Source organism: Chaetodon auriga, chromosome 14 (assembly GCF_051107435.1).
Source record: "Chaetodon auriga isolate fChaAug3 chromosome 14, fChaAug3.hap1, whole genome shotgun sequence".
Lineage (NCBI taxonomy): Eukaryota > Metazoa > Chordata > Actinopteri > Chaetodontiformes > Chaetodontidae > Chaetodon > Chaetodon auriga.
In genome coordinates this window covers 16163557-16445058 of record NC_135087.1, presented here as the reverse complement: position 1 = coordinate 16445058, position 281502 = coordinate 16163557, and the positions used below count along the sequence as shown (strand labels likewise).

Genomic DNA, 281502 nt, shown 5'->3' with positions numbered 1-281502 from the left:
TCAAATGATCAATCTCATGCAGTCTCTTTAATTTTCTCATGATCCTTCTTTGTAGACAGCCATTGAGGGAGGAAAGTGCTATCGATGCTGCATCCGTCATGCATGCACAGTTGCTACCACCCCCGTAGGTTTTCTACTATGTGTTGGTCCCCTCCAGGCATCCCTCTGCCGGGGCCCTTAAAGAGTCCTCTGTGTCTGATCTGAGCGCACTGCCAAAGAAACATATCAGTCTTTTCTCTCTCCTCGTCTCATTTCTGGCAAGAATCGAGTGCACCTGCAGTGTGAACCAGTCCAGACCTAATGCAAATGAGTCTATGTCTGATCAAAGACCTGATTAGACTGGTTTTTGAGTATGCCATGGCATAGTAATAATTCTGCTTCAGGTGGTATGTAAACAGCATATGTTGGAATTTGCCCAGAATGTTAAATGTGGTTTGACAACCTTTGAACATTAAATGTTTTTATTGCATGTGTTGCGTCCTGGTGAAGTTTGAACAGGGAGCCCTGGGCGCAGTAGCCAGACGTTTGGTTTTGGTTGTGTAAATATACCATAGGCTTCAGCTGAGTAGATGACCTTCACTCGCTCGGCTAACAAGCCCTATGTGCACACTGCTGTGTGCACTCTCTCAGTGCTTGCTGGGCAAACTCAGTTTAACACCAGTTCATTAGAATAGCAAGCAACAGAAAGAGATGCTAATTATTCAGTTGAAGCTTAACATTATGCTGCTTGCCCACCAGATGGATGGTGTCCTCCTTTCCATGGTTACCTTATGTGAAGTTGTTATGCACCAAAGGCATGCCATAGGGTTATATAACAGCGTGTGGGACTGAGCAGTTCAATCCACCCTCTCACCCTTAGCCCCAGAGGTCACAGAGAGACCTTCAGTGACGTGATGATGTCTGAAATATCAGTTTATCCAGTCGGAGGTCAGAAAATAACAGCATATGCTTTGCACTGACATTTGCGTTGGATATTTTTACTTTTTGTGGAGATGACAGTAAATTATTATAATATCTTGATATTTTGAGAAGATGCTGTGCTTTTCTGTCCTCCAGTGTTTATATTTTAGACCTCAGCTCTGGCTGCATGTTTTTGTTTTGCAGCTACTCCTCTCACATGTGGTTGGATCATCTGCCCTTCCCTGACAGTTAACAGGGAATGTATCACAATGGAGAATAGCGTCAAACCCAACCCAAACCTGCCATGGCTGGTCTATTTGGCATGTGTTTGTTAATTCCACTAATTTGCTTCATTAAGTTATCACTGTCAACAGTCAGCGAGCCCATTGTTCATAGAGTTTTCAGTCAGTTCACAACAAGGCTAACTCAAGGATCCCCTTGCAGATTAGTCAGTAGCTTAGGCACCTGGGGGGTAGTGGCTGAGTATTTAGTTTCAGTCAGTAAGATGCAGAATCACAATGATAGCATTTGGGGCAACAGTTGACCCCTGTATTATTTTGTTCCTGATCTTGACTAGGTTGTCTTAGCACCCCTCCATCCCTTCTCTTTTCAGCTATATTAGTTCTTCAGCACTCTCCTTTCTGCAAGAAGAGCTGTTATGAGAGGATCACCAATGTCTGGCATTAACTTCCTCAATCGGGGCTTCTGAAAACAAGAGAGCCAAGCTATCAGCTCATTCGGTTGCAGTCACCATTGTTAAGACACAAAATTTCCTGCCACCAACAGCCACGTGTGATCACAGCTCTGTACAGCTGCTGTTCATCCGCCACTGTTTTCCTGTCTGTGACTTGAGAGTCTTGCAGACGGAGGGTCACAGTTATCTGGTTGGCCTCAGAGGATACAGTGTCATCCCCTGCATTCCCAGGGCCTGGAGAACAGGTTCTGTCTCTTTCTGTCTGCGTGCTGTCACCTGAGAAGTCAGTGAAGCCCATTGAGTGAAGAGTCTCTCTGGATATTGTAGTTCACAATGGTGATAGCCATTGTACAACTTTATCTTTTCAACAAAACATTTCCTTGACAAAATGTCAGATCTAAGCTAGGGAGCAGAAAAATGAAGAGGAGATCTTGTACGCTTGTAGATCATTACTGACACAGTATGTGATTACTAACCGAAAGTTCATACAGAATTCTGACTTTAATTCTCACTGCCTTCAATGAAGGACATACGGATCCAATACTGATGTCTGATATCAGTCTGATTCTAACTCTGATAGCTGGATCGGGTACTGGTGTCAATGGAGCTTATAGATTCAGTTCAATTATATGTTTTTGCTCCATGCCTATGTGTGCGTACTGCGTCATGCATCAGCAGTAAAGAAGAAGGAGGGAACCACCCACGTGGAAGGAGCTAACAACAAACATGTCATGCATAGTATGTGTGAAACAGCCACCTCGCTAATGGTTAAAACTGTAAACCATCACAAAAATGACAATTACCAACATAGAACACCATGTTGTGAACATACATATTACAAACGCTAACAAAACGCCTGATGGTGCTAGTGCAATTATCATATTGTGGGGTTGACTTCACATGAAAAATAAATGTATTTTCATGGCAAAGATGATGTATTTTATAATTTTTTATCTTATATTTTAGCAGACACAAAAAAAAAAAAAAAGAATTCTGGAATATTTGTAATTTAACTGCATTTTGTAGGGCCCGATGACGATTAACTGTAAATTTGGATGTAGTTTATACAAATCAAGAGTTTTCCCTACCATCATTTTATTCATCCACAACATGATGGGACAATATTTCAGATGAGAAAATGTGCTTAAATCACAGAATTCAGAAGAATGTAACCGCAAAACACAAAATTTAGGGAAAAAATAAAACAGAATGTGGCAAAAATTAAAAGGGGTTTTATGGGATCCTAATTTTTGTTAACAATACAAAGATATTTTGAGTTTGAATTCCAGTACTGGGAGGATGATCAGTGTTTTGTCAGCCTTCTCCAAGATGCTTAACGTCCACCTGAGATTCTTGCATGCTGTCAGGCCTTTTTTCCTTTCTTTCTTTCTTTTCTCCCCTTAAGACCTCCTCCTCCATCCGTCATGCTCCACTGGCTGGTTAGGGCTCTCAGAGCAGATGGGGTGCAGTGAGTCTGAAGGCTGCAGAGCACAAGATGATGCCCCTTTGACATGCTGCATGACAAATGAAATCGACCCACCCCCCATGAACTACTCATGCACCCAAGACTATTCAGATTAGGGATTAGGGTTTCTCTTTTTAATGCACACTGGTACACCTTGTGCACTGATCAGACCTGTTTGATGTTAAGTAATTCATTATTTTATTTTCTGTTTAATTAGACATGTTCAAAACTTGACTGATATTATGTGTTACATTATTTGTCTTGCAACTGATCTTAAAGAGAGACCTAAATACAGGTGTAATTATAGAATACAGGTCAAAGCTGCTCTTTGTCTGTTGTCTGAGGGATTTCAGTGAACCAGCCTTCAGCAACCCTCCTAACAGAATAAACTGTGTTAAAAACCTGAACCGCATGATGGGCTGAGACTGGAGCGCCTTCAGACCCCAACCCTTGGCTGTTGGTTGGGGTCACATTTCTGGTTTTTAATTACTAGAATAGCTTTATAGCAGAGTCACGCGAATGACTTCAACAGCTGTGACTTAATGTGTAGAAAAATGACAAAATCTGCCCTTTAAGTAACAATTGGACAATCCTTTTAGCCACATTTAGCAATGAAGTAGTAGTTTTTTGTCTTTGAGAGGTGTTGTTTCTGAGTAACACCTCCAGTCCATTGTCTAGTATAATGGCCCATGGGATTTTCAGGCAGGAGTGTTGTTTTGACAGCAGAACAGTTTATTATTCTAGCTACCTATGCTGAAGACAAGCCAGCTAGGTTAGTTGATGCTGCCAGCTCAGAGATAAAGCCAAAGAAACCAATGCTAGTTGGAAGAAGTGGGGAGTTTGGGAAGAACCAATGTATTCAGGGTTACTGTAACTAGGTACCAGATAAATGGTGTATGCATTGCACGTTTGTCAAGCAAGCTCAAGTGCAGATGAGTTACAACAGTAGTGTCATGTCGTCACTGACAAGCAGACTTTGCCTATACATCCACAGCCTCTCGTGGTGGCTGTTGCAGGTCATGCACATGTCACTGGCTGTTAGACTTAAGTCACTGCATGGACACTCATTACTCCTACCATTTCAGTTTTCCATAATGTCCACTGTGTGTGTGTGTGTGTGTGTGTGTGTGTGTGTGTGTGTGTGTGTGTGTGTGTGAGGTTGTGCACTGTGTGGCAGTGTTTGTGTGTTTAAATGTGAATTGAGCAGATGTGATTAGCTTAAACCAAGAGCAAAATGGGCATTTACTGAAGTTTTGCCTTCTGTGAGAGATGAAGTTCAAGCATTGGATGTTTTCTTTTGTGTGCAAGGCAACTGACAAACTGTAGAGATCTGATTCCTACATTTTTGAATGTAGAATTAGTCTACCTGTGACTTAGAGCAGATTTTAAGATTTTGTCTTCCGCTTTTAAGGCACAACTGAGCCAATCAGCCACCTGGGATACTCCAATGACGCCTAGCTGTTTTTTCAGTATGTCGAGGCTGGAAACCAAAGGCAGTCATGTCTTTTATTTGATCTTCCCATCACGCGTCTTCATTATCTTTGCTTTGATCTTAGGGCAAAGATAAGTCATCTGAGTCTTTACTACATAATTCCAGTACTCCCCATGAGCTGGACTGCTTCTGGGAGTCTTCCAATTTGCCATGTGGTAGAGGCAGAATTGCAACAGAAGGTGAACCTTAATTGCTGTTATTGTGCCAGGACTCCTCCTGGCCTATATTTGATTATTCAGACCAAGCCTATCTCATTACCACAGTTGTATAAGTATGGCAAATGATCAGGGTTCATTACATGAAGAATTTGGGATTTTGTCAGCGCCAGTCTGTTTGGGACTATACACATGTACCACCTATTTCCCTCATTAACTATTGCAGCCTGAGCTTGTGCGGCCATGAGCGCACCACAGCCTGGCCTTGATCCAGACCAGAGATAATCCCCAAACTCATCCAAGATGAGATGAGAGACTAAATTGTGACTGGAAACCTTGTTGAGGAAAACATGAATTACCCTGCAGTCTGGAACACCAGTATGTATTTTCTGAATGCATTTTCAGTCATGCTTTGACTTAAGCCGAAAGTGTAGAAAATCCTGGGAATGCTTCACACTGGAGATGCATTGTGGAGCAGCGGAGAGGTCAGCAGCAGACAGCGGAATAATCCCAATACAAGAGTTGAACAGAAGTTCAATCGCACATCGATGCGAGTCCCTGTTCAAAGATGTTCGTCTTTGCAAATGAAGTTTTTAAATTATGCTTCTCTTTCCAGCTCAAATTGTATAAATTTAAGAGGAATCATTTGAATTTTATCACATTATTATCACAAAGGAAAGATTTTCAAAACAGTTGCACTTGTCGAGGGGTTGTGAAATGATCACATTGGGAGTCAGAGTTGTTTCTCAACACCCCCAAAAAGCCTGTCATCATTCCACTAATGATTGTAGGTGAGAGGTGGGTGAAGTTACACAGGGTACGGAAGTGAAGCAATTTGCAAAATGGGAAACAAGTGGAAGGTCTGTGCAACTGAAGTTAAGTATTGCCATGTTTGAATTAAAGAGACAGCAAGACACATTGAGTTTGGATCATTCTATTGCATCATTAACTGTAATGCTGCACAATATTATGATTACCAGACTTGCAGACTAAATCTGTTCTCATGAGTATATCTATTGGCTGATCCAGATTTGAGGCACATCTTAACCACGAGATATTATTTTCTATCTTAATCCAGTATGTCATTGACAGTTTCCCTTTTTCCCCCACAGATATTATCGACAAGAGTGAACTGAAGGCATTCTTTGAGAGCAACTGCTCTCAGATTTATTTTATCTTCTATGAAAATTTCATTACACTGGAATGCAACTTAAAACAGAAAGGTGAGTCCAACCTTTTTTTGTTGTTGTTTTTATTTTTTTCAAGTTGCGCAGTCACTTGTTGGCCACCACCCTCAGTGGTGGTTAAATAATTAACCCTCTCCCTGCTCTCTATGCTAAGTGTAAAGGATTTCTTTTCCTCTGCCCTACATTTACTGAGCAATGAGTGTATGCCAATAGAGCAACAATGTCTGGATATGTGCAGTATAACTGTGTGTTGAGCCCGACTCCAACACTATTCGGGGGTGGGGGGGATAAATTCCCACTGGGAGTATGCTCTCATGGTAACACAAGTTCTTTTGTATAAGTGTTCATGGAATGGCCTGCATTATTGTTACATTATTGATGAGGCTAATGCAGTATAGCTCCCGGTTATGTGTTTAAAAACCAAAGTACTTTCCTTGTGTTTCAGGGAACAAATCTCAAAGGGAGGAGCTGGACTCTATCCTCTTTATTTTTGAAGTAAGTCGTCTGTCTTTTTCTGTGTCGCTCTCTCCATTTCCACTGATAGCTGCTGCAGCTTCAACCTGTTCACTGCTGAACTCTGGGGTGGGACCATAGTTTCCATGGTGCCGTGCTGCAACTCTGGCTACTTCCTGACTTTGCCTCAAATGGCCGAGAAATCAGCTGGGAGATTGTGCAGGAAAAAAGACATTTTCGCAATCATTTCCCAGCCTTTGACATGTTGTGGGAGAGCTTTCAGTTTGTGTCTTGTTTTAGGTGTGCATGCAAATCAGAGGAGGCACGGCTTGTGGCTGTGTGAGCAGTGCATTGTTACCTCTATGGCCCCTCCCTCTGTTTTTCTGAACGCTCTTATGTTGCACATGCAGGTTAAAGTCTCTTACCTTGTTTTCCCAACTGACTGCTGAGGCAGCTCCAGTTTCCAATACAAACAGCCAGCTCTCCAGTTACATTTGCTCAGGGCAGGACTGTAAGGATGGCAGCAGATCAAAAAAAAAACAAAAAACGGGGGTCAGTCTGTTTGTGCCTCTTTGTACAGTTTGTCTTGTCCTAGTTTCTCTGCTCACCTGAGAGCACGGTGCAGGAGTGGTTCGTTCATTATGTCCAACATAGAGTGAGGCGTTGTTGGTCAGGATCTAAGTGTAACTTTGGATTCAAGCCCACTAAGCAGTTCATTTTGTATATCACAGGAGCATCACATCAGGTCAGACGCTGCTGTTGTCTGTCTATGGATTCCTAATTCTGATATGGATTCCTGCCAGTGAAACATATCTAGTACAACTTGGACTCTATTTTCAAGTTATCACATTATATCTTTTTTTCTTCTTGGCAGGAGATTTAAGTGTTTGCCTTGTTTTGTTTGTCTGCTGATGTTCACACAAGCTGGCAAATATATTTTTTTATTTTTAATGAAGACTGGGGCTCCCCATCTGTTAAAGAAAACTCCCTCGATTTCCCTCCAGTTTTCCTCCCCGCCTTGACTGCCTGTTTGCACATATCCAGTCATCTAACCTGTAAATAAAGCCTGGATTCATGCCTCCTACATATTTATGGTGTCATCTTTTCAAAAAGAACTAACATTGAAAGCAGCTTAACCCTCATTTGTCCCCTTTTAGCCCCCGCCTGTGACAACGTGTGCTTTTACCCATGTACTGAGAAGATAAGCTTGCTTTGAGTGGTGTGTACAGGACAGATACAGGGTCGCTTTGATCCTAAGCTCTGCTATGCTCTGCGGACTTTCTCTTTACGCCATATTAGATGAGGCATGTTGGATCCTATGTGGCCATGAATACATCAGTGGATACATTTGTGCTCACAAAGATGCAGTGCTAATATATATATCATGTTATCCCAGAGGTTATGTTATGCAGCACTGGGATATGACAAAAGCAATAAAAGATTAATACGATACTTTGAGGCAAGTGGACTTTGTGTCCTAATCATTTTCCTTTTCTGCAGAGCACAGTCGTGCATAGGTTATGTTGAATTAACGTTTCTGCCATTTTTTTTATAAATCCAATTTCTCAGGGCAGGATGGTACTTTTTCAGGTATATCGTTTGTTTTAGTCACAGAAGTCCACCAACCAAGAAACCCTTACAGCCTAATCCCTTGCAGCCTTTCTCCAAAAAGCATCAGAGTGTTGTGGAGAGTAGGCTATGAATGGATAATGGCTGGGACAAAAGCCATTTTGTGCTTTGCAACACCTCTACCACACTTACACTGCCTAAGAATTTCCCAGAAAAGCCACAGTTATGTCCTCATCTCTGTGGGCACATGGCAAATATCACCTGAGTCCCTCCTTGCATTCAAATTTGGCTGACCTATACAGTACATGTCTCCAGTGTGCGAGTGTTTGCTGGCCCTGTGGGGATTACTTTGCTGTCATGATGAGGTATGTGACCCTTTTTTCATGAGTTGCTGTGGGGGAGTGTGATCCCTGATGCTGAGACTGTTGGAGTAATAGATATGTGGAGGGGTTAATCTTGTGTCCCTCCCCCTAAACTCTGCTGGAACACCCCACCCCCACTGCCACCAGCAGCCATCGCCATTCCCTTCCAGGATCTCTTTGTGTCTGCTGCCACGAAGGCATTCACCATGGCAGCATGTGATGCTGCCCCAGAACTGACAGACATGAGAGACCTGGTGTCTTTGAGAATGCACCAACAGTGCTGACAATGCTGGATAGAAAATTCCACTCTAATCATTTATATCGCTTTGTGTGTTTACATTGCTGTCACTGCGTTGCCTAAGTATTCACCCTACACCTCCCCCCCTCGCTATGACACACCTAGATCATCAGTGGTGCTGCTAATTGTTTTTAGAAGTTGCATAGCAAGTTCTGTGGAGACCTGTGTGTGATTAAGGTGTGACAAGTGATTGGAAGGTGAATTTACTTGTATATAGAACTGCTTGTTAGTCAATCCCTTGACAATGCCAGCTCTAAGGAACATTCAGACAAATTCAGCAACAAGGCCAGTGAACAGAATGTGACAAGATGAACATGCTGCATGTTCCTCAGACTATGATAAATGGAAAGAATATTGGTCTTAGAACAGTCCTTAGAAACTTAGCGTCAGTGTGAGATGAGCAGTAGTAAGAGGTGGCAACTGAGAAGCCTATGGCAGTTCTGAGAGAGCTACAGGGGTCTGTGACTCAGGTGGGAGACGCAGCATACAACAGTGATTGTCTTGTACCGGACCAGTGGCAGCTTAATGACAGAGTGGCAAAGAGAAAGCCAGCACTGGGGAAAAAACATGACGTCTTGCCTAGTCTTTGCTAGAAGGCACATGGGAGCATCAAAGTGGATAAAGGTTCTTTGGCTTGATGAGACCAAAATTGAGGCTTTTTAACTATCATACTTAAGTGCCATGTTTAGTCAAAGCCAAGCATGGCACATCAGCAGAAACACACACCATGTAGTGACAGCGTGGCGCTGTGGGGATGCTTCACTACAACATGGCCCTGAAGGCTTGTGAACTTAGAGTGTTGAATGACACAGATCTGGTGGGAAATGCGAAGAGTAAAGAGTTAAATGCTGATGCAATCAGCTTAAACCACTGTAACAATATTATAGAAGACAAAGGGAGTTTTAGTACATCTATTCGAGGCAGGTGTGTCAACATAATTGCCAGGTAGATAATCAGCCATCTCTATGTTGTATTGGATTCAAGATGCATTCTTTGTATTCTCCTCCTGAGTGGCCTGTTGCTGCTGCACACTTAGATTGCAGGCAAATGTAAGTATGTAGCGAAAAAAGGCTGTTGTAGATGGACGCCAGTTATGTAGAAAGTGTGTGTAGGTGTAATTCAAAGAATGAAACCAGATGAGACCACTTTCTGCAAGAGAAAACTGTTTTTCACTGTCACGAGACCAGATTGAGCTTCTCAGGCCTTGAGGGACTTCAGTTTGTTTACGCTCCCATGTGACTGTAGATGACCTCGTACTGTTTGAAAACACTTCAATCCTGGTCCCACCGAGGTTGTGGGACAGGTTAAGGGACAGCTCTGGGACCAGCAAAACTCAGAGGGAAGTCTGCGCTTAGCCACTTTCTCTCCAGGATGTGACCTCACCATGACCTGTCGTCTGTCATCCGGACCTGACTCAGCGTTCTGAATTCCCCTTGTCATCCTCTCTGTAAAAGCCCCTCATCTAGAATTGACTTGATGAGTTGCCTTATATGGATAATTCTGCTTATTGTATCTAGGTAACCTTATTTTCTGTGGATAACAGGGAATTTAATTCAGCTTAGGTTTGAATGCAAAAGCATGCTTTTAAAGGCCAGATTGGAGGCTGTTGACTGATTTAGGTTTATTTAACCAGGATGGTCATTTGAGATTGAAACCTAAGGGTTGCCCTGGTCGAAATGACAGCACAGCTATCCTCAGAAAACGACATCAGCACCACCAGTAAGCAAAACAGAACACACACGAAGAAGAGGAATACAGAGAATTCCTAAAAACAGGATATTTCTATTTCATTCCAAGCATTTACATTTGCACCTTTAAGCCAGAAACGTAACACACAGGGACCGATAAATGTGCAATGAGGCACATTATTGTCTGCCTGCCGAAGTTCACAGCTCACAGCAAACAGGCAATTGAATATAACATCAAAATGTACCATTTAAGCGCTGTGTATGTAAATGGTCAGTCAATTAGTAAGGGCATTGATAAAACAGAGTCTTTCTGTGTCACGAACATCCATCAACAGCCTCGTTCTGTGTCGTGTGATGGCATCATATTCCTCTCAATGCACATCTTAGGTTGAATCACTCAACATCTCCTCTGCATGTGAGCTGAGATGCTGCTGAAAAACACCCCAGGGCCATTTACTGAAGTGATTTCTTTTCCTCCTTCTTGCCTCTTTATGCAGTCCTAGTCATGACGGACAGTTCGCCGACAGGGGGTTCATAGTTAATGCTTAAATGCAAATTTACTAAGTGTAGCTTGGAACACTGCACATGGAACAGACTTAGTAAATGAATCTGGAAGTCTGAGCTGTTTTAACCTGTGTTTATGTTTAGCCTTTTACCCTAGTTATATATAACTTTAAACTTCTATTTATAGATTTTCTGAAGCACTTTTTAACAAATGGCTTCATTGACATGTAATTTAGCTTTCTTCCTTTGTTCAAAACTTTATTCATGCCTAATCATGAAAATAATTTCAGAATGGTCCGAGAGGAAGCGCACTGCAGCTTGGCTTTCACTCAGAGCAAAGAGGCAAACCTGAAGGCTGAGCTAACCGGCAGTTGGACAGCCCAGAGGGAGTTTGATTGCACTCTTCTGCTGCCACCCACTGGCTACACAGGAGAATGAACACATCTTAGTATTTTTGCTGATACTTCTGTGTATTTTGACAATTTATTCTAAAATAAAACCGAAAAAAAAAAATTGTTGTAGGCTTTCACCATTATTAGATTTTAAGGTGACATGAGATACTGTACACATTATCATCTTAAATTTACAGAGACTTTTGCCAACAGATCATGAGGGCAGGCTGAGAAATTTGGTTAGCATGTAAATAAGCAGTCTGGTTTGGCCTGTATTTACAAAGCATTTTAAACAAAGCAGGTGTAATTGATTCTCTTCATAGGTCAAAACATGATATGCCGTAGTGCAAAAATTGGAGATTGTTTATTAACACTATGTCACTTCCCTGCACTATTTACTGTGTTGTAAGATACGCCTAAGTCCTGCAATGTGATTGACACACTGGTCACTTTCTGATTAATGTTAGAAGGTTGGCTGTATGTTAGCGGGTCATTGCTTTGTGTCTGCAGTGTCTTTGTGTCTCCCTGGAGACTTCATTGTCCCAAGATGGTATACTCGTCTCCGAGTTGAGTCGGAAGGCCAAACAATATGTAAATGACTACATTCCTTCTGAGAGTACTGCATGTCTTCCTACCGTCAAAAAGCCCTTGTAGACCACCTCTCGGAGAAGTGTATTCTGTGTCATGTTCAGGCCCTGCGACTGGAAACCTAAGTGCGGATCATGTAAATGTGTTAAGGCTGTATCAGTACCACAGTAATGCCCCCATCTTTATGCTGGAGTATGGCTGCAGATTAGAGTAACTCCACCAACCCTCCGTCCGGCAGACTCTGCATTCGCCTCATATCAGCCAGTAAATTCCTCATTGTTGCAGCCGCCATTCCAGCTCCGCGGGGAGTCTTTCTGAGCTAGCTTCTCCATCTCATTCCCACTCTCCCGTCCTGGTGCTCTGTGAGCGGAGAGAGTGGCAGTGTTATTGTGTCTGCTCGCACACACACACACGCAGAGGGAAAGGCTTAAGGAGGCCACCCTGCTGTGTTACCGCCTAGCATAATGTGTCTGCTGCCCCAAGGAGACAGAGTGAAGCCCAGCACAGAGCTTGTACAGAGATGCAATAATCCCATGTGGGATCAATAGCGAGGTGTAGCCACACGCCTGTACACGCATACCATCACGTCTGCGGATCAGAGAGAAGTTGAACAGCACAGATAGTCATCCAGCACCCTCTTTAAGTGATGTATGTCTTTCAGTATCTCCACTGTCACTGATAATGACGGGGATTTAGTGTCAGAGGACGAGAAGGGCAAGTTAAAGATGGAGGATGTACAATGAAGAAGGAAGTTGTTGACAAATGAAGACACTCAAAACACGAGATGACTTGTGGACCACCACAGCTCTCAGCCTAACTTGCATAATGCATATATGTTTCAGAGCAATTCTGTAGTGGTGATATGACTATTTTACAAAAGAACATGACCATTTGGTGGTCTAAACACGAACATCTTATTGTATAAAAATGATTCTTGAGTATATAATTTGAAAATGACAAATATCTCTTTGTAAGATATGTAACATTTGCATTCACTCAAAGTTATCAATTTCAGTTTATGATGAAATAATTGTATTTGGTAAGCCTTATTGTCCAACAAAGAAATAACATCCTTGAGATTATAAAAGCTGTCACTTAAATGATAAAGTGATGCTCAGTAGTCTCTGAAGCTTTCTCTCATACTCATATTTCTTTTAGTCTTTTTCTCTTTTTTTTTTTAACTTTGCCTTCATGGCTGAAGAGGACTTAATATTTGTAGTTCTTTCATGCATGTTTTCTGTCATGTTCTGCATCCTTGTGCGTTCTCTCACTCTGCAGGGCAGATGAGTTTTTTATCATGCCAACCAGAGTTGGTTGTCTGGTTGAGTGGGTCAGAGCTGCATACGTAAGGCAGTAAAGGACAGACTTGACCTCCACATTGCAATCGTGGAGTCTTGTTGGGTCAGTGATTAGGATTTGATGAGAAGTGAGCCATTGGGGCATCAGTTACATCAGTGCACTGACTATTAACTAGCCATGCGTGCACACATTCACACATCTCCCACCCTCCCCCAGCCTTATTTTCATCTGTCCAGAGGGACCCAGTTAACCTGTCGTTGCATTCAAGAATAATGATAGGCTGCTGAAAGGTTAGGGCACTCTAATTGAGTTGTAAAGCGGTTGGTGGGGAGGTGATGACATTTCTCAGTGCTGTCCTGTGTCACCAGGATCTAGAGACATGCAAGGCCAAGTGGAGGGAAAGGGCAAGGAGGCTGCATCCCCTGAGTGTGTACTGATTTTTCAAATCAGCGCCACTTAACAAAGCGTAGTTTGTTGTTGGCGTTTCCTCACGCTTTTATTTAGAGCCAAATAAAGAAAATGAGGTCGCAACTAACATTTGTTTCCTCCACTGTTTAATCTACCAGTTATTTTCTTGATTATTGGATTCATTGTTTGGTCTTTAAAATGTTAGAAAATGATTTTTGAAAAATGTGTATCGTGAGTTCCCAGAACCTTAGGTGATGTCCTTGGATGTGAAACTTTGTGCGACCAACAGTCCAGACCCCAAAGATATTCAATTTACTATCACATAAGACTAAGAAAACCACAAAATAATCAAATTTTAGAACTCAGGAAAAGTGGACGTTTGCCATTTTTACATAAACTCTGTTGATTGACTAATTGAATAACAGACTTATTGTTTCGGCCATAAAAGAAAATGTGTTCTTCAGAGTAAAGCCTGGAGCTCGTCAGTTCTTAGTTTGGTGATGGAATAATGTCCAACTGTGCAACCGCACGCAACCAATATGCTGTTGTTACTGTGCAAATGCTAATAACTCCTCACTTACTGAACCTAATCACAACTTTTCTGTTTTGTTTTTTTTTTGTTTTGTTTTGTTTTTTTCCGTTTTTCATCAGAAAATTCTACAACATCTGCCTGAGAAGATCTACAACCGATGGCAGTTTCACAGTATAGGTATGTACTGCTAACTGCTTTCCCCATATGACATACACCTGACAAGTAGTTATATACTGTGCATGTGTCTTTCCTTCTTATGCTTCTGTAACCTCTAAGATACACATTAGGACAAAAAAAGTCACCACAACCATGCCTAAGCCTTCCATAATGAAGAGAAAATAATTAGTCTTAGAAGGGGATGTAAATAGGAAATGCAAATGAGCACTTCATTTGAAATGCAAATAAGTAATTGAATTATGCTGGCATGATTTCAGTCCCACACACACACACACACACACACACACACGCACACACGCACGCACGCACGCACGCACGCTAGCGCACACACGCACACGCACAAAAGGAAAATCATTGCAAGAAGCGATAACCCCAATTATAACTGTTGTTTGTCAGCCAATGGCAGCAACAGTCCAGGTCTAGATCTCTGTCTCCTCCAGCTGATAATTCCAAATATCAAGACTCGTCTGGGGTTGTTCACCTGTTTGTCAGTCATTGGACAACAAATCCTCACAGGTTTAAGTCTGCCTCTTGGCCTTTTCTTGAACTCATGTAGAGTTTTCCTTGGCACTCATCAGTTCACGTGTCACTAGTCAAGATGCTGTGCTGTGACGATGTGCTTCTGTTTTAAAGGACGTAAGGCCGCAGCTAGATACCTCTTCACCATACCTGAGTTCTAATTGAATTCCTAAGATAACTTTTTCTTGCGCATAGTTTTTTTTTTTTTTAATCACATTTATTCTCCTCCAGTAGCATTGCTAAAATGTTTTTGGTGCTCTTGGACAATTTCCTTGTGGCGGGTTGGGTAGGTCAAGAATGAAATCTATGATCTGTAGTGGTTTTGTGCCTCTCACTGAGGATTGCAAGCTCACAGACATTTGACACAGACCGTTAAAAGCTGAACAAAATACTTGCACCTTTTATCATTCTCTGTCTACCTACCTCTAATTCCTCCTTTTCTGAGCCTAAAAACTATGAAAGCATTTCTTTGCACATTTATGTGTCCAAAAGTACCAGAGAAGAAGTCAGACAGTTCTTCATGCCTACCACTGAAATAGGTCTTTGTTAAATCACACTTCTTGATCAAGACTTACTCACACCCCCTGGAGTAGCTTCACTTTTGCCCCAACACAACCCTAATTTAAACCCTAATCCCTGTAAGAACTAGCCTGAATTTCTTCACAGCCCACAGGGACCTCATATGAACAGTGCTGTCTGCAGGCTGTTAAGAGTATGTCCCAACACTCACAGCCACACACAGGCCTCTTCTGCCCAAGGTATTTAGCAATCAGAGCAATGTCTCATTTGATTACAGCGGAACCAGATTGCCTTCACGAATGCTCGTCGCTGCCAACTGATGTTAATTTTCATCAGGAAAATGTGAAGCCTCACCACTCTCCCGACTAGTCTGTCACAACCACCCATCAAGGTCAATTTGCTTCAGTGGAGATGACAAGCAGGTCCCTCCCCGACAGCTTTGTGCTGTTTTCTGTCTCTGCTTGTGGTGTAGAGACCTCTGTTAAATGTTTGGTTTCGAAGAGTCTTTCACAATTGGTCTTTTTTCCTCCTTTTTCCCTTTCTTTCAGGTTCTATTCTGAAAAAGCTTCTACACACTGGAAATTCATTCAAGGTAATATTTGAAAATGAAAATCCTCCAGCCACATGATGCTCTGTAACGCTAAATTTAATGTTAATGTGCAAAATCTGGCATTTAGCTTTAAAGAAGGAATCCAGATATTTCTAGTTGAACTGGATTGTTGATGTTTGTGCGTCTGTTAATGCGTTGCTACCTCCTCCTGTCTAGATCCGCTGTGAGGGGATCCGTCTCTTCCTGCTGTGGCTGCAGGCCCTGAGGGACAACTGTGCTGAGGAGCAGTTCCTTATCTTTGCCTGTCTGGTGCCAGGATTCCCTGCTGTGCCCTCCTCCAGAGGGCCCTGCACCCTTGACACCATCATTTACAACCCCTTCTCCAACCCCCCTGATGGTGAATATGAATACTTCCACATTTTCTGACATATTCATACAGCCTGTGTTGTGATGAGGGTGGTCATAGAGGTCATCTAAAACGTACTAAACTCCTTTTTTTGTGGAGAAATCTTGTTTTTCCTGCACTTAACTTATGGTCTTTGTATCTGTCGATCTGAGCAGCCAAGGTGGTGCCTGAAGAGATTACCCCGCTGGTTCCGGCTGTGGTCGGAGAAAAGGTTGCGGATGACCAGACCTGTTATATCCTCGAAACCCTGCTCAAGTACATGGTCATCCAGGTAATAACTAATTATGGTAGGAAAGCACAATTATTTGCCAGATTATGCTGCGGGTACAGCGTGTACTAATATAGGCTTTATTCTCTGGTCCTCACTATCTTTAGACCAGCTGGTTTTTAATAGCTTAAATTTTGCTGCACCCTGGTAGGAGGGAGCTCCCAAAAAGAAAAAAAAAACGTCTTGGCAAACACTGGTAATCATGGCAAATATACATCACCTATACATGGTATATATCCCGCCGCAACGTATGTGTTGGTTGCACAGTATACTTGGTAATCCCCATCTTGTACAACAGTAGGATGAAAAACTAAATACAATATCAGTTGTTAAGTGTGTAAAGTTGAAGCATGTTATTCTTACGTGTACCTAGCCCAAACCGTTTCCCCTCTATAGACTTTTTGTTGGAGCAACCTTCAGACTATTGTGTTGCAAACAATGTACTGTCACAGCCTGAGTGATGCTAGAACCATCTCCTCTCCCTGTAGCCCGACCTTGTCTGTCTTTGTGCTCCATCTGCCAGGCATCCAGTTTAGAATGGAGGAACAAAGAGAACCAGGACTCAGGCTTCAGGTTTCTCTTCAGCCTTTTCAAGAAGTACTACCTTCCTCATCTATTCCCCTCCTTCACCAAGCTTACAAATCTCTACAAGCCTTTATTAGGTAAGCTGACATACAGTGTATAGATATATGTTTGCCTTTTGTCCTGAAGCCTTTTCAAAGTGAGTATTCTATTATTGCAAAGGCACACACACTGTACACTGTAAATGCAGAAGCTGCTATCTGGGTTGAAAAATCTCAGTCTGACGGTTTGTACCGTCTGCTTATGCTACACTTGTGTGTGTGTCATACATTATTAGCATTGTTTTATATTTGTACTACTACTTACTACATGCAGAAACACAGCTTAAACAATATTTTGAGCGAACTAATTTTGATTCAGCTGGAAAATCTCTTAACACGTTCACAGCATGACATCTGGATGTTACATTTAATCTTTGTCTGTCTTTCTTTCTTCTTATTTTGATCTTTTTTCAACCTTCCTTCTATTGCTCAATTAGACCTCCCCCACCACAGACCAAAACCCCTGTATGTGCCAGTGACGCGGAACAATGAGAGCACCTTCTGCACCAGGGACCAGTACCTGGCACCGCGTGTGGCCTTCATCACCTGGCTGGTCACCTTCTTCCTGGAGAAGAAGTATGTCAACAGTGCTGCTGCGGCGCAGAGCGCCAAGAACGGCACTGAGGTCATTCCCAAACTCATCCAGGTGACTGTTTTGTTTTCTCATACTGTCATTGAGGGTAGAGGAGGCTGCTGCGAAGGTATTTTTGCAGAATTCTTCTCAGAATTCTTTTTATTCAAAAATGTCTTTTGTTGGTCCTGAAAAAACATGAAGAACAAGATTCAGTGAAGTCCCGTATTTATTATTCCTCATTATTATTATATGTAAGTGTTGAAATAATAAATAGTGCAGTGTATTTCTTTTTTAAACAGAGTGACAGTTACCACTGGGAGAAAAAGAGGGAGATTAAATGCAAAATGAATATTTACTATGACTACTGTGACTATGATTACATAGAAGTGAGAATCCTTTTACAGTAATGACCAATACAGTTGCTCATTCCCCATAAACACAACAATAAAACACAGCTAATTGACTAAGGAATTACTATTCACAGAGACTGTAGCGACTAATTATTTAACTGCAGAGGCAGCCTTGTAGCATACTAAGGTACTCTCATTTCTCACGGTGTCTCTGTGGTGCCCAGACTGTCACTGCGGGCAGTAGCAGCCAGGAGAAGGAGAAGGATAAAACATCAGATGGGGATACAAACGGGCCAGCGGGGGAGCCTGAGAAGAGCCACTCCAACAGCAGCACGCTGTCTGATCGACGGCCCAGCGATTCCAGTTTGTGTAGCATTGAGGAGGAGCACCGCTATGTCTACGACATGGTGCACGCCATCCTGCTGTCCACCAGGGACAATGTGAATTTTGTCAACGAGGTCTTCCACCAGGTACAGCGGGGATGCCAAGCAATATTTCCTTAATTGATGTTGTAAAGATTAATCACACTGCAGGTATAGTTTTCCTTGTGGGTCATAATTAGAATACACACTGCATGCTGACACTGTGAGAACCTGTACTATGTTGCCCTCTGCTGGCTGTTTGGTAACATAACTTCAAGATCCTTCCCACCACCAGGCTACCGTTGAAAACCTTTCCATGTTCTTCCTCCTAAGGCCTTCCTGCTGCCGTCCTGCGAGGCATCAGCAACTAGGAAGGTGATCAAAGTATACAGGAAGTGGATCCTGCAGGACAAGGCCTGCTTCATGAAAGAGCCTGACACACCTGCCCAGACAGATGAAGTGGATGACGGCCCTGAACAAACACTCAGCACAGAAACTAACAGCATGCACGCACAGGTGAACGCTCTGATGCAGACAGCCAAACATTTTGTTAAACAAGACAGTGAAAGAAAGGTCTGGATGTTAGAGGGGGTGTCTCAGAACAGCATAGATAAGCAAGTTAAGACCACATAGAGTCTTTTCTATCATGAGAATAGTCTATGTTTTAATATCTTAGCATATGTCTACTGACCAATCGGCTGGCCTGCTTTGTCCTCTACCAGATATTACAGAGTCATGGCCACAGACGGACGTCCAGCTGGGGGAGGACGTACTCATTCAGCAGCGCCATCAGTCGGGGCTTCCTCACTGAGGAGCAGAACAGGGACATCAAGGCTGGTATCCAGCCCACACTACAGGTCTGTCTCTGTGTTCCCAGATCACAGCATTTGGTGATGAGAATCCACAGTGCTTCTTGTATGCACTTTGTCTATCGTCACTGTTGTCTTGCTTACTTTGTCTTGACTGTTTGCTCAACCCTACTCTGTCTTCATGTGTGTAGGTGTTCCTGACCAACTCATCCAATGTGTTCCTGCTAGAGCCGTGCCAGGATGTACCTAAACTCCTGGACAACCAGGTTGAGGTGTGCAAGGGTGTTCTCAGCATCTACCGGCACATGATCATGGAGCACACCATGGACACTCAGACATGGTCAGTGAGATGTTTTTCCAGCCGTTCCCTCATGACTCTCAAAGTTCATCTGATTTTTAATTGACGATTCTTCGTCGCTTTTTTGGCGGCACTGTTTGGATTCATTGTCTGTGTTCTGCAGGGAGCAGATGTTGCAGGTACTGTTGAGGGTCACAGAGGCAGTGATGAAGAGGCCACAGGAAAACCAAAGAAAAGACACCTTTGCTGAAAGCTTAGCATCTATACTCTTTAGGGTATGTCTACAGATGCTTATTTTTACATTAACTGATAGACAAGGTATTTAATTCATATGTATTAGTGTGAATATGTGATCATAGGTACTCTCAGTAGACTGTAATCATTTGTCCTTTATGAGTAAACACCACAATTTGTTGCTCAGGAACCTTTATATACTAGGTGTGTGTGTGTGTCTTGAATGGATTGGTTGTTGAAAAAAAGGCAAAGAAACACTATATATATGAGATATGTCAGTGTGAGAATTCTCCTGTCTTATCCGGAGCTGGAATTCATAGCTGCGACCGTGTCTGTCAATGCTAATTCATCTTTCCTTGTCTCATCTTGCATTCAGACCATCATTGTGGCGTGGGTGCGAGCCAACCTGTGTGTTTTTATCTCCCGGGAGCTATGGGACGAGCTGCTGGCAGTGCTGTCCTCTCTTACCTGCTGGGAGGAGCTGGTGACAGAGTGGGCCAGCATCATGGACTCGCTCACGGCTGTGCTGGCACGCTCCGTTTATGGCCTGGACATGGCCAACCTGCCTCTGGACAAACTCAGCGAGCAGAAGGAGAAGAAGCAGAGAGGACGTGGTGAGGGGGAAAAATGGGGAGGACATAAATGGGAGTGGGATGGCTAGAATTTGGTCGAAAAAATGTTTGAAATTGATGTAGCTCTGGTTCTGGTTATTTTACAGGTGAGCCTTGTGTTTTCCTACATTTGATTTTATAATGTTTGGTTGTTAGTTTCTTTCACTTTGGCACGTAAAAACCATTTCTGTCCAGAGGAGGGTATGTGAGTGCACTGTTATTTGGGTTGGGTTGATCAGAATAGTATTGCAGCTGACTTGTTTTGAGTTGGCTTCATCCGTGAACATACATCTATGTGTAACAGATTGTCTGAATTGATGTTAAACAGATAATTCGTGCATCATGACTCCGAGCTCAAATGGACGTGGTCTGGTTCAGTGTTGACATTTAGACCGCTGATTGATTAGTCAATGACCAGAAAATGAATCAACAACAATTTGATAATCAATTAATTGTTTCAATATTTCATTTTAAAAAAGAAAAGCTCAACATTTCCAAGGTAGATTTTTCTCTGTTTTTTTCATTTTAAATTGAATACCTTTTGGGTATTTGACTCATGACTCAACAATACACCTGTGACAATATAAACTGTCCATCCATCAGTGTGCCTTCCTGTCCTGACAGTCTTTTTTGATACTACCACTGGTGGTCGCCACTGTCAGCACTGTTCAGATCCTACACATTGCAGGTTTACGTCTGCACTTCTCATTGAGCTTATGCTAGCTCAGATGATACCCACACTACTTGCTGGGTTTAAGGAAATGGGCAATCAGACATTGATGTTGGTGGTGTGTGGATATTATATTCTAATAACATGTTTTCTAAGGCTTAACAATTATCATAACCAAAATTGTCCTTTAAGGCACTTTGTATTGCAGAAAGCCTTTGCATGTCAGTAGAGGTTGTTGGTGCTAAACCCAAATATGAATATGATGATAAATTTTTTTGAAAAGTACACTGATAGCGCAGTAATGAGCAAGTGTTGTTCTCTGCATGTCAGGAGTGATCCAGGACTCCCAGAAGGCAGCAGCAGTTGCACGTTCCTTCTCACTGAGTTGGAGGAACCAAGGGGAGCAGGGCGGGCCAGGAGTTCAGGAGCCAATGAGGATTCGCTCAGCAACTACGTCAGGAGCTCCTGGTGTAGAGAAAGCCCGTAACAACGTCCGACAGAAAGCTTCTGGTAAGTACCTGTAATATTAGTGATAACAGTATTGTCGGTGCATGTCACTATACCATCAAAGCAGGCAAAAATAAAATACAAAGGGGGGCTTTTATAAGAGCCTCCATATCAAGTACTATTCTATACCCGTACCCGTTAATCTTCTGGCTTTGTGTGGGTCAGCACCACAATACTGATAAGCTTCTGGAGCACAGCCTCAGACCACATGCTTAATCAGAAGTATTGACTGTGTGTGAAAGCCTTCAGACAGGTCCATGTGTACGCGAGCCCAGGTGTCGTTGAAAGGCCCGGCACCAAAGACAAAGAGGCCAACAGATGGCCCCCATTGTTCCCCTATCATGTCACTGGCCAGCGTCAACATATTTCCATGTCAGCTCGATTGCAGGCATACGGCACGCCCCCCCAACAGCATGTCAAAGGCCAGCTTTGGACACTCATTGTCATTAGCTCAATTCAGACACTGCAAACACCCCTTATCTGATGGGAATGTGGCAGGCTAATTATAAGTTGAGCTGGAAGGCTGTAGAGTAGTAACTAGCTGCAGTCCCTGTCTTGCTTGTCTTAATTTAGTCTAGACAGAATCTTAATGTGGAGGATAAAAGACAGAGATGATCCCTTTTCGCCTTCCACCCCTCCAATTACCACCGACGTTCTAAAATGGCGAGCTTGTTGAGCTTGAGCAGATGTATTTGTGCCTGAACGACGAAGTCTCAGAAGGCGTGTGTGTGTGTGTGTGGGGGTGTGTGCGTGGGTGTGCTGACACATCTATTATATGTCTCGTGTGCATGTTAATGCACCTATTCTGTTAGTCTGTTTATTTGTATCTGCATGCAAGCAAAGATGGACATTAAACACTACCGCTTCAAATTCCCTTCCCTTTCTTTTGCCTAATTGGATTTCTCCCACATTGATCTTCAAAGGCCCGACAGCCCTCCTCCCTACTCCTCAAGAGAAGGCCCACACATGAATTGCACGGCAGTTTTTGATAGTTTCATTAAGAGTGTAATTAATGCTCATTAATATGCATAAATGGGAGGCAGTGGTGGGCTGTAGCAGAGACAATGTATCTCTCTCATTGAAAGGCATAATTAAAGTGTGCTGAAAACAGAGAATAGAACTGTCCTCTGTCATTGCTCTTTTTGAGATTAAGCCTGAAGTGCTATCCAGACACAATGGCAATGCCTCAGTATTGACAACTGTCAAAACTTACCTGTACTTGGACATGCAAATACAAACTAATATTGTTCTGAGATCTTGTCCTGATAATGAAAGAGACTGCATATTTCATTATGGTGCTTATTAAGCTTCACCAACTACAGAGACCCAGTTGCACGTGCTCTCGCTCTGCCATTGCTGGGCTGGTTAAGCCTTGACTACTTTGTGTCTTAATTATAATAAGATTACATAATTTAGTCAGAAATAAGATAAAATGTTGTGCCTTTGGCCTATGCATGATTAATTCTTTTGCTGTGTTTTGGTGCAGCATTTAGATAAAGCATCCTAATTAAAAGACAAATTCATCTCATCCTCCTTTTGTCCTACATGTATAAGAACTGAATATATTTGTCTAAGAAACAAAAGCAATACACAACATATGTTAAGTGTTGTATCTTAAAGCCTTTTACCTGTTAGTCTATTTTTTTCCCTTTTTACTGTTTGTCTTGTTGTATTGTATTATACAATATATAATACAGTCCATTTACCATTTACAAACTAGTTAAAGTAGTTTATAACATTGTTTTAAACTCAAATGTATTATTGTTATTGTTATTTTTAAAACTCTCAAATATCAATATCCACATCCATGTTTTCTTACTGGGAAAGAAACAACTCAATGTTTTGCCGTAGCTGTTTATTAAGAAGTTTATTAAGCTTCTCCGCACTCAACAACTTTCAAAACTGGGAGTTTTTTTTAAGGGAGTCTGGGGATATTGCAGTGACTAGTTCAGCAGTGAAATTAGTTGAAACAGATGGCATGTTCATAAACATCTGCTCCTTATCTTGGCAGGTAAGACAGCCCAAACACGTAATTTGCATTACAGTGGCCCAGGACGCATTCGTGTACACACTGCTAAAAGAACATGGCCATATGTGTTACAGACCACCTCTGAATGTGGTCTGAGAGAGCGCATCTCAACGCATCCTCAGTGCTTCCTGGGTGCATTCACACCTGTACTTGTGATTGGATCGCCCAAAGTGTTTGTTAATACCAGGTGTAAACAGCCTCAATCTTATTTCCAGTTCTCTCTCAGAGCTCAGCTGTCATTTTTTGTTTTTATTGTTCTCTCATTCATCAGGTCAGACTCTGGTTCTGCTGTGCTCTATGTAGTCCGCTTTCCTGATTAGGAATGTTTTTATTCATTGAAGTACTTTTGTAGCGCTCTGTACTTTGCTGTTAATACTGTCTTCTTCCCTTTACTTCTTTTCTCTTTCCACTGTCTTTCCTCTTCTTTCTTTCTCCCTGATGGAAGCTAAGCGAAGCCAGTCCATCAGCAACTGTGTTCATCTATACGAGGCTTTGCCCACTACTAAAAGCGTTCCTATGCTGCTCCACACTGTGAGCTCTTTTTTGCCTGGTATCTCTTCTGGTAACTCTGCTTGTTCTCACAGACTCTCAGGTAAAGTGTATTCTGAGAGCCGCCTGTGTTTTGTGTGTTTGTGACCTCCGCCCTGCCTTTCCATCCATCTGTCACTATCTGTCATATGCCACCAGTTTCTGTGTCTGTTGTGACAGTATTTGGAGGGGAGAGGTTTTTGTCTTAACAGGTACTTTAGACTGTTTTGTGCTTACTTTTTGAAAAATGTAAAAATCTCTAGGGCATCCCTCCAGTGTATAGGAATACAGTCTGTAGCAAGAGTATGTCTGCATCATCACTGCATGTGTGCATGTCCTAATTGCTCCCTGGTGTTTTCATGAATGTGTCTTCAGATCCCTAAAAATAACAAATGACATATCTTGGTGTGTTTTTATTTGAAGGTCTGCATTAGGTTTTGTTGTTGTTGTTGTTGTTGTTGTTGTTGTGGCCCTGCTGAACAAACATCTTAATTCCCTGTCTCTCAGATGTGGAGGAGTGTCAGCTGTCAGAATGTGGAGGAGAAGAGGAGCTGGGAGGCGGGGATAGCCCTCTGCCACGTAGCAGCAGCACCTCCGACATCACCCAACAACTGTCTGACACTTTACCAGGTATATACAAAGACAAACCTGATCGTAGTCCCCCACATTTGTCATCTCAGATCTGGACTGAAATGACAGTGAGACTGTATTCAGCAGAGATTTAGCTGAGCTACCTGTAAGCCTTTGGGTAACTGAGTTCCCATTTTTGTATCACACCCTTTGCAGTTTACTGCAGTTCAACACAATGGCAATAAATCAATCTTTGTTAAGCCTTTTCTGTTCAGTTTTTGTTGATAGTGGGTCATATCTTATAGGTGTGTAGGTCATAGTGAGTGGTGGTGGAATAGTATTAGACCGGAGTCCAGAATCTGAGGTAATACTTTGATGGATACTTAGAACAACATTATGTATTTTTAAATATATGTAGCGATGTGGCATCTGCTGAAGACTTTCATATATAAGATTAAACATTTAATATGGATCATGCGTGTCTTTATGAGGGTGACTGATGACTGTTTTTATTCATGTTTACCACCTGTACAGATAATATGTGGAAACCAGGCATTTACAGTGTATTCTCATGTCCATTTTGATGCATTTTATTTCAATTAGCTGTTTTATTAGTTTACTTTGCAGGGGTCATGCTCATTAATCAACAAATGAAAGAATTGTAACTGGGCCAAAGTTTGCCTTGAAGTCTTCATCTATTGTCCCTGGCCGGATATTAAAAAGGAACACATTTTGGATTAACCAACTAAACTTAAGAGCATATGGGTAGTAGTAAATAGAAAAAAAGTTTTTTTTTTAAGATGACTTAATCTCTGCTCTGCCTTTTTATAATATCCTCTGTTGCACTTCAGGCCAGAAGAGAGAGTCTTCCCCTACTTCCTGTGGCTCTGATAGCAGGATGTCTGAGGCGAGGAGAGAGAGCAATGAGCCACCAGTGGTGAGAGGAATATTCTTCTTCTGTAGTATTATATTAAAGTTATGAAATAAGATTTGTCCATACAAGTGTCTCTACTTAAAGGTGCAGTGTGTACGATATAGCCAGAAGTTTAGTGGAAAATGTATTTTAAAACTGAAATAACAGCATGAACAGAATGTGAAGAAGTAACAGTTTTAACAGTATGTCAAAGACATCTATGTGTTGTGTTGCAGACATATGTACTGTAGTTAGCATGCTAACCAGCTAGCTGTCTTGTAATAACACTTAATACCTCAAGAGATCTATAGTATGCCCCCCCCCTCATAGTTTCAACTGGGACATGAATGCAAGTTTGATGCGTTTCACAAGCACCCTTAGCTTTTTTAGTCTGATAAATAAACTAAAACTCACAAACTGTCAAGAAAGGAAATATTCTTTTTATTTTTCAAACAGAAAAATGGAACCAGACACAAACAAATGTTTTCCCTGTTGTCAAGCTGGCCTGCTGAGCGCTTTTCTGTTGCCTTTGGTGTAAACACCAACAGTCCCCTGGTGCTTTGAGCTCTTGGACTCTGGTCAGCTAATAGGGCCATTAGCCACACAGCTAACCGAGCTAATTAGCTATGTGCTGGAAATAACTACAGTCAAAGAGTACAGTGAGCAGTAGTTAGCGGTTATTCTGTGGTGGCCAGTTCTTGCACATTATAACTTAATGTTTGTTTCTGTATTCCTAGATCCTGATCCGGCGGAGCAGCAGTCCAGCTGAGACAGAGTGCAATGCAGAGGGACAAACAAACTACACAAGACCCAAGCTCAGAGAGAAAAGTTAGAGATTACGTCATTATTATTATTTCTTTAAAATGAGGGTTAGGGGTTGAAGAGTCGCTATTTTTAAATATTCAATTCATCAGATAAACACTGAAGTATCAAATGCAGCCTACTCTTTGCATGGATTAATAGTTTTCCATCTCACACTTTTATGTCCTTTATCCATCTCATTCACCCGCCCTACCTAGGTGAGAGTATTAGCAGTGAGACATCCAACGGCTACGTCAACGAAGCTGAGGTTACCTGGCAGGCATTCGATGAAGAGGCTGACACTCAGTCCACACAGTCAGCCCACATGGACGTGACAGCCGACCCCCAGAGTCAGGGCAGCCTGCTGCTCAGCCACAATGAGGCTCTAGCAGGTATTGGAACTCACAGAGAGCACCTAAAACAGATGTTGATCCTGTATTTATTCCAGATGTTAATGTATTTTACAATCTACTGCAAATTGAATTACAACAAAATTACCCAAGTTAAGGTTTTAGCCTTGTACGGTTGATGAGTCGACAAAGAAGATGCAATGCAGATGCTATCGAGACCAATTATAGAGAATTAGCCAATGAGAAGGTAAATGCGGATACAGTCTTTTCTCTGGCTTTTTAACTTTTTGTTCAGTGTCATTTGAATAATTGTATTCAGTCAAGAAAGTAGATATTGTCTCATTTATGTCTCCAAAAATCCAAAAATCTCCAAGAGAAATCCTTAACATTCAGCACAGAGGCAAAATGAGTTGAAGGAGTTCAGCAGTTGTGCAGGTTCATCTGAGGTGGGTCCCATCTGGGGTTTTGGTGCCTCTATAACCTCACTCATAATGGATTAGTCATAACCAGGTACAGTGATCCAGTAAAGAAACTTGACCCGCATGTCAGCATCTGCTACAGTCCCTCTGCAGTTAAGCCATTTAATCTTTTAAAGCTGCCAACATTTTGTGTGAACGTTGTGAAGGAGAGGTGACCTGTAGTCTATGGTTTGATTAGACAGAACTGTGGTGTCGTGGTGGTCAGTGCAGTTTTTATTTTCATAGGCAAAATAATCATGATATTCCCTCTGCTTTAAACCCTTCAGCTTGTACCTTACACCCCCACCCCCCACCCCACTTTTATGTGAACTCTGTGTTGTCCTACATTGTGATCACATTAAAGTTGTCACTCTTCCTTTGTCCCTGTGTTCCCTTCCTCAAACCCAATTTTTTATCCCTTTCCCCTTGTTGTTTTTAGGTCCTGAGTATGCCCTCCCTCCCCACTCTGCACCCCCGTCCTACCACCACCACAACCACTACCACTACCCCCAGAACCCGCCCGCCTCACCAGCCCTGCTGGTGCACACAGAGTGCCCACGGGACTGCCCCCTGGACGACACCATGCATCAGTCTGTCTTACACATGCCACATCACTTGGGTACTGCTCCCCAGCTGCTACTCATCATATAGACCATAGAGCCCTCATTTACCATTGACTCTCCATGCTCTATATTATCCTCCTGAACTTCCTTTGCTTACATTACACTTATCCATGCTTTTTTTGTTGCCAGATGGCAGATCTTGATTAATTACTTGGTGCAACAAATTGCATTTTGTTCAAACAGCAGAAAAATCTTTCCTTCCACAATCTATCACTATCCACACCATCCATGTCTGTCTTTTCCAGGCCTTAGCACTCCCTCTACTCCCCATTGTTCTTCCGCTGCCCACTAGGTAGCACTGTCCTCCCACAATTCAACCTGAGTTCATTCTGAACGATGCATGTGACTTGTGCCTGTTTCCCAAAAGTGTTCCAGTGCTTTGATTAATTTCAGTGGACAAATATCTTAGTGCTTGGATGCATTTGGGAAATTGCACATGGAGACTGTGAATTTGGTCAACAAATGCTGCTCAAACAATGACAGGATTGCTTTGAGGGTTTATTCATCTTTGATATGTTACATAAAAGTCCAAAATTTAAAATTCTTTTAAAAAAGCTGTTCTGCATTTGTTGACTGAATCCTTTGAAATTAGATTTGGTTCATGTTATATTAGGTACCAAAGCCTCAAATCTACGCATTGCCAAACCTTTTTTCTCTAACCTAAACCACCCCAAACTCTGTCTCTGACCATGCAGACAGTAGTGAGTGTCTGGCTGATGATGTCAGCATCATTGCGGGTGGGACCCTGACTGGTTGGCATGCTGATTCGGCCTTCGTCCTGTGGAGGAGGATTTTGGGTATCCTGGGAGATGTCAACAGCATCCGCTGCCCCAAAATCCATGCCAAGGTCTTTTCCTATCTTTATGAGCTCTGGCACAAGCTCGCCAAGGTAAGGTTGAGAGGAAACAAAACACCATATGGGCGTTTCTTTGTGGTTTTTTGTTGACTGAAAGTGAACCTGTGCTTACAGATCCGGGACAATCTCGGGATCAGTGTGGACAACCAGTCTTCTCCTCCCCAGCCTGCCTTCATCCCTCCTATTCGAATGCTGGCCTCCTGGCTCTTTAAGGTACCAGCAACACAAGGACACCACAGATAACATTTAGAAAACAATAGCCACAATGATTGAATGAATGAAAAATGTGCAAAAAAAAAAAAACTAAGGAACTGAGGGTTAGATTGAAGCTGTGTTCCAGTTCGATAGATATACAGCATGCAGAATGAATAATCACTTCTGTCAAAATCTGAATAAGTTTAATTCAAAGCTATAGTTATTTCACTTGTTCCAACTTCACCAATTTGTGTAACTGTTGGAAACAATATGTGGTCGTTGTTTCCTTGGCAGAATCCTCCAATGCTCATGTGAGAATTTGATTATGTTTCCAGCAGCAGCAGCAAGTAATAAGCAGGACTGAATGATCGGCTTTAGCAGTGGCAGACGGCTACTAAACAAAAATTTAAAAACATGAGAACAAAAATGTTCAACTTCTCAAACCCCCTCCTCCTGCCCTATAATAGATTTTAAACACATCTTCAACTCCTCATAATAATCCTGACCTCAGCATCTCCTCTCCACAGGCCACCATGCTGCCTGCTGAGTACAAGGCTGGCAAGCTGCAGGCCTACAAGCTGATCTGTGAGATGATGACCAGGCACCAGGATGTGCTGCCCAACAGTGATTTCTTGGTGCACCTCTACCACGTCATGCACATGGGCATCACCAGCGATGACCAGGTACAGCCAGCAGGTGGCACCTACAGCGAGGCTGCCAGTTGTTTAGTTTTCACCACCAGATGGCGGACTAAACACACTCATGTCACATACGTGCTTTGGCCCTGTGACAAAACTGGAAATGATGGTTTTTTGGTAGATGCCAAATTGTTAGTTGCCAATTTGCCATGTACTCTTTTTTGTGTGATGTGACAGTGATTCCTATTCACCTGTTAGCTCTTCATTCAATTCAGGTAAACTTCTCATCTAGACCCATCATGTGTCCAGTTCTTTGTACATGATGTGTTTAGTAACTGACAGGAGTGAGGACACGGGTCATATCGCTGCACTGCCAATCTAAGATTGTTAAGGCTTCATTTCAGCTGGTAATGTTGAAGAACTGTATGCCAACCAGTGGTGATGAAGAATGCTTCAGTGTTTTGGCATCTTCCACCTCTTTTAGCCACACCCTTCCTTGTACTGTATTTAAATCTGGCCTCGCTCCATTCCTTCCAGACGAAGCTGAGTGGAGATGAATGGAGTCCCCCAAAACAAAGGATGGGGATGAAAGTGTGTGTGGGTGGGGGGTGTTTTGGATTCAAGTGTGTGTGTGTGTGTATATGTATGCCCTCCTGGCTGGGTTTCTATTGCGCCTTGGCAGTGCGACAAGCTTATTAGAATGTTTTCCATGTCGTTAAATAATGTTTTGAGCCCCTGCCGCGTATACGTGATTAATTAAGGATTGACGTCTGTCGCGCTCCGTTAGACTGACACGTCGGCCAGGGGCCCCGAGTTGGCCGGCCTGCCTGCCTGCCCGCCCGCCTGCCTGCCTGTGTGTATGCAACTGTGTGAAGGAGCGGGAGGGGAGTCTGGGGAACGTACTGTAGAGTAGAGCAATGAGGGGGGCACATTGAGGGACGAGGCAACATTCTCCAGCTTTTGTTGTGGCTCTGTATAATGCGTCAGGGGGCCAGAGCCAGGCTGGCCACTGAAGCATGCTCAAATTGGCCGGAGAAAAGAGTCCTCACGCCACACAATAGAGGACAGCCGCACGCCTGCTTAACATAAGAAAGTGGCTCTTACTCTCCCCCTCCTCTCTTTACCCACAACTCCCACCCCATCCAAAAAAAGGAAAAAACATATACTTTTCCAGATCAGTCGTGTGTGTGTGTGTGTGTTTGTGTGTGAGAGAGTATAATTTATATATATATATTTATTTATTTTTATTATTATAATTATATTTTTTTTTTTTATCTTTTTTCATTCACTAATTTTTAAATTATTTTGAATTATTTACAGGCTGTGGAAATGTGACTGTGCGTGTGCAATTAGTAAATCAAACATATGGTTGGTGTTTTAGTTTTGTTTTGCACACGCGTTGTGTATTGTCGATTTGTATCTTACACTACTCTGGTTTATAGGTTGAGCATTTTGCTTCTCACAAAGGCACCAGCATAGCACAATGCGAGTAGCCAGTAGGTCTCCTGTCTGTACTGTGCACACAAACAGTTTTTTATTTTGCACCTATTCATTTTGCATGGTGGAAGAACACCTGTTTCAACCATGCATACAAACTAACAGCAGTTAGCCTTGCATGATAGACAGACAGCAAAAGTAGCCCCTCCTAAACGTTGTTCATCTGGTCACTGCAAAAGCAGCGGTCTTGTATAATTTATATACTGCCAGATGAAAGTTTGACAGTTGACCCCCTAAGCCACAAACATGGCTGTTGATTAAACCTCTCACCTCATATTTATGCAGGTGGGTTATATCCTGTCCTTGTGAAGGGGAAAACCCCAGATATTCATAGTGACGATAGTGGTGTTGAATTTGCAGCAGGAAATCTGGGCTGGACTAAACTGGAAACGTCCATGTTTAGTAAATGAGACGAACGTTTTCTGATGTTGTGCGTTGTGATGCAACACCGAACTGAACCCTGTCACCCCAGGGGCCAGCAGGTGGACAGCGTGTGCTTTCCTGGAGATGAGGCCAAATGAAAAGGCCTGAGGTGGCTCTATTCAGAGTTACATTAATGCACCTTTTGTTGATTCAGGGGCCATTCCGACTGCCAGCACAGAGCCACACGCGGGGCTCAATTCCCATGTCTATACACACACCTCAAATCAGGTTCCCTCTACTTACACATACAATAGAAAACACTTTGCATTCTACATTTGTGGCTTCCTCTAAAATGCTCATTTCAGGCAATCAAGCAACAGTTTGTTGCATGCTAATTACCTCTGACTGCACTGCACATTATGCTTCAGAGGTCAATTACCAACAAAATGAGGGTAAAATGGGCCCTCAACCCTAAAGCTCTTCCCACCAATTTTCCACATGCAGTGCATCTTGTTAGTTTGACTTCCTACTTATTGCCTCTGCGTGTTTATTCTGCTCCCCTTTTGTTCACCTGCATTCCCTGTTTACCAAAGCTTCAGGTGATTAATGTCATTGAGAGGGAGAGAGAGAGAAATTGTGTGCGTGTGTGTTTGCTAAGGTGCCCCTCAGTTCATCTAGAAACAGGCTAATGTTTGAACTGTCTGATTTACACAAGTTTATGGCCAAGAAGGCAGGTGTTTCCAGCCTGGACCTTGCCTTTGTACACAAATGTACACGCGCATGTCTCAGATAAGACAGAGAGCAATCATTCTGCCTTATGGGGATGCTGCATTCTCATACCAATATGTTTGGTTCGTTTTTTTTTGTTTTCCAAAATACAAGTTTGTCTTCTGTCAGCGCAGAACGAATAAATCAACCTCCTTGCCGCCGCTTTACTATCTAAATATAGCATGGAAACCCTGTCAACCGCTTTTATGGTCTTGTCTAGCATGGTATTACACTGTACATACTTGAGCAGTTTGTGCAGAGCCCTCTGCAGTATAGCATATGTCAATGTTGAAAGAGCGCCCATCTGCCACTGAGCCGCCCGTACCTCAGCAAAACAATACCTTGTCTCTGGCTTTAATTACAGGTTTGCTTGTGTGTGTATATAAACGTGACTCACAAAGTTGAGGTCTTTTGTTCCCCCTCTTATCCTCTGTGAACAATCCATCTGCTGCCTCCATCTCTCTCTCTCTCTCTCTCTCTCTCTCTCTCTCTCTCTCTCTCTCTCCCTCCCTTTCTTTCCCACTCACTTTTTTTTTCTCTCCTGAGTGCCTTACTCTCCTCAACATACTTAAAATGCTTAGCCTACCTGTCGGAGGAAAAACGCTATCTCCCTGCCATGTCTCTTACATGGTTGCCCATTTACAAAATATTCTGCTTCCCTCACTACCCACACTAATAAGACCCTGTGCTCATACTAAATACAAAAATCCTGTAGAACCATGAGCGTATTGGAAAATATACTCAGTTTTGGTTCTGATGGATGATGTCAGTGGTTGATGGCTAATAACATAAATGTAAATGTGGAAAAGTACTGTTTGCCTCCTGTTAACATTTGTGCGTGCGTGTGTGTGTGTGTGTGCGCGTGCGCGTGCGCGTGTGCGTGCATGCTTCTTATCAGGATGTTTTGAACACCATCATCCGTTCCTGCTCCCCTCGATTCTTCTTCCTCGGCCTGCCGGGTTTCACCATGCTCGTTGGAGATTTCATCACTGCTGCCGCCTGCGTTCTCAGCTCCGTCTCCTCAGAGGTACACACACACCCACTTTTAACATGCAGATTTATTACGTGAATCAAACTGGAATCAAAAAGCTGCTTTCAAAAGCTAGAAAAAGGAGCATTTAAAAGTGTTCAGTAATGTCTCTGAAGGTGTTTCCGTAGTTCAACAAAATGCAAAAACTGAATTTCCTCCTCGTACCTGTTGATCATCAGTTGCTGTCACATTCATTCACTCCCTCCTGACTGATGGTTCTATGAATAACAATTTGTTCCTGTAATAATTGTCTTGAATTTGTAGCTTTTTGACTGAAACACAAATTGTTTCGTGAATTCTGGCAGTAATAAAATGGAATCCAAGGGACAAAGTAACACAGATGTTGGAAATTTCATGCATATGTTTGGATTGCAAGACAAACAAGAATGCAGTCTTCAAACTTTGAAAAACTTACTGCCCTTTAAGAAGGACTGCGGAGCTGTCACTGAAATTGAAAGCAGTATTTTTTTGCTCAGTCTTGCAACACAATTCATGAGTTTCATATTGTGCTATACCCACAGTATTGACTACAGATCAAACTTGGTGTAAGTGTACAAACCTACTATGTTTGAGAAGCAAAGAGCAGATCTTCATAGATGAAACAAATTACTGTGATTGGTCAGACAGTTTGAACGTGCATGGAAAATGCATCATTCGGGACAATTGGTAGAAATTACGTTGACAGACCAATAAGATGACCACTCCCTGTTACTTTATGTCAAGTCTTCAGTCAAATTCTTGTCTAAACTGTATGATATGCCGAGAACAGTTTACTTGGCCTCTCTTACCATTTTGGTTAGCAAATATTTTCTCCTAACACAGATTTATTATGTGTTTTCAGGGTAATAGCAGCTCAGCAGGTGCAGTGAAATATACAGTCCGCTTCAAAGTTGCGTCCATTGTGCACTTAAACAGTCATTTTGTTGTCCAACGCCCACCATGTGTCAAGAGATTCTGTTGAGCATCAGTGGAATCATGAATGAAGACCCAATTAATTGCATTGGATCGCTCCAATCCTTTTTTCCCCTGGGTAGCAGCCTTCCTGCTTCCTGAAACTGGGTTGTTTTTATGTCACTTGAGGAAGTTAATGACCGCTTTTTTTTTGTGTGTATGTTGTTGTTTTTTGTGTTTCTTCCCACGTCTCTACCAGGCTCCAAGGATGGAGGCTCAGACCATCCTGGGCTCCCTCGTGTGTTTTCCCAACCTTTACCACCAGATTCCTGTACTGCAACGTGTACCTGGCTCTGATGACTTCATTGTAGGCAATGAGGACATCAAGGTAAATGGTCAATACGTGTCCTACTACATATTTGCAAGACATTTAAAAACAAAAACTGCTTTGTATTGTAGATTAGTCGCAGGAGTGTCAAGAAAAGTACGTCATTATACACGTTTTACACATTTCTCCTAAAACGTGAACATTAAGAATGCTTCAGTTTGACTTACAAGCCTTATGTCACAATGAATTGCCCAGATTGTAAGATCATGTAGTAAACCTAGCATGTTGTCTTCGCTGGACAGGATTATCTTGTCAACATCCTGCTGGAGACAGCAACAAAGGAACACTGTGAAGGGGCCAGGTATGATTGGCAGTATTGATTATGCCATTTTTCCTACACTTCAGATTCTGTATTATGTGTACATTTAAGAATAATAACTTCTGTCCCTCAGGTGCATTGCTGTGTGCAGTCTGGGTCTGTGGGTGTGCGAGGAGCTGATGCAGAAGAACATCCATCACCAAGTCAAAGATGCCATCAACGTTCTGGGAGTAACACTAAAGGTCAGTGACCCTCCGAGGAAAGGAAGCTTCATCGCATCATAAATGCATTTGCAGTCTGGTTTCTGCTAACGCAACTGCGCAGTGGCAAAAAATCCTGAATTCAATACATCACTTAGCCAGTGTCTTTAAATGAGTTGACACAGAACGCCTGGATTTCATCACAGTCATTTCGTTTTGTTTGTTTTACCTCACAAGCCCTATAGTATTTAGCTCTACCAAAACAAAATCACACAAAAGGACTGCAGAACAATTTCAACATGGCGAGTGGAAAAAAAGTGTGAGAATAAAACATGTCCAGTGATGTGACTCAGGGGTATATTTTGGAAGGGCCCTCTTTTTCTACCTGAGTGAAGAGATGCAGAGAACCAGTGGAGGCTGTTTTTTTTTTTTCCCTCATGGAAAAGGGTTTGGGGCGGTGGCGTAATTTTCAGGCTGCTCGCTCTCAGTAGATGTGGGCCAATTTAAGCGGCTACATCTCCCAGCTTCCTGCTCGAGCAACCCCCCCACCCCCCCTTCTCTAATGGAGCAGTAATCACTCCCCTGTACAACTTGACACACAGACTCAGCCAGCCCCAAAATAGAGGGTATAGGCTGGGTGGGGGATCTAGGGGGAAGAGTGGCACTGAGAGTCTCTTTTCTAAAAGCAGGTGCTGAACTCTCAGGGCCCCTTTTTGTGTTTGGCCATTTCTGCACTCCCCACATTGTCTGCCCTTGTTACATGTTGAGAGGCATTCAGCTGGAAGAAATGGGAAATTCTATTTCTCCACAAAGAATTTCAAATCACTGAAGAAATCCACATTTGAAAGAAAATTGTCAACAGCTCAATTCTTTCCTCCAGTAAGGCTGGAGAAAATGAGCCGTGGTTTGAAGAGGAAATGAAATTATGCTGATTATATGCACAGTAAGTGAAAAACTGAATTTAAGGGAAATTACGCAGAATTCTGTCTCAGTCAGTGTGTGCCTAAACTTTTTCGCCGTCTTGTCCCTCTCCCTTGTGTGGCATAAAGCAACAGGCAAAGTGTTGAATATATGATCCTGTCAAATTGGAAGTGTAAATCTTGGGGATGACTGAAAGATCAAATTATTTATTAAAGTTACAGTGGAGAGTCAGCATTACAGGCGTGGCTGAATTTACATATCAGATGCTTACGTATTGTTCTTTTTGTATTGGAATTAATTAGTTAACTATTTAACCCTTTGAGCAGCTCAAAGTTTCAAAGTTGCAGTTTTTATTTTGATTGTTTGAATCTGTTCAGATTTCATTATTAATTTTGTGTATATTTTTACAGTTACAAGATTTTTAACACGTAAATCATTTATATTTTCATGCTTTGTTAATGCATTTTTTCCACATTGTTGAGATTGAAAATGTTCAGCACAATTTGGTTGGACGGAAATAGACAAAAAATAACAAGTGTTGCTTCTGACCTTTGGATAAAATCACAATATTAGTGAAACCGGCAAGCAAGAAAATGAGTGATGGCCAGTGACCACAAAAAGTTAAACCAAGGATATTTTCACTGGCCAGTTAGCATTAATGGATTTCCAGTGAATTGTCAGAATGAATGTACAAAGAGTCACATCAACAATATCCAGGCATTCCTCTGCCCCAAGAATGTACATCTGCATTTTATTTTTATAACATAAAAACACCTTTTTTAACAGCAAAATATTTCGTTATGTTAATGCTGCGTATTGTAAAGGGAGCCAAGTTCTTTGCATCACTGATCAGTTCTTGTCTTGTCCTCTTCTTTGTTTGTTTGTTTGTCCAGTTTGGGAACAAAGCAGTGGCTCAAGCAGCCTGTGATGTGTTTCAACTGCTCATCTCACATTGGGAACATCTGCAGAGGTTGGAGCCCACTCTGCCTAAGAAAATCATTGAGGTAACACATACATACTTAAATTGTCAGTAGCCATTAGGGGCCTATGAGCGCATATTATAAGTAAAATGAGAAATCCCTATCATGTCACATTAGATTTTAAATGCAAGTCTTCCTCGAGTTATTACTTATGCTTGTGCATACTTTACAACCCGTGGCATCACGTCCATTTTAGCACACAACCCTGATTCAGCTGATGAATAGGAGTGTGTCATCCAATTATCTTTCTCCTTGTTTTGTCCCAACACAGATCTTTGTGGCCACAATAGCCTTTTTGTTGCCTAGTGCAGAGCACTCAACAGTGGAAGCAGACAAAAAGGTACATGTTGGAAAAGAGGAGATGTGAAATGGCTGAGATCTAAAGGCCCTTGATCTATCATGTTGGAATGGTGCAGTTGCAGAGGAATGTTTGTGCTGTCTCTACTGTTCTGATCTGTGTTTCTGTAGTTTCTGTCTTTGCAGCTCACATTTTTATCTGTTGTTTCTCTGGAACTGCACTGCTCCTTTTTGCTATACCAGCATTAATTATTTTTAACTGAAAAACGAGCTTCTGTCTCACTCTGCCAGGTGATGGTGTCACTGCTGCTGTGCCTGTTGGACTGGTGCATGGACGTTCCTCTCAGCTTGCTGCTGGAACCCATCACTATGCCTTTCGTGGAGGACCGCACATCCCACAAGGCCCCACTGCTGGACTACATCTACAGGGTGGGTAGCCTGAATGGCAGCTGGGAGGTGGGAAAAGATGCAAGTTGCAGTTGCAAACATGCCTGCTTTCTAATATCCTCTGAAACATAAATAGTCTTCGCCCTGAGACACAATAACTTCAGCTTTGACACCTCCACCCCCACCCCACCAAATAGGCTTGCCACTTTAATTAGACTCACCTCCACTGTGACCTCATGACTATGCCTCATTTAACATTATAGTGGCACAACAGCTAAGAAGCACCAGCCGTAGCTGCGGGTTGGCATTTGTCATATGCTGGAAACTCTTACAACTTGCTTTGTAGTAGCATATATTGTATTTATTTAAAACAGGGAGAATTTCCAGTATTCAATCTATTTCTCTGCATTAGTTCCTCTAACCCTTTATTTTATGGTCTGACCCTGAGGATGAGGGCCGAGCTTCAGGCACAAATGAATGAGGTATTATTCATTCCCTCCTGTCTGGGCAGATGCGGTCAACGGCAGATCTTTGTAAGGATGTCACCCCTGATAAGAAATGGTCCAATTATTCAAACAGGACCCTTTGTCCACTTGATAAGCCCAGGCTATAAACGCTTGTCCTAAAGATTTGAATGGAATATGTCTTAATATGAGAGTGACTGCAGCTGCTATGAAACCAAAGACAATTAGGCATGATTGGTTGTCTATCGGCACACAAAAGGCGTGGCCCCTCTGGGTTTCATTGGAAATAATATATGAAGCCAGACAACACAAGGTGTGACAATATTAATGCAATGTGGAGGCCGAAATCTGTACATCACCAACGATACACTGGCTGCTAATCGTTCTCCATGCTAATAGAAAGCATCTCCCTTTTGTTCCATCACTGGCCATGTCACTGACACGGTAGCTTGGATTGTCCATTTACTTTTCATGCTTCACCTTCCTTTAACTACAGATTTATATATATTTACAAAAAAAAAAAAAAAAAAGCTTCAATTTGATGTATCCCAAACCATCAACCACAAGCACAATACATGTACCCAGCTAGTGAAAAAAGGTTGCAGTGTTATTCATCCAGAGATGAAGAGAATAATGTGAAAAGTTATTTTTGGTAACCAACAGCATGCAGATAAGTGCAGAAAGCAACATTGCACTAGATCTCATTGGTTCACTGGAGTTCTGTTCAGGCTTCTCCATCTGCTCTCTTAGCCTGCCTCAGCAGCCAGCTGCACCACCCCTCTCTCTCTCTCTCTCTGTGTGTGTGTGTGTGTGTGTGAGAGAGAGAGAGGATAGGTACATTTGTGCATGTGTGCACCTGTATCTCTCTGTTTGCGTTTTTGTTATTTGATTTATGTGTGTACGTAGGCATACTCAAGTAACCACACAGCGTGTGCTCTTCTAACTACAGTATGCTTGTTTCACTGTGCGTTACCTTCCAGGAACTGTTGCTATGTGGAGTGCAGTCACTTAGTTGTCAAGCACAGCTGTGGGTTTTCCCCCTCCCATTCTGTCTCTCCACCACTCCACAGAGGAACCTCTTTGGAGCTTTGGTGTAGCAGCTGTTTGGTGCGGGTCTTTTCAGCATCAAGTCTCCAATCCCTCCCCCATGCACCCAGAGGTCTGCTCTGTAGAATCATCCACATACTGTCTACATTGCCCCACACAATACTGTTTCAGATGGCAGGGCCAGCCTGCCTCTCTGAGCGTCTCTCAGCCAAGTTTGAGCGTGTGTGTGTACTGAATGGGATTAGCCTTTGCATGGCTTTACCCAAGTTGCTCTACTCTGAATGAGAGCCCCCCTCATTTACATACATTAGGCATATGTTTTTCCCACTCATATGCAGCACCTAACCTCCACTCAGATTATACAGTATACAGGTGTGTGTTTGCATGCATGCATGCGTGTGGCTGCGCATGCATGTTTGTGGTGGGAGCTGAGCACAAGGATAAAGTCTTAATTAAATCAAACAGTGTAAACCTGTCCAATGGCTGTAATCAACTGCCCCAGTGCGCCTTATCTATCCCTGCCAACGGATGCTCTGCCATCTGTTATGTAGATCGATACACTCACACATCACAGGAGAAATGGATTAGTGGCAATAAAGACCCTCTTTTCTCTCCTCCTCTCACTCCCTCCCTCCATCGCCTTGTGATGTAAATGGACCATATATTCCCCTTTCCTATGCTCCTGGATCATGTCAGTCTAGAACAGGCCTGCGGGACTGTCACTGTGCATCATCCCACCAAACACACCATATCTAACAGGAAGGTGTCAGAGTACAGTCATCAAAGTGCCTGTCACTGTCATACTGTAGAAGGACTACCCCCTACTTCATCTGGATATAATCACCAAGTTCTATCCTTTTTCTTCTGTCGTACAGGTGCTGCACTGCTGTGTGTCCGGCTCCAACTTGCACACCCAACAGAGCCACTACCTCCTCAGCCTGTCAGACTTGTCCACTGACTATGACCTCATGTTGGGTCAGGTGAAGAGCTTCGAGCCGCCGCCCTCCCAGACGACCGCCACCGACTTCGGCAACCTGCTCACCGTAGCTGAGGGTAAGGACACGGAGCCATCCTGATGCCCATTTTTACCCACTATGTGCAAGATTGCACTGGGCAGGCAAATAAAAGGATGATTTAGTGGGTGCATGGCATATGTGCATGTGTCTGTATGTATGAATATGGACATGTGTGAGAGTAAAAACTAGTATTTTCTGGTAGTTGACACATCATGGCATATCCCCAGATGGTATCTCTGATCACGGTACTTCACTTCAGCTCCATACTTTACTACTGACAGACCACAGAGATGTATATTGCTGCCCAAAACAAATCCCTCCCAAAAAATACAGAGGAAAGCAAACTCAAAGTAGCCCATCCATTTGGAGCCTCTCCATTAAATGTCAAGATCTTATTAAAAGGGAAAGAAAATCAACCATCACGGGGACTGGAATGTTCACATTAGTACTCAGCCCTGGAAAGAAGACCCATTATGGGGTTTAGATAAAAATGTAATTTTTTTTTCCCTCTTTTTTTGTGACCTTGTGATTCCATTAGGCAATGTATTCCTCTCTCTCCATCGTGTCCTCAACTTGTGAAAAGTCCTAATAAAGAGCCCAAATACACAATGCAAACTGACAGTGCAAACAATGTGAGAAATTTGAACAGTAGCTTTTGCCTGGAAAAATTCACCACACCTCTGCTTTTTGGTGCACAGCTGCACAGAGTTTTAGTAGAAATAACAAAACACTATCAAAAGGGCAAACCAAAGAGTGCCGGCCTAGTTATATTCATGCCCCCACCTCATATTGATCAAGTCACATCAAAGGGCCAGCGCATCTCTAATGCAGCTTGGCCTGCTTTCTAAAGAGCTTTCTCCACTTTGATGGGGGATGATGGTATTGATAGCACTGTCACAATGCAAGAGTGCATGTTCTTGTTTTTCCTACATCACTGCAGAATAAAGCACGGCATGCCTTTCACTTGGGAGTAAAAACCTTTGCATTTACATAAATGCAATTCACTAAGTAGAGTCCTATTAAGCAGCCTGTAAAGATGGTGGTTCTCGTTAGCACTCAGCCAGTTTCGACGCTTGTCCATTGTAAGAAGAATCAATGGGCTTTTCAAAGTTGTCTCTCATGATTAGATGCTACCTACTTAGAGGTGTGCTAGCCAAGCTATTGTGAGAAATGAATAAAGTACCCCTATTAGTAATCATAAATGAGATTTGGCTTTGTATAAAAAGAGCTAACAGAGATGATAGCATGTCTGCACACAAATATGGGGCTTTTGAAATATGGTTCTTCATTGGATGTATTATGAAAGATCACCCCATGTGCTACTTTTTCTAAACCAATCTGTAACTTCAACCATTGATCACTTTTACACTTTCTCACGTGTATTTTCCTTCAGAGGTGGTCTCAGTGATTTTATCTTCCTGGCCTCATTCTTCCAACAGAAAAGCGACGGCGGAACATGGAGCTGATTCCCCTGACGGCACGGATGGTCATGACACACCTGGTGAACCATCTGGGCCATCATCCACTGAGCGGTGGCCCTGCCCTTCTGCACAGCCTAGTGAGCGAAAACCATGACAACCCATACGTGGAGTCGTCCGAGCTGTCCTCGGAGGTGTTCAAAAGCCCCAACCTCCAGCTGTTTGTCTTCAATGATAGCACGCTGGTGTCATACCTGCAGATCCCCGCCGAGACCCCCACCGTCGGACAGCCCCCCCAACCTTCCTCCCAAGTGCGTGTCATTGTCCGGGACATCTCGGGCAAATACTCATGGGATGGTGCAATCCTCTACTGCACCACCCAGGAAGACTGTGTTGATGCAGTTTTTAATGCAGTTGACCGCCCTCTTTCCTCTGCCACTAATGTCGCTCCCAGCAGAAACCAACCCAACTCTCCAACAAAGGGACCGTGCAAAAATCACTGCTCGGTCTCAGACTCCCTCTCTGACTGCTGCGAGGAGGAAGAGGTAGATATTTTGGATAAACTTTTGGAGGACCTGGGCCAGTGCAGCCCCGAATGCCTGCCCCAGCCACAACTCAGGCTGAACCAGCCAGCCCCCTCACCCCACGGCATGAACCGAGAGCAGGAGAGCGCCATCCTGGAAGCCATTCTGCGTCAGACTCAGCAGGAGGAGGAGCAAGTGAGGAGGTGGGATGCCGATGTAAGCTTTCGAGCCGCCTGCCAGAAGGAACCCTCCCACCAGGAACCGAAAGCTCCCTTCTACTTCTGCCGGCTGCTGCTTAATGACCTTGGCATGAACTCTTGGGACCGCAGGTACATTACCACCTGAAGTGGGCTACAATCTTTAGTCTGGTTTGCAGTCTAGTAGAGGAAGACAGAGACAAATGAGAAAATGGGCTTGTAAGAGGTCATACTTGTTGCTCGTCTCCAAACCACATCTTAAGTGTAGCCAGACAGAAAAATAAAACACACAAGTGTGTTCTAACCTCTGCAGTATAATACTATATTTGAACCCAAGTTATTTCCTTCGTCCTCAAAGTAAATCAGCTGCTGGCTCGTTACTCTCGTTAAGAGAGAGCGAGCAAAGTTAAAAGCACACCAGAGGCTGGAGTGTCTTAATCTCCTCTCCACAGGGTAAAAGTGCCCAGATGTTTTAACTAAGGTCTGCCTTGCAGAGCCACGTCTTTGCAGTGCTTTCCTGTAAATGGAAAGCTTACACCTCTTAATGGTGATGGTGCAACATGTGCACAGCCAGTCGGAGATTGCTGTTTGCACCTGTGCCTTTTTTGCCTTTGTTAAACTGGACTGCAAAACAAAACTTTGCTTGAAAACATTTTTATGACAGCATTTTAGTCGGTTATAGCACCATTGTTGCTAGCATGTCATGCTTTCCTGCTTTGTATGCAGAGATGAAAATATGTCTAATCAAGACTGTTTTTGTCAAACAGGAAAAGTTTCCATTTGTTGAAGAAAAACTCCAAGCTCTTAAGGGAACTGAAGAACTTGGACTCCAGGCAGTGGTAATGCCTAATAAATTCAATCTGCAGTATTATATCATGTTCTGTACTGTAGAAATTAGGTTTGTCTGAGATACCAATGAACCCAGAATTATCTATCATTTAATGCTAATCTTCAATCTCGCTGCACCCCTTAGGTAAATCTTGCTCTACATAAGTGAAATTAACACAAGTATATATCACTCAGTTGCTCAAAGGAGCATCATATTGCCCCGTTCCTTCCATTCCTCTGCCATAATTTTGCTAATTCACACCGCCTCTTGCTGATCACAACCCTGAAAGTCTCCCACTATCACTCTTGCTGTCCTTTCTTACCCTGCCTCTCTAGTCCAATCCACACATTGCTCATGACAGGCACTTATTCAAGAATTCCCTCAGGATTGGTCTTCTTTCTCCCAGATGGCCAGGCTTGGTTGGGCAACCTATGCGCAAGCATGCAAAGTGCCCTAAATCTACCCCGGCATGATGTAGTGCCATGGCAACAGGCAAAGTAGAGAGGGGGGTTTGCTGCCATTCTTTTTAAAATCATGTCAGTGCTGGAGAGATAATGGAAAATTTTTGCAGACAAACTTGTTTTTTCACATTCTGCTTTCCTGATTTTATTCAACAACTCAATTACACTTACACAATTTACCTTGATAAGGAAGGTGTAGTGGGTTGAGTCATTGCATTCACATTTCAAAGCGTTTTCATCTGAAGTGTCTAGAGTAGTGAGAAGCTTTTCAAGTTCTGTCGTGTTTATAAAATTGCCCGTTGTGTTGGTATTCTTTTGATAATGGCTACTATGTGTTTTTTTTTTTCTATAGTCGAGAGACACACAAGATTGCTGTGTTCTACATTGGAGAGGGCCAAGAGGACAAGTGCTCCATCTTGTCTAACAGCACAGGCAGCCAGGCCTATGAAGACTTTGTGTCTGGACTGGGATGGGAGGTGCAGACAACCACACCCTCTGCATCCACAGATACAACCTAAATTTGCACACACAGATGTGCAAGCACACTCAGAACACACTAAATTGTACATGTATCCCTCAGGTGGACCTGGCCACACACTGTGGCTTTATGGGTGGCCTTCAGAGGAATGGCAGCACAGGTCTAACAGCTCCTTACTACGCTACCTCCACCGTGGAAGCCATCTTCCACGTCTCCACTCGTATGCCATCTGATTCTGATGACTGCCTCACCAAAAAGGTAAAAAGTCCCATTTGTTGTTGTTTGTTCTTAACCTGTGGTATGATAAATGTTGACCATTCCTGCCTGTCTATGACATTTGGATTATTGTAATATGGATTAATCGTACACCTTAAGGCCAGAGTATGTTTTTAAAAAAAAAAAAGAGAGAGAAGAGAGAAAATACTGTGTTGCCTGTTTGATGAAGTGAAATGGCTACACAGTCCTGTCTGCCCATAGCAGTATGTTGTTGTAGCCCTCAACTCTGTGTTAAGCTGTGATCAGGAGGTGTGACTCCAGAGTGCGGGCATTGATTAGTGACCCCAGCCAGGCAGGCCTGAGGAGTAGAGTCGCAGGCGCGTGAGTGAAGAGAGAGCATGTGCCGCGGTGGTAATGACTATGATTCTGCTAGCCCCTGCCCCCCTCCCTGTGTGCTGTGACCAGGGCCTGGATTCAGCCATTAGCTCTCCCTGCTAGGGCAGGCGCCGGCCGGATGCCGGCAGGATCCTTTTATCCAATTCCTGCTGCCGCCACAGGAGCGATCGATTGGGTTCTGCAGTGGGATTCTGAGCTGTAGTGCACCAGTAGTAGTTAGCACGAAGAAATGAGCCGCAAGGCCCCTGCCCGTGCTGCCAATCTTCTCATACAGTGCCCTGCTGAGAAGGGAAATTCATCAGGCTCTCCTCATATCCAGCCCCCCATCCAGTCCTCCATAGATCTCCCCCTCTCCGTTTCACAAATAACCCCCTACTCATTCCAAACCCATCTTGAACCTGCGCTTAGTGACTTCAAAAATTAGTTACACTGAGTAAAGATTTTGACTTTGGTTGGCCAGAGTGAGGCACTGGAGGGGCGGCCATGCCCAGAGAGGAGTGTGCTGCCACTCTGCTTCCATTCATTTCACCGGCAACTTCTGTAATTGCAGATGCCCACCTTGCACACATCTCCACACCAGCCACAAGCCAAAGAGAAATTTGAAAGGCTGGCTGCATGCACAGATGCCTCAGAAAGAGATGGGGGGAGCAGAGAGATTAGACAGTGGTATGAAGAACTGGAATGAGAAACAGGCTTCGTCTGTGTCCAAGTAGGATGTTTCCTTGTCAATTTAAAAATAACACTTTCAGTCCAGCAGTAACCCACTTTACTGCCTACTGCTTTACTGTGTGAGCACGACTGATGGGGGAGCTCTCACTGGGCAGATTGCCTGTTTGAAGACGATGGAGAGAGGGGAGGAAGGCTAAACCAAAAAGAAAAAAGGGAAAACCATGAATTCCTCAATCCAATTGTGGGTTTTAGGACAGTGCAGGCTGCAGCAGTAGCAGCTGGCTTCAGTAATGTGGTTATAGAAGCGACCTGCAGGGTTGGGGTCAGGCCATGCCTGTGTGTGTGTGTGTGTGTGTGTGTGTGTGTGTGTGTGTGTGTGTGTGTGTAAAAGAGAGAGAGATAGACGAGTGCCTTGGCTATCACATTCACCCCCAGGCACCACAGCTTAACCGGGCTGCTGCAGGTTGTTTTTATAAGGGGCCTCTTGTGTTCTGGGGTCTCCTGGTCTGCTGTTTCCATGTGTGTGAAGCCCATTTGTTGGGTGGGAGGTCAAAGAGGGCTAATTGGACAAGAGCCTTTGACATGAATCACATTTTATTAAAGAAGTCTCAAACATTTGTATGTGATTAACAAGGGAGTAAATAGATTGGTGTCGAAGATGATTGACTCGAGCATAAGCATCCTCATTGAACTTGTGATTAAGCTCATCCAAATGCTAATATCTTAACCCAAATTAACATCCCAGTGTTGATTGTCTACCGCAAATGCATATTCAACATTTTCTCTGAAATTGTCCCAGTGACTGACCTGGTTTGTACCTGCTGATCCTTGGACAGACAGAATGAACTGGCGCGCTCCAGTAATCAGCATGCCGTGGATTTGTTTAAGATTACCGTATTACCATAATTAAGGGTTTATAATAGAATGTGCTAATTGCATTTTTGGTGGCAAGGGCATGTTTCTTAATGGCTCATTAGGCCCACAGTACATTGGCAGATGTTTTCTTCTGAGTAGAGGCTCACTTTTCTGTGTCCATGATACCCGAGAAAACAGTAGTGGTTTAACGGTACACAGAAGTCCTGGTTTGGTACGTATCGTCGGTTTGTAGGGTCGCGGTTCAGTACGGTTTTCGCTCAGCGCGCGGGGGGGACTAATATTTTGGTAATTTATTGTGTCCATAATTATTGTCCATTTTCCATAATAAAAATGAATAGTACAAATGTCAGTACTTTTGGTAATTCCTGACTGAAGTGAGGAAGTCGCATACTGAACCAGTCGTCCCATACCGAATTGTTCGGGATGAATACACTTACCGTTATACCTCTAGAAAACATCATTGGACTACCGGCTAATAAGTGATGTACACTTGTCAGACAATATAATGCAGCAACGTCCATCTATTTTACTTTGGAAAGGGGAAAGCTGTTTACCTATTTCAAACTAGCCTCAGTCAATTTCCTGTCATTTAAGTGTATCTTCTTGCCCTTCCCAGTTTCATTTGTGTTTGTGAATAGAGTGGAAATGGGAAGCAATTTAATCTCTGATGGGGAAAGTTAATTGGATTTGAATTATTTGGTTTTGAAATGCTCAATTTTGTGCATTTTGTGTTTGCAATTTGAATTTATAATGAAAAAGCTATAAAAAGAGTCAAAACCAGAGCCCGGACCCGTATTTTAAACCATTGTTTTCACACAGAGTTTGTGATTAAGCTTCAGTCACCTTTCTCTTGCACCTGCTGCATTTATGTTTTATCTTTAGGATAAATTTGATTTTTAGTCCCCATACCAGAATAAAACATTACATAAAATCTTGCTGTGTGCAATGATAAAAGCCACTTACAGCATTTTATTTATGAAACTTCCACTGATCTGTCAGTTGGTGAATCATTTTTTATTATCAGTCACCCCCCTCTATATACACCTTATATCTCAGATCACTCCTTGGGTGATGTGGGCCTAAGGTACTGGCTGAAAGAACCCAGAGACGTTCCCTGATCTCGCAAAATTTGTATTCAGTCTTCATCACCAACGGGATGAAAATTACCTGCTCTCACCAGGCACTTTATTAAACTGAAAACGTTTGTTTGGCAGCTGCGTCACCTGGGAAATGACGAGGTGCACATAGTGTGGTCGGAGCACACCAGGGACTACCGCCGTGGCATCATCCCAACTGACTTTGGAGACGTACTGATTATCATCTACCCAATGAAGAACCACATGTACTTCATCCAGATCATGAAGAAACCACAGGTAGACCACCGGAGTCCGTGGATTTTGTTATCATCTACTATACGCCTACAGCTCATTGGAAGTGGGAAGTTACTGTTGCATTGTGGTTGAACTATTTTTCTTCTTTTCTTTTTGTGTTAACATGACAAAGTGTGTTATTTTCCAGGCACAATAAGCCAGATAACCATTATCTTTTCAGCACTGCTCAAATTTCGAGTCTGTTCATGAGTAAGACAGCCCCTTCTTCCTGCTTGCTATTCGGACTTTGCTCCGAGTTTTATTGGTTCTCTCTCCTGTTGTGGTGTCTGTCTGAAGGCTCTCGGCTCCCCCTTCTCCAGCAGTGCATTATTACCCACACTGTGGGTATGTGCTCTCAGGGATGGTTACTATCCTCTCTTGGCGAGCTTTCATCTTGGCTACTCTGCACTCGATGTGTGGCCTTCCAGAGCATAGTGAAATTTCTTTGTCTGAGAAGGGCTGGCTTCAGACTTTCAGATAGATTCACAGCATTTCCTATGTGAACGTTATTCAACTGAAAAAAATGTTCCTTTATATGATATGTTTTGTATTCCTCTCCGTTAATGCACTGATTATCTTTAATTTTGTCCTTCAAGCAAGTCATTTTTCAAAGAGAATACTGAGAAAGACATAATATAATGCAAGAAACAACAGAGCCTCATCTTAGCTTTATTAAGATGGTCTGAGGTGTACAGCCTTGCTGTCATGTATTACTACAGCCGCCTGTATTTCTGTCACATGGTGTTAATTATATTACAGTGAATCTTCATTACCAGTACAAATGACCATAATAACAATTTATTTCCATGTCTGAGGGGATCAAAATGATCACACTCATAGTGTTGTGCTTACAATAAAGTTAACTGCAGACTCTTGGATTATTTCTGTTGGACAATTAAGCAGTCAAGCATTTCTTCCAGACAAGTATGACAATTTTCCCAATTATATGCAAAGACTATAACTACTGCTGCTACTTCAGTGGTTCAGATGGCTCACAAAGGAGTGTGGAAAACATATTCTAGCCTCAAGGGTTTCTAAAGCCAAAGCACTGTTGGGAGAGACAGAGCAGAGGCTGCCACTGCCCCCCACCACCCACCCACCCATGCATGCCAGAGAATTTGTCGAAAATGCTACAACTTTAACTGCCTCTTCTTCCAAGAACCTGTACAACTAACTCAGGTTTTCTGAGGTTTCTGCTGTCGGTTTACCCAGTATCATCCCAGTTTTCTGGCATGTGATTAAGTTAATTTCCATTTATTATATAATTTGACTGGTTGTAGTAGCTCAACTACCAAGTTGAAGACAGCAGGACCTTTGGAGAGACTTTGACATTCACGTCAACTTCCAGGTCAACGACCATTGAGCTTCAGTGATTAAGGGCCCCCTTCCAATATGCATGAACAGACGCGTGTACCCACACACACTCGCACGCTGCCGCTAAAATGCATATTGCCCCTTTGTATTGTTCGGTAGCTCAATATGAGGGCATTGTTTAGTATTGATTGTCATTTTAATTTCATTTAGCTAACATTGATTTGCATTAGATATGTGTGGTTGTCATGCAAAGTTAGGCAAAAAATCCAATTTCAACTTGAACCCTTGCCCTAAACAGATGGAGAAACAGTTAAAAAAAGAAGAGTAAAAAGATTTTTAGATCAACCTTTTCTTATTTTTGGCCATGCAAGGGCAGTAATCACATTAACTTTGAATCAGTGTGGAAGTTTTGATGCCTCATGTTCTCTTTTTTTTTTTTTTGTCTTCCCCAGGTTCCTTTCTTTGGGCCTCTGTTTAACGGCGCCATCATCACTGGGACGTTGCTGCCAAGCTTGGTGCGGGCCACTTGTATCAATGCCAGCAGAGCTGTCAAGTCCCGACTGACTCTCTACCAGAGCTTGTATCCTTTACTCTTCATGCCTTCTGCTTCATTTACTGCTTACGATCCCATACAAGGATTGCTTATCAGAGGAATGCAACAATTTAAAAAAAAAAAATCAACCCGTTGATTACCCATACGGCTTGGACCATTAAGGTTATGAGCAGACATTGTGTGATCTTCTTGGAATGATTTCATTAGATGTATAACACCACCGATCTTACATTTTCAGCACCACCAGTGGACCATTTGGGTAAATTCATTGAGACATGTGGCGTGCTTGTCACGTTAGCCAACGTACACAGCTGAGTGCTGACACTGATCTTTATGGGCTGGCTGATTTACATACAGCTATTAGGCCGGGGCTGTTTCACAGCCTGGAGCATCGTGGGAGGTTGCGTGGGGCTGTTTTGAGCAGGAACACAGATAGTGTGTCATCATCTATCACTACTGTTTTATGGAGCACAAGGAGAGCCGAAATAAGAGCACCCTCAAAAAATGCATACAAGTGCATACAGACACAAGCACGCGCACACACGCTCTCATCCCTCCACCCATCCATCCAACAGTGTGCCGTTAAGAGCCTGGCTCCAGCTGTAGTTGTCAGTTGGTTTAAAGGCAGTGTAATCACCAATGGAGATGAATTAGCATGTGAATGCCAGCAGCACAGAGTTGGGGGGGGGGGGGGTGGGAAGGGGGGGCAGAGTCGGGATGGCCCCTGGAGGGGGAAACCTGATCTCCCTTAATGTCCCGCTCCTTCTCGGACAGCATGTACGGCACCGCCTCACCAGAACCACGCTGCCCCTCTGGCGGTTGCTATAGAAACCTCCCCCCAAGGAGGTTTCATTTGGGTGGGAGACTCGAATCTATTGTTTTGACATTGACATATTCAAAAAAAAAAAAAGTTGTTTTTAAATTATTATCACGTCCTTGTGTCATAGTATTTTACACCAAAGGCTTTTGGTCTTTAATGGTACTGCAACACACCCTGTGCATGTTGTTTACAGTTGGGTGTGTGCAAGTATGTGTCTGTCTGTATGCGTTTCACAATGCATCACATCCCCTGGCCCCCCCACCCCTATATCAAGCCTTGTCTGTATGTCCCTCGGGGCATCCTGAGTGACAGATGTCTGTTACCCGACGCCAAGTGAATTAGCCCAGTGTGACTCTCAGTGCTGGGGGGGGGCCACAGGCCTGCCTGCCTCAGTGAGCCTCGGGGAGGTGTGGGGGGGCAGGACAGTACCAGGCCTGTGCTGGGACACAAAAGCCTTACCTGGCATTCCTTAGCAGAGGAGCAGACAGCACAAAGGCATGATCTATGAGAGGAGATAAGCGCTGCCTCTGGAGTTCTGGCACTGATAGGCTGCCAGGCCTCACGCACTCCAGGAGAGGAGATGAATGGATGTGCCAGGCAAAGCACACTGCCAGCACCAGTATCTGCTTGTCTGTTTTTTCTGCCGTTTGTCGGCCTAGCTAGGGAGCTTGTGAGGACATAGCCAAAATGGTACTTTTGTTGTTTGCCATGTGAAAGTGATTATTACCAAGTTTTTGGATTTTAAGAGAACTGGGATCACAGAACGTACCGACTGGCAATGGCATGAAGCATATCAAAACGAAGTCTTGAGTGGCAGGTGGAGTTAATCAGACTTTGTATCATACTTTCATCATTGGATTTGCTGTTGTATTACATTAGCCATTTGCAGCTTTCCCTCTCCAGTCCTCATTCTTCCATCTTCTCAGGTTATGCTGCTCTTTATCTTTCACAGGTTGGAACAATGACTCAACCTTTTTTTTCCCTGGGATGTGTGTTTTTTGTGCAAGATGAAAATCCTCATCCTTAGTTTACCCCTTCACAATGCCTTAACAATCCACAGTCCGCTCTCTGCCTGTGAGGCCACTCTCCAAGGTAATTAGTTGAATATTTCTTCAAAGAGAAGCTATATGACCCCTGTGTGTCCAGATAAAAGGCCAGTATGGCGCTGCGGCCCCCTCTCTCACTCTGTCACAAGGCTCGAGAGGACTCCAGCAGTCTGCTGCAAGGCTCACAGGATCTCTCAGGCTAATAGGATTTGATATTGAAAAATGACCACCAGCAACATTTTTAGAAAATACACACACAGATAGGCTACAATAGTGTTTTTCAGATAGATGCTCCCTCCTCGATTTTCTGTCTTTCTCCTCATCCCATCCCCTGCCTCCCCCTCTCCCTTTCCTCCATCTCTGATTTGTGGAATCTGTGTCGTTGCATTAGTCTTCTTGCGCAGTGTCCAGCTCTCATTGTCAGGTAGATGCTGTGTCAATTTCTCCTGTCAACACATGGCCGTGGCCTCATAGACATCATATCACAAGCCTCTCACGGACAACTCATAATGTATCATCTATTATTTATATGCCTGATGGAAAATGCAGCTGGTCGGGCTTTGTGTGTTCTAAGTGTATTGTCTGCAACTAGTCCACCCTTCACAGCTACATTTGGAATAATTGTGACCACAGATATCCAGTGTAAAATAAGTTTTTATTGAAGCACCACTCTTTTTATTGATTCATTGGTAGCATACGTGGATGCAGTTTTATTCCCCTGTTAATGCTTCTTATCACTGCATGTACACAATATATGACATTGGCTTGAAGGAGAGGGTGAGTTTGTTTCTGTCACCTGAACCCGGCCTTTCACTGCATGGCTTTGCTGTCTGCTGCCATTTACTGTATGATGAAGATCCTTCATACTGTCACTGTAGAATAATGTCTTCATCCAGAAGCCAGGATTCATTTCTCTCTTCAACAAGCACTTGAGTTTGATGTGCCGTCCTTAACTCTTTGTGATGGGGGTGTTGTTAAGGGTAAAAACTGTCCGCTTGTGTGTGTATTGGGGAGACGGCAAGTTTCTAATAGGTGAGACAGTGCAGAACTGACCTTGATTCAGAGACATAGCCTCCCTACTGGACAGAATCAATAGTTTTTGCACACTGCCCTTAGTCCCCATCCTCTGTTCTGACACACACATAAACACACACACAGATCCATCTCCAGGCAGCGATCAATAACCATAATCTGTTTCTGCCCATCGCCAGTCATGCGAGCCAGGCTTTTAGGTGGTGTGTGTGTGTGTGTGTGTGTGTGTGTGTGTGTGTGTGTGTGTGTGTGTGTGTTTCTATCTGTGTGCAGCAGAAAGGGGGGGGGGGGGCTTGATCCTTTCAGTTGAACACAGAAATCTCCTGAAGTCTGTCATGTTCCCTCACAGGCTCATGTGAGCATATCTACAGTCCCCCAGTTCCACTGAATGCCAAAACGAGATGTACATAAGTTCAATGGATGTATACTCAAAACATAATGGATATGATATCCTGTGTGCACTCCTTTGTGTGCTGTTGTTGCCCCCACCCACCCAGACGCCATCATAATTATTACAGTCACTGCATTGACAATGACATATTCTCACACCCCTTCTCAGTAAGTTATTGTCCCACTCTCAGTGTCTTTGTCCAACGGCAGTGCGTTCTTTTGTGTACTGTAAGATTCCTCACCTAGCAGAGATGAAAGTGCGCCTGCATGCATGATAGGATGTCATGAATAGGATCTGCCATGTTAGTGTTGTCTCACATGAATTATTTAGCATCGTTGATAGGTCTAATTTGCCAGCTGTTGTGCCATAACTGTCGGCAGTCTCATAGATAATACTCAGCAGTCTATATCACTGTGGAACACAGTGCTTGACTGGGCACAGTGAGACGCCAAGCGAAGTCATTATATGCTGGATTCATGTAATGGTCTGAGCTGATGTGAGTATAACTAGCCAACTTCCTGTTTATGGAAAACAGAGCTGACCAGCAAAAAAAGCTCTTCCAAAAATGCCCCCAATTAATTTGTAATTTAGTCCAATTCTGAAAAGGAGGCTTAAGAAGTCACCATGTCGCACAATGTATATTAAGTATCTAGTGGTGTGTCTTCATTACTGCAAGCCTCATAGTTGGAGGCGGTTGGATGTTGGGTGGGTAGGTAGCTGGGGGTTGGGTTGGGGGCCATTTCTGGGATGAAGTGTCCCTGCTTGGAGTTGGCCAGGGTGGTTTGGGCGGAGGCTGGCATTGGCTTTGATAGAGCGGTTGAGAGTTTACGCAGTATTTGGGGGGCTACACAGAGAGGAGGGGTCTCTCCCTCACTGAATGTTTTAACCTAATCCCATTATCAGTGTAGCGCACTGCCTCCCATCTCTTCCCCCTCCTTATCCCTACCCCCTCCCACCCTTCTCTCCAGCTGACCAGCTGTTCCTGCCGGGACTCACGACAATGTCCGATGTGTTCAGATCACTGAGTACCCCCCCCCATACACACACACACACACTCTCCAACACACACACAAATACACAGAGCGGAGTCCATGCACAACCAAAGCAATTGCAGAGCCCATTGCTGGAGCCTAGGAGGGCCTTGAGAGAGGAGGGTGTTAGTTAGAGGAGAAGGGGGTAGCTTTAGGGGTGAGGAGGGGGCAAGCACAGGCCTGTCAAACCAAGAGCCCTGACTCAGGAGGCAGCCCAGCTCGGATGGCATATGGCGTCTAGCTTCATACAACATGCAAAAGTATTCTCTCCCCCCACCCACCCCCCCGTCTCCCTCCCCTGCTGCTAATGCAGAATGACTCATAGCATTACTCATTTTTTTCCTCTGCCCCCCCCCCCCCCCCACCCCGCCCCACATCAGTTCCTCCTCCTCTTGCCACCCAGCCTGTAACAAAAGGCGTCTGCTGCATGGCACCCACACCCTGAAAGCCCCAAGGGCCCAGCCCAGCCTGCACTCCGAGGCCTGAGCTTCATGGGGGCCACCCCTTTTAAACACAGGTAGAGCAGGCGTGGAACCAGACGGCCAACAGCAGGGACCCAGAGCCCTGCCTGGGGTAGCGTACACACACGACTGGTGTCAAACGGTTGTGCCTGTTGGTGCGTTTGTGTGTCTGTTTGTATGTATATGGAAGTTGCTTTTATTTTGTAGTGCCTCTGGTGTTCTAAAACAATCATGCTTTGTGTCTTTGGGTGTGGTATGCATTTGTGTGCACCATGCACCCTGCACATGTCCTACTGCAGCCTTTCTGATAGATAAGGATTGTGTCTTATTTGCCATATTGATAGAAGTGCTCACAAGTGGCCATTTATTTTTATACAGTGTATAAAATAATAAGAAGCCATGTAGGAGCTGCATAGCCCAGTGTAACCCAAAGAATGTCATGCTCTGTGTATTTTTAAACTTGAACCCCCACCCTCACGCCCCTCCCCTTCTCTTGCCGTCTGTTATGCATTCATGTCTGACATCTGTGTGTGTTTGTGAGTGCAAAGTGAAAGCCAGCAAGACTGCCAGTTTTTTTTTTTGTGTGGAGTTGCCTTCTCTGTCCCATCCCCAGCTCAGGCTTTGGATGTCAGGTAGAATAACAAGACCGTTACAACTGGCCTGTATCAGTTTTAGGGCATATCAGTATTTTCTATATTTGGATACATTTTCACTATAATCAAATTGGACTCAAAGTGCAGATCTATTTTTTTTTCCATAGATTAAGTTCTTATATATCTTCAAAGTACATAAACAATGCAAGTGTAGGTGCTTTCTGTGCTTGTTTATTGAAAAACATGTCATCAGCTATAGAAGTTACAAGTTATTGAGCTTTTTTCTTCCTGCCAACACAACCTTATATTTCAATATAAAGTCCAGAAAGCATGGCAAACAAACATGTAATTGGCTATTAATTTTGATTTTGATATATTTTGATATATTTAATAACAGATTAATATCTGTCATACATATTACAACAAATACAACTGTCAAATTGACCACTGTGTTTTATAGATAACGCGGTGTCATACTGCTGTCGCTGAAGAAACGGCTCCTGTTTCTAGAGTAAATTCCTACAGATCAAACAGGCAGAGTATTGCATGGCCTACATTGCATTTATTACTTGTTGTGTGCATTTAAACATGAAGCCTGACAGTGAGTAATCATCCCAAATTGGCTACTAATACTGTACGTAAAGGAATGACTGTTGGTTCGGGTCATTAAGACCATATCCTTGGAAAGACTGTCCAAAAACAGTCCACATGTCCTCGCTAAATATCAACAAAAAATGAAATTGCTATCATGACATTCATACTAATAGGTCAGCGGCGTCTGTCCATCAGCCAAAATACCGTGACCCCGGTGTCACCACTGGACTAGTGCCGACTGCCGTTGGGAAGACATGTTCGTTGTGATTGATGTGTGGTGGTGCTGCTTTCTTGCACGGGTGTAAAAACCTGTCTGTCTGCTTTAAGTGATAAGCATCCAGCTAGCCATTCCATCTGTTCCCCTAGCCCTGTTTAATTAATGAACTTTCTTTCTCCGCCCCGTTGCCAGCCAGCACAACACTAAAGCAAAAGCTGTTAGCCCTCTCAGGTTATCCAAATGGATGCATGTTCCATTCCCCCCTCCCCACCCCACTCCTCAATGGGTGCGTTCTCATTGATTAGTTATGTTTTGTTTTCCCCTCTTTTGTCTCTGGGTTCTTGAAGGGAGGGTTAATGAGCTTTCCTGGCAAGCTGTAGCGCTTGGAATCCGGGGATAAATGGGAATAATTTTGTTGTTTTTTTGTTTTGTTTTTTGTGATGGACTTGGCAGAGATGTGAAGCCTCGTGCCACCATGTGTGTTTGTGTGTACTTGAATGATAATGTGTGTTTGTTTGGATGTGTATGAATGGCTTTGAGGCGGGGTATATTGCATTTCATCCCTGCTGGTCCATTATTCCTCTTCAGAAGCAGGGAATCTGGAACACTCTTTAACAGTTGGCTCTGTCACTATTCATCTTCCAGCCATCTCAGCAAAACTCTTGTCCTGTCCTCCTTTTTACCACCAAGTACTTTCTCCCTTCCTTTATGTCCCCTCTTCCTTCCGTGTCTCTTGTTACAAGGCAGTGGACAGCCCTTTGTCCAGCTAAAGCTGCCCTCTTTTGTTTGCGCGGCCTTTTTTATCCTTGTGCTAATCGCCATGGTCGTGTGCCTGAGTTGGACCCCATATTTCACGCTCTGCTCTCCTTTGTTTGACACACCGCCCCTGATAAGAATCCCAATTCTAGGGCCTCTCTGATATTGAAATCCAACAGCGGTGTAGAAAGAGCCTTCAATCATCCATTATCTGTGCTCCAGTGATTACCATTCAATCTCCCAGGATCCATGGTCCTCATCACCGGCCCCAGAGCTGAGGCAGTCCCCTGAAAGCACCCACATCCCTTAACGCCTGTGTCACATGCAAGCATATCCATAGATATTTCTGATGCCGTCTTGAGACAGCCCTGTATTGAATGCTGCTGGGAAATGTCAGTGAAATGTCACTCATCGTTCTCCACCGGAATCTGTCCGTCTCTGATGTGGCCCGGGTTTTTTGTGGGACTCTTGTGAAGACACCTTGTGACATTATTGGGTTTCTTTGTCCTTAAATGGCCATAGAATTTTCAGGGGTTTTTTTGTTTTGTTTTGTTTTTTTGTTTTTGACACGAGGATTGCTCTTTTTCTTTTTAAATAAGGCTGTGTTGCTTTTAATGTCACAGACTTAATTGGCTGTTTTAAGACGGAATTAGTTGATTATTTATAAGTTGCACATTAATGCCTCTTTAAATGGTTCAAAGGCACTGTCTGCTCCTCCGCTGGCCTGTGGCCATTGTTCTCTTTTAGAGGATGTCCTTGTGCCTCGCAGCATTTGCATTTTTGCACTAAATGGAGTTTTCTGCATTGACAGACAAGGCAAGACAAACAAAGCAATAACAAAAACAAAACATTTAAGTATGCATCGCTGTGCATTGTCTGCCTCTTCTTACAGAAAGCAGCCTTTGATGTGTTAATACTAATAGTCTGTGTTTCATTGTCAAGTGGTGGTTGTGGCTGAAAGAGAAGCACTGAGAAATATGGGCCAAATCTTCCCGTGTCTCTCGACTGCAACAGGCTGTAATGATGTTGAGTTTGATGTCAAACAAAGAGAATGCATTGTTTGTTGCGGACCCAGGCGCATCATAGTAGTGGAACATTAAAAAAAAAAAAAAAAAAAACATCCTTGTCATAAATTATAATATTCGAATTAGGATTGATATAAGACATAATTATCACTTCTGTTTTCCTAATTTATTGTGCTTATTCTTATTGTTTTTGAAATGTAAGGACATCTTTGTGCTGCAGATATCCACTTATCAAGCCCTCTATGTTTAGATACACAACAGCTCCCTGTGCCTTTGTTTAATGTAGTGTACACATCTTCATTAGTTATGTATAGCCTCTAATTACTATTGATGAGACTCTAGCTGATTTGGGTACAAATCTATAGCTTTTGTTATTCTAATGAGTGTTATTTACCCTCAGATCTCCAAGCCAGGGGGCTTTGGAATGGGGCTTTGTGCAGGCAGATATAGCCGGGCCGCTCTAGCTACACCCACTTGTTTTTGTATCTGCCGACTTTGACAAAATCCAGTTTGCCTCCCCCCACATCATCACCCGTCTGCAAGGATGTATAGCACTTCCCGCTCCTCCATCTGTTTTTGTCCACCCATGAAAAGGTCCATTATAATCTGCAGGATGCACAGTTGACGTGCCGCTAGCTCTGCTCAAGCCAATCAAGGCACCTCACTGAACTTAGGCCACAAATCCGAGAGGCCCAGACACCTCCCCCAAGTTCATTTTGATTATTTGGTCTTTCTCTCTGAGATCTTCAGTTGAACAAGTTTTTATAACAACATTGTCTCCATCATCCCTCTCCCCCGTGAAAGCTTCCAGCCTGAATGGGGCTCCATGCATGCCCACTGGATGATGGCAGGCTCCTGATTAACCCTGGAGTGACTAGCTAATGTCATTGAAGGAGGGCCACCTGGCTGTGAGACTGTACAGTCAGCTGCCACTGAAGGACCAGAATAGGAGACGACCAGGTGTTGGGCTCCAGCCCCCCTAATTGTTGCCATGTAATAGCCTGCTTGACTGCACAATATAGCCCAGGGGCGAGGATTAGGAAAAAGCTGTTGCCAACACAGAAGTCCATTTTCTTTTTTGCCCAAGGTTTTGTTTGTGGGTTTCTCTCTGCGTGCATGCTTATGTGTGTATACATATATGTACATCTCCATTTGCCATCCCCCTCGTCCAATACAGTTATAGCAGGTAGAGGACTGGGCTTCTTTTCCTGGCTGTCCCCGAGCCCCTTACACACCAGCACAGTAATTTGAGACATACACAACTTTATGCTTGCTTTCGCACTGGGAAGCCTTCTAATAAGCATGCTCGACCTAGAGCCTTTTTGCATGAAAGTAACATACACACTGGGCTAAGTACACACTCTACAGATAGCCATAATTGCCTTGCAACAAAAAAATTTGCATCGTATCCTTGGCTCTTCAACAACAAATATATTCATCAATCCTTATTAACATCATTTGAACAAAATGATATGAACAAATTGGCCCGGCAGTCCAGTGTCTGCATATATAATTTTTAGATAAGAGTTCATATCTCATTGTAATCGCAATGGCATTGATTGAAATATGTCCAAAATGAAAAATGAGAGCAAATGAAATCACTAGTGCCCCCAGTAAATAACCCTCTCTGCTCTGGGCAGTCACCACAGTTGTGATCATATGTAACCTTGCGCTAATCATTATCATTCCCGCTAAATGCCTGGCATTTTGCATAAGGCCAGGGCCCCTAATTGGCCCGATGAACCTTTCATAGTGGGGGTAATAGAGCAACGAGAGACTTCAGTGTGTCTTGGTGGGGGAGCAGACAGAGATGCTTGTCGCCAAGGCATCACAGTTATTCTATTGCACATGCCACAAGCATCATTAAAATTGCAGAGGCCTGTGTTCATTTTGTTTTAATATTTCATCAGTGCTTGTCTGAAGAGTGTTATCGTATGGTTAAAATCAGAGTCATTTGGCATGACCTGGAGTTGGCATACTGCTCGTGCAATTTAAGTGTCAGTCTGGTTTTCTAGTATCAAATAGATTATGGAACACCAGGGTACTTTGATCGCTGCCACGCTTTGAGGTGTGTACTGGGGGGCCAAGCCTCACTTTGAGTCTGTAGCTCGATAGTAATAATTACGCCTTAAATTTCATTATGAAAGTTGGAAGAAGAAGAGGTGAAATGCCTCATAACTAATCAGATGGATTTCAATCAAAGACTAGCTCCTGTGTACCCTCCTCGGTTTCATCTTTGACTTTTTATTAAAGGTTCAAATTGAGATCAGATAGATGCTGTTGTTCCCTGTCTCGATTCTGAACAATTCAAATATCAGGAACTGAAGGAAAAATATGACGCATATTCACCTCAGATAGCTCATAAGATGCGCACCTTTGTCCTGACCTAATAATGTTTCCAGAAGGCTGAGGCATTCATGTCACTCTGGCCATCATCACTTACAAAGGGGACCTTCAGAGAGAACTCTCACCCAGCCAGTCACAGAACTGTATCTGTTAATCTTCATCCCTGTGAGCCTTTTTGCTCATCTTATTATGACTTTCTGTTAATGCACGGTGGAGGCCTGTGTGACTGTCTGGCTATAATGGCCCTGTGTTTGATTAATCATGTCGATCCATTGTGTTTCACATCTAAGGCTGCTGCGTTAGGACTCATCAATGGAGACCAGAGTCCTTTGAAAAGGAGATTGGTTACAGACTCAGTTCATCTGAATACACAAGCCCAGCAGGCTTTGATGGCAGTCGTGTTGTGTTGAACAAACCATGCTGCAACAAATTATGATGTCATCACACATCTTTTGGCTATCCTGTTTCTCTGTGTTGTGAGGATGACTTGTTGTGTTATCATTTATGTTCCATGAAGTCCCAACAATCAGTCGGTCCTAAGACAGTTTAGAGGTCAACGTTGACTTTGGTGTAAATGCTGCTCTCATGATTTGTTGTGAAGCAGAAATCGATTTTTACTGTCCCCCAGTGGAATGGTGGGCTGCGAGAGACTTGAGAAAATGGGTGACTACTTCCTCCAGTCAGCTCATAAATAATCTGGTCATGCCAGCGAGCAGACATCAGATTTTGTCTGCAGCTGTGGCAAACCTATGTGAAATCACTGATGGGCAGTGATGATGTCACAGGTTAGGAGTGATGTCACAGCCATAACTTCCCATCCCGCTGTCTGAATGCCAGATGGACGGTAGAGAGGTGTGGAGGTTGGAGCTTAGAAAGCTCTTGCTGTGGGAAACTCACCCCTCAGGAGGTGTCATTAACCTGGTCTTACTGTTTGACCCGACTCCTTTGGGGCTCCTGAGCTCCAGTTTCCTGGACCCGCTCCTAATTAGGCTACTTGTTAAAACTCTCTGAAACCAGCTATTCCTCTAGAGCATCTGATGTTGTGTCTATACACACCCAGAAAATGGACACACAAACACCTCCACTCATCATAATGCATCTGTGACACATTCAGACTTTTTTCTGTCCTGCTGCTGTGTCTACAGCAAAAAAGCTGTTTAATGAGACACCAAGGTTTGAGTAGCTGCTATATAAAACGGGAGTGGGACTCGCACACACACGCACGCTCTACAGTCACCCTGCTGGCTACTTTCTGTCATGCACGCTCTCACTTTATCCATCTCAATCTGTTGTTCCTTCCCACTCTGCCATTATTCCAGCAGCCAGCTTTATTGCCACATTCACCCTCTCTGTCCCAATCTGTCTTTCTCTCAGTGTCTCTCCGTCTAAATGTCTCCGTCTTCCTCCCCGTTTTCCCATAATCACCTCACACCTCTAAGGGCCTCTGCTGAGACGAGCTTCACACCTCAGCCCTCGCTGTGACAACAGGTACGGCTGGCACTCACCGCCTGGCCTCTCTCCAATCAACACCTGCTCGGATTTATCCCTCTTTCTTCCCGTCCTCTTTTCTATCTTCCCCCCTCCCTCCTTTCAGTCTCTGTCTTTTTTCTCCATAGTTCTATCCCTTGTTTTTGTGTCTACCAATGCTTTTCCCCATGTAGCCCCTCTGTACATTTCCCAGCCTCTCTGCCATTTTCTGCCTCTTATCTCTTCTTCCAGAGTGCATAACAGTTCATCCATATGTAGTCCAATCAATTTCTCCCTTCCAGTGCCTCCTGGAGATGGCACTGTGATCCCCTGTTCATTTAACATGTTCATGTTACACCAGTCTGCTTCCATTACCTCCTATGGTGGCCAGTGGAATGACTGGTAGTACCAGCCTTTATGCAAGTTCTTTAAAGATCATCATCAGTCATTTTTCAAATCTGACACTTAATTCACCACCTATACAAAAGGCGTAACCCCTTTGGATGGACAGTATGTGTGCGATAGTGTGCATGTGGTGTGAGGAGGTTAGGCACTATGCCTTTCAACAAAAAAAATAATGACCACATCTGTTTTTTTTGCACTGCCTACACATGGCACAACCAAGCTCCCGCCCCCCACCTACCCCACCACTTCCTCTTAACAGGCCAATTATGTGACGGCTGGGAGTCAATGGTGCTGTGAGCTACTCCTGAGCTCCTCTCCTCACCAAGGTCAAGCTGATTGGCCCAGGTTAATGGGCAGATGTGGGGCTAAGAGAGGAGGGGGTCAAGCACCTACAGGGAGGCACCCTCCACCTCATCTCTAAACTGTCCCTCTTCACTACAAGAGGCCCCTTTTACCACCAGCGCTTCTACAAACAGGATTAACCTTGGCTGCTGCTGTGGAGGCCAGAGGAGCGTAGGAGTGGTTCCTCCCTTATGCATGGCAAAGTTGTTTTGTTTGTTTGTGTTGTTTTGGTAGCCGTTGAGTTTTTTAGTGTTCTCCAATTAAAACTCAGAATCATAAGGTGTAATGGTCAGCCATGTGTCCTCTCTGAGGATTATGTAAACCTACTGTATATCCTGATTGTGGGTAACAGGTTTGCAGAATGCTGCAAGTAATACTTGAGCATTTGATGGTATTACACTAATTTTACCTTCCCTCCACTCCACACGTTGTTGGCATGCCCCCTCAAACCTGTGTGGTCTCCTTAAACCTTACAGTATGTTCCATCCTGTGCTCTCCACTCTCAGAATACAGGGTTCCTCTCTGTCCTCAGAGTTAAACAGCAGACAGCGGAGCCTCTTCCTATCGCACCACCTTTGTCTGGAATAATCTCCCTGCTCATATGAAACACTCTGACTCAGTTGAGGTTTTAAAATTCAAACTTGAAACTTGCCCTTTTTGTCTTAGTCTCCATTAATCTCTTAAACCCAGTGCTTGTAGCTTGTAGTCCTGCCTACAAGAATACATTGTAAAAAACACTTCCGTCAGTACATGAGCGTCTGAGCTGTGTGCCTATCTCTCTCTTCTTTCACTCTTGCTTCTCTATGCTGGACCATTAGCCACCCTGGGACCTCCCACCCTCCCCTGGTGCCTCCTTCTTGATGTTTTGGATTTGGATCTTCATCCTCCAGGAGATTCAGCCCTTCTTCTTGTCTCCCTCTATGTCCCTTGTGTGCAGGTTGTCCTTGTCTCTCTCTTCCTCCATGTGTTTGTTTCCTTTCCTTTGTTGATGGTGAGCTTGAGCTTTGCTTCTTGTGTGTTTGTGTAGTCTGTCATCTTTTCAGGTCTCCATGGTGGAGAGGAGATCATGTGACTCAGGTCCTACCTGTTGGTAGCACCCAAAGTTGCTTAACATCCACATTCTCATATATTTTTTTAACAGTGTATCAGTATAATTTCACTGTCATCTGTACACGTGACATCTACTGTGCGTTTTTCCATCCTTTTTTTTTTTCCAGGGAGTTTTTCCTTATCCAAATCAAGGGTTTAAAAATAGTGTTTTTTCATGAGGCAGATTTGTGAAATTGGGCTACATAAGTAAAACTGACTTGGCTCGACTATGAAAACTTAGCCCAATTGAAGGAGCACTGCACTCTTACAACCTCAAAATGATGACAAAAGGGGAGGGGGCAGGCACCGTTCATGTACCTGTAATCTGACTTCTGTGACTTAGAAGTGGATAGAATTAGAGCTTAAGAGGTGAAATGTCAGCATAGGTTGTCATTAGACCCCTTCTAATGCCTAATGCCTAATCTGGACCTTCGCTCCCTACCCTGCTTTATCAACAGATTAAGCTGTGTGTGTGTGTGTGTGTGTGTGTGTGTGTGTGTGTGTGTGTGTGTGTGTGTGTGTGCGCGTGCGCGTGCGTGCGTGCGTGCGTGTGTGTCCAGTTTTGCAGTCACTGCAGAAGGAGAGTTTAAACTCATGATAAAATCTCTTTGCGTGATCTTGTTTTTTTTCCCAAATAAAGCACAAACAGGGTTCCAACATGGGATTTTGGCAGTGCACCTCAAGCACACTTGGCTTGAACCCACTCTAGTCTTGAGCAGTCTCCCAGTCCCTGCTGCTGACAGCCATCCCTATAGCTGCAACCACTACAGTTCAGTGTTTGGATGGTATTCCTGAGGCGTTGAGTGTTATCTTGTCTTCAGCAGATATATCACTGGTGGGGTTTGTTTTGTCCCATCATGCTCTCAGAATCCCTGAACTTCCTCTTGGCTGACTCCAGATGGACTGTCACACAGTGGTCGTTAGGTTCATTGTCGTCTCCTGACCAAGATCCTTTTGACAGTTTACTGAGAGAATCTTGGTGATTCAAGCCGTAGTGCATTTCACAGTTCTTAAATCATCCATTTTCTACAATCTGTCTATATCTCATTGTCTTGCCTGAATTTCTTTGAATTTAATGGTTTGATAGGCATGCAGCAAACAGGTAAATGAGGCGTTTCATCAAAACTTCATTGCCATATCAATTAAGTTTTTGTGTTACATTTTATTTGTATCTCATGCCCTACTAGCACAAAGCACGTGTGTGTGTGTGTGTGTGTGTGTGTGTGTGAAGTAGTAAAGGTTCCTGCTGATGGTTCATGCTTTTCCGTTGATGCCTCCCTGCTGGCTGTGTGTGTTCAAAAGATGCTGAGTGTGTGTCAGAGGCCAGTGGTTGCGTGAGGCCTTTTGTCAGCAGGAGGACAGAGGAACACAAAGACGGAGGCTGGATGGTCAGGATGCTGCTCTCCAGAGAGACACCAGTTCAGAGGTCAACATAGGCTCTTTTGGGGAAGTGTGTGTGTGTGTGTGTGTGTGTGTGTGTGTGTGTGTGTGTGTGTGTGTGTGTGCCTACTTATGCACAAGCGCCCATGTGTGAGCATGTCTATGAGTCTGTATGTGCAGGGTGGGGTTGCACACAGCACCAAATGGATCCCAGTGGACAGGCATTTTCAGGACAGGTCCCCGTGGACGGAGAGAGTAGGAGGGAGGGAGATGATGATGATGAAGGTTGGTGGCTGTTGGCCGATGGGGTCCAGCAGGGATGGAGCAGCCTGCTAATGAAGAGCCATCTGAGGCCTCCATTCACCTTGAACATGGGCCACTGCAGCTGCCCTGACCTTGGCTTTGATCCACAAAGATGCTTGACCCCCACCATTCCCTCAGAGCTACCCCCCTGCCATCTGGACAGCATGCATGCATATGTATACATTCGTGCACACACCCACAGATACATATGCATGTACACGTAGGCTGACTCATATGCACATGCACGTGTGCTTTCACAGGTTTGTTGGAGTCTGTCTCTAGTGTTGTTTGTTCAGCCACATACAGCATTTATTATTTGGCGTGTAAGCTGAATTTTGTGTGTTTGTGCATAATTGACCTGTGCGTCTGTGTCCTAGTGCGTGTGTTTCGGATACACCTTCACTCAGCAACCACATGCCAAACATAAGTCACTGCCTTTGTCCCCACTAGTGACAAAAAGAGGAGAGCAACACACATTGCACATTATTTCAAATGTGCACATGTTTCAGTGAATAGACTGGATTTGTTTTTCTCTTTGTAGTTATCCTCCCTCCCCACCCTCATAACTCCCCAACTACAATATTCATGTCTTTAAATCTTAGTCCCCCAGCTAAAGTTGTCTCACATTAACTCAGATCTGGGAGATTTTTTTCCTTCTTACTATCCCAATGGTTGCCATGCTCCATAGACGTTGCATTGCTTTACCTCTCTTTTCCCTAATGGGAATGCAGCCGCTTGGAACGTAGGGGTTCCTTGGAAATTCCCAAAGTGGTGCAACACACTCCCCTCCCACACACTGGCTTGTCTTGCTTGTCCGCCCAGTTCAGCTGTAAATGACAGTTATGTCACGGGTGACTTAAGTTGCAGTCCATCTGTGGAAATGTAGACCTGTCTGCGTTTTCCTTTTTATGTATTTCATCCCTAGCTTTATGAGATTTTTTTATAGCATGAAATGTAGCGGAGGGCTATGCAATAGAGTATTGTGGTTCATCAGAAAGGCTTTCATAGCACACATTTTCATAAAGTGTAACAGTTTGTGATCCGATCTTACCAGTGAAGTATTGTGACAAACATGAAGCTTAGCCAGGCGCTCATCAGCAGTAGCTGCAGCTTGTGTTTTCCCCAAAAGTAGGTCAGTGTCAGCAGGTTTGGTGTCCATGACATGGACATAGCCTTTGCCTCACTGTTCTGGACGTGTCCCTTGATTAAGTTACTGCATGGAGGCAACAGCATCTGTGCATATGCAGGGGAACAAGCTGTGCTCATGGCTTGGTAATTAGAGACCAGCAGAGAGATGAGGGAGTGCAGGAGAGAGGAGGCAAGATTACCCCTCACTGTGCATCAGGTCTGATTTCTGTGCAGCAATTTTTTTTCCCCACAGATAGCATCATACATTTACTTAAGTGAGCTGATTATGGCTCTCGCTTTCACTCATCTCCAAAATACCTTTTATTAGTCTCCCTCCCTCACCGCCTGTCTTTCTCCCTGGTCATATATTTTCTCTCAGCTCTTGATAATTCTACATTATTTCCCTTCATTTAGTCTTTGAAATTTTTTTTCTTACCCACTATAATCCATTTGGCTAACTTGGAGAGAGGGCAGCGGAAGGAAGTAGTGGAGGAGAGGCGTGTGTCGGAGTCAGAGAGAGCGTCTGCTCCAGCTGGAGTCAATATTTGCTTTAGGAATCTCAATAACAGGCCTCCAGTCATCTGCATCTCTGATAATGGACAGCCATATGGCTCTGTTGACCCACGCTGTGCCGAGGTTCTCTTTCTCTCCTCATCCTCCCGTGTCTCTCGTTTGTCGGCTTCCTTCTAACTTCGCTCATTCCTTATCATTAAATCCTTTCTTCTACTCTATTTTGTCTTCCACTTATTACCTATCTGGGCACATTTTGTACTTTTTACAAACATCCTTCCTCTCTGCCTGTCATCCATAAAAGCCTGGATATGACCCACCACACAGAGCTGTGACCCAGGTTACCATGGCAGCAGAGACTGGGATGCCCACTCTTTGTCCAATACTGTTTCCAGCAAGTGACAGAAAGCAGTGACGTTGCTTGTCTGGCTTTGACTGGAGGACGGATAGAAAGCTCAAGAGGGGAGTGCTGTCACATGCTTAAAGACATGCTGCTCTGCATCTCTTAAATGGAGGGGTTGGCACCGGAGAGATGGAGATACAGTACATTAGTTACAGGTCGAATTTTTTTTTTTATTTTTATTTGTCTTCCATTCCACTTTTCTGCTTGGGGTGGAAAATATGAGCTTGTACTTTAATGGATTTCTTGGTGTTCTATCCTGAGAAGTGTGTTTACCCAAGAGTCAAATTTATCAAGAAAATGCCAAAAAGAATGTGCTGAGCTGAGTCGACTTCCCTATTTTTTAAGTATTTCTGCTTGGAAAAACGTGTTTATTATAACCTACTCTCACTAATGTTTCTTTCTAACTTTTGCCTTCATGGTAAAATAATGCTACTCATGTCTAAACAACATGTAAGTAGACTATACTAGACCAACACATCACGAGTATCCATCCCACCCTGCTCCCTGTCGTTCTCTGTTACTCTGTCCTTTGTCTTCTTCTGCCCTCTGTCCATCTCTGTCCCTGTGAGCAGCTTGGCCGTTGTACTCCCTGGTGCCTCCCGGCTCAGGTGCCCATCATCCCTGCTTTGCCACGGCTCTCTCAAAGCCATTGGTCATGGCTGCCTTGGCCCCTGCTGTGGCGGCATGTGCCCACAGCAGGCCCCCTGCCCAGTCACTGTCTCGTCCTATCTATCTAACCCAGACCAGAGCCTCTTGGCCCAGTCCAGCCTATCTCAGCTCAGCCTGGTTCAGCCTTGGCGTCAGCAACAGCCCAGTGCCACTCCACCCTGGCAGTCGTAATGAGCTGAGGGGGAGGGGCCCCTCTGTGTTGAGCGACGAGAGCTGTGTGTGTCTGTGTGTGTGAGAGAGAGAGAGTGAGAATGCATGTGTTTGTTGAGCAATTTGTTAGGTTCATCTATCAAGGAAAATGGCCACAACAGACAGCCGTGAGAATAATCAGACTCATTGTCAAACATGCTCACACACAGTCAAATCTGAAAAGTGCTTGCTGTCATTATGCCATCAGAAAGACCTTTTTTACTCCAATAGTTCCCTGCACCATGTTTTATCCAGCACTTGCCTCCATTCCACAATAGATGTAGCACGATGTATGTATGATAATGATATGATAATGGCCATCAGAATGTTTTCCACCCTCACCCGGCAGCCATTTTGCCGGCTTATTTATTTATTTATTAATTTGAGCTTTCCCATTTCAAATCCAGCCATCCATCCTGCATGCTGGCTGCCCAGGCTCCAGTCACTGCTTGTCACTCTGAATTTCAAATGGCTCCAATTTTCCCCCTGATGGCACGGAGAAGTGGCAGGCAGCACATCGGGGAGGGTGGTCCTAGACATGCTGCCTGCAGCAGGGGTTCTATTAGAGAGAAGAGAGGGATGAGAGGGGGGAGAGGAGAGGTCTGGAGCATCACGCCAGTAGTGATGTATTCTTTCTTTCTTTTTTTATGATTATTTTGGAGACTGCTTTCTCATTTGGGGATGTGTGGCATGGCTGATTGTTCCATCTTTGCTTCTGGCTGGGTTGCTGATGGTGGAGCTGCCCTGCCGGTAAAGCTGCCTCTCGCTCCCCCCACCCACGTCTCCCAGTGCACCTATATGCAGTGCAGCACTGAAAAAATGTGATTTGAGACTGTTGCTGCGACTTGTTCCGAACTGATAAACCGTGCTGTGTACAGATAGATGTCTTGATGACGTTCTGAAATGTGATTATTGTGTGACTGTTTGGTTTAATTGCAGGCAAGGGATAACTATGCCTTGTTTTTTCTTCTCCGACCTGCCGTTGTGTTTTGTTCCTTAACAAGAGCTAACCAGCTATGAGGAGCGGGCGCTGTACTTGGAGGCCATTGTTCAGAACCACAGAGAGGTCATGACCTTCGAGGACTTTGCCTCACAGGTCTTCTCCCCCTCTCCTGGCTATCCAATGAGTGGTGCAGGTGAGAAATGAACCACACGTCACCCCTCCTCCATGCTGTCTCTCCATCCCACTGTTGCTTCCTTCCCTCTTCTTCGTCGTCTTTTCTTGGTTCTTTTTTCCATATCAGTCTCTGTCCTCCACACCTGTGCCCCCCCCACACCCCTCTCATTCTCTCCACTCTTCTTCCACGCCCACGCTCACTGATGAATATCAAACGACAGGCCCAGCTCTTCACGCCATCCGGCCGACTTCAAACGCTCTGCCTTCTCCACTTCCTCAAGCCCCTCTCACGCTACTTTGTTCATCTCTCCTTGTTTCAAACTGCATCTTTCCGTGCAATTACTTTCCCATGAATATAAGCAGCCTTGTTAAATGGCGGTTGCAGAGTGCATGTTTGCGTGCGTGCGTGGGTGTGTGTGCGTGCACGCGTCTTCATGAGCTCATTCACCAACACTTAAGATATCCGACAGACAAACAGCAGCTCGCGGATGTCAACACAGCACTCTTATCATTCCGTGATGAATAGAATGGAAAACGTGTCTTATCTTGTTCCTACTTGTACCAGCTCTGATCGATCTGCAGCAGCACTGAAATCAATACAGGATTGCACTTTTCCACTCTATTGGATCTCGACACACGTTCTGTTTTGACGAGGAAAGCACTCCACAATACCACACCATCTTGTCATTTTCAAAACTGTCAGTGCTTGTAAGTTTTAAAGGTGGCTTAAAGTCTGTGTAATATTTTGATCCCGTATGTTGGCATGTGAGAATTACATGTCTGAATTTTGACTGTGCGACTGTCTGAGTGAGTGTGTGTAGGACTTCAGCCTCTCAGACAGCAGGTGTGATATTCAGGATGAAGGCAGGCAAGAGGTGGTCAGCCACATTACCATACTGTTTGCCCATCTCTCCTGCAGAGGTGTAAAATCTCCCCAGACTGACCTCAAAAGGTCAGAAAGGACTGAGGGGAAAAAAAAAAGAAACATCCAGAGGAATATAAAGGAGGGAGAGCTGGGGAGACAAAACGAGGGGATGAGAATCTAGCAGTGTTGCTGACTGTTTCAACCATCCCTTTGTGGCTGAACAGAGTGAGGTTAGAGAGCTCAGCCAGGCTTCAGAATAATGTTTCACAACATGGGAGATACACTGTGGCTAATGTGAGAGGCCATAACATAATGAAGTCTGTAAGGCCGTTGTGCCGCCCTCACTGCGCCGGAAACTGGGTCTGAGCGGCAATTTGTATTCCTCCGGAATCTATGCGTGTAAATAGATTAATGCAAGGGTGTGTGTGTGCATGTGTGTCAGTCATTCATATTTTATCCAGGGCTCACTAACTCCATACGGTGCTGTAGCATAGGCACCTTCTTGTAGGTTAACCCTTCTAACAGTGCCATGGGGTAATTTCACCTCTGCTCAGCAATTTCCTGGAGAAGGGGGAACTTTAACCTGTTAAATCCCGCCTGGCTCATTGGGTCAAAGTGTTGTTAAGAAAACACACACATACCAGGTGTGACCGCTACTGCTGCAACTAATCATTATTTTTGCATTGATTCATCAGACAGTTTTTCCTCGATGAATCTTTTAGTCTATAAAATGTAGGAAAAAAATCAGTAGTGGAAAATGCGCATCATGAAATGATCCCAAGGAAACATCTTCAAATGGTCAAAGGAGTTCAGTTTCCAATCAGAGAACACTCCGAAAACCAGCACAGTTCCAGTTTGATAAGCTAGATCCAGTGAATGTTCAGTATCTGTGCTTTAAAAATGACTTGACAATTATTTGAGTGGCAGAATTACTCAGTAGATGAATTGACTCCAGCCTCTACTCACAACTGTGTGTTTTCATGTATGCTTATTTAAAAGTTGAAGGCTGCTCTGTAGCTAAAAACCATGACCGTGATGTGTGTGTGAGATGCTTTAGGCCACGTAAACAATCCTTTATCATCGTACTCTATCATGCCTGACCGTATGTGTTCCATCAAGGTTACAGCTTCTGTGTAGCAGTGCTGGCTGGGTGACGCTGCTCCTCATTCTCACCCCTCTGACACATCCAACTGCCCTCCCATGCCTTGTGTGCGCGTGTGTGTGCGTGAGTGTGAGAGAGAGTGCAGTTGTCCGCGAGTTTGTCCATCCATATGTCTGTCCGTTCCATCCTGCTCTGGCTCCCATTGCTGCCACTAACATGTCATCCATGCTCCATGACAGCGTGCAGGCGTTGGCCGGGGATGGTTTGGGACATGGAGTACCCCTGGGCCAAACTGGACTGTAAGACTCTGCCTGCTTCCTCCTCACTAGGCATGACGCCCAGCCCCAGCCCACCAACATCCATCCGTTCATTCATTTAGGTCACTGTGGACCCCGCCATCGTCAAAAAACTGGGGGTTGCGCTTGATTTAGCCCTTTCGTTAAAGTGGAAAGCAGGTCTGGAATTCAAGTACAGATTCTGCATGCTGACGTCTAGATGAAGCGCTCCTGCAGTGTTTCACCAGTGTCTGTAAGGCATTTAACCCTTGGCCCTCTCCTGTCCATCATCCATCTCTTTACCTTTTTGGCTTGTCAGTGTCCTCCACAGCCTTGTGCTCCAGGTTCCTGAATGCAACCTCACCCTCATCCTGCAACTTCAGTCCAGCCAGTCATGGCTTCCTGCATGAGCAAGTCCATCTGTCGTGCAGACTTCATCCACAGTGCTTTGCTTTTTGCTGTGTTACACCTGCACTGCTCTGCTCAGTTTTTTTTATTGGTTTGTTCTTTTCTGTTCATCCTCTAACCTTTTTGTTCAAAATGAATAACTGTACACGAGAAAGCAGTGCTTCACTCTAGTGGATTAAACAACTTGAAAGCTCCCATGACCCTCTGAGGTGCCTTAGCGTCTTTCACTTTTCTCACCCTATAACCCTCTCTAGTAGCGGTGGTAAATGTTTCTCAGCCTGCTGTTGCCAAGTAAACTGTCCACCATTCATGTTTTGGATTTCACAAGTCTTAGTTTTGAAACGTGTGAGTTGGACAGATTTATCAACAGACATTCCAGCCTCAAGGTTTCTTCAGAAAACTGGGACTTGTTGATTAACTCTTCACCAAATCAGTTAACCACGTCTGACTTTTGAACCCTCCAGCGGCAACTAACCTCAAGGCCATCTGAACGTCCCCCCGAATCACTGACTTCTGAGCGGCGTTGTGTTGTGTTCTGCTGCAGTGTGGTATGGTGTGTGTCGGTGTGTCCGCTGCACTCTCACATGATGCTCTACTCTGTTTTTCCCTTTTAGATTAAAAATGTCTTAAAGGTCCAAATACTGTTTATGGCGAAGGTAAGCCCCGAGTCAGACCGGAAGCTTGTTTCCGTCCAGTGGACTACCTACCCCTTCGCTCGTTCACTCATCCTGGCTGTTCCCCCACCCACCCCTCCTTTTTTCATTCAGTACTAACCACGCTTTATTTACTGAGTGCTCTGACAAAGGGAAGGGGACAGAGAAACCAGGCTGTTTATTTGGGGGGTGTCCTACTGTTTAGGCCAGGCTGGTAATTGAAAGTGATGCACGGTGGGGACAATTAGCACCTGACTAAGTAGCAGCATGAACAATACGGCTACACTTCTGGCCCTCGCTTCTGCATGTGGCGCGCCTTTATCTCTTCCCTCAGCAAACACTTTTCTCTTTTCTTTCTTTCCTTTTTTTCCCCCCCCTCAGTCCCTCCACCCCCCTCATTTCCTCCTGTTGGAGTGTGCCTGTTTGCCTGGGGCAGACTCTGAGACTAACACCTGCCGCACTGGAAGACGTCTTTGTCATCTAAAGCCTTGTTTGAACTGCTGCAGAGGGGACCAATGGGATAGCAGGGCCATTTAAAGACTTTCTTTCTTTGTTTTTTTTCCTTCTTTCCCTCCCTTCTTCTTTCCGTCCGAAATTAACCTGACCACGAGGCAGTTCGGGCTGAGCAAGGAGCGGAAATGCTGGGGTGTAACGATGATAATGACACATTAGCATCTTCTGGATCTAGATGATTTCTTTTCACTCAGCAGCTTACTATGAAAATTCTTACATAAGGCCATAGTACAGTGAAGAACATCATTTGGAAACCGATGCAACCACACTCATTAAGTGCCACAGTGGGAGTGATGACTGTTTAGTGCAGCATGTTTTAATGGCCGCTAAACGAAAAGGGAAGTCTGTTGAGTGGGTGGTGAACTGTACCACGCTATTGTCTGTGTGTATTAGCTGTAATAAGTGGTTGCCTTCCTCCTGTCATATGTCTTTACAGGCAGCCAATGCAGCTGGCGTTTAGTTTAGAAAACTAAGTGTTTACTGTAGGAATGAGTAGAAGAATACGGGAATGCAGGATTTGTTCCGTCCATAAGGCCAGCCCACATTTTTAACCAAGCCGATGTTTTTTTTTTTTATATTCATATGCAGATTTGTAAATACACGTTTGGACCCCCCCCCCATCTCCCCTCTAGCCCCTCACAAAACACACACCCAATGTTTCATCCATAGCCCAGCCCTCCTCTCCCAGTGAGCCGCAGCCCTGGATGCTGCCGGTGTCCACTGTGCTGCTGAGTGTCTGTTACTCCAGCCATCTGCCATTCCTTTTAGCCGCTGCAACTTGAGATGCCTCTGAAAAAATGGCAGGAAATAAAAGGACAGGAAAGAAAATAGGCAACCAGATGCCATCTCCACAAAGCAGAAAAGTTGTTTAAACTTGAGGCATGGGGCAGAGGCAGGTGGGGCGGGGGGGGGGGTCATGGTTTGGGGTTTGGTCAGGGGCACACTGAGGAAGTTAAGGCGGCGTTCACAATACTTGATTGTCCTCGCCAGCATTTGATGCCCACCTCCCAGCATATTACTATTTGCCATCTCGTAATCATGGATGAGAATTTTTTTTTTTTATCTATTTATTTATTTATTTTGTAAAAGGACAATGTTTGACAATGGGAAGGCTCCGCATGTTCACAACTAGAGCATAATGTGTAATTTTATTTTCATTCAAAGCATTCTGCTGTCACACTGCGAATTGAATACTTTTTTTTTTTTTTTTTTCACCAGTAGATACAAAGGTTACCTCTCATTTTTTATATCCTATAAGCATCTGGAAAAGCTGTGCTGGGAAGAAAGGCAGCTTCCCTTTTAACAGGCTCTGCTTATCTGCAGCATGTGGAAAAAGCATGTAATTTCTCCAATATTTTATTCGCTTTCTCAAATCTTTAATGACTTAAGAGGTAGGACGAACTCAAAGCCTGACACTGTCTGTTTTTTTTCTTACAGTTTGCGTTGTAAGTTTTGTGAATGTTGGTGACAATCTGATGAAGTGGGTAATTTGGGTTGTGGGAGCAGCCACATGCATGACAAAGCATGCTGGGATGAGCAGCAGTCACACAGAGCCCAGTGAGCTCCTGCCATGTCTGACCAGCTTCTTCTCTGTCTCTTTCTGGGTCCAAACTGACCCCCCCACCCCCCCACTCCCAGGCTCCTTCACCTGCAGCGTGAGCACCGAATCCGGAAACACCTCAGGAGTGACGGACTCCGCCGACCAGGTTTCTCCCACAATGCCCCGTGCCACGAAGAACCGAGTTTCTGGAAAACTCCGCCGGTCAGCCAGCGCTATAAGCAAATCCTCTAACTGAGCTCTTCAACCCCATCCCCTTGCCCCCCCCCCCCCCCCCCCCAAGTGCAGCCTTTAATCTTTTCTCGAAGAACCTCACACACCCAGCCGTGACTGCAAGAGATTTTTTTTTTGTTTTCTTTCCGTTTTGTTTTTCGTGTATTGTTTCACTTTGTTTCACATAAACATGTAACTGGAGCATATTGCAATTTTTAATTTAAGTGGCAATCATCGATTTCGTTGATATATTTCCATTTGTTGTGGTGTTTAACTGCTTAATCGAGGTGGACATGTGACTAAGCTATTTATGTTCATCCCGGTGGTTTCAGCTCAAGAATCAGCAACATAGGAAGACTCGACTGAGAAGTCTTAAAGCGGCACGTGATTAAAAAAAAGTCATTTTTGCTCTCGCTTTCTAGCGCAGACGTGAGGTGTGCTAGAGACAAAAGCTCTTACTATAGTAAGGGAACGGGAGACTGCTTTACCCTGTTTCTACATCTCATCTATTTCAACACTTAATGTGACGAAGCACTGAATGACACAGCTGTAAATGGCATCATGCTAAAACTGCACAAGAGATTGGTATTCATTTATACACGTGTCTGCCTTTTTACCTCCTGCTGCACCTGCCGCAACCTTTCTGTGTCAACGATACCACTTCAGCTTGGACCACGTTGGTGGACCCTGTCCCGACAGTGAAAAGGAGAAAAGACTGATGCATGGGGAAAAGCTCCCCAGAGTGATTTCTACACAGTGCACTGCTCCACAGCCCCTGTAGCATGTGCAGTCAGAGGATTTTTAATAGTTTTGAACCCACAGTGGACAATCAATGACGTCTTTCTAACTCGAGCTGAATGGAAATTTGTTTTTGTTTGGTTTTTTTTGTTTTTTTTTTATCACTCTGATTTTCCTTTTTAAATGAATTCCAATGGATTGTGTCTTGATTTGATTTATGCAACTCTGCTGGAATGAGGAAAGACTGCGTTTGTAATTGTTTTCTGATGTCGTTAACGTAGGCTCATGTCCGGTAATTGAATAAGTTCCTGCTGTCTCTTTCCTCGGCTATCAGTTTCCCTGTCCTGTGAAGCTAAGACATCGACATTCCAACGTTCCCGACCAACGTTTTTGCACTCACTGTCATTGATTAACTAGCATCGAATGTGTCTCTCTGTTCTTGGATGTAAATTGCTTTAAGTTTTATTTGCTGATGTTTGCTAGGTGTACATAGAAGGGACTATTTGATGAATTATTTTGCTGTTGTGTTGTATTATGTCTTCATGTGCTGTTTAGAGGAAAAATACCGCCAGAGCCTCAGGTGAATCTCAACTCCATGCACTGGTGCGAGTGAGAGAGTGAGTGTGTGCATGTATGTGTGACTTTCTGGTTGAGCTTCTCACAGTGCCTGTGTAATGTCTGTCCCCTAAGATGCTGTCCCACACCCACCTCAGCTCCCCGTAATCAGATTTTAGTACCTCCTCTTCATCATCTGAGACAGACCGTGGAAGCCCTGCGTCACATGTCCTCGTTAACAGTCTTAAACAAAGTGTTGCCTCCCCTGCGCCTCTAAAGGTCACTGTCACTGTGCTTCCCACAACAAAAACAGCAACAACAGATGGATGTGCAATCGCAGGGTTCTCCGTTGAGTCTTTATTATAGGTGGTGTCCTGCTCCGTCTTTATCCGTGAATGGAATCAAGTGGCACCGACTCCTCCTCTTTCCCATGAGCCTCTCCCCATGTCGCCTCCTGAGGCCACAGGAGGGGAGTCAGGGAAGGGTGGGGGGGGGGGTTAGGTGGCATGCCAGAGCTGAACTCTAACAACTCTCCTAGCAACAGCCAGGCCGGCACTCTCACTCCTCCAACCTGCCGGCTAGGGTTGTCATGGTAGCCAGGTGTTCAACACACACACACACACACACACACATTATACACTCACACCCTCTGAGGGCTCCACCCAAGCTGCAACACTATCCCCATCTGTTGCACTACTATGCCTTACTTTCCCCACGCTCTCCTGTCATTTTTACTCTCACATCTCGCCGCCTCCTCTTGTTTGTTCATTCCTCAGAGCAGAAAATGGGGAATCCAAACAGCGGGAGGGGTTTTTTTTTTTCTTCTTTTTTCTTTGAAGAATGTATAGATATATAGGCCTGGATCACATCTATGGTTTTTATTTTCCCCAAAGCCACTTGAAGGAACCACACAGGATGCTGATCTAAAGATTGTAGGTTGTAGATGCTGTCTCTTGAAGGGGCCTGTGCTCCCCCTTTGGTGGCTTAGTTGCTGGAGATGTTGTTTGGATCAAGATAAGGATTGTGCGTCTTAAATGCGTGAAGAAATGAGCTAGTGTTAGTCCTAGTATGTTTTTGCTTTTCTTCTCGTTTTAGAAATCCTTGTACATTGTGTCAAATTTGAGGGCTTCAGCGCCCTCTGAATATAAATATATTAATGCCTGTAATATAATCTTTGTATAAGAGAAAGATGAAAAAAAAGCTTGAAGATTTCATCATTACTTGTCAACATATCAAACTGTTTTTAACGACCGAAGTCCTGCTATCTTTATTAGAAATGTGAAAATTGAAACATTTCATTAAATCAAGTTGAAATTGTGTGCGCCTTTGTCGTTTTTCCTTCTCAACAACGCATCAGCTAATTGTGCAACCTCCGATTTTGTGGAGTGCTCCTTGTGGGTTTATCTGCGTGTGTGTGCTGACATGATGGTGCTGTTACCATGGGCTTTCTGACCCTGGCCCTGCAGTACTCACAGCAGCAGGGGTAACCTGACCCTCCTCCCATCTGTCTCCCCTGCTGCTCAGCCCTGCTTAGGGAAGGCCAGCATAATGGGCCAGAGATACAGGTGCAATGGTTGCAGCACCTACGGGTGCTCTGCCTCGCCTGGGTCACATAAAGAGGCAAGAAAAGCACTTGATCATAATTGGATCCCTAAAACTGTGTGAGAGAGAGAAAAAAAAAAAAAGAAGCTTAACGTTACCTCATTTTCACCCAACTCACGCTGTCATCATTGACTGTTTGCAACAGAACAGGCAGGGGCTGGATGTCCCAGACCCTCCGAGGCTGACATTCTCTGTGATTACTACCTGATTGTATTATTTCATGTGTTACACTGCTGGCTGTAGTCTATTTTCACACTTCAAATACATCTGTCTTGATGTACTGTCACTGATGCCTTAAGGGGGAGTAACACTCATATAAAAAAGTTTGTGTTACTCTTTTTGGCCTTGGACTGGTGCAGAGATTAATGAGCAGAAACAGAAACAAAGGAGAGTTGAAGTCAGCGTAAGGGTGATTTATTTTTGATTAAATCCTTATAACAGATTATACAGCAGCTGCACTGCTCTGAGGTGAGCTCTGACTGACTGTGTGTCTTTAAGTCTGAGGTGGCACAGTTGGAGGCTGCCTGCTAAATAACAGCTGATTTAATGCTTTGCAGGTTCTAGGGGTCAGATATAAAGCCAACTGAGCCCCGGTGCGTCCTAAATCAACAGAAAACCAGCAAAAATCGAGCTGCATGAGTCGTCCAAAGCAGACAGATGTTTTACTGCTGCAGAGGTGAGCTGCGATCCACCACCTCCTTGTACTCCTGTCATGTCCTGACATGGTATTAAGCAGGGAATTTATGATTAGGCCCTAAGTGCTTCTCTATGGCAGCGAAACGGCGTCTATTGAGCCACTGCAGCAATGATTTACTGCGAATCAGTCTGATAAACGGCGAATCGAAGGCAAAGGTTTGGCCAAGAGGGCTTCTAAGGTTTCCTTTTCCTGCTGAGGACCACAAAATAGATTCGCACTATTTTGGAGTGTGACCCGCTGTGAGAGAGATGATGGTACAGAGGAGGACTGAGGTGCAGGCGTTTGAATGCTGACATGGTTCAAACTTATAGGGTGACCCGCCGAGCGCACTCTGAGAAGCAGCTTTAAACCACCTGATGGGCAATAAAAGCAAGATTAAAACTGGACTTTTTCATAAGAAAAAATAGTTGTGAAATAGACCAAAAAAAGAAAAAAAAGACGCACAAATCCACCAGAATAAACTCTTAAAAACAGAGTGAAGTGTAAAGATTCTTTTCAGTCGTATCTGATCTTTGGCGGTTTTAATTGGCGCACTGGGCAATTGTTTGAAATTGTGTCCTGAAAATAAGACCAAGGGGGTTTTTCCTGACAGCTCAAAGTCGTCCAAATTCATTTACATCTCATCTTGGCATGATTATGTATTGCAAAGAATTTGTTTTGAGCCATAGACTCCACTAAAAAGAGAGCATTACAGAAACACTTCATGAGTAACTCAGACTGGGATCAACAGGCGGATTATTTCAAAAACTTGTGTCAATAATACAAAACTTCCTCCAGAAATGTGGTGATTTTTCGTGAAGACATGAAGCTCATAGACACTTTTTTTTTATTATTATATCTGAAAAAGTGAGACCACCTTGAGACGTGTGTCCTTTTGAAAATATTTTATTTCGATAGACAACAACGATATACACATACAATCAAAGCGCTATAAAAGCCAACATTTAAGAAAAATAACTTGTCCTTAAAAAAGATTGCATCTAAGGTAAGAGCTTTACGTTTTTTTTTTCTTTTTACAAGAGCTGTGAAGATTGAAGATTAAAACCCGACCCACGACAAATATCACAACTCATACTGTAAATCTGACCCAAAAAAAAACAAAAAAAAAACCCCAACATAAAGTACATTAAAATAAAAACATTTTGGCTATACGACATGTAAACTGCCAGAACGATTCACAGGAAAAAACCACAACAAACACAATAAGTTACATAAAATAATTAGAATAAATAAATAAATAAACATATGATGAAAAATATTGCAACAATCTTCAATAATAATAATAATAATAATAAAATATGTGCCAGCATTCAAAATTAAAACAGTCTATGATGACTTTTTTAAGGCAGTTATACAGCGGGATTTGGACGTGTATGTAGGCTATGTCGGACTAGGCTTATTTGTATACTAAAGGCATTTGTGGTTCTACTAAACAGGGAATGCTTCAGTCACTCTTTTTCCGTCCCACCAACACACAGTTGGTAAGTTCTGTCACTCACAAACTAGCGTAAAGCTACAGTGATGGAGCAATCATGGTCGGTGAATCCAAAAGGCTTTGATGGGGGGGGGGGGGGGGTTCTGAGATTCTTAAGACATTTCTTAGGTCTAGAAGCTATCATTGAACACATGTGCTGTCCTAGAAAAATACCCTTTAACAGTCAAACTAACGCTTTGTATTCTTTTTTTTCCCCTTGATAAACTAATTTGAGAAAGAAAATCTCAAAATAGGCCTATATGTAATTCAAATATAGAGAGAAGCATTGAACAATCACTGATTGGCATGGAAAAGACACCTCATTAAACACCACTTAAACATCAAACCGCCCTGCCTTTCATTGGCCTAAAGTTATGGCAGTGAGCATCACAAACTTTTTTCTTTTTTTAAACCCCAAAGCCACTTTTTTGTTTCTCTTTTTTTTTTTTTTTTAAATTCCCCCATGAAAGGCACGAGTTTTTGTGTTGTCTTTAGCAGGCGGGGCGCACCGGCATTTGGAGCAGGATCACCTGCCTGTTCTCCGAGGGGTGGCACTTGTTTATGTGCCTGGTGAGCCCCGGCGAGCTGTAGAGAGTGGCGGGGCAATATTTGCACGGGTAAATCTGGGAGGAGTGCATGAGGCGCAGGTGTCTCTCCTGGCCGGCCCTGCTGGTGAAACTCTCCCCGCACACCGGGCACAGCAGGCAGTCCACCGGGCTCAGATTGAGTGGGCTTTGGTTTGAGGCTTCCTCTGAGGATGATGATGATGATGATGATGATGATGATGATGATGCTGAGGAGGCGGAGGAGGAGGAGGAGGATGAGACCGGAGCCTGCTCTGCCGCGCGGTCGCTGGTTTGAAACCCGTGCTCCTCCAGCACTTTCTTTTGCAAGGCCTGGTGTCCCATGATGTGTTTTCTTAGGTATGCCTGTCGCTTAAACCGCTTCCCGCAGAACTGGCAGTCATAAGAGCCATCTTCAGAGCCAGACTCGGACAGACCTGGACTCGGGGTGTCTCTGTCACTTATGTCTTTGGCTTCGTCGCAGACTGACTTGACACCTAGCGGTGGCATTTTGGCCATCTCGGGTTTGATGCCCTGTGCGGGTGACATGGCCGGTACGCCGGTGGTCCGTGGTTTGTGCCAGCGGCGGTGGGAGGCGAGGTTGGCCGGGCAGCTGAACATCTTATCGCACTCGGGACACCGGTACTCAACCCTGACGATGCGGGAACATTTGTGCTGAGCCAGAGAGAAGGGATCCGCATACGCCTCCTTGCACAGCTGACACACAAACTCCCCTAAAGGCTTGTTTCCTCCGGAGGACTGTGCCCTCGGCTTCATCTCCACCGGCCCCTCTTTGATTTTGAGACCAAGCACGGGAGAAGTCGTCACCTCGTCTTCAAAGTTGAGTTTTCTAATGGCTTTGGGTTTCTTGGAGGCAGGTTTCGATTTGCGCTCTGTGCCGTCAGCCGCGGGTCTCTTGGTACCGACCCGGTTGCTCGGTGCCGGGAGGCTGCTGGTGGTGGTGCCGCTGCGGCTGCTGTTGCTGGTGCCGATTTTCAGGTCGACCGGGGCGTACATGAGATGGTCCAGGCCGGAGAGGGAGGCAGGTGTCGGGAATGACTCGGCAGAAATGGGCGAGCCTAGATTGAAACTTCGCTCAAAATATCCCCTGTCGTGCTCCTTGCTGATGGGCCGGGTGGGGCTGTAGAGGGCTTGGCACACCGCCTCTGGATTGCCGAACTGTGCCGGCTTCTCCAGTCTTGGCACCGGCGCCTCAGCTGCTGTGAAATCCGGCGATGCTGCGGCGCGGTCCGGACTGGACGCCACGGACATCGGCGGGGAGGGGTCCGCCTGACACGGCAAGGCAGCTGGGGTGGGTTGCTCCTGGAGGTCATCTTCGTCTGACCGAGTCCTGTAGGAAACATGTGCAGATTTCTTGTTTCTTTTTACCAGGAATCCTTTTGGCATCTTGGCGAGTAACAGCGGAAAGGCACTTCGGGGAGGTGGGTGAAGTCTCGAGTATCCAGGTTTGTTAAAAATATGGCAACACTAGAAGCTTATGGGACTTTATCTCCCCAGTAGATCGATCCCTCTGTTGCTGAAATGTTTTCGTCTCCAAGGCATAGCTCCACTCTTTTTATGCCGGAATGATGCTATTGTTCTCGCCCCCCCGTTGCAGCATCCCCGACCAATCGGATGAAACCAAGATCCCAGTGGATTTGATTGTGGGAGGGCTTACAGCCTGGGTTTGGTGGATTTCGTTGGAGGATGTGCAGATAGCTTAGCAGATGCACTGGCGGTTTATTACATTAATGTGTGCGCTCAGCCCCTCCCCGACAGAGGCACACGCCGGGACCCTCCTCTTTTTACGGTCTGATGGGCCCCTATACAACTGCACACGTGCCACGGCTTTGTGGATCTCCTCTGGGGGGGCCCGGAGCTGCCAAAAGGAAATGTCCATCACTGCCACAATCATCACAATTTAGAATTAAGACGGGGATGAGACAAGCTTGGTTAAATACAAACCAGTAGCTGAGTTTCTTTCCATTTCTGTTGTGATGTTGCTTAAAGAGGAATTCACCTACACAAATGTAAGAACAGATTCTCTCAGTTCAGCGTTTCAGGTTGTTGTTTTCACCCTCATGTTGTTTACAGTTATTTATTTTGTCTATCCGTGCTCCAGCGTCTTTTACGCACGACCTTTACGCACATTACGCGTGCCTCCCAACAATCCAAATAGCCCGTTTTTTATGGGGCTTTATTTTTTTTATGTCTTAAATAAACACTGTACAGGGAGTGTTTCTTTATTTTAGGGCACGTGTCTGTCTCGGTAGTTTAACTCGACATATAAATCAGACATCTCGCTGCATACATAAGTAATAAGAAGGCCCTCTGGTCTTTGTGCACAATAGCCACGTCTGCCCGTGCTTGGATATCCCTGTCCTTTTTTTTTTTTTTTTTTTTTTTTTTTTTTTTTTCGTTTGAAAGGCAAATTGACCTCTTAACTGTGAAACGGGACTCACGGCCAATCTGGCCCACAGCTAGACGCGTGCTGGGCGGAATCAGTGCTCCAGACAAAGAAGGCCGCAGCCGGGGCTGGTCTTGCAAAATGCTGCACAGATATATCCAAAGCTAAAATGAAGCTGCTGCTGCTGCTGCTGTTCTTGCTGGAATGGAACTGCTGTTTGGACAAATATGTGCCGTTTTCAGGGCGTTAATTATTGATTACAGGCCAATTCTGCTGAAAGAAGCTTGTAAGATTGAAGTTTGCACTGAACTGAATCCAATGGTTTATCTTAATAATTTCTTTAAACCAAACTCAGTTAGAATGAAACTAATTCTACAGTGTCCTGTCTCACCAACAAAGACAACTTTTTTACTACAAATACACGTGGCCCGCTTTCTTTACCAGCTCCCCCATGGTTTCTGCGCATACCTCATATATTGTTTGTCTTTTTTTTCGTTATAATGGCTAAATGTAGGCTGCAGTGCGCCACTTGGCAGAGAGTGCATTCTTTTTCCTTTCAGTCGGCAGACCAGGGAGGAATTAATCTCCATCGTCGTACATTGTTCCCCTCATTTGCATAAAGCTGCAGTATGACCAAGTCAAATAATTACACAATCGGAGCTGAGCCGCAGGCCTGCGCCTCCCTTTCAATAGGCCTCTGTGTCCCCGTGCCTTCTCACCTGCCTCAAAGCACACCGTTATTTTGGTTGGATAGGGTTAAATGATAGATTTGTTAAAACTGGAGGGAAAATGGTTTAAATTATTCTCAAGAAAGAGATAAAACCAGATAGAAACTTTTCCACGTTTTTAAGTTTGAGAAGTTATTTTTGAGGCAGGCTATTCACAGAAAAATCACATTTTTAATTTTTTTTTCTAAATGTTTTTCCCGTTCCTAATCTTTGACGCGTTATCTAAATCCGTTTTTTTTTTGCCTTTTAATATTTGATCTAATATATAAATGTCATCCAAACTTTTTTGTTCACGGTATCTCCTTTCAGCCTCCTCTGCTCTGCTCTGGTTATCTCAGTCTGCACCTATTAGTTGTGCTTTGTTGGGACTACACGCTTTGATGGCATTTTAACGAGTTCCTCTTTCTCCCGTAATAATTTCCGTGGGGCGCGTGGGCCGGTGTGCTGTCTTGGCTGCATCGACGCATGCGCGTGTTTGATCAGTGGCGCGTGCTGCCCTTGCGGACGGGAAGCATAGGCGCCTAATTAGCATACAGCTGCAGCAGGCTCCACCACATCCTCCTCAACCTTATCGCATGCTATAGGATTTTAAATGCCATTTTCTACTTTCTTATATGCTCAGTTGTCAATGTAATGACTTAGATTATATGATAAAAGTTGAAAACACGTGAATAAGTAATGTTTTAAAATGTCTTTATGTGGTGTTGAATCATGTTTCCATACAATAGCTGTAAATTTGTCCAGCTCTCTGCTAACAGTCACTCTAAAATGATGTCTAGGCTGTTACAGGCCTCATAGTTCATGAATTAACTGTATTACAAGAAGTTTGAGTTGAAGAATTGAGGGTGTGTGAGCTCCTGTCCTCAGTGCTTACTTCACTGCACCACCTACAGGATGAAGAATTAATGCTGAGAACACACAGGGAAAGTGTACCTCCAGTATCCAAAGCATTGCGCTCAAATCTTTGCTGGCATCTCACCGTGCTGTTTCTGTCGAACATTAACTCGGTTACCAAAGGAGCTGTGGAGCACCTTGGTTGTTTGACAAAGATTAGATTACCCTTATTCTCACCACAGATGCACAGAAACCTTCTGTACTTCCCAGATGAATGATCAGTTCCATGTGCTTTGTCGACCCAAGCCAATTTGAAAGTGCAGTAGGACATGACTGTAATTGGTGCTCACTACATGGCCACCTTCAATGCATTGTCAATCAATTATTGTAATGGATTAGCTGAGGTCCTATTCTGGCTGCTTGTAATCTGATAGAGGGCTCTTTCAGCACCATGGAGAGAGCCAGCGAGGGACCCAGATTTAATCAGGCTGGCTGTGGACACAGCACAGCCTCGGCTTTAGCCTTTGTCCCTGAATGTGAGAGCAGGCAGGCACCAACAAGAGAACAATGGCACGGTAGAACAAAAGTGCCAGAGTTTAATGAAGTGATTGGTTTTTAAATATAGTTCTATATGAGCTTGTTTAAATATGTTTAAACTATTTTTACAGAGGGAAGGCAACTCAGTTCTTCTCTGTTCTCCCATTGTTTTTAGTTGCTCTGTTGTATTTTTGGTTATTAATCTCACACATTTATTAGTTTTATCTTCACTGTAAGTGAACTCTAATATATCTGTTGCTTGTGTCTGTTGTTTTTATGGAACAACTCACAGCTCGGCCTGAGAGAAAGAGCCTTTTCCCCTATAATTAGCACTGTTGCTGTTTGTTGACGTGCTCTCTCAGGACAAGAACTGTTCCCAGAGAAGGTTCCTTGGACCTGACAAATGTACACAAATTGCCAGGATCCTCTGTGACACTCTCAGACATTTTCATGTAATTTCCAGAGAGAATTAAAGTTTCAGTTCAGTTATACAACATGACCCTGATGATAGTTTGTGGAAACTGAATCAAGACACTGCTGAGTTTTCTGTTCTGTCTTGTGTTTATATATGAAGACGGAGATGTCTGCCATTTTTTTTATTTACGTTATTACCAAATTCAGCTGCGTCCTATCATACGCTCTTCATTCCCAGTGACTGGTTTCTCATGGAAGACCTGGAAAACCATCTGTAGGCAATCTCAGGGGGGTCAACGTGTCACCGTGAAATAGCAGTTAGCCTGCACTTGTGGAGCAACAATAGTAAAAGGTTTGTAGGGACCTTCTAGAAAAAAAAAAGTCAGACTGTAGTATCCAGAAGATCAATGGAGAAATTGCCTGTTTGGCCATGAGAGCAACACAGAGGTCACTGTCTAGACTTTAAAGTGTACTTTAGAAGGATGCCCACGAGACCAGGTCACCGTGAAAAGCCCTGTAAAGTGGTACAGCTCTGAGCTTAAGACTAATGGACCTCCGTGTTGACTGAGAATGTCCCTGATGTCATCTGTACTTTTGACGGTGATGCTGATGACTCTGTGAGGACAAGGACAGATCTTTTTGGCCTTTTTTTTATTTATGAAAAGGTTCTGTGAAGCTGGCTATTAAATGTCTTTTTGGGACATACTGTATATCTACTATGTCCTGTAGTTCATCTTTAGAGTGGCATTCTTTCAAATTCACCAGAACATAAGTAGAAAATGCATTATTAGCAATTGTGAAATATTGCTGATGACTTCAAGGAAAACCCTGGATGCTTTCACTCTATATAGCTCATGCTGTGTGTGCACAGACATATGAAGAAAGGCTTCAAAGGGACAACACCAGCTCTTCTTTACCTCGTAAAGAGCTTCTTACTGAAAAGAGGTCTTCCTGGGTATCAGGTATATCAGTAGCTGGAGTCCCAGGGGCATGTTTAATTCTAATTTACTCATCAGAAACATCAGAGTGTCTCTCAATAATCTCCACAGTCCTTTGGTTGTTTGGGGTGGAGTCCCCTGTCAGAAAGCATGCCCTGGAATGTTAAACACTAATTCACCTCTGAGCTGTGGAGGTGGATGAAGTGATTGTTCTATCTGGGAGCTGATTAAAATGGCTCTGGCCTGTTTCTCCCCTCTGCGTTCACCTCTGACGTCCGCCACATTCATTTCTGTATTCATGAGCGGATGAGAAAGTGCAGGCAGAGCGGCTGCTGTATTACAGATAATAAGGCCAGCGGGCACCACATTCGCTGCCACAGGTTTCCCCCTGCCCCGGCTCATTCAATTACTTCATAAGAGTCCTCTGAGGCACAGCTGCTCTATGGGGGTGAAGAGGAGTAAATTGAGGTACATTCATGTAGACACACACGCGTGCATGCACCTCACAGATACAAAGACGTGGAGGAGGCGCACACACTGCAGCAAGGCAAGCCAGCATATAAAGGATCTTACTGACAGGCATTTGGCTCAGCAGTCACTGCCTTTCTCATGTGAGTAGACAACAAAAAAGGTCCACCCTCTGTTGCTCACTGGCTGACTGAAGATTGTAATGATATTGATAATGACTCCATGTAAGAAAAATGAAATCAGGGCCATTGCTCATAGACTCCATATATGAGGTCACCATTATCTTGATGAAAGTGTGGACAGCAGCTGTATCATCTAGGAGCATGAAAAATGGACTCTGGCAGACCTAATGGGCCATTTCATTTATCTATTGACATATGGAGCTACACATTGGTCATCTCTCTCATAGCCTTAAACTATCAGTCAGCTTATCTCACTTGTTCATACATTAGACTCTGAAATGTCTGTTAACTCCACGACTAATGTCAGATTTTAAACATTAGCTCTAAATGTGGAAGGTCTGCGGAGAGTTAGCTCTCGGGAGAAGGCTGGGTGCTGTCCATGGTGCTGAACTGAAGTTTATGATGGCAGCTGCCTCTTAGTGCCTCAGGCTCTATAAAACAGGGCCAGTGGGAAATAAAAGTTGGTGCCCTATCAGAGGCTTTAAGCATCTGAGAGGTGAGAGCCATCATCGTGAACATTCACAGTCTTACTCTCAGAGGAGTAGCAAACATAATGTTGATCATTTTTTTTTATTTTTTATTATTTTTTTTTTACAAGAACAGTTTTCCACTTGGGTAAATAATCCTACATTAATTTCTCCCTTGTTTACGGTCACTATGCCAAGCTAAGATAACCAGCTGCTGGCTCCAGCTACATATTTGCTGCACAGAAATGAGAGCAGTGTCCTATTTCCCATCTAACTCTTGGGGAAAATGTGAAAAATGTGTGGCTCAAGTATGCAGGCTAAGTAAACCCTTAACGTATGTACATTAAGAGGAAAAGCTTTTGTTGACCTTTGACTTCGGAATGGTACATTTTCCAAACTAAGAATTTCCAGAATTTACATGCTCTTCGTTAGATGGCATAATTTGCATTCTCTTGTAATTGTGCTGCTTCCTTGATTATTAAATGATCACCCTAATTAGAGAGCATAATAGGGTTAATCAGACTCTGCTCATCACACTTATTATTATTCCTGCAAAAAATGAAGGAAAAAGATACAGTACTTGATTAATTATATCAGCCTTTTCATCAGCTGGGCTACCATTCCCCCCTCTGAAATTAATATCATGTTGTAAATGGAAGGAAGGAGCTGGCCGGACACAGACAGATGAAAGATTTCACTCAAATTAATTAAGCACTAATTATGCTGTGGGAGTTGGGAGCAGTTTGCATAATGAGCTCTATCAAAAGAGATCAGTCATGGAGAGGAGCTGTAGAGTTTCTATACAGCCTTTAGATGATACACAGACACCACTGCACAGCATGAAGAGGGCTAGCAGAGAAGTGGGAAGAGGGTTAAAGCACTTCAAGGCTCGAGTCGTGAGGGTGAGGAGTGTTTTGTTTGGTTTGTCAACATGCTGTGAACCAGAAGCTTCCTGGCTTGGCAATGTTTTACGCCACAAATGTGCATTATTTCATTCTCACTTAAAGATATTACATCTGTCCTTGGGCTATGGGCCTTTTTTTTTTCTCTCATCTTAAGCATCAGATAATGAATTCCCTGCTCAGGCAAGAGGCAATAAGAACAAAACGTCCCTTTAAATTCGAGCTTATCACAAAAAACCTGCATCCACACTCCAGGGAGCTTTAAAGACCTTAATCACCTCTCACTCCAATTCTTCTGGTGTTCAGTTATTGTTGATCAGGGACTATACTGTGGCTATCTATTTAGTCAATGGGAAAGGGGATTAAACAGACAGAAACTCTCTATGTCTTAATCGACTGTTTAATCACAGCCACTGTGTAGTGTATGGAGCTGAGTTACTTGAACTGATTTGTGCCACAGCAGCAGCAATCATGCATAGGCTAATCAAGGTGCGCAGCCCAGCACTGCCCTTCAAGGTCTCCGAGTGGAATTACAAAGACTATGATTAGTTAATCAAATGAAGAACCCAATGTCCTTTCTTTATTTGTGTATACACCTTATCTAAATGGAAATTGTATAGCTGAGGCACTTCCAGAAGGACACATCTACATGTGAATGATCGTCCTTGAGCCCTCGCCAGTGAATACAGAATAAGACCTTTCATTCCCAATCATCGTGTTATGGCATCATGGAGACTTTTACATGTCTGAATTATGTCTGTTGTCAATGCTCACGTGAATGATGCAATCACTCAGTCTGTTGTGAAGTAAATCAGGAAGCACTAGACGGCAACTCTTCAGATACACATGCTGATGTGAGGCAGAATGCACACAGGTGGTGGAAGTGAGGCAGCTTATTGGTATTACATGAAAAAATACTAACCAACTTGCAGAAGGCCAGTATGTATGTTTACATGGCACAGATATAGTTTTTATTTGTGTGTCTCTCACTGCATAATGAACGTTTTTAGGTCCTATATCTTGGTATATTAAAAATGGTAACTGCCACTGGATCTGGGCTCTGGTGGGTGTGCTCCAATTACAATGATCAGGGTATCACACTGCTCAGCCTCTCAACCTTTAGGGTGCTATGAAGGAGGCTACAAGCGATGGTCAAACCTCAGATACAGGACGAGGAATGCAGCATGCACGTCCAGCAGTGGACCAGCTTTTCACCCTTGCAGGGCTGCAGGGGGGTCATGGGAGTTTGCCCATCCAGTCTCCATGTGCTCTGTGGACTTGGAGAAGCCCTTCATCCATTTCCCCATGGAATGCTGTGGGAGGTACTGTGGGAGTAATGGGTACCACTGCTACGAGCCATCCGGTCCCTATATAACCAAAGTAGGAGCTGTGTCTGTATTCCAAGCAGCCCCAAGTGAAGGAGTTCAAGTAGCTCAGGGTTTTATTCAGAAGTGAGGGAAAATGGAGCGTGGAATGGACAGGCAGGTTGTTGTGGTGTCGGCAGTGATGTCGGTATGGTAAGAGACTGGTGACTGGTGAAGCTGAGCTGGAAGGCAAAGCTTTCAATTTACCAGTTGATCTATCACCTATGTTCACAAGCTTTGGGTAGTAACAGAAAGAATGAGGCTACAATTTCGGACACATGCTCAAGGGATTATATATATATGTGTCTTTTTTGGCCTGGGAACCCTTCAGGATCGCTCAGGAGGAGAAGGAAAATGTTTGGGAGAGGAATGTCTGGGCTACCTTGTTTAGCCTACTGCTAAGGATGGATGGATGGGTGGGTGGGTGTTTTTAGGCAGCATTTGCTAAATACACCTTATCTTAATAACCTTGGCTAATATAATATGTAACATTCGTACAATGAGGGATGACTCGCAAAGCAATATGACCAGTGTTAACAAGCAACGACACTAGACAAGGTAGTAGTTTGTTTAACAGTGTCTGCCATGTGTGTGGTGTCTGAGAGCTGTTTCTAAGTGACTACACATTCTATATTATGCTGCATGGGGGGACAGCTACTTTATTTAAGCCAACAAGAAAAGGAGTTTTTCAGTGGATGCTTAACATTATGTTTATCTAATTGGTTAGCAAATGGTTCACCTGGTAGACTGACATTTAATAGCTACACATTGGGCATAATTTGATTCATGCTTATATTGAAATGCACAAGCTAAAGACGCCGAGATGTGCAGAGATGTCTAAATAAACAAGTGCTGCCCTCTTTGGTTAGCTCTGTAGGTCTCCTTGTCAGTAGCCCACAAACTTAAAAGGTTCTGTTTTCTGTACAAATCTAATATTGCGCTTTTTGTGGCAAGAGATTTAGTTTAAGGGATAGACACAAGTCAACTTTGATGAGTGGCAGAAAACAATGCATTAATCTGCCATAAGACTAACCAATTTTGCATCATAAGCATGTATTCAAGATGCGCACTAAATTACATTTAGATAGATTTGGATTTTATTATAAAGTCATTTTTTTTTATCATCAAAGCAAACCTTTCTTGACCACACGTCCTTCTGTCAGACATGCTGTTAGACATTGTGACTGTTGTTCCTGAAGAGAAAAGACTTTCCCTCCATTGCATTGTGATAACTTCCTTCCAGGGGCGACAGACTTGACCTGCTCACTCCTCCTAGAATCACCTCTATTATTTGTCAGTGACAGCAGCCCTTTGGAGGGGTGGGGGCCTCCCTGAAAGATACAGGGTCGTGGATGTCCCAATCCATCTCTGTCTGCCAAACGATTGATTGTGATTTAGTGCGTGGGGCAGGAGATGGTGGGGTTCCATTCTGATGAGCGATAGGTGGGAACCCTTTGACTCCAGCACATGGCAAGCAGAGGCAGCGCTATGATGAGGGGTCAGAGGCAGCTGGTGGGGGTAACTGGGGTGGATCTGGGGGCTGGATGGAGGCAATTGGGGGTTTGCATGGATCACAAGAGAGAAGGTGTTAGAGATCCAGGACAAAGACCCCCAACGAACCGCCAGAGTCTATCACATAGCCCATCCATCACCCATCCAGCTTTGCGTTTAGCATAACGTTTGCTAGCTAATCTTTACATCATCAGTGATAATGGAGATGATAGTAAACAGGGTAGGACTATAAGGCCATATAGAGGCGGCATAATGCCAGCTGGATGAAATTAATGTCTCAAATGGAACCTCGCATTAAAGGGTTACTTTGAGGAGCTACAGGCTGAGTGACGTTTGTTTGAACATCAGTTAATGGTTACACATGAGTGTACGGTGGAGCTGGCTGGATGCTTTGAGATGATCAGCTTCCTCTATTTTTAATTCTGAATGAAACTACCATGAATCTGAGGGGATTTTCCCCATATTGTGCTCCAAGAAACTCAGAGGAGATATTCGCCCTGATTAGGAGAATAAAAACTTGTCTAGTGTGAAGAAGATATGCTTGATGTCCCGTCAGCTGTTCTAATTTCCCAGTTCTCCTCCAAACATCACAAGACTCCGATATGCACAATAAACACTATCACGATCTGGAAATCAGAGGGAAATGGCTAATATAATCTTAAAATCACAATACTCAGGGGCAAAGTTCAGAAGGAGTATTCTTCCCATTCTTGACTGAGTTTTGTCTCCCAGCTCAGGTCTGGTGTTAGACACAAGCTGTCCTTGGATGGATGTTAAGCCCAGCCACAGCCTCGCTTCAGTGGCCCGCTCTGGCAGCTTAACTCCATAATCAACCTGAGAGGCCTCGTTAAGGCCAAGTCTTGAAATTAGAAGACAGACGAGTGGAATCGATTGTGGAAATGTGATGTGTTATGCCGGATTTTTTTTTATACAATGAGAGCTTTATCTGGTGGTTATTTTAAATCACACTGATCAAAAAATGATTTCACACATAACTTATGCATATATCCAGTACTTCAGACTCACCTGGCAATAATTCCTCATGCAACATCAGTATTGTGAGGGCAGCAGTGAACAAAGGCCGGCATATTGTCAATCACAGGAAGCTGTGTCAGCCAGGTGAATGCGTAGCCTGTAACCTGATCCGCTGTTGACAGAACAGGGACAGGTGCTCCAGTCAAACTAATCCATACATGCATGTTAGAGTCTAGGTCATCCATTAAGGCAGATTGATTCAAAGCTTTAAAAGACGACTGCTCAACAATCCCAAGCCTGGTCTCTGCTGTTGGCACAATAATTGCAGTAATGCAAGATGGTCTGCATTGGAAAGGGAAAGGAATGTTCAGTGTTTACTCAGCTAATGCTGGAAACATTGTGTCACACAGGGGACAAGGGAACGTCCCTGAAAATGATGTCTGAACTTTATGAAGGGAAAATTAAATAGCTGGGAGGTTTGTCATCTGAAGCATATAGGAACACAAAAAGATAGCTCAGCTTTATTTAGCTAAAGATTTCTACTTGCAAAAAAATATCCAGGGCTTAGGAAGGTTTGATGGTGTGGATATGTGTGGGCACTTATTCTCATACCTTGCATACCCATTTCACATTATTGCCTTGAGTGATAAAAAAAAAAAAAGAAAACACCATATAAACCAGAACTCACTTTGATTCAGTGTTATTATCAGACCCACTCCCATGAGGCCCCAAATGCCAAATAAAGGTTTACAGGCAGAGGCCAGACATCTGCTGCTCTCTGATTGGTTGACAAGCCAGCAGCAGTCTCACCTGTTATCCACAGCCCAGTGCATGGTAAACACCCTCAGTCAGAGCTGCTGGGAGAAGGAGCCCATCTGGTCAGCAGTATTAACAACCAGCTCTTTAACAATGGCTTTCAGGAAAAGGAGAAGGGCACAACAGGCTATATCAGCCAATAAAAACAGGCTACGCATGACATTTAGCGCCTGATGCGGGGCTCAGCAGTATACAGGTTACCTACTGTCCGCACCAGCCCCTGGCAATAAAACAAAAGGCAATCTCAAAGAGCGGTGGGGATGCTGTGCGTAAAGCCGCCCCTTTCAGTTCTTGATCTCATAATTTGTGTGTAAATATGCAGGCAGAGTATAAATTCAACAAGCATGACGGGAATCATTTTCATATGAACAGCAAAGAAGTAAGAGGGCAATACATTTAGTTATGGAAACACTAATATTCTCAGCTCTTCATGGCCATCCCAGTGGGAAAGCGTCATTGCATCCGAGGTGGGAACACTTGACAGCTCATTTTCTTTTGTGAAGAACAACTTTTTTTTTTGCACATATAACGGAATATATTAAGAAACATGAGACACATGAGAGGAGAGAGCAAGGTTCAAACATCTCGCTGTCAAAGTAAAAGCGCAGTCACTGCAGAGTTGTGCTTATTTGACTAAACAGTGCCATCTTGTGTTCATTCAGAAACTCTGGAAGGCGCAAATGACGTGAAAAACATGAATACTTGTCATTTTTATTAAAATAGTTTATCTGTTGTTAACGTACAAGTGTCTCATGACAGAGGATTAAGGATTTTTTTGTAAATCTTGTGCACCATTTTCTGGATATTTTCATCATTTTGCACGCTGTTCAGTGCTCTGATGCAGCTTTTTGTGGAGCCATGCTGCAGATCAGTACACAATAGAAACCCTCATCCACAAACTGGCCTCTGACATTAGAAAACAGGGGTAACTCTGGCTTATTAGATATTTGATGTGGCTCTATTTTTACTAGAGGCCCCACCTGGCATACAAAGGATGGAGATAAAGTCTCTAAATAAATGAGACCTGGGGAATAGTAAGAGGTATGTGAAGATAGAAAGGTTCGGAATGGAGTATGAACAGCAAGCAATGGGCTCTCTACAGCTGCTGGCACTAATGAGGATAATTACCCCAGTAATAACATTAGCCTATCTGAGGGAATGGAGGGGAAGGACAAGTGGTTGTGTTTGTGTGTGTGTGGGTGGATGTGCGAGCGTGTGCGTGCGTGTGGTTGCAGCATGTGTGTGTGCGTGCACGGCATGCGCGTGCCTTTCCTTCTATCTCACTTGCAGTCTCTCCCTCATTCCCTGAATCTCAATATCTCTTTGTTAGCCCACAATAATTGTATTTGGGCCTCATATCCGCCATATCAGATTCGAGTTTGTACAAGGTAATTAGCAGGGGAAGGGAAGCCTCCACACCAGGAGGACAAATGCCCCCATGACATCATTCTGGCTCCACTGTGGAGGGGAAGCTTTCCCCTCCCCACCCTCTCTCTCTCCCTCTTCCTCCTCTTCATCTTTCTTGTCATTCAGCTGTCAAAAAAGAACACTGAATAGGGGTAAAAAATGTAGCGGCAAGCGAAAGTTGATGACATTGAAAAGGAGGAGAGTTGGATTAAGAAGATAAAGAAATGAGGAGAAGAAAGAGAGATAAAGGGGAGTAAAGGGTGGAAAGTGATTTGAGATGAGATGGAGGGCTGTGTTTTCGCCGCAGGCCCGTAATCTCCAATCAGCTTTGACTAACAGACAGCGGGGGAAAGTTCCTCGCCGTTAATGCGGCTTGCCATTCAGAAGGAGCCAGTGTATCCAGCTGGGAGTCGGGGGATGAGGGGAGGATTAACTGGCACTCAGGTGGAGAGAGATGAATAGAATCAGATGGAGGCCCTGTGGATGGTCACACCCTCTCTCCCTCCATCCATCACTCTTTTCTTTTTAACTCAGTGAATGTATGTACTGTATGATTTTAGAGTGGAGTAACGAAAGCAAAAGCAGATTTGATGTTTCTAATGAAAAGACAGTTATTCCTTTCATACAGCTGAGCAGCTGTGACTGACAAACATCATGCCCTTTAATTTCAGATATCTTAGCTGACCCTTTATGGTAGTATAAAGATATTTTTCCTCAGGCCTCCTTCTTTGGTCATCTAATCTGATTTAAATGAATCCCAGGTAATCTCCAGATGCCACCTGTCCATCACTGCCTTCATTCAGATGATCAAAGTGCTCCTGTTCTGAATATACAGTAGCCTTCGAGAAACAAAGAGTAAAGAAATGTGTTTGCAGCTGCTGTAGCTCCAAAATCAACAGTATGATGCCCAGAGACTCACGCACAGGTTGCAGGTTTGGAAGCTTGCAGGTTGTGTTACAGCTGCGGGCGCTCTTCTTTCCTCTTTCAAACATTTTGGTAGGTCCACCCATCTGAGCCACATACAGGACCCCTCTCCTGGCACACACATGTGGGGTCTGGCTCAGCCCTGTGTACCCCCTTTGGCATATTCCTTCAGCAGACCAAGCCCTCTCCGCAATGGCCATAGAACTTCTGAGCCCCATCTGGGTCACACTGCTGCCCCTCCACGTTAGCACACTGTTCAGCATCCACAGTCATCCTGCACCCGACCTGCAGGGCAGTCGTCAGGCACCTGGAAGCAGAGGTGCTGGTTGCACTCCCCGCAGCCGGGGTGGCAACCCGAGGGAAGTGTGGAACCATACACTCATGCATATACAGCCACAAAGGCAAAGCTGAACCATGCTGCTGACCTGCATCAGCACACAGAAACTAACGTCCGAAACAAATGTCCTCCTGGGGTAAGGACTTGAAGGCACACAGCCCCAAAATGAAACTGTAAGACGGTAACAAACTGAACCAGACTTATAAAAGAGATAGCAGTGCTGCTTGTCTGCTGGTCTCTGACACTCAAATAGTCACATGTTGTTCCTCCTTTGAGTTTTAAATGTCTCCTTCTGTCTCCTCTCCCTTGTCCTCTTCTGAATGGTTGTATTGGTTTTTATTATTACCATGTACTCCTGCTGAATTATTTTGACATTTTGTTTTCCCTCTTGAGATTTCTTCATCAGCTCTGAGTCCTTTCTAACAAAGACAGCATTTGCAGAGAATGAAGCGAGCAAACTTCATCTCTGAGGTATCCGACTCCGTCTCATTTTTCTTTCATCCCAATTCTGCTTCCTCTCTTCATGTGCCAGTGTCTGTGGGCAGGGCAGGACTGACAAACAGGCTTCAGAAATGGCACAGGATATAAAAGAATCCTGCTCAAACTGCATTTCATAGAAATGTAAGGGAAAACAACAACTGTCTATACAAACATAATGGTCACAGTATATATTTAATATGCATTATTTAGCATACAAGGACCTGATGTTAAAAGGAAATGCAGTTCATAAGCTCTTTGTTTGGTGTTGTAGTGTGAAATTCCTAGTTTTTGAAACATTTCCTGATGGTTTCCTGCTTATTTCTGATGGTATTGTTGAGGCTAGGCACCAGTATTATTCTGGGAATGGAAAATCTTGTCTTGTCTGTCAAATCATTGTAAGAAGAACATAAATAATATGTAGAGTAAGATACGAGGTTATTGTTGGTGCTGGTGTGTGTATGTGTGTATTTGTTCAGTCACATTAAGTCCATTCTCAATTCAGCTATATTTGCACAGTCTTGAGGTACTCATACTATCAGCCATCACTTTGACATTATTTACTAATTAAGCCAAAGTCACACTCCTATCCAACGATCTCTTGTTGTTATTTGCTTATGTACATCTACTGCATGTGCAAACTGGCTGAATGGACCTGGCATGTTGTAAATATGACATGTAAATGAGCATGTAAGTCAGTTACTGTGACTGAGTTGTTAGTTTTACCAATTCATTACTTTGATTTTTTATTTCTCTTTTCTTTTCTTTATTTTTAAGTAGAGGAGTGTGTAGTTGGTTTAACTAAGCTGGACTTACACTGCTGCATTGAGTTTTACTGCCTGGGTTTCCGTCACGAGTTACGTGGCACTTTTCATTTGCCTTCCGGAAAGTTTGAGACTACTCAAGGTGGACGCACTACACAGTGACATCCCTGTGCAAATGGTCTAAAGGCGTGGCTTTATTAGACGGCGGTCGACGTCATGGCATGTGAGGCGTTCACGTACAACTGCACACACTCTGGAGGACGGTGTTTGTAGCGACAACGCATGCGAATCCGTTTTACACTTCAAAATACAAACTAGAAAGTGAATTATGCTAAGATTAAGACAAGCTTTCTTGGTTGCTGTGGTTATCACATAAGGTGTTACATCACCTTCTGATCAGTTGATTTAGGTCACAGTTCAAGCTAAAGTGAATTTAACGTTGTGGTATGCGGATATAGGAGTGGCGTGCCCTTACGCTGAAAGAACACGTACAGGAAGTCGTGAGCTAAATATTAGCTTAACTCCACTTCCACGTTTCACAGGAAGTAAAGAAATGTCTGAAGGAGAGAGGCGAAACTTCACTAATTGAACTGAAAGGTACAACCTTCATTCAATCTCCACACTCACTTTCTCAGCTTCTACTGACCAGGTTCACCAAGAAACTCTGCTGTCAACGACAGTTTACGCATTTACCGGGAAATTCAGTAAGTCTGTTCAGTGGTACCGTCAGTCATTTATTACGTTGTGGTCTCATTTTGACAGTTTGGTAAGAAAGTTGTACCTTTGCTCACTCTCTTAGACTTTAATTTAGACTTAGGGGAACTGGCAAAGATGCAGTGGGTAAACAATGACAGTGAAATTAAATAATAATAAAAAAATAATAATTTCGGTTTCAGAAGCCCAGAATACAATGAAGGGAAAATTAGGAGAGTGTTAAGGATGTAGCTTGGATGACGTAGTTATGTTTACGTGCGAGCTGTATTTCCGTGTAGTATTCAATAGTGGAATGTGATGTTCACGGCAATACTTTTGAATGGAAGTAAATCACAAAACATTTGTTGTGCAATTATATATCTTATTTAGAGTCTATAAAGCCTCAAGTATGCTCCCTCAAAAGGTAAGGACGGCTTAAAAGGGATAAAAAGTATTAGTTACTAACTTTTTAACTTTCGGACACTATCATTGTTTTCTGTGGTTAGACAGGTTAAGGCCTTAGCCTGCTGACATAAAGGAGAATATGGGCAGGTCACAAATCTGCCAAGTCAGCTAACAAAGCTTTCAGGTGTGCTCAAATGGACTGAGAGAAAAACAGTTTCTGTTTCTCAAGAGCACGTCTGGAGTGTGGTTTTCAAGCTCTGCTTCTGTCGCAATCAAGAATCACAGCGTGTCCCTGGGATAAGATAACCACAGCAGGATTATGAATGGAGGTCTGATTGTTGTGTTTGACAGGTGAGAGAATGGCAGAGAAGGTGCTGGTCACGGGTGGAGGTGGCTACATTGGGAGTCACTGCGTGGTGGAGCTCATCGAAGCAGGTTTCCAGCCAGTTGTAGTGGATAACTTCAGTAACGCTGTAAGAGGTAAGGCTGATGAATACATTGTCATAAACATGGCTGTTCAAAGTGTGTGTTTAGTGCAGTGATACTTATATCTGGTGTGTGTGTGTGTGTGTGTGCATGACTTCCTGTGAATGGAGGAGAAGGGGATGTGCCAGAGAGCATACGTAGGATAGAGAAACTCCTGGACACCAGCATTGAGTTCCATGAACTGGATCTTTTGGATCGACCTGCCTTGGAAAATCTCTTCAAAAAGGTCAGAAAGTGAACACAGTTGATTTACTGAAATGAATATTATTGACTGACTGCTGGCAGATTTCGTCTTTGGTGGATGAAACAATCAATCTGATAAAAACACCACTAAGTTCTGGCAGTAACATAATTCCACGCTCAGCTTTAATCGACTGCGTGAGGTTATTTGTTTTTGTTTTTTTGTACCAAAGAGTGTCCCAGCTGGCCACCATACATTCTCAGACAGCACTGAAAATAGGCAGTGTGACATAGTGCTATCATACTGTATGTACATATTAGTTGCAGAAACTCCTTCCAGATGGCTCCTACCCATCACACATGACTGTGTTCTGTATCGATCCGTGTTGCAGCACTCTTTCAGCGCAGTGATGCACTTCGCTGGCCTGAAGGCTGTTGGGGAGTCAGTGGAGCAGCCGTTACGCTACTACAGAGTCAACCTCACCGCCTCCATGAACCTGCTTGAGGTCAGTTTCAGCTCTCCTCCCCTGATCTGCTGTTGTCTGTCATTATTTGCACCGATCTTCATCTTCATTGGCAGAGTGCATGGCATGATCATTTGATACTGGATTGGCTAACTCTAACACCGCACCCCCATGGCTTTTAATGCGTGGAGCTCACCGTGTCCGCCAAACTCGGCGTTTCTGCCTACTCCTAAGATGTGTGTGCGCGCTCTGTCTCACCGGCCGTATGCGTGTGCCGTGTTTGTTTGCATCTGCATGTGTCCCAGGTGATGCAGGCTCACAGGGTGCGCAATCTGGTCTTCAGCAGCTCAGCCACAGTGTACGGAGACCCTCAGCACCTTCCCATCGACGAGCAGCACCCCGTGGGCGGCTGCACCAACCCTTACGGCAAGACCAAGTACTTCATTGAGGAGATGATCAAGGACCACTGTAAAGCCGAGAAGGTACCGATGAGGAGGTAGAAAGGCCTTCACAGATCGATAAAGACACATAAACAGTGTGTAGTGGTTCCTTATTGCCTCTGTGTGAGCAGGACTGGAATGCCGTGCTGCTGCGTTATTTCAACCCAATTGGAGCTCATTCCTCTGGCCTGATAGGAGAGGACCCTCAGGGTATCCCCAACAACCTGCTGCCATATGTCGCCCAGGTACATGAACTGTCTGCCAAATACACAGCTAGATCAGAGCCTGCACTGTTTGTTCCACTATGTGTTGCTTGCTTTGCTTAATTGATCTGCCTCATAGGTTGCCATAGGGAGAAGAAAGTGCCTCAGTGTGTTTGGCAATGACTATGACACAGTTGATGGGACAGGTAATGGCGACCTTTAATTGCACTGCAGTGAGTTATTTGTGGTTTGCTCTTATGAGTATAATCATTGCACGTCTTTGTTCGTGTTCGGAATCATAACAAGGTTTCCTTTCTCCCGCTAGGTGTGCGAGATTATATCCATGTTGTAGATCTGGCAAAGGGACACATAGCCGCTCTGAAGAGGCTGAAGGCCGACTGCGGGTGCAAGGTACGTTTGAGAAAAGGACAAAAAAGCATTTTAAAAGACATTTCAAGTCATTTTCTGTTTCACTGTGTGTTCACATTGTTCAAGTATTTATGGGAGTGCCATCATGTGTGCATTACTGTAAATGTAGGTTTACAACCTTGGAACAGGGAGAGGCTACTCTGTGCTCCAGATGGTGAAAGCCATGGAGAAGGTATCAGGGAGAGAGGTGAGTGACGGTAAATCATCTTATGGGCCAGTGATTGTATTGTGTGTTCAGAGAGTAACTGTAACAGAGTTGGCCAAACTAAAACTGGCGATGAACGCTGCTGGTCTCTGATCCACGGACGTTCCCACTGTTTAGGCTAACCCTCTTTTTTTCTTGATCTTTTGCTTTATGTGTCCTCTCCTTAGATCTCTTACAAAGTCACCCCACGTAGGGGAGGAGATGTAGCATCGTGCTACGCCGATCCACGCCTGGCAGAGAAAGAGCTGGCCTGGAAGGCTGAATTTGATCTGGAAAGAATGTGTAAGGACATGGACAAAATCTATTACTCAACATCATCTGATTCTCCAAACAACACCAGCATGTTGGCTTTATTTATACTTTTTTGCGTGTATGCAGGTGAGGATCTGTGGCGCTGGCAGTCCATGAACCCCACCGGATTTTCCAATGGCACAGCCTCTTGATGCAACTCCAGCCTTTTTTTGTTCCTCTTCTAAATCATCAGGCCAAAGCAAACCATCAACTTCCTCATTTCTGCATATCTTGTAAACAAATGATGAGACCTTCAGGGGAGCTGAATGCTTTAGGTTTTGTCATGTTTAATTTTCCTTTTGTTCTAGATTCATGTTATCTTATTCTCCAGTGACTGTTTACATTATACGAATCATGTAAAAATGCCTTTTTGGGTGCTGTGTGTTGCTTTTTTTCAGATTAACAATTAATATTTTCTCTATCAAAGTACTGATCTGTGAGCCATAACAATGAAAGAATAAATGATTTTCTTTCTGAGGAAACTGAGGCCTTCATTTCCACTCCATTATGAAACAATTTCAGATGACTGTGAAATGAGTTGTAATGAATGCTACGATGCTGAATACATTAAGCTAAATGCTTTAGGGAGATAAACCCAGAAGTATATCTGATTAAAAGATGCATTCACCTGTAAATATGATGAGGTTGGTGCATGTCAAAGTGATGCAAAGGCAGATTTAAGAAATCTGCCAGTATAATATGGTCAGCTGAGGGTTTGAGTGTTACAAATCCCAACAGAATATACAAATATTGCTGGGTTTTGCAAGGCTGGGCTATTCGATGCTCAGCATTCTGTCCATACAGTGCATTTAAACGGGGCACTAGGGCTTTAAATGGCTCCTTGAACCCTCGGGCACCCAGTTAATAAACACCCACGTCAGCACAGTGCTCCAGTCGCTCTAACCGGGTTTCGGTCTTTAGGGCTGAGCAGGAAGTGCCTGACTGTAGACCCTGGACGAGAAAAAAAAAGAGCGCAGAAAAAAAGGCGAAATAAATTAAAAATGGATATGGTGGCGGACCTGGGGGCGAGTAGACTCTATCGGGCGCCGGGTGAATCAAGTCACCAGTGAGTATCGATGGGATTTTGTCAGGGGTATCACGGCGTGGGGCGTAAGCGGGTCCTGCCGACACCTCACGCCTGGGAAAGAGTCGCTGGGTTTGGGCAGGAGGCAAATCCTCCCCGCTGCTCGCTCCGGACCTCCGGCGAGAAGTGGGGGTGGTCTTGAGGATGAAAACGGGCGTATTAGCGCGTCTTGTCCCCGGCGTGATACGCCATGTGAATGTATGTATTTGTGGGCTCGCGGCTCGCTCAGTTGCTGGAGGTTTGTGTGTATTTTTCTATTGTGTGCTGGCTGGAGCCTGAAGTGGGCGTCGCTCCAGGACAGACTGGGCTGCTCCGGTGCGCCGCTGCCCGCTTTTCTCTCGCAGGACTGCAGCACTCTCATGTCGTTTTGTAGGTCGGCCGATGTCTGAATTAACGGAGGATGGCTCGGGGAAGAGATCAGACCTGGTTTCGTGTGACATGAGCAGCACTACAGAGTCTCGCGGGCGGGCGTTGCACCGTGGGTTAACGGGCGCTGTGCAGCCTGTCAGCAAGCGTCACATAATTAAACGTGAATGCGTGTCAGTCTACATGAGGATGGCTAAATAGGTTATTGTACAACAAGAAGTATTTTGTAAATGAGGTTGCGGCATTTTTCCCCCCTTCTTTGGATGACACGTCCGGGTACTGTGCTTTATTTTCTCTTCCCATCAGTCTGCTGTGTTTGTAACCTCAAAGATCACATGAGCGCTTCTGCTTCCCTCAGGAATGATTGCAAGGTGCTGTCACCCGATGCTGTCTGACTGGAGTCGGGTGTAGCCCATTAGAAGAAGATTTTGATTTAAGGCTAGTCCAGCCAATCACAGAGCACAATGAAGTCCAGGAGGGCGGGCCGTCCGCGGAGCTGGAGACAGTCCAGTGCAGAAACAAAGAGGGGTTAATTGACAGCTATTGATGGGGTGTCGCTGCTGTGATGTGACCTGGAGTTTTAATATGGGGTCTGTAGCATCACCATTTATTAAGTTAAGCTGTCAATCAAAAGGTCAGTTGTCCCATGAGTCACACTTGAGCAACACATTTTTCCTTCCCCAAATATGTAGGATTCATATTATTACATTATGAAAGCATACAAGCTGTTAATTCAGGATCACGATGATAGAAGTGTCTCAGTTTCAGTATTGAGTGCCCACAAGGTCTGCAAGACATCTATGATTTATTGTTTTCTTGTAAAACAAGTTGGTCTTTGCCGCATAGACAGCCAACGTGAGTTCTGTCATGTTGTCTCCTGCAGGCAGCCTCAGAGGTGGTTCAACACCGCTGACATCACAGTGGCTCACCAGAGCAACTTGCTGAAGCAGCTCAACCAGCAGCGCCGCCAGGAACTGTTCTGTGACTGCAGTGTGCTGGTGGAGGGCCAGCTCTTCAGGGCCCACCGCAACGTCTTGTTCGCCAGCAGCGGCTACTTCCGCATGCTGCTGTCCCAGGGGCCCGACGGGCTGTCCGACTCTGTCAACGCCACCTTTGACGTCTTCAGCCCCGAGACCTTCACCGTCATCTTGGATTTCATCTACTCCGGCCAGCTGGACCTCTCCAGTCACAACGTGATCGAGGTGATGTCGGCAGCCAGCTACTTGCAGATGAACAATGTCATCAACTACTGCAAGAACTTCATCAAATCCTCCTTGGACATCAGTGTGAAAGATGAAGACAGTGACCGCTGCCTCAGCATGTCTGAGACCTGCAGTTTCACCAGTGGAGCAGGCGAAGAGACCTCAGAGCAGCAGCAGCAAGGCCCCAGCTCTGTCAGCCCGCCACCAGCGCTCTGGACCCGGGACAACTCCAGATCCCATTCCGGCTTCATGGGGAAGGACTCAGATCAGGATGCATCTGCCTCAGCCCTGAAGACTAACCCAAGCAGCCCTGCTAATGAGCTCAACACAGAAGTAGAGGACCTGCAGGACCCCCAGGACCCTCTGTACACCTTGCCTGGATCGGAGCGCCGGCGAGGCAAAGGGGGAGCCAAGAGGAGAGCACCCAACAGCACTCGCTCCAACCAGCATGAAGACCTGGGCATTCAGGAGGCAAGGACGCAGAAGGCTGAAAAGGCCGAGGAGCTGTATGCTACTCTACCACCTATTGTTGGTGTTATTGGACACTTCAATAAAGGTGAGTTGGACTGTATGAAAATGGAAAACCAATAGATCTTTTACCTTCAGAGAAGTGAGAAAAGGAAGAACACGCTGCATCATAAGCAGACTGACATGAGTGTAACCCTCAAAAGTAGCCAGAAACAGTCTCATCCAGACAACAAACAATTTCTCATCCTCTTTGCAGACTCCAACCCTATTATGCGCTTCAAGTGTCCCTTTTGTACACACACGGTGAAGAGGAAGGCAGACCTGAAGCGTCACTTGCGCTGTCACACTGGGGAGAGGCCGTACCCCTGTCAGGCCTGCAATAAACGCTTCACTCGCCTGGAGCATCTTCGTAGCCATTTTGAGACGGTAGGTTTATTCACAACCAACCGATATCAAGTTCTGTCATTTAGTAATGGTTTAACAGCTTCAGACACATAGAAACAGTGATGAAGCTTATACTCTAGGCTGTGGCATAGGGTTGTTAGCCTTGTTGTCTTAAGTGATATACCCTGATAACAGTGTTATCAGTGCACTGATACACACTGATAACACTGATGCTCTCGTACCCACAGGGCTACAGAAACACCATCACCAGTAACATAACCACGACTGAACATTCATAGTTTTTGCAAACGCATTTTTTTTTTATTCTTGTTCCTCCACAGATCCACCAAGCCAGGAAGCTGGTGTGCAGGAAGTGTAAGTGTCAGGTGACGGAGGACACTGGGCACGTGGTGTGTGAGGGCACACGACGCTACCGCATGTGCACCGCATGCATCCAGGAAGTGGGTTGTGATGACATCCCCATGGACAGTATAGATGGGACCAATGAAGAGCCGGCCCTGTTACTGGGGGTCGACGGGGAGGAGGAAGGGGACAGCAAGAGGAGCTGGATGGTAGCTGACGATGACGACCTAGCTGAAGACTCGGGGGCTGACCTCATCATCCAACAAGTGGATGACAGTGACGAGGAGCTGCAGTGAGAAGGAACCAAAGTGTGTGTGTGTGTGTGTGTGTGTGTGTGTGTGTGTGTATGCTCAAGCCATGCAAGAGAATTTATGCATAAAAAAATGTGATCCACTGATGTAAATACACACATTTATGATACATGAGTTGTCTATTAGTTAAATGCAACTGGTTAATCTTTACTTTCGATGAGATTGTTGACCTTTGTGACAAAATGGAATGCTTTTTGTTAAGCTTCATAAAGATATGCAGTATCCAATGCATGCATATTCAGTGTTTCCTTTGCTCCAATTCTAGTTATATAATAATTCTTTCAAAGATATGTGTTTTTAATATGCATGGAAGAACAGCTTTGCTCCTTTTTGGGACTCTCTACTTTGATAAAAGTGGGCATTTGAGCAAAACAAAGTGACAAGGACAGAGTAATGGCTCTGGTATTTCCCTACTCCCTGCAGGAGAAGTCAAGAGCAGACCTTTTTCCCCAGTGTCTCACAGTTGCAGCGCTTTTTATGATTATGTTTGATTATGATATGCACTATGATATAAAGCCAATTATAATTTATTTGTTTTTTTTTACTTTTTGACACATTAAAAATATTTTTATACGTTCCTGTGTCTGTGTCTTTCACCTTCTCTGTCTTTTCTAGTGTGAATGGAAAGTACAATCAAATCTTATAAAAGGAAATGATATTAAAGGTATCAACAGAGAAATTAATGAAATACACAAATGCAATAACATACTGGCAGATTCTGTGTTAAAATGCAATTTTAACATGTTATTGTGTATACTTTTTTAATGTAATATTTAGAGATTATCAAATACCTGTATGTAAAGCCTTGAAGGAAAACACCAACACAGGTATGCTTTTTACAAAATAATAAATTTAAAACATTTACAATGAAATCAACTGTGGTGTCTTTGCATTCAAAATATAGAACGGCATCTTAAAAAGACAGCTTTAAATAGTGTGTATACTGTCACGATGAGTGAGATCAACTTTAAAAAAACACATTAAAAAACATTAGTGATATACATTGTACTTTTTTAGATGTATTCTTCAGGCTTTCTTGGCCAAATAAAGCTTAAACGGTAATGAGTGTTTATGTCTAGGCGGACTTCAAAACGATCTTTCCATGTAACTTCCCGGCCCATAGATGGCGCCCTTGCGTTGCTTTTGAAACCTGTGCGCTCTAGCTTCCTCTCCTCACGAGGAAGATGTGACGCCACTGTGTAGGCTGGACCAACATGGCGGCTGTCATGAGGCTTGTAAACAGAAGCACTTTAAGTTCAGCGATGGGCCAGCAGTACCTGGCGTTTAGTTCCGCATCGAAGGTTCAAGCAGTGAGTTTTCGTGTGCTTTAAACTCTCAGCAGCTTGTACTGTGCACTTTCAGCTAGCAGCCTGGACAGCTAACGTTAGCTGCTAGCGTCCGCTACGGTTGAACTGGATACGTTTGGTCACCTTGTAGTTTGTTAGTTGGCTACTTATCTAGCTTAACAGGCCAGCTGTTTGTAATTTAACATTATCGAGTACAGCTGTTTTACTTTACTAAATGTGCGTGTGTGTGTTTGTGTGTGTGTAGGCTGGTGTAAAAGTAAGTCAAGCGCTTCCAGAAAAGGTGAAAATAGTGGAGGTGGGACCCAGAGATGGCCTTCAGAATGAAAAGGTAACGTTATAGAAAAAGATATATATATATATATTTAATGTAATTACAGAGCAACTTATACTGCCAGGAATACCCCAGTCTAATGTTAAAACTGCTTAACAACTCTCTGATTTTAACCATCAGTGTTGTATTGAGACAGAGCAGGTGCGGAGCTCACGTGTAATTATGTAATCAGGTCAAACTATTACAGTCATGTTTTTCAGGTGTTTCTCATTTTGTTGCTTTTCTGGCTCCACTCCACAGACTATCGTGCCAACAGAGACAAAAATTCAGCTGATTGACATGTTGTCAGCATCAGGGCTGCAGGTCGTTGAGGCCACCAGCTTTGTTTCTCCAAAATGGGTTCCACAGGTAAGTCTGTGCCCCCTGAGCAATTCATATGAAAAGTGCTGACACACCCCACCGAGGGCGGTGCAGAAACTGCCGTGTAAAGGAATGGAAGTGGTTGTTTTTCGGCAGCACTAATCTGGTTTCTTTGCGAATGTCAGATGGCAGACCAGGTAGAGGTGATGAAGGGGATCAGTAGGAAACCTGGAGTGTCTTACCCGGTCCTCACCCCCAACCTCAAGGGGTTTCAGGCTGCAGTGAGTGCCAAGCATCATATTCCAACACGCTTTCCCAACAGCTACATAAACATACTGTATATCCAGCTTCTGACACCATCAAACATGTGTACAGAAGTTTTCCTCACATGCCTTTTCCTCGCTCTTTCTTACCACAGTTGAAGGCGGGAGCTTCAGAGGTAGCCATATTTGGTGCTGCTTCTGAACTCTTCAGTAAGAAGAACATAAACTGCTCAGTGGATGAAAGTTTACAGCGCTTCGACGAGGTTATGAAAGCCGCTAAAGAGGCCGGTGTGCTAGTTCGAGGGTAGGATTACTGGTTTGTTCTCAAGTGTCAGCAAACATGTAAATCATTGGAATTGCAGGCTCAGATTTTTTTTACATCTGCTTCTTGTCACCACAGTTATGTGTCATGTGTTCTCGGATGTCCCTACGAAGGCAAGGTGGCGCCTGAAAAAGTTGCACATGTGAGTTCTCACTTGATACATGTTTACATTAACTTAAATTGTCAGAAATCATATGCTTGCCAAAGCTACAAGAAACATCAGTACTCATGCAACCAGCTCAAGCTTTGTCTCTTATCTTGCAGGTAGCAAAGCGTCTGTACTCCATGGGCTGCTATGAGATCTCTCTTGGTGACACTATTGGAGTGGGGACTCCAGGTAGCATGACTGAAATGCTGGAGGTGGTAAGCAGAGAGGTACCAGTCAGTGCATTGGCGGTGCACTGCCACGATACCTACGGCCAGGCCCTGGCTAACATCCTTGTGGCCTTACAGGTCAGACTTGGTGCTGGTTATTTGAATCTGAAAGTGTCTTTGAGTAATGCAGATGGTGTGATAAGAGTGGCCATGTAGATGTAAGTTTCAGGGATTTCTTTTGTTTGTCAGATGGGAATCAGCGTGGTAGACTCGTCAGTTGCTGGACTGGGCGGCTGTCCCTATGCCCAGGGGGCTTCTGGGAATGTTGCTACTGAAGATGTCGTCTATATGCTGCATGGACTTGGGATTCAAACAGTAAGAAGTCACACTTTGTCTCTCTTTAGCCTATCCTAGTGTCTTTATAGTAGAGATTTAAGACGCTGCTCTTGCTTTTGTGTTTACTTACACTATCATTCAGAAGTTTGGAATCACGTGCCACAAAAGTTCGATTCAGTACAGTCAGAGGCAAAAATACTTCTGAGCAACAGTTAAATAAAAGCGTAAGAAATCACCGTGGTCATCATGGATCATCTTGGCATCAAAGTCTGTCCAGATTTAAACATCTGCTCGTTCCTGTTTAAGTGTCAAGTGCACAATAATGCCTGTAACAAAGTGGCGTTAAACCAAATTAACAGGTGAGTTACTTGAGCAAAGCTATTCTTAAAACTTCAAAACCGAAATAGAAGGTTGTTCTTGGGGTACCACTGATGGAACTGGATCGCGAATTTCAGCTGAACATACTGTGGACTAACGAATCAGTTTAAACCCATTCAATCAAACCACTGAGTAGACTGCAGTGCGCCCAAAGAAAACTGGATTCCCAGAATATTTAGAGCCCAGTTGCACAGTTTCAATAATGATATAAGGCCAATGACGCTGTTCAGGACTAAAAAGCAAATTCAGAATCAAGGGGTGTTTGCAGGGGAAATGTTTTCAACAGCATTCTCCCCCGTCGTGCTACACACTGGGGATATCAACTAAATTACTCTTCTTTTGGGGCCAAAACTATTTCAAATGTGAATAATACATATGGTGTCTGAATTATACTGCTTTTATACATATGTTAAATTAGCCATTATTGAAAGACAGATGTATAAGTGGTAATTGCAAACTGTTGAACATTAGTGTAAGTAAAACAAGGAAGAGGAAGTTTGTTCGTTTTCTTTCTTCATTTCTCTCATCGCTCTTTCAGGAATTAAATGCAACAAGCTTTGCAGAATATTCCACCATATCATAATTTAGTTTGTGGCTCTATTTACTGTATTCGACGTAAGCTCCCTCAAGTGTGACTGTTTGACTTTCCGTCCTCACCTCAGGGAGTGGACCTGTCAAAGCTGATGGATGCTGGAGCTTTCATCTGTCGAACCCTCAACAGAAAGACCAACTCCAAAGTGGCGCAGGCAACCTGCAAACTGTAGACAAGTCGAACCGTGGGCTCTTTCACAGACTGTACACTGCAGAGCATTCAGGTGACCTGGAGACATAATATTCTGTATGTTAGTTTAATTTATCAACCACTGGTGTGAGAGTATTCCTTTAATATTTGGATGGTACTGACCCCCTCCTCCTGTTTTAGAATAAAATATCTGATTAGATATTCACGACATGATAGCATAGCTGGAACGGTGCCTTATGTAAAGTCAGTCTAATCATACAGATCCTACCTATCAAAAGCCATGCCTTCATCTCTTTCTTTAATAGTGTACTTTCATTACTTTCTGGCCAGTTGGTAAGCCAAAGTGAAGCACGCTTTGTTTGTAATAATAAGTGAACCAGTAAAAAAAAAGTCCCAGGGATGGATGGACTCACTGTTATGTGCAGTGATCAGTGAATTCAGATCAATTATCTATCTACGGATCATTCTTAATGAACTTCGCCGTTGTACTGGCTTGTGAAGAAATGTTGATGTTTTGATGTATTCCTTTGACTTTTAAAATGTTTATTTTAACAGGATTTCTAGTTTTACTTTAATATGTTCAAGTATTTATTTTTAAATGACTGTCTTCATCTTCAACATGTACATACTCAACAAGATTGTGAGGTCTAAAAATAAACTATTTCATCAATGAAGTGTGCCACTGAGTGTCAGCATTGTGATGAATCACAGGTTTTGAAACATAGTTTTGGGTAATAAACATCAAGACTATTGCTAAAATCAAGAATATTGAACCGTGGATTTGTTATCAGCATTAGTTCTACAAATATTTGCATGGAAAAACTGGTCTGAAGCCGTCATTGCTCATATGAGGCACTGAAGTGAGAGCTTTCACAGTCTCCATCGTGATTTTACAGTTTGTTTCACGGACATGGTTCTGAATGAACAAAAACTCTTTTCTTTGCCGCACCTTGTGGAAACCAGACTGACACGTCCGACAGGCAGACTGAGATTCTTACTGCAGGCCTCCGCAGCCCTTTAGACTTGCATCATATGCATCAGAGACAGGGGACTGACATGTCACCATGACTCACAGCAAAGCAAAATGGTTCATGCCCACGGTGATGGTCTGTGTCGGAAACGTAGTTGAGTCAGCGGCAATGGAAAAATTCCACCCGAATAATAACGGTCAAACAGCATCATGGGGAAAAAAACATGTTAGTATTATTGTGTTTAAAATTATTTGTTCAATTGTGTAGAAATCTGAAAGTTTTCCAAATGGAAGCCATATTCCACAAATAAAAATAACATTAGGTATTAATAAGAAGCCCTTAGACCAAACAAACACGTGTTCAATAAATTTAATATATTCAGTAAAAAAATACAACACGAACAAGAGCAGAAAAATACATTTCCTCCTGATGTCCACAGCGGACATTAGGGACTCACAAAAAATGCGCAATAGTTCAATGAGCCGTGTGTTTGTCCGACCGTCCTCCCGCCTCCTCCACTGTGCTCCAGCTCTAACAACACAGAATTAAACAGCAGCATACCTTTCGCCTTATTTAAATCAACAGTGGTCTTGGATGAGGCGAGTTTGTGTACAAGCATGTCAAAACACAGGCAGTCTATGTACAATGTGTAGCCGTGCAGCATAAATCTGAGACCAAGCATGTGCCCGCCTTCTTTACACAGAGAAATATACCAATGATATATGTATTTTGTTGCAGTAACAAATCTTATCCGAGAAAATAAATGCAGTAAAACTCTCTTTTTCTTGACCAGTTTGCAAACCTTCAAGTATTACCTCAGCCATAACTCTGACTTTGGAGTGTCGTCACTCCATTGCAGAATAGTTGACCTTTCTCCATTGACTGTGGGTCATCAGGGCAACAAAATGCGATGACGACGCCGTGATTTCAGTTCAGTTAAATTAAAGAGATCACTGAAATGTGTATCTGACGTTCAGGGATTAACAGAACGCCCTGACACACCACTGTGGACACTGCTAGAGAGGGCGAATACCTCTGCCAGGTGTGTCCTGCCTTCTTGTGTGCAGTGTTTCATTTCCTTCCCCTCCCGTGTCAAAACTCCAATCACAAGAAAGACAGAGAAACCTCGGTGGAATGTTCTAATGAGGGTGAAGCTGAAAAAGGTACACAAACCTTTATTGTATTCAAAAAAGAAACCCACATATCATTAACAAATCAATTTGGCTCCAGCTGACTTGTAAATATTGTGGATGTTGACTTGGAAACCAAAGTTCAGGCGCTCAAAAAGAGTCTTGGATGTGGACACAGGAGCCCACAGGAAGAATCCAGTACTGATGACTCAGCTTCCAGGGTCTGACACATACTGTAGTTTGGCTCATAGTTCTGAGTCCCTTTTCTGAGGTTTGTTATTGGCTTCTAGCACCAAGGACTGCTGATCTCTCGATCTTCAGCCTGGCTTTCACTTAAGTTTAGGTCACGATGTTGAGGACAGATTAGGAGCAGAGGCCCGGATCTTCTCTTCCAGTTTGAGTCCGGACGGCCGGTATGAAGGCTTGTACGCAGTCTTGAAGGATGGAGGCTTTTCCTTCAGGTCCGACCTCGCCGCAGCCGCGTTGCAGTTGTTGAAGGGGTCGTCGCTGTAGTTGTCATGATGCACGGTCATGTTGCGATTGCGCCTCTTCATCTTGTTTGCAATTCGCACAATGCGTTTGGAGATGAGATAAATAATCTCACAGATGTTCAGGACGATGCAGAGGGCCGAAGCTCCAACCATGAAGTAGGTGAAGACCTTCTTCTCCGTGGGATGGCCGATGTAGCAGTCCACCTGGTTGGGGCAAGGCGACACCTCGCACTTGACTAGTCTTGGTAGGTAGAAGCTGTCGTAGACGCGGTGGAGGATGTAGAGGAAGGAGACCTCGATGCCCGTCTTTACGAAGAGGCTGATCAGATAGGTCCACCACAAGCCGCCGTGCTTCTTGCCCGTGTTGTTGTACAGCTTGCTGTTGTCACCATGCTTGGCCTTGTACTTGCGCTCGCGGTCATCACGGTACGCCACGTGCATGACAACCATGAAGGACGGGCAGGTGACGAAGATGAGCTGCAGGGCCCACAGGCGGATGTGGGAGATGGGGAAGAAGTGGTCGTAGCAGACGTTGGCGCAGCCGGGCTGCTTGGTGTTGCAGTCAAAGTCCTTCTGCTCGTCGCCCCACACTCGCTCCGCTGCCACCACGTACACCATCACCCTGAACACAAACACCACAGACAGCCATATCCGCCCGAACGCCGTGGAGTATTTGTTCACCCCACTGAGGAGGGCCTGGAAGGTCTTCCAGTCCATGTCTTTGGCTGTCAGTCAAATATGTCTTCTTTGGAACTCTTCTCTTGCTGGTCGTGCTCTGTCGTCAGACCTGGATGTGGCAGAATGAGGAATGAATTAACATGTTCTCATTGTCTGCTGGATATTCTGCTTTCACTCTGTGAACATCTGTGTCAGTGGTGCTCTAACTCACTCCAGTTGGCTAAAATAACAAAGAACCTTCAGTTCTGACTTTTTAAATCAGTAATTTCTCTTCCAGAGCTGATTTAATGTGAAAGTGTCCCCCACAGATCAACCCAACCACTATAACTATCACAAAGTTATGAGCAGGCCTCGAGCCAAACTATTCATGAAAGAAACAAGTTGTGCCAACGTTATTAACACTCACTCAGTTTATACACAGTTTATCTCAAAACGCAGCATGGCTACTCCACAACTTTAATAAAAATATTTATGTAAGATGAAGAAAGTAATTACAGTCAGACTTCTGTCGTCTGTTCTGTCTGTTAACATGAAAACACACTTCATTTGAATGTGTGGGTGTCTTTAACAAAAAACAAAAAACAGCCTTTTATGCACAGGCTGTCCGCGTTTTCCGGACATTCTTTCTTGATAGGTTTGGCTCTTTAACGACATAAGGCCCTTCTACAACCACCAGTGTAAAAGATCGTTTCATAGACCGCCGTATAAACGTCTCTGAAGGCGCTCACTTCCATTGGCTGAAACGCGATCATAGACATATCCGAAGCTCTACTCATCTTAGACGCATCAAAAGTTCATTACGCTGAGTTTTTCCACTTACCAAAAGAGGTGTTAGGACATTTTTCGTTGAAAGACACGCGGTGACATATATTTCCAGCTTTTCCCGTCGCTCTGATGTCCTTAAAGTCCTTTTAACGCACAGATTTGGCTCCTCTTGGCAGGTATGGAAGCGCAGCGTTGAGAAATGCGCCTGTGGGTGTGGTTAAAGAAGAAACACTGAAGCTGCCTCAGATGTTTTTCTCTCTCCCTCCCTCTCTGCCTCTCTCTCCCACTCACACGCCACTGTTAGGTGGCAAATCAAATATTTTTGCATAACAGTTCACAGAAAACTCCCCTGGCGCTTTGGGAACAGACCTAGACATCAACAGTCAGAGCTGATGCCAGACAACCAATCACAGCCTTGAGACAACGCATGGTTCAGGTCTGACAACATGGGGACCATCAGGGGCCCTCGTAGAAAACTGAGTGGAATAGATTCAAAAGATGAATGTGTGACATGTCCCTACACACGCCGCAGACAGACTCAAATGACAGTACATCTGACAGATCAGGAGTTCTCACACAGGGGGTAAATGGTGGAAAGTACCCTCTAAGAGGTGTTTGTGCTGGCTAAAAGGTTTGGAGATGACAGATTTAGGCTCATTGTTTTATATTCTATGTTTCCAGGAAGGACTGTCTCCATGCCCCAACATGTTTCTGAGTTCTTCACACGTAAGAGGAAGACACACCCTGAGGTGAATGCATTTTTGTGTTGTCGTGCATGTCCTCAGCCTCTTTTTGTTGCAGGTTTTCTTAAGTATTGCTGGACCACATATTTTCTAGTATGTGGGCAGTGGGGAGGAAGTCGGGGTTTTTATCAGTTCATATGTTAGAGTGAATTTGCTGTAAAAAAGTATTACATTTCCTGTTCCTCTGTCATTTATTTCCTGTTATTTTTTTTATTTTTTTTTTATTACTTTTTCATGGAACGCTCAAAGAGGTGTATTGTGTTTCCTTCTATTATTTTTTTAAACCGAGCTCTTCTCAGATGACACTGTGTCAATTCGTGAATTCCCAGCGCTTCAGAGCTCTTCTTCATTGTCAGGTCACACTGTGGCTTTTGTCTCTGCTCTCCCATTATCCCATTTCACAATCAAATGTTTCACATGTTTCGTACACAGAAAAGATGTCCCAAACTGTAGCACAGTGTCTCTGTTCTGTTGGGAAAACAGCCCATCGTAAGCACTGTTGGAATATCAAATATCAGCTTGATCAAAAATGCCACATCTGTGCCAGAGCTTGCCAGTTCTTGCAGACCGGCGCCTGCCTTTTGTGCTATTGAAATCCTGTATTAACCTCAAAAAAGAAAAGACTTGTGCAGACATCATTAGTCAAGTCAAGTCAGGTTTGTTTGTGTTGCTCAGGATCACAAACAGTACAATGTCTCAATGAGCTTGTCCCATGCTCACAACAGACATGGCTCCCAACCAAGCCCAAAATGTGTAAGAAGATAAGGAAGTGCTCTCCAAAAACCTTTTCAAAAAAACACCTTTGCACCTGTAATTTACAAGGGTGTGATACAAGAACTGTTGAGATGCCACATGACAAACTCAGGTTACATGTTAATCAAGCTGAACTGCACTTGTGTTTTCACAAACATTGAGCACGTGAACACAACATCTGTACTCTCAATATCAAGAGTAGTTCAGAACTGCATTGGGGGGGGGGGGGGGGGGGGGTGAAGAACTGGTCCAGGCAGTCTGCTGGGACACACCTGGAGGAATGCACCCCATGAGTCAACCTCTGCCTTCTGCATGTCTCAACAAGAAAGAACAACACAACAAGATAAACACGGCGCTTTTCACTGCTGGTGCTATGAAAGACAGGAAACGTACCAGAGAACAGAGAAAGCGAGGATGAAGAGAAATACTACCCAGAGGAGCTGGGAGGGTCCTGTAATGGGAGTCAACGTTGGCTCACTTACAGAACCACCCAGCTATGCTGGACCAACAGAAAGAAAACCCACATACTGAAGCTTGCTTATATTTTCAGAGCCAGTAGACACAACTCCTTATAATATTTGGTATCGCACTTGAGAGCTCAGATTCTGTTTGGACAACATCTCTGTTAGCGCAGGATAAAAGTGACGTTGAAGTCAGATTTTCACCAGTTAATCCTTAATTGGACGCAGAGAAAGCAGATATCATCTACTGTGTTCTTGTATTTGGAGTGTTGAGTCTCAAATCTCACACGTAATAGTGCCCTAGTTACTATGATAATCTGCAGACCTCACTCGTTAACAGAGTTCATTGGAACAGCTGCCTTCTGATAAATGGTTCCAAAGGAATCTGTTAACAGTGGTGCCTGCAGGTGATCATTTCACTGTGTTGAAAGTTTCTTTGCTTTGTTGGATTGTTTAAAGTGTCATTCTGTATTGTTCTGAGCAGCACAGATTGTATTTACTCTTGTCTACGGTGTTAAGGATGCATGTATACCAAAACCTCTGCAGAGAAAACAACCTAAAAACGTCCGTGCGGCTCAGTGCCACAAGGTGATCGTGAGGTAATCTGGCTGTTTACTCTTACTACATCTCTCCTATCGTGCATTGATGTGCTCAGAGGTTGCAGGGACCGACAAATTCCTGCGCTGGGTGGATCCACTGACGTCAGCACAGATGAATCGAACCGAGGAGTGGGAGACTCCTCCTCCGCCCTTCTCAAAGTACCAATCAACCTAAACAATGAGGGTTCTGCTCCTGACAACAGAGCACCAATGGAGAGGGAGGGCTTTATGAAACACACGGAAAAAGATCAGGAAGAAAGAAAGGCCGAGATCTTTGTCGGACCACAGAATCAACAGATCCTTTGGCTGGTTTGTACTGTTCTTTAGTGCATTTCCTACATATTGTGTTACAGTTACAGCACTTCTGTGCAGTACAGAACTGCTGTGTATGGACCTCTCTAAATTGTTTCCGTAGTCTTATGAAAAAAGTCCACATTTTCAAAACATGAAAATGAACTTTAATGAAAAATATATTATTAACAAATATGCAGCCACACTGCACCTCAACACTGTGAAATATGCACATCCTGATATTATTAAAAACCACATTTCAGCCTCATCGCTGCATGAAGACAGCACTTAAAAACAGTAACATGCACAATCTATCAAACCCTTTGATAAGTTATGTAATGTACAGTATTCACAAAGAGCCAGATATGAGCGCAGAGCAGAGCAGAGCAGTTTGAACTAAACATTTGGAGGTCGGGCAGTGAGCAGAGGGAAAATCTTACACAGAAAACCACATGTGTTTGTAGAACCATAGCCTCCAAACCATGGTGACTCATGTAATTGGTATCAAGGCCAGATCCAGCCCTGAACACACGAACTTGCTTTTTTTTTTCGGTGCAAGCGCTATAGAACTTCATGTGTACAAATCTCTGTAAATACTCTGACCCGAACCCACAGAAGTGAACACATTCCACATCAATGACAAATAAGAGCAGAGGTCCAGAATTTCAAATGACCCGACAGTCCACACAGACACAGTGAGGAGCTGCTTCGATTGTAGTTCAGTGTCTGAGCAGAGAAATGTCTGCTAACGAGTGTGTCGAGGAAGTGCCCGTAAAGTGAGGAGAGGCACACTTCCTTTCTCGTGTCTTTGTTTTTCATTAAGTCTTTGCTTTTGTTCTCAGTATCTCAAGAGATGGCGACGCTGTACGAAGGAGCAGGCGTTTCAGGGGTGTTTTTGCTTGGCAGCTTTAGAGAGTTCGCATCCATCAATGTGCTTCCGCTGGACAGCGTGTTGGTCATGACGTGGCGAGAATTATGCGTTGAGGTGAAACATTCACGGCAGCGTTTGCCAATCAGGTAGAGGATTTCAAAAATAGAGAGGAGGATGCAGACCAGGCTGGTGACCACCATGAAGAGGGTGAAGATTCGTTTCTCAGTGGGCCGAGCGATGAAGCAGTCCACCGTGTTGGGACAGGGCTTCTGCTGGCACTTGATGAGCGAGGGGAAGTCGTAACCCTCGTATATGTGGTAGACGAGGAAGACGAAGGTGGCGTCTACGCCTATTTTGAAGACCAAAGTGAGGACATAGGTCCACCACAGGCCTCCGCGCTTCTTGCCCGTGTTCTGGTAGAGACGGCGGCAGTTTTCGCCATACTTGAGCCGGTTTTTCCGTTCCCTGTCCTCCCTGTAGGCGACATGCATCACCACCAGGAGTGAAGGGCAGGTGACGAAGATGAGCTGCAGGGCCCACAGCCGGACATGGGAGACGGGGAAGAAGTGGTCGTAGCAGACATTGTGGCAACCGGGCTGAGCCGTGTTGCATTTAAAGTCCTTCTGTTCATCGCCCCATACCTTCTCGGCTGCCACCACAAACACCATAACCCTGAAAAGGAAAACAATAGAGAGCCACACTCGGCCGAAGGCTGTAGAGTACTTGTTCACCCCACTGAGGAGGCCCTGGAGGAATGCCCAGTTCATGACGAGCCCTGTTCACAGTCTGTCTTCTCTTCCTGCTGATGGAAGACAGAGGAAGCTCTTCTCGGAGACAGCACTGGCAAAACTTAGGTATCTGCCAGCCTGAGACAAAAAGAGAACACAGCCATGTCAGTGTTTAAGGGGGCGGCTAAGACAGCAGAGAAGTAAGCTGAGGAGGTACCGAGTCATTAACATGTTAACACACGTTTACGCATCTTTAAAGCAAAAAATAAAAGAAATAAGAGAAAAGGGAACACGTTAAAGAGCCCACAGACATTTATTAAACGAGTCTTTCTTGTCATGTAAACATGAATTCGTCGCTGTACTAATATAGTCAGAGCAGTTTTCTTCAAATCAGCCATTCACTCCGCAACTACGGCGGTAAACGATTTCAAGTTTCAACATTCCGTGCGCAATTGCGCGTATCCAAAATATCCACGTGTAACAGCAATTAAATCTGACAAAGTCGAAAAAGTTCGATTCATGACTGGATATAGAAAATGGTGTACTTACAGTTTAATCCCCGTTTTGCTGTTCAGCGTCGTCGGACTGGAGGAACAGGCTTTGGATGAGCCTCACCGATGAGTATCTCAGCGGACTTCTCAACAGACGACGGGAGCGGAGGGGGTGGAGTTGTTGGCCTGCCATTTCTTCTCGCCACCCAACCTGCTCAGGTGTGGCCAAAATACTTGTTCTCCAATTAAGTGAAGTGAATGGACGACGTTTGATCTTCTATTTATGAAGTTTGAATCATTTTTAGAAGTGATGTGACGTCGTCTTTTCATTATTTACTGAAAAACCATTAAGTAGATATAACGGAGAATATTTTACCACGCATGTTTTATATACAGTATACGTAATTTGAAACCAATATGTATGATAATAAATGTGTCCATATTTGTTTACAAAAGGAATTGATTTTCTTTAAATTTCAACTTCAAAATAATGAAGAAAACGTGGTACAAATAATTATCCAGCTGTAAGAGGGTAAAGCCAACAATCAGCAGTACAGAGTAATAGACACCAAGCTGTGATTTCTTTATAAAAAAAAAATGGTGTTTATTGAAATATTTACATGGCAGATGATGTGGGTTCAGAGTACAAAAGACCACAAACACATCTGTGCTCTCAGACATAAACTGTCTCCTCAGACACACACAAACAAGCACACACTTCATTATCATTCACACATATTCTCCACAGTCAGAGATGATGACCTTCTGCTTCGGCTTGCCGTCTTTTGATCCCTGAGCCTGCAGAAAGAAAACAGATTTACAAGATCAAATATGCCAAAATGCAGCCTGACTGTCTTCATATTTTACAAGCTTTTATTACCTTAGGACCAACTATCATCATCTATGATATAACATAAAGCCCAGAGAGATGTTTACATGTTTATGGGTAGAATTATGATCTCGATGACACTTGAGGACAGTATGATTACACAAATATCTCTTTTTTTGGTAGCTTAAATGAAGATTCATTGTTTGGAATTGTTTCACTTGATCCTTAAGAATTCATCTTCAGTCATTGGATTAATGTCCAACCAGCAGACATAGTGATGCAGACAGTTAAAGACTGCTTTGGGGAATAAGTCACGTTTGAATGAATTGACTGAATTGACCCTTTATTTTATTGTGGAATAGATACCTCTAAATGTATTCCATAAAAGAGAATCATTTTGCAGTCTCAGTACCTCCATTGCACGGAGCACATCCATCCCCTCCACCAGGTCTCCAAACACCACATGTTTGCCATCCAGCCAGTCGGTTTTGTCAGTGGTGATGAAGAACTGAGAACCATTACTGTTAGGCCCAGAGTTGGCCATGGAGAGCTGCCCTGTGAGCACGACAGACAAGGTTCAGCCAATTATCCACAGGATCTGCTAGCAAACAAAAACCACGAAGCTCATTCACAGAGGTTACACATCCTGAGAGCCTCTTACAAAAACTCCTCACCTGGAGCGGTGTGTTTGAGGACAAAGTTCTCATCATCAAACTTCCGGCCGTAGATGGACTTGCCACCAGTGCCATTGTGGTTGGTGAAGTCACCTCCTTGGCACATAAACTGAGGGATGATGCGGTGAAAGCTGCTGCCCTTAAAGCCAAAGCCCTTCTCGTGCGTGCACAGGCAGCGGAAATTCTCTGTATGAAGATTAAAAAGACGTCACTGTTTGCCAGCTGATCTTGTTTTTCACAGGGGGATATCATTATCTCTATCATTGCAGCCCGTTTTGCAGCTGCCATAAGTCACTTGGACACAAAAACAAGGGAAAATAGGGTTGATAATCACAGATAATATTTGACTGAAATTTCTCCCATTTGCCTGAGGCACTGAAATCTGCCAGGACAAGTGGATTGGACTCAGTTTTTTCTAAGGAAAACCATAACTGGGAGATGCAGTCCTGTTAGCTCGTCAGCTCAAAATTAATCAGTGAGTTACAGGCTACTGGGCTGTCAAAAGCAAAATTAACCAAAACAGACATCCCAACATTCTGGTGACTTTTTCGATTTCAAGCACAAACAAACAAACAACACTGACACAATAACACTGTGCAGCTACAGCATTTATTTCTGCTAAAGATGTGATGACGACAGCCCTACAGCATGCAGCATACACACCTGCTGTCATGGGAACAATGTCAGCCCGAAGGAGGAAGCGCAATCTCCCCGCTGGCTTGTTTCCAATCTTGATGTCCATGTAGACCTGAGGATTAATTCTGCCCTTTTTGGCCGGGGGCTCACCCTGCAAAAAGAAACCAAACTCACATCACTATTTCAACATAGCTAAGAGTCCGAGGCACTGAGACACGTCAGAATGATAACTCACCTCCTGTGTCGCAGTGTTGGTCGTTTCTCCATCTGCTGCCCCGCCCTCTGCTTCCTCCACAGTCTTCCCTGAGAACTTCTTCAACCAGTCGTCATCCGACCACACTGAAAGAAAAGCAGAGTTAAAATCAGAACAGAGGATTTAAATGAGAGTCCAGGCAAAAGTTTCTACAAACAGTTTTTTTTTAATCACCCGGTCGAGAAGACCCCTCTTTGATTCTCATGGGCTTGGCGGTGTTGACCCTGACAGTCCGTCCAAAAAGTTCAGACTCATTCTAGCAAAGAAAAAAAACAAAACAAAAAAAGTGATATTAACACAGGAAGCTGATTATTGGAAGCTTTTAGGTAAACTCACAACAGCTCACCAACAGAAACAAAACTTCTCTGACATGAACGCCACTTACCATGTTATCAATAGCAGCTGCAGCATCCTACCGAAGACAGTGAGCATAAAAAGGTTATGAGCACAGACATGTGTACAATGAAAGTCCTGCTGTGTGTTACTTATGTGTTACTTATGGTTCATGGCTGCACATAAAAGTAGATTTAAAAGGTAAAGCATGTGTACACAGTCTCACTCAATCCTGTGACTATACAACTTATGTGAATTAAGGTCGCTCTGAACACAGAATATAACCTTAGACAGGTTACAGTAATCTATTTTCAATGTTAATTCATGCAGGTTCTCTTGCAGAGTATGGTCTTTGTTGGGTTAATATCTGAATATTTCGGCCTTTAGTGTGTAATTCAGCACTTAAAGAGTACATACCTCTGCCAATTCAAACTCAATGAATGCAAATCCTCTGTGCTTTTCTGAAAACATAAGATGTGTTGACATGGTTTAATATTCCCTTACCTACAGTGTGTAATGTTACACAGAAACAGTGCAGTCACTATCACCCTGAAGAGCAAAACTCTTGATCTTACCTGTTTCATAGTCTAAAGGGATCTGGATGTCTGTGATGTCTCCAAAAGGAATAAAAGCTGCATGTAACACCTTCTCGTCCACCTCTTCTGCCAGGCCACCTGGCAGAAACACACAGTGCTCAGGGTGAAACCAGCAGAAACACACCGATTACGATAAGATTATGAACAAATATTTGTTTGTGTGTTTATTCAGAGGACAGAATAACGGAGCGGGTTTACGCGCTACGTTCAAGACACAAGAAGAAGCAATGGAGCCCCAAGATTAAAGCTTATCTGTTGTTGTTTTATTTCGTTTATTCAGAGTTCATTACTTTACTTGATATGATATACTTCACTAATTGCGCTGTGTAAACTACGTGAAGTTTAAAACCAGTGAAGTTGCCATGTTTTGACTTGTCGCTTTCATGTTTTACCGGTTACATCTTTACGTATCGAAGGTTTTCTTCATATTATGAGCACTTTATACGCACTTAATCGTGTCCAGATTAATTCTTCTAGAGTAAAACCTTTAGTACGTTAGTTACATTTACTGAAACAACATTAATTTAACATATGTTTATGAAACGTAACATTAACTCACCAACATACAGCACTCGTTTGTTGGCCGCCATATTTGATTTAACCCTTCAACTTTGACCCCAGCAGCCTCTCATTGGTGCATTGAGACTGAGGCCCGCCCTCCCATGACCATGTTCCCTCCAGCGCCGCCTGTCGGACGAGTCTGCAGCTGCCGTCACTTTAATTTCACTTTCTTATACCGTCAGAAACGTTTCATATTTAACAGACTGCCACAACAGCCTTTCTGTAAGCGGGAATGTCAGTTTCTACATTTTTAATCTTTAACTTTGACGTCTGTTTTCTAGCAATTAAGAAAAATAAATTCCTCGGTTTTCAAAGGTTGGTTTCTGGACAGAATGAGATGTCAGAGCAGAAGGTCTGTTTCATGAGCACAGTTGTACGCGATAAACTGACTGACTTTCATTTTTCACCACAGACATTTTGACTTGTTGTAGGAGCTAAAGCACAGGTATTAATGATGGCTCCATTCTATTGAAGTGACTAAGTAGGGCATGCAGGTGTGACAGTGAGCTAACATTTTCAATACTCTACACAATTTATGGCAAAACGCCAGGAGCCTGACGCCATCATTAAATTCATCATTTACACCTGTGCTTTCCCTACTATGGCAGGTCAAAATGTGCTGTGACCCATTACCCATTCTTTCCCCTTTTTTTCCACTATTAAAAAGTGGCTTTTTTGTGCGGAATATTTTGGATACCGCTTTCTGATAAAGCATCCCATATAAAGAAAAAATCTGAGTTGTGCTACCTTGTTTTCTTTTCTTTTCACAAGATCAAGAAATGGAATGAAAGAAGTCACTTTCTTGTGAAGTTATTTAAAATATTCCACCCATTACACATAACCCCCCCTCCTCCCTGTACAAGAGATACCATGCTACCAGCAAGTTCGACATCACCCCCCTCGTTAACAATGGGCTTCTGCTGCTTGTTTTTCCCTGTCTGGCCCTTAACTCGCTGTACCAAGAAATCCATTCCTGCACTCATTCCATGCATGTTCTTTGTTTTCTAATGATTTCCACCTTTCTCTCCTGCCTGCTCTCTCACTCCATTGTTTCATTCTCATGCTTTCTGACAACTCTGTCTCTCCATCTGGCCAACAAGATTTTCACATTTCTGTGGTGGAATTCATACTTCTGACAGACCTCATGGCTCTTTAGTTGTGACTTCCTGCTTGATTTTTGACTGTGAGGTTTCTATGAAAGGACTCAGTGACCGTACCTTCAAGTGATAATTTGGTACATGAAAAACCTTTCCCCTTATCTCTGTCTTTGGTGCAAAAAGGCCCTTTTAAAAGGCAATGAAATGTTTTTCTTTCCCTTCCTCTGTTGCTCGTATCAGTCATCTTTAGGGCTGCAACTAACGATTCTTCTCACCGTCGATTGATCTGTTGATTATTTTCTCAGTTAACTGAATAGTTGTTTGGATTATAAAATGTCAGAAAATGGTGAAAAATGTCAGTTTTTCCCGAAGCCCAAGATGATGACCTCAACATTAAAGTGACACAGCAGTGATAACCTTGGTATATCATCCCTTTATTGAGAATACCACACACCCATGATAACATGATGGGATGGAGGAGTCCATCATTTCAGATCAAACATAAAACTTTCAAGCAAAAAAAAAGAACAAGGCTCATTTTCCTTTTAGAAAAAGGTTTCTCTCCTTTGCCACAAAGTGAAGGGCCTCCATTCGAGATTTATTTGCATTATTGCTTTAGGTATGCGCTTTAAAAGTATTACAGAACTAGAAAATTAGGAACTGTAACATTTTCCAAAATGTTCAAGTATATTGGTAAAATTACATTTTCTTGTCTTTTTCTTAATTTTTGCATAATTGTTCAGAGGCGTCTGGTGTTTGGAGCCAGTGTAGTGTGTCTCTCTCCATCTCCGCTCAGGTTTTTGTGCCCTGAAACAACAAAATGATTTCATTGCTACCACAAAACTTCTGTTATGTATGAGCACATCACAAGTATGACCAGTTTGACTATTTGTGTGTTATCGTACCACTTTAACACAGCACGCAGTCTTCAGGATGTGGCAGCAGCAGCCGTAGTAGCCATGCTGCCCACTTTCTGAGTGGCATCTTTCTTTGCCTGGTGGGCTTGCAGCACGGCGACGGCTTCTTCCACCTGTACAACCATAACATCGGACATGAATAATGGCCCGGTGTAGTATACAGTATGGATAACAGGCATGCCAGTGCGCCACTATGGCACAGACAGAGGTCGCCACATACCTTTGAACGCAGAGATTCGTGAGACTCTAGCATATGTAGCAGTTCAGAGTTGTCGATCTCCAGCAGCATGCCAGTGATCTTTCCTGCCAGGTTGGCATGCATGGACTGAATTAATGGGAAAAGACGCTCACCTATTTGGAAAAACGGAGAATAAATCAATCCAATATAAACTGAAAAGCCTTACAGTTCATTCATTCCGATGCTGGATTTTTACCGAGCATCTGTTTCTGCTCCTGAGGGGGCGCAGCAGCCAGCATGGAGGCTGTGAGAGGCTCCTGGCCCTGAACGTGCACTGCTGGCTGAGCCTGGAAAGGGCAGACAAAGAGCATAGGAAGGAAAATTATTAATAGTGTTGGGGGCTTGATGTGACAGGGACACAAGATGGCGTGATTGGTCTTTTGCCCATACCTGCTGTAAGGCAATAGGTTGCACCACCTGGGGGTTGGGGTTACGGACGCCAGTGGCATATTTGTATGGAGGCATGGCGCGGGGCCCGGGGACTCCCATTGAGGGACGAGGCGCCATGGCCTGGCCAGAAGCTAGCAGAGAGGAAGAGAAAGGGAGCAGAATTTAAACTGACTACCTCTACTGTCTGTGTGGTGTCAATGAAATGCAAAAACCAGAGTCAGGGCACTGATGAGGATCATTTCGCTCATTATTGGTGAACACACCTCGTGGGCCCTGTGCGCCGCTATTAGGAGTCATGTGTCTCAGGTTGGCACGGGGTCCTGGCTGACGCAGTGAGCTGGGTATCCCCTGGAAACTGCCTGGGAGTGACAGAAGCAGAGACGAAAACAATGAGATGTAGTACAAAATGTAACTGCATTAAAAATGTTATGTATTTTAACAGGGCCGTTACATTCGATGCTAACTATGTTACCCGGGTAACTCAAAGCATGTCAGGGATAGATTAAGATCACACAGTGCCACATGCTTACCTTGACCTCTGCCACCTTGTTGCTGCCATCGGGGGTTGGGTCGCATTTGGGCCAGCTGATTGGGTGCATAGTATGTGGTCCTGTTCTGGGCCTGGTGGGTACAAGTGAAATGTCTCATTTTATGGCATGTAAGTCCACTATTCACTCTCCTGTCAGCTCTGTTTTTGGTCTCAACCAACTCCTCGCAAAATATCAGACACTTAAACTGCACCATGCTCCAACATGTTCATGTGAGTGACCTCTTTCACAGTAAACAGACATGTGATCCAGTTTTAATATGAAAATATAAATTATAGTCACTTTAACACACACACACACAGTTATCTCAGACTTTGATTGTCACACCTGTGGTACAGCTGGCATGAAGTAGCCACTGGTGGGCTGGAACTGATTAATGATGGCGTTAGCCGGCATGGCCCTCATGCCAGCAATACGCTGCATGTACTGGTTGGTGAGGTGGGCTTTGCGTTCCTCCTTGCGCTGAGCGAGAGCCACGTAGAGGGGTTTGGATCCAACAATACGTCCGTTCATCTCTGTCACAGCCTTGGTGGCCTCTTCGGGGGAGGAGAAGCAGACAAAGCCGAAGCCCTTAGAGCGACCCTCCTCCAGCATCACCTAAAATACCACCCAGATCGTGTCAGGACAACTTCAAACATACAATACTGTCACACTGTTGTTATGTTTGTATTGCAGTGATGCATCACTCTCCAGCAGTAATGCACTGCAGCATATGATTGTTCTCACCTTAGCACTCGTAATAGACCCGAATGGAGAGAACTCCTTACGCAGTTTCTCATCATCAATGGTGTCATCCAGGTTCTTAATGTAAAGATTAACTCCCTGAAACAAAAAAAAGACTTGTGATAGGAATGTAGCTGTTTCTGTGGCATAAATGCATTGAAATTAAAGACTGATTATTGTTAGAGTTTAGCTCCTTCAGACCTGATAACGACTGATTCTTTCTTGTTTCAGCAGCTCAAACTTCCTCTTCAGCTCTGCCTGCCGCTCCATCTTCTTCTGAGCCCGACCCACAAACACGGTCTTGCCGTTGAGCTCGGTGCCATTCATGTCCTCTACAGCCTTTGGACAAAGTCATTATTATCAGAGGGAATGACCACAGATATTCCTTTTATACATCTCCATCAGGCCTACATACCTTGTTAGCATCCTCATGTTTCTCGTAACTAACAAATCCAAAGCCTCTGGATTTGCCGGTGGGGTCTGTCATCACCTTCACGCTGAGTGTTTTACCTGCAGAGGTTAAAGGTCAGATAAGTGGAGGTAAGACAGCAGAACCAGAGCACACTAGAGTTTGGAGCAACACCCGTCAAGCTTACCATATTTGTCGAAAAGCTCCTTCAGGCGCTCATCGTCCATATCATCCCCAAAATTCTTGATGTATACATTGGTAAACTCCTTGGCTTTGGCACCAAGTTCAGCCTCCCGTTCCTTCCGAGATTTGAAACGACCAACAAACCTGAAGAAGGAGGGAGAGCAGCGGTACACACTCTTTTAAAACAGTCCCAACAGAGATGAGAAAACAAACCAGGGTCCACCTCTTTTGACCTGCTTTTTCCGATCTAAAACACTCTTGATGCAGGTTTCCGGGCACAGAAAAGTTCTACAATGACAGAGGAAGACCTGATCACGCAAGCGCGGTAAGTAAAAGAGGGTTCATCCTTTGACAAAAACAGGGACAACATCCACCAAACAAATTCACGGCTACATTTCACCATGTGTGTCATCATTCCTGTGGTAAACAATGAAAAAACATTCACCAGTTGCTGTTAATACCACCGGAGGCAGGCAGATATGTCGGCATGCTAGACAACACAGTGACAACCATCGTAATTCTTGGTCCAATACTTGATGAGGAGGTGGATGGAGAGGGATGGAGGAACAGAGTCTCACAGAACAAAGGAAAGCTGAGGAGGACCAAATGATCTTATATACCTTGCCATGACGACCTCTCTCTCCTTCCGCCATCCAGTATTGCATTCCTGCATTCGATCCATCACTAAAAACACACAAGCGTGGTCATACACACACACACATACAAACACTCCAAGACGGGTGACCAGCGAGTGGACATGTGAGGCGACAGAAAATGCGTCTGGCAGGAGAGGTAAATGTTTGTTATCTGTCAGTTTAGTGGTTGTCTTCATACTGGCGGCCATGAGAGATAAGCTTATTAGTCAGATTATTCACACACAAACTCACCAACTGAAAAAAGACACGAAAAGTCAGTTCACTCAACGTAAGTGTCGCACAGAGAAGTCAGGTTTATACATGAAGACACAGAATATAACACACCACTAGCTCAGTAAGTGCTGCACCTTCTGAATCGGGACTTTCAATGTCACGATAATTTTCAGTTACTCTCAGAGGCATTCTAAAGATCAGGCTAAATCCTTCATAAGTCCAAAACACTAACAACAGTGCACACCCCCTTTGTCCCCAGTTCCTAGATGATCAGACACTCACACCTTGCGGTCATTCAGAAGCATGCCGTTCATCTTCTCAATAGCACGATCAGCGGCATCCTGGGTCTCGAAGTGGACAAAAGCATAGCCCTTGGAGCCATTTTCATCACACACCACCTGGCGCAGAGGAAGACGGATGGTAAATATGCATCCAGTGGAAAGGCAACATAATGCATGCAGGCAGTTCCTCAACTTTAAAGCAGCAGTGCATGACTTTGGGAAATACAATTACTTGCTTTCTTGCTAAGAGTTAGATGAGAAGATCAATACCACTCTCAAATCCATCCTTGAAATATTAAGCTGCAGCCAAACAGCCTTGTTTAGCATAAAGACCAGAAACAGAACATCTTTAATCCACAAACTGACAGTTTTACACCTCAGTTTTCAATTTAGTTGTCACTTCAACAAGATCTATATAATGTATCAAATAGTGAGTGTTAGATGTGTCTTTGGGAGTATTTTGTTACCTTTGGACAGAGCCTGGCTAGCTGTTTCCTCTGTTTCCAGTCTTTATGCTAAGCTAAAATACAGCATCTGGCCATAGCTTCATATTTAACTGCCAGAGGGGAGAGTGGTATCATTCTGCTCATCACAAATGAATGTATTTCCCAAAATATGGTAGTATTATAACAATTCTAAACTTTATTTTAATAGCACCTTTCATACAGGAATTGCAGCTCAAAGTGCTTTACAATAAAGAATCCACATGCACCAAATGCCTGCCTCACATAAGAGACATAAAAGCAGGGATTAAACAAATAATGTAAAATAAGATGGAGAGTAAAACCCACTTGATAATGATAGTGAAAGTTAGCTAGAATAAGGATGAAAATGAGATGGAATAAATTAATAAAATATAGGGGAAAATAGAGTACATAGAATGCACGCCCAAGCGTTTTGTCCTGTTTGTGGTGATATATATAAGCCTGCAGCATAAAAGAATCAATAATCCTGTTTTAAATCAGTAATAATGTTCTATTTTAAAGCATTTATGTCAACTGTACCTTGCAGGAGAGGATGTTGCCAAAGGCAGAGAAGGTGTCGTACAGGGCTTTGTTGTCAATGGACTTGTCAAGGTTCTTGATGAACACGTTGCCCACTCCAGACTTCCTGAGGGAGGGGTCTCTTTGGGACCACATGATTCTGATTGGCTTCCCTTTGACCACGTCAAAGTTCATGGTGTCCAGGGCTCTCTCAGCTGGAGGGAGGAGGGGCAGAGAGGTGGAGGGAATGGACATGGGTGGTTGTTTACCTGGAGCCATGAGTCTGAAAACATAGCTATCAGTCACTAGTATGTATGCTATATATCATGCTTCTTTCTATCATGGTCAATATATGTATTGTAGCACTTTCACACAAGGGACCAGTAGCAGCTGTCATGCAGCCATCCTTTTACAGCACTGCCTTGATGATGTCAGAAATACCTTGAAGCTACTGTGTATATTAAAGTAGTTTATCCTCCTGTGCTCTGTATGTTACAATGGAGGATCCCTGCTGCCAGCCCAAGGCACAAGTAACACGCTTTAGATAATGCAGCAGACCATAATGAGCAGCTGGGACAGGTGTCGGGGGCAGCTGCAGTGGGCAAACTGGGAGCACATGGTCCCCTTCTATCGCTCCACATGCTGCTGGGCAACGTCCCACCTAGGCCGGGTGCAGTGGCTGCACAGCAGGCCCTTAGATATCACAAATGGGCTTAAATTGTGGTGTTAAGGAGTTATAGGTTTCATTCTTCATCTGCTTAACTCGTTATGTCGTCTTTGAGCCCAGTTTAATCACTTAGGTTCAATTTACACCATCCCTCTCTCCGTCTATTGCTTTAACTCTCATATAGACTCTCATGTCCATGTGGGCACACATGCCAAACATCCTTTTGTTCAGTCACTCCACAGTAACACACACACACACACACACACACACACACACACACACACACACAGGCCAGGCTTTCCAGCTAAAAGTGTCTGGTAAACAAAACGGAGCTGCCTTGCGTCTGCTGGCATCAGCAGTTTGGCTTGCAATTGTACTTCCCAACCCGTGAGCTCAGAGAAGGTGTGTGATCACTGTCAAACATGTGGACTTCTGGAAGGTTCAAAGCAGGAATCTTGGTTTAGAAAAAGAGATCTGTGTAATACATGGTAACCACTCATATTAAGTGGAAATAATGGAAACGATTAACAGGGTTGGATTACTCATCATTGTTAACCATTCCTCTCATGTTATGAACTTAAATTGAATATGGGCAGGCAGATTTTGGGCTGCTCAGAAAGACCTTCTATATTTAGAGAGGGGTCCTGAGAGGTATGTGCTGGCATGGAGTGTGAGTAGGGAATTCTCTACCATTGATGGGGAAGAGACACATTCAAAAAGAATGCTCAGACGAGCAACACCAGGTCTCATGAGTGTTTACATCTACAGCTGTGACATGAAGCAAGCGAATGCAAACAAGCTCAACTGCTGTCCCGCTCTGCCTGAAATCACATGTGCTGACAGTTACACTGATGCACAGGTATATTTTTCATTGCATGGTACAGGCAGCATGTCATTACCCCACAGACACGTGTTAGGACTCCATGTAAATACCAAAACAGCTCCCATCCCCCATGTCTACACCTCCAGTAACAAATGGCGTCTTCTCACACGTGGCTCTTGTTACAATTACTCAAGTGAGTGATACTACCTTCCTGGAAGTGGGCTAGTTGTAACCTATCATTACTCCAGCATTTGGTGACAGACTCTGATAAATTGTGACAGGTGTTTCACGTTGATACTAGAGGCAAAAAGTCCACACAATGTAAACAACACCGGGCCTCGAAAGACAACCAGAACACCTGTTACTATTGCTCAATGCTCTGGTGCCATTGGCTGGAAGTGGACAAGCATTATCGAAAAAACACTGAATAGTTCTGATACATTTGTAGTTGCATAGGCATTCACTTCAGGCATGAGGCTCTAACAGATGAACAACCGACCTGCAGTTTAAGTGGCTCGAATAAACTCATATGATCCATCTAATCCCTTACCAGTTCAAAATAATGCTGAATCCAAATAACAGGATCATGTTTTTGATACTATTGCATGTTGCAGACAATACACATAGATATGTCAAGCAGGTGGTGTGGGGGTTATTGTTCAGCTGTGCTTGTCCCTTTTCATGCTTTCAGTGAGTATAGTGTAGCAGCACAGGGCAATGGGAATTGGTTTCACTCAGTGGCCCTTTAAATAGGAGCAGAAATGGGTCATTTTTGGGCTGAATGACTGAGATCTGCACAATGAGAACATCCCCAAATGCAGTGCTATAATTAATGGGCGTAAATTGTTTTTTGTTAACTTTTAAGAGTAAGAAACAAACAAACAGCATGTATGTGTGAGTGAGGGCTTTAACCATTGTGGTGACATATTACCAGGGATATACGAGAACTGGGACATGCTTATATGGGTCAAATTAGTGCTGTGGCTGTCCTGTGATCAGGCTGCAGAACTATCACTTCATCCATTAGAAGTCAGGGAAAGCGCCATGTGTTTACTGCATTACTAGTGTCTGACTGTGCGTGTGAGTACAGAGTTCGAGGACTGACATTGAAAGCATGTGGCGACATTGTCGATACTTGAGGGATCCGTGCTTTCATGCCTCTTGAAGCTGCATGCACTGACAAACCGCACTGATCGCTTCACACGGTTCATTTCTTACCGTCAGCAGGCTGCGAGAAGTTCACATAAGCGTATCCCAAAGAGCGCCGGGTGATCATGTCTCTGCATACCCGAATGGAGAGCACCGGTCCGGCTGGGCTGAATTTCTCATACAGCATAGCCTCCGTGATATCGGGGTGCAGGTCGCCAACGTAGAGAGAAGCCATCGGATAACTCCCCGTCGCTGTGTTCATATCTCGCCGGACGTCACGAAATAAGTAAATGCAAAGCTTCCTTCAAAAAAATGCCTAAAAAATGCCGGTATGAACTGAAAGCCGGGGCCAAACTGCGCTTCAATACTCGCCTAATAAAGTCAGTGACAGCTGGCTGTCTGCTCCGGCGTGCTGAGAAAATGTCAGACCTGGAGAAATCACGACAGAAATCGATGTCTTCCTTCAAAAAGATGCCAACTTCGGGTTAAACCCGAGGCCTCTTGTTTATGTTTATTTATTTTTTTTTAATTCTTAATTTTTTTGCGATTTTTTTTAAACGTTTGTTATTTAAGTATTGAGGTACTTATTTTTATGAAGATTTTGTTGATTTTATATTTTTTATATTATTTTTAAGTTTTTCAAGAACAGTGAGTTAGACACTCACGGTTGTTTTGCGGCCGGGGAAAGAGACTGCGTGAGGAAAAGCATGGGCACTTTATAGAGAGTGGCGGTGCGGAGGAAATAGCGGCCAGGGTCAAACCTGGGATAGAAAAAACACGGAGCGAGAGGCGTAAAAGGGAGAGCGCACACTGCACTGCCCTAACTACAGAGCCCAGCTCCCCACAGCGACATCTGGGTGGGAATACGGAGACCATGCTGAGGACTGGCTTTACTACAGGCTTAAAAATGAGGATTATTGCTGAAAGAAAAATATTGTAAACCAAATAGAGTGACATTTAATATAAAAAGCCCAGACTCCACTAGGTTATTGCTCAGTACTTTTATTCAGTGCAATGTAATTATGAAATATGTTGCAGTTATTCTGCTTTGTCCATCCTCCTGAGGAGAGAGAGAGACATTTAGTCACACATGCATGGAACTTACATACCCAAACAACAAAAAACACAAACATGAGTTACCTCAATAAATCTAGAAAAGCTGAGCGCAGCCCCTTCTGTCTGGGCTCCTGTTTTCTTTCAGTTCCATCCATCCCACATCTTGTGATCGCACCTTCTCCCTCTTGTTGCTTCACCACTTCTTCCTCATAACTCAGCATCTGAGACCCATCCACACGTTTGGAAAGCTCAAGTTTTGAGCGAATCACTGGTCGAGTGTCGCTTGTTCCTCCCTGGGCCTCCTCTGCAGCAGCTGCTTTTTCCAGTTGTGGAGAAATTATCCAGTCTACCAGTGTGAGAAAATTCAAATTTTGATCTCTGATCTTGTTTGTGGGCATTTTCAGACGAGACTCCTGATCTGTGGTTGAGAGTTGCAGCTCAGGAAGGTCATTTGGTACCGTGTCGCCTGCCTGCAACTGAACTGTCACGCTGTCTTCAAATTCAGAACCAATTTTCTCACCGTGTTCAGTATCTTGCACCTGTCCAGGTAGCCAAAGGGTCAGTCTGGCAACTGGGTCCTGATTCACAACCACTACACCCTGAGGGGGAGAGGAGAACTTGCTTGTTGATGCAGTAGCACCAGAAACAATGGTGTCCTCCGTCGCTGCACCATCGGAGGCATCAAACTGCACGGAATCGGTAACAAGAGCACTGGAGGTTTCTTGAGCTTCAGAGACAGAATGCTCAGGACTTGCTTCTACATCTTTGTCCACAATGACAAAGGGGCCGGCGCTGACAACAGCCTTGGCATCTGAAATGACATGGTTAGTCAGTGAGATAGAGACCACGACTGAAGTCATTGCTGCTTTTTCTGGTAAACATCAAAGCGCTAACCTTGAGGAAGGTGCTTGACTGACAGGCCAGGACATTTTGAGCTACAGCACTCGCACACCTCTGCAGTTCCACTAAGGTCCTCCCACCTGAACCAGAAAAATCTCATCAAGTAATGAAAAGGTCACAAAATACAGTTTTATTGTATACAAATACCTTGACTGGATCACATTATAGTTGCAGGATTTGGAGCCAATGGTGACACCCTGGTCTGAGAGGAGGACGCCACAGTGGACATACAGCTTCAGAGGAGGTTCACAGTTCACAAGGTCATACAGCTGAACAGCAGGTACATAGCAATAACACAAATTCATCAATAAACCCTCACCTCAGAAATGAGATAAGATGTGTTCAGAACAAAATTAACCACATCCGCTCTGTTAGAAGCCACAAATTGTACAACAGCATGGGGAGAACCCAACGGGGCTGTGCACCTGCAGAGAGCAAACATATCACAGGGGATTTTAACATCATGGACAAACATTACATTAAGGTCCTGACCGGCTGCTTACCCTTTATTCATGATGACTGCATGCCTCGGTCTAGTCTGAGGCTCAGGAGACGCAGAGACAAAACAGGACTGGATGAAAAGCTGCTGCTCAGGTCTAGTTTTGGCAGAAAGCTGGAGGTTTACAACCTGACCTCTTTTATAGATGTTTGACTCAGCTGGGCTGGTCCAGGGTGCTGGACGACAAAAATAAAATATTTTTGTTTACATATGGAACAACCCAGCCGAACAGCATAGTTTTGACTCATGTCATTACTCACGATTCATGGCTTTGATGTTAAAGGCCTTGTCATTCTCAGGAAGCGCCGTTGAGACAAAGAAGTTTGGATTAGCATGTGACCTGAAAAGACACGCATTCCCCTTTAGCATGGTTATTTGTGACTACTTACACATGTTTAGGTAACTGAATGTATGCACCTCTTTGGGATGCAGGAGATGTGTACTGTAGAAGGAGTTTGCCACCAGGCGGTGGGAGGTTTTTTGAGATTCAAGTAGACAGAGTTGGTGAACATTGCCATGCCATTCTGCATCTGTAAGAGAAGCCGGTCTCAGAAAATCCTTAAAGCTGTAGAAATGGAGAAACTAGTAAAGAACTGGGTAAACTCACCACACGCGTCGTTCCACACTCATCCAAACTGTAAGTGAAGACAAATTGGTTTGGTAGCTCTCCATTGCTATAGCAGCCATCACCCAAATGTATCTCCTCTCCTGTCAGTATGACACCCATGGATCTCTTATCCACCAGCACAGTTAGCTTAGATTCATCACAATACACTTCTACTTTGGGAACATTGAACATGATTGGAGGCAAATCAGCCAGCATGTGAAAGTCAGGGGTCCGACTCCGCCATGAGCTGAAGATGGTGTCATATGGAGGGAAATCAAAATTTCTTTTAAATGGAGAAGGCGCAATGTTTTCAAAAAGACGTGGAAAACCAATGGGAAATCTTGCATCCTGCCAGTTTATTACTGACTGAACAGCAATAAAATGCCCAACAAAAATGCAGAGAAATATCTCTATTGTCCCCATTGCAAACCTCAGTGTGATTACCCTGATTACTCTCCTACCCCAGGTGTGCCATTAATAAGGTGCAGCGGCAGGAGGGACAGGTGCTGGCACTCAAGCTAATGAGGCTAACAGGCATTTGGCAGCTATGATTAAAAACTAAGGAAACTGTGCATTTGGTTCATGTTCATGTTTCTATTAAAACAGCTGAGGTACAAAGTAAATCCTCCCCATCCCCACTAATAGCTGCAGTGTATTATATTTGGTGGGACTATTTTAAGGCATCATCCTGGTATTCTGCTCTTTAAAGATAGAATTGTGTACATAATGTCTCTTCTTTATAGCTTTATTTATGTGGGAACCAGGTCACATTTCCATTCTGAAAAGACATAAGAATCAGCATGGCTGACTCTATGGACAAGTAACACTATAGCATCTTATTTACCGGCTCAGACATTTGGAAAACAAACAACAGCAATTCCTCATAGGATGAAGTGATACCTGAAGTAAATGAACAAAGGTAGGTGCTCTAAAATCATATCTATCCATACAGAGGGATGCCTGGTGAAACCCTCACTGGATATTTTACAATAATTTTGTTATTTCTTGTTATCATCTTGAAGTATGGCTGCAGAGTTGCATGTGATTCTAGCAGATAACCAGCTTTTCCCTCCCTGTGCCTGGGGGCGGAGCTCCCGCACAGGTAGGCGGAAGGTGACGCCTGTGTGTGTGTGCAGGTGAGCGGCAGGGAAGGAAGACAACGAGCCACCGAAAGCGGAGCGTCCCAAAGCTGTCAGAAATGACTTTAATACAACCTGCGTACTAATATGATTTAAGACGACACTGAATGCACCATGGTGAATTCAGGTACGTTGGCTCTCGTGGGTGTAGTGATACAGTGAGTGAATATGTGAGAACTATAATGCGTGCTCAAGGCTTTAGGCGTGGTCTGCAGTTGTTAACGGAGCTCCTACATTTTGTCGGTGTTTGGCTGACAGAACTCAATGTGATGTATTTCTTGTGTTGGTTTCTGTCAGTGAAATCGTGCTGTGAAGCCGCACAAAGGTGAAGTCTAGTTCCTTTGAAGTTTCACCCAAAACGAAGTGAAACTTTTTGGGGTAGCAGCTGCATGGGCTCGCCTAGTATTCATGAACTGCTGATAGGTCAAATGTAGACACAGTACAGTAAGGGTCCCACATGATTATTATTATTATTGTTGCTGTTATTATTGGTATTATTATTATTATTATTATTATGGAACCTAAAGAAAGTAAAAGTATCAGACATCACCATCGGAACGAGATAGACATGCTGTCCCTGTCAGAAAATCTAAAATCACATAAGAATCTAAGAGTTTGGTATCTATACATTCTAGGGCTGCAAGTAAGGATTATTTTCATTATTTTCTTGATTAATCGATTGGGTGTCTGGTCTATAAAATGTTGGAAAGCCCAAGATGACATCCTCAAATGTCTTGTTTTGTTCAGAAACACAAAGATATTCAGTTCACTGTCATAGAGGAGTAAGGAAACTAGAAAAGATCCACATTTAAGAAGCTTCAATCTGAGACATTTAAAAAAAAACCCTCAAACTGATTAATCGCTTATCAAAATAGTTGGTGATCAATTAATCGTTGCATCTCTAATATATTCACTACATGAATACGTTCAATGTTGTGTCTTAGTGTCTTTGTTAGGGTTTGTACATGACAGTTACAACATGTGATTGTGTGTACTTGAATGGCAGCAAACATTACACAAACAATATTATGACCAAAAACATGGCAAGTTTTTCCACAGCACTGTGCTAAAGGCTCGAGTAAGACGAGCCAGTCGCAGGTCTCTGTTACTACCTGATCCCCTTAGGCCAGGTAACTGTGGTGCTGAATGTTTGTACACCCCACCCAAAGCTTTGTCCTGCTTGGTTCAGGAGGGGCTTTACACAGGCTTTATGGGTGGGTGGGGGGGTTCACCTTTACTCAGAGGAAGGCACAAAATAGTGCAGCAAAATGCCCCCAGACCCTTTCTCTGAACTGTCACCATAGCTGCAGCATTTTGCAGCGTGCAGAGGATGAGATCTTCTCTGCAGGGGTTGGGAATAATTGTGGTAACTGCCTTCTTCTCAAGCGCTGTGACGACGTGTTAGCCACCGACCAGCTTCCTTTTGGCTTTGCTCAAACCACAAGTCAGCTCTCTCACGAGCTCTCGGGGTGTTGCACTTACAGCTCGTTCTGTACTTCAGATCACATTTCATACGCTTTTGAGCGCACATAATTTCATCTTGTATACTATTATGCTTCCTGTCAACAACACATACTGATGCACACACGCAGCTGGTATTCACATACCCTGACACTGGGATCAGAGTTACAAGCTTCAGTCTGAAAAGATGGACGGCTGCAATGTAACATAATGAATTAGTTGTTTATCTTTCATTTTGGCAGAGGTCACAATGTGCAAGACTTAGTTAAAATAACATCCTTCTTCTTCCTCTACAGTGAGGAGGAAGTGGACTATTCAGATCCTTTACTGAGTAAAAGTACTATACTGAAAATGTCACTGAAGTAAAAGTATAAGCAGGGAAATGTACTTCTTCTACTTCTACGATTATCAAAAGAGTTGCCATTTCATTTTCAGTCAGTCAACTAATTGGTTGACCGACTAATCATTTCAGTTGTACCAGTTTAATTTGTAACAAACATCATATTTTAGAAATTATTTTTCTTGTGTAAAAATATCAGTTTGTAAAATAACTAGTAACTGAAACTGTCAGATACATGTAGTGAAGTAAAAAGTACACTGTTTCCCACTGAGATGTGTTAAATTTAAACTTGAGTACAGTACTTGTGCAGATGTACTTAGTTACATTCCGCCGCTGTTCCTCCAGGAGTATGCTGCGCCAGCCTCAAGGACAACAAAGCCCTGATGAAGATGGGGCTGGCACTGGTGCTGGTGGGCCACGTCAACTTTCTTCTTGGGGCCCTGGTGCACGGCGCGGTGCTCCGGCACATCACCGTGCACTCTCTGGCGCGGACCATGGTGTACGCCATCTCGAATGTCATCGCCATCGTGGCAGGTTTGGTGGTAAGCGGTGGGACGTGCACATAAAGATCTTTGATATTAAACTAGCTGCTGCCTCACCAAGCTGATAAAATATTTAGCTGCTGGAAACTCCATAATCTCCATATCTGATCATAATGCAGTTTATACTTTTATGTTCAAATAGCACCATTTGGAGTAGTAATATTGTGTAATTCATCTGTGAATGAATGATCCGTCTCTTTGCCCTTTAGGGAATCATTAGTGGAGTAACGGCCATTGTCCTGTCCAAAAACAAGAAAAACAGGATCCTGGTAAATACTGCTCCCCTCTCCTTGACACAGCTTCTCGCTCCTCCATTCAGCCCTTGTTAGAACTTGCCCTTTGTATTTTGGGTGAGTGTATGTGTGTATGATACACACACATCACGGAAGACGATAGCTATTTAAATAGCTAACACACATGTACATGCAAATATAGAATTCATTCAAATTTTGGAGTGTGGACTCACCTGTTATTTCTGTAGTACTTCCCTCCTACAGCTGCTACACTGAAAAGCATGTGAAATGTCTGCTCGATTAGAGGCTGTGTTTTCACTTACTGACATACTCGTGTCATTCTGTCCTCGCAGAAGTGGATCCTGTTAGTCTTCAGCTTCCTGTCAGGTCTCCTGGCTCTTGCCTCCAGCCTGGGTTTGTCAGTTTCAATGGTGACAGCCATTGTTCACAAAGGTTGGAGCCTGCTAACGCACTGCAAGTTTTCCGATGATGACGTCAGCCCCTCTTCCAGCATCACATACGAATGCCCCTTTGACCCCACCCGTATCTATGTAAGCGGAACATAAACATTTGCTCATCAGCTGTTTGGATATCGAGCTGAAGAAAAGACGTGTTTATTAATCAGGGTTTTGTGCTGTGGTCTTGTTTGTCGACCAGGGGACCACACTCATCCTGTGGGTGCCTCTTATCTTTATGTCCGTGGTGGAAATGGTGTTCTCCTTCCGCTGCTTTGCCGTCTGCACTTCGTTCCTCTACCTCTGTCCATGCAGGAGGAGGCCGATCCGGGCTAAGAGGGTAAGATCACTGACTCTGCTGGACCTGCATTAATTGTGTTTGTGTGCAAGAGCGTTGATTTCTGTTATCTTATCGTGTCACATGCAGTAGATCATTTCACACAGTTGCTCTCTTGATGATGAGAAGAATGTTTTCAGCATAAATGCTAACGGTGCAGTGATGTAGACGTGAAACATCCATACAGCCAAAGGGACAAATAGTACGCTTTAACCTTGATTCGCTGAAGGAGAAGTGTATATTTTTACAAGAGAAATCAGCACTTTCCTGCCTAGCTGTGACATCAGAATGATGCACTGCACTGTCCTGTTTGAGGTCACACATGAATGTCTTCATAACAGCAAACAAATAATTCAGTTATAAAGTAACACTTGGAAGGCTTTGTAGAAGCTTATCAGCAATAAAACAGTAATCAAGCCACAACATCAACTGCTCTAACTTCATTAGTTCCACCAATAGCAATGTCAACACTGAATTTAATACAGACACACAGAAGCCAGTGTTGTAGACCCGCTGACAGGGCCAACTTGAGCAGAGCATTGTGGTAACTGTGCCCCTCACCTCATGCTGTCTGCACACGATCACACGGCTTGATCCTGAAAGTAAAGTCAAAGTGGTAAACTGAAAAAAAAAAACTGGCTCAGTTTCTTTACTATGATGAACACCGGGTTCTCACCAATGCATCGAAAATACTCAAACGGTCTTATGTACTCATTTAAAACACAAAGCGAATTTGCTGAAGTGTTCAGTCTGAGAAACACATTATGTCGTCATCTGGTCTGACACAGATCAAGTTTTCGCACAGGAAGCCCTGTAAGCAGGCAGCTTTGTGGTCAAATGTTTAGTCTCCATCATGTTCAAATAATATTGTATAAAATATGCAATTTGCTATTCAAAAAGTAAACACTCTGCTGTGACACGTTTTAATCGCAGCCCAGCACTGACACAGGCACTTTGTACTCTACAAGTCATTTTCATTCTTGTCACAGTCGTCATACAAATGGAGTAAAATCGCTGATGAAATCCGTCTGTCTAGAATGGCCCAGCAGGTTTTGACAGGTTATTACATGCATAATCATTAAGATCTCTGAAGGTACCCCACACTATTACTGTGTATCTGAGGAAACAGTTAGACCTAGTGGCTAAATTTCAAGTAGTATTAGATTTTGTACTTTAGCTTTCTGTATAGATTGAATGAATTGAATTGACAGCGATTTGGTCTTTACTGTATCTTCTCATTACCTTTACTAAGAACATTTGCATATTATATGAAGGACAGCATGTGGTGTGTGCTCAACTTACTGGAACTGTCAGGACCTGAATGCAAGTTAGCTTCTCTTTGATAGAAGTGCAATTCATGTTATGTTTCAGGTGCGTATTCAGAGAGCTGTTGAAACTCCATCATTGCCTCCAGCACCAGATCCAGAGAGCGAAACCACAGCCGAGCCCGCGGAGCAGGACGAACTGCTGGACAGCGTGAGCGCAGTGGAGCAGAGCGAATGGCTCTGAAGCAGCTGAACCTTACCACAAAGGTTGCAAACTGCTGGCCTTGACTAAAACACAACTTCATCTGCGAAGTTGTCACACAGAGTGTGTCTGTTACACATTAAATGTCTGAAGGCATTTGTTGGATTTAAACCAGCGAAAGCAATGGCATTTTATATCCCTCTTTATTGAAAGGACTTTTGTTTTTTTCAATACTGCTGCTGGTTTTGTCAGATTTTGTATTTACTACTATTGTCCTGAAAATAGTTGTATCTTGATATTAAAATTTTCTTAATGAAGTATTGAGTTGTAAATCAATAATTCATCCCAGACGTAACATTTTATCATCTTATTCTGAAAAACTTACAAAATAAAGATGCTGAACTTTTTCGGGTAGATTTTATTGCTGTTGAAAGTGTGTCCGCACACACTGTGGTCTGTCAGATTTAAATGACATTTGTAAGCTCTCTTGTGGAACACTATTACTCATGTCTCAGAATACAAATATATATATACAACAACTGAATTCTGGCATTTGTTTGCCTCCCACATTACACTGAGTGCTGCTGGACATTCAAGTCCAAATTTCAGTGGACTCTTAAGCCTGAAGGCAGCAATCACGTGAGAGGACTCAAACAGTTTCAATATTGTGATGAAGGGGTCCAGGAAAGTTGCCAAAGAGGATGTCAATGTGTCAGTGAAGGGCACATACTAAATTACATTTTAAAATAGGAGACTGTAATGTACTTACACTATGACATGTAAAAAGGTATTTAGGTAAATACACTACGCCCTTAGCCACTCTTGGAAACCTTAAACAGGCAAGACCAGTGACACCAATGTATTACTGAAAAGTATCTATTGTATAAACATGCTTCCACTACATATTCAAAGACAAAAGTGGGACTGAAAGACAAACCAGAGTAGCCAAAATATCTATGATTTAAATAAATTAAATCCATCAGATATATAAAAGCATACATGTACTAAGCCATTTTACAGAGTTGCTTCACGAGGGAAAAGCAAATATCATAGCATAAAAAAGATTAAAGATTAAAAAAAAAAAAGAGAGAAAGCATACAAAAAACAATATTCAAAAAACACTGACTGGAGTCCATAAACAGCAAGGTTGAAAAGGTGTCCTAGAAAAAAATCATTTTACGATCCCCGTCCCTTTTTGAGGGAGTGGGGTCTCATTACAAAGGAATAGTCCTTCATGGAGTTCCACAGCAGCAGCCTGGAAAGATGATTTGTCCAAAGCGTTGTTGCTGTCGATCCGCCCTGATCAGCTGCAAATTGGCATCAGTGGCTGCTGAGGACCTCAAGGTGTCTTGGATTCTTCTTTAGGCCTAAAGGACCCAAAGCAAGAATAAGATGAATGCTCCCAACAAGCCACTTCCTGGACAACATGGTAATCAAGTGTGTGCAGTGTTTTCTCACTTTGAGGTGTCCATCTTCTCCTCTTCTGGCACCTTGTCTTCTTCTTTCACTTCTAGGAAAGAAAGAAAAGACTAGAACTATCGCCTCGCAGTTGTGCGCCTCCGCCAACCAGTCAGGTTGCAGTTTACATCCGTGTCTCTCCAGACTCATATTTAGTGAAGACTTCGAAGGAATTTAATAAAAGGTATGAAGTGTCTTTTTTGGTGACATGGAAGTTCTCACTATATTGACCTGTATGATTTGAGTGAATAATGTCCAGTGAGAAGACAGGCTGTCTTCACTTAGAGACTGTTTTTAATACAGAGGACTGATAGAGGGCTTCATCACATGGTGCAACAACAATCACGTGAAGCTCAAAATCAGCAGAACCGATGAGCTTGTGGTGATATATCTATTAGTCATATTCCTTTTATGTGTTCATGCGCTGATTCTGATAGAACACAAACTTGTAGCCATGACAGAAGACAATCGCTACAGTTTCAAAGATGAGTGTCACCAAAGATTAGTGTCTGACCAAATGTGAAATATGGACACAGTCTGCCCTTCTGTTCCTGAGTCCTCTTGAATAATGGTGAGACAAAATGTTTCGGCAGAACGTGATGATGTCACCTTTTAGATATAAAATGTCACCACATTTTATGCCACGTGCATGAGAATGGGACAAACAGATGTATGGTACAGACAGACTGACCACCTGAGGCGTAAAAATAAACAAATATTCATGGCTGTCATAGTACGGCCTCTGTATCACACAGGATGATCTGACTGAACATGAAAATCTCTTTATGTTCAAAGATGACATGAGTTAGATGTGATGAAAATGAAAAAAATGAATAGATACCTTTTGTTTCCTCCTCACCTTTCTTCTCCTTTTCTTCTCCCTCTTTCTCTCCCTCAGTTTTGGCTCTCTTGACTTTCTTGAAGTTGGCTGCATTTCTGCGGCCTCCTTCGCCTTCGTCCTCCGAGTCAGAGAACTCCTCCTCGCACGCTATCCTCTTGTCATGAGCACGGACTGAGCATTAGCAGAGGACAGGGTTACATTAAACCAGAATCTCTTCAGTTTTGGAGGGTTAGCTGAAGGTGCTATGTGAGGGGTTCTTACTGGAGATGCGTTTGTTGGGGTCATCCTCTTCCTCATCTCCACTGTCCTCCTGGACAGCATCCTCGGGGATGGCCTGCATCTGAACTCCCGGGGCATGGGGCAGCATACGCAGGTTCTCAAACAAGCGCTGCCTGCAGGACAGAATGCAGGTTGAACATATCGAGCACAACAAACATGAGACATGAAGCTACACCTGTGCTGCAGCCGTGCGCTCAGCTTTTCAATCAATAAACAAGAAATGTGTGAAAGCTGACTCAGATGATGCTGTTCGATGTGCATTATGCCACTTGATGTTTCATGAACTATACTCAGAATAAAACTGACTGGGATGCACTCACTTGATCTTCTCCAGGTAGTCGTTGGTGTTCTGATTGGTCATGTTCGAGGGGCTGATGTGCAGCTTGAAGTCTGGTCCGAAGTATTCAAAGTAGTCGTTGTATGGGAGCTCTGTCGAGTTGAGTGAAAATTTACACAATTTATCTCTCATATCACTAGTTAATGACCACGAAAGTCATTTTACTGTTCTTCTCTTTTCACCTGCTGTTACTAACTGCAAACAACAGATTCAAAATGTTGTGCATACTCTAAGAAGACTTGAGGAGGCCATCTGAGCAGTTCACTGAAAAGCCTACAGTTACTTTTCTTTTTAAACTCACTATGCTGTTATCTTGTGTGTAAAAATGTGAGGGAAAAAAAAAACATTGCTACTAAAGCTCACCATTGGGGATGGAGGTATCAAGGGCTACAGCAGTCTCATACGTCCAGCAGCGTGCCACATTACGGATGGTGTAGCCTCCTCCACCCAGCATTAGCAGCGGCAGGTTGAAACTCTTCATGTACTCCACACACTTGGCATGGCCTGAGCACAAAACGCGAGGAAAATATTAAATTGGGAGAAAATTCTTTGATTTCTCAAAACACTTGCTGACGTCTTCGCTCAGAGCCATCAGACGTTTCCTTAACTTACCTTTAATGGTGAGGTTAAAGCATCCAAGCCTGTCTCCTGACAGAGAATCAGCTCCACACTGCAGAACCACTGCACTGGGTTGGTACATCTCCATCACCTTGGCCATGATCTACACAAACGACAACAACATCTTTCAGACACTTCTGTCCATCAAGGGAGATCACACTACAAAAACATCAGAGCTAACACGGCTTTTATTTACTCACAGGTTTGAATATGGCTTCATACGACTCATCGTCAATCCCATCCCTCAGCGGGTAATTCACAGCGTAGTATTTACCCTTCCCAGCACCGATGTCCTGCAGAGAGCAAAGCAGATGTCAACTGAATGTATGACTACGATGATGTGACTTCAATCTGTCCAATCATCTCAGGTCTTACCCTCAGGTCGCCTGTACCAGGGAAGTACTCTCCGTACTTGTGGAAGGAAACTGTCATAACACGGTCCGTGGTGTAGAAAGCCTCCTCCACACCGTCCCCGTGATGGATGTCAATATCTATGTACAGAACTCTCTGGTGGTATCTGGAAAAAGGGGAAATATCCTTTAGACATTTACCACACATGCCCAACTGGGAGAACCACTGGACCCTAAGTTCATTATCAGTTTAAAAGACATTTGATCAGCCACACAGACATGCAGAACAAGCTATGATAGAGCTTTTGTACTCACTTCAGTAATTCCAGAATAGCCAGTACAATGTCGTTGACGTAGCAAAACCCTGAGGCCTCAGACTTCTTGGCGTGATGCAGGCCTCCAGCCCAGTTGATAGCAATGTCTGTCTGCTGTTTGTTCAACTTCACTGCACCGGCTGCAGCACAATGAGGAGAGAATTAACAGCCTGCTTACACAGATTTTAACTGAATACTGGGGCAATTATGGTGTACACTTACCTACGGAGCCTCCTCCTGAGAGCTGGCAGAACTCAAATAAACCATCAAACACTGGACAGTCCTCTCCCACATTAACTGCAAAGCAAGGACAGAGAAATAATGTCAACATTTCTATGTTTCCTGTCAAAACTGTCAGTTCGATGAACAGAAATGTAACACTTCACCAAACTTACATCTCTGCATCTGTTTGCTGTACTCTGACATGTTGTCCGGTCGAATCGAACGCAGGAATTTGATGTAGTCGTCACTGTGGTACTTGGTCATCTCCTCTCCGCTGGCTTTGTGTGGACGCTGGAACACAGAGGACAGATCAGTTCCTGTGACACACAAGACAAGCTAAGGAAGTCCAGCATTTTGACTAGGAAGCACTGTTACTGTAGTTTAACGTACATATATCTCCATCTTTCTGTAGAGGCCATAGTTGAGCAACAGGTTGTGCGTCATGCGGATTCGGTGGGGCTTCATGGGGTGCCCCTGACCATAGTAATAATTCCCAACATCACCTGAAATGTGAACAAATTAAACAAAGTTACATTATTTGTTTACATTACATGCAAATTGCACAATTGTAAACACGAACTAAAGATTAAACACAACACGTTTCGGTGGAGAACAAATTCATACATTGAAAAGGGTAATGAAGAGATTCATCAATGCCGTCATGTATATGTGTTATGATCCCGCAACCGGACCTCTCACTCCAAATGCAGTTTGAAAATGCAGTTGCTTCGATGAAACTATGCAAACTACCAAGCTGCACCGTACAGAGTGCCGCTTTGTTACTCATCGTGACTAATGTTGACCTATTTGGCGTTTGAAGGCAGCAAGATGAGCCATTTTAATGTTAGCTTAGTGTTGGCGTTAATTGCGGTGACAACGAAGTCCTCACATCTCCTTTGTTAGCTCTCTAGCTAGTAATGGTAACTGATCTACATAAAGTACTAATATCGGGTAGATAAGCGCCTAAAATAGTATTTTAAGGGCAACCCGTGTATTTTGGAAAACTGAGCAGACACTATTAGCATTAATACCCTGTGTGAACTCAGAGACACTGCGTTTGACTGAGATGAAGAGAGCCGTCTGCTACTCAAGCTAGCTAGGTTAACGTTAGCTAACGTGCCAGGTTAGCATGAGGTGAAATAAACTGCAACCTTTGTTTGCGCAAAGTGGCGGATTTCACCCAGCAATGCGTCCTTTGACTAAAGAGCAGGCACGCGAGTACTCACCGTCATAGTAGTAGCAAACTTTTTTCTTTGTTCCTTGGGAAGTAAGCGCCATTTTAGTGCTCTTTGGCTGGCTTTCACCGCTCACCGCAGCATACAACAGCGTCAAGAGGCGGATAGTTTGTATCACGTCCAGTCAATGGGATGTAATGTTCCCTGTTTTCAACAGGGGGCGACAGAGCGACGGTCTGTCTCACCCTGTGTGGTGTGACGGTGTGTGCTGCAAATCCACTACTTTTTTTTAAAAGTGAAGAAGCAATAACACATCGTAAGAGCTGAAAGCCTACATTCAAAATGTAATTTAAACATAAGAACAGAAGTATTATCAAAATGTACTCAAAGCAGTCTCATTAGGCAGCCAGTGGCTAATGCAGAAGTACACTTTATACATGGTATTTTGAATTATAGTGGATCCATTAATGCACAGGCATGATTTTAATAATGCAGCTGGTGAAGTGGGAGTTATACCCAGTTTATGTAACATTACTGCTTGGTTGTTTAATCTGTGGTGATGCATCATATTTAATAAGTTCATAGGTTTTGCATATAGCACATTATAGTAAATAACTCCAACCATCAAATAAATATGGTATGGCGAAAGGTATCAAATGTGCCTCTAAAATTAGGTGCAATGTAAGCATAAGGTTGAATAAAAAGAAAATAAAATGGTAGAACTCATGGACAGCACAGGTACCTCAGTGTTGGCGTAACTGTATCTATAGTTACATTTCAAAATTACTGCTGCTGATCATATGTTCAATTTTAAATGACTGTCATATTTATTTATTTATTTCAATAGAGGTGCAGAATATGTTGCCAATAGCACATGTGATCAAAACTACAGAGTTGAACCGTGTTTTAATTTGACAAATTTCCTTAAATGCACAAATAAAACTTTTTGTACTTTATGATATGACACAGTATTCTCTGACTGGTGGTACTTCGTTTTAGGTCAAGTGCAATGGGTTCTGCTTTATTCGCTGTAACATCAGACAACATCCATTTTACTGTAAATTAAAAACAATTAGAAAACATTTATTAAACTGCAGAGGTAAAACACAGCTGAAGCAGTTTGACAGTATTTACATCTTAATAATGAGCACCAGGAGAGCAGCTGCTTATTCAGCTACATCAGTCCCCAGTCTATTCAAGCAGCACAGTGATCACTCTCCTTGCTGCTGTTGGCGCTTTAGTGGTCCAGCTGTTACAAGAGTTTCTGGTTCACGGTTCCACACATAAGATTGCTGCAGAAACAAAGTACTCTGATTTGGGAAATCTCAGTGTGTACTCTATCAATATGAAGGCATGTACTCTTCAAAATAATATTATTAGTAATAATGGTGATAATAAAAATTCAGCATCCACCTTCACAGGCTGTGCCTTTAGTTTGAGTACATCTATCGTATGTCTTTATGTCTTTTGGCCCATCAAGGCTATTCCTGGTACTGCCTCTCTGTGGCAGTGAAGAAATCCTCCAGAACACTCCTCAGGTACTCGAAGGTGGGCCTGTCTTCTGGGTTTTCCCGCCAGCACAGACACATGATGCTGTAAAGCCCATCTGGACAGTTTTCTGGCTTCGGCATTCTGTAGTTCCGCTCCAGGTTCTGGATTACCTCTGGGTTGGACATACCTGAACAGAAGGACAAAGGTAGGATCAATGGATATGATGTTCTCAAAAAATGAACTAGCAGAGTTAAGTGAATGAGTATTTACCAGGGTAGGGTATGCGTCCATATGTCACTATTTCTGTCAGCAGGATCCCGAATGACCACACATCCGATTTTATAGAAAAGGTGCCATAGTTAATAGCCTCTGGAGCAGTCCATTTGATGGGGAACTTTGCACCTTTGAACACAGGAGGCAGACAAAAAAGCATGAACACTTGGTGGAGCTACTGCACAGATTTTCATCAAGCTTCACTCTTTATGATTCCATTTGAAATCCTCCATTGCCAAATCCAGAAGAAAAGAACATTGAAATGAAACAAATAATAATCTATGAGAGACATTATTTAGCCTGGGAAAAGCTGCCATGGGCTCAAAAGAAGATGTGATGTGCGTGATCTCTGCAAGGCCTCGTTACCTTCTCTTGCTGTGTACTCGTTGTCCTCGATCAGTCTTGCCAGCCCAAAGTCGGCAATCTTACAGATGAGTTCATGAGACACCAGAATGTTGGCTGCTCTCAGGTCTCGATGAATGTAATTTTTCTCCTCAATAAAGGCCATGCCATCAGCCACCTGCAGGGGACAGCACATTATTAGACAAACCCTGTGTCCGTTTGGTCAAGCATGAAAGGGATGACAGTGAGGGACCTGTGTGTGATTTAGTATTGTGTAATATGTGTTTGTGTTGGACAGATGAACAGAAAGTTTCCCAAACCTGGGAGTTTACCACTTCCCCAGGTCAATTTGCTATACCCTTTACCTTTGTACTCCACCCACATGCTCCACCCAGGTGCACAGCTGTGCTTGCTCTATTTCCTGATACTTACAGCTACAGCCCTGCCTTTACCTCGCTGACAGACTGGCTGATTATTCTAGTGGCCGTGTTTATGATTCAATGAAATACTACATGAGTCATTTCCTCGTAGGCAGACTTCAGAGAGGAACTGATACAACACCTAATGCACGAGGCATTTAAGATGATGATTTCTACAGAACTCACCACCCACAATCAATAATCATCAGTGTCATTTGTGTCTGTGTTCACATATGTAACTGTCTATGTTTTTCTGTGTCAGTTGTGCACATTTCAGACATAAGAATCTGTCACATAGGTCTGACTGGCCCTGGGGTCTTGTCAGAAATGTGAGATATACGTATTTTGTGGGATGTGTGTTTCGTGAACTTCTACTGTTGTCATGACTTCCCACTCAGGGAATGTAACACCTCTTTACTCCTCATCCCTTTCATTTGATTGTGGTATGAATCAATGTAACACTTTGAACCACTGTTTTGCATTCATTAAACTAGGTCTCGGCTTCACTCTCCTTTGAGTAAAATCTCAAGTTCTTCTGATAATATACATGCACATACACATAAAGCTTGACACATAAAGATCTGGACACTGTCTTAAGGTGTTTGATTGGATGTAGGCAAACAGTGTGTGTGGAGAGCAAAAGAAGTGGAAAGTATTGGCCGGAATACATCGGAACCCACCAGCAAATGTCTCATGATGATTTTGCTTTTTCTTTATCATTATTATTATTATTATTTTAAATGTATCTGCATTAATAAAGATATCTGTTTTTTTGGGATTAGATGAAATGTTGAGTTGTTGTCCCCTTTACACTTGTTGCTTATTGGACTGTAAATCTTGGCCTGGATATCTGTTATCTGGATATTTGCTGGTTATACCGGAAGCCACGAAACATTGGCTGTTGCCCCCAGATGCTAAATCGTAATCAGAAAATAGCCGATGGGTTCTGAGACTGCATGATGATGATGAGTTACCTGCTTAGCACTTCTACCACAAATGCTGTCGGTGCATGACAACTGTATATTTCTGTAAAATATGTTCACCACAAAGCTCTGCATAAACTTCACCTCTGCACTGAGCCCTAAGGCGTCGGAGAATCTGCCTACTCCGGATGAAGAACCTTGCCTCTTGTTAAACTTCAGTCTGTCTTCCTGTGGTTGAATTTTCCATTCCCACACCTAAGGCCTAAGTCAGAAAGTTCCCACACTGACATGTAACATTTCAAGAGGTAAATGTGGGCATGATTAGAGGCTGACATTTTGGGAAATACTCTTACTCACTTTGTTGCTGATAGTCATAAGAAGATAGATACAGGTCTGCCTGTACACTAAGATCAAAACTGGACCCATTAGCCGGTTAGCTTTGCATGAAGATTGGGAACAGGGAGAAACAGCTAGCCTGTTTCCTCTTTACTGTAGCCTCATATCATTATGACAGTGATATCAGTCTTCTAATCTAACTCTTGAGAAGAAAGTGTACTTTCCAAAATTCTAAACTATTGTTTTGACTTGCAGTATATATATAAAAAACATGTTCAAACAACTGGCTTAACCGACCAGATAAGCCATTTAAAATGGATATTCACAACATGGACTGTGCGTCATGGTTATCACGTTGGCAGGGCTGTCGCAGAGCATCTTACCGTAGGTTAACGAAAGACAGGAAGACAAATTCAGAGACATTAAGTGGAAAATCACTATCATCAGTTTCAGGTTTTGTCACCTAGCCCTGATTTTATTATTTTAGCTGAGTCTGCACCTCGTGAACACATAGAAGATGCAGTGTGACGCCTGCACACACACCCATCCACCTCTGTTATTACAAGATTAGTGTTGAATGTGAGCCTCATTATAACAGTAGCCAGTTTGCTGTCTATGGGGATCATGTTGAGAGAAAAGGGAGTGAAAGAAAGGGGATCTGGTTGATGGAGTGAAAGCAGTATAGACACAGAGGCATTGATTGTAGAAAAGAAAAGAAAAGAAGTGTCTTGCCTGAGACGCCATGTCTATCAGAGTGTTCATGGGCAAGCTGCTTCCCTCCGTTGTTTTTAAGTAATCCACTAGGCTGCCTGTAAAAAGAAAAGCACTCAGTCATGTTTTTATTGACCCGCTGCTGCTAACTGATCTGAACAATATGAACTTATTTCACAAGTCATATCAAGCTCAACAGGTGGACTCCAGCAACCTATTTCTGCAAATGAAAAAATGGGTAAACTAGGTTACTACCACCAGTACATCATGAATACTACACATGCATACACTTGTGTATTGTGCTGTATTTTAAGGTGCTATGCACAGAAGATGACTTTTGTTTTCATTGGAAAGCAAAAGTCATGCTTTGTCCAGAAGACTAATGATTTTTTCCATGGTAAAAACACCACGATTCCCCACAGACATAAATAGACAGAGCTGGACCAGAATAGCAGTTCAAATCAGAGAACATAACACTGTGAGGAAGTACACGCAACATCAGTCAGGTTGATGCATAGTCTCTGACAGCGGACTCTGTTGAGTTTGATTAGCACAAAACAATACCTCTGCACGCCAGCCAACCAAGTCAAACCAAAGGAAATAGTTTAAGAGGAATGACTGTGCCAGGAAAGAGGAGGCCTTTGCTCCTCTGCTTAAGTCCGGAAGACTGCTTTTGAAGTCCGAGAGCCAGAGGAACGCTCTTTGTCAAGGTCACAAAGGGAATCTGGGATGACACGCCTGTTATTTTCCATCTTTGCTGTCTTCGATAATAAGAAAAAAAAGGGACAGATTGAAAAGATGGGAACTCCGAGCCATCCTTTCTCTTGACAACAGAGGCGACAATTGTGTCCTGTCCACACGTGGATCCCAGACAAAGAGGCAGCCTCATGTAAAGCCACTGCTGGTGGTTTACAGGCCACACATACAAGACTATACAAAGGCACTCCATTCAATTCAGCTGTAAGGCAGCTGCTGTGTTTGTGACAACATCTCTCTATGCATTTTGTTATTGTTCCTCCCAGTGAAAAAGAATTACAAGGACTTCTGAGGTTAAAGTGGGACAGATGCTGGATCACTTCCATATGACTGCTGCATTTGGGCATTGTAAACTGTTACTCGACATGGAGTTTGCGATATGGAAATATTTTATTACTTGTGTTTATGATTCGCAGTAAATCCACATGTATTTTGTTACGTAAGAAGGTACGCTGAACAAACTGGCATTGCTGAAGTTGTTTACTACCACAACCTCGTAGTGTTCCAATATTTGTGCACATGTGTATGTGAGTGTCTGTGGATGCATGTGCCGAGCACAGACTCTGGAAAGAAGCCAGGCCTCATCAGGGCTGAACAATAACCCGGTGAATCACCCTCTCCTATTTTAACCCCTCGTCTTGGACCGGTCAGGAGAGACTTCCCCTCGGTGAGTAAACACCAGTGACCCGTCTGGAAGGACCCATGAAAAGAAGCGAAAGTTCACGTTTGCTTTGAAACATTTTAGCACAGAGCAGCGAATACAGGAGGGTCATGAGGAGAAGCTGAAAATAGCCTATCAGAAGGTGGGCCACTTCAGCAGAGCAGCATGCTTTGGGAGGCAAGTCTGATGACTTAAGCTCCTTTATTTAGGTTTGTTCGCACAGCTACACTGGCTTACAGTCACAGGTGATCCCTGCACTGTGCTTCTCATATCATATGGTTTAATCAAACACAAATAAGACGGCAGCTGTGGTTGATCAAAAAGCTAATTCAACAGAGTCAGTGGAGCAGAGCACTCGTCTGAAAACACTATGACTCATGAAGAGAGTGAAACTCATGGGGCGGCCCAGTCTTTTGTTGAAGCCTGTGCTCTGGCACCCAGACACCGATAACAGATCGACATGTTTGATCCTGACTATAGAACACTTTCTTTGTCTATACTCCAGGCACAGAGCTCCTGATGACACCATCTTTGGTGTTCAGTGGATTAATCAAGAGATCAAGGGAATGATCATTTCAGACAGGCTTAGACATATTTGAGGTGACTAAGCTGAACTGAAAGGAGCTGGTATGATCACAGAAGGACTTCTTTTTAATTGATTGTCAATGAGCATTCATTTCACAGAAACACCCTGGATCAGGGTTTTCCTTTTCTTTTGATGCCTTCCGTGATATCTGGAATCCCTTATTAATGGTTAGTGTTATTAGTAAAATGCCAGACTGTGACACATAGAGTATTTCTACCCACCATTTTCCATGTACTCCGTGACAATATAGATTGGCTCCTGGGTAACAACAGCAAACAGGCGGACAAGGCGTGCATGCTGCAAGTTCTTCATCATGTTGGCCTCTGCCAGGAAGGCTTCCACCGACATTGTGCCCATCTTCAGGTTCTTAATTGCCACCTTCCTGTCATTATTGTAGACACCTGAAAATATACATGTAGACATCATTGAGTTTCTGAAAGGTACTGATTAAAACAAGGCTAAGCGTATACAGCCATGCTAGCAGTACTGTGAGGCTAAATGCTAAAACTGCTTTCCTAACTTGCTCCCAACATGCTAACGTTAAGCAGGTACAGTTCTTTCCATATTGCAGGGTAGTTGCATGTTTTAGCATGCAAAGATTTGCTAAGTAACACTAAACACAAAGTACATGGGAATGTCATTAATTTTGCAGGTATTTAGTCATAACCCCAAGTATTTGGCTGATTGGAATTTCCACCTGATGATGTTGATAAAGGAAAAGTTTAGGGATCACAAAAATTATTACAATCCATCTTGAGGGGAAATCAGGTTGGAGTTGCTCAGTCATTTCACTCAAAACTATAAACGTCAACCTCATGATGACGAGGACGAAAAGTCAGGGGATCACATCATCTGGTAACTGTAAACATTTGCACCAAAGTTTGTGTGATTGCATCAAGTGGCTGTTGAGATATTTCACTGGATAAATGACAATTTTGACCTGCTGGTGTCACCCAAAGTCATTGGGAGTGATCCTTTAGAGACCATGAACGTAAGTACCAGTTTTAATCACAATCCACATAACAGCTGTTGAACTATTTAACTCAAAACCAAAAAATATCAACCATGTGTTGGTGCTGCAGTAGAAGGTCAACAGGGTTCATCTTCTGTTAATGTCTGTACAAACTTTCATTGCAATCCATCTATTATTTGCTGAGATATTTCTGCCTAGACCAAAGCGGTGGGCTGACCGTCATTTCCCTCCACAGAGCCATGCTGCTAACACTGACTGAACACATGAATTAATATGCTGCAATTAATGTGCAAGTAAACCAGGAAAGCTTTCATCTCACGTTGTAAGTATCATAAATGCAATTGTTATGTCATGGGTTGTGATAAGATATGTGCTAAACTGACTTCAGTTCCATGTGACTTTCATGCAAACAGGATCTGATTCCAGCTGCGGTACACAAACACTCCTGTATATCTTGTCAACCAAACCCTCAGCCAACCAGTTTTATCTTTAGTCATCTAACACGCTGAGTATCTCACACCACGCATAAAGCTCAGCAACACTGGGAACAAATTACAGCCACCATTCAAAGCATGCCTCCATCTCTTTTATCTACAATGGAAACATCCCAGCTATAAAAGATGGTTATCAAGTATTTTCATGTTAACTCACAAGAATAAACTTTTCAAATGACTGTCACTCCCATCATTCAAATATGCCCAGTGTTTGGATGAGGATAAAGAAACAAGTACAGCGCCCAGACTACACGCAAGAAGATACTGTAAATAGAGAGTGGCTGTGAAATGAGGACTAGTTCCATGGCTGGCAATGTTTAGCTCTCTTACAGTGGTTTGTTTGGGATGTTGAATAGTGCTGGCAAATGTGGATGGAAAATAGTAAGGGGGTTGTGGCACAGATTATTTCAACTGCTACCCTTGTGATCAAAACATGCTGCCCTCTTGTTTAACTTAATACTCCACTATGACAATAGGCATTCATGAAGTATTGTACAGAGGCAATTCTTGCAATCCGTGAACTCAGCGGAAAGGTAGATTCATGCAGTTTGAGTGATGTTGCATAACAGGGATAATAACTCACGTCATTCTCCAGTTTACCAGCTCGTATACAAGCCTACAATTAAGGTCTGTGTTGAGGAAATGGTTCTGCATACACTGCAGAAAAACCCTGCTGAAAGGCTTTCTAGCAGACACAGTCAAACCCACAACTTGACTGAGCAACTGGGCTTCATGCATGTGATGTGTCTGTGCAAAATGATCCAAACTCCTACGTACAAAATGGAAAATCTACACTTCAGCAACTGAATTTCAGTTAAGAAATCAATTATATCCCCACATTCCTTTATGAATACCCACAACCAACACTTCCTCCACTCAGTCTTTTACTTTTCATCTTCTCGGTCACTCACCCATCCAGACTTCTCCAAACTGTCCTGCTCCAAGCCTGCGCTCCAGCTTCAGGGACTCACGGGGAATCTCCCACTCATCCTGCCACCAGGGCTTCTGTGGTGCCCTCGACTGACACGGCTTCATCAGCTTTGTGCATAACCCATCTGACTCGCCTGGTTGACAGACAGAGAGAGAGGAGACAGGTTGAAAATGATTCAGGTGAAGGCCCCCATAGTGATCAGTAACCTTGAGTAATTCCTTCAAAACCCACGTGAGTGATGCTGGACAAGCTCCTTCAGCGAGTTAAAGGATATCTTGGCTGTGATGTAGAAGCCACCATTGTCCATGTTGCGGATTCTGTAGTGCTTGACTCCCTCACCAGTGTTGTGGTCCAAGTCCCTGATTGATAAGGAGTATGACCCTGGAACAAAAAGGAAGCATAATCGAATGTGAAATGATGCAGATTTTGCCTCAAACATCTGAAAATGACAACTAAAGCATTATGTGTTGTATTTAAACATCATTAAATCGGCAGGGCATTCATTTTAACAATGCAGGAGCCAACTTAACCAGCCTTAACACTGATTTTAATATGTATTTAGTAAGTTGACCAGATTTTGGTCTGCTTGACTGTTCTACAGTGCAAAGAATATTGACTGGGGTTGGCACTCCATTGTTCGTGCTGCGTTGGTAACAGAAATAGAGGCATGATGGAAACAAACATGTGCAAGTCTCAACATTTTCAGCAATAAAGCAAAACTGAAACTAAATAGACGACGTGGGTTAGGAAACAGGAGGGGTTTATGGGAAATGGGTCTGATTTTATGTAAGACTCAGAGATAGAGGATTCCAGTCATCAAATGCATTTTCTCACTTTGCATGCTTATTTAAAAATGCTACATGTAGCACCTTTGAGCAAATGTAACCGACCATACTCATACACACTACGATAGATTATCATGTGTAGGCTGTGTATTAGCTGGTGCTATGACGACCACTTCACCTGGGGTTGTCTCACTCTCTCGAATCAGGAAGGAGCCCAGCGTATTCCCAGGAGCAAGGAGGAGCCTCATGGCTTCGTTTCTAGAAATGTTCTTGAAGAACCACCTGCAGCAGAAACACACAACATGCTTCATACTTTGAGCTAACCACTTCCCTTCCCGCTGGGACGCAGCATGCACTATGTGAGAGAGTGTTGAGGTTGGGTGACATGGTATTGAGAGCAGCATGATTTTTTTTGCAGTGTGACGTACGGCTCAGTCTCCACCGTGGTCATTGCAACAAAGTTGTGCGGGATGTAGCCCTGCTGGCCTGTGGTGAGAGACTCTGCCAAATACCACTCTGGATCATCCCTGGGCAGATGAAGAGACAGCAATGAGTCAGTTTATGTATTTGTGAAGCCTCATGGCAGTCTAGATGTTCTACGATGAACATTCAGCAATGAGTACCTTCAGAAAGCTCTTTCAATTGGCCCCCACAGTGAAAAAAGGGTCTTTGTAATGTAAATGATGACTGCATGAAATGAAGCGCATGACATTTACATTGTCTTACCTATCAGCAGAAGAGACATAAGAGACTACAGAGAAAAGAGGCGTGCTAGCCACAAGCTATACACAATATACATCACATTTGTAAACGCTTTAAGGCATACAAGAGGAACATTTCGAGTAAACCTCCATTGAACCCCTCCCACCTTTGAAACTTTTGTCTTGCCATCAACCCACTGGATTTTGTGTACTACATCTTCCTTCATTATAGTCTGGTGCAGCGAATGCAAAATACGACATTTCTGTCACTTTAATTCAGCATATTTCATGTTTTGTAGTGCCAGAAAAACAGGCAAGTCAAGTTTAAAAAATATTACAATCCACCTCAACAACAACAACACGTCTGCATGTAATCATAGAATGTGTAAAATCCTCTTCATGTCATTTTCGGCTCACCTCACGACATTTCCTGACATTACCAAGGACATGACTTAATGGCCCTGAATGAAATGAGACTCCATTAGAGTTTGCTGAACCACCAAATAAAACCAAATTAGCCAGTCCTCTTCAGATTTAAATATTTATAGAGCCAAAAACTAAAATAAAAAAGCAAAAACATTTTTCTAATAGCTTGTCGCCCATGAATTTTATAGCGAAACAAGCGCACTTCAGATGTGTAAGCTCAGCACATACCTTTATTTCCTGTATCTGTATGTGTTATAGGAGTGTAGGTTTTCTCTTTCAGAACCCACCATGTAATCATGTGGCTAAACATTTCTGATATTTTGGCCTTTATTCAATAGTTGACACCAACAAGTTCGCAAGACACATGGGGCAAGAGTGACAGGTGGATTGAGATGTAACAAGTTATGTCAATCTCCCTAAGACACATATCATAAATGATATGTGACACATGTGAATGTGTCTGCTGTGAGGATTCAGGATAGATTTTTGGAGCTGTGAAAGATAGTTGACAAGGATGCACAGGGTTTATCTTCCTAAATACATCGTCGTCCAACACACTTAAAGGTGCTGTGGGGGTGAGTGGATAGTATGCGAGCTTTAGTCTAGGGCCTAAATATTAGAATAATTCTTTTTACCCAGCTTTACTGTATGTTAGCCAGCAGCTTACTTGTTGAGGATCTTGAGTTTGTCTCCCTTTTCAAAGCCCAGGTCACCATCATGGTTGGGTTCATAGCTGTATATGGCCACCACCAGGTTGTCTGCAAGAGGAATATTGTGAGTTTCAGTTAAATGAAACATAGATGAAACACACTTGAGGTTGTTTTTACTCACAGATGTGACTGTTAAAATAGAATGAAAGGTTATTTATGGAGAATTTGTGATGGGTGCCCATTAGTGAGGTGCACAGAATCTTAAACCAATTCATACATGATTCCCCAAAACTGCATTTCGCCTGTGTGGCAAATGGAAATTTCCTGTTGGCATCAAATGGTTTTCTTTCATCTTCCATGACTACTGGAGTTAGCATATTTTGTTTCCAAAGGGAATACAACCCCACAAGGAGCTACGAAGAAACCCTACTTGCAGTGATTTCCTTTTTTTCTTCAATACAAAATGTAATACAGCTCATAGAGGAAGATGATATGGGACACTGCAGGATGTGAAGCCCCAGCCACAGCAAAGGTCATGAAGAGGCTTTCTGGTGAGTTAGAGGTGTTAATTGAATCCACAACTAAATCATACAATGAAAAAAGTAAATAAATTGAAATTGCTTTCTGTATGCAATGATTCGCAAAGGCTCTGCAACAGAAAAACTATAAAGCAGACTCAATCTGTGATCACTCAGAAAGATTAGCCAATGAGATATCAGATATTGCACAATCATTTTAGACACATTATTATATTAGACAGTATCTTGTCACCTGGTAATGGAGAAGTAGGAGGTGAATGCTGTGACGGCTGAAATGGAGTCAGCTGGTCTGTGTACTGGTGAGAGGGAGACAAGGTTAGACTTGCATTTCAAATTCAGCTTTTCAGAATAAGCTTTGCACATTTCTGGTTTATCTCGTCGGTTAATCATCAGCAGTTAAGGTTCTTCTCCCAGACAAAATGCCTCGATGTATTGTGGCACACACAGGTGTTTTTCTCTTTTATTTCTAATCTAATGGTGCATCTAATTCATGCAAAGGAAACAAACAACATTGAGAGAATAATCATGTTCCCGTTTAATCACACACACAAAAGACAACTTCCTTGCGGTTTTTCACTTTTCTGGACTCAAACATGCAGTAACATTGTAGTCCATAATTTCCTTTGCAATCAATGGTCATATGATGACACAACATGAAAAGAATGGTGTGAGCCTGTGTAATGTTTCACACTTGCGTGTATGGTCACTCACATTCAACCATACTAACAACCAAAACCCATTCATGTGAAGTTCATTTAAAGGTTGGGACGCTGTCTCAAACCTAAATAGAACAGACTGTGATCATTTGCTAATCTTTTTAGACATAATTCTCAACTGAAAACAGCACAAAGACAGTATATTTAATGCTTTACCTCATCAACTTCATTGATTTTTATAAATATCTGCTGAATTTGATGCAGCAACATGTTTCAAAGAAGTTGGGACAGGAGCAGCTAAAGACTGGGAAAGATGTGAAATGCTCCAAAAACACCTGTTTGGATCATTCCACAGGTAAACAGGTTCATTGGTGATAGGTGATAGAACCATGATTGGGTATGAAAGGGGCATCCTGGAAAGGCTCAGTCGTTCACAAGCAAGGATTCTGTTTCTATCTACAAGTGACACATGTCCATGTTCGTACACATAGACATCACACAGATTCATGCCTGCACATACAATATGTTCATAAACACTTACTGGATTGCATGACTGGGGGGCTATGGGACAGTTGCAGTGTTCACAGATTTCATCCAAGTTCTCGATCCATTCGTTGTCTGAATAGTCCGAACTGCAGTTACATCCCATCTTCCCTGCAATTTAAAGGTTCACGTCATTTTTCAGAAGGTATGGTACGGTATGGTTTGAAGTGTTCATGAAATAGCGATCACTCATTTTTTAATTGAAAAGATCCTGTGATGGAATATTTTCTTTTAGGCCGCCATCTTAGACAGCTATGGTGTCCCCAAACAGATGTCTCTTGAACCAATTCAAGACGGTTCAAATTATGGAAATTAAATGTCGCCAGCAAATAGAACAATTTTAAAAACAAAGCAGACCTCTTCCATGGTTGTATTTTTCATGGTTGCCTCCTGTCAGAGTGGTGGATTCGAACAGGACGCACAAACTGTTTTCGTTTCCGAAAACTGCTTGATTCGGATGTGACTGAGGGCCTTGCCTCAAAATGGAGGCTCGGCGGTGATTCGAGCTGGAAACTAAGAGCATAACACCTGTAAAAACTTCCCTTTTTGACACTCCTTTGATACTGTATAAACATGCACACACCAGTCCAATAAAATCACATAAATCACACACAAAACTGCGACACACTTCAACTTTTTCACTACCACTTCCACCTTTGCAAATCACAGGCCTTTACGTGTTTTAGCTGTAATTCAGACCTGAATAGCAGACTCTGCAAAAGTCTACAAATTCTAATCTTGTATAATCCATCTTGTATATAATGTTTTGTATTGTGTTTTACACTGGTGCCCTGTACGAACTGGCTTTCTAAAGCTCACTTGGCTCCCATTGGACCACTCATGGAACAGGGTCAGTGGGCTAATCGCAGCAGACGTCTGTCCCAAAGGCTCAGAGCCGTGAGAAAAATCTGCAGTGGCCTGACCCGGCAATAACAACACACCACTGTACTGAGACCCCGAGGAGCGAATCACTGGAGGATCACCGGGGTATGGAGGGTTTTGTTGAATGATCAGCACTCCTACGCCTGCTAGCCAGCACGCAGGGAGTCACACAAACAAAGTCAGCATTTTCCATTGAGGGGCTACCCTCGTCTTTTTATGATCTGCAGCTGAAGGCCTTTCCAAACAAATACTGATGATTGTTATTGTTTGCAAAGTATTATGGGTATGTGATTTTAAGTGTGGCCTGTAAGACATTTGACTTGGTATGAGTGAAGCTTGTGGACTAATACGTTTTTTCAAAAGACACTGAGAATGCTGTAAACCAAGAGAAAAACATTTACACACTGAAAAAAAAAAGACATTTTTATGGGGATTTACTTGCCATTGTGCCAATTTCATAGTAGCAATTGGACATTTCTCAATCAAATTTAGTACTTCCCATGTGTGTCAGCTATGAATTTCTAAAACACACAAATGTCTGATATTTATATTAGATTTTAAGACCAAATGTTGAAGATAGATTTATAAGATCCAGTGCATTTTTCAGTAGAATTAAAAAGCATTCTATTGTTCTAATGTGGTCCCATCTTCTTTGTAATACTGATTTTTATCAACAGTAACACAAGATGACACAAGCAGTACTTGAATGTGTTACTATCTTTTTTGTTAAATCGTACACAACACAAATGGAAACAAAATATGGACTTTATCTAATTGTCCATTGAGAGATAAGATTAGATTACTTCTGGGCGTGGACATTATTCTTCTGTGTACGTCAATTTTCAAATTGCGATATATAAAAAAAGTAAAAAGATTAAATCCCTTTACCAACTCGAAAAAACTCATCTGACTTACGGGGCATATCTTACATAGCACATGATAATGTTTGGTTATCTGCTTTAGTCACAGTCTTTTCTTTCTCTATGTTCTATGTAACACTGAGAGAATCACAAATTCAAAACTCACCTCTTGAAATGTGAAATGTCTCTTCAAGCGCCCGATAATATCAGATTTCAAGCACCGCCATAGAGATGTTCTTCATTAAACGGTTCTTTTTGTCAATTTAGCAGTTTTCGAGCTTTTCGCCACAGGAGCCCGGGTGTAAAAGTGTCATCATCCGCTTCTCTTATTATAACTACCTCAATGCAGGGAGTGCTGATGTGTGCCTATACACACACACACACACGCAAGCACGCAGTTCAGAGGAGAGTTTCCTGTCGTTGCAAGGTTGAGGGTTGCAGGCTTTGAGCAGGTGCTTTACCATGCAGCTGTGTGTGAGCAGGGGGGAAACGTTACAGGCTCCACGGTAAAGGGGTCAGGACAGCACCCCTCCCAAAGTGGGAACCAAGATGTGGATGTTCCAATACAGTTAGAAATGGAGGGTGGGGTAGGCTGTGAGACAGTGGTGGGGCTATATTTGTATATTTCTGTTCTACTTTTGTGTATAACATCTGTGAGCCTGTGACCTTTAAGGTGAGGAACACCATCAATGTAGGGTTGAGGCGGTGGTCCAAGGGTTTTTTTCTTCTTACACTGCCAGAGGGTATTTGAGAAGATACACGATTTCAAACAGGATCAGAATGATCCTGGCAGTCGTATGATGAATTATTATAATTTGTTATATTTACAGTAATGCCACACAAAGGACCTTTTGGCAGTTCTGGACAGTAGTGTTTCCTGTGTAGTGGTTTCAAGCTTCAGTATCAAGACAACAAGAAAGCAAGGCTATTTTTGTCAATCACACATGTGGTTTGTGTCAGATCTGCTTGTGGCCAGCAAACCATTTAAAAATAGACCTTGGTTTTCTTTGTCAGGAAAAAATAGACAAAATTAGAAACATATATGAGGCAAAAACAAAAATGCCAATCGGTGAATGACCCTCTTACAAATTGTTATCTTAACCAAAGCTCTTTGTTGAGTGGGGTCCACATCATGGTCACGTTTAGCCCCGAGAAGAGACATGAACTCTCAAGTCTCTCAGATTCCTAACAGATGCTCAGCCTGTGCACTCACATTTTCTACCTTTCAGACAGCTCTGCTGTGGGCCGCTTCTCTTGTGGTGAACGGCTGCTTCTACAGAGCATGCACTGGCAGGAAGTCAGTCCAAACAATACAGGAAGTGCACTGAAATATGTGCTTAGAAGACTGCCACAGAATAGATTAAGTGCAACTTGCGATAAAACCACCTCAGCTCACTCTTTTTCCGTTAAAGCACATAAGTGTGTAAATGCAGCAGGGTGGTTGAAGTAGTGTCACTTTTTTAACACTCAGTGATGTGCGTTGCAGAGCTTTTCACTGAGCTGATTTCAATAAGACAACTAGCAAATAAAAAGAAGCACGTTCATATATGTTGTATTTTATCTGTTTCTGACGGCAGGATCTTATCACACACACATTCCTCCTGATAGAATAAAATTGTGGATCATCTGGCACATCACAAAGAGCCCAACCATCTTTGGAGCTCAGCTTTTGGCAGACCTTTTGAGCAATAAAGGGTGTTCCTAGTTTCCCTCGGCCACAGTTGTCACTACTTCCAAATGTGGTTGGAAATCACATTCTGTTACGCAATCGAACAGAGATATATATGCAGAAAGTTTTCCAACCCTCCTCCCCACCGCTTCATGATGCAGGTGCTGGCCTCTTTCAAGCAAGCGAGCGAGCGCCGCTTCTGTTTTGCTGCTGAAGCTTACTCATGTACACTTTAACACAGTCTTCAAGCAGTTGAAATAGCACACATTATGAAGTTAGTTCCAAAACAAACTATATCCTTTATTTACACACTAACATCACTTTCTGCTCATACGATGACATGTGGGATGATGTGGGGAAAAGGTCATGGGAAACTCTTTGCAGGGCAGAGCTGAGTGGTCTGAGAAACATGAGTCTGCAGCACTTTATTGTAAAAGCATGTACCGAAGAATAAGGCCTCGGGGTACAATACCTCAGCTTCTGTGCAGCTTCCATATGATCTTCATTTCCACTGTTGAGGTCATCCGTGTCCTGAAGTATGCCACATTATGTACATTTCAGCAGTTCTAGTTGTGCTCTCATTTCACACAGTGACCGCACTCTGCCAAGGCATATTTGGTTACTTGTTCAACTAATTATGTCCAACAATGTCTGTTTTTCTGCACATCCCTCTAGGGCCCCGTTCATATGTTTGGATATTGAAACAGGTCATGAATTTCTCGCAGAAAGAAAGAAGAGACTATTATGCAGGATGGCTTTAAGACCAAGGATGGAGTTGATGGAGCATGTGGTGACGTTTAGCATAAATAAGAATGATAGTAAATTGCACATAAACAGATATATTACACATACCAATACTGTAAATGCCAATAAAGTATAATAATCATTCAGATGTGACATACAGTAGATATGGCAAGGTGTGTTTAATATTGTGTTGTACATGCTACAGAAAATTGTAGGTTACATTTGAGGCATTTTGCTTTTATGCTCATTTGTCATGTAAATACATTCATATTACAGTAACATGATTTAACAATCTGCATAGAATGACAGTCATGATAATTGTTTTTTGCTTTTTTTTTTTTTTTTTTTTCATTTAACACAGTTACAACCAATGTCAAATATCATAAGAAAAATATTTTATTCGTCCTACTTACTGGTACTAATAATATTAAGCTATATAATAAAGCTCTTAATTTGCCCCAAGTTACCCACTGAGCTACAAAATATACTTGGTCACTGTCCAGCCATATATAGTTTCAAATCTGTGCTCTGCAGTATCTGGATATGGTAATGGAAAAACACAATGCTTGAGGCATAGCCTCCTGGGTCCTGTCACTGCGGTGCTGAAGCTGTGGAGATATTTTTGGTTTGTGAAGGAGAGGTGTAAAAAATGGTGGAGTGTGACCTCCTGCTTCCTTTGAGGATACTGGCGGGGCGATTAACCTGATGAAAGCTTGAACCAGACATGCCACATTTATTTATCTCAGTCAACTCCACACAACAGTACTAATAATGTAAAGCAGTGGTTCAGGCTTGTAACCTCTTAGAATGAAGTCTACTAGCCCCTCATCACTAGATGCAACCAGTTCAATCAACCAGAGGGGGGTCTGAAGAGGTACAACTATTGAGCAATTGTCTAGATAAATGGAAAAGGCTATAGAATTTTTTCTTTCTTTTGTCCTATCCTCTTTATTGCCTCACAACCTCTCAGATTTTTCTTGTGGCCTGTCATCTGGGTCCCAACCCCTAGGTTGGGAACCTCTGATGTAAAGTAATCTGACCTGTGTACCTGTCTGAAAAGCTCTCCAAGACACTGTCTTTGTCCTCTTTTCTGAAGTGAGCTTCATATTTCTGTGAAATCTCTCAGCAAGTCAGCGCTCCCTGTAACTGTGATGTACTTCTTTGGCACATGCAAAGCTTTGATTTTTACAATACCAAAGCAATGGGTATAAGATACTGAACATATAATGCCCAAATATCTACCTTTACATTTCTGTCTAGCTCTTAGTCTTCATCTGCTCTGATAAACGTTGCATTGCACAAAGAGCAGTCAATAGTAGAGCTGCACAGACTCCATTCGCCAAGAAGGTGTGTTGGTGTTATGGGTGGTGCCTCAGCAGGCCTGCTTCCCTGTGAGTGTTCCGCCAAGGTGCACATGAAAGAAGTCATTTTAATTTCCACCCAGGGCACCAATAACTGGCTATCACTCTATCACCAGAGCACCTCCAAACGAGGAAACAGCCCTACTAACTGTCCAACGCAAACACAGAGGAGGTGGTGGGAACATCCTCAGTAACATAAACAAAGGTGGAGGTTTTAACACAGCGAGAAGCGTCTGGAGTTGATGTTCATCTTGGTGAGGCCCAGGTGTTTGAGCGGGGTGGACAGAGCAAAGGCAGCCTTCATAGGGATGTCACACAGCAGGTCCGACTCCTCGCCGCACTCCTCCAGCTCGTAGGTTGCGTCGTCCAGCATCTCCTTGTGGCGGTCGCACACCTGCTCCACCTTCAGCCGGTGGATCTCGCCACGCAGGCGGATCAGCTGACGGGCCAGGCTGTTGTCCTGAACCTGCATCTCCCTCTACGGAGGTGAGCAAGGGAGGTTGAAAAGAAAGCGAGCCATCAGTGAGACACCAGGAAATACGTGTTTGGATTTGGACTGTCATCCTCTTATCAAGGTGTTTGAATCACTGGTATGTGTAATATACGGGCTGCAGCCTGAGAGCGTGAGAAAACAGACTTCAAATTGTTTTACAAGCTGTTTGTTTGAGATGCATGAAGTCAGTCATGCTGACTCCTAATGTAAGTCATGCAAAGCAGATCACTGACACCTGGAGATGTGAGTAATCTACCTGAGAGGTGAAGCAGGAAGATAGATCTACATGTATTTCACACATACACTGGATAGGTAACTTTGGAAATCTCAGCATTTTCAGGACAAAAATGAAATTTTCAGCATTAGATCTTTGGGTATAATTAAATGCTCAGGAGTCACTCACCAGCTCTTTTCTCAGAAACTCCAAAGCATCATCAATAGTGTCAAAGCCACAGACGTTGCGCACAACCACGTCTGAGTTTTCGTTTCTCTGAGTTGCGGCCATGGAACCGACTTGTCCTCCAGCGCAGTGTGCTGATCTCTCCGTCCACGCTCGGCTCTGTACCCGCTCCTGCCACTCCAGATAGGATGGTCTGCGAGTCTGTAGCTTCAGCTTTTCTGTCAGTGCTTTCACGCTGTCCAGATCCTCCGTGTCGGAGGACTCATCTCCGAACTCTTTGAAATCCATCTGCGCAGTGATGAATGCGGTCTCTGGGACGCTTTCTGGACTGGCGGCTATTGGCGAGAGCGCAACAGGTCCTCACCTCCTTTATATGGAGATAAGACGCAGTGACCGCCCATCCCACAGAGGGCATAGAGGCTGGATTTATTTGCATGTGAGGAAGCCAGACATCCAGTGAAGCTCAGTCATATTCTGATTGAAAATACAAAATAAAATGAGATCATTCAGAATTTTAAAGTGCAAACATTTTGGGAATCAAGCGTTATTACATAAAATAGAGCACAACTTTAAAGTACTTGCACCTTTCATTTGTATTACTTTACACCTTTACTTCAGCAGTGGTGGAAGAAATCTTCAGATTCTGTAAAAGCAACATTACAACAGTGTAGAAATATTCCATTACAAATCTGCACTCAAAAAACCTACCACAAAATCTAACTTCTACTTGAGTACAAGCACATTAGCTAATGCTGCTTAGTAAATCCACTGTACTGCACTACATTTTTTTTTTTTAAAAGGAACCATTGAACTTTCTCCAAGGGGTATACTAATAATTAATATATATTACATACAAAACTGATCATCTTACAAAACCGGATGCATGATATAAACCGCCAACAGCATAAAAATGGATGCATTTTTTTCAACTTCTATGTTTTTATACTATTTTGTAAAGCTCTATTTCGACAAGCTACAACATTAAAATGCAGCATGCACTCCTGCGCATCAGCACAATAATATAGCCTACATATAATATTATTCTGAAAAGGGGCATTGTGCAAATGAGTAGCCTACTTTTAATACTCAAACTACAGAGGCTTTACTGAGTGGGGTCTTCATACGTCGTGGTTTCACTACCTCTACGTCCTAAGCTTAGCTACGCTCATCCAAACAAACAATAGACTGTGCTGCCATCTAGTGGTCGTTTATTATAAAACAAGCACATCACTGCTGCTTCCTTTCTGTCTCCCCACAACATACAAAAACTTTTAGCAGCAATATGTGACACATCGAAGCCTCGTTGCAGGAAAAGCGCACTTCCGCCTTGTGCACAGCAGCCTCGCGCTCTGCCACCTGTGTGCGAGAAGGTGTTGACTGACAGAAAAAAAGACTATTTATAGACGCACTATCGTCAAACAAACAGAGCGCTCCTGCAGTCTTACCCAATCGAGTGAGTGAGCAGAGGAGGGAGTTGGCTTTCGTTTTCTTACCAGAGAGGAGAGGAAGTGATTTGAAGTGGTCAGCAGAAGTTGAGCAGCGCAGGGTTTTTGGCTTTGTGACGGGGAACTGATGGAGTTTTCTGAGCACATCAAGACCGCCAACGTGGAGGATGTTGTGCTCCGACAGCCGCTACACCCGCCGAGCAGAGGAACCCTGTGCATCACCGGCCACCACCTGCTCTTCTCGGACAGGGAGGAGGGCGGCTCTCGGCAGGTCTTGCTGCTCCTCAGGAACATCGATGCCATTGAGAAAAGGTGAGAGAGGAGGGCTGACAAGTGGCAAGTCATCACTGCAGCTACAAAATCATCAGAAAATGAACATAGTCAACAACAGAGTACATTTGCTTCCATTTGTTTCCCAAAACATTAAACACTTGATTAAACAGAATTCATTGTGATTGCTTACAGATTGCACCACGTAATAAGGGGTTTGGATTTATTCGATCTTATTTTAGATTATTATAATTACAGACATGTAAAACAAGTAACCACACTAATCAACATAACTAATCAACAGTATCCAGAGCTCTCTCTACTGTACCATTGAATGCTCCAATATCTAATGCATGTCTAATTCCATTATTCCTCAAATCTTTTTAACCAGTGTGGAAAACCTTTTGGCCTATTCGGGCCTCTTCTCTAACACAGCCCGCAGTGAAAGGTTGGACATCGTTTGTGTTGCCATGTGTCTGCTGTGTGCTGCTCGTCTTGCCCACAGTGCTGAAATAGGAAATTTGCAACTCTGATTTCGCATCACCTTCCACATACACACATACACACACACACACACACACACACACACACACACACACACACACACTTGTACTTCTATCCTTGTAAGGACCCTCGTGGACATAACGCATTCCCTAGCCCCTTACCCAAACATTAACAATTAATTAGCTAACCTTGACCCTAACCTACACCTAATTCTAACCTAACCCTTAAAACTAAGTCTGAACTTTAAAACAGGCTGTAAGATATAGCAAATACAAGTACACACACATGCAAACAAATAATGCTTGCTACTAACTACTAACTACTACTAGCCTCATGAAAGCAAAAGCAAAGGGGTTGCATACACACACACACACACACACACACACACTCGCACACACAGCCCAGCTGACTGCGTTCATCTTCCTTTCCTGTTGCAAGTCAAGCTTTCTGCACTGCCAGAGTCAAACCATGGAGGGTTGGGGGGGTTGACTGGGCACATGGGTGTTGTTTCTATTGTTTTGCATCAGAATCGTTTTGCTGTGTGTGTGTGTGTGTGTGTGTGTGTGTGTGTGTGTGTGTGTGTGTGTGTAGGATATCTGGATCATCAGGGACAATTACCATTAAGTGTAAAGATCTGCGTGTCCTCCAGCTTGACATCCCGGGCATGGAGCAGTGTCTCAACATTGCGCACTCTATTGAGGTAGAATAAATAATCTAATAATCCTGCTAAGCCCTGAAACACATCACACACTGATAAGGAAATCAGTATTTTGTTTCTGTTTTAGGATGGGATCTTACATCCTTTGCTTGAATATGGCATTTCTCACTATTCCCTCCTTGCTCACATCTGTGCTTTACATTTGATAACAATCATGTCTCACAACAGTCTCTCTGTCTTTCTCTAGACCCTGTCCTGTCTGGACAGTGTGTCGTGGATGTATCCTTTCTTTCACAGACCCTCTGATCGCAGCCTGCTGGACCAGTGGGGCCTGTCATCCCCTGAAAAGCACTACAGTCAAATGAAGGAGCTTGTAAGCAACATATAAAACCCTTCCAGTATAGACTTGTTTCTGCTGTACAGGAATGCAATCACTCAACACAGGCAACTTGATGTGATCCAAAATCCACATGACAGGAAAATGGCTGGGAAACTGAATGTCGGGGTCAAGAGTCAGGATATCCCTGTTGCTTAGCTTTCATTTGTTTTTCCTTAACTCCAGAATGTGCTGCACACAGCTTGAATTCATGCTTAATGGACAGACACCTTGCTCTGGGAATAGCGTGTTGCTATGCTGAGGGGTGGACCCTGAGGGCAGCATTGTTGCATGTGTTTTATGGGAACAATGTTCTCAGAACATGTAGGATGTCTGTAGTATTCATCCAGCGGGCCTGGTGACTGTCCTTCATCCTGAATTAAACAGTTAGAGCTTGCATATCCACACACGTCCGCCATGCTGATTCCTGCCATTTCTTTCTTGGCACGCAGCGGAGTCTGGAGTGCCTGGAGTCATAATGTTAATGTGAAGTAACTCTGCAACAGTCTGAGACTCCAGACAATAACAACTTGTCATTTTTACAGATGGATTAAACAAATATGATATCATGTGTTTATAAGGGACTTCACTCTTTTTTTTTTTTGCTAGTCATGTGTCACTGTGACCAGCCCTCATCATCCTCACTCTCCTCTGTTTGCAGCATGATAGGTGGAGGCTGAGCACAGTGAACAGAGACTACTCAGTGTGTCCCTCTTATCCTCCAGCTGTCATCGTCCCCAAGAACACAGATGATGACATGCTTAAGAAGGTGGCCAAATTCAGACAGGGGGGACGCTTCCCTGTCCTGTGCTACTACCACAGGAAGAATGGCATGGTGAGGTGCTCCTATGTATCTCCACTGCTGAGCTGCAATTCACACATGCAGCTATACAACTCTAATCAAACTAAACCTTTTCAGGTAATCATGCGCAGCAGTCAGCCGCTGACAGGAGCCAATAGGAAGCGCTGTAGGGAAGATGAGCACCTCCTTCAGGCTGTGATTGACGGCTCAGATAAAGGTTACATTATTGACACGCGCTCCAGTCAGCAGGCGCAGCAGGCCCGGGTGATAGGCGGAGGGTTTGAGTCCAAATCGTCTTATATCCACTGGAAGAGACTGCACAGACAGATGGAAAGGTGTGTGTGTGTGCATGCAGAGTGTTCAGTGGGAGTGGATGCTGTTCATCATTTTATGATCCTGGTCTGTCCCATCACACTCACCTCCTCCACCTTATTTTCTTCATATGTATGTACAGGGGAAAAGCATTGCAGGAGAGCCTAATTAAACTGGTGGATGCCTGTGGTGACTCGTCCCATAATATGGACCGTTGGCTCAGTAAGCTTGAGAATTCAAAGTGGCTGTCTCACGTCCAGACTGCCTTGTCAACTGCTGGTTTGCTGGCAGAGTGTGTGGAGAGGTAGGAACTACACCCACAGTGGTTGTCTGTGGTGTGATTACAGATGGTGTAAATTTATGTCTTGTTTCTGTAAATGCAAATTGTACGCAAGTAACCCATTCATGTGAGGCCTGTCAGCAGCTTCTACTGTTTGTGTCCAGGGACGGTCATTCAGTTCTGGTTCACGGCTCTGAAGGGACAGACTGCACTTTGCTCATCAGCACTCTGGCTCAGCTCATCATGGACCCATGCTGCCGGACAATGGAGGGCTTCCTGGCTCTGCTGGAGAGGGAGTGGATACAGGTGAGAGCGTGTGTGTGTGTATGTGAAAGACTGGAAAAGAGAAAGAAATGCTTCTAACATTCACAGTTCTGCTGCAGTGCTGTCCCCTGTTTATCAAACACAGTGCTTATTACCAAATATCTTGCTCAAAGGATATTCCTTCACAGTCTTGTCTTCACCCTCTGCTCCAGTGATGCACAGGGTGACTGATTTTTCAGATATCTTTATAATCCACAAGCACTCACTGTTTGAAGGTCTTTTAAGGCAAACTTATGTCATTGTTTGTCTACACAAGAACCATGAAACAATATATTCAGTCTTACAGACCAATCAAATAACCCACAATTAACAGTAACACGACAGGTGGCGTGGCTGAAATAAGATATGACTCAGGGTGTTTGTGTGCGTTGTATGGATGTTTATATGTGTAAGTGTTCTTCTCTCCAGGCCGGACACCCATTCCAGCAGCGCTGTGCCCACTCAGCCTACTCCCATGCCCGCCTCCAGCAGGAGTCCCCAGTCTTCCTGCTGCTACTGGACTGTGTGTGGCAGCTGTGGCATCAGTTCCCCCTGGCACTGGGCTTCTCTGAGGCGCTGCTGCTGAGGCTGGCGACAGAGGCCTACGCGTCCAAGTATGGCACCTTCCTGTGCAACAACCACCAGGAGAGGTCAGTCGTACCTCTCAGAGTGACTGGGCATTGGGAGTTGATGGGTGTCACAATACCCAACTTTGGCGTTCTTTCAAACTAACCTTACTGCACCTTCCGACCTCACTCTTCCCTCTCAGGTGTGCTCTAGCGGTGATGGAGAACACTCACTGTTTGTTCCAGGCCCTGTTGACACCCAGGGAGAAAGATTACTACTCTAACCCCCTGTATGAGCCCACTGAGCTAGCAATCTGGCCCTCAGTCCACCCTCAGTCCCTGCAGCTTTGGAAGGGTAAGCTTTGTTTGGCACATGTATTCAAACTTGATCTCATGTTTTTGTCATGTAGTTACTGTCAACAGTGTAATGTTGTAATGAAATTAGAATGCTGTGTTGATAATGCTTTAGTGTTGGGCTGCAGCAGTATATGGGTTTCATGCTGGAACGTGGTATGGAAATTGACGATTATCATACCATATGCATTTGCTTATCTGCGATATTGAATTCTGCTGTATTACTGTCATTAAAAACATATTTCAAGTTTTGTATCTGTCAGGACGTAGTATTTTTTTTGTGAAACAGGATTTTACTGTGATGGTGTTGACTCAAACCCATGTCTGATCCTAAGGCTTCTTTATGAGGTGGACCCAACAGGCTCGTCACCTTGAAGAGGCTCAGGAGGAAATAAGGAACATGGTCATTGAGTGGGGGAAGCTGGCACTCAGCTGATGGCCATTCAGTCTGTGAACAAGCACGACGCTCAGACTCACCATTTAGAGCATGTTTTAATGAAGAATGTTACCCATGTGCAATGTCTTTTGACACTGGAATTATTCTGACTGAAGTCTTAACAGTCTGTTGTGTTTCAATGTACAGTATTTTTATTCTGTCATAAACAGTGTATTGTGAAAAGACCTTATTGTTGGCTGGCTTATTGTTATTGCTGTATTGTCACACCATTTTTTATCTGATTTAACTGCTTAAGGAGTGATGTATTTTCTCCATGTTGGGCATAGTTTCAATGGGGTAATTATTTTCTGACATATATTCTCTCATAAATATTATCAATAGGGGAAGACTGTGTAACTGACACACCTCCCAGTCCTGTTAAGCTCAGCTAAACACTCTTCACAATGCAAATCCCTGTGCACAGCAAGTCAGCATGTTTGCACACACGGAGCTTTGCAAGCTGGAGACTGTAGTCCTGTTCAGTCAAGAGCAACGAGCCCTGGTGATTATACAAAGTGGACAAGAACCACATAGCCCAGCATGACTTTCTACAACTGTATATTTATCCAGTGGTTACTGGGTGAGCTGAAACGGTGACCGATCGGATGGTAATCTTTTCATTCTAAAACTTAAATGCCTCGAAAACTGTCTTTCCAGCCCTTATTTCGTCATTTTGTTTAGAGGAATAGCTTTGGGAATTTTTTTTTTTTCGGCATAGTTGCATCAGCTGGTTTTGGACCAAGAATCATCTGTCTGGGATTTCTGATTTTGTCAGCACACAGGTAATAAATAGTGTCCATGTCTTATTTCAGTTCACTTTGTGCCTGTGTGTGATGTTAGGATGAACTGTTGTAATGTTATCTATCACAACTCGTGTGTGCCCCAATGATTATGACCAAGATGTAGACGTTCTGTGTGATCATTATGATCTGGTTAAGCTCAATTTAACTTTTCTAAGGACTGCTACTGGACATGCAACCGGGTGTGCGGGTGTGTGTGCCCAATGCGGCTGTGCTGGGCCTGTTTTGCCGAGGCTGTCTCAGCAGGGCGCGGAGTTTGCACGCTCGCTGCTTCAGCTGTTTGCCCAGGCAGATGAGCAGGTGGAACAGCCAGGAGACCTGCAACCCCCCACCTCCTAAGGAAAATCCCCGTGTCCTCATCACGGGTAATACACATTTTCTTCTGTCATGAAGTCATAATAGCTACTACTTCCTGACATGTATTCATTCAGGGAAAGATGGACTTTTCCACAGCTACCCAAACACTGAGCCTGTGAAGCTGCCATTGCTTTCTACCACTTTCATTGTGCAGGCACTGTTTTGTACTGTTGACCACAGAGAAGTTACAATAGGATTTGAGTGCCATGCTGATGGGAACCTTTTAAGGGAGCTTAGAACGTTAATCAGATCACAATCGCATGTTTTAATAAAATAAAATGCCAGAGTGTCTTTAGGAAGGATTCATTTTGTGGCATCAATGGCATGAGTGGAATACTACAGACACGTGCTGTCGTTTTTTTCTTTTCGAGTTGTTTTCACTGCACCAGCAGAGGGACCCCATTTTGACTCATCACAATAGGGTGTGGACAGACAGTGCTGGTGGCATAAAAGAGCCAATGAGTGACTGTGGGGAGAATAATACCCTGTTATCACTTTTTGTCCCAGGATAAAGCTTTGGAACAAACAAAAAGATGAAGGACAGTGCGCTAAAAACATTGGTTTCATAGCAAACTCCAATCATTGTCGTGTTTTCTCTGGACAGATCAAAGATTGAACTTTGTCTCTATATGCAGGTGGTCTTGGACAGTTAGGTGTGGGACTCGCACAGATACTGAGGTGAGATTTGTAGAAACTCCTGAAACATTTACTTAGTTACAGTGTTTGAAATTTGAATGTCATCAGATCTATATTGATGTCTAGGAAACAGTATGGAACAGAGAATGTAATCCTGTCAGACATTAAGAAGCCTCCACCTCATGTTTTCAGCAGTGGTGAGTTTTTTCCACTTTTGCTCACATGGTTAACATTTTTATCCAGTATACATTAAACAGAATGCACTGCTTATTTCCCTGCTGCATAAATCATTAGATTTCTTTGAATTGATCTTTCCCTTCAGGCCCATTTGTTTATGCTGACGTGTTGGACTACAGACTTCTCCGAGAACTGATTGTAAATAATCGCATCACCTGGCTGGTCCACTACAGTGCGCTGCTTAGTGCCGTGGGCGAGGCTAATGTGGCTTTAGCACGGAAGATCAACATCACAGGTCTGCTTAGTACACACGCCATTTATATGTGCCACCTTTTTAGGGGTTATTACATTTAAAATCCACTTTGATGTTCTGTTCATCTAGGCCTTCATAATGTGCTGGACTTGGCCCTAGAGAACTGCCTGCGCCTCTTTGTCCCTAGCACCATCGGAGCGTTTGGTCCCTCTTCTCCACGTGACCCGGCCCCTGACCTCTGTGTTCAAAGGCCTCGAACCATCTACGGCGTGTCCAAAGTGCACGGAGAGCTGATGGGAGAGGTGGGTCAATCTTCAAATGTACACACATACACTATGCATGCACCCAGATTCCAATGCATATATTTGCATGATTTTGTCTTTTTGTTTAGTATCTTCATCATAAATATGGTCTGGACTTCCGCTGCCTACGTTACCCAGGTGTGATATCAGTCAACACAACTCCTGGAGGAGGAACAACAGGTATTGCGTCACTCGACATCTGCCTGTGCCACATAGATTCAGTACAATCAGCTTGACGTTATGGACTAAGCACCTCGGACCTCTGTCTTCACAGACTATGCAGTTCAAATCTTCCACGATGCTCTCAGCACAGGTCACCACGAGTGCTACCTGCGTCCTGATACCCGTCTTCCCATGATGCATATTTCTGACTGCCATCGGGCGACAGTAGAGTTCATGCAGGCTCCAGAGTGCCAGCTATCCCTGCGTACCTACAACATCACCGCCATGAGCTTCACTCCAGAGGAGGTGGCCCAAGAAATCCGCAAGCATCTCCCTCACCTGAAGGTCACCTACAATCCTGACTCTGTCCGGCAGACCATTGGTACGACTTAACACATTTGGCACACATACAGCACATACAAAATTTGTGTGGGATGAAACTTATTTGTAATGTTTTCAGTCAGTTCCAAAAAAAAAATCTGATGAGGTGTGCCAACGTAGTTTAAATTGTACACATACCACCTCTGTCAGCCGAAGACATGGTGTCATTCAACTCAAAGTCATACATCGATTGCACTATTCAAATGAGAGATTGGCCACAATATACCCCGGCACTAACCCTGAGTGTCCGAGATGTTGCCACAGCCCAGTTATGCTAGGTCACATGTTCAGGTCATTTACGCGGTAACCTCTGGGTGAGGGTTTTCAACGCAGTCTCCTACATTTGTAGTGGGGCAGGAATCCTGACCCCAGTTGCTGTCTTTGGGATGACGGCAAATGCTATAGCATTTATAAAGCTGTTGGACCAGAGACTAATTCTTCCGCACTGGAAGTCACTGAAACCTCCCTTGTTTAAACAGTGGGTCAAGGAAGTACACTCTATGACTCGATTAGAGAATCGGAGATATAATTGGAATAGCTCCTGGGACATATATATTAAAACCTGGGCCCCCTTTATAGATTTGTTGAAAGCATGCCCTTAAATTGAGATTAAATGAGAGATTTTCTTTTACACAAGATAAACAGTTGGATCCAGATGATCCAACTGGTTTGGATCCCCTGACTTGCTCAAGGAGATATACATATTTCATTCATGTCCTTGCAGATGAGGTGTTAATTTGTTAAAGGGTGTGGCATTTTTAGAAAAAGCTCAATCTGTAAGGTTTGTGGATGTCACAGTCCTTTTTTGGATGGACTTGAAAGCAATGTTTTACCATAGACTGTGTTAAACATGGATGTGGTCTCTGTGACATCAGCCATTGTTGAAGAGCCATTGTGAAGCTCAGAGACAGGGGCTCCGCCTGTCCGGAAAAAAAAGAAAAGACAAATGGGCAAAGAGAGGTGGAGTGTGGGTGGAGCTGAGGCAGGCCAATGAAGCCTGCTTGCTGAAACTGAGCGGCTAGCTGTCACTCAAATTGGTCATGTCCATAATTATGCCTAACTTTCAAGTTATTTTAATTTAAAATTTCAATCTTTAATGTATATGAGTAAGTTATATAGAAATATTCACCCCCTATACAGTTGTCATGAACAGGGAAATTAGCTATAGAGGCCAAAAGTGATTTTGTACCAGGCAGTAATGAAAGTTGGAAGTTGGGGATTTTAATATGAGACTCTGTGGGGATTGGCTCTCTTTTGTGGCCAGCCGCAAGTGGACATTTGAGGAATTGCTGTTTTTGGCACTTCGGCATTGTCCTCATTTTTCAGTTCTGGAGGTTTCCACTTGGTTTTTACTGTTTAATTTTGCATTACTTTGAAATAATTATTTATGGGATTGATTTGGCTATCTGTAGCTACTGTTGTGATGGAAGTAATGTGGTGATCTTGCATGTCACTTTGCAGCAGACAGCTGGCCTGTGAGGTTTGATGACTCCAATGCCAGGAGAGATTGGGGCTGGGCACCGGCCTTTGGGCTCGAGGAACTGGTGTCAGACATGCTGCGCTCCATTCGAGAAAAGAGGACAAATGAGGGTTTGCCAGTCAGCTAGCAAAACCTTCTCCACAAAGACTGACCAATGCCCTACCCCTGACTTTTCTTCAGCCTGCATTTACCAACAGTACACTTCCTTTCACGTCACTTTCATAAGTGGTCAACAGCTATCCTCCGTTACTCTGGAACATTAAGGCAATGAGCTTGACTGTTTGTTAAGTAGGAATTCTCAGTCAGAACCTCTCAATACACAGTGGACAGTGAGACGTCATATGCATGCATTGAAACACGCACATTTCAGTCTTTTTCAGGGAATCATATACTGTCAAACCTTCTCTTCATCTTTGTTGTTTTAATTGTTATCATGGTATAAGCTTTACAAATGGGTATGTTGCCACAGATGGAACTGGAAAATACTTCTTTCTTATTATTTAGAGATTACCAAATGTCATGTTGAATACATCCATGGACACAACAGTCTGTTACAATGTCTATTAAAATGCCTAACACAATATGGACCAGTTGCACATTTAAAGTTACAAATCTGTACACTTTGATTTCAGGATCATCTGGGATGGCAGGCTCAGTTAACTCTGGACTGTAATGACTCATCATGTATTCTGGCTGTCTTAAATGGCAGTCTTTTATAATATAGTCTATCAAGTGAAAATCACACACTGTATACAACCCTTCTACCCTTGCTGTGGCATCTAACAGGAAGCCTTTATTTTACTTTTTTGCCAGCTGTGTGATTTTGGTTAGGGTTATTAGGGAGTACCAATAACAAATGAAGCCTTATTTACTGTAGATTACTTTTGAAAACAATGTATAAAAATGCAGTGTACTTTGAATCAGACCTTGAATAATAAAAACAAACGGCAGTGATTATTGTAAATTCTTGAACTTTGTGTATTAAACATGTAGAATATAGAGTAACTTTTACTTCTGAGTGGCCCATGATGATGTTATGATGATGATGAACAATAGTGTTTATCATCATGGTGGGTACAATTCTGAGGTACTTGTACTGCTTCATACTTGCACTCTCCCACATTTCAGACAGAGTTATGGTACTTTTTAGTGCACAACATTTACTAAACTACCAATAAATACTAATTAGCCTCCTTTGCAAATTCTGATTTTACATACAAAACATTTTATCAGTAAATAAAATATGACTCATTGTTATACATTCAACTACTCAGCAGTTTATGAAGTATTAGTAAAATTGGCCCCACCTCAACCATATACATTAAATGCTGCTCACTCATTAATGCACCAATAATTATACACCTGTGATATAGGCCTAAGATATATAATGTTGTAACACTCAGAAAGGAGGCATTCAACATAATGAGTGTAATAATTTGCTGATGATGGAAATCTAACTAAGGTATAAACAGGTCAGGATGTATCCTTCTCCTCTCCAGTAGTGACAGTTGGTGTAGTGCTTGTTGCTTCCTGTAGAGGCGCACCCTTCATCCGGCGAACCTCCTAAATTTCACCGGAGCACACGTCTTTCTGAACAGCGCCTTTTTGTATCCATTGTCGCTGATAATGGACGCGGGATTCTTCCGCGTAAGTCTTGAAACGTATTTCTTATTTTAAACGTGTGTTGTTGTTGCTTAATTGTATGGAGCTACATTCCTTGTTCAGAACATTAATGTGCAATATGTATGTTGGTCGAGGGCCATACATTCCCAGTCGGTACGGTCAGGGCTTCGTCTATCAACTGATAACAATTTTGCATTTCGATGAGTCGTGTTTCAATTGGGTTGGGTTTCCAAAGTTTACACGTCTTAACAAAATGAATGTTTCTTACCCTATATCAGCATGTAACATTGTATTTCTTAAACATCGTCGTCTTTTTACATTCATTTGAAGATAGACATATTTGCAGGAAATAGACGAGTCAACGCAGCTAGCTAGTGCCAGTTTGTTAGCCTTGACCAAAGATGGCGTCCGACAGGAGCATCGTTTCTGTCTCAGTGAGGTAGTCACGACAACTGCTATGCTAACGTTAGCCAGAACAAGCAACGTTAGATCTAAAACAGTATTAAATAACAACACCAATTTAACTTGACTTTTGATTTTCTGTCCTTGTCGCTGTTTTGGTCATCATAGCTTCTAGACGTTGGCTAGCAGGTTTCCTTGGAGGATTAAGCATGCTAACTGTTAGCATAGCTAACCTTAGCTTATCTGACTCAACGTGACGGCTTTAATTCGACATGGCATGTGAATGGAAGTTGAGTAGGTTAATACTCAAACTTTCAACGAGACCTCATATGTTAATACAAGTAGCATAACGTTTTGATATTTCGAGTCAGGGTTTTGGACTCGGTGTCAGTATTACCTGTATGATGGAGTGCAGTAAGATTAACCTTAAACTGACCAAATGCCCACGAAGTTGTTGTGCATCCAACAGAACTACATAGTGTGCGAGACATTTTGCAAACGTGTGTTGATATGCATGTAATGTTAGGTGGAGATATCTACAAGCCCACTAAGAGTTGATGGTTGATTTTTCTTCAGGGAACAAGTGCGGAGCAAGACAACCGTTTCAGCAACAAGCAGAAGAAACTGCTGAAGCAGCTGAAATTTGCAGAATGTCTGGACAAGAAGGTATGAGATCATCCACATTTACAATACTCTTTGCCACAGTACAGTTACCCATTTCAGTTTCAAACAAATTGTTGCTTTGCAAATTGTAATGACTAGCTAAATTTGTGTTGTGTTGGACACTGTTTTGCTCCTAGGTGGACATGACCAAAGTGAACCTGGAAGTCATCAAACCTTGGATTACTCAGCGGGTGACAGAGATTCTGGGGTTTGAGGATGACGTCGTCATAGAGTTCATATTTAACCAGCTTGAGGAGAAGGTAATGTCTTTAATTGTGTTTATTTTATTTTATTTTATTTTTTTCACAACTGTTATAAATATGAGGGCATTGCCTAGACAGTAAGAAGGGATATAAGCAAATAATTGCACATCCTAGTCAAATTGAATGGGTCAAGTAACAGTTGGTGTAAAACTGATTTATAATGACATAACCATGTTTTGCTGTTATGTGACAAAGTGCCTTTATTCAGCAGTCTTCTAATGATGATGTGATTTATGATTTAAAAGGCCTGAACCAATATGGATGTTATACCTTGCATCAGAAGTATAGCACCAACACCTAATTAGCTCTCTCCTGAGCCCAAAGTCACTGAGCCCAACTCTCCCTTCATGATGCAGTGTGTGGTTTGAGGTGAGTTATTAGCAGGGATCACCAATATCATGTCAGTGAAAGACACACCTGAACAATGCCATAATCATATTCTCCGTAGGTATTTGCGGTGCATAATTAAACTGCACAGATCCCTTTAAATGTAACTGGAATTACAGGCTGAAAACAGGGAAGTTTTAACAATTTGCTAAAGCCTATTGTTAAAAGTAATGGATCTCCTTCTTTTTCCGTTTTCATTTTTTAAAGAGTAACTAAAGGCTATTTTGATGCCAAGCTGAAAAGTATGTCTCAGCGACCACCTCTGATTGAAAGTTTAATCTTTTGTTCTGTTGGGTGTGGTGAGAACAAGCACAAAAGACAACACCTGTTGCAGTTGTAACCATTCCTAACAGTGATGTATCTCTACATTGCTGTAGCAAGTTGAAAACTTCAGCCACTGGAGGTCAGCAAAAACAAGATTTTCATCTGATTTTGTATTACTCTGTAACAAGTCTGTTAAACCTCTGACCACACCCAGTATCTGTTAGGTGTGGTCAGATGTAGAGATTTTCAACTATGAGAAGCAATTCAGTTTGGCTTTAAGTTACTCTTTAAAAACTGGAAGACCACTGAAATATCTGTAGTGGTCGTGTTTTTGACCATAACACAATACTTCTTGCTAGTAGAGCTGTAAAGCTGAGCTCCACTGATTACATTATGCATTGTATTTTTGCAGACTAAATTGTGCATGTTCTTCATCCCATAGGCCATTGGCTACTTTATTTAACTAGACTCATTATGGCCAAAGATTTTCCTCTTTTTTTCTTTCTTTTTTTAATCATACTGTGTACCCCACTGATATGCCAAACCACTTGGGATGTCTGGGTAATGGGCCAATTCCATTGCACAGGCTTACTTTTGGAAATAAGAGAAAAGGTTACTGGGGAGAAAGAGCACTAGTAATTTACACACAGTATCCTCAGACTATTACTTGGATCCCATCCCATAGTGTACTTAAATGGAAGTTTTGGCATATATACTTATAATGAGTCAATTTCATTCTGCTAAAATGCTAAAACAACACATGTATTTATTTAATAATGATATATGTGATACACAGTTTTTTTTTAAAATCTTTTTATTTGATCTTTTTCTTGCCATAGCTTTTGGGGGATGGGGTGGGCTGTTAAAGCTAAGTTTAAAGGGTACTGTTGCATAATGGTAAGAAAGGGTAATTGAGATTACGGTGCCTCACAATGATTCTGTCAGTTGTTGAAATAAAACTCCTTTTTTGTGTAACTGTGTACTCATTATTGCTTGTTCGTCTCTTGCAATTTAGATAAATGATATAACATTAAGCTCAAGGTGGTTGAGTCTCAAGCAGTAGGGAGGCGGAAGCAAGCCAAGGGAGCTCCGTGCCCACTGATCCCACGGGACTCACTGAAGACACCGGAACTGTACTTGCAGTGTTGGGTTTTAATGCACTCTGTATTGTGGCTATTTGTTTAACTGCTGAAACATAGACTGTGGGGAGACCCGAGAACAAGGGGTGGGTAGGGACACAGAAATGTAACGTAGTGGGAATAGCACTGAGGAAATCAAATAATGACGAAATATTCTTTGTATTATAGGAGCTTTTTTGATAGATTGTATATCTGGGGAATTACAATCAGAAATGGGTGTAACAGCAGTATTGCATGCAGTTTTTGTATCTCTAGATTTGTCTCCCCTCAGTTAGCTCGCATTCTCAGTTCGATGAGTTTGTGAGTACGAGTAAAATCAGTCACATTTTTGTTTTGGTAGGTTATTGAGTGAAATATTGGACCCAGGTATGTTAAGTATTCTAGTCAGTCATACATGTTTTGATTATGATTAACTACATAGTCACAGGTATAGTTTAGTGAGGACTAGAAGGTAGGCAGTCCCATTCTTGGGATCCTACCTCCCCCTGATATTTTGCCTTCCATTATTTCAATGGTCTTTTCTCTCTCTCCCCCCTTCGTGTGTGTGTTGCAGCACCCGGATAGCAAGATGATGCAGATCAACCTGACAGGCTTCCTGAATGGGAAGAATGCCCGGGAGTTCATGAAGGATCTGTGGCCCCTGCTGCTGAGTGCCCAGGAGAACATTGCTGGCATCCCCTCTGCTTTTCTGGAACAAAAGAAAGAGGAAATTAAACAGAGACAGGTGAGGTTCTCCCTGAAGCAAATGTCAGCAAAGTGTCTCTTTTGCTTATCTGGAGGTCATGGATATGTGGTTGCTGGCAGGGTTTAGGAAGTTATCATTATACAGACATAAAAGTACTGGTGTAAAGAAGTCTGACATTGTCTTAGTGGAGAGACTGCACTATATCTTAAACACTCTGTAAAACTCTGTAGTCTCCTCTATCCTATAAGAACTACATACAGAGACAATAACATTGAACACAGTACTTGACATTCTAGATGACAGTACATGAGTGTTGCAGGATAAAAGATGATGGTGATGTGTTTTGTTCCATTTCTGGTAGATTGAACAGGAGAAGCTTGCTTCTCTGAAGAAAGTCGATGAAGACAAGAAGGAAAAGGACAAGGACATCAGAGAAAGGGCTCAGTCAAAGAGCCCAAGGAGGTAAGAAAAAATGTTGTCAGTATTAAGATTGAGTTTCTGTATTTATCGCAGAGCACGAAAACTAATTATATCCTTGCTTATCTGTCCAGGCGGAAGACAAGGTCACCGTCACCACGGCGAAGGTCGCCAGTTAAGCGGGAAAGGAAACGTAGCGTCTCACGCTCACCAAGACGCAAACCCAGTCCAGCTGGTGGCAGTTCACCCCCACCACCCCTGATGCAGTTGCCCACAAAACCCTTGGAGCAGCTTGTGGAGCCAGAAATATCAGGGAGAGCCATGCCAGAACCAGTCATCCAAGAAACCTCTTCCACCTGGTTTGTGGAACTCATCTTTGTTGTTGTTCATAATGTTAATTTTAGTTTTACTTGTGAATCCACCGGATTTTATTTTTTTTATTTATTCTTTTGTGTGAAAGGGATTTAGGATTTAAACTTCTCTCTCTGGTTTACAGTGACACAGTTGTGGAGGTGGTGAAAGCAGACTCAGTGATTGAAGTCAAAGAACCTTCACCAGAGAAGACTCAAAAGAAGGAGGACAGGCCCAGGTCCAGAGAAAGGGAGAAGGACAGCAGGAGGGAAAGACCTCACCACCGTTCTCGTTCTCATTCCCGCTCTCGCAGGCGACGCTCCCGTTCACGGTAATGTGTGACATTTGTGATAAATAGTTATTATGGTGTCTTCTGGTTCTTAAAAAGTCTTGTGTCTAATTGTCTTGTGTGAAATCGAGAACTTCAAATTTCTTAAACGTATAGATGTTTAACTCTCCAAACCCCATTTCAGATCTTACTCCCCTCGTAGAAGACAGAGTCCCAGGAGGAGAATGTCTCCTCGTCGAAGGAGCCCCCCTAGACGCGGCCCCACCACCTCCAGACACAGACATAGACGCTCCCCTGTCCGCAGGTCAGTGACTCAGTCGTTAAGTCTTTCAGGCTTAGTTCCTCTGTAACCTCTACCTTTGTGTGATATTTCTGTGTTTTGCTGGCAACCATGCAATTTTTACGTAGTAATTCCTGGCCGTACAAATGTGGGACCATCGTTTCCTTTTGAGAAAATAAACCCTTAATGTGGTTATTGTGTTTCCATCCTGCAGGAGGCGCTCTCGCTCTGCTTCATCGTCTGGCAGCAGCTCCTCCAACTCTCGCTCACCTAAAAAAGCAATGAAAAGAATATCTAGCACACCACCCCGAAAACAGGTCCATCACCCTGACACTTCCATCAGCCCTGCAGGGAAGGACAGACGATCACTATCTCCACGGGCCAGAAGGGGCAGAGGCTCTGCATCACCGACTAGATCATCTGGTATGATCTTAATTATTCTTTCATTGCCTTCTGTAATTATTACATGTCATATTGCAACCACACGACAGTTTTAGCCATTCTCCTTCTGTGTCTTAGAAAATAAATTCCATTATTTAAAGTCTTGTGATACTTCATAAAGTAAAGGTAAATGATGTTACAGTGATTCAAATCATTCCTGTATATTTAAAGTCTGCATGCATTCAGGATGAAGCAGCTATTTTAAGAACTAAAAAAATGGAGTGCAGTTTAACTTGTGTATCTAAAATTGTGTTTCTTCAGGTTTAAAGCGAAAACCAGGAGGAAGAGGTGATTCTCCATCCGACAATGCCAAGCCCAGACCTTCTGAAGGGTCTGAGTCAGGTAAGCATTAAATTATGTTTGTTTGAAGACCTGTAATGGCCTTTCTCTCCAAAAACTGGGATGACCGGTCGTATGGAGTTCCCAGCCACTAATACCTGTCAAAGGTGGACTCTCTTTGCTGATTGGTTTGTCATGGTGTTCAGCAGGAAGGGTCATGGTGGTGGTGGTTTACCTGTTTACAGTCAATGCAATTTTGCTTTGTCAAAGGTTAACTTACCGTGCTTGGATTATGTACTGTGTCACATATGCTTTGCTAATGAAAATGCACTTGAAACTAAGGTCGCTAAGCTTACGGTAGAAGCTTGGTCTACCTGTGCAGGAAAAAAATAAGGCATTTATTGGGGCTTCTTTGAAAATCCTATTTTAAGCACAAAAATGAATATTGTGCTGTTGGCTTGGTACCAGTGTTTTTGATTATTATTTTTTTTGACGGTAGCAAATGGAGACTGATTGCAAAGTAGAAGGTTGAGTAAGTCTGCGTGTAAGGACCTAATGACAGTGCTCTCATTTGTTAACCTAGTTGATCCTGGTTAGGGTATCAGTACAGTGACCAAAAACATGATGAAACACACTTTATACTAACACAAGGGACAATGGGAGTGTGAATATATGGTCCAATTGCACTATGCCATGTTGAAACCTCATGAAAAGTCAAGCCACAGGGATATACAGTATTTATATTTCTGTATCATCTGAAAGTTTTCCATGGCAGCCTGTTTCACTGGTTTTGCTAACACTGATGGGACACTCAATGCTCTACATTTCAGAGGAGGATAAAAATGAGAAAGGGGCAACAGCAGATTCGGTGCAGCAGCGGCGTCAATATCGCAGGCAGAATCGACAGTCTTCTTCAGGTTATAAGCGTTTTTATCCCCGTTCTGTCCTCTCCCATACCCAATCCTCTCTCTTTAACCAAGTCTCTGTCCATGTCATCTTGCACTCATCGTCTCATGGACTTTTGAAGATGTGCCCTAACCCCAACCTTGGTGTTTTTTCCTCACCGCATACAGTTAAGGCTACAATAAAAACAGCTGTTCATGTCCTCTGTCTGTTCGGTTTCAGATACAGGGTCTTCCTCCTCAGAAGATGAGGGGCCCAAGAGGCCAACAGCAGGGCCAGGTGCCAGAAATGGGGAAGTCAGGAGGAGACGTAGCCGTACCCCCTCCCCACGGAGGCGACACAGGGATGTCTCTCCAAGGTCAGACACTTCCCACAGTACTTACACATTCTTATCCGGAGGATTTAATTTGATGTTTTTCTTAAATCCAAGTTGACCACATTCAGCCTGTGCATTATTTTGTGTGTTTGTACCCCATCAGGAAAAGACGTTCTCCATCTCCTGGACGCAGACGTCGCTCCCCTTCTCCCCCACGACGTCGCAGATCTCCCTCTCCTCCTAGACGAAGGTATAGGCATGTTGATTTTAATCTCAGTAGCCATCATTTGTATACTAATGACTGACAATTCAAAAAGTTTTTTCATAATTGAATTTGGTGCTTCCAGGTCTCCTTCCCCACCTCCTCGTCGTCGTTCTCCATCCCCCAGACGATATTCTCCTCCTATCCAGCGACGCTACAGCCCCTCACCTTTACCACCACAGAAGAGGAGGTTGTCCAGCTCTCCCATAAAACGCTCTTCTCCAGGTGCCAAGCGACGCCCCTCCAGGTCCCCCAAGCGCAGAAGTTCTCCTGCTCAAAGGAGACGCACACCTCCATCTTCCTCACCTCCACCCAGGCACAGGAGGAGCCCCATGTTGCCTTCTGTCAGGCCAAGCAGGGATACGCGATCCCCCGGTGCCGCAGCCAGCCGCCTCTCCCCGTCCCCTGCAAACCGCAGTCGTGCTGTTAGGGGTTCCAGCAGTCCTCAGGGACGTTTTGAAACCTCCGGTACATCTCCATCTAACCAGCGGAGACAGCAGTCCCCTTCGCACAGTGGCAAACCCATCCGTAGAGTGTCCCGTACCCCAGAGCCACGCAACAACCAGAGGTAGCCAAGGCAGCTAGCATGTCAGAATGATGGAATTTTAGCTTTTTGAACACAGTCTGTTTTGTACCTGTGCCATCAGCCTTTTGAATATCAACTTTGTCCTCTCTATAGACCATCTCCAAGTCCCCAGCCTATGAGGAGAGCATCCTCCAGATCCAGATCTGTTTCCCCTCAGCCAGCACCTCAGAAACGTCCACTCCCTGCATCTGCCTCCCCCTCACCATCTCGCTCAGCCAGTGGGTCTCCACCACCAGCCAAAAAGGCCAGCAGTGGTTCTGGCAGTCAGTCCCCAAGCAAGGTTTGATATTTCAGATTTATTTTTGTCCATTGTCCATGAACACAGTGGTTTTCAACCTTTTTGTGCCTAAGAAACACCAAAGGGCAAGCTGACATCTCAAAGCATACCTGTATTCGGATCTGCAAAGTAGCCCCTATGAAACATGGCATCGTTACTCATATTATTCTGTAAATGTTTGTTTACTATTACTATGTTGACTATTCAACCAGACCCCTAGAGAACCTCCCACTGAGAAATCCACTCATCCACTGAATTATTCCTTCTCCTGACACAGGCTCCAGAGACGAACCTTATGTCTTACCATGAGTTGTATATTGTAATAATGCATGGTTGTCAAAAAATCCCACGGCATGCCAGTTTGTCAGGGCACAGTTTAAAAACTACTGCTTTAACAGATCGTAGCTGGAATTAGGCCTTTGTTTAGAAATGAGGTTGCAGTGATAGTGTGCAGATGCCTTACATTTGTGTAATGTGGGTATCAGCTTGTGCAGCAAACCAACAACTTCATAATATGATTGTATTAGCCAATAGTTATCTAACACCACCTCAATAAAATGGAATATACAGTGTTGTGAAAATGCCTGTCAATATTAAATATGCAGCATCATCGCATCTATTCAACACTTTAAATGACCTTGAATACTGAGAGTTCTTGAATGCATTCTGAACCACAAAATTAGTCTACATGTGTTCAAAATTCCCCAGAAATTACGTCTTGAAATGCGCGTACAATAATTTTTCGTTGGCACTGTAATGCTTGGAACATGTTTCCCTTGATGTTTGTATTATTTGGGAGCACTTTTTATGTTGTCCTCTTCAAAATCTCTTTTATTGCAGAATTCGGATGTTGACGGCACTGGAAAGAAAAAGAAAAAGAAGAAGGAAAAGAAACACAAGAAAGAGAAGAAACACAAGAAGCACAAGAAGCATAAGAAAGAGAAGAGTGGCAGCGCTGCACCTGCAGATGGCCCAGAAAACCAGGGCATGGAGGAGGATGGAGAGTCAAGAAAGGTTAAATCTGTTTCTGTAATTTCTTTTTTGTAGCTACTGAGGCTTTCTGTTCACAGGGAACATATAAATAGTGGATATTATTTGGCTGTTTGCCATGCACCAACATTAGGTGTTTGTGTGCAGGTGTTGAGAATTTTTATGTTTCATGCTGTTTTTGTTTTAGGAATCAGACAGTGAAGTAGAGGACAGCTTAGATGACTTGGAGAAGCACCTGAGGGAGAAGGCCCTGCGCTCCATGAGGAAGGCCCAGATGTCTCCATCACAGATGTCCTGAAAACAAGGGCCTTGATCACTTTTCAATTTTCCACTCACTCTTGATGTTTGTCATCAACCTGGTTCAGCTTTAGAATGTACAAATTGTTAAATCTCAAGTCTTTTGTTTTCTTTTTACTGATTTGGTACATTCTGAAGAGTGTGTTTAATTAAGACCTTGATTTGTCAGTTTTAGTGTATTATCTAAACTGTAAAGAAGCTTGTGTTGTCTATAATTTTAAAATGTTTAGCAGGGGTTTCAGGTGTAAGAGGTTTCAAAGGTTTGAGTTGGGCAGATTTAAAATATTTTCCACAGCCTGCAGTAGATTCCATTGAGAAATGATTGCATGTGCAGTGATTGTCTCTAATGTGCATGAACCACTGAACCTGTGGAGTGTAGAGAAAAACCAACATACAGTAACATACTGTTACTATTGCCTTTTATTAGTGCAAACAGTTGCACAGCTGTGTTAACTGTTAGAGGCTGTAACAGAATGTCTTGTCCCATACTGTAACTGAATAGAGGTGTTTGGCATTGTTTAACCTGCTGTACTCTGACTTTGAAATGGTCTTGTTTCAAGACTAAAACAATCTGGTGTGATATAGTTTGCTTTATTTTTTCCAAATGGATTGATATGCAATTTTATGTTGGCACCCTTGCACCAAGCCTAATCTCTGCGGGACTGCTATGATTTGTATTTAGTACCCCTGGCTCTTGTCATAATGTCATCCTTTCAGAATTAAAACCTTTTTATAGGATGTGTGCTTTCCTTAATGTTAAGATTTTTTTGTCGTTTCTGTTTGGGATGGGATCTGTCAAAACTAACACAATTTAAGAAAAAAAGCAGTTAGTAGTTATTGGGCTTGGATGTAGGCTACTGTATACAGAGGGGTACATCTGGTGCAGCTGGGGTCATGTTGTCTGATTGCCACCAAAAACAACATGCTGCAGCATATTTAACAACTGATCTGAAGTGTGTCTTCATTTTGGCTAAATCACTCATCAGTTGGCCACACCAGCATTATCTGGTGACTGTTTAAATTCATAACCTAAATTTTCTTCTGCATTGTTTCACATCAGAGTTCATCACTGGATGATTGATTAAAAAGTGGCATTTTTTAATGACTGAATATCAAGTAACGCTGTGGAAAAACAAAGCACAATTCACTGTATACAAGTAAACAGGACAAAAATAAACTCATACAAAGTAAAGAGACCTGCATAGACTATAGTAAATAGTAAATCATGGGTAGAGACATAACGAATGAAAAACAGCGTTTTCACCATCTTAATGAAAAAGTTAAGTAGCGCTAACTGGTGATTTAAAATGGTTAATTTCTTGTCAAAGAGCAGAGTGTAACGGTTCAGCACGGAGCACTTTAAACCATTATTCCTCGGGTCATCCTCATCCTCCTCCCTACAAGAAGACTCCCCTCCAGAAACCCTCCCACATTTTTGTATGTTTGCGCTCAAATGACATCACGGCTTTAAATATTCCCGTCGCTTCTTCCACCCGTCCTCATCCTCACTGCTCACCCAGCGTCAAGAGCCTCACGGTCCGACGATGTTTTAGTGGCTTCGCCCGCACTGACTTCTGTAGCAACGCTGAAACGACTATCTGCGGACACCGCTGCCTCCTCGGCCGCTTCGCGAAACAGACTTTTGTGCTTCGAGCGCCGGGTCCTCCTTGGGGAGAAAAAGCGCCTGCGGGGCTTCAGTGCGGAAAAAAAAGAGAGGTGGAGAAGAGGAACGAGCTAAGTCGGGCGTGGTAGCAGGAAAAAAAACCCCTCATTTTTGTCAGCAAAACTTCAGATAGTAGCACCCATAATGTCGCTGTCGGTACCGCAGAACGGAGTAAAGGCGGAGAACGAGCCCGTTATCGAGCTGTTTGTGAAGGTAAGACCGCAGCACAAGTCGCCTGGGAGAAGTTTTTCATTTCCAGTCTCACTCACTGCTCTGTGGTGATGGCAAATGCTTTATTTCTCTCTTTTGAAGGGAACGTAACGTTAGCCATTCTCTCTACAAGTGGGACTTTTTCGCTTAGCTAATACCACTTAAGCTAACTTACACGTCGCGTGGCGGTTTCTACATTTGATTAAAAAAAACACCAGAAGAGGATTTCATGTCGCATTCGGTTTCATTTTTAGATTTTGGGTCCATAACCCCCCTGTGCCACTGTGGCCATGTGGAGTCTGCAGTGTCACAGGCAGGGCGGATGCAGCTTCCTCCCATCGTGGGGAGAGGAGAGTCTGCCATGCTGGAAACAGAGCGCTAATTCGTGAACAAAAGATCAGTAGTTGTGGACCATAACAGTCGATTCAAGGGTGAAACATTTGCTCCCTCGCTGCAGTTGTATTTCCATGCTTGCAAGTTGATTGATAAATTATAAAGCGTCCCAAAAGTGATGGATTGTGTTGGAATACGTTGTTTCTATTCAGCCATGAATGGAAACGGACTAAAACCAGGCATTTGGATGTGGAGTTTGGTGTGTGGGTCACCTTGTCATCAGCCAGCAATCAAAGATCCCTGAAAGAGTTTGGTGGTGATGTAGTGATAGTGAAGTTTACTTTACTTGTTTAACAAGAGTATGTAGGAGAATTGTGGGCCATTGCAGCTGTATGTTGGAAGCATCTGTCATTAGTGTGATATTGGTTGTTATTTAATGTCCTAAAAGTGTTAGTATTGCTTTGTGGAAAGCATCACATTGAGACATGGTGAGGGACCAGGGTGCCTGATGGATGGTCTTCAGGTAATTTTATGATACTACATTTGCAGCACAATTGCCTTCCCTAAAACTGTAATCATGCACCAACTGTCTCTGGCTCCACAGAGCAGTGATGGTGGTGATGGTGGAGGGTTGTGAATGGCTGTTTTCCTTTCTTCAGCCCGCTGCTTTGCAGGGCGGGAAAATGGCAGGGGAAAGAAAAAGGGGGAGCATGGGGCTGGGACAGGGGGCCTGGTGGGAGGGAGTCATGGGGTCCTGAATAGGCTGGCAGAGAGTGTGGGTCATGGTGCAGCAAACACTTTATAGTCACAGTGATATTGGATGCTTGCAACCTTGACACACAAAAAAGAAATGTGGAAACACTGCAAGTATTATATTATTTAAATTGAATGAAATGATGCAGTTGTACCCTTGTGCAGCTGCCCACCATCTGGCTGGGATACAGCTGGCTCAGGGCTGTAAAAGTGCTCTTTAGTTGCAGTAATTGTGAATTCCAGTTGTCCAGGTTCTCTAGGAATACAGAAGCCCCTCTGCCCCCCTGACATTGTCCCAGTTGACTCCTTAAAGAGAAGCCTTTTGCAGTGAGAAGAGGCTGAGCAGCAGGCCCCTCACTGCAGAGGCAGAACGGCTGGAAAATGAACTGGCCAGCACCATTTCTCTTGACTACCTCTCACAGCCTGCAGGAGAGGTTACATCATCCCCAGGCCTGGAAGGTTTACACATGTGGCCAACTCATCCCTCTCTGCCCCTCCCTGCTTGGACTGTGTGAAGAAGTTTCCTCCATTGTGTCTTTTCTCTTGTGTGCGCGATAGCCTGTCCTCCCTATCGGCCCTCGCATAGCTCCTGGTTGTAGATCAGCGTCCGACACGTCCACATCTATTATTGATGTAGTTGTTGTTACTGTGCTGCATTAAACACAGTCATGGGAGACAATGGCAGGCATGCAGGTTGCCATAGGCACGCTGCGTCGAGCCAGGCCTCTGGGAACAGCTGATAACGAACAGTGTGTGTGCTCTCCACACACAGCGGTGTCAGATGTGTGAGGGCACTGCCACATATCAAAGCTGACTAATCATGCGTCTTCAGCATGAGTTGCCTCTCTATGGCAGTAGGATTCTTTGGCATTTACTGTTTTTAGTAATCTGTACAAACGTACACAGACATAGTTGCTTTTTCTATTCTGTATGTTGTAAACTTTTATATTTTTATTTTTTGACCTCTTTATGCCGCTGTGCCTGCTCTTTGTAACCTGCTTGCTGTAACAACTAAACTTCCCCAGTGTGGGATCAACAAAGTCCTATCTTATCTTATCTCTGTCTGTGTATAACCTAAGCAGTGACATTACTGTTAACTGCAGCTGCAATGATTAATTGATTAGGTGTGAACTATTAAAGTAATGGCCAACTATTTTAATAATTGAGTTTGAGTCATTTTTTTAACATAAAAAGTCAAGTAGGAAAATAATCATTAGTTGCAGCCCTGCTGTTTACCCATTGAACAGCTGACTGTCCCAGTTTAGAGATTCTTTGATGATCTTGCAACTTTTTCTCTCTGCAATGTTTATAGCAACAGTTGTCACATTGCTATGGGCTCATTTTACACAGTGCTTGTCTATGATGGGCCCTGGGCGTCAAGTTTGTCATTATATTGCTCTCAGTTACACATGAGCAAGATATAATGACTTTGTAAGAGGGAGGATCGACCCTTGATCTCATCACAGTACAGCAGATTAGATATTATTTTGCATGCATGAGTAGTAGTCAGTGGTTGTGTGCTGGAGAGGGTGACTTCCCAGTATCCACCCATGTCTGCTTGACTTGGCACTTCCACACATCACATGCCTAAAATGGCAATATGAAACCCTAAATCTGACATATATTTTTAGTCTACTAGTAGGGAAATATATTACTCTGACACAAAGCCAAAAGAATAAGTACATATGGCCATGTCGATTTATTGTTCTAGTATTTAACTAAGGTCCATCCATTCCTCTGCATTGATTACAGCACTACCTGACTCAATCAAACAGAGTGATTTTCTTGAAAGCTGTTCTAGCATCTCTTAGGTCCTTGTCCTGTGTTACTCTCCATGATGGTGAAGGAGATTCACTGTTGTTAATGTGCATCCTTTTCATCATTAAATCATGATGTTTTGTTGTGTTTTCATTTCGTTTTTCACAGCTCTGAATTAATTGAAGCACGTCAGTGAGTCATTCTCCACGAGCAGATGACCTGACTGTATGACTGTAAGCAGAATACAGATGGGTCAAGAGAAACAGACAGGCTTTATCTCCACTTGTGGATGCGTCTCTTGCTTGCAAGTGTGCCAAGGTCACACTACTGGTTGCAAAGCCTTCTGCTGCCTCCAGACCTCCACACTCTTGCCAGCAGTGACAGCGGAGCCAGTAAACATGGTGGAGAAGTGCTTTTAAGTCTGGAGGGCATAAGAGCCTGTCTGTGTTTGTGTACGTCCTTCAGCACAATCCCATGGGAACCGTGGCGATGGACTGTGAAGTGAGCCAGGTCCCAACAAAGCAGCACTTCTGCAGCGATAATCAGGGCCTGTGTTGTGGGACCACTCTGTGGATGGAATTAATGCACACATCACATTCCCACTCAGATTTAAGTCTCTCTTCCGTGGAGGAAATGAGTTATATGTCACACCATAAAGTCAAAACTTCAAAAGGCCTTGGGAAGAGCTGCTCATGTCATAGTGTGCTATCAGTCGCAGCATGTGACAATCAGACTTGTGCCTTGTGATGTGTTGTTTTATGGAAAAACTGTGACCTTTTTTCAGCAGTTTCTGCCAATGCTGTTGCCTGAAAAACATGCAAGGTCATTTGTGACTTTTTTTTTTTTGAACCACTGCACAGATGTTGGTAATAACACCAAGACTTTAATTTCAGGTGTAACTTGCTTATTTGCTCATTGTTTCCATTTTGCTTTTTAACTTGAAATAGTAAAACATTTCGGTCCCCCATGGGTGATATTCTAGTCAACTGAGTTCAGCTTTTTTACAGGAAAATCAATAGAGCTGTTAATGTTTCCCAAGCATATAGCAATGCTGCAGTCAGCATCATGAGTTAGGGGACAAGAATTAATGGCTTGTTACAGTTGTAGAGTGCTGTGCTGTTGCTGTGAGCTGTTGTTTCTGCACTGTAAATTTGCCTTAGCAGCACCTGGTCTGGTCACTGCTTTGTTATTGTTACTGTCTGGTTGACTGCCTCTGGACACCGGCCAAATCCATCTGACAGTGTGTCGTTACACCAGTGTGAGGAAAGGCATTCAAATCAGTATTTTAATTTTTATAGGACTAAGTTTTCAGAAGACTATTTCATGTTCTTGCCAGTAGACTTACAATAGGCTGTATTGTTCCTGGTTGTGTCTTAATTAAAATTGTACTGTTTAAAATCATGTTGTGCCAATATATCCTGAGGAAAGGCTTAGTTCAGCCTGTTAGGAGGAAGAGCTTGTCTCATTTGTGCTGCCCGTCCAGGAAGCCAGTGGCTAATGAGGCATTTCTCCTACGAGCTCAAGAACAGGAAGTGAGGCCGCCCTAGAATAACATAGATCAGAGACTTTAAGGATTTGATCCCAACAGAGACTCTTGTTAGTTCATGGGTTGCTGTCTTTGACTTGTGAATTTAAAGGGCTGTACAGGGATTATTACCTACCAGATCAGGATACAGAAGAACCTCTGACTCTACCTCTGCCTCTCTGTTACATCATCTTCACTGTCAGAAGAGGCATGTGACCCCTTAAATGAGGAGAATCTGCCCTGCCCGCCACACATGTAACTCAATCATCTCAACATGATCCAGTCTGCTTGTATTTCACGTGCTGTGTTCTTCATAGCAGAGCTTACTGAAGTGTATGTAACCCAAAGTGTAGTACCCAAACATGGAGGATAGGATGACAGTGCAACTTTCTTCTCATCACTCCAATCGAGGTGCACAATGGACCCTCAGTGTCCCAAATGTCCACCTTAGGTGTCTTTGTCCTTAAAGCCCTGCCAGAAGAAGACTAATGGAGTATTCCACTAGTTAATGTTAATATTCCAATCATAGCTGGTCAGCAAGTGCTAAAAATGATTATTTATTACATGAATAGGCCTGAAATTAATCTTGAGTAATGATTTTTTTAAATAATTTTAACTGCGTCATATAGGCTACTGTGTTAACACTGTGACTCTTCAACTACAGCAGAAATTTCAACTAAAATATTTCAGGACTTGTTTGGAATGCCACTAAATATGATGACGTGGTAATATGATACAGAAATATACAGTCTACACTGCATGCAAACTTAAAGGCTTGTGTGTGAGCTGTTCCACAGCTGTTTTGCATGTTTTATTATTACATGTGCCAGACTGGTACCGAGAGGCAACTCAATTGTAGGATGCATTGTCACTGCAAGCGGCCACTGGCCAGAGAGAGACGCGCTGTCTGCTCAGAATTGCCAATGAGGCCAGTGTTTGTGTGGCCACGGTGCAGGCATCCGCTGCCATACATATCTGGCATGTGTGGCAGTAGCATGCTGGCGTTGAGTCGGTGCCAAAGGATGGTTCACAGCTGTCTAGACACTTGTCCGAAGTAATTTTTACATGGTTCATTTCTGTTGAAAATGAATGATTTCAGCACTGTACAGAGACATTTGATTTTGAGGAAGTTCTAGTTGTTGATAGCCAAGTGGAGGCCAGTTTTCCATGTTATTTCCTATGCAAATATGAGGAATAACGGAAGGATGAATAAAGTTTGAATGCCTGAGTCTGCCCTAGTCATCCTGGGGTTTATGTGTAAGTGGGTGGAGAGTTGGAGCTGCTGCTGACTTGAGTATGCAGCACGCTGTTTGTGTTAGACACTTGAAACAACAGTCAGAGTGAGGGTGATTGTTGATTCATGCTGATCTCCACCATGGCCGTCTGTTTGTGTTTCAGTCATTTTGGATCTGTGTTACTCATCACCAAACACCCATCCCGTGCCTCTGGAAACCTGAGCTGGCTGTTCATCTTATCTCCTCTCCACTGAGGCCAAATGCAGTGCTTATAACAGTGTTGACTTAGCTTATGTCATTGCTGTGGCATGGTCATGCAGTAAGCCTCTTTCAGACTTCAGTGTCCAACTTTCCACAGAAACCGGTGGTTCTTAGACAGTGCTCGTGTGCTCCAGCACAGTAGGCCTGTGTCTGACTGGAAGTCTTTAGCTTTCCACTGAGTGATGTCACCCTGAGTCAGAGCCACACCAAGGATGTGATGGCGTTTCCATGTTCCGGCTACATCTGACTCCTCTGCACACTCATAGCTCTCATATATCCCAGTCTGAGCTCTTATTACCTCCCTTTTTTTTTGGTGAATCTGCTCACAGCACAGAGTATTAAACTGTTGAATCATTAAAAGTGGCACCAGATGGCTGGTTGAATTTGCACTCTTCTTTTCTTATTGTGTGGTGGTATGGTTTCTGATTTAAATCATAATCTTGCCAGTTTTATACTCTTGTTGAAAAGCTGCTTGTATTTAGACAATTAATATTTGAGAAGCTTGTCTTCTTTTGTGAAATGAAATAAAATAAGGGTTTTGTATAAAACATGGCTGTATTCCTCAAAGTAAAATATCAAAATAAAGTTTTGTTTTGGTATCAGTACTGAGTGCTGATAACCATCTCTTGAATGCCTGAGATTTATCCGATGACTACTCTCATTTTGCTTGCTTGAATTTAGTTAAATTAATGTTGATTGCACAATGTCATGGATATAGAATAATGGCGCCACTGGGGTTTAGATTGGTTCTCTGTAAGCTTCGCATTAACATGCAGTTCTGTCTGCCACTGGGTACGATCTCAGGAAAATGAAGGCTGACTGGAGATCCAGTCAAGCTGGTACCATTTCTATCTGCTTTCATGTCTCCATTGTAGATTAAACCAATGAATGAACTCACCTTTCTCCTAATATTTTCTTCTCCTCCCTCCTCCACCCCAATGCCACCCCCTGCTGTAGTTACACTTTGCTCTGTTCAGACATCTTTAGTGTGGTTGCTCTTTCCTGAAGCCTGAAAATATATCCATGCTTGAATCTAAAAATATTGTGAGTGGCATTGTTTCGCTTAGACAGTCTGTAATTCATGCTGATGGGTTCTTCTGTCTAATCAGTAAATATCTACTATATCTGGCCCTGACCTCTGACCAGCCTTTACAATAGGACACATGAACAAGAGTGTATGGGTCATGAACCCAACTTATTCCCTCAACCTGGTTCACTTCACCAAAGTCGCTTAAGGCCACCATAGACTCAGTAACAATGCCTAAAGGAACCGGCTTTGGGTTCAGTTACTCACTCTTGTCTCAGTCCTCGTCCCAGCACAGCCTACATGCTTGTCCAGCAAACAGGGAGAGGCATTGCTATGACGTTACCATGGCTGCCCACTCTCAAATGGACATTCCTGCTGTGTGTCAGAGCAGGAGGAGGAACGCTGTGCTGCTTCTTACATCGTCAGTTCCTTATTCGGTCAAAGTGTTGCTTGAACTTGCTGAGCAGCCCACCCAATTTAGAAAATGAAGTTGGGAGGGGAAGGCTCGGGCCGCCGGGTTACTAAAATTAGGCTGTGAGCAGAGACTGGAGGACCGTGCCCAGTCTGAACAGGACCCATTGTCCTTGACTGCTGACTACTGTAACTGTGATCTCACATCACCCATCTAGAAAAAAATAGACGTGTGTTATTAAATAATGATGAGAGAGCTCCAAAACATAAACTGCTAGCAGAAATATCAGTAGATAACTGAGAAAGTGGGAGAATAAAAGAGGTTGAGCTGAACCTAGTTATATTTTTTGAGAACAGTCTTTTCTCTTAATTTTATTCTGTGTTTATGTGCGTTGTTTATCCTGCTGCTGTCACAAAAGAATTCCCCAAATTGGGATCAATAAAGTCAAGTCTAAGTCTAATAAAAGAGGTTGAGCTGAACAGCTCTGGTGTTTTATGTGCCTTCTTGTAAAACAGACTGGACTTGTGAAAAAGGTACGTTTTTGGGCCTTTCAAAAGTGCACATACCTGCAAGTGTGTACATGGCGATATGATGTTGAAGCTAATTAGATAAGGCCTGGCATCATCGTCATTACTGCTGAGATGTGGAAAGGCAGTCATTACATCAGCGGCTACATGAGCGTTGACATAGAGGAAGTGATAGAGGTATGACCTCACTGTGTTTTACAAGAAAAAGTCTTTTAAAGACACCAATGGCTCCCTTGCTGACTGACTCCTAGATAACATCCAACTTGAGCGTGACTCACACCCTCCACTGGGCAGCTGTGTGTGTTTGGCATTAAATAAACAGGCGTCTGTTGACTCACGATCCACCCATTGAGCCTAAATAAAGCTTGAGAGTCTGTTGGCAGTAGTCAGCTGTTGCTGCTTCTGTCGTCCAGACGTTGGTGTAGCTGCTTCCCACCAGGGGAAATCTCTGTTTGAATCTCTGTGAAAGATGGTGTAACCGTCTGCAAGAGCTATGTGAGTCAGTTTTGACACAGGAGGCAAAATGGGAGGCTCCACACTGAGCAGCTCTAAGAGTTCCTGTGAATGCTCCTCGTATTTGGAATCTAAACGCTGGTTTGCTTCTTGGAAAATGTGTTTTTCAACCGATGTGCCTTGCCTTATAAGGACCTGTTAGAAATCATTTCTTTCCTCTCCTGTGTGTTTTTATTGCACTGTTTTTTCCACCCCTTGCGAACTGGTGACGTGCCTAAAACTCCACAAACAAAAAGCTCTTTGTGTTGTTGCTGTATAGAAGGTTCTCCAGAAGGCCTTTTCTGAATGTCACACTGTAATAGTGGCCCTCTGGAAAGTGGTAGTTGGGCAGAGGAGGACGGCGTCTGGAGGGCTGTCCTAAACCTCTTCAACCCAGTTTTCATTTCTCATTCTCATTGATCCACTGAGGTCACTCTCTAAGGTGCTGCTTTCAAATGTCATTCAGCACAATCGCTGCAGAGGACCACCTCACCTTGACTTCATACAGTGAAATGTAGGGAAGCCCTTCTGAACAGCACCGCAGATTTTATGTCACAGGCAGCAGAAATGCAGCTCCACCAGCATCATCACTTAAACTAAACAAAGCTCCCTCTTCGGCTGGAGTAACAGGACATTTCTGGAATAGTTTCTCCCTCCTCCCCAAATGTCCCCCCCACCCCCACCCCTCTACAGAGGGGCCCAGGATAAGGGAAGAGGGATAAGTGGAGGAGGAGGAAGAAAAGAGCAACGTGCCAAACAGCACACAACCTCTGAAGCTTGCTACCTCACCTTCCTCCCACTAAAAGCATCTTTTACCACCTGGTCTCCTTCATGTCCCTCAGCACTACCTGTGATCTCTGATTCCCTTCCTATTTCCTGTATTATCTCCTGTCTCTCTCTGCAGCAGATGCTTGCTGTCTGTGTGCTGGGCAGAGAGCTGCAGAGTGCACTCTGCTGCAGACTCCAGAGGGTAGGAGCACTGCCATGGCTCTGAGAAAAGTGTGAAATGTCTTTCTCAGCTGCTCTGGCCCTCTTCTTGGCCACTTGAGACACAGAAGTTGAAGATGAGCTCAGTTGAAATGCAGTTTATTGAATGGAACTACAGTAAATATCTCAATGGTTTTACAAAAGACTATGCTTTTTGAGTATAAACGCTTACCTAAAAGAGAGAGAGCTCACTTCCGAGACAGTCCACCTGTGAATTGGACATCCCCTCCACACTGTGCTCTGCTTTCCATGTCATGTGTGTCTGGCCATTGCCATGGGAACGGTTGCTGTGCTGCATCGCCACCCTTGATCCAGAAGTGAATGGCTCTCTGTAGGTGCAGCACTGCGAGGAAAATGGAGTAATCATCCCATTGATGTCTTTTCTGATCCCCTTAAGAATCACATAATGCAAGTCTAGCCTAGTAATGGCCATGAACCATGATACCCCCAACATTTCATGGCCGAAGCTTTATTTCAGAATTGAATCATGTAAGGCGAAAAGAGGACTTTCATTTGCTGAACAAAGACAGTGATCTAATCCAAGCTTTTCACATATTGAATTCAGGGGTGGAGGGGGAGGGGGGTAGAGGACAGCCGCAGTACAATGGGAGCCAGCAGGCAGATCAAACAGAGCCATCCCACTGGGCGTCACACAGAGGACAACAGCAGCCGGCCTGTCCGCACCAGCAAGGAGCTGCTCGCCTAACTGGACTCTCCAGAACAAAGTCCACTATTGAAGACGGTGCAGAACCACCTTCTCTGATACTAAACAAATATATTTGTCAGACAGTTGTCGAGTTAAGCACTGATTTGAATCTTGTTTTTATTCATAATTCTTTGCAAATCAAATTTGTGTGAAAATACAGTTGATTTGTGTACGCCACGCACAGCCACACTTTGCATACCACCTCCTGCAAGACACCTGCAGAACAGAGGCGAGAACCGCAGTGAGCGGGCATCCAGCGACACAAGAGGCAGAAAGAAAAGACCCGATATTCAGCCGTTTCACAGAGGCTCTGCTACAGTAATGTGCTGAATGAAGAGGTGCATTCCAGAGCGCCGATACTTGAGCGACCTCCCTGCTCGTCCTTGTGAATAGATGAATACGGTGCATTATTGTTTGGCCCGCCTTGTGGAGAGCCTGACATACCTCAACAGGCTTGGTATCCACGGAGCTGTGTAGGTTGTAATTGTCTGGTGGTGTATTTAAGAAGTAAAATTACTTTTTTTTTCCTTCAATGCACCATGAATGAAAAGGAGTAAATGAGCACAATATCTGATATCAGTTTCACAGTGATGGTTCTGAATTTGCCCATTACATGACTTAACCAGAAATTAAATAGGTTCTCTTGGAGCAGACATTAGTGTGCGTCAGCCAGCATTGCAAATTTCATTAAGACACTGCACTAAGCTCAGTTAATCGAATGAAATGCTTATTCTGCTTTCTGATGTACAATCCAAACCATATTTGTCCTCTGCCACACGCTCCTCCCTCCATACATGGCTGTGAGTTGAAGTGAAGCCCCATTTAGAGAGTCAGAACGAAAGAAGAGCACATGACAAAGAAGGGTGGCTGTTGGGAAGACAGGAGATATCTCTGACAGCTTGCAGTGCCCCAGCATAGCCTTTCTGTTTACTGGCAGACAGAAATATTGTTACTCTTTCTCATCCTCTATGGGGTGATCAGCTCCATTGGTATTTGGAAAAACCCAAACATGTTGTGTTTGAATATTTGAAATCTCTCCTCAATCCTCAGCCCTGTTTTCGGTCTGGTGCGATGAGCACTAGTCATTAATTTGGAGGGCACGCGCTGCTTCCATTGATCCCATTCCCACCGTCACTGCTCGGTCTTGTGTTTGTGCAGTCTAGCAAAAGGGGAAACAAGAGGCCTTCCAAGTCTTAATCACTCCAGAAGTTTCGTCTTACTGTCAGATAGTTCTGCAGATTAATGGAGGGGAAGTGTGCTGAAGCATTTAAGACAAGGGGGTCGCCTCTCCACTCCTACTTAAGTCGGTTTTCGAGGGCAGACTGTAATGCGTATGAAAGAGTCATTGTCTGAAATGGGCCCTGTCTGGGTGAGTGCAGTAAAATGCCCTGGGCCATAAAGGTTGTGCAACAGAGATGTGATCTCTATCACGCTGGCTGGGACCTTTTTTTTTCTGTTCTGTTCTTCGCTTTAAGCCAAGTGCTGTCAGTGTTAGAAACCTGTTACAGACAGTTTAAGATCATTGCCTGCTGTCTTAGGTATTTTGCTTGCAATCTTTCAAACTGGTTAATGGTCTACAGGAATGGCACCTGCAACAAACTGCTGATAGTTAATCTACTCCCATTCTAACATGCTATCTGTCTTGTGTATTTAAGGCGGGAAGTGATGGAGAGAGCATCGGGAACTGCCCCTTCTCCCAGAGGCTCTTCATGATCCTGTGGCTCAAAGGGGTTGTCTTTAACGTCACCACGGTGGACCTCAAGAGGTGAGTCCCAGACTTTTTCATCCTTTGATAGCCGCCTACAGCTTTTCTGGGCGTTTCCACAAAGGCCTCAGTGGCTGCGTAGCGCTTTGATCCAACCCCACCTCGAACACGCTCACTGCTTCGCCACTGCTTATTTGGGTTTCCCATGACCCTTTCCCAGACTGGAGAAAATCGGAGAAAAATAAACATACAGACTCCAGAGAGGCTATTTTAGGTTCTTCACTCCGCTTACTTCCTGCCTGGATTTTGGTGGGCAACATGTTATTTTTCACCACTGGGATCAGAAAAACGGTTATCCCCTGCAATTTTGACTGCGATTTTGTTTTCCCTCCCAGCTGCAAGCAAACATGCTTTCACATGTGGATTCCAGTACCAGGAGCTCTTAACCAAACCCTCGGTGTTTTCTGAGCGTATGATTCATCTAAATGCTCCCTCAATGTTTTTCCACTTGCTGAGGCACGACAGGCAAGTGCCAGATTATTTTGAGGCATGGTCAGATGGACGTCTGGGTTATATGGTATTTCTTCGTCACGTGCGTTTGACTCAAAGATTCTAGAGTCCTGACAGGCGCCTCCCCCTCTGGGACGTGGAGACCACTGTGCCTTTTGAACGCAACTAAAAGGAAGCAGTGTCCATTTGATTAGTCGGTTGGTTTTCCCGCTTGCTGCAGGACAAGTGCATATTTGCATATGTCTTTGCCTGGCCGAGGACGTGTAACATAAAACAGAGCTCGCTGATATCCTGTAAAAGGCAATGGAGGATGTCCGCCTACTTAACAGTGTCTGTTTACCCCTCGCTCTCCTCAAACAACCCTCTGTGCAGCTGGAGTCACTGCATGCTGCTTTAGTTTTTATTCTTTCTAGAGGAACAAGTCATTTAGGCTTTGTTTTGTCCAGGCTATATAGTGTCTGTAATCTTGAGCAAACATAAAGCAAGTATGTATTACAAAAGAAGGCGTGTCTTTGCCATGTTTATGGCTGTTTTATTGGAGCATTTAAATAGCAGGATAGTGCATGAATGTCACATGTCGATGCCATAAGCCCCTGAGTTTGCTTCTTGGGTCAAGGCTGTCGTGTTAATATTGTTTCTGTGATGAAAGCCTATGATTCTTGATAGTTTGTTACCCACTCCTCAGCAATATCAATGGGTGAGGGTGCTGCTTCCCCTTCGCATGCCAAAGAGCTGAAGTCATTTCCTGTTTTTTTGTGCCCTTAGATGGCTTGTCCCAAAATGCGAGCCACCATTGTGAACATTGGCTCACCAAACACGTGGAACACTTAAGAGTCTCTGTGGACAGATGCTGTTGCTAGTCACAATAGATCAAAGAGGATTCACGCTATCTGCTGGCTGGGCTTACGCCAGAGGCTCCAACAGACGTTGATGCTGCTGTGTGTTTTGTCATCTTAGCACTGAAGGGTATCGTCTGGGGTCTGTACATTTCACAAGGCAGTTGTGTTCACGCTGCTCTCACAACAAGCTCATTTTTGTTTACGTGTGTCAGTGTCATCTGCCTGCCAGAGACATCTGGAACAAGATGTGCTGGTTTGAAGGCCGCAGAGCAAAAGAGATACACAAACACGCTCATGGAGACACTTATACACACACACACACACACACACACACACACAGAGTTAAAGACAGAGCACTCTCAATTGCTTGAACTATATAAAGTGAATACAGTGTGTGTGTGTATATACATACAGTATATTAAACAGGCACACATTAGAGATGGGAAAAATGATTCTTTTTGACTCGATATTTTGATTCCTGAATTACTGTGTGTAATAACTAGCGCTTAGTCCACTAGTTTGATGCTAACACATAATGGGAGTTACCATTAATGCTTCAATGAAATCAGTATTGTGGCATTATCTTAACAAATGATCCATTTTACTTCACATGCTTAACATAAAACGACATGTTCTCGTACTTTCAGGCATATATTTCTTGAGCTCTGTGGAAACAAACTAGTGGCAGCTGACTTCTTATCGCCAGCTCAGTCTGCTCCTCTGCATACAGCCACCACTAGGTGGAGACTTTGCATGCAAGGAGAGGGCAGCACCGACTGTCGAGTGTTAAGACAGAAATGCCCTGAGCCCATATTCAGACACTGTGCCTTTAAATGAGCCATCAGGACTTCCACAAGGTCACAACTGTTCAGTCACAGTATGACTCTTGTGTCCTATGCATTGTAAAGAAACTTTGTAATTGGTTGCATGGCTTGGTTCTGTTTTCTTCAGTCCACTGAAGCTGCTCTGCTTCTCTTCCAGGAAGCCTGCAGACCTCCAGAACCTGGCCCCAGGAACACACCCACCCTTCATCACCTTCAATGGCGAGGTCAAGACTGACGTCAACAAGATCGAGGAGTTCCTTGAGGATGTCCTCTGCCCACCCAAGTGAGTACTTTCTCACCCCTGTGGCAACACTTTAACACACCTCAACTCTGAGCACACTGCACTGCTATGTCGCAAGCACACTGTTCATTTGTTAGTGTTCTTTTAGCATGTAACGAACGGTAGAGGCCTTATATGGATTTGAATTGAGTCAAATTATTGGCTTGCAATGTTCTATATTGTTCTTATTGTCAACAAATCCCATGAAAAGACCAAACCCAACAATGTGTCAGTTCGCCTCTCAATACTTTCCGACTTCCCGTCTGTGCCTCTCAACTCTAAGACCATTGTTCCTCTCGGGAACAATAATCATTTTCATGTTTTTTAAAAAAAAAAAGCTCAATAATTAGATACTGAGCCTAAAACAGCCATAGTTTTCAGCAATATCGATAGAGTATCCTAACCTCTTCATACTCGTGTGTGATGATTTGTATGTGTGCTTGTGTGCAGGTACATCAAGCTTGGTGCAAGACACCCAGAGTCAAACACGGCTGGTATGGACATCTTTGCCAAATTTTCAGCATACATTAAGAACTCAAAGCCAGATGGAAATGAGGGTAAGTTACCTGTGTCTGTCTTAGAGACACACATACACACACACACACCAGGGTGGACACACTGCTTAAGGACAGAGATCCAGAGAGCTTTCAGTGGTGTGGGTAGAGTTCTGTGGTTGCTAGGCGACATTGGTAGCCCTGCCCTGATTGGTGGATTACAACCTCAGTCAGGAACACAGAGCTTTTGTTCTGCCACCTCCTCCTGTCCTCACGCTCCCCGTCTCACCTGGCGGAGCTCTCTGGAAAGCCGCAGAGCAGAGAGGAATCCGGAGACTCAACCAGCGCTCACAACCTCATCCTTCCTGTTTTTGATTTATGCACCCCGGCCTCTACTGCAAGAGAGGTCATGTCACAAACTTCACAGATAAGATTGTTGGAATAATATGAAGCATGTGTTGGCCCATAGATCCCGTTGCATCCTGGGTGAAAGGGTTTGTGGTATTGTTTTCCTAGAAAGAGATTTATGGTATTCACAAAATACCCAGATTTTGTGTCATGTTTTAGTTGGCTGAGAAAATATTGAACCACGCTGAGTTGGATGTGAAAGCCAAGGCTGTGTCAACAGAGTTTGAGGCTGAATCTCATGGTTCAGTGATAAGTGCTCACCAAAGTCACAGGCTAAGTCCACTGTGGAACTACTGAATCAAGCATTCATGTCATATTTTCCAACAAAAGAGTAAATTGTTCCTGAGTAATCTATGGATGGACGGATGTGGTGTGATTACAAAGTATGACACCTGCGCAATCAGCTGCAATCCATTGAAATGTGTGGTGGGCAGTGAGATTCTCAAGGATTGTATTCGTTACAGCAGCAGGCTGTTGTGTTACACTGACATTGAAGTGGATTGTGTTAGATTGTAGAAATGTTGATGATCTTAAGTTTTCCCGTATTTTACAGTGTACATCAGGCCTTGTCCCCTGATGAAATGCTGCCCCCATGTGGTTGATCAGGATATGGCATTAGCAGTTGTCCATTGTAAAAAGATTATTGGCTCACACTGAATATGTGATCAAACTTGAAACAGTTTTTGCTGCCTTTATAACACCCCTCATGTGTCTCTTTGCAGCTCTGGAGCGCGGGCTTCTGAAGACACTGCAGAAGCTGGATGAGTATCTTCGCTCGCCACTGCCCGATGAGATTGACCACAACAGCATCGAAGACATCAAGGTCTCCAACCGCAACTTCTTGGATGGGGACGAAATGACCCTGGCTGACTGTAACCTGCTGCCCAAGCTGCATATAGTCAAAGTGAGCAATTTTAACCATCACTGAATCATGTTTACTTGGATGCTCTCCTCACTGAAATGACCTGCTTTTCCCATGAGCAGTTTCAGTTAATTAATCAATGAATCATTTGATTTAAATGAATAAATACTAGAGTCCAAGCTGATGCCTTCAAATGATCCTTTCTGTCCCAAACAAACACGAAGATAATGAACTTCACCGTTTTAGACGATAAAAGCAGCAAACCTTAGTGATCCTCTGACATTTCTGTCCATAACTAGCTCAAACAAATACATAACTATCAAAAATGTTAGCAGATTATGGTATGAATTTTTTTTTCTTTTTCTTGTTCAGCTTAATTGCAGTTATTCTCAAAGTCCCTCACAATCTCCTCCACTCATGAGGCCAAGAAAATAACACTGTACTCATTTTAGAGCAATTTATTGGTTAATTACTTTCAAATGACCAAAATAACTGTTCTGTTATTCGTTAATTGTGCTGTTTCTCGACAGATGATCCTTGTCACATGAGATTAGTTCTGACCTAGAGAGAAATGGTGGTCTAAACTGCATCAAGCAGACTGATGTGCAATCTGCTAACTTCTGATACCGTCCTGCAGGTGGTGGCCAAGAAGTACAGAGGCTTTGACATCCCCAAAGAGATGACCGCCATCTGGAAGTACCTGAACAACGCCTACATGCGCGAAGAGTTCACCAACACCTGCCCCAGCGACAAGGAGATCGAGATAGCCTACGGAGACGTAGCCAAGAGGCTGGTCAAATAAGATCCTCTGTCCTGACCTCCTCCCTCCACACTCCCCTTACACCTCCCCCTCCCCAGCACCGGGACTGATGTGCTCATTCATGAGAAAGAAAAAAAAAACTCTGGACTTCTTTTCCTTCTCTACTCATCTAGAGCGAACGCCAATGCATGAACCCATCTCGATTATTCCCCCCCTCCCTCCAGTTTTTTATGAAGACCTCTTTAGTTGCTTCAGCAAAGGTCACCATTGTTCCACCTTTCATCTTTAATTGCTTTTTGAATTGCATTTGCTGATGATTGTTGTGAGATGGCGAGGCGACGGAGAAGCAGCCAGACTCATGTATCAGTGCTTATCAGTGTTGGGAGCCTCGTCAGACACGCTCCCTGATAAGTGACCTTCAAGCTGACCTCTCTGCCTGCAGGAGAGAGGTCCAATGCTTTTGTCGTTTTCTGTTCTCTGTTTAATATTGAAATGGCTCTTTCTCAGATTGCTATAAAATGAACACTGAGACGCATTTCTTTCCCTGTCCTTTGGCTTATTAAGAGGCGTTGTAAACAGTGTTGAAGCTTCAGGCTCAAGTATTTGACAGGTTTAAAGTAGAAGCTGAGGCTAATCCAAACCTGAGTGGTCGACATGTCAAGTGAGAGATGCTTTATTTTAATGTTCAGCTGTTTAAAATAAATCAAAGTAATTGTAAGTGCAGGTATAGTTACCTGGCATCCATGCTCTGATTTCCTCATTGCCTCAAATAGGCAGAAGTCTTGTAGCTCAGCTCAGTAGAATTGTAGGGACGTTCCCGTACTGGCTGCAGAGGGAACAACTCAGGAAAAATCCAACCTGAGGTCTGAGAAATATTCAACCATATGTAGCTTACCGATGCTCAAAGATGTGTAGACTGGCCTTTTGTTAATCACCACATTGCCATATAAAGTGTTCATTTAGACACTGAGCAGCACAGAAAAGCTCGCAGACTCTTTCTTCTCTTATGAAGCACGAAGGAAAGTCTTCACTTTGGTCGCTCTGACTGTAGCGGTGGTATGGATTACAAGTGGCGGACCAAAAAGGGCACATTATTCTGTTCTCACTGTGGATAGGATGACTCCGGCTATGTAAACTAGTGAAGTCACAAAAAAGAAAAAAAAAAAAAAAACGCTCACAGTTTCCTTCTTCATAACCGATGATGTGCAGTCAGCACCAGGAGAGATGACACTAAAGATATTTATGACAGAACCATCGAGGAGAGGCGCAGTGAGACCAGCACCTGGTCGAATTAATTTCACTCTCTCTCCAGTTCGTAGGTCGATCTTCAAGGTAGTGAATGTATGTTTGATACCGTAGCTCCAAAAGTGCTTTAGTTCAGATGAAGCAAAACCTGTTTGGTTTTCTCCCATTTGCCATGTTTCTCAGACATTTTGTTATGAAACAAATTTGATTAAAATACAAAAAAAGGAATTGTAAATATTTGTTTTGATTGCTCAGAATTCAATATGTAAATTTTCTACATTTCATCAGAATTTTGAGGAAAATGGGCCATTTCTCGCCTGCTTGGACTCTAATTCCAGATAAACCATCTTTGCCTTGTTTTCATTACTACATGAGTGTGTACAAAGAAAATATCCAAGCTATGTCATGGCTTTTTTTTTTTAACAATATTGACTGAATTGAAATAAACTTCTTATTGGCACTCTGACTTGTGTTTGTGTGTAAAGCTTCAGTGTTATTATCACACATCAGTCTTGTCATTTACTAGAAGACGCTGGGTTGTCTTTGGCCCTGAATTCTGTTTACATGTTTTCAGATCACTGTTTAGAGCCCATACCAATCGGAAAAAGTCCCCCTTTGACTGAATGCCTGAACAGCTCACATAATGGAGCCTTTTATCTTTAGGCTTTAACCTCTTTAGAGTTCAGCTTGAAGCTTCTTTCCTGACCAGTTTGACCAAAACAAATTCTCAACCAAATCTTTTAACCTCATCTTCTTTCCAGTCCTCCAGCATACACAATACCCCAACCCTGACGCTGAAGCAGCTAAATGGAATTCAGCCATCATTCTTTCGATTATTTACACCTGTGCTTTTCCTGCTGTGACATGTCAAAATGTCTTCAGTGACAAACAGGCCGATTGCATCTGTCTTTTTCTGTGTCACAGATCAGGTATGTACCAGTTCAAAATTCATAAAGTCTTATTTAGTTGAAGATAAGATAAAACTTTATTGATCCCATGCCAGGGAAATTAAATTTGAGCTGTTCACGCTGTCAGTTATTCAGGTGCAAATTCATATTTGGGACATTTTTACCTGTAGCTACACAGCTTTAGTATCCGACAGAGGGCCCCAGCGGGCCACAGTGAGCTCCCCAGCAAATAGATGAAAGAGGAAATGTCACTGTTATTTCACTCTTATGGTAAAATCAATGGGAAGTTTTCTGTACATGAATGTTTTTGGGAGGCATGTCATCTCTGTTCTGTGTCATGTGCATTAAAAACATCTCATACTGGGCTTCTTGCTTTACACTCTTTTGCTTTGGGAACCCCTGGGACAAAGCATGTTTGTTTACAGCTCCCCATCTCCATGGAATGTCTCATGTGGGTGTCCACCCACTTTGGGCTCCACCTCCCCCTGAAGACACCCTCTGGCTGTCAGCTTGATGATGTTTTTCAGGCAATTCCCTACTGTTCTGAAGCACAAACAAGTCTATTCTGCAGGGCCGATTGCAGCCAAAGTTTCGCAAGAGAAGGAAAAAAAAGGTGTGGGGGCGAACAGTTTTTGGGTGTTCTCCAGATCATTAAAGTGTCATGTTTCAGCCCCACACATTCTCTGCTTCCTTACTGGTGAACATGGACGAACACAGACGTGTGTGCGTGCATGTGTGTGTGTGTGTGTGTGCGAGTGAGGTAAGAGAAGACACAACAAGGCTGGCTATCATTCAGACCACACACTCATTACAAGCAGGGTGAGTGTATTAGTGTAATTGGGTAATGAAGGTGAGGCCAGGAGGAGCTGAGTATTGTTTCCCAAACATGTTGACTATGTCTGTGTGTGTGTGTGTGTGTGTGTGTGTGTGTGTGTGTGTGTGTGTGTGTGTGTGTGGAAAGAGCAGGCTATATTACACACCATAAGAGGGAGCCAACAAGTCATCTAAGCTCCGAACACACACAGGTTACAGTCACAGTTGCTTCCGTGGATTTTCCTTTGTTAGCATATGAAAAACGTGTGGCCTGGACACACAGGAGTGAAATGTCTCCACCCTTGATGTATGTTTTTGCCATCACGCTTTTACTTTAACAGCTAAATCAATCAGCTGTGTGTTTCCACTACTAACAAGCTCAGCAGAGCCTTTTCTGCTTGGCATCTACTCTTTCTCTGCAGTGCCAGTTCAATTTGCAGGTTTTACACAACACCCATTTATACAGCTGGCTAAATATTTACTCTGGTAAAGTAGCTTGCTCATGGGTACACAGTGATATCCCAACTGGGTTTTGGGCCTACAATGTGTGGAAAACCCTATTTGCATATGGACTCCGTGCACCTGACATTTGATGTGGATACATATAAGTTGCTTTGTGTTCAGTTGACCCTGTTAATTGACTGCACGTGGGATTATCCCTATCTGAAAAGAGTAATCTGTGCTGTAAAATATCTTTTTATGTTTAATTTGCCCGTAATATTCCATTCTTAAACATTATCTAACCTCTATTATGTCAAGTTTAAATGAAAGAAAAGGATAAATGTTATTTTCGCTGCCGGTTTTCAAAGTTCACTGTGGCCAAAAGGCAAAGTCTGTCATTATCAGTTTAAGATGTCAGCCACAAGTAGCCTTTATAGTGGTTTTAGAGGAGCTAGACAGGCGGCTGCATCAATATTTTTAAGTCGGTGTGCAAATACATAAATCTTTAATTTTGAACTTTTCAAGACAATTTCAAATTTTCTTGAGGGATAATGCAGCCATTTCCAAACTTATTCTCACCCCTTATAATCAAAATCAGCTTGTGATGTCACCGGTCACATTTGTTTATGATGATGTTTAGGACCAGGTCAAACAAAGAGTGATCATCATTTCATTTGACCATTTTCTAAAGACCTTAAGAGATATTCTTTTGTGTGTTTTTACAACAAAAACATGAGAGATTAAAGAAACATCTGAAAAAATTGTTCTTCCATCCTGATAATCGTCCCTCAGATTTGTCCTGTGACAACCTGTGGGGCCTAAAGTACGTGAAGTACATGTGGTGATTATTATTAATGATAATTATGTGGTCATGAAAGTATTAATTTCCTATTTTTCAGGTACAGCAGCCAGAAACTGAGCTTGTGCTTCATGGCACACCTTGAAGCAAAATAAAAAGTCTCTAGCTGTCTAAACACAGTGTAAAAAAAGAGTCCACTTGTGTGACTTGTCAATGAACTAATAACATTAATAATGGCTGCATTCCACTCAGGTGTGCCAGTGTCAGAGTTCCGTACATGCTGGCTCAGTGGCAGGATACTGGCACATCTGAGTGGAACCAAAGCAAAATTAATGTTATTAGTTCCACCTGTGCTTTCACTGCAATGAGACGTCATGATGTTGGCTAATGAGAGGGGTCTACAAAAGAATTTTAAAGAATTGATATGACACCACCATAATTGCACACAGTAGCTTGGTAACATTTGGAATTACCTGTCATGTGGTCACACTCGTGAATGAGTGGGTATTTAACCACAGCTAATGAGCCAATCAGAAGCAAGCAGCAGAAATGAAAACAGCCGCCTCTAGCTTGGCACAGACCACAAGGCGCGTTGTTGTTGTCGTTGGATCGCGGCGAAGTTCAGGCATTTCTGTCAGACCACAGTCCTGCAGACCTCACAGCCACCATAATGCTTTCCATGCCCTTTATCTGCTACTTACATCTTCAGTAACGTTGGCCTTTATTCAGAAAATATGTTGGCAACAGCACGTGCCCTTCTAAACGCTCATGGTCTGCTACTAGTTAGCATGAGCGCGAGGGTATGTTGATCCTCCAACAAGGTGTGTTTTTCTTGCCAAACGTCTTCAGGTCGTACAAGCTGTCACTGACCCATCATCTCACATGTCTTTTTTGGCAGCAGCACAAGGTTTTTGTCTGGTGGCATATGGTTACTCGTGAATAGGCCCATATATACTCTGATCGCTCTGAAAAAACACATCAGTGTGCTTCCAGTGATGCAGAGTGGCACACTTATGTAACTTGAGAATATTCTTATATATTTGGTGTGTGTGTCCAAATGGCTTCCAAATGCGATGCATCTCAGTCGTTTGGCAATTTAGCCGGTGTCAAGACTAGAATAAAAGGTTCACTAAGAGGTGCGTTTTAAAAGTTCAGTGCGCTAACATTACAACAAATGATATTTTCTCAAGTGTAGCGTCACAATGCAGGTGACAAGAACGTCTTCTAAAAATCACATGTGAGACTACAGCAGTTTATATTTCCAGAAACAGTGTCTCCTGCTACACTGGATAAACCACAGACCTGTGAACAGCACCAGTCTTCAGATCCGTGTCTAATTCAGTGATCAAATCACACTGTGAAACTATTCTATTATAGTTTTTGGATAGAAAGTAGTTCCATGTAAAAATGTTGACATTATGCTGTATTGATTATCCAGAAAAACAGGGACATTATTCTGGGAAGGTTTTTCGTTCTGCGACATATTTAAAATTCCACTCTCCTCCTTTGTGTCAGGGCGGAAGCAGACATCTCAAATGGAACATCTCAAAACCTTGGCAAAGAAAAACAAGACGACTGCATGGCTGGAGACCATCACAGGTATGTCAGACAGTGTCTTCACTTGTAATTTGGGTGAACTGACCCTTTAACTGAAGTTGACCACATTTTCAAAGGTGGTCAACTTTTAACAGTTAAAGGGAAGGCTGCCGACATGTCCTTCAGTGCATCCTTCATAAGAGGCTGTTTTCTATTGGGTGCACATTGCCTCTGCCTCTGCGACAAACACTGTCACTCATTATTTGAGCACTTTAAGGGTCTAATGTTACCATACAAGATGGATTCATAGTGGAGTTCATTGTGGCATCAGCCACCCCATCAAGTCCCAGACCACCAAGTAACAGCCCAGTTTATCTGCCCCACTCCAGTGCCCGCAGTCAACCAGTCAGGGTGGGTTTTCTGTGCTCACATTGTTTATTTTAGCCCTCATTAAAATGTGGTGGGGTGGCTTTCTCTCTCCAGGCTTCAGTGGCTACTGTGGTGGGGAGATAGGGGACTGTGGTGGACCCCCTTGGGCGGCCCACAAAAAGCTGCCTCATCCCCTTCCCCTGCTTGCCACTCACCCCATCTGGGTCCTGCAGTCACACCCTGTGGCAAAGCTGCGGTTAACTGCGGCTGTTGGCTGGTAAAGAGGCGCAGTGAGAGTTCGAGGATACAAAGTCAAGTAGGAAAAGTGCCATTCACCATAATTGCCACTAGAGGGTACTCAGCCACAGTGAGCTGAAAGAGGGGGAACTCTCAAAGCTGGCAGTGACTATTCTCACAGGGGTTTGTTCTTATCTCCTTTACGTGGTCAGCACTTCTTCACAGGAAGCTTGATGAAAGTTGTGTGTGTGTGTGTGCATGGTGGGGGGTGGGGGGGGGTGTAAGGTAAGTGGTTTTAAAGAGAAAAAAGGCACCTCTGAGCCCCATCAGCTGTGTGGTTGACAGACAACTTGTGACGTCAGGTATTTCATGCCTCCAGGGGCCTCTGTCCAGGTTGTTTAGTCTCTTTATAAGACAACAGCAGTGGCCTGTTTTTTGTCTGTGTCGGAAAAACTATTAGAGATAAAAGACTTTGCTCTGTCAGCAGCCACACCTTCGCTCCACACCGTGCAAGATTTACCTCGCAGTTTATGTTATGCTAGTGTGTCAAAGCCTGCAGCCAATATCTGTCTGGTATGTGGTGAATTACTGCTGTGTCTGTCAGCCTGTGCATGTGTGTAACACTGCGTGAATGTATGTGTGTTGTTTCATAACCGAACCATACTCCTGTTGTTCCCTTTAAAAGGAATCAGGAAACGTCTGTTGGGTATGCTGATAATCCCAGGTGTGTGTGCGTGTGTGTGCAGAAGAGACAGTGTGTGTGTGTGAATGTCTTTGTGCTAAAGTGAACTAGCAGGTTCCCTTTCAGAGCCATACAGCACATCTAGGGGGAGTGAGAGGAGGTCTTTGAAGTTTAGGTTCTGCCATCCGTCTCCAGCCCGCTGGCTTTCTTTTCATGCCAGCCACTGCAGAGGCCAGGCCCGTTAAGGAGCAACGCCCCAGCTGGCTCCTCCCTGCCATGTCGCCATGGTAAAATGACAACAGACTACACTCACGTGCCCCCGTTGACAGCAGAGCTCCTCTCTGTTTTGATTTTGGCTTTTGTTCCCTCTGTGCTGCCTTTAAATAGTTGTCAGAAAGCAGCTGTGAAGTGCACAGCCAGAGTACAGTAGAAACAAGTGAGCAGACAGGCACAGAGCAAAAGGTAATGACCTTTCAGCCAATGTGAATGGACGTATCCAATCTGCCCACGCTGCAGGTGCAGGCCCTCCGTCCCAGCTTTCTCTCTGATCTAAACCAAGGCGTCTCCTTTACTCGCCAGCAGCCATAGAGGATGCTATGTCATTCAGCTTTAACACAGGAGGAGGAAAAGGGGAGGAGGAGAATGAGGGGAGATGTATTGATTGCCCTTAGCTGCTCCTTCATAGCCTGTGTGCATGGTTCGTGTCAGCTAAGCCCTCTAGCCTAATGGCTTTTAGACTTCCATTAGGTCGTTGCAGGCAGCGTGGTTTAAGTAAGTAACAAAAGGCTCTGTCAGAATGCTTTAAGCATTAATAAGACAGTCAGTGTTACCTCTACAGCCTGTCAGCTCATCAGGAAAGCACAAGTCGAGATCGCTAAGCCAAACGGCTGGTTTACTGTCGTCATTTTGAGCCTTTCTCTGGCTGAGCTCTTCTTGGTAAGCCCTGAGCCGGATTAGCTTGTAGACTTTGGGGAATTTGTTTGATTGAGCAGTGAAAGCTGTGGCTCACTCACCCCGTAAACTTGCAATGTCCCCAGACTTGTGCGCAGTAAAAGTCCCGTCTCCCACTGACAAACATGTGAAGATGTGCCAGCAGTTCTGAACGTTTGTACGGTTCGCTTAATGAGGAGAGACCTGTGGCCCAATACTGGGAAAGGGGCTCAGTAGGAATGAGGTTAGAAGTGCATCGTATGGCAACAGAACCACAGGCCTAAACTGCCATGAAATGCGCACGCTGTTGGGTTTTGGGGGATTTAGTTGTTTCTTAGGACCGAGGTCCCTCTCTTTTGCAGACAAAGGCACTGTGGCCTACATTGGTTTCAGATCGCTGTAATTATTGGGTGCGTCTGGCTTTGATGGTGCACACTTGCATTTTGAGATGCAGAGAGGCTGCACATATCTAATAAGTATATGAGTTTACACATGTACCCCAAAACATGCACATATACCTTTATGTCTCCGGCTGTATTTCATACATGAGTCCAGATCACATTCGCCTGATTCTTTCCCACCGGTCTGTGTGTGCTGCTGCACTGACCCATTTTGCCCAGCGAACTCCTCTGCTTTGTGGATATTGTGTGGTGTGTTTCCCCCTGGTCTGTCTGTCTTTAATGCCACTGTGTCCCTGCAAGCCCTCAAAGTCCTGGGCTTTAATGCATCAGTTACCGTATTTTTCCACCAAGTCGACTGTCGCTTGCCGGGAAGGCTGCACGTTGTGTGTATGTGCGTGCGTGCACCTCTGCCATTTTTGGAAGCATCCCTGTGTTCTCTCTGCCCCAGCGCTCGAGCTACGGAAGCCTCCTGGGTCCGTTTCTCCTGCGGCTGGACCACATACCCCAGAATCTTGCTTTGGTTGGAAGCGTGTCTACTTTTTTCCAGAAGACAAACTCCTCTACTGTCTCCCCATCCTGTATTAACAGGCTGTGTTTGGCCCTGGACTCACCATAACAGGTCCGCTCTGGGTTGCTGCTGGTTACAGTAAAAATCAACACCTCCTCTCTACCCCAGACTGAGACTTTTTAATGTGTGGATCCAGTTTCCCCCACGTGCACTTGGCCCACTCAGTCGTCAGGAGGTGTGTATGTATCGTGCTAAACTCTCTCACCTTTAAGGGCCTCTCCATAGACTGCTAATTAGTTTGAAATCTGTAGTTTTCGGTCTTATTAGCTTGCATGATAGAGCAGATCTGATTTGACATTATGCAATAATAGACTGACTGTCATTTATCACCGCCTCTCCTTCCTACTCTGTCCCTTCAGCGGGACATTCGCTGGCAGTGATGTTCTGGGATCACCCCTTCGCCATCAGGGCCACCTTAAGCATATCTCAGAGCTGGAGGACAGCTCTAGACTGGCTCTCTCATTGGCTGGCTGCTCTCTGATCTGCCAACCAAGCAGGAAACAACAGAAGGCCAGAACAATGAGCTGGCTGCACATCAGTAGGGCTCGCTTGGGCCTCTCCCAGACGCTACGTCTTATTTCCTTTTTGATTACTCACGCCTGCCTGATGAGCGGCACACTCACACTCCTCTCTGTCTGCCTGCCTGCCTGTGAGAGAAATCACAAAGAAAAGACTTTTTGTAGGAGACTGGTTTTGATTTGGAGGCTGGAATGCCTTTGCGATAATGTCGCAAGATTTTTTGGCAGGGGTGTGATGTGTGTGAGACAAAAGGAGAAAGCTCTTTTCGGGGGGGTTATGATGTATGTACGCTCATGATTCAGACACATCCAGGTATCAGAGACCACATTTTTGAATATTGTAGGGCTGTGTTGATGTGCTTTTCTCTGCTGATTTATGTCAGTTTCCACTGATGGCCTTCCAGGATTTGCCCATAAACAGCCTTTAAACGGAGGAATAGTAGTGTTGGCACTAAAGTCCAAACTGTATTGCCACCCAAGCATGCAGATCGCCTGCTGTGGGCTGGGTCCCCTTTGCCTGGCCCTTACTGACTCCCACCACTGCTTGTTACCCCCCCTCACAGCCAGGCCGGAGGTAGGAAATCAAACCAATTACGGTTGTATTTAAAGAAAATTGGAGCAGGGCCGGAAAAGTGGTTGCATTTCCAAAAACCACAAAAAGAAAACTGCAGGGCCACTCTTTGGCAAAATACAGGGTAACTGTGGAGTCGAATGGCATTTCTCAGAAAGCACAAGGAGAAATCTTTTGTTTGATTCAGCGTACGAACAATAAATATCTTTTTTTTCCTAAACAACCCATCTTGAGACAATTGTATACCAACTAAATGTCCACCAAAAAGTTTTCCCTTCATTTCCCTCAATAATCTGTCTCTATGTCTGTCTCAGTGAGAGAGATTGATGGTTTTCGGTCCCTGGTGAACCTGTTTGATGGATGGTTTTTAAGGACCGGCTGTGTTTATGTTCAGGTCTGCCGTGCCCTGCTGCGAGCGGCCTGCCAGAAGGCCGCACCTCATAATGTGGCTGAATACACCAAGACGTCCCACAGCCCAAATCCTCCTTGGCTCGCTGCGCTGCTGCAGCCCCTGCTGAGGTACCATATAGGGCCTCACATAAAGCACAAACACCTGTAGGCTTCAAGCTGAGGGAGGATGAACTGTTTGTAAGCATGTGTACGAGCCTTCAGCCAAAGTGTGTCACAGTCTGAGAACCATCTTTACAGCCAAAAAGCTTGTATGGGATCAGTGTTGTAATTGCCACCCCCTGATCTGATGCTTTCTCTCTGATCCTCCTCCTCGCTGTCATCTCTCAGGGAAACCCCCCTCATTACCAGGCCCTGAATGTAAATGCCTCATTTTCCATCCCCCCACAGGCCCTCTTTGTTCCACGGGCCATTTGGCTGTTATATTTCGGCACTTAAAAGCAATTATTCCTGAATATGAACGCTCCATAACAGACGTCTCCAGACTCTCTAAAGATACATTTTTTTTTCCTTCATCTTCCTCTCTGCCTCATGGGCAAAAACAAAAGGAGGAGAAACCAAGGTGTCTGATGTCTGCGTCTAGATCAACACACATACAACATTGATGTCTGCGTGGATGTCGGCAAATTCACAAACTGTACACACTCACACTCGACGACATGCCTTTGTCCGTGCAGGTGCAATAACACACACTCAAACTGTTTACCTCACACGCACACACCATAAAGAGTGTAAGATGATCTCCCATTAAGGATGAAAACAAACCAGTGAGTGGGAGGTGTCCCCCGAGGAAGTCCACAGTCGCTATAGTGGAACTGTGGAACCATGGGAACTGGTTAGCAGGGGCCTGCGGGGCAGTACGGCCAGACACGGGGGTGTGCAATACTGCCACGCACACACACTGCAGACAGGAGACACAAACACCAAAGCGATGGCTTATAGTCACCTCACCTGTCTAACAATAACAATAGCTGTCATTTTATTGAGTGTCAGCCGCAGCTTGATGTGTTCAGACTCTGCTTTGATTGGCTTGATGTTTACGATCAGTCTGCCAAAATAGCGGCAACAATAAAAGGCTGGCTGTTTGGGGAAAGAGCGATGATATAAGAAAGATGACGACAGACATTTTTTATGTGAGGCTCTTGTGTTTAGTGACACTTGAGAGGATGAGGGGGAAATATGTTTTTAATGTTGACGCTCTGTCTAACAGTTTATGGGTTAGAGGGGGCTGTAGGTCTGTGGTGCTTCAGCGGTTTTCACTGATTTCTTTACAGCCACATAAGCCCCGTCTGGTGAAAGGATATTAGTCATCGAGATTGGTGCAGAGTCTCCGAACGCCATTTACTTGTAGACAGAGCAATAAACAACTGAAGGCATACATTTCTCTGACTTTGCTGCTTCCACAGTAGAAAGTGGGAACAAGAAAAGAAGGGACGACGTAAGCTTTTAATGGTCACTCATGTTCCCACGTGATCCAAAACAGACTTGAGCAATCATCCTCGTTTTACTCACTACTTGCGTACATGGATGAAAAAATAATGGCGACAGAAAGATAGAAAGTGTGTGTGTGAACCACCAATTTAGTGTGTTCCCCTGCTTGAGCAGGAAGTGAACAGAAACCTGGTCCACAGGGATCTCTCGTTCCCCTTCTTGCCTTCTTACCCGCCCCCCAGTCAGGACCCCACCGTGAAGGGGGAAAGCCTGGCAGAGCGCTACAGTGTGTGGTGTTTGTGCTCTGTGTGTGTGTGTGTGTGTGTGTGTGTGTGTGTGTGTGTGTTAATTTCCTGTTTTATAGAGGAAGCAGTGTTTGCGTGTACAGATCGTTCAGATTTTCTCTGTGAGAAAAAAAGGACAGAAAAAAAAAAAAACGATTGTGTCAATTCTCATGAATCTGTATGGGAAACAACTAGCATTGTTTCTGGGAAGCTGCCCCACTCTCAGTAAAAACACATCTTGCTCCACTTGGAGACTGCAAATACAACGTCGAACTAAAACTCTGAAGATGTCATTTCATCAATCTAGAAAATAAAAGATCCTCAAACAGTACAAGCTATTATCCACTAATATCATATGCTCCCCTTTAACTAACTAATCAAATTAAGGCCAGATTGGTTAGACACAGAAAGCTGTGGTCATCATGCAATGACAAGAATTTAAATCCAAGCCATTAGGGCATCTAAATGAAAGTTAGCTGCTGTGGTCTTCACCAGAATACCCTCTAACCATGGTCTGGGCCACAGGTCCTCCATGCAGTAGTCTGCAGGGTTTTCTACATATAAGTGTGCAAAGGTCCTCTTCTGGTTTTGACTCATTTACATGTCTTGGTTTCCAATGACGAGACCAGTGGGGAAGGATGACTCAGTGCTCAGCACAGAGCCTTGCCTTTTACTTATCAGCCCTATGAGGAAGCATCTTCGTATGACTTCTGACTTGTTAATTCCTTGAATCGCAGCTGCTGCAAGAATGAAAATTCTATAAACTTAAAATAGCTTTCCAAAATATATAGCAAAATAAGAAATGATGATGAATGAAGAATCAGTTTCTTTGAGGAATGTTTTTGAACACATTTCTCATACATTTTGTAAATTTGTTATATTATCTAGTTTTTTTTTGTTGTTGTTGCTGTTGGGGGGGGGGGGGGGGCATTTCCGCTTTATCATGATGGTGACAGCTGCAAAAGAGAGAGTAACAGCAGTGGATGACATGCAGCAAAGGGCCCAGGCTGGAGCTGAACCTGCATCTCTGCAGAAAGGACCCGGCCTTCATACTGCAAATGGTGCTCAATGAGCTGCCAGGGCACCCGAACACATCTTATATGTTGATGCTAACTGGTAGATTTACCTTACAGAAAGACATGTGTTGAAATGGGTAAAGGTGCATTAGAAATAAGTGTAAACATCTCACATCCTTGTCTGACCTTTTCGCTTTTTTCAAAGAAATCAACATTCAATGTAAACTTAATATTCAGGCTGCGATGAACAACTATTTTCATGTTTCATGTATTCTTATTTTCATGGTTTCATCTGCAGACTATTTTGTTGTTTATTTGATTCACTCTTTCATCTCTAAAATCTCGAAAAAAAATCACAATTTCCTAGCATGTTAAACTTGCTTGCTTTGTCCAACCAACAGTCCAAAACAAAGATATTCAGTTGCAGATTTATTTTCTGTTCATCCACTAATCAATTAAATCAACTCTATTCATCATAAAGTGATGTATCTTTCAGCGCTGCTGAGAAGAAAAAAACACTCTAAAGGTCCTGTTTTTCCGTCGTTCTCAGATCATCTGATCTTCATATCTTCACTCTCTCACACACAATGGCGACCTTCAGTTTATGGCTCTCTAGATCGACATGATAGTGAGACTGTTTCTGCAAGAGCCTTGTGCAAGCTTTCAGTGATCCTCTGGGTCTGAACGGGAACCGAGTCCTGGCCCTATGGAGAGGTGCTCCACTGTGGGAACCGGGAGCTGCGTGGCGTTTTGCAACACAGAAGGGTCTCTGTAGACCCAGCATTGATGAGAAACTACCTTCAATGGGATCCCTCTGAACTAGGAGCCCCCTCTCTTCATCTCTCCTCCCTGTCAGTGAGGCAGCACTGGTCCATCAGTGTGAGAACGGTTGCATCACAGCTCTCGCGGTTTCTTAGCCCCTGGCCCCTGTGTTTCTCGGTCAATCTGTGGGAACCCTGATCTTGGACGACAGCCTCTGTTCCCACCACCAGTCTGGTTAGAAAATAGACTTCTGGTCATGTACCAGGCACCCAAACCGAGCCAGTTCTAGCCCGCTCCTTCTCACGGGTCTGGGGGAGCAGAGGTCAGCGGCTGCAGAGGGGGCCCTAATGGCTTTCTTATGCAGGTACCGCAGAAGCAACACGGGATACTGCGCTCATGAGAAATGAGAGGGTTTTAACGATTCTGAGCTCTGTCCAAAACACTCCCTCTCTCTTTTTCTCTTTTCTTCTGTCTCTCGTATCTCTCCCTCTGTCTGCCTCTCATTTAAATGTATAAATAGCGCTTTAATCGTTCTCATCTTTCTGATTAAGTGAAGATAAAGTTTTGCGAGGGACAAGGCTGGCTTCTGCGCCGTTCCCCAGAACAACTGATTGACTTGACGAGCTGTTTTTCCCTCAATGATTCTCATTGTTTCAGTTTTTTCTGTGACGTTCACAACCATGCCTCCAGTCTCTCTCTATGTTTCATCCACTTAAAATGCAATTTTCTCTGTCGCCCTATAAACCAATTCATCATGCCTTTTGACTGCAATTACATCCAGACGAGCGGCCTCGTCCAGGAAAACGTTACCCCTCTTTCCTGCAGTTACAATTACAACAGGGAGGAGATAAAAAAAAAAAAAAAAAAAAAAAAGCAGCTCAGCTCATGTACATCCATGACAAAGACAGAGCCAGATGAGAGCTCCTCTGCTCCCCACATGTGGACGAGAGGTCTCACAGAGTGTGTGAAGACAGCTGGAAAATCCCCCTGAGCTCGGCTTAATTGAAAGCTTATCATCTTCTCTTTGTGCTTCCTGCGCGTCGCACAGAGCCACTCCGAGAGGAGACCTGGAGGAGACGGTGCAGATCTGTCACACACTCACACTGTGAAGTGGAGCTCTGGCTGTCTGGGTGGAGGTTGGTGTGAGATCTGTCAGCAGGGGATTGCGTGTGTGCGTGTGCGTGTGTGTATGTGTGGAAATGCTTTGAGCGCACAGTTAATTGAATACAGTGTGTATCAAGGCTGCGTGTGTGCGTCCTGAGGCTTTGTTGCTGTGCCAACACTGCCCCCATAGAAGGCCTGACGCAGACACACACGAGGGATAGAACCGAATGAGAAGAAAGGATAAAAGAGACGAGGAGGAGAGATACAGCAGAGTGTAAACAAGGAAAATAAAAGAATCTGAGGGAGAAAAACAAAGCGTTTAGAGGCGAGCGCCCTTTCATGGCGCATCAGCAGGTGGCATTAGTTTGAGAGTGAGGAATTGTGGGTATTGTGTTTCAGGTTAACCACATGAGACTTCTGAAATCAGACCACCCCATAAGGTTGCATCTCGACTGTTTAATCTCGTGGCTCGGCTTCAAATGGGCCAAACAGATGCCATCAGCGCCGCATAAATTAACAACCACGCAGCCGGTAAGAAAGACGGCCGACATTCCAAACTTCTCCTGTATTGTTTTTAACAAGTGACAACTTGCCGACGTGCGCTAACATGGAGGCTGCCAGGGCGGTGTTGGATTCCTGAGCTGCGCTTTATTTACGCTCTGGGTACCAGCGTGTTGACAGCTGAGGCATTTTCAAACCCAGGAGAGGTGTGGGGTAATTGGCAGTGAGAGTCTCACTAATGGAGGAGAAGAGGATAATTACTGAAGGAGGTTATTGGGAAGGAGCTACCAATGAAGTGCAGGGTTAGGAGATGGGGGCAGAGGCATGGATGGTATTTACTGTATGAGGCTGAGGAAGAAGACGGGGAGAATTTGTTGGATCAGAATGTGCTGGCATGAGATCGGGTCCCATGAACGTTTTTTTTTTTTTTTTTATTTCTGCCCTGCGCATTCGTCAGCTGGCATGATGGCGTCTTGGTTTGTAGAGGTGAAATATACCCCGTGCCTCCATGTTTAACGTATTCACTGTCAAATCCTCTCCCCTGTTGAACTTTAAAAGACTTCATAATCCAGACTTTAAAGCATTGAGTTTCAAAATTAGAGAGCTCTTATGGTATGCAGTTGTTTTTATAGTGAAGTGAATAATGCAGAAGAATGTGGCCATAAATGCTGAACCTAGATCTAATGTGTGTGTGATTTTCCTCAAGAGAGAAGGTGGTACCATTAAGCTGAAGGAAAAATGATGTGTTCTCATGACACTCTCCCGGAGTTCCTTTTAATTTTCTTTAAGAGTATTTTTTAATGAAATAAACAGCAGCTGGGAAGACAAAAGTGAGACATGTTTTTTAATTAAAATGATTAAAAACTACATTATCCGCAAACTTTACAAGCACTCAATATGGAAGAATGAACGATATCATTACATACATAGATGAGATTCTTAAATTAACATATCAGTTTCAGATGTACATGCTTTGAGCGTAGAGAGAAATGAAAGGAGCAAGATGAATTAACATTTTGGTATATGAAAAGGAAAATGGGCATCTTGTAAAAAGAAAAAAAAAACATTGTGCTCTTAAATCCAATATACAATAAAATACAACTCACTTGTACACTTTGGCTTCCTAGTTTTGCATAAAGAATGACATTAGAGATCAAGACATGATTCATTTGCCACACATCTTTCCCATCATGAACACCCTGACAGTATTACAGGCAGTTGTGAAGATCTTTGGTTTTTTTGAAGGAACCACACAAATATAAGTACACATGTGGTCTCTCTAGCTGCATGATTTTTTGCCCATAATAAAGTAAGGTCCTCTACTGTATGAAGGCTCCAGAGGAGAGAGCAGGGAAACATGCTTTTCCTCTAAATCAAAGGGAGACAGGAATGAGACATCGCTGCTGATTGTTAAAAAAGAGGAATAAGGCAGAGGGTCTTTCTGTCAGATTTTCAAATCACCTTGTATGACTTTACCTGAGCTGCAAATGCAAGCCTTTTTTGGATCACTATTTGAAATTGAATCTCACTTTTATAGCAAACTAAGACCCATCTTTCAGAGTCATGGATGCGTTCTTCTCTTGGAAGACTTTTCTAGTAGATATAAGATACCTGATACCTGCTGTAAATACCTTCACATAGCTCCTACCCAGATGATCTGTGCAGGTGTATGAATTATTGGCAGAGCCATGAGCCCCTGGCACTCATGATTCGTGAATTAGACCAGAAAAGACTGAGTCGGGACCATAAAGGCTTCAAAGCACTTGCTGATTATACAGAACAAAGGGACCTGTGCACAACAAGGGAAGGGCATTTTTTTTTTTTTTGCTTAACTGCCCTTGGTGTTGGTAAGAAGATACCACTCTGACCCCACCTCCTCCTCCTATCCCTTCATCCTCACACTCTTCCTCCTCCAGGGATAGAGGGATCACACATGTAACTGCAGGGTAAAGGCCCTCCGGACAGGGGGAATGTGCACACACACCTGTGGTGCAGGAATGTGTGTGTGTGTGTGTGTCTGATCATGAGTTGTTAAAAGGACACTTTAAGTGTGTTCAGCAAATATATGTAAAGGAATATTTAATATTTAGTTAGGCAGAGTTTCAGCTATTTCTAATTACATAACCAAAAAAGAGAAATGAAAGTTCAAACATAGTGCAAAAATTAAGCAAATGGCTTATTTAGCGCAGGAAGGCAATTTGGAAATTGTTCAAAAGATTATGGCTCTAGATACACCATCTCACTAACAGAATCTGTTGGGCGTGGTTCGTAAGGAATAAAAGTATTTAGTGCATCAAAGCTACATTTGAAGACAAAATAATTACATTAAAGGTTTTGTTTTTCATAATTTAGTAGCAATATATTACACAAATTCCAAATTTATACTTAACAACAAAATATGGCATATATACTGTATATATATAAAAAAAAAAAAAGGAAAGGTAGAGAGAAATGCTTAAGGATTTTAGGGGTACGCGCACATTTCCTCACAATTTGGCTCAAATAAATATCAAAAGTAAACCGTGTCATCCAGTTCAAAAATATCAGACGAGGACTTTTTTTTTCTTTTCTTTTTTTTTTTTCAGAAAAGGGCTTGAATCAGAAATCTAAGGAAACAGTAAAGAGTAGAGACAACAGGACTTAAATATTACTGCCGGAAAAGAAACCAATAAACACCTCTCTGTCTCTTACATTCTTCAAAATATCAGCCTTTGTCCTGTTGAAACTGAATACACTGATGACACAGCAGAGGATTCATTTCTTAAACATGTGAGTCCTGACAGATAATGCGCTTTCCTCTCAGCGATTGTGTTGAAATCCACTGCATACCGTAGCACCAAAGGCTAATGAGTCCGTTTGGATAATAAATTAGGCAATAAGGTACTGCATAAGTACTGTGAGCACATGTCTCAGCCCTGGATGCAACTGAAGATGTCTTCACAACTGACACGACATGTGTTTGTTTGTTTGTTTGTTTGTTTTTTTTTGCAATATTCAGATTTGTACAGAACTTAAAGCTTAGAAGGACCGATTGCTACAGCAGTGCAGCCGTGCCTTGGAAGGATGTCGGAGTCACTCTGGGAGCAAACATCCGGTCCGGACTGCTTTCCTCCACCGATCAAGTGAGTTGGATCAGTCTGAACAGTCTTTTTGATGAATGTCCACTATGGTTTTTCAGTCCATCAGCCGTCCTGATAGGTCACACCACCACTGTCTCTTGTCTTTTGTCTTTGTACCTGTTTACACCAGACAAGTCAACCTGAAAGGTCACTATGGCTTCTCTGGTTTCACCCTCACGTCTATTTACAGCTGAACATCATCTCGATTTTTATGGCTTTTCTAGTCCTTTAAGAGTACATGTTTTAGCACAGTGCAGGAGTTTACTCAAAATTTACAAAATACATGGAAGTCTTGAGAGAGTTGGTAAAACGCAGGAAGTCTTTAAAAGCGAGTGCTGGAGAAATAAAAGACAAACATGCAGCATTTCTCTTTTTTTTGTTTGTTTTTTTCTTTCAGTGTTCATCTTTTTTTTGTTTTGTTTTGTTTTGTTCATCATCCTCTTGACTTTTCCTCCCTCACTTCTCCCTCTGATTGTCTAGCTGTCTGTCAGTCAGTAAGGCCTCCAGACGGATTCATCCAAACGGCCCGAGGCGCTCATGGCAGTGGGGGAGTTGCTGTGGCTGCCGTCGGCCTCCACGCCCTCGCTCTGGGTGTTCAGGCCCGGGTTCATCAGGCTGTTGGTCCCTCCGGTTCCCGTGGCCCCCGAGCATGACAGCAGGCGGGTTGGAGAGCGCTCGCCCCCGGTGTTCCCCGGTGCCACCATGGAGAACTGATAGGATCCAGAGCCTGTGCCGTAATACAGGTAGGAGTTGGACTGGAAGTTCTGGGTTTGGTTGTTTGAGTAGGGGGGCGGCAGGTAGGTGTGGTATCTAGAAGAGGCTGACATGCTGAGGCCGCTGATGCCGGTGCTGGAGGTGTTGGCGGAGTAGGGGAAGGCCCCGGGGTAGTGCATGCGGGGGTCCGAGAAGCGAGGGTCAGTCAGCGGTGACAGAGACGGGAAGGTGGTCCTCTGCTGGAAGATATCTGTAGTCCCTGTTGGCAGAAACAAAAGGAAAAAGTCAACACAAATTCAGCCGTGAATGAAAACTGCTGCCGTGATTATGAAACGAGGGGCTCGGAGAATTCTCATTTTCTATTATTCTAAAAACGACCCTCATCTCCAGGCCGGCAAACTTCCCCAAACCCCAAATTCTGAGCTCAGATTTCTTGTGATATGCCTGTCCATGGAAATGTTTGCTGAAAGTAATGAGCTGAGACATTTTTTTGCTTAATAACAGTCATCAAACACTGACAGCACATCATCCCACAGCCCCGTGCACAAGACTGAAGTTATGAAAGGGCCCCCTTGCCACAGCCCTCCTACCACTCCTTCAAAAGGAGAGAAACGTACAGTATTCTGTCTTACTCTGAGCAATGAAAAGAGGCATTGTCAATTCTGAAGGATGCTTTGTATAAACACAGACGGCTTGTTGCGCTCATATGCAGCTCGTCATAAATCAGACTAAGGCGACAGAGGCAGACAGTCACAATCAGAGACAGACAGAGACGGAAAAAGAAAGGAAAGCGGGAAGGAAGGAAGAGAAACAGAGAAAAAAGTGTGTGAATATCCGCTGAACTAATGTGTATCACAGTCCAGGACCTGTCAGAGTTAATGCTAAGTGTAATCTCACAGGTAATGGAGCGCTGTGAACCCAGCTGTTAGGACTTCAATTTCACTGCACACTTCCTAATTCATTCAGCTGACAAAAGGGAAATAAAAATATTGCTCAAAGGTTTGACTTGGCCGTTTGGTTCTCGGAGATTTGGGGCCACTACTGTCACCAGGTTAGTTCCTTAAGTCAAACACCATATTGCCCCTCGCACCAAACTGAGGAATACTATTGGCTGGCTTTGCATCCTGAGCATCAGATATGAACCATTCACAGTTCTGCAGTCATGTTGGACTTCTGAACGCTGCCTGCCACCTTGGGTTTGGGCAGTATGTTCTGAGGCTATGCTTTGTAAACCTCTGTTGTATTTAGCCACTGATTTCTCAAGTCAGTTTGTAGTTTTTACGTTTCTTCCTCTAAAGCAGGTTAAACACACACTGGCATCGTAGCTGCTTATTTATTTAAGCACTGCATAATAATTCTCATTTTGAGACTTGCGTGGCAAGTTAAGCATGTCAAGTCTTAACTGTTTTGTAGCTGAGCATTATGACACTCGGATACTTTAAAGAAGGTAAGGTGGCCAGCAGCCAGGCCGAAATAGTCTGGGCCTGTGAACGCCCTTCATGTGGTTGTACGCCACAACAACTAGAGAAAGTTCCTCATACCTGATGTCGACGTACAGTACCCTTTGTCCACACCTGCTGCTCGAACACACACTTGCACACTCACACACACCTCAGTCCATGGTTATTTGTTTGTTCGCAAGTGGCTTTCATGGGTCCAATGTGCCCACATGACTGCAAGTGTAAAATGTGGATTTTGATGGCAGAGAAAAGAGAGCTTGTATTTGTGAAATAGCAAGCGATTGCACGCCACAGCCCTGAGGGGGGAGAATGCCAAACTTGCGTGCCACAGTCTCGTTGAAATGTCTTTTCCCTATGTCTGGAGAACTGGGTCCATTTTCAGCTACAAAAAAAATCTGTTCCTTTGCAATTTCCATGGCCCCTGCAAAACTCTCTTTTTTTCTTTTTCTTTTTTTTTTTTCTCAACAACACATTTCTGCAGTTGAATTTCCTCTTCTTTTTGGGATGAGGGAGTTTGGTGGTGGTGGGGGGGCTGTTTCTTTTTCCAGAGTCTACCAGGCACCGGAGTCGGGCTGCATATCTGATTTCACGCGAGGAAAATCCAAGCCTTCAGCTGCTGTTGATTCGGGTGAAGTGGAGTCGGCCCACTAATTCCTACCGGACTCCCAAAAAGCCCTCTCTCTCTCTCTCTCTCTCTCTCTCTCTCTCTCTCTCTCTCCGTCTGTCTGTCCCTTCATCTCTCTGTCTGTGCTAAATTTAGGCTTCAGGGTGAAGCTGGGGAGGGGATGTGTGGCGTGGGGGCTTGATGGCAGCCCACCCCGCACATGATCTCCTTTTAATTGGAGTTGGTGGAAACGTGTTGGCTAAACTGCGGTGGGGATCGACTCCTGTGTTCTGTCAGGGGAAACTGGACTCGACACTTATCACAACACCTTAATGGGCTTGTGCAGTATCAAGCTCTTGGCTCTGAGCCAGGAGGCGCCTGCTACCACCTTTAACTCTCTGCAGCACAGTAGCTCCCTCTGGAGGAGAGGGCTGAACAAACTGCTTTGTAATTGAGAAGCAAAGTTTTGCAGTCTGCTTTTTCTCCATCTTAACCATGTTGCATACCTTACTGTATCCCCACCCTCCCCCACCCAGTATAAATACAGGCTACGCTGTTGTGGCTGTGGTAACCGTGGTGTATCTTTGGCAGAGAGGGTCTTCCTAACTGAGCCTAGTAGTAGCTGCCTGTAACCTCTGCGGCCCAAAACCACACATGATCTCCATTAGGCTCATCTGAAACGTGTTGACTAAATTGCAGGGACAGGAGAGGGGATGGACCCCAGAGGGCTAGCTGGCACAGTCTGCTGTCTGTGATGTTCCCAGTCTATGAAGCGGGTAGCTGGGAATCAGGGCTTTTATAGAGAACATAGTGTTCCAGCCCTCTCTTTTCCTCCTCTAGCTTTGAAGCATAGCGCCACGCACTTATTTAATTCTGCAACACCAGGGTGGAGTCCTCCTCCTTTCTGCTTAGCTCAAGAAGTCCACTAGTCCACAGTGAAGCGTGTAACCCAGATATGACAGGAGGTTTGCCTCATTTGCATACGGGAGAAACTGATTTTGGTTGTTAACATAAGGGCAAGTTTGAGGCAGTCGTGTCTGTGTGTGTAATTGTGCGCAGGGCCATGTGTGCGTATGCGTATGTGTCCGCATGTGGTGGCTGGCGATGAGAGGATGCAAATCCAGGCGCTCACCTGTGAAATGTTTACTCAGGCTTGATGCAAACTGTGACGGCCAGCGCCCTGGGAATGGTGTCTCAGGCAAATAAGTGGAGGGAAGGAAAAGGGAGAGAGAAAACCCCAGACTCGTGCTGCTACGCATAAAGGAACAGTGTGCCGTGTTTTGAGACTGTTTTCTCATCTCCTCCCTCGTGTCATCCCTCAAGAAACATTGCTTGTCCTTCCAGAGGCAAAGAGCGTGTCTTTGATTTCCTGACTGGTTGTAACAATAGATGCTGTGATAACCCAGAACAGGGTGATGATGACAGAGCAGCACAATGCCAGGGCAGAGCTGCTGCTGCTGCGTGGGCCAAAGAATAGGAGACCCAAATGAACACAAATGATCTCCAGGTGTTTTTTTAAGCGGCAAGGCTCTGGGGCCGGAGCATCATGTCGAATGCAAATTATAATCACCTCTGTACTGTGGCACCGCGGCCGACAGGCCCAAAGCCTCATCCATGTTAGACACTTCATCATGTGAGCACAGAGGATTTTTGCATGTCCCCAACTTGTGAAATGCAATACAAGCAATGGTAAAGGAAAGGAGATTTTCCTAATGCATCAACAAACAAGGTGGCATGATTAATATGTTTGTTTGTTAAGTAAATCCTTTTCTATGAGAGACATGATACTTCCTTTTAAAGCCGCTGTTGTGATGTGTGTTTTGCTGACCCTAGACGATGTATACTGTTATTGTAAGGATAAAAGTATATAAATACAAGTAGCATCATAGTGTATCACTCACTTTGTTTTCTTTACTGTCTGGATGTCCTGGCATTTCAAACATATGCCTGATTGTCTCGCTCTGCAGTCGATCCCTGCCTTGAAAATGCCTTGCACAGTAACTTATGTAAATATGTAATTCCCCGGTCTCAACACTCTGCTTCAGGCATTGTGTTATGTCTGCATTAAAAAAAAGTCTCTTTATTCTTTCTTCTGTGTGTGTGTCTGAATACGTGTCCTCATCACAGTGTGAGTGGATGACTCAGCACGTCTGGTGTGGTGTGGTGGTTTCTGGGTAGGGGGTGGAGAGGAGACTGAGGGGGCTGTTAGACAGCAGCAAAGATCCAAATCGCCAAGAAAGAAACGAAAGAAGGAGGGAGTGGGAGGAGAGGAAGGAGAAGAAGGCAGGCAGAGTGGTGGCGTTCTAGGAATGTTCTGGGGTGTTGTAGGGCCCTACGGGCAAAACGAAACAGACTCCAAAATTGTCACAACGAATGGCACGCCCTGTGTAAGGCCTGCCTTTCTTGCCTCTTCAGTATTGTTTGTTTCAAATTGAAAAGCTGTCAGACTATACTTATTAAAATGAATTAGTTTGCCTGCTCTGAGATGCTCGTTAAGGTGTACCATTGAAAAGTGTCAACTCTCTTCGGTAGACTAAAGTGCCTCAATTATCTGCTCTGTATTTTCTGAACCTGTTTGCTCACACTTTCCAGTAAAGGCCTTTGCTTCCGGGTGACCACAGCCCGTATGCTGCTTGCTGATTGGGCCGCAGATTATGATTATGTCTCAGTAACTAACAAACATGCTTAACAGCAATTTTCTCTTTAACACACACAAAGACACAGACATGCACATAAACACTCTTTCTCAAGTTTGCTCAAATTCATATCAAATTTAGGGTCAAACTGGGAAAACCTAGCTTTATTTTAGGAAAAAGCAGCCTTGAAGGAGAAGCCAAAATCACAGTTCCACAGTAATGTGGAAAAGTACAATAGCTCCAAAGAAGAGCACTGCAGTGTCTCACCTGGCCATGGTCTCAGGTCCTCCTCCACCTTGCATGTCTTCAGAGCGGGGGTGTCCATTTGCTCCGGCCACAGGGCTGGTGTAACACAAAATATGAACAATGGGTTAATAGTAGAATCCGCTTGGTGGAAATAAGTTAGTGAAGGAATTTAAGAGCTTTGTGGAACGCAGATAAACGTGTGTTGTATACATGTACGGGGTGAGGAAGTCACTGCCTGTGCCATAGAAATCTGAAGCACGATCCAAAAAAGCTTTTCATGACAGACTTGTCAAAACTGTCTTGACATCTGGCGGTTTGGAGACGTGTCTTCCTGTCACAGGTTGGCCTCTGCTGACTGAGCAGTGAAGACTGGGAAGAGGGGGGGTGGTTCTCTCACCAGAGTGAGACCAGGCTTGGAAAAACATGCCTGATGGGTGCATGGGAGATATTTTTGGGTCTTTCAGGCGAGACACTGGAGGGGCAGCGGAGACCTGTGAAGTGCAGGACACTCGCTAGCCTGTCCAGCCAAGCTGTCAAGAAGCGAAGGAGGGTCGAGGACCTACTGGCCCAACGCGTGGGACCCTGCTTCACACTCAGCGTCCACACCGCAGGAGGGGTGACACAAACAGGGGCTGTTTGCTCTAGGTCTGAGACGGTGCTGTTGTTACAAGACAACTTGCACGGAGCTCTGTGGACATGGGCAGGTTCAGCACATTTGTTGTACAGAGGTGCCGTCTACATGCCTCTGAGCAGTGCTACATTTTGTTAAAAACTTTCATCCTCAAACGTACAAAGTCTTTTCATCATAAAGGCAGAAATCCGAATATTATATAACCAACTTTTTCTCATGGTATCACTTTTAATGACAGCAGCAGTCAGCCAAGTGGTATCACTATGACTCTGCCACCCGCTGTCGAGATACCGCAATATAGTAAACTCCTAACCTCCTGTAGTGGCAATTAGGACCTAGAAGGATGCCAGAAGCAAAGAAGGGGGGGTGGCACTGGGCTGTCCACCTATAGCCGCACTGGGCTCAGCATGTGAAAGATCTGTGCTTCCCCTGGAGCTCCTCAACTTCCTTTGCAAAGGCCCAAATCAGCACTCAGTCACTGAGAGGTCCTGCACTATGCCTCACAATGGCAAATTCTTACACATAAATGGCCTTATTCAGAAAGGCTTCCAAGCAGCTGGTGCGATTCGCTCAAGAAAATAAACATTTCCTTCAAATATTTTGATTGGCCAGCAGACAACGTCAATACCAGAGGCACAGATTACCCCTGTTAATAAGAGGACCAACCCCCTGGGCGGTGCTGAGGAGTGGCGAAGGCAGGGGCTGAAATGGGAAGAAGCGGCGACTGCGTCACTAATAAGAAGCTTTGGGGTGGTGCCAGTGTAGTTTTGGGGAGGAAACAAATAAACACAAGCTCTGCTTTTGAAGTGCACGTGTAGATGAAAGGGGTGGCTGAGAAGATGTTTGAGCCAAAATGGCATCCATCCTCGTGACTCCGGATCCAGAAACGCCTCTGAGACATGTAATGCGCCTGCCGTAATGAAGCGTGTCATTGAGACACAGTGAATGCCGGTCCTTGTGCTGGCTTCCTGTTTCGCTTAGGCCTTAGGCGTCGCAACGGGGAGAGAATGTGAGAGAGCAAGCAAGACAGAAAGAAAGACGCCAGCGAGGGAAGGAGAGAGAAAGAGAGCGTGTTAGAGAGGGGAGGAACACGGCCTTGGCTCAGCTATGTGGGACATTTGATATGTCTTTTGAGCCCTCACTTATAACGTGAGCAAAAACAAACACATGGGCTGAAAAATCCTATGTTCTCTTTGAGAGCTCGGCGTCCTCCCACCCTCGCCCTCTCCCCAGACTCAATAGAGACTGTTCATGGCACACATGTAGTTTCTGTAATTGCTGAAATGTAAAACTCAGCCTGACTCTGATGTGAAATTATAACTTACACAAACAGTTGAGTCTGGTTAAAAAAAAAAGAAAAGAAAAAAAGAACTTGCTCTCACTTCTCTTTTTCTTTCTTTTTTTTTTTTTTTTTCACCAAGGAGGCGGCTTCAAAAGATTCTTCTTTTTTGTTGAAGAACAAAAACATTTTCAGTTTGAATTATTCATCTCAGGGTCACAAAAAGAGAGTAACCACAAGTGAAGCTTTCAGGCACCATAACAAATAAACTCCGTGGCGGCCATTGACATATTATGTAAATAGTGGAGTGCAGAAGTAAAACGATGTGTCTAAAGGACTGGTCCAGATTCCTGCTCGTTTTGGTTGTATTGGCCTCAGAGGGCCAGCTTCCTGCTTAGGTTTGGCAGAAATCAGCATGAAACCCAACTAGCGTGACGGCTATACTCAAAAGTCCACACCACAGCTACCTGACGGTGCTAATTTCCTGTCTCGCTCTGGCTTCTAATTGGCTGATCATGTCATTCTGGATGTGTGAATTAGTGTGCACCTCTCGGCTGCGGCAGTAGCAGAGTGCCGCCTCGAACCTGGGGGGCCGGCCAGCTTGTTTATGTGGGGTAAACAGTGTGGTCGCGGTGGACGAGGCGGGAGGGGCACGACTGCATTGGCCTGGTCCTCCATCAAACAGCACTTTCTCGAGTTAAGTCCAATCCAGAGGCCACAGCCTGAATGTACTGAACAAGAGGGCCAAAGCACAGCTGCAGCAGATGTGTGCCAGTTGTGCAGGAGGAAGTACAACATTTGCGAAAGTGTCATGAATAGAAAAGGTTTGCTTTTTTTAAATTAGCACGATGAATGCTGAGTACATTTAAAAAATGAAGTGTGTAATATATTATTTCTGCAAGATCCGACTGCCATTTTTAATAGCATCACCACATGGGTCACTCATTCAGACAGACAGCCGCACAGCAGTCACATTCACAGAGACACTTGTGCGCACTCACACACTTTTGGGCCTTCATCAAAGCACCGAGCACTTGACTTGATGGCGGAACGTTATGCTAGTGTCTGATATTCATCTTCAGAGAGGAACACACAGGTGTTGGAACAAATAACATGTTAAATGATACCACCTCAAAAGTGCCAGGACTCTTTTGGATGATTAAATTGCTGCTGAACCCCCCCCCCCCCCTTACTGTTAAAACACACTTAAGTTAAAAGAGCCGCTTTCGTCTCGGCTGTCTGTTAGAGGCTGTGCCAGGGGCTTGTTCAGTTTTGTCTGCATTTAAAATGGAACAAGGTAAAACTGCAGTCTGTTTTTCACTTTGCACTTTGAGGAAAATCAGATTTTCAATCATCTGTTTGCTTTTCTCAAGAGTGGAAAGAACTGTGTGTACATTACAAACGCAATGTCACGGTTAGATGTTAAAGGATGAACGACATTCTGTATCAGAGGAAGAAAAAAAAAAAAAAACTGCCACCCACAGACACATATAGTATACACATGTACCTCACTTGAGGTTTTGAAAACCAGAATAACAATTTAGCACTTGATTGTCTGAGTGTCAGATTTGCCCGACTGCACTAGTTGAACCACGCATTTTCAACCACACACACACACACACACACACACACACACACACACACACACTCCCTCCGCCCTGGCTGAGAATCATTCCACATGTCTAGCAGGCTTACCTGTGGCCACAGAAGAACAAAAACAAGCAGTGAATGCAGCGTCTGCCAGCGTGCAGGAATCCTGTCACTGCATGCACTGTAATGAGCTCTTAATTACCCCGTCTGTCTGGGGCACTAACAGAGAACTTGCAACACTAGTACAGAATCGTGTATGTGTGCGTGTTTTGTATTTTCAATGTGCCTATGGTGCAATTGTCCGTGTTTGTGTGTGTGTGCGTGCGTGTGTGTGGGTGTCTGTGCGTGTGTGTGTGTGTGTGATTTAAGAATCCAGGGTAGCATTGAGCAGATGTCTGGAGACATGTCCTGTTGACAAGAAAACCGAGACAGTATTTCATAGCTCAGACAACAAAATGAAGCAAGGAGGCTTTAGGAGGAGATGACACTGTATTTTCTTATTTAGTAGTCTTCAAGGGGAAAATGCAAGGTTCCAGCCCGGGATAATGGAAAACATCTTTTGTAACAGCAAGACGGGAATCCATTTAATTATAACGTGTTGATGGGCGATCTATCACCCGGTAATTCTCAAACAAACAGGCCCTGGGATTTAAAGTATCTGCAAAATACAACAGCGTCTGCAGGGCTGCCAAAAGCAGAAGACGTGTGTGCTGTTGATATGTAAACACCTCGCTGTGTCTCTGAATGGGATTTATTACAACAAGTCTATTTTTGTTTGAGCTTCGCTTGTAACACTGCGGTGTTGTTGTCTGTGCGTGATTCCTACACACACGGGAGCGCTGCGTGTGATGTGTGCCGCGACATACATTTCCATTCTGCAGCTCCGGCGCTCCAACAGATAGACAAGGTGGGAGGGAGAAGGGCCCTCTGCTCTGTTATTTAATTATTTTACCACTCTTGCCCTGCGGTATGCCGTCATGATGGTAATACCACAGATTAAGGTGTGTGGTTTTTACAGCCCTTCCCCTCGTCTGTCTCACTCACACGCGCTTCTTATAGACGGCCTACAGTCACAGGCAGCTGTAACGTGAAGCTCAAGGCCTTTACCGTCTCTGACAGCTCCAACTGATGTTAATGTGTTGTGTCTGCTCGCGGTGTATGTACTGTACGTGTGTGTTGCAACATCGCAGCCCTTTGAAGCCTGACAAGCCGATGACGCTCTAATTCCTGCCCTAATCCTGTGCGAGGCAGACGAGAGCAGAGCAAAGAGCTGCTCTGCGTCTGCTGTCTGGACCAAGTCTGTACACCTCTCCCTGCCGACCGGAGCGCCCACCCCGACACACACGCATACACACACACACACACACACACACACACACACATATACACACACTCTGTATTCAAGTCAGCCCTCAGAAACTTAAAGCTCCCAGTATAAGCTTAGCTGCAGGGGGCTTTTTATTGGCAGACAACGTACAGAGCTCACGCCAACCTCTAAACCATCAGAAAATTATCATCACAGTGGCTGTATTGTGTTGAAGCTCCGCAGTGTTTATTTTCAGCGTAACCGGTCGGTGGTGTTTCTAAAATGGCTGACATGTTTTCTCGTCAGAACAGGCTGTGCGAGGGAACAAAATCAATAACAACAGTAAGTAAGGACATGGGGGAGCAGGGTAAAATACCCTGTGTTCTCCGCAGTCAGCTGTAAGATAGGCCCGTACTGGTGACTCAGCGCTGCCTAAGCGAAGCACAAGGCCAAACACCGGTGCATGGCTGTGATACACACTGATAGAGTTCCACCCACACGGCCCACAGCTCCCAAACAAGTCCTCCTGTACACAGCAACATGTGGACACAAAGGTAATGAGATTCATTAGCTCGCATGAGAACTAGAGAGTGGGTAGGAGAGGAGGGCACACTGCATTCTGTGTGTGTGTGTGTGTGTGTGTGTGTGTGTGTGTGTGTGTTTAGTCTGCATGCTTCCAGACGTGGCATCCTGTTAAAGAGGCTCTGACATATGACGGAGAATGAACACTCATCCTCACTCCAAGCATCACCCACGCAGCTGTCCAGAGCGCACGCACACACACACACACATATGCATGAAACGACCCCCTCCCTTCGATCCAAACACCTCAGTCTGATTCTCAGCACCCCCCGACCCCTCCCACCCGCCCCCGCACATTCAACCAGTCTGACAGTGACGTGATTGCCAAGGTAGCGGGCGGCTGTTACATTCCTGAGGCTGTAGTGTGCGGCGTGCGGAGGCCAGCTTCAGCGCCCAGGCCAAGCTTGGTTGGCAGCACCCACAATGCCACCTGGCCACAGACTCAACCCTACGCGCTGTGGGGCCCAGACCCACCAACGCAGGGCATCCGGGGACAGAACTGACACGAGCTTCCCCTCGGACGGCCAACACATATAACAGCTCCCGGATGAGTGGAACAGAACTCGAAAGCCCCCCGTGGAGGAAACGTACATGAGCCGCTCTTGGCTTAGTTCAATGCGGAGTGAACAGCGTGTACTGTGTTGATATAGAACAGATTTGTATTACGGATTACTTACCCTCGGGCCAAGTAAAACTGATAATGTTTGCTTTAAAAAAGGAGTTATTTACTTCTACTTATTTAAGTAGTGGCAGTAAATGTGGGCTGATTTCAGTTACGGGGATGGTGGTTACTTGTGGTTGTATGTATCAGTGGTCCTCACCTTGTGTGGTGCTGAGGTGGGTTTGGTGGATGGGGCGGGGCGGATTGTTCCCTGGGCCTATTCGCATACTCCGCTGGTAGCGCTCGATCTCTGACAGCCTGTCGGAGAACTGCATCTTCTGGGGGTCTTCTATCTTCACTCTGTGCCCTGAAACAGCAACATGAGGAGGACGGGAAAGAGAGAAATCAAGGACTTGCCAATTTGCCACCTACACAACGAGGAAAATTGCACAAAATGGCCTTTTATATTTCCAGAGTTGTACAAAAATAGCAAAAACAATAACAAGAGTCCTATTGGAAAAGCTTTCCTTCAAATTTCTTCAAGGAGCCAGGTGGTTTGACATGTCCTGGAAAAAAAACTTGTCTTTGCCTGTCTGACTGAAATTAGTGTAAAATTGACTTGGGCTGTGAAGACCAACAATATCCTCCATTGTAATTCACAAACACTCACACAGGATGAAATTATATACGGGGCGGGGAGAGTCCCCATGTTTTTAGCTTCCGAATAGAAAAATATTTTTTTGAATGTTAGCAGACCTTGAAATACATTGGCTAGACACTAAATGTTACCCAAGCTGCACCTGCTGCCCCGTCATCCGCAGAAAACCTAGATAACGATAGTGGTTGCAAATGATTGCTTGAGGAATGCTGTTTTCCCCGAAGCTTAAGGCAAGAAATAATAAACTATGACTTGTTACATTAGACGTTTCTGCCAACGGATGAAGTGAAGGGATCTTTGCTTGCCTTGCTTAAAAAGCAAGGAATAGTGTGCAGATCTACCCCCAGTAACCACCTCTCTCACAAACACCCACACACGCACACACACCCATTCAGGTCTGACTGACACAGCACTTAGTCAGAAGGAAACACCCAGACAAGGCTACCAGACCATACAGTCATCAGTTTTAAACATAACGGATAGAAAAAAGAGAGAAAGAGAAAGAGAGGTTTTTTTTTTTTTAGTTCTGAGGGTGTGTGTGTGTGTGTGCGTGTGTGTGCGTGTGTGTGCGTGTGTGTGTGTGTGTGTGGGAGGTGAGAATGAACTCTGAGTAAGTGAAGCATATCTGCTGCATCTCTTTTATCCAGACCTGAAAAACTAACCGACACACTTAGTGCCCCTATCACTTTGATGCCCCGTTCAGGGAGATGGCAAGAAAAAAAAAAAAAACCCTCTGATCGTGCTTTTTATGTCGACACACATGTACGCAGACATGTACAAATACACATGTTCACACACACGTGCGCGCGCTCTACATGTGAACACACCTCAAATGTCAGACATGAGTCCGGATGAGGGCTCTGCCTCTAATGGGAGGAAGAGATTTTAATGTAACTATCAATGCACCAAAACTGTGTGTCAACCAGCATGTATACATTCTGTGGTTTTCTCCCTGGCATCTCTACAGAGTAGCCTAATGTGAAGTAATGGCTGGATTTGAATATTTTATCACTATATAAAGGGGGCAAGGCAGACGGACCAATATGGATTTTGCCCGTCCTTTCTCTCCACTGACCCATGGGCAATATATCTTCCCTCGGAGGCTGACCCATGGGTAAAGTTTCCTCTCGTTTACCGCTCTGTCCATTTGTTTGTGCCCACCACCTCCCCTCCATCCTCTCTTTACGAACTCTATAGAAATATCTAACATTGACAGCCCCCAGCACACATGCGTAGGGATCAAGAAAAGGGTATGCAGGCGCTTATTGATGCACAGACGCAATGTCTGACCGCAGGCAGGCACTGAAACCCAAATCCCTGCTGTCCAAAGTGCAGCACAGAATGCTTTTTATTTACTTTTTTATTCACACCCACTGATCAACAGTTACGTTGCACTTTGCATGTGAGAGAGAGAGAGAGAGACTCAATCATGACTAATCTGTCTGAACAGAGACAGCAGTTCTGTTGCTGCTCTCCAGCTGTTTGTTTTCCAGAGCATTAGGACATTGGACGCCAAAGGAAAGAAACAGTGTGTGTGTCTCTGTGTGATTCCGCCCACCGGCCCACCAGTTTGCTCCGTGCCGTTACTCAGGAACATATCCTGGGCGGACACACACCGACACACACAGGCTGTGATATCTTTTTTATTCACACTCACGCTCTTTAAACTGTGATGGAAGGAATGAAGGCCCGTGTTCTCACTCTCTCTCTCTCTCTGACACACACACACACACACACACACACACACACACACACACACACACACACACACACACACAGCGCCAGGTCCAGGCTCCATCACCCACATAGACACTGTGGCTACTGTCTGTTCTAAGCCAGAGCAGGGGCGGCCAGGGGAAGCAACCCTCCAAATATAGCCCATATATGTGTCCTTGTGTAGTTATTAAGAGATTTACACCACCTCAAACGGCTGAGGTCAGGGAAATGATACATCCCACCGCTCTCTGGTTGGAAAAAAAGACAGACGGCAGGGGAAAAAAATGATAATTGGTCAGTTTTTCTGTGGCCAGTGGTGGTCTAAGATGAATTGGCTGGCTCTTTAGGGATGAAAGTGATCATTCAGCTGCCCACAAACACACACATACACACACACTCGAGCCGAGCTGTGGATCCTGTGGCCCAGTTCCAGTTGGCAGGGACACTCCACATTTGGCGACACTGTTCGGCGCTTCCAGTAGGGGGTTTAGCGGGCTGTGAGAGGGTGACTTTTGGGGGAGCGGTTTCATTAAAATGAGGCCTGGAGCTCATTAAAGCGGGGCCCACAGTTGCTGTTAACACCACTAATCAACGGGGAGGCAGCTCAAACTTTCTTTTCTCCGTCTTCTCTGTTTTTCTCTCTGCCTTTGTCTCTTGGATACTTCTAAAATAATCAGGAGGGCAGCAGGCTCACACATAGTTCTCTGATTCTTTTTGGAGACACTTTGGTGCAGCTATTTAAAAGTCAACTTTTTGACCTTAATTAGCATGCGTGTGCATTTTGCAAGGCACTTTCGTCTTTTAAAACTTTGTGACTCCCACAGGGATTGTAATAAGTCCATAGTTCCTTCTATATATGCTCATTCCATGATATGAAACTAGGAGGTTTGTTATGCTAAATTATGTTGAATGAAAGGGGAACCATTTAATGATTACTTTTTTCCCTTCTTCTTAATAAATAGCGGTGTTTAGTCTCAATTTCAGCTGAATTTAGAATGAAACTCCTTTTCATCATCATATACTGTGTGTGATTTTAACACAGCATTAATCACTGTGGACGGTAGAAAAGTTTGTGCGACTATCTAAATCATTACAGTCTCTGCAAGAAAGCAGCGGAGAGACTCAACCTGTAACGTCCAGTTAAACCTCGTGTTAACGCGCTGTCTCTGGCCAGTTGACCCTGTCTGTAGCCACAGCGTGTCTGCTCCGACCGCCAACATTTGACTTCTACTCTGCAGGTCCGAGGGCCAGAGGGGTGCCGGAGCTCCACGCTGGCCCCATTTCAGAGGGGTTTCTGTGGTCGGATGAATATTTAATGTGTCAGGGTGCACTTAGGAGAGAATGCCCTTGTTTTTCTCTCTATGATATCATAACCACAAGATAGAGCTGGGAGATGGGGGCCAATGCACACATGAGGCCTAAACAGCAGCGCTCAATATGCACCCAGAGCTGAAATGGATGCTAAAGGTTGTAGATTTACTAGCCTCCTCTCAGAGTAGCGGTCGCATCATCTGAAAGCATTATGGAAGTCTATGAAGAACAAATAAAATGCTTGATATAAAATGTCTGGTATTAACGATGTACTGAAAGGGGGTGGCTGTGTTTTGAAGAAATGGGTGTGCCGTTCTCTTCCCCGCTTTGTTTTGTGCGTGGTGTGTGCATGTGTGTGTCTTTATTTCCTGATAATGTTTTGTCTTCGCTGCAGAATAACTTCAGACGGCGCTTTGCTCTTTTGCCCTTGTGCTTTGAAGCAAAAGTGATGTGAAAAGTGTGAAGTTATTTTTCATGAGATTGCACCCGGTGCTCTAAGACCTGACCACATGAACAGCAAACTCCACCGAGTCTTGCCCAGCCTTGCCTCCACAAAGCCTGTATCAGCTCAACATAGAGACAGTGTTTGCTCAGTGAGGTGACAGCCAGGCCTTAAACACCAACACCACAGCTGAATGATCAGCCAATGCGACCTGTTTCCTTCCGTCATCCCCCACTTTTTCTCTGCTTCTCCTCTCTTTCTCACTGTCTGTCTCTGTCTCCATTGAAAGAAAGAAACATATGTTCCCGTCCAAAGGGAGACACATTAAACACAAGCTCTTTTTAGTAAAGGGCTGGGCGCTTTTTCAGGGCCAAAGTGAAACTCTATCTGGACGGCAAAGGGCAATACGTGCTTTGGCAGTGGGCCAAGTCTGCACTGAATATATTTGAAGTGTAAATATTTGTATTCGACATATAAATGGACTTGATAGGCCCCTGATAACAGACTAGAATTGATTTGGAGTGCAGGTATCACGCTTAACACTGAAAACTATGTGTGGACTGCAAAGTCTACGTAAGTATGCTATGGGATTACATCCAAAAATGTCTTGGCAGTGGAAGAAGCATTTGTGATTCTAATATGAAGGCTGCTGTGATAACTGACATTTTTCTGTAGGTTATACCATCAGTTTTTTGTGTGTGTTGATGACTTAAGTCTGTAGTACCGCAACTTAAAATGCATTAGCGCTCCTCTTCGGTAAGGTAAGCCTGTGTGTCATGTGTTAACGAAGTGAAAGTTGAGTATTGAAAAGATGAAAGCACGAGAGCAGCATCCTCAGCTAACTTCTGAAAGCTCACAGTGAAATGTGGGGCGACAGTTGAACATATGTCGCAGCAAGCCCTACTTGCCTGCGAGCAAATTTCCGTTTGCCCTCAACAGACACTGGGGACGTTTCAACATCTGTTGAGCAAAGCCTTGTACACCTGTCTTCCTCTTCCTCCTCTCTAGCAGACCTGAACCCCCGACATTTTCGTTCCCACCCTGCTTCTTTCTACCGCTCTTTACTATACTTCCCTTTTTGTTCTATTACTGGCATCACAGCGCAGCTCAAAAAGCATCTCTGCAGAAGTGTATTTGGTACTGCATTTCCCAAGGCCACCAATCACACACTTGGGTATTTACAGTGGGACGAATCAAAGTTCTTGTTTTGAGGCTGACCCTGAAGGATGTGGGTTTTACCCTTGGCTGGTGATTGTGGCTGTCTCGTCTGGGCCTAAATGAGTCGATGCTAGCCACACACAGACATTGCACTACTGTACGCTCATTTACATAACACTCTTGTAACACTTTCAGAATGAATGCATTAAGTTTTACGACTATATCATTACCAAGGTTTGAATGCACAGACTATTTATTTCTTTGGACATAAACTAAGTGTGAGTTGAAGTCTGTGTCATAAACATGGCAGCACTGAATACAGTGGCAAAGGGGGGGTTTGTGAAAACGTTCCTCCCATCTAAGCTTTCAGGAGGAGGTCAACCAAAGTTTTGGCACACTTCTATGTGTAGCTCACCCTCTGACTCTGACCACAGCTGGGGGATCGTCTGGTCCCTCAGGCAGATGCATCAGTCTCTCTGGGGACATCAACAGTGTGAAAATCCCCCTCGCAGGCCTGAAAACAAGCTGCACGCAGCGGAAGTTGCTACATGAGACTGTTTGAGCAAAGAGCACAGCCTTCCTTTTCTGATAAGGGGATAAAGCTCTTTGCGTGCGTGCCTGCGTGTGTGTGTGTGTGTGTGTGTGTGTGTGTGTGTGTGTGTTGGCGGGGGGTGCTGCACAAGGACAGCCCTATAGAGAGGCAGGTTGAGGCAGGCAAAGACAGTGAAGGGGTAACAAAGTAAGACCCAGTGCACCCGGATTCTCTAACAATGCATCAAGGCCCATAGCATGTTGAGAGCAATCATCCCTCTTTTGTCCCACCATCCCATACTGTGTGTGTGTGTGTGTGTGTGTGTGTGTGTGTGTGTGTAACTGTCTTTTAGTCTGGAGTTGAAGCGTGTTGGGGTTGATATGAGCAGGGCTGTTTTTCAGGCCTTTTTGGCTGCTTGCCTGCAGACTTCGTAGATGTCCCAGTGCTGCTGCTGCTGCTGCTGCTGCTGCTCTGGCCTTGTCGAGCACAGAAGGCCTATTTGGCTCAGATGGCAGATCATATTAAAGCAATAAGCTGCTTTGAGTGTGTTATTTTAGCTCTAATGGTGAATGGGGTTGTTGTGCGTGTCCGTGTATGTGTGCGCATGTTTGCGTGTACGTGGTAGTCAGGTTGTTCTGAGCAGCGAGGTGCCGGGGGAAAGGTGGGGGCCTCACAAGGCTGTGGGAAAGGAAAGCAAGCCTCTGCTGTCACATACATCAATGCAACGCCAGCAGATGTGTCAAACGGCTTTGCGTTCACACCTCCGTGCATACTAGGTCACACACAATAACGTGCAACAAGCATGCATTTGCCCCTAAACACACAGACATACACACACACACAGTTCCACAGAATGACAATTGATATTCCAGGTGGGTCAAAGTAGACGTGTGAAATATAAAATGTGTGAATTTTCCACTGTGTAGGCACACATACTTCACTTTCAGTATTTTCTCTGAGGTTGTCATGTTAATGGACTGTTGCAGTAGTGCTAAGGTTACACAGATTGACCTGTGATGTTTCCAGCACCAAAGCTTCTCTTTGTGTCCACCCAGAGGATTACAACCTTCTCTGTTCCTGGAAACACAAGAAACAATCTCACAACACCTATTATTTGCTCACTGTTCCTAACCATTAAGGCCTGAAGAAATAAATATCCAAAAGCCACAGGGTGGTGGTACACAGCGTCTTTTCCAGTAACCAGCAGGTGCCTTCTTGCCACAAACCGCCCCTAACGCCACCCCCATCTCCACTGTCCCAACACAGAAAACAGTTTATTGTCATAATGCAGCAGGGGAGAAAATATTCCTCCGCTCATGGGCCATTTATTTTTCTAAATGCAGAACGGAACTTTTATTGAATTACGGCTGAAAGGTCGTAATGGCTCCCTCCTGTATGGGTCAGTGTAAATAAGGAAGAGTGAGTACATACAGAGTGGGCATTTTACTTCCCTTCATAGGTAGGTAAACAGGAAAGACGCTTGGCTGGTGAGTTTAGAGGGGAGTGTGTAGGGCGTGGGTGGAGAGACAGAGGGGGAGAGAGAGGGCTGAGTAGCGACGTTCGCAGAGCTTGTCAGTGATTCTGAGAAAATGTCTTGTGCTTGCATCATCAGAGTGAATTAAAAACGCTGTCTGGGGCCTCTGTAAATAATTCGGTAGTTCCTAGTGCGTCCTGCTGTTCTATCTGGCGTCAGCAAATATGGGGTGGAAATTTTTGTCTGGGTGGAAAAAGAAAGGGCATTTCACCCCAAGGCTATTGTGTGTGTCTCCAGCAGTCATCAACTGGCCCAAGGAGGAGACACTGCGCCGTTTGGAAATGTTAGACAATGTTCTTCTTCTTTTTTCCTCTTTTTAGCAGAAACTTGTGCATTGACGCTGCAGCAACATGCCAAAGAGCAAACAGAGGCAGCGAGGGGAGAAGAGAAGAAAAGAGCCAGTAATAGACTAATGGGTATATTTTCTTTGTTTATATCTCAGTTTAGTTGAAGTATTTAGACTAATTAGCTCCGCTTTCACGGGAAAGCCTAAGTACAACAGCCTAAGTAGGATTACCAGCAGCTGTGTGTGCATATGTGTGTGTGTGGACATGTATTACTCATGTTGTGGGGACATAAATCTGTTTGCACAGTCACATTGTGGGGACTCGCCTTCTTTTTGGGGACAAAACACAAGTCCCCATAACGTAAATCATTCAGTTGTAGTGTGAGGACTTAGTTTAAGGTTGGGGTCAGGCTGGCAGTGGGTAGGGTTAGGCTAAGTCTCCAGGAAATTAATATAAGTCAGTGTAATGTCTTCTGAAGTGATGTGTATGTGTGTGTGCGTGTGTATCCCTCAAAGGGAGTTGGCCTCAAAGCTTCTAGATGTGGTTAAGGTGGCAACAGTGGTCAAAGAGCTTCCATCTGACTCCTTTATTTAATCTCCTGCAGCAACATTTGATTATATTACAGATGCTTTATTCTGTGTCCAAGCACACTTTAGTAACTCTGACAGCAACAGCACTGCATTTGTTCCTATCTGACTTAAAAACACATAAAAATGTCCCACAAAATAACAGTGGAGTGTGATTGGTTGTCTCTAATATGCACACATCTTGCATGACCACCAGAGGAAACCATCCTCAGGCGCCACCCATCACAAGCCCCAGACCTCAGAATGTGGTGAATGTGTTGTCCCAACACACAAGTTCATCTCTGAAATCAGAGCTATTCAGTATGTACTCCTGCATTCCACTGGATTTATCAGTTGGCCAATATTTGCTCTACTTCTAATCACTGAGGCCGAGTATGGTGTGTCTGGAGTGACCCCAGGGAAGAGGAACGCCACAGTCAACGGCCTGCAGTCACTGCAGATGCCGCAGACAGTCATCTCTCTTAAGAAGTCATGGAAGTTCCTCTTAATGTGTGGTATTGAGCACACTATCTTCTCTACCAGATCATAAATTAGGTAGTAGTGAGGCTAGAGAGTTTTTGTGTATGTGTGTGCACGTGCGCGCTCGCGTGTGTGTGTGCATAGGCCACTCCAGGTTATACATCTGGGAGTCATGGTGAGCCCATTAGCAGTCAGGAAAGCACCCAGCATCAGACATGCCACTGTTTTTCCCCTCCCCTGGCACTGATACACCTGTAGGCCTTTCTTTCAAAGACACCCGTCTCCATTTTCAAACATCAAAGTTGCCTTTGAGAGAGCAATTCGCAGCGAGGGTGAGCCTTTCATGTGATTTGTGGAGCATGGGCGTGGCCCGTGGGGCCGACTTAAAGAGATGGACGCACCTGGCAGGTGTATGAGCTGAGCACCCGCGCACGCAAATACATACGCAGCAACACGCATGCTATCTTTTTGTTGACTTTACAGAGAGACTGCAATATCACAGGAAAAATAACACAGCAAATGTCATTGTTTGTCTCTTTGCATACTTTGTACAGTCTGTGTGCCAAATGCAAATAGAATCAACCCGCCAACTCCAACATGCACCCCCACCACCTTGACTGCCCCCCCCCCCCCCCCCCCCCCCCTACACGTTCACCATTCTCTTCCTGGAGCTGTGTGAACACACCCAGCCGAGTAAACAGAGGCAACAAAACACGACAGCACTTGTGTGATTTTGGTGGATGTGTGGGCCTGTGGGTGGGAAGGTGTGCAAGCTCTATCTGCATGCAGGTACTGAATGCACACTGTGTACGTGTGTTAGCAGTTAGGATGTATTCACGCGTATCATTTTGGAGTCTCATCATACAAATTGCCACTTTGACCTCACCGAGGCAGCATACAGCAGGCTTCCACATCCTCGACATTCAAACAGCTGTCCCTCCTGTCTGTTTCTCTAAACTTCTCACTCCACAAACCTCTGACTGGGAGCAAAAAAATGGTCTAAACTTTTATTTTGGGAAGTAATTTGAGTAAATATTAAATACCTACCATTATCATTTGCTGCTTTGTCTGAACAGTTGGACTTCATTCTATCTTGGTTTGAAAAATTTGCTCTCTGTCACATTCATATTCTCCCACACACAGACTTTAACCTTTGACGGTTGATTTCAGAATGCCTTTATTAGTCCCCCGAAGGAGAAATTTCATATTTGCACACACAGATAGCAGCTTTGAATCTGTTCTCGGATATTCACAGAAATGACTTTTTTTTTTTTTTATTGCCTCAATTTCAAAATCATCCATGCACAAATTTTAATTACCCATTCTCATTTTTTTTTTCCTGCATCTTCAGATCATTTCCTCACATCTGTAAACAATATCTTTAGCTGCACATTCGCAAACTTTGCCTTTGAAAGTGAAAATGTTTTATTTCCATGTTCACATTCAAATGCTTTAGGCTCGAAAAGGACACACACACACACACGCGCGCGCCCCCCACGGAAAATTATTTCTGAACAACACCTCACAAGCTCCTTATAATTTCGACCTGTTCTTGATCACTCTGACCCCGCCTGACCTGCGGCCAGTTTGTTTTTTCTTCCCAGGGACTGATTCATTTTAGGTTGAGAGATACAGAAATACAAGCGGCCCCTCCCCTGTGGGTAAATAAGCAGCAGCTGATGTCACACAGTATATAAGTGAGGGAGTGAGAAGGGCACCAAAAATATAGTTGTGGGATTAATTGGTGAGAATAACCCTGCAGGGTGCATTAAGTGCGGTGTGGTGGTGCAGAGGCATCTGATAGCAGCGACAAACAGGGAGGGGTCTCCACACTTAAGGCATCTGCTTTCCTTTTTGGTGTTTCTGTTCTTTCAGCTCACCGTGCCCTCTCTTGCTGCTGGATGCGGCGCGTTGTTAAAGTGCAGGACGAGGTTTCAGTTGCAGCAGTTGTGCTTCCAGTTCGTCCTCGGCAGAAGTTTGATGATATAGTATGACAGATAGACTGAGGTGGGGGAGGTGCGGCTGGTGGGGGTTTGATGACAAATGCCGGATGTGTGATGAGGAAATCAGCAGCAAGGGAGACAAAAATACTTAGCTGAACATTTAGCCTACTTTCTGTTCATGGACAGAACGCTGTCTGTGTGTGTTTATATCCATTTATGTGCGTGTGTGTGCGTGTGTGTGTGTGTGTGTGAAAATACATTAGCGGACACATTTGTGCCCATGTGTGTATAAACACACTTACACTTACTGCTCAAGTGTTTTCAGAAGGTATAGTGTTCTTTGTTACACTGCCGCAGGCGAGGCCCCGCTGCAGTCCTGTCCGTCAGGTTCTCCTGACTGGATCAGTAAACATTAATAAAACCTCCTCCTCATCTGTGCCAACTCCCGCCGTGACTCGGCAGGCAGCCATGCAAATGCAGGCCCTACGCAAACAGCAGGCCGGCCCCGCAGCCTGCCAGCCTGCGGACAGGTGAGCGCAGCGTGGCCAAGTCTGGCTTCAGGCTGTCTGCACTCTATGAATGATAAAGCTGAGGTGTACGGGCAGCGCTGTGGGGCATTGATAAAAACTGGGATCAAAGCAGTGCTGGAGTATGCTGTCTCCGATGATGAAATTTGCAGTGAAAAAAATGCTGTTAGCTTTATGTGCTGGCAAAAGCACCTCTCTGCTTTGGCTTTGAACGTCGCACAGCCAATATAATGTGGTGCCTTGTGGTTAGAGAAGAATCTGATTATTTTTATGGCCCTAATAATGTCTGAATGGTAGTGTGTGTTCGTGTGCTTTGACTGTTCCCGGGTATGACTGATATTATGCTCTTAGAATGTGCTTCTTGTTTAAATGTGAGAGGTCCTTTATCTCATCTCGTAAGTGATTTCTATTTTGAGGCTACGACTTTTACAATACACTCAATTGGACTGAAAACTGTCTCTCATCCTCCCATCTGACAGCTCATTCAGACCAATGTAATTATCAATATAAATGTGCTGTGCTTCGAGCTGCTTATTCTATTAACTGTGATCAGCTGTTTGAATTTCCTTGTTGACTCTGGATCTGTTTTCACTGCAGAGTAACTGCATGTATTATACATATTTCAGAGCAGTTTTGACTCTGTTTCAGCCATTTTAACATTTGCACAAATCAAACAACTGTGGTTTCAAGGAGTGGAGCTGAAGGAGATTCCAGTTAGTACATACTGGAATCATATTCAGATGCTGTATTTGTTTTTTTCAGAAGCCTTTGTAGAAGTTTATTTTCTGTCATTCTGTGAATTCCCTCTCAGCGCCGTGTTTAATGGAGCCCTAAATTCCTCCTGCCCTATATTAAACAGTGTCACTTTATAGCACCCAGCGCCAGTGTAAAAGTAGCACGGCCACTCTGACGCCTCAGCTGAAGCCGCAACATGTCGACAGACAGACAGGAGACAGCCTTAATGTACACAGTTATTTCAAGCTGAGATGCTCCCACATGAGAATGCATTTATGCACACAGATGCACACGTTAAGCTTTTTTTTCCTTTTAACTAAAGACGATCAAATTGAAACCATCCACACACACACAGACACACACACACACACACATACGGTGTTTATTATTATCTAGTCCCTCCCTCCTTTGCAGTCACTGTTCTCTCTAATGCCTCTTCAAATAGTGTTCAGCCTGGCAGGTGGGGGTGGGGGAGTGATCTCTCTGTGCCCCCCGGCTCCCTCTCTGCCAGCCATATCCCTCCTCATGTGGCACTTGCTACCACTCTCTCTTCCCCTGCTGTGGTCTGTTTTGACTGGGCTAAATCCACCCTATCCCAAATATCCCCCTTCACAGACGTGAGCACGGGCCACAGCTATCCACCTCTTCAGAGACCTCTGGAACCATTAAAAACACGATCCCTTCGTAGGTAGATCATGAAATCCTACCCCGTCTATCCCACCTTGAGCTCACAAAAAAAAAGAAATCACACATGTGTGCACATATACCACCGGCCCTCAGCCTGTGACTCATCTGAGTAAGTCTCCACCATCCCACACACACACACCAGCAGCATTAAACCACACGAGAACGAAGCTGCGGCTGAACGGTGGCGCTAACAGCTTTAGCACGCCGAGCCTCCCTGCCAGGGCTAACAGTGGCCGGAGTCTGCCCTGTGTTAAATCAACGAGCCACTTATGTGGTCGGTCAGGTACGGGCCCTCTGACCAGCACTGGGGAAGGTAGGAGTGAGGGGTGGGTGAGGGGGAAGAGAAGGGAGGGGGTCGACTGAGCTGAGCCACCTGCGGCTTGGAGACTCACTCAGCTCCTCTTAGTGGTCTTGGGTTATGCCTTAATATGCTTTACAGTTTCCTCTGACTGGGCCCTTCCCTGTGCCCCTGCTGCACACACACACACAAAACTATACTTGCGAGGACAATGCACTGCTCTACATTCATTCTCTAGAGGCTTACCATAACCGCTACAAGCCTAACCCCAGCCTTAACCTAGTCTTAACCCCAAAATAAACAGTGGAAACCGAATTTTGCACATGTAGTGGTGTGAACAGATTTTTACCTCCACCGGGTGCTGGCTGTGTAGCACACAAACAAATACACACCCTATCAGACATCCTCACAATGCTAGATTGCCATATACCATCTGCATATGACTCATGTAGTTCTTTTAGCATGTAGAGATACTGTCACCCACCACTTTCAGAACCAGGATTAGCTGCTTCTAACTGGGCGGCTCTGCAACATTCTCACCACAATGCACTTCAGCAACAACAACAGTAGTGTCGGTGGGTGTGTGAGACTGTGAGAGTGTGTGCGTGCGCGGGTGTACTCACTGCGTGGCTCCCGGGGTCCATCCACAGTGACTTTTATGGCGCGGTGGTAGGTGGCCACTTGCGGCGGTCCAGTGAACACAGTGATGGTCAGAGTGAAGCTCTTTCCTGCAGCACAGCAACATGTCCATGAGATTTATGGAAGACTGTCATGTCACTTTATAAATGGTCTTTCCGCATTATCTGCAAACTATTTTGTCTCTTGTTTGCAACAATACCTCGCTTGTTCAACTTCAAATCATCGCAGGCTTTTGTCCCGCTGCAGCCTTTGAATTAAGGGGGGGGGGAATAAAAGGCAGAGACCACCTCTTTTGATGGCCTGACTGCGGGTATGATTTGGATTATTGAGAGAATGTGTTCCAGATTGTCCAAAAGGGCTTACAGCGATAGTTTATTGTTCAACAAGGCAGGATCTTGCTCTCATCTGCATCAAAGTCCTTGCAGAGGGAGGAAGGCTGCATCATGCAGCGGGGTCCGGTGCTCGTCCCCGGCTCGGAGAAAGGCATCTCTTGTTAAAAAGAGACTGCGTGGGAGGAAAGACTAAAAAGGAAGAATCCTCGGGTGGGGTAATTGACCGCAGAAATGAAAGGTATAGACCACTTTTTAATTTGGAGACCCATTTCCCATGCATCAAATAACAGCTATTTGAACATTAAAAGGAAATAGAAAAGGCCAGAAGAAAAGGCTCTAAGAGGGATGAGAGAAATATGTCCTCAAGTTGGAGATTTTTGTCATCAGTTCTTATTTTTATTTCATTATTAATGCCGGAAATTGGAGAGGTTTTGATTTACTCAAGCACAATAATGTTGCTCAACAGGCCCATGCATTCAGCACAACATCCCATCCTGCAAACAGGCCTGTTCATGTGTGATTTTTTTTTTATTATTATTATTACAACAATACCCACGATAAACACGATGCATTAGGCTGTAAGCTTTTTGCTGGTGGGGCTTGTTTGACAAATTGCTGCAGGGCATGAATAGCGAGGTGGTTTTTCATCCACGACTCACCACATGGATAATTATTTGTATTCCGCTGGATTAAGAAAATTACAGTCACATCGCAACTGTCCACCGTGACGCAGGCCAAATGTTTTCGGATGACACCCGTGGACGTCAGTTGGAAAAGTGTGGGCACTCGCCATACGCACACCTAAATGATTCCATATTTTTCAGTTTTAATCTCTCTCATAGACAACAGAAATCAGGCAGGAGTTGCGAGAGAAATATTTTAAAAGCTGTATTTTAACGGTTCAGCGTTTCCCATTTCTCCACATATTTGGAGACCTAGGCGGTTCATAATTTTTCACATTCTCTAACAGAAAAAACATGCTGTCACTTATCAGTCGTTACTCCACTTAGACTCAGAAATATGATCCATTATATTATTGTAAGCGCGTTTCCAAATGTTGCTGAAAATGGCATTACAAGCAGGCTTCTCTCAGTGTATGTGTGCAGGCCTGTGTGTGTGTGTGTGTGTGTGTGTGTGTGTGTGTGTGTGTGTGTGTGTGTGTGCGTGCGTGCGTGCGTGCGTGCGTGTGTGTGTCTGCATGAGAGAGAAAGAGAAAGAGAGAGGATTTTGGATCACCTCGTCCGCTCCTGCCCACGAAGCGCAGGTCGTTGAAGCGGGCCACCTGATTCTTCATCACGGCGGAGGCGTTCCTCAACTCGGCCGAGTAGTTCTCGTCGTTCCCGGCCATCACGGTGACCAGAGTCCCATCGGGAACATCACCGAGAGCCACGACCTGCCCGGGAGAAAGCGGGTCATCAAACACCCTGGGTCATCAAATCAAATATACACCCTGCACGCGTAAAACCGCATCCGGACCCCATCATATCAACACGAATATTTCCACAATTTCACCACCTTGTCAACAATAAACCATGACATAAATCGTATAGCTGTGAGATTTCATTAGCCCAATAAACACCCTCTAATGGAGACTCATGACCTTTAAATCTAATTGTAACATTTGTGTTTCATCTCCTACACTGTTTTCCTTCAAATTCAGAATTTAGACGATGCAAGGCTTGATGTTGACACAAGCCACAAATATTTACCTATAAAGCACCAAATTAATTTATGATGCAGATAAATGTTCTAATAAAAATTCAGACATATAGTTTCAGACCTCTAATAATTTCTGTCCCGCCTTTTGGATGGTGCCGTTTAAGGCCAATAAAAACAGAATTTCTTTGTGCGTTTTTAGAATTTAATATTCTACAAATGCAGGACCCAAAAAGCACAACGTCCAGATTCCTCTCTTTACTTTTCCATAAATGAAATTGAATTACCTCATTAAAATGTATCTGGTTGGTCTTAAATCTTTTCTTTTTTTTTTAAAGTCTTTTCTCGTGCATTCCCCAAAGTTAGAAAGCCCCGATGTGCGTCATTAAAATTCAAATATAATCAAGGATAATTAGAAGCCATGTGTCTTGCCTTGAAAGCCACGGGAAGCGTCTTGTTGCACCTCCAGTGAGACGGGAGGACGGAGCAGAGGAAGTTGGGGCTGTCGGTCCGGACCAGCTCGCCGGCGTGGTCCGCCAGGACGTCTACCACGTTCCTGGTGTCCGGTCTTGACCTGAGGGGCCCCGGGGTGGCCATGGCCCCGTTGCTGTCTCCAATCTTACTGCAGGGGAAGGACGTGGAGGGCGGCGTGAACCGTCTGGTGGTGGGCGGCTCTACGGGAATATGCATCACAACAGCTTGGGTCAGTGCCACCTGACCGGGTTGTATCAGAAGAGCAGGACTCTCTCGGAGAAAGCAGTTGTTGTTTTTTTTGTTTTTGGTTTTGTTGTTTTGTCTCTTTTCCTCCAGACGCGGGTGGTCTCAGGAGTCCACCGTGTGAGGAGGCGAGGAGGATGGAGGCGAGAGCGCGCTACAAGTCTGCGTGAAGAGAGCCTCACAGAAACTCTAAAGTCTGATGACTGCGTGCTATATCACCAACACAGGATGTGTCAGCCTGAGGAACATCAGCTTTTTTTTTTCTTTTTTTTTTTCACTAACTTTAGCAAAAACCTACAAGCAGAGTGTGCAGTCTCTCACGGCGCGGAGCGTGTCTTATGTCGGCGCTCTGATCTGTCGCACACTTGATGGACACTTTAAGCCGCGTGTATACAATATATCAACTCCACAAACTGATTGCGCTCTCACTCTGAAATCAAAAAGTCAATGATAAATCATTTTTAGCCGAGCGGTGACAATCTGTTGGCGGCAAACAGGTAATCCAGCCGTGATGCAAAAAGAAAAAAAAAAAAAAGTTAGACAATCCAGTTGACTGGCTTTCTTTCTTTCTCTCTTTTTAGAAACTGATCTAAAAACAGCCAGACGCCTCTTCAGATCTCACCAGACTCCGCTGCAAAAAACGCAAAAATTAAAATTCTCAAACCCAAACATCTACAGACAAACTGCTTTCAAAGTTTCAGCGTCCTTTTCGTGCGTAAAAGTTCTTGCAGCTTTATCCTCGGTGGGTCTCCCCTCGACACACACACACAGAGACACACACAGAGACACACACAAAAAGTTATTCTAGTCGGGAATTGTCCTGTCGCTCCTGCCGAGTTTCCTTTAAAGTTATCCTTTCGCGCTGGCTTCTAGGGCGCAAGAAGGAGCCGTGAGGCTGAACGGAGTGCAGAGTGCCGCGATATTATTTTTCCCGAGTCATTTTAGCGTTTAGTGGTTGGGAGTGTGGAGATGATTTCCACCAATGAATCTGCAGGGTTGGGCTTTCACCAGACCAATCACGCTCTCCGGCGCTGCTTCTTCAGCCCCGGACTGCTGTTACACACGAGCTGAATTATTGATACATATCTGTGCTCTTCTCTCTGCTTTTGTTTATACAGACACACGTTAACACGATGCAGAGACGTCAGGAGACAGTACGCGTTATAAGGATTTTTTTTTTTTTAAAGAAGGAACACATGGTTTGTAGAGGATTGCATGAAAAAAAAAAATGAAATATTTGGATATAAAATGATTTTCAAATGACAGCCAGTAGCCATAAGCACCGTTGACATTAAATCAAGAAACTCTATAGAAGTGTAAAATATTGAATATGATGGATTTAAACATGGAAAATAACTGATTCTGGTTTAGTGCAGAGCAGCCTCTGTGTTATGAATTATGAGCCTTACAGGGGGGCTCTTTAATTGATTAAATAATACAAAACCGCCACTGACCTGTTTTTAGGTTAGGAGTTATTTAGGCTATAATTTATCTAAAGAAGGATTTAGACTGCAAAGGCCTGTGGTTTCACTCTCATTTATTCATTTTGAAAAGGTATTATGTCTGGCGGCTTCACACCTTCTTTCCAGGTAAATAATATTTTCATAAAGTAAAATTATGGGTGTAGGACAGATCCGTATCGCTTTAATTGACTGAGCTGAATTAATAAGAGAATTAAAGCAAACAGGCAAATGTGTTTCTTCCACATCAAACAACACAACAGAGTAATCAGTGTGTGTGTGTGTGTGTGTGTGTGTGTGTGTGTGTGTGTGTGTGTGTGTGTGCGTGCGTGCGCCAGAGGCTGAATTCATTAGAAACCTGAAATGTTGAGGGTTACATCAAATGACGGCACACCCTGCGCCCTGCGCCATGCTGCTTTCTGACACTAGTTGGCGTATTTGCCTTTTCAATCGCTGTCAGCTCAGACAGTCCGAGGCAGACATTTCACATCTGCAGAGAGAAGGAAACTTTTATCTGCGCTCTCAGACAGACGGACATCGGAATTAATTTCCACTTCAGTCAGATCAGTTGAACGAACGAACTCCCTCAGTGAGGTGGTTTCTGTCGCTAAAGGAGCGCCGGTGACGTTTTTTTTCCCCTCATCTATGTTTGAGGGTTTTTTTTTTTTTTTTGCTTGATTCACAATATTTTTTAATATTCTTGAGAAATGACATTGTTCTAAAAGCTCTGACGTTTATTCGTTTGATAAGTGCACACTGAAGCCGTGTGATGCACCGGGGTTCACACGTCCGTCTCAGTAGATCACATTTGGAGAATTCGTTGGTTCATTGTTTTCTGTCTTTTACTGTGAATGCAACAGCAAAATCTCAAACATCGCTTAAAATGCTGGTTATGACTCTATCTTGCTGGCTCTAGTGAGCACTGACAGAGTTTATTATTGATCAGGATATAATCTGACATATTTTGCGACTTTACAGGTGCAGGAATTAATTTAGAAATTCCTGACAGCTTTGATTAAAAATAAAACATACAACGTTATAAAAAATAACCAGTGATTTAAATGAATTTATGCAAACAGGAAATTGAGAGTAAAAGAAATATTGAACAAATCATCTGGATTTTCCATGAAGCGCATTTTTAAATGCTCTCAATCAATCGATGTTCATTTTAATAATAACGCATTTTATTTTTGTGCGCCCCCGCGTGTGTGTGTGTGTGTCTGTGTGTGTGTGTCTGTGTGTGTGCGCGGCGGTTTTTAAGTTGTTTACTTGCATGAGAATAAATTAAGTGCAGTTAAGTGGCGTGAGGAGCCATCGGAGTGGCTTCAGATTTTCCCTTAATTCCCCCTGTCACAGTAAATCAGAGCCGCAGTCAGGGAGAGAGAGGCAGGGGAAAGATGGAAGACGCTCAAAACAAGAACTAGACAATTCCTAATTCCAGAAACGTCCAAATAACGCTGGGATATCAGAGCTTGTTTTCACTGTCGCTGTTTGTGTGGGATCAAACGTGGCCACAAACCTCGCGCTATCAGTGATGGTGTGTCAGCAGGTACGCACATAGAGGAAAGGTAGAAAACAAATCTTTACGTTCATCTCCGGGCTGAATGTGAATGATCTGCTCAGAGAAAGAAGTGCTAATCACGAGTTCTTTAATTAAATCGAAATATGAAACATGTGTCTCGTCATTTTTTACATTTCATCTTTTTTTTTTGGGGGGGGGGGGGGTCTTTCAGGGTCAGAAATATTAACCTAGAAGCTTGAATAAGATTGTTATATAGGTGATCTAGCACAGTGGTTGTGGGTGTGGTGAGTCACGTAGGTTGCCAACAAATAAAAAAAAAATATCACACCATTTTATTTTTTAAATTCTACTCGAGTAATTCTGAGGATGAAGCCATGAGCGTCCTCCTCTGCGTTCAGAGTAGAGAACAACAGGCGGTCTTCCTTTGTGAGAGTCTCAGGGAAAGACCTTAATGTCTGTGGCTTCACGGGTTTCAGTTTAGGTGTTTTTGGGTTGAAAATGTCAGGGAACCCCAACTTGCAAACTCTTATTCCACAGTTGAACTCTGATCACTTCATGCACAAGCAATCCTAACTGCAGAAAATCACCTCTGATCAGATCGCCTATCATGCGGCCTCTATTTTGAGTGCAGCTCGACTGGGACAATGACAATGCCGGTGATATTTTAGTCGTCCTCCTGCCCTGGTTCATTATTAATACGTGACCACACGCCCCATCTTTACCCTGCTCAGCCGTAATGTGCGCTCCGGGCGCCTGTCACATTTAGACCTCTGCATTTCAACGTGCAGTTTCTACAGTTTCAGCCACACAGGCATTGAGGACAGAGGCCGCCGTGCCCCTGAACGATTTTTAATGATCCGGGTGGGTCGAGCCTGAAATCAAGACAGAACTTATGGAGGATATATGAAACCCCTGGACCCACCTGAAATAGGCCTCAGCGTGTATGATTCTTACCACTGAAGGATAAAAAGCAAATGGATCCTTCAGCTATAAATCAAGAAGTCACATCATTGTTTACTGATAGTTGCTCTGTGAGCGACTGAGAGTTTGCCTTCATCCCCGTATCCCTGACCTGAATCACCATCAAGGCTCATAACACAAAAGGGGTTTCCTGTGGTGTCAGAAAATGATTTTTGGCTAGAGAGACACCGTCGAGCAGCACTACAGTGAAACGTCTCTAAATGGGACATGAAGTTTAGGTTTAACCAAAGCGTAAGTTCCTTTGAGTCCTAACAAAGTGGCACTTCTTCTTCTTCTGTGAGTATAAAAAAACCAAAGGAAACCCCGCTTACATTAGGTTTCATGTGTAATGAGTCAGATTGTAAAGGCTAATATGAGTATGATCCCCATTAGCAGAGAAACCAGTGGAAGCCTTTGGGGTCTGTAAACTTATACCTGACTCTAAATGCCACCCACACAGCTTTCAGTGCCACTTAAATGTCACTTTGAAGATGGGGGCACCTTCGGATATGTGGAGATCCCTTTAAAGTTTTTCTTTCTTTCTTTACTGAGTATGATCTATTAGCCTGTGTAAACTCCTGGGCTATTTTCAGACATGCACACATAAGCCTTTGGATGGGTAGCTATTCATTTGGAAAAGGGGGCTATGGGGGCAATTAGAAATAGTTTGAGGTTCGGCGATGACATAAGACAAAGATTTCTATCTTTAGAGGAGCTGTGGCGGTCACACATTTCTGTACATTCACAAATTACAGGGCAAGCTTTGGCCCTCAACCCACCGAATGCATTCCTTCCGAAAAGTGTCTGCTCGAATTTCAGCCGGGGGTTTCTGCTCAGTGGAAATATGAGTGTTCTGAATGGACGACTTCTATGAAATGGAGTTTTATTCCTCTCGGATTAAATTAGCTCTACTTTGGGGCTCGGGGTATTTTTTTGTATGAATGATGAATTCTGCGGTGGCTGTGGAACGCCGGGCTTGTTTACCCTTCCCTCCTCTTTTTTTTTTTTTTTTTTTTGTATGTTTTTTGAGACATAGCTTGCTATGAAATGGACTTTTTCTGCTTGATATGACAAGAGTGTCTGTGATTAGACTTCCAAGCATGATGTAAGTCACCAAAGTCATTTGTGCCAGTCCCCTCAAAGCCAAATCATATTCTAGCGTTGGAGTGTTTATATACACAAGTATATGGAGAAACTTTTAAACAACAGTGAGTGGGTACAGACTGTTTGGGTTTTGGGCTCGCGCTGCTCTGATGGCTGATTCTCTCTCAAAATTTGATTACATAATATGTCAGCACATCACAATTGGTGGTCATTTTTGTCCATTTTGATGTTCAGACAAGAAAATAGGAAACACATTGGACAATTTTGATCATATAAATTTGTATGTTATTTTTCTCCATCAGGGCTGTCTGTGTTAGTTTTAATGATCGCTGGAATGTGCCAGTGTATTCAAACTTTGTTTTAGCTCTTAATGACCTTTTAAATACTTTATTTTTATTTTCATTTCTATAGTTTTCTTCTATAATTTGTCCATCATAGTACTTTATACATCCAGTAACTCATGAGAGTGTCAGGCCCCAATTCCAGGTCCTTGAAGGCGTTTAGAGTGTATATTATGCTATAAATGATGAAGAGGATGGTGACAGTTCCAAACCCAGCAGCTAATTACTATGTAAGTGTGATGAGTTGAGATGCAGCTGTCACCAGAGGAGACAATGAGCACATTCATCTCATGCATCTTTAATATTCTTACATTTTATAAAAGGTGCAGAGAGGAGCCAAGGGCTTATAAAAGCCCTCTGAATCAATTGAGCAACATAATGGCTGCTGGGGGACGACTGACTATGGTTTTATTTCTGTCTGCTAAATGTAAATGGGCTTCTTAAAGAGTACATTCATTTTCAAATATACCAAGTATGTATTTGAATCTGACACTTCATTTCATATTGAATAAATCATGGGAGGAGTTTGGTAGGTATGCCACTTTGACGCTCTCCAGCCCTCCGGAGCAGCGGTGGAAAGTAACTAAACGTGTTTACTCAAATACTTTATGCTTCTGCTTGAGTACATTTCAGAAGGATATATTGTGCTTTTTACTCCACTACATTTAGCTGACAGCTTTAGCTATCTGTTACTTTTTGGGTTCAGCTTTTACATTTTGAAAAATAAATGATAAACCAAATCTAACCTAAACATGACGTAACATTAAAGATTAAAGCAGTGGTTTCCAATTTTTTTGGGTTGTGACTGCTTTCCAAAAAGCGTCGATGACTTCAGATATCAGTGAGTTGTTCCATCAAACACAGATTTCCCCCGTGAACTTTAGAGATGCTTTTATTTAAATAACTGTTTGATATCTGAAGAAGAAAAATAAACTAATATTTAATACAGAAAAAAGCAAAGATAGTTGAAAAGGGAAACCAAATATATGCAGCAGAATTCAGTTTTTCATCTTTCGTACGTCTTAATTGTCTCATGACCCCTCAGATTTGTCCTGTGACCCTTTGGAGGGGGGATGACCACCAGGTTGGGAACCACTTGATTAAACTACCTGTACATAAAGCTGTTAAGACCAGCTCCACCTTGACCAGCTACAACAGCAACATGCCGCTTCTGCACCAATGCATCAACGTAAACAATCTTGATACTGTAATTTTTCTGCATAGGGACCTCTTTTTTTCACAATGAGTCCTTATGACTGCTGTGGCTGGTAGTGTGGCTTTTAAGCCATACTATGTAATTTTGAGACAAAGAATAAGACAATCTAAGTCTTACAAATGAGAAGTTTAACTCTGTCAAATGCTCCATTTCTGAGTTTAGAACACTTAGTGCTTTTGCTGCTGCAGTCTTACCTGGTCTGGCGTGACCACTGTCTTATGATGGCTGTTGTTAGGTAACTAGAGATCGATATTGCTGTGTAATTGACGTTCCTGAGCCAGTCTGATGACTCTTTTGTACTTGTGCTACTGTTACACTTCATTCTATTACTTACTGTTATCCTGTAATCATCCATCTCAAGCATGTATTTTTGACTTTTACATTGTGGTATTGTTACTTTTACTTAGGTAAAGGATCTGAATACTCCTTCCATCATTGCTCTAGAAGCAGACTAGCGTGTGTATATATGTGTGTGTGTGTGTGTGTGTGTGTGTGTGTGTGTGTGCGTGTGCGTGTGCATATCTGTTTGCACATCCTCCCCTGTTTTCAATACCAGGAATCACTACTTTCCAATAACTGGAAAAACATCACAAAGGGCCCAGTGAGGCACTCTGATGGGTTCACTGTGATCAGCGCTCGGGGGCTGAACGTGGTCAGGCCACCTCCCTGTCCTTTCTGTGGTAGTTTCGATGGCACCCACCACACCCGAGGCAGGCAGGGGGGAACTCGCCGTAAACCCCGGTGTCACGGTTGCTCCGCCCTCACATCATCCGTCGGGTACACTCACCCAACGATGACAGTCAGCAGCCTGTGATGTGGTTCCCAGGCCTGTTTATTCTTTGGAAACCCACTAAAAGTAGCATTGGATGGTAAGCTCACCAAAAGGCCCCAGTGCTATTATAGGAGCACTTTGGGTTGAGTTTTGATCTGGTGGGTTTGTAAATAGGGCCCTGCCTTGCTGCGGGCCACCACTTTTGGGCCATATTGTTTAGTGTGACCTGAAGGAAGCTTTTTGATATTCATGGTGATTTGTAACCTGGAACGAAATGTAAAGTCCAAAATTTGATATGACTTGTGGTGTTTAGGGTTGTGTACTTCATGAGGACATCAGTGTATGCTTTTCATAATGTTGATGATGATGGACAAAGGCCGACGAAATGTACCCTGCTCTACTTCTCTTCATTTCACTGAAGGACAGATTGTATTCTTTTCCAGGGTCTTTATTTACCCCTGGAAGTCTGTATAACTTTTAAATCTAAATGAGTCCCATAAATACGTCAACTCCTCCATTTTTTTCAGTTGTGGTTTTTAGTGCAAGCTATAATCATTTCTCATCTTTCTTTGTCTCTGTGTCTGTCTGTCTATTTGTGTGTAACGACACAAACACAAATACACATACACATACACACACAGACGCACTGTTTCTCCTTTTCTAGCGAGAGCTTCTGATGCAAGGACGGCAATCTGTAATCTGTAGTAATTGCATGTTGCAGAAAAACATTTTTCCGCTGTGGTAATCGCTGCAATATGTGCAGTTGCGTTGCCAAAGTGACAGCACCCCCACCCCCTACAGACACACACACACACACACACACACACACACACACACACACACACACACACACATACACCCACACGCCTACACACACGAGTATCCTGACTCACTCTGACTTTGCCAAATGTGTCCAGCTACAATTTTGGAGACTGCTTCACAGGATGGCTGAGAGACAAAGACATACAGATAAGCAACTATAGCGTCGTGACAAACTTGCAACTGGTAAGCACACGCACACACACCTGTGGTGCTGTCATGCTGCGTTCACCTTCTGCAACAGATTTACAGTTCCTGCCAATGACAGTTTAACTGCCATGCAGCCCCGGTGCCAGAGCCCTGCCAGAGCCCAGCTGCCACACACAGATCAGGAGACAAAAACTTTCACTGGAGCCACATCAATTCACTCTCCCTGCTCCTTTCTACTAGCGATCACACAGTGCAAACCGGCAATGAGTAATAATACTAATCACCTGATATCACTAATACGTCTTGGAGACTTGAGTCATTTGTCAGATGTCGTCCTGATTAGCGAAAGTTGTAGCCACATTAAATGTAGGGAGTGTAGCGACGGTCTGTGGCTGAACCATTGATGCGTATTTATCAAACCATTGTCTGCCATTTCACCACTCTGACACCAGCGTCTACTCTGCTCTGCTGGACTGCAGCACAGGTTTATGAGGTCATCACCACCGTGAGACTGAGGGTAGACTCTTGTGTGTGTTGAAGAAGACAGCTCGTTTTACTCGCTCTTCTCAGCGCCTCAGCAAATAATCTCTCTCTCTCTCTCTCTCTCTCTCTCTCTCTCACTCTGTCATTGCAGCTCAGCAGCGCCGCACATTTATGATATCATTATCCACTGCGTCATCACCCCTTTGCCCAACAGAGCCCCAAAATATGTCAGCCCAGTTGGGCTTTCTTACGTTGCACTCGACAACGTGTAACCACACACACCTAGTATAAGGACAAGTAATACTCAGAGACATTTATAGATACGCAGCACAGACACCAAGATTGCAACCAGACTGTGTGTGCAAACCTTTTCCTCTCTGGGCTGCTACTCTGACTGCTGAAGCCATCCAACCTCCCAGCAGTTGAACTTCCCTGTGTGTCTCTAATGGAGTCTCTCTGTCAGATCAAACAGCTCCTACTGACGAGGAGAGGAGACAGATCGCAGCGCTGGAAGCCGTTCAGTCTGACAGCCCGAACACGTTTGACTGGCAACGCAGCCTGTGTCTACTCTTCCATCGCTAGAGATCCCACACAAATATAGTAGCGCCACCAGAGAGGGGAAGAGGGGGTGAAAAGCGGGGAGGGGGTGAGGGAGCCCGAGCCTGTCGGCTCAGAAAATAAGTTGTGAGGCGTCCCCCTCACACAAAGGCAAAGCCCCATAGCCCAGTCTTTTCTCAAAATGAAATCGCATGTGAGTCGAATATTAGGAAGTGCGCATGGCTTCCAGCAACCACCAAGCCATTATAGCAGAGCCTGTAAACCACATTTTCACCAGCAGACAATGCCCCTTTGTGCTTGTTGTGTGGCTGTCCCCTCTCCAAGGAGAAGCCATGCACGTTTAAAAAACTGTGGCAATTCAAGGGAAGACGCGAAGAAAAGCAATGAGGATGAAGTGTGAGTTTTAGATCTCTGGTTAATTAGTAGCAGTCATATCAGGAGGGGCAAGCAGGACAGTCTGCCCTCATTTAGCCCCATGGCGTGGGGGACCTTTGATGTGGTTGCACATGGAATGCTGTTGTTCATTCCTCTCTGCAACAAAAGCCACATGTTTTTATTTTTTGAGACGAGGTCCCTGTTACTTCGAACTATGAAGGAACACGGTGAGGTATGTAACGTATGAAATGAATGGCATGAATGCTAACCAGTCCGAGAGGACGCTGCCAACACGGCACTGGGCCAAATGTATTGTTCTTAGCTGTGTTTTCGTATGCAAATGCTTTTAAGATGAACTCTCTTAGTCATCCCTGCTGTCTGTGCATGCGTAACAACACTGCACACACTGCACACACACACACGCACACTCAAGCACAGCCTTATATGGACACGCACAAATACACACCATGTACACATTTCCAACTTTTAAACTATTGTCATCAGTGTATGTCCCTTTCAACTCCTTTCATCACTGTTAAGGGACTCTTTCAACAGGGGTCATTCCAGGTTCTGTCACACTCATTCAAGTGCAAATGGACTTCAAAGAGCCCCCAAATATTGAATTTGCATTTATTTCCCTCTTCAGAGAGGTTCAGCCTCCCAAGCACCATTTGACTCACCACAGAATCCAACCAGATTTGAGCAGGAACCCGGCGCTGGTTTCCTGACAAGTGTCCGTGCCACTTTCCTCTGCAGACGTGAGACAACTCTTGGAAAGTACTCGGCTGGCCCTCAGGGCTTTTCATCGTAAGGAAACAAGGGTGTGGCGACTCTCAGCCTGCAAGCCAAGGAGCTCAGGAGAGCACTTAGACACATAATATTGTCATTCCTCATAAATCCAATCTTTTGCACAGTAAGTGATTATTGTCAATCATTCCAATTGATTTCAAATTCAATCAAAAGAAAATAAATCATCTCCAAATGTCACTGAGCCTCTCTGCAGCGACTGTAGACAGTCACTGTGTTGCATGCAACTGTTTCTGTGATGTCTTTGGGCTTTATTCCCAGTTCTAACCTAACAAACCTAATTGGAGGCTAAAACTTATTTTCAATGGAGTCCCTCCATTCAAATCATTGCTTGAGTCAAAGACTTGGCTTAATTGGAGTCCGGGAAACCAACCACTGGGGAAACCCGTGTGTCCGAAGTGACTGAATGTTTCCTCTCATCATCTCTATTGCTAATCAGCAGTGGCATGGCCCATGTAGCTACAGTTAGCACCCTGGCCACGTGGAGCTAGCATAGTATGCAGGACTTTCTCCTCTTTGACTCAGAGCCTGAGGCGTCCATTGAGGCTTTGCTGTAACTGCACACTAATCCCCTGATTGCTGTGTTTAGACGCAGCACGTCGCTGCTCCACGTCAAGGCGGCCGCGGCTAACGACGAGCTAATGACACAACGATGACAAGGAGCGTTTGTAAACCCAATCAGTAGCCTGGGGCCTGGCTGCCTGGTGATTAGGTTAATCAAACTCTATACTGACTGAATGACTGGCTCGCTGTCTGCCTCTTATGTCATCACGCTGATTAAAGGGGAAAAGTTGTGTTCAAGTCCATCAGGCCCTTCTAACACAAATGTCTTTCTGCCAGCTTGGCAGTGTTAGCACGGTTAGCTGGCATACCAAAAGGTGGAGAGCTGAGAGGACTCCCCGTTTAATTGAGGATCAACTTAATGCCAATGTTATTTCGCTCAGTTTAACATGACAATGTGTAAGGATGCTGTTTATTTCATGTTACCTTACTGCCATAACAGACAGTTATATTATTGTGTAAAAATGATTTTCCTTAGAGCAACAGATGTTCCTTGACACGCAAAGGCTTGACAGTCCCTTTCTAGGTCACACTTCTGCAGACAGTGGATTCAACGAGGTCGTATGTCACAGGAAAGGCTCGTTGGTTAGGTACTCTCAGCGCTGTCAGTGTAAGAGTGACCACAGTACACAGTAGTCGGTTAAATATTTTTTTAAGCACGAGACACAAATTGGCACTTTATAAAATCAAGAAAGCAGTCACTGATATTTTTCAGTTAAGTCCTCTGCTGTTTAGTCACCCTGTGGGTAATTCTGCTGGACTAAGGCAACGGGAGACCATATGTTAGTCCTGACCAGCTATTACGGTGAGGTCAGACAGCATTTAGAGTGGGAAAACGTCACGGTCATCATGTTGACATGCACTGCTCGTCTCTGACTCAGCACGGGTAAAAAGCTCAGGCGGTGGACTGTGTGTGTGTCTGTGTGTGTGTGTGTGTGTGTGTGTGTGTGTGTGTGTGTAGCCTGTATGTTCCAGTTTGTGTGTAGACACCGCAAAGTTCCCTGTGCGTTTGTGCTCGTGACGGCGACGTCTCCGACCATGAGAAATATGTGCTGCAGACGGAGTGACCTCACAGCAGACAGACTATGGAGAAGAGATGGAGGGGCCACTTCTGCAGCACAGCTGAGGGGGAATCCCTGGCATGGTGTTTCCTACTGAGCCAATACAGAAGTGAGCAGCTGCACAGAAAGCACAAGCTGGCTCAAGTTTACTTCAGGGCAAAACCTGCTGCAATGTAGTGATAATAGGTCACTTTGTAAACTCTGCATGAATTTTGATGTAGAAAAGTGGCAGAACATGCAAAAGTAGAATATGGAAATATGAGCAACATTTGAGGAGGAAGCAGATAATAAATGTTTAATTAATTCAATTTTCAAAACTTTTAACTTAAAGGAGTAGTTTGATATTTTGGGAAATGCTCTTATATGGGACGAAAATTGTAATTTTAAGAAACTATTTACTATGTGTGGGACTATTTCTTGGGTAGACTGCCCCTCGCCATGAAATAGTCCGCCCCACAACCCCCCTAGAACCATGAAGTGTAATTTTTGCTCTTCAGATTTTCTGCAAACTAAACAAACAAGACATAATGTGTTCATTAATTAGTTTTACAGAAGGTAGAAGGCAGATTTTGCGAAGGTTTGACAGAGCCAGCTGCTGCCACCTCTTTCCAGTCTTTATGCTAAGCTAAGCTAACTTGCTGCTGGTTCATATTCAGCTGACATTTAATATAAATGCCATCAATCTTCTCACCTAACTTTCAGTAAGAAAACAAGTAAGCTTATTTACCCAAATGTCAAACTATCTCTTCACTCACCTGTTAGTCAAAACATAAATGATAATGCTAAAGGCCAACATTTGCATCCTCCCTCTGCAGTGCAGCTGAAAAGCACAATTAGGTGGCCCATTACTGATGCAGTTAGCACAGTTATTTGTACCCCCCCAGTGAATAGACCGAGAGAAAACTAAAATCCCATTTTTGAAAAGCTGTCTCCGCAAGAATCAATTCCCTGTGGTTTAAGTTATGTTTGAGGGGAGGGAAGAAGCAACCCAAAAACATGTTTTATTGCAGTAACGACAATTAACTGTATGTAAACAAGTTGAGGAAAAAAAAAAATCTGGGAAAATAGAGGAAAGTAGAGAATCTGAAAACATTTCATAGCCTGCAGCTTCTCACATCCTATCATTATCTGCATTTTTCCTCCACCGTAATTAAGTTTTTTCTTTATTGCTTATGGGAAGAGGGATAGGCTATAAGGATGTTTTGAGCATGATTAAAGTTGCACATAATGACGTGGAGATTCAGTCTGGAGGATGGATTTTTTTTTTTTTTTTTTTTGTCTGTGAAAAACATTCCTTTTAATCCTTTGATGGTGACAGAATGAGTTCCTCTGGGCCTTAGATCTTTGCTAAACTTTCACACATGATAAAATAAAACCCCTGTTCCTCCTGTGTTCCATCTTATGTAAAAAAAAAAAAAAAAAAAAAAAAAGAGTTGCTGTCTGCTGATATGTTTCTGAACATGTGGGATCTCCATAAGTTTGAGTCATTTTATGTGCTGCCGACCAGACCCTTTCCCGCCCATTAAAGTAATTTGTGGGTTAGAATGCAACTGTAATGTTAAAAACAAAAGTGCACAGCAATCGACATTGTGCTTAGTCACAGGCCATTTTTGCCTTTCCTCCTTCTTGGTGAAACAGAAAAGGATGTTGTTGACAACATCTGTTTAACGATACAGGGAGGGGTCTAAACAACAAGTCTTCTTCTTCTGAGTCAATCCCAGGTCACAGCTCTCTAATTCTAGCCAGAGTTACTGACAACAAACTAAACCTGAGATGTTTTATTTCAGGTTTGACTTCCAATTGTTTATTTTATTTCCAGCTTTGCCGAAAATTGCAAGCAAATTCCATATACCAGCGTAATTGCTGCATAAATTTAGGTTAATAATATATAAATTAGCTTACAATAATACTTGCGTTTTTTTCTACAATCCCAGGCTTACCATGTAATAAGCTGTGGGGCCGGCCTGTGGTTTAGGGCGTAGGTTTAAAACAAAATTAAGAAACAGAAAATTGCGAGAACGGCTTTTGCTTAATTTAGTCGTCCGCCATGCAGGAGGAATGAGATCATGAAGGGTCTAATAACAGTGATGTGGATATAATCATTTTAACTTAAGGGTTTATATGAAATATTATCAGCTCATAAGTGAAGCAAATTAACCATAAAGGAATGAGTCATAGGAACAGAAGAGCCTCATCCGGTATGGGCATTACTTCTTAAAAATCAAGCTAAGGAATTTTATATTGTGACCGTTTCCACCTCATTATCCAATTACGCAAGCATTTTCAAAGTCTGCATATTTTCCTGTCCACATGTAGTTTGTTCCTGTTTCGATTTTTACATCCCTGTTGAAGAAGCTGGTCTAGACATCAGAAATTCCTCTTACATCACTTGCATCATATCTGGACACTGTGCCTTTAATAGCAATTATTTTCAGCCGCTGCGCTTTAATTATCATGTAAGCCTATAGTACATATTCACTCCCTTTTTTTTTTTGTTCCATCTGACGGTGACCTCAATGTGTTCAGCATACATCCCCTGAGGTCAGCGCTCTCACAGCTGCCATGCACAATCACATCAGAGTTTAACATGCAGACTAACTTCTGGATGAACTGCGTTAGAGGGGGCTGAGACGCCGAGCCCGGCGCTCTTCCTGCCTGCTTGGCCCGACACCGGCCTCAGATCACATTCGCTCCTCACTCACTGGATGCCGCTTCAGAGTCGACGCGGCTACGGTTTGCTTTCCAGTAGAGTTCAGAAACATCCCCCCCTCCAGGATTGTTTGTTGAAAGAAGTTGCTGAACCTTTCAGAACGCTTATTTTCCCCCCATCCGTTAGAGAGACCTTTACAGCATAAATCCATATTATCAGATTGGCTGAAAAGAATCTGGCCCCTGTGGTTGCTTGCCGACCACCAGAAAATTGTATTTACTACTGCACTTAGCACGACTTTAACCTTGACCAACGCAACGCTGAGCCTGGTGGTTTGAGCCAAAAGTGTACAAGGGCGGAGGCAGGTTTGGGATTAGTCGACCACATAATCAGCACGCCCCTCTGCATACTCTACCTGGAAGCCATCTTACTGGCAACCCCTGAAAGTGTTTCCCATAAAGTCGTGTTGACAGACGGTGAAAACGGCGAGACGGACCAAAAAGTAAATAAGTACCTCCAAAAACGTTTACAGCCTTAATCAAGTCCAGAGCGTTCCTTCTATCCAATATGCCTTCAGAGTTTTATAAATAGATATTATACTCGGCTAAATTGGAGACAGGATTTTGCCGCTCTGTGGCTGTCATGAGTTTTCTATTATTTGCTTTCACTTTAGAATATTGAAACTCTTAATATCTGGTTACAGATTTCAGCCGGCTCAGCCCAGTCCTCATGTTTTGGCGTCACTCAGGGGCCTCACACTCAGCAGGATTTTGAATGGGCTCCAATCAAGCATGTTAATTTAAGAGAGGGGGAAAAAACCTTCACCATATGACTTTGTTATTAATAAATTCACCAGAGGCCAGCCATGTGTTCTGTCAAATTTATAGCCTTTTTCTTTTTTGAGCTACTGTATAGCGGCCTTTTATTTGTCAGTGGTTCTTAGCTTGAAATTCATCTTGAGTTTTATCCCCTGTGAATGACTCATTTTGATGCATTTAAAGTGTCTTTTTCTCACACTGTGCATGTGTCTCTCGGGCTTCTCCCTCCCCGAAACTTGTAGAACAAACCAGACCACCTCCCAGAACCCTCCAAAATAACCTCGCTACAACTGTGGTGAGGCATGGCGCGTTTCTCACACACAAGCCCTCACTTCCATTCATGCAGCGCAATAAGCCAAACATATAAAACCATTCCCACCCTAATAAACCGGGGCCTTTTTCTCTGCCACAAAGGGAGCTGGCTCCTAAGAGCGTAACACTCTAAAAAACGGACCCCTGTATAAAGCAGCCTGCAGGGAACATGGCGGCTCTTCCAAAATGTGGTGACGGAAACTGAGCCAAGGATATGACCCACCACAGAGGCCCAGTCACAGCTGCTATAAACCAGGTAGCCCACCTGGTGCAGAAAACTCAAAACTCAAGTTTATACAATTCTGCCTCGCAGGGGGAAGTCTGGTGCTTTTTTTTGTTTTTTTTAAGTGCCTCAGAAATGCTGCTTTCTGATTAAACAGTGGTGCTGCTATGTGAGGGTTAGCAGGTGCAGCCTCATTGTGGTTATTATCAGTGAACTGCAGCAGCACTGTGAGTCTGCATCAGATTAATGCCTCGCTGACGCAAAGCTCTAAGTCTTTCTCTCTCTGAACACACTAACTGTCAGACTATTAGCGCTTTCTTGTGCTCACTACCGAGTTGGACACCATGAGAAAGACAGCTGCTCCGTCTCTCTGTTTGTGACTCGGTGTGCATGTGTCATATGTTTTACGTGTATGAGTGTTTGTGTGTGTCTCCCTGAGCTTTAGCGGAGGACTGAGGTTTCTGAGGTGAGGCGTCCTCTTGCTTCTCACGCGAAGTGCATCTGATGTTGCACATCACATGCTTACATGTGTTCTCTGTCTGCAGTGTGAGATAGACTGAAATGTCTTGTTATCAATATAACACCTACAGTACAGGCTGCCGGTGTTTGGATTGTGCTGATATTGCAGATTGTGCTGGTTTCCTTTTTTGAAATCACCAAAACGATGTTAAAGGTCTTAATCGCTTTACTTTTATAAAGAATTTAGAACTCGTTTTTAGAAATTCTGGAACTTTAATGAGTGTATTTTCTTTTTGCGTCATTTTTCAAATGAATGAGCTTTTCCTGACTTCTGCATAGATGAATACAATATTTCCATAAACTTCATGTCGCACAGTATTAAAGTCAGAGCTCGGGACGCCAGACATTTAACAGTCTCTTTGATTTTCTGTAACCGTTCCTCTTAATTTCAGTTTGATTTGAGTCTAAAAGAGAACTTGCCAAATTGCTTTGCCTGTGTAATGCAAGTTGTTAAACTAACCACTGGGGTATTTTGCTTACATGAGGTACTCCCGATCTGAAATGCTTTCAGATTGAACCGGAGGATTTAATGACTCTTGGCCTTTTGTTCCCTTGCAGTTGGGTTTCAGTCTCCTGACAGGACGAATTGTAAAAGGATATTGCATATTCACTAATGATTTCCAATGGATGATTACAGCTTTAAATGCTTGTCTCTTTCCCCCCTCTTGACCTGCAGTCTCACATCCCGTCTCACTGCTCTGGTAGGGTTCAAAATCAGAATCAGGCACCCAAAAGCACATTGCCTTAAAACGTTACAGGGTAAAACGGTTCAAAAGCCTGATGGACCGCATGCGTGAAGCCTGAAGTTGGTGACGCTCTGATGTGTGAACGGTGAGGAGATAAAGGGATGCAGACCCTGGAGTTAAAGAGAAGAAAAGGGGAGGGGTGAGGCCTGAGCCTTGTCAGGAGGAAACTATAAATGCCCGGGTGTCTGTAGAAGCTGTGAGAACACTGGAACATCATCCCCTGTCACTGCGGTTCCAATGAGGATATCAGAGGATTGTTCTCATGTGAGACGCAGATGTACCGAGTGTGTTTGACTGTGTGTGTGTGTGTGCGAGGCTCCAGATATTTTAACATATACTCTGCAAACAATTAGGAGCTGGTCGTGCTTCTCCTGTGGCTGCCTCTAATTAACACTGCAACGAGGCCTTAATTGGGAAGGAGATTTTGTTTTTTTCTGCTGCCTTTTTTGGTGGCTGTCTCAGCAGTAGTGTGACAAACAGTGGGAACAACTGAGTCCCCTGGCCGCCATCAGATTAACAGCTTCTATGTCAAGTCTGCTGAATGTTTGTGTTTTCAAGAGGTTTGTCAGCCCTCACAGGAGGAAGCTCAACAAATATTCTCGTGAAAAACAGGTAAAAGTTTCCTCCACTTCTCAACACTTAAGAGCCTCACTATTTGCAAGTAAAAGCTGTCTGATTGGAATTGCCATGGCAACAAATGGCTTCTTCATTGAGGCTGGTGTTCAGCGTCGCCAAGTATAGTGCACTCACCTCACCACACAGACCAAAAGTACCTCCTGGAAGTAAAGCAGAGTGAGAGAGCCTAATATGTTTTTTTTTCTGTGCTCTTTTATTGTATTGCCGTGTTCCAGTAAAGGGCCCAGTCACATGGAGCCTCTGAGCTCGTATTCTCACGGTGAGAGCGCCGAGTTTCACTTGATAATGAATGTCTGTGGTGAGAATCCCATTATGGCGCTACTCCATCAAGCCTACAGAAAACACAGGAGCGGCGAGGCGGAGGCATTTAAGGGCCATATCAGTCAACTAGATGAGGGCTACCGTGCAAATCAGATCCTCCTCTGTGAACCTCCCTCAGCGCGCGTCTGAGTGTGTGTGGACAGAGAGATGAATGCATTGACACTCTACAAGAAGCACCCGGCTCTCATATCTGAACTTATTCATGTCAGTGTCTTTTGTCAAAAGAAACAGGTTGTCAAACTGACCAAGCTGCAGATTCCAAACAACTGGACGGAGGGTGGGACAGAGGTGGGAGGGAGGGGGGTGAGTGGAGGGGGGGGGGGGGGGGGCAGAGGGGAGGACTCACCTCTGAGTAGACTGCTGCTGTAGTTGGAGAAGGAGTCAAAGATGCTGTTGGATGCCATGACAGGGAAGGCAGAACGGCGTGGAACCCTCGCTTCAGTCGATCTCCAACTTGGGGAGGCAAAAAGGAGGATTGAAACACAAGCAACCAAGTACAGGAGAGAGAAGGAAGGAGAGCAGAGAGGACGAAACTCCTGGAGCTCAGAGCCCGTTTGCAACCAAGAATCTAGGGTTTGTGACTACCACAGGAATCCCAAGCCACAAGCCTGCAGAGAGAGCAGCAGCATGTGTTAGCAGCAGCAGCACCAGGAGACGTTTGAGAGAGAAGAGGGTCAGAGGGAGAAAGAAAAGAAGAAACAGAAAGCGAAGGCAGTTGAGAGAGACGAGCAGTTTAACACAGCAAAAACAGCAGCATTTGTGTCTCCAGGTGTGGAGGTGGACTCACCAGGGCTGGAGATGAGAGGGGGCCCACCTAACGGAGCCCGGGTGGTGGAAGCGGCCCGGCGTGGAGGGCTGGGTTTGTGGTCCTTCTGTCACGCAGGGAACTGAGGGTCTGAGGTTAGCCAGCGAGCCTGATAGCGTGGTCTGTCTTTCTCTCCCACGATGGTGGTGGCCTGACTGGAGCGTCAGTGCTAGTAAGAGGCTAAAAGCCACAGTGTATCTGCATCCTCCTCGCCATCCTCCACACAGAGACACACACACACACTCCTCTCCGTGAGTGGTGGAGCCCACATCACATGTCACGTGAGGTCACCGGGCCTCTCCCTCCCACCCTCTCGCCCTCCTTCCCCTCCCTCCCCTCTTGTGCTATCGTCTTTGCTTTTTCTCTGGTTTCTGCGCTTCGGTTTGTACTTTCCATGCTTCTCCTTGTCTGACTCGCCGTCTTCACTCGCACTTTTCATTGGTCGTCCAAGTTTTGGAAACATTTTATTTTCTTTTGAGCTCAAACAAGGCAGCGGCCTGCGCCACTGTGGCTCACTGAGGTTTGCAGACAGCGCCGCAGAAGAGCCGGGGATGCATTAAAACGTACTAAGCCAAACACAAACGCACGAGAGAGAAGTGTGAATAGTATGAAGAGAATGAGAAAATGAGAGGTAACTGTGGCTTTAGCTGCTGCGAGGAGACAGGAAAGTGTCAGTCTAACTGCTGAACAACACTGAGCGTGTTGTTCTTGACTGTGTATGTATGTCCTGTGCTAGTTTAAAGTTTGTCTGACTCACAGCACATCTGTGTTTGTAAGAACCAGTGGTTTTGGGCCTGCAAAACCTCCACCCTCACTTACCACTTGATAGTATCATAATCTTAGTCTCATTAGAAGCAGCGCTGCCAGTCGCTCGACTCTACCTTGGGTCCTCCTCTCCTCTCTGTCATTCTCCTGTTTCAGGTTGTATTTACTGTTTTTCTTTGCTCTGCACTCTGTCTTAATCCTTTTTGGATTTTATTTCAACCCACTTTAATATGACCACACCCCCCAAAACACATTTCTTTCAGTTCGAGTTCACTTGGCTTTAAAAACATACCTTTTTTTTTATTTTTACCTAAGCTTCCTACTGCACTGTGAAAAAAAAGAAACTGGAGCACTTGTGGCCAGGCGTAGTCTCTTTCCCCCTCTGAAAGAGCAAAGCAATTTAACCTGATTGTGGTTTCACACTTTTTCATTTTCTAGGTTCATTTTCTGCTTGTACAGGAGCAGCCTGAGATGTGATTTGAGACCGGTGTTGCCATTTATTTGCTTTCAAGCTATTTATTTGTTTCTTCTGCAGTTGTGAGAAAAACAGGAAATGATTCATGTTGCTTGAGATTCACACCAGCATGAACTGACGAGCGGAGAGATAAATTTGCAGTCAGAGACAAAGACTGACTGTTTGTTGCGGTGCTGTTAACCTGACAATCTTGCAGTATTACATGAGTATGTGTGTTTCTGCCTGTTTGTTTGTGTGTGTGTGTGTGTGAGTGTGTGTGTGTGTGAATGTACAAATCACTGGCATTTGCAAACCTGTGGTATCCAGACTTCCTCTCTCCTTTCTCCTGTCTCTCAGTGACACACTGACCATGTCTGGCCATGGGACAACAGACCCAAACCACTGTCTGGTCACTCACGTGACCCAATTGCTTTCCCTAGAAACCTGTGTGAGAGTGTGTGTGTGTGCGTGTGCGCGAGTGTGTGCGTGACTGCGTGCACATTTCTGTTCTGTGTGTGATTCACACTGCTTGTGTGTGAATGTCAGCCCATGGTGTCCTCTGCTAATTGCTGGACAAAACTGCTGCGTGGACCACAGCATGTGTTTGTATGTGTATATACAGTACCATGTTCTGAGAGTGTGTGTGTGAGAGAGAAAGAGAGAGAGAACTTTGCCGCTCTTCCTGGTAGCCCGCACTGCCCTGTAAATGAGCAGTTGCCGTTGAGTTAGGCGGCAGCGCGGGCTAAATGACACGGCGTGTCGGCAAGTGTGGCCGAACGCTGAGGCCACAGCCGCGGCCCCAGGGCTTTTATCAGTCCGTCCACGCGGCCACTACAGGCCTCTGACTTAACCTCACACACAGCGAGGCTTCCTCTTCTAACACCTCTGCTGCCTCCCGACATGGCCTCGGCCCTGGCCTGCCAGCCCAGGGACAGATTACAGCTCTGTGTCTCCCTGCTGAGCAAGAGGTACTGCTGTCACACAGGCCCGCAGGGAAACACTACTCTCTGCAAAGGCCAGGGCATGATGGCTGATGGCTGAATCATGTTTAAGATTCTTTACCATAAGAAAAAAACAGGTCGTTTTAAGACATTTGGCTTTGTAGTTTTCCTTCCACTTCATATGGAGCAAAAGGTCTCTGCAGGGTTCTGGTCTGCACGAGCCGGCACTCGTCTGTATCTGTTTAGAAAAGGGGACGCTGGAGCACTGGCTTCACAGTACACGGGCTTGTGGTTGTTTCAGTTTATAATCATTTTACGTGCATGTATTTGTGCAAGTGAGACATGTTGCTGGTAATCATTCATATTGTTTTGTTTTTCAGATTTCATTTAAGTGTGTAATACATTTTTCTGTTTTCACAAGGAGACTGTTTCAGATTATTGTCAGTTTCCTTATTTTTGTCCATTTGTGGTGAGAGATGTTGCCTCTGGATTTTCAGGGAGGAATAGAGAAATGCAAAACAAATATAGGACCATCCCACAGCATTGTGCAAGAACGGGAATTGGCTCCATTGTAGTGCAGTCCAGACTTGACATTTGAAGAAAGCGCTGGAGTCGAGGCCTTTTTCTCCGTCCTCAGTCCGCTCTGTGTTTTTTCTTCTTTGTCTAGGTAAACATCTGCTTCATGTTTTGAAATGTATCTCATGGCTTTGCACTGCCCATGACCGTGAGGGGAAAATAGTCTGAAGATCATTGTGGCCGTCTTTCACTCAATTCTTTTTTTCCCCTGCCCAGGCCTTGTTTATCAAGCCCCTGTATTTAAGCTTAATATAACTCCTGTTTTGCTGAGAAAACTGTGGTGGTTTAATCACTGTCAGTGGTCCTACGCCTCTCGGGTGTGGCTCACAAGGCAAAAAGGACCCAGTGCGGTCGTGCGTCCAGCTGCAAAGGGGCTTATTTTGTGGTCTAAAAATTGCAGGCTTCCCCATATGTTCCCTATAAACGTGGAATGCAGCGTGGGACTTGAGGAGGCTGTTATAATGAAGTGGCCGTCATTGCATCAAACACCATGCCTGCCTCTAGGATAGGCCATGGGAGCCCATTTTTGGGCTGCATGCACGGGTCCAATGTCCTACCAGATCACTCACACCTCATACTGGCCATTTTCTTCTAATTATATTACACTGCTCATTCCATTGACTGATGTGCCTGTCCACTTTCAGCACAGCACACCCTTAGTCCATCCGTATGATTTATAACATTGCACAGATTTGATGCACAGATTGAGAGAGAGTCCACCTTGACTTTACGTGGACGCTTTGTATGCAACTATAGCTCATATTAATATAAGACAATTTTAGAGATTTCTTCTGTACTTTTCACGTTAATTCTCAGTATTTTTAGGAAAACCTCAAAGAGGAAGTTTGCGCAAGACAGCGTGAGAAATGAATATATAAAACATGTAAAAATTCCTAACTTTACTTACATTTTAAATAAACTGGCAGCAGCAGCAGCCAAACAGTTGAAACTCTAAACAGATCTAAGTTCTGAGAAAGCTGCAGCTGTATGACAAATTAGTTCACTGTAACCAGCTTACCCTGTGTGTGCATGTGCATATATGTGTGCGTGCATGTGCGTGTGTGTGCGTGTGCGTGTGTGTGTGTGTGTGCGTCTATGCTGTTGTCATTGTAAGCGAGGCACTCCCAGATGCAGTGGTTTTAGCGTGCAGTATCACGGTTGGAAGTGATCACCGAGCCCATTATTTATTTATTGGCTCCAGCAGACATGGAGACTTGACTGTGGTAACCACACAGGGAGGAGGGGAGTGTGCCATGTCGCCACACACTGAGTAGGCCGTATCCCAGAGTTCGTGAGAAGCGCTACATGTGTACAGTGGGCAGGAGCAACAACACAAAGTCCATGATGGGCCGTAACAGTAGGAGAGCACTGTCCCTGCAGCGTGGGTATTTCAGGAGGGAGTCCACATGAGATCAGTCAGGAGCGATGATGAGAGGCAAGCTGTGTGAGGACAGATAAGACTGAAGATCGTGATTGATCGCACAAAATCATGACAGCTGCCAGGTGAGAGGTGTAGCTATATTCCTGCAGGGCAATGCTGTGTCTCTGGCACCTGCTGCCGCTCTTTCAGACAAGTTAACCATGTTTGCGTGCAGTAAACCCTGCATCCTACCCCCTTCACCAAAGCTCTTCCTGTTGATCAGAAACTGTGCCAACACAAAGACCAAACATCCAGCTTCCTTTACAGCAGGTTAGTTCAAACCCTTCACAACCGCTGGCAATGAGCTGTACACTCATTCGACAATTTACGAGTGTCGACTAGTTCCTCTTGTGCACCTTATGAACCACACTACAAATAAACAGATTTCATCACATATCAGTGTTCAGTCATAATTTAGATATTTAAATGGAAGCATTGAAAGGGGAACAAGTGAAGTAAACTCATCTGTGATTTTGGTTTTTTTTTTTCAGACTTATTTATTTTTTCCAGTCATGAAGTGGGAGCTGCAACAATTGATATACTATGAATATTCTCCATTAGTGGACGTTCGAGTGGATATATAGTGGGTAAGAGAAGTATGTCTTAATGTTAGTTGGAAGAGAAGAAGCTTCATATATGTGCATTCATTCTGTGCTGCACACAGTAAAACTGTCACACAGTGACTGAAGCCGAGAAGACACACAAAATAAAAGCACTTTCAATGCAGAAAGGTTGCTTTTTTAAGAAGGTTTTGTACTTTTTCACAATTATGTTCAGCCAGCTCCAAGTTTATTCCAAACAAACCGAATAGGTAGTACATTTATTTATTTTCATATTTATTGATGTCAGCAAAAGCAGCACACATAGTTTTTCTTACATAAAATTGGGATTTATGTCTATTTTTAGAACTGTATGAACTGATTTGTGGATCCACTGAGAAGTTTTAGTAATCAGGCATTTACCCGTGTGTTATCTGTTTTTTAGATTTAACGCAATGCTGTTTTCAAGTTCTGGTGATAAGATGCAACACATGTGACACCCTGCCTGCTAAATGTGCATCGTATTCAGTTGCTATTACTTTGAAAATCGAATCAGGAGGATGAGTGATAGAACAAACAAAACACTCCACCGAGCGCCTTTTAGTTTTTATCATGTTTTGTTTCACAATGCTTATCACATTATGCATGTGTGCTTTGTGAACGACTTGTCTTCACCAGAGTGGTAAATTTACACTTGGCTTTGAGGTACACAGAGACACCACATCATGGCAACAGAGCAGCTGGAGGGTGAAGTGCTGCAGCCTCACATAAAAGCACCCGTAAACCCGAGACCTCAGTTACCCCAAATGCCCCAACACTCAACACACACACAGCTCAGCCCCAGCCAGACCAGAATAGAGCAGACCATGGTCTTGCCACAAACCCAAATGATCCCATTGACCTCAGGGGATCATCAAGATCTTTTGAGCTAACACAGGTGGAATGTTGCAACGTTGCAAAACCTCTTTCTCTTTTTCTTTTCGCTCTCTGATCACTACTGCTGAAATGTAGCTCGTGAGAAATGCATATTTTCTGGGTAGCGGAGGGTTTCGCTTTGCAGAGTTGCAGTTAGTTTGTCAGAGTGCTCCTCTCGCTATGTTTTATTACCTGTGCGTGTCTGCACGCATGTGTTTGTGTCTATGTGTGCGCGCATACGTATTTCCTGTGGTTCAGACATGGGTTTTGGATGTGACAGACGAGCTGTGTGGGGCAGGATGTTCCTCTACAACAGATGCAGGCCGGTTTACTTAGACACTGTGTGCATGTGAGCATGTGTTGCTGCATGCAACAGTCATATGTCCAGTGTGCATGCGATGGCCTGTCTCCACACTGTTAAAGGTCATATTTAGGTTCAACTCAATTACACTAGTTCTGTAGCAATTTAGGATGCTCAGTGCTCAGTTGCCTAGTTGCCTTGTTGTGTAACATATATTGAGTTTGTTTACATAAGAAAAAATTGCTCAAGTGACATTCCCCCTTGTGTTTTTATATTAATATGTTTAATGAAATGTAGCTGTTATTATTGATACATTCAATATGGACCAAATATTAATTATTTTATTTACTGTTGGGCTGTTTAGTCAGTAACAATAGACTGGATTTTGTAAGTTAGTCCTATGTTTTGTATATGATGTATTATTATTTTGTAAATCCACTGGAGTCAAATAAATGCAGTGTGATAAAACAATAAACAATGTACAATATTTCCCCTGAAATGCAGTAAAGTGAAGATAGCATACAATGAAAATGTTCAAAAAGTGCCTCAAACTCACTGTAAATTTTTTTTTTTTTTTTTTTCTGGATCATGAAGAGTTTGCTAACTTGTACATGGTTGTTATTTAGTCCCCTTTCGATAAAGTAACACCTCGAGCACATGACAGCTAGAGTCTGCAGCACGATGACATGTGACCGAGTGTGTTTGTGAGAAACTACTAAACACAGCTGGTTTAACCAAATTAGCAGAGCGGTTTATTATTTGTTCACATCTGAAACAAGCAATGGGGGCGTTACCCGTCATAGCTTTCCAAGAGATTCACACGTCAGGCTACATGATAAAAAATGATGAATATACCAAAGAACTGCATAATTAATAAGCAATTTATATGTGTCCAATCACTGATTTTAATTTTGTGTACATTAACCTGCCTGTTTAAGGTGATATCGTCATTTTTGACTGTTAAACACAAATCTGCTTGTGACGCACATTTAACACATTTCATAACTATAGCGGTCTTACAGCTGCTGCCATCAAATTTGGCCGCATGAAAATATAATTTATCATATTATCTGTCAGCAAGTCAATTTATATATTGAGCAGATATTTATCCACTTCGTCATGTAACATTTCACATGTGCAAATCAAATAGTGCATTTTTGTCTTACCGAGAATTTGTGACTCAGTGTCATGGCCACCCTCAAAACCATACCATACCCATCACTCTGCCACTAATTTCCGTGTGTGTGTGTGTGTGTGCATGCCTACAGCAGTGACCTGCTTTCATATGGCAGCCCACACATTTGAGAACCTCGGTGGGTTTTACTGAACTAGAACAGGGGAGGGGGACTCAGGAAATCCTATGTTCGCAGCGTGTGTGTGTCTGCTTGTATCTGTGTGTGTCCGTGTAGCTGTAAATGTAGGCATATGTGCATAAGCTTTTGAAAGCCAGTAACATAATAGCGCACTCCATTTTTCTCCAAAATGTCGTTCTCACTTTCTCTTTCAGCCCTCCCTCGCACTGCCTTTCTTTCATTTGTCTCTCTCTTTGACAAATAGGAGTGACGTCCATTAGGATGCTTTATGAGGTGATGGTGACACAGGGCACTCTTGACGGCCCCTAACACTGTCTCAACTCTCCGAGCACACACACACACAAACACACACACACATGCGAACACACGCTCTCTCTCAAGTCTCCTTGTCTCTCTCTGCCTCCCCGTTCATCCTCTGTGCTCTTTAATATCAGAGCTCATTGCTCTTTGTCATCCATTGCAATGCATGCCTGCGCCGCCTGTGTTTTATGTGTGTGTATTGTGCATGTGTGTGTAGCTGAATCCCTTGGCTATGGTGGGCCCTCCGAGAACCAGATTCAGCAGACGGTACGCATGTCTGATCTATGATCCAGGACTGGCTTTTATTCTGAGGGAGACATACAGTGTTTCCTTTGTGGGAGGGGAGTGTGTGTGTGTGTGTGTGTGTGTGTGTGTGTGTTTGGGTTGGGGTGCTGCTGCTCCTAATGAAGGCCACTCTGGGCGGCCTCTCCCCCGGCCTCTAATGCATCCCAGGCCACCCGGACTGGCTGGCGGGCTGGATGACTGGTGGTGCTCAAGGGTGCACACCAGCAGAGTAGGTATCCTGCATGAGGCTGCCTCACTCACCGCTCTCCCCCACCCTTAAGACACGCATGCTACAGAGTGCCTGTAGTGTCAGAGAGCACCTTGAGACCACTGCTCAGACTGACGTTTGATATGGAAGGGGCTCATCAAGCATTTGCAAAGAGTGCTATGATTCACAGGGGGAGGTGCAGGTGAAATGAGCCAGGGTCCACTTCACTCCTAGATCCAAGTACAACTCCTGGGGTGACAGGGTATTCTCCGCCACTGCTCCTACCCTCTGGAAGTCACTTCCTAAGGCCTGCTCAACACTGCTTTCCATCTTTTCTTCTTTCAGTGTCCTTGAGTGTCCTGAAAAGCGCTATATAAGTATAATGTATTATTATTATTAAAATAATTATCTCTAAAATATGTAGATTTTTACTGATTGCATGCCTCATAGACACCAACCATTCCAAACCACCAATGCACACTGATTATAATTTAAATGAAGAAATGTCCAAAGGTTACACACTCCCCCCTTAAAATCTGCAAGAAATGTCACTTACTGCGTTCCTGACCTGAAGCAGACAAAAAAAAACATTTGGACGTTTCTCCGTCTCTGTGGTCCCAGTTTATGATGTTCTTTATTTTCCGTATTGTGAGCAGTCGTACTAACCAGTATTTTCTGCATAGCTAAAAGCTGACACAGCTTATTTCTCTGTGCCATAGATCTCCATGGTTGCCCAAAAACACGTCAGTGAGTCACACTGTTGCAGCGGGTGCTCCTTCAATACCATGAGCATGCACTGTGTGTTATTTGGATTTAATAACCCCCCCACATACACCATCCTGCTGCTGTTAATACTTACAAAAAATAACATTTATTTATATTTCAAGATTTGCATCCTTAGTAGAAAGCAAAGGCAATGTTGCTGTAAATTTTACAAGAGATACAAAAAAAGATGTAGAAAGGAACAATATCATTTTGGTCTTTGTTGCAATTACATAAAACTTCAAAACACATAACTCTTTCCAAAATAATTGTTGATTTGCAGCAATACTGCAGTTTTTTCTTTCTTTTTTTTTTTTTTTCTTAACCAGGAAGTTCACTAAATAACTAAACATCACATTTTGTTGTTTAGGCTGTAGCTTTGGACAACATGTAATGTTATGCACTTGTAATCTCTAAATTGTCCAGTAATTTAAGTAACACTTGCTTTTGTTTATCTCCTGCAAGACACAACACACACGCACGCATGCACGTACGCCCGCACACACAATATGAAAAAATATACTGTATTTAAATTTAAGTGTAAATTGCAGTACAGGCAGACAACATCACTTAATCTGAGACAGTGCCGCTATTTGATTGTCACATCTGTTGGGTTTCAGTGCTTAACTGGCACAGACCAACATGGAAATGAGAAAGTTGTGAATATCCACACTTGCCGTGTGGTTTTAACACCTCTGGGCCTTTGAGAAAATGTTCACAGTGATAAGGAACAACACAATGCTGCAGTAAATATACACAGAAGGAGCTGAGTCAAGTCCAAATGTATATTTTTACCTCTGTAAAACTTTTAAAGGGGACGAGAGATGTGCGCAGGGATAATTGTTGAGCCGTCCTCTGTGGCATGCTGGTTAGAGCCAGCATGTGTGTGTGTGTGTGTGTGTGTGTGTGTTATTATCTCAACACTGGCACACATTTCCACTGCATCTACTGAATCTGTCTCACCATCTACCAAAATCAGCTTGTGTGTCTTTGTTTGTGTGTGAGCAGACTTCTACACATGCATTTGTTCATATATGGATGCATTCCTAAAGCTGCCACTCCTGTATCTGAGCGTGAGCAACCTTTGCCAGCTTGGATATAAAAGCTTCAGTTCACACATTCTATACTTTAAATATATGGTTTTATCTAATATGTGTGTAAAGGATGTGTGCAGTATACAGAGAAAGACGTAGTAGACGCACTGTGCAGTATATTTGTGTTTCATGTACATGTTAGACATAGTAGTGCTTTAGATGATCTCTCAGTTTTGAAGACAACACTTCTGATGTCGTTTCCCACGCTCATCGCTGTAAATAGGTCTAGAGGCTGCTGGGTTCATCTGTAAAACACACACATACATTTGCGCACACACACACACACACACCCATGCACACACGCACACACACACACACTGACGCAGAAACTGTGACACCCACTGTAATCCATGCATCGCTCCACCTATATACACTATATGATGAAGCTTTGAAAGAAGCAGGTGCTTTATGCTTCTTCCTTGGAAAAGAAGAAAAGCGCAAAGTGTGCCTCTTTTGGCGCTTGTGTACAGATCGTTGAATGTGTGCATGAGTGTGTGTGTGTCTCCTGTCT

At 43.9% G+C, this 281502-nt stretch overlaps 18 protein-coding genes and 1 pseudogene across 30 annotated transcripts in view; 9 read left to right on the top strand and 10 right to left on the bottom strand.

Annotated features, from left to right (window-relative positions):
• ralgapa2 (Ral GTPase activating protein catalytic subunit alpha 2) overlaps positions 1–76740 on the top strand; it is an 85375-nt gene extending 8635 nt beyond the window's left edge. The window contains exons 2-42 of one of the 6 annotated variants that reach the window (XM_076748389.1): positions 5819–5929; positions 6339–6388; positions 14106–14163; positions 15750–15793; positions 15968–16148; positions 16313–16428; positions 16949–17087; positions 17486–17694; positions 18197–18442; positions 18668–18850; positions 19057–19191; positions 19335–19483; positions 19605–19716; positions 20052–20289; positions 21287–21466; positions 23938–24084; positions 24528–24650; positions 25442–25527; positions 26241–26331; positions 26523–26696; positions 27552–27731; positions 28431–28624; positions 28706–28804; positions 29314–29469; positions 32951–33079; positions 34233–34361; positions 34604–34662; positions 34754–34862; positions 36635–36745; positions 36993–37061; positions 37310–37447; positions 39792–39969; positions 41372–42203; positions 42839–42910; positions 43714–43837; positions 43942–44097; positions 47211–47369; positions 49133–49260; positions 68445–68566; positions 71812–71853; positions 74002–76740. In XM_076748389.1, coding sequence (XP_076604504.1) covers positions 5819–5929; positions 6339–6388; positions 14106–14163; positions 15750–15793; positions 15968–16148; positions 16313–16428; positions 16949–17087; positions 17486–17694; positions 18197–18442; positions 18668–18850; positions 19057–19191; positions 19335–19483; positions 19605–19716; positions 20052–20289; positions 21287–21466; positions 23938–24084; positions 24528–24650; positions 25442–25527; positions 26241–26331; positions 26523–26696; positions 27552–27731; positions 28431–28624; positions 28706–28804; positions 29314–29469; positions 32951–33079; positions 34233–34361; positions 34604–34662; positions 34754–34862; positions 36635–36745; positions 36993–37061; positions 37310–37447; positions 39792–39969; positions 41372–42203; positions 42839–42910; positions 43714–43837; positions 43942–44097; positions 47211–47369; positions 49133–49260; positions 68445–68566; positions 71812–71816 — 5921 coding nt within the window. In that variant the 3' untranslated portion in view covers positions 71817–71853; positions 74002–76740. Of the gene's footprint in view, positions 1–5818; positions 5930–6338; positions 6389–14105; positions 14164–15749; positions 15794–15967; positions 16149–16312; positions 16429–16948; positions 17088–17485; positions 17695–18196; positions 18443–18667; positions 18851–19056; positions 19192–19334; positions 19484–19604; positions 19717–20051; positions 20290–21286; positions 21467–23937; positions 24085–24527; positions 24651–25441; positions 25528–26240; positions 26332–26522; positions 26697–27551; positions 27732–28430; positions 28625–28705; positions 28805–29313; positions 29470–32950; positions 33080–34232; positions 34362–34603; positions 34663–34753; positions 34863–36634; positions 36746–36992; positions 37062–37309; positions 37448–39791; positions 39970–41371; positions 42204–42838; positions 42911–43713; positions 43838–43941; positions 44098–47210; positions 47370–49132; positions 49261–68444; positions 68567–71811 lie in introns of all 6 variants that reach the window. The other 5 variants (XM_076748390.1, XM_076748386.1, XM_076748388.1 and 2 more) reach the window with 5 other exon arrangements.
• Positions 76741–78663: 1923 nt separating this feature from the next.
• Positions 78664–81368, bottom strand: insm1b (insulinoma-associated 1b). Its single transcript, XM_076749465.1, has one exon. The coding sequence runs from the start codon at positions 81168–81170 to the stop codon at positions 79692–79694; it is 1479 nt and encodes a 492-aa protein (XP_076605580.1). The 5' UTR covers positions 81171–81368; the 3' UTR covers positions 78664–79691.
• Positions 81369–94460: 13092 nt separating this feature from the next.
• On the bottom strand, positions 94461–95054 carry LOC143331925 (kazal-type serine protease inhibitor domain-containing protein 1-like; annotated as a pseudogene).
• A 1697-nt stretch (positions 95055–96751) lies between these two features.
• On the top strand, positions 96752–100491 carry gale (UDP-galactose-4-epimerase). 3 transcript variants are annotated; one of them, XM_076749463.1, is made up of 11 exons: positions 96752–96813; positions 97666–97794; positions 97911–98026; positions 98373–98486; positions 98750–98926; positions 99016–99129; positions 99227–99293; positions 99413–99498; positions 99626–99703; positions 99889–100003; positions 100100–100491. In XM_076749463.1, the coding sequence occupies exons 2-11, from the start codon at positions 97674–97676 to the stop codon at positions 100162–100164; spliced, it is 1053 nt and encodes a 350-aa protein (XP_076605578.1). In that variant the 5' UTR covers positions 96752–96813; positions 97666–97673; the 3' UTR covers positions 100165–100491. The 3 variants fall into 3 exon arrangements, with proteins under 3 accessions (XP_076605578.1, XP_076605579.1, XP_076605577.1); XM_076749464.1 differs by having other exon boundaries at positions 96755–96920; positions 97914–98026; XM_076749462.1 differs by having other exon boundaries at positions 96755–96920.
• Positions 100492–100910: 419 nt separating this feature from the next.
• On the top strand, positions 100911–104763 carry zbtb8a (zinc finger and BTB domain containing 8A). Of its 2 annotated transcripts, XM_076748954.1 has the most exons (4): positions 100911–101078; positions 102346–103220; positions 103389–103558; positions 103858–104763. In XM_076748954.1, exons 1-4 carry the CDS (start codon positions 101014–101016, stop codon positions 104173–104175), a joined length of 1428 nt encoding a protein of 475 aa, XP_076605069.1. In that variant the 5' UTR covers positions 100911–101013; the 3' UTR covers positions 104176–104763. The 2 variants fall into 2 exon arrangements, with proteins under 2 accessions (XP_076605069.1, XP_076605068.1); XM_076748953.1 differs by lacking the exon at positions 100911–101078 and having other exon boundaries at positions 102077–103220; positions 103858–104306.
• Positions 104764–105365: 602 nt separating this feature from the next.
• Positions 105366–109154, top strand: hmgcl (3-hydroxy-3-methylglutaryl-CoA lyase). The gene is made up of 9 exons (XM_076748955.1): positions 105366–105500; positions 105742–105825; positions 106069–106176; positions 106314–106409; positions 106547–106695; positions 106792–106855; positions 106978–107166; positions 107278–107403; positions 108405–109154. The coding sequence occupies exons 1-9, from the start codon at positions 105405–105407 to the stop codon at positions 108504–108506; spliced, it is 1014 nt and encodes a 337-aa protein (XP_076605070.1). The 5' UTR covers positions 105366–105404; the 3' UTR covers positions 108507–109154.
• Positions 109155–110843: 1689 nt separating this feature from the next.
• gjb3 (gap junction protein beta 3) lies at positions 110844–111858 on the bottom strand. The gene has a single exon (XM_076748956.1). The coding sequence runs from the start codon at positions 111791–111793 to the stop codon at positions 110930–110932; it is 864 nt and encodes a 287-aa protein (XP_076605071.1). The 5' UTR covers positions 111794–111858; the 3' UTR covers positions 110844–110929.
• A 3725-nt stretch (positions 111859–115583) lies between these two features.
• On the bottom strand, positions 115584–117592 carry gjb10 (gap junction protein beta 10). Its single transcript, XM_076748803.1, has 2 exons — positions 117515–117592; positions 115584–117103 (listed from the first exon to the last, which is right to left on the bottom strand). Exon 2 carries the CDS (start codon positions 117002–117004, stop codon positions 116213–116215), a length of 792 nt encoding a protein of 263 aa, XP_076604918.1. The 5' UTR covers positions 117005–117103; positions 117515–117592; the 3' UTR covers positions 115584–116212.
• A 443-nt stretch (positions 117593–118035) lies between these two features.
• On the bottom strand, positions 118036–121397 carry ppie (peptidylprolyl isomerase E (cyclophilin E)). The gene is made up of 10 exons (XM_076748812.1): positions 121337–121397; positions 120757–120855; positions 120599–120642; positions 120234–120260; positions 120023–120104; positions 119831–119934; positions 119623–119746; positions 118960–119145; positions 118698–118840; positions 118036–118254 (listed from the first exon to the last, which is right to left on the bottom strand). The coding sequence occupies exons 1-10, from the start codon at positions 121365–121367 to the stop codon at positions 118186–118188; spliced, it is 909 nt and encodes a 302-aa protein (XP_076604927.1). The 5' UTR covers positions 121368–121397; the 3' UTR covers positions 118036–118185.
• Positions 121398–122849: 1452 nt separating this feature from the next.
• pabpc4 (poly(A) binding protein, cytoplasmic 4 (inducible form)) lies at positions 122850–131307 on the bottom strand. The gene is made up of 15 exons (XM_076748811.1): positions 130685–131307; positions 127998–128191; positions 126995–127110; positions 125848–125987; positions 125667–125761; positions 125453–125590; positions 125255–125350; positions 124856–125125; positions 124511–124601; positions 124244–124339; positions 123981–124111; positions 123787–123877; positions 123573–123703; positions 123341–123465; positions 122850–123242 (listed from the first exon to the last, which is right to left on the bottom strand). The coding sequence occupies exons 1-14, from the start codon at positions 130875–130877 to the stop codon at positions 123364–123366; spliced, it is 1884 nt and encodes a 627-aa protein (XP_076604926.1). The 5' UTR covers positions 130878–131307; the 3' UTR covers positions 122850–123242; positions 123341–123363.
• Positions 131308–134806: 3499 nt separating this feature from the next.
• On the top strand, positions 134807–139913 carry tmem54a (transmembrane protein 54a). Its single transcript, XM_076748843.1, has 6 exons — positions 134807–134943; positions 136963–137159; positions 137369–137428; positions 137746–137943; positions 138050–138187; positions 139556–139913. The coding sequence occupies exons 1-6, from the start codon at positions 134931–134933 to the stop codon at positions 139691–139693; spliced, it is 744 nt and encodes a 247-aa protein (XP_076604958.1). The 5' UTR covers positions 134807–134930; the 3' UTR covers positions 139694–139913.
• A 136-nt stretch (positions 139914–140049) lies between these two features.
• On the bottom strand, positions 140050–145421 carry LOC143331714 (putative histone deacetylase 1-B). Of its 2 annotated transcripts, none has more exons than XM_076748841.1 (14): positions 145297–145421; positions 144461–144573; positions 144244–144361; positions 144071–144145; positions 143850–143988; positions 143560–143701; positions 143385–143477; positions 143179–143287; positions 142930–143070; positions 142550–142658; positions 142212–142342; positions 141951–142121; positions 141110–141161; positions 140050–141018 (listed from the first exon to the last, which is right to left on the bottom strand). In XM_076748841.1, exons 1-14 carry the CDS (start codon positions 145346–145348, stop codon positions 140991–140993), a joined length of 1473 nt encoding a protein of 490 aa, XP_076604956.1. In that variant the 5' UTR covers positions 145349–145421; the 3' UTR covers positions 140050–140990. The 2 variants fall into 2 exon arrangements, with proteins under 2 accessions (XP_076604956.1, XP_076604957.1); XM_076748842.1 differs by having other exon boundaries at positions 141969–142121.
• Positions 145422–146103: 682 nt separating this feature from the next.
• lck (LCK proto-oncogene, Src family tyrosine kinase) lies at positions 146104–160484 on the bottom strand. The gene is made up of 13 exons (XM_076748455.1): positions 160350–160484; positions 158440–158552; positions 157475–157538; positions 156721–156811; positions 155355–155453; positions 155105–155208; positions 154373–154522; positions 154122–154274; positions 151965–152144; positions 149762–149838; positions 147376–147529; positions 147007–147138; positions 146104–146923 (listed from the first exon to the last, which is right to left on the bottom strand). The coding sequence occupies exons 2-13, from the start codon at positions 158545–158547 to the stop codon at positions 146727–146729; spliced, it is 1509 nt and encodes a 502-aa protein (XP_076604570.1). The 5' UTR covers positions 158548–158552; positions 160350–160484; the 3' UTR covers positions 146104–146726.
• Positions 160485–162756: 2272 nt separating this feature from the next.
• Positions 162757–165187, bottom strand: fam167b (family with sequence similarity 167 member B). Its single transcript, XM_076748849.1, has 2 exons — positions 164854–165187; positions 162757–164435 (listed from the first exon to the last, which is right to left on the bottom strand). Exons 1-2 carry the CDS (start codon positions 165136–165138, stop codon positions 164172–164174), a joined length of 549 nt encoding a protein of 182 aa, XP_076604964.1. The 5' UTR covers positions 165139–165187; the 3' UTR covers positions 162757–164171.
• Positions 165188–166364: 1177 nt separating this feature from the next.
• LOC143331889 (myotubularin-related protein 9) lies at positions 166365–171204 on the top strand. 2 transcript variants are annotated; one of them, XM_076749060.1, is made up of 11 exons: positions 166365–166607; positions 166957–167013; positions 167661–167769; positions 167975–168100; positions 168765–168938; positions 169023–169240; positions 169360–169521; positions 169662–169803; positions 170230–170450; positions 170570–170721; positions 171056–171204. In XM_076749060.1, exons 1-11 carry the CDS (start codon positions 166423–166425, stop codon positions 171154–171156), a joined length of 1647 nt encoding a protein of 548 aa, XP_076605175.1. In that variant the 5' UTR covers positions 166365–166422; the 3' UTR covers positions 171157–171204. The 2 variants fall into 2 exon arrangements, with proteins under 2 accessions (XP_076605175.1, XP_076605176.1); XM_076749061.1 differs by lacking the exon at positions 166957–167013.
• A 430-nt stretch (positions 171205–171634) lies between these two features.
• On the top strand, positions 171635–176649 carry tdh2 (L-threonine dehydrogenase 2). Its single transcript, XM_076748912.1, has 9 exons — positions 171635–171938; positions 172115–172321; positions 172949–172991; positions 173076–173146; positions 173272–173421; positions 173509–173681; positions 173771–173861; positions 173956–174225; positions 175686–176649. Exons 2-9 carry the CDS (start codon positions 172129–172131, stop codon positions 175829–175831), a joined length of 1137 nt encoding a protein of 378 aa, XP_076605027.1. The 5' UTR covers positions 171635–171938; positions 172115–172128; the 3' UTR covers positions 175832–176649.
• A 595-nt stretch (positions 176650–177244) lies between these two features.
• srrm1 (serine/arginine repetitive matrix 1) lies at positions 177245–187556 on the top strand. Of its 3 annotated transcripts, none has more exons than XM_076749033.1 (17): positions 177245–177351; positions 178306–178395; positions 178530–178652; positions 180999–181169; positions 181492–181592; positions 181682–181906; positions 182044–182229; positions 182372–182491; positions 182682–182890; positions 183170–183250; positions 184018–184104; positions 184313–184448; positions 184570–184656; positions 184754–185236; positions 185348–185534; positions 186372–186545; positions 186716–187556. In XM_076749033.1, exons 1-17 carry the CDS (start codon positions 177331–177333, stop codon positions 186725–186727), a joined length of 2493 nt encoding a protein of 830 aa, XP_076605148.1. In that variant the 5' UTR covers positions 177245–177330; the 3' UTR covers positions 186728–187556. The 3 variants fall into 3 exon arrangements, with proteins under 3 accessions (XP_076605148.1, XP_076605147.1, XP_076605149.1); XM_076749032.1 differs by having other exon boundaries at positions 186709–187556; XM_076749034.1 differs by lacking the exons at positions 177245–177351; positions 178306–178395; positions 178530–178652 and adding an exon at positions 178898–179024 and having other exon boundaries at positions 186709–187556.
• Positions 187557–188184: 628 nt separating this feature from the next.
• clic4 (chloride intracellular channel 4) lies at positions 188185–207100 on the top strand. The gene is made up of 6 exons (XM_076749035.1): positions 188185–188694; positions 200363–200472; positions 202743–202868; positions 203316–203422; positions 204490–204671; positions 205267–207100. The coding sequence occupies exons 1-6, from the start codon at positions 188626–188628 to the stop codon at positions 205429–205431; spliced, it is 759 nt and encodes a 252-aa protein (XP_076605150.1). The 5' UTR covers positions 188185–188625; the 3' UTR covers positions 205432–207100.
• Positions 207101–221794: 14694 nt separating this feature from the next.
• runx3 (RUNX family transcription factor 3) lies at positions 221795–271213 on the bottom strand. The gene is made up of 8 exons (XM_076749169.1): positions 271101–271213; positions 270660–270766; positions 251615–251856; positions 250763–250919; positions 249179–249283; positions 235902–236048; positions 229714–229788; positions 221795–225005 (listed from the first exon to the last, which is right to left on the bottom strand). Exons 2-8 carry the CDS (start codon positions 270715–270717, stop codon positions 224524–224526), a joined length of 1266 nt encoding a protein of 421 aa, XP_076605284.1. The 5' UTR covers positions 270718–270766; positions 271101–271213; the 3' UTR covers positions 221795–224523.
• Positions 271214–281502: the final 10289 nt, after the last annotated feature.

Excerpts from the sequence above, each read along its gene's own strand:
- insm1b (XM_076749465.1), bottom strand. The coding sequence starts at position 81,170 with ATGCCAAAAGGATTCCTGGTAAAAAGAAACAAGAAATCTGCACATGTT.
- gale (XM_076749463.1), top strand. The coding sequence starts at position 97,674 with ATGGCAGAGAAGGTGCTGGTCACGGGTGGAGGTGGCTACATTGGGAGT. Across the intron at positions 98,027-98,372 it reads TGGAAAATCTCTTCAAAAAG|CACTCTTTCAGCGCAGTGAT; the intron begins GTCAGAAAGTGA and ends TCCGTGTTGCAG. Across the intron at positions 99,704-99,888 it reads AGAAGGTATCAGGGAGAGAG|ATCTCTTACAAAGTCACCCC; the intron begins GTGAGTGACGGT and ends TCCTCTCCTTAG.
- zbtb8a (XM_076748953.1), top strand. The coding sequence starts at position 102,173 with ATGAAAGCATACAAGCTGTTAATTCAGGATCACGATGATAGAAGTGTC. Across the intron at positions 103,221-103,388 it reads TATTGGACACTTCAATAAAG|ACTCCAACCCTATTATGCGC; the intron begins GTGAGTTGGACT and ends TCCTCTTTGCAG. Across the intron at positions 103,559-103,857 it reads TTCGTAGCCATTTTGAGACG|ATCCACCAAGCCAGGAAGCT; the intron begins GTAGGTTTATTC and ends GTTCCTCCACAG.
- hmgcl (XM_076748955.1), top strand. The coding sequence starts at position 105,405 with ATGGCGGCTGTCATGAGGCTTGTAAACAGAAGCACTTTAAGTTCAGCG. Across the intron at positions 106,177-106,313 it reads CTCCAAAATGGGTTCCACAG|ATGGCAGACCAGGTAGAGGT; the intron begins GTAAGTCTGTGC and ends TGCGAATGTCAG. Across the intron at positions 106,856-106,977 it reads CGCCTGAAAAAGTTGCACAT|GTAGCAAAGCGTCTGTACTC; the intron begins GTGAGTTCTCAC and ends CTTATCTTGCAG.
- gjb3 (XM_076748956.1), bottom strand. The coding sequence starts at position 111,793 with ATGGACTGGAAGACCTTCCAGGCCCTCCTCAGTGGGGTGAACAAATAC.
- gjb10 (XM_076748803.1), bottom strand. The coding sequence starts at position 117,004 with ATGAACTGGGCATTCCTCCAGGGCCTCCTCAGTGGGGTGAACAAGTAC.
- ppie (XM_076748812.1), bottom strand. The coding sequence starts at position 121,367 with ATGGCGGCCAACAAACGAGTGCTGTATGTTG. Across the intron at positions 120,856-121,336 it reads CAAACGAGTGCTGTATGTTG|GTGGCCTGGCAGAAGAGGTG; the intron begins GTGAGTTAATGT and ends TGTTTCTGCCAG. Across the intron at positions 120,643-120,756 it reads CCCTTTAGACTATGAAACAG|AAAAGCACAGAGGATTTGCA; the intron begins GTAAGATCAAGA and ends TTATGTTTTCAG.
- pabpc4 (XM_076748811.1), bottom strand. The coding sequence starts at position 130,877 with ATGAACACAGCGACGGGGAGTTATCCGATGGCTTCTCTCTACGTTGGC. Across the intron at positions 125,988-126,994 it reads CTTCTGAATGACCGCAAGGT|GTTTGTTGGTCGTTTCAAAT; the intron begins GTGAGTGTCTGA and ends CTCCTTCTTCAG. Across the intron at positions 123,466-123,572 it reads ACGAATCTCTGCGTTCAAAG|GTGGAAGAAGCCGTCGCCGT; the intron begins GTATGTGGCGAC and ends ATGGTTGTACAG.
- tmem54a (XM_076748843.1), top strand. Across the intron at positions 137,160-137,368 it reads CCATCGTGGCAGGTTTGGTG|GGAATCATTAGTGGAGTAAC; the intron begins GTAAGCGGTGGG and ends TTTGCCCTTTAG. Across the intron at positions 137,429-137,745 it reads ACAAGAAAAACAGGATCCTG|AAGTGGATCCTGTTAGTCTT; the intron begins GTAAATACTGCT and ends CTGTCCTCGCAG.
- LOC143331714 (XM_076748841.1), bottom strand. The coding sequence starts at position 145,348 with ATGGCGCTTACTTCCCAAGGAACAAAGAAAAAAGTTTGCTACTACTAT. Across the intron at positions 143,989-144,070 it reads CTCAGGAGGAGGCTCCGTAG|CCGGTGCAGTGAAGTTGAAC; the intron begins GTAAGTGTACAC and ends ATTGTGCTGCAG. Across the intron at positions 142,122-142,211 it reads CCCCAACAAACGCATCTCCA|TCCGTGCTCATGACAAGAGG; the intron begins GTAAGAACCCCT and ends GCTAATGCTCAG.
- lck (XM_076748455.1), bottom strand. The coding sequence starts at position 158,547 with ATGGGATGTAACTGCAGTTCGGACTATTCAGACAACGAATGGATCGAG. Across the intron at positions 157,539-158,439 it reads CCCCCCAGTCATGCAATCCA|TACACAGACCAGCTGACTCC; the intron begins GTAAGTGTTTAT and ends CCCTCTCACCAG. Across the intron at positions 149,839-151,964 it reads CACGGAGTACATGGAAAATG|GCAGCCTAGTGGATTACTTA; the intron begins GTGGGTAGAAAT and ends TTCTTTTTACAG.
- fam167b (XM_076748849.1), bottom strand. The coding sequence starts at position 165,138 with ATGGATTTCAAAGAGTTCGGAGATGAGTCCTCCGACACGGAGGATCTG. Across the intron at positions 164,436-164,853 it reads AGTTTCTGAGAAAAGAGCTG|AGGGAGATGCAGGTTCAGGA; the intron begins GTGAGTGACTCC and ends TCACCTCCGTAG.
- LOC143331889 (XM_076749060.1), top strand. The coding sequence starts at position 166,423 with ATGGAGTTTTCTGAGCACATCAAGACCGCCAACGTGGAGGATGTTGTG. Across the intron at positions 166,608-166,956 it reads ATCGATGCCATTGAGAAAAG|TGTGGAAAACCTTTTGGCCT; the intron begins GTGAGAGAGGAG and ends CTTTTTAACCAG. Across the intron at positions 167,770-167,974 it reads ACATTGCGCACTCTATTGAG|ACCCTGTCCTGTCTGGACAG; the intron begins GTAGAATAAATA and ends GTCTTTCTCTAG.
- tdh2 (XM_076748912.1), top strand. The coding sequence starts at position 172,129 with ATGCAACCGGGTGTGCGGGTGTGTGTGCCCAATGCGGCTGTGCTGGGC. Across the intron at positions 173,862-173,955 it reads TCCTGGAGGAGGAACAACAG|ACTATGCAGTTCAAATCTTC; the intron begins GTATTGCGTCAC and ends CTGTCTTCACAG. Across the intron at positions 174,226-175,685 it reads CTCTGTCCGGCAGACCATTG|CAGACAGCTGGCCTGTGAGG; the intron begins GTACGACTTAAC and ends GTCACTTTGCAG.
- srrm1 (XM_076749032.1), top strand. The coding sequence starts at position 177,331 with ATGGACGCGGGATTCTTCCGC. Across the intron at positions 177,352-178,305 it reads TGGACGCGGGATTCTTCCGC|GGAACAAGTGCGGAGCAAGA; the intron begins GTAAGTCTTGAA and ends ATTTTTCTTCAG. Across the intron at positions 183,251-184,017 it reads TTCTGAAGGGTCTGAGTCAG|AGGAGGATAAAAATGAGAAA; the intron begins GTAAGCATTAAA and ends TCTACATTTCAG.
- clic4 (XM_076749035.1), top strand. The coding sequence starts at position 188,626 with ATGTCGCTGTCGGTACCGCAGAACGGAGTAAAGGCGGAGAACGAGCCC. Across the intron at positions 188,695-200,362 it reads TTATCGAGCTGTTTGTGAAG|GCGGGAAGTGATGGAGAGAG; the intron begins GTAAGACCGCAG and ends TGTGTATTTAAG. Across the intron at positions 200,473-202,742 it reads ACCACGGTGGACCTCAAGAG|GAAGCCTGCAGACCTCCAGA; the intron begins GTGAGTCCCAGA and ends CTTCTCTTCCAG.
- runx3 (XM_076749169.1), bottom strand. The coding sequence starts at position 270,717 with ATGGCATCCAACAGCATCTTTGACTCCTTCTCCAACTACAGCAGCAGT. Across the intron at positions 250,920-251,614 it reads CGCTTCCCGTGGCTTTCAAG|GTCGTGGCTCTCGGTGATGT; the intron begins GCAAGACACATG and ends TCTCCCGGGCAG. Across the intron at positions 229,789-235,901 it reads CCACCTCAGCACCACACAAG|CCCTGTGGCCGGAGCAAATG; the intron begins GTGAGGACCACT and ends GTGTTACACCAG.